Raw genomic sequence first — 282493 nt, 5'->3', positions numbered from 1 at the left:
TGAAAATGTATAAGAAAGAAAATAAGTATTCCCCCCTCATTGCCCATTGCCTTTTCATCCAGTCATTTTAAAAGGTGATTTGAAAAAATTTTAATTACACAAATTACCTGGGAGTACTTTCTCTTATTTAAAAACAACAAAACAGGGCTTCCCTGGTGGCGCAGTGGTTGAGAATCTGCCTGCCAATGCAGGAGACACGGGTTCGAGCCCTGGTCTGGGAAGATCCCACATGCCGCAGAGCGACTGGGCCCGTGAGCCACAACTACTGAGCCTGCGCGTCTGGAGCCTGTGCTCCGCAACAAGAGAGGCCGCGACAGTGAAAGGCTCGCGCACCGCGATGAAGAGTGGCCCCCGCTCACCGCAACTAGAGAAAGCCCTCGCACGAAACGAAGACCCAACACAGCCAAAAATAAATAAATAAATAAAAAATCCTTCCCTCTACTTGAAAAAACAACAACAACAACAACAACAACAAAACAAAACAGAAAATTTCAACTTCACTCCCCTGCAGTCCTTTGCCCCTCACCAAAATGAAACCCTATCATTGGTTTGAAATGTGCCCTTCCAGAGTTTGTACATTTACACAGCACACCACACACACACACACACGCTTGATCTATCAACAGATATAGTTTTGTATTCCTGTGATTTTTAAAACCGTGGCTAGCATCGTATTCCATCATCAGCGTGCTCCCCTGTGCCAGGAAGGCATCCAGATCCTTGTCCCATTACTTCTCTTGGTTCTCTGCTCACATGTCACCTCCTCTGTGAAGCCTCTCCTGACCACCCTGTCTAAAGTTACCACACACACCCCAGCCTTCCGATTCCCTCTGATTTTTAATTTTTTTCCATCTTAATATTATTTAATTCTATGGAAAAATTTTTTATGACATTCCTTTTTTAAAATGGGGGAACACTGTACAAGCAAGCATGATCAAACATCTGTGAGAGCTGGTTAGTACCGATCTTATTGTCTCGAAGTCTCTCTAGTAGTGTTCAAGAAATTATGTTTACGGTCCATCTGAAGGGCAAAAGCACTGGAGAGGCAAGAAAGGATTCGGGTAAAAAGCTTCAGAGGATTGCAGGGGGGTTGTAGGGGGGATTGCAGGGGGATTGTAGGGATTGTAGGGATTGCAGGGGGATTGTAGGAGGGATTGCAGGGGGATTGCAGAGGGATTGCAGGGTGGATTGCAGGGGGATTGCAGGGTGGATTGCAGGGGGGTTGTAGGGGGGATTGCAGGGGGATTGTAGCGGGGATTGCAGGAGGGATTGTAGGGGGATTGCAGGGGGATTGTAGGGGGGATTGCAGGGGGATGTAACTTGCTGCTTAAAAAAACTATGTTGCGCTCTGGAGCATCTCCATTCCCTAACACACCTTCCAAACCATTCATTGGGGTAGTTTTACCCATGCTTAAAGGCTCATATTATATGCAGTTTGGGGGCTTTTATAAATTCAGAAATAAAGAAATATAAAGAGTAGAGAGTATGGAAGGCTTCCGAGTAGGGCTATAAGAGACTCAATACTGCTAAATAAGTCCCCAAACAAAAATGTTTGGTCCACCCCACCCCAAAACCGATGTGTAATAGGAGAAAATGCACAGCAAGAAGCAACGGTCCCTCTGCTTTATTTTTCCCCATAGCACCCATCACCCAATCTGACACAGGGCAATTTTCACTTGTTTATCTTATTTACTTTCAGTTTTCCCCCATCTGACTATAAGCTCCACAAGAACAAGGATTTTTATATATATTTTCACTTCTGTATTCTCAGTGCAGAAGAGTGTTGGCACATAGTAGGTTGTGAATAGATATCTGTTGAATAAATGAATGAATCAGATTCCAAACAGTTGGTGGGGAGACACTGGCAGCAGGCATCTCGTGAGCAGGGGCACCAGAGCCACAAACTAAGGTCGGCAGAATGAGAGTGGGGAGGAATCAGGGTCCACCAACCAGCCCTGACCTGCCTATCTCTAGACCCCATCACGTTTGGTTAAGCTATTGGCGGGTGCCTGCTATGAGCCTCTGAATGTGATTGTAGGTGGCCCAGAGGGTGGAAAGAGAAGAGGGCTTAGGACAGAACCTGCGGACCCCCACTAATTCAAGGATGTGAATTTGAAGAGGATCCCTTCGAGAGGCTAAGAAGGAGTAAAGAAATGGAAAACCTGGAAGCAAGTGGAATCTTGGAGCTAAGAAAAATGCTTCAAGAAGGGGCATGTGTGACATGGAAGCAACCTAAGTATCCATCGACAGATGAATGAATAAAGAAGATGTGGTACATATATACAATGGAATATTACTCAGCCATAAAAAAGAATGAAATAATGCCATTTGCAGCTACATGGGTGGACCTAGAGTAAGTCAGACAGAGAAAGACAAAAATCATATGATATTGCTTATATGTGTAATCTAAAAAAAGGCTACAAATGAACTTGTCTACAGATGTAGAAAACAAACTTCTGGTTACCAGGGGGGTAAGGGGAGGAAGGGATAAATTGGGAGATCAGGATTGACACAAACACACTACTATATATAAAATCAGTAACTAATAATGACCTACTGTATAGCACAGGGAACTCTACTCAATACTCTGTAATGGGCTATATGGGAAAAGAATCTAAAAAAGAGTGAATATATGTATACATATAACTGGATCACTTTGCTGTATACCTGAAACTAACACAACATTGTAAATCAACTATACTGCAAAAAAATTTTTAAAGAAAAAAAAAAAAAAAAAAAAGAAAGGGCATGTGGTAAACAGACTCAAATGTTGGTGAGGAGACCCGGGAAGGGAAAAGGGGTGTTGGACTAGGAACTCCAGGTGGAAGTTCAGAGTGTCTTTTGATGATTCCTGTTTTCTCTGTAAAGCAGCAGGCATGACCATCCATGGTGGTTCATTTTATGGGTCAACGTGGCTCAGCTGCAGTGCCCAGTGTCTTGGTCAAATAATCCTTGAGGAGTTGATTGCTCTCCCTAATGTGGATGGGCTGTGTCCAATCAACTAAGGGCTGTAACATCAAAAACCGAGGTTTCCTGGAGAAGGATTTCGCCTCAAGGCGGTAACAGTAGAAATCCTGCCTGAATTGCCAGCCTGCTGACCTGCCCTGATGGATTTCAAACTCAAGGCTGCAAATCAACTCTTACCTGAATGCCAGCCTGCTCTATGGATTTCAGGCTTACCAGCCCCAACAATGGCATAAGCCAGTTCCTTACTCTCGATTCATCTCTCTCTCGCTCTCTCGCTCTCGCTCTCAATATATGTATAATATTAGTTCTGTTTCTCTGGAAAGCCCAAACTGATACAGCTTCCATTGAGAACATGTTCAGACGTTTGTCCAATTATTTTCTTAGGCTGAATTCCTGTAAGTAAAGTTGCTAGGTCGAAATTCCTGAGCTATCCAAAGAAATATGCAGTATGTTGTCAGTTTACCTTCTAGAAATGTTACATTCCTAGGAATAGTGTATGGCTGTCCAGGTCCTGGACCCACATCAAGGGTAGGTAGGTACTTAATGATCTTTTTAACCTTCACCGATTAGCTGGGAGGTACCACTTTCTCATTTTATATTTGCAGTATTTGATGAATAATGAGCTTGAACATCTTTTCATGTTTTTTGACCATGCACCTTCCTCCTTAACATTTCATGTCAAACTCTAAAGTATAATTATTTGCTTTAGAAACCTGGGCTGCTTATATACGGCTTTTTCTTTTCATTTGAAAATATCGCACATGGTCAGACTCTGTAACAGATAAAATTCTCAGCTGCTTTTGTTGTTTGTCCGCTTTTCTATCAGATATTTGTCCTTTTGGATTGATTTGTGATCTTTATGTAGTACTTTGTCTTTTATCCAATATGCAAGCTTTCCCTCCGTTTTTGATTAGCATCTAACATTGTTTGGGGGTTGTTGTTGCTGTTAGGTTTTTTTGTTTTTGGGGCTTTTTTTTTTGTAGCACAAAAAAGTCTATATATTATGTGGTCAAATCATCCAATCTTTTTCTCTGAGGCAGTTATTTATTTTGGAAATGTTGGCCATATATACGGACTTTCCTCTTTTCACATGAAAAAGACACAAATGATCAGATTATGTAACAGATAAATTTCTCAATTTAGGAATGGAGTTTATAGGTGTTAATTACCACTTTAGTATCTGAACCTTTGACTGGATGCATGGGAAAGTCTTAATACGTTATTTTTCCTAAAAACTTGAGTCGTTTCAGTTACTGGGGAGGCATGTTATTGCAGCTGTTAAAGCTTGGTGATTTTTGGAAAAAGAGGGATTTTTTTTCCTTTTTCGTGAAAACTTAGCTATTGCACAGCACTATGAAAAACATTAGATACATTTCTAGCTTCCGGTGGTAGATACTGAGGAAGAAGTAAGTGATTCAAAGCGGAATTAGGGTTTAAACTCCACATATTATTCCCAGTGCTGTGTTGATTTGAGAGAAACTTACAAATTTCTTTTGTTACATAGTTTATTTCTTCTCTTAGTACCTCCATTAAAACCAACATAGAATGAATACAGTTTTTTTGTTTTGTTTTGTTGCATTATTATCACTGTAGGGTTGCCCCGTTAAATATGTAGAGGAACTTAAGCTCATGTAATGATCAGAAAGCAACAATGCAGGTGCTAAAAGCTCTACCAGTGCCCCTCCAGGGTCCCCTGAACACGTTCCTCTAACCCTGAAGGCTGCCCTCGGAGCCGCCTTCAACCAGAGATGGACAGAGAGTTGGTGGATATGAACCCAGCTTCCTCGCCCCAGGTGGGATGTCTCTGTGGGGTGTCCTGCTCGGTCTCCGAGAGGCCCCAGATGCAGTGAGCCCCAGTTGCCCATGATTCACTGGCTTCCCTTCCCGCCCCACATCTCCACCCATCTACTGGTGTCTTGGATCCTCTCCCAAATACACTGCAGTCATCCCTCAGTATACACGGGGGATTGGCTCCAGGACCCCTCCCCAAGTGCTCGAGTCCCTTCTATAAAATGGTGTCGTGTTTGCATGTAAGGTACGCACATCCTCCCTGACACTTTCAATCATCCCCAGGTTGCTTATAATACCTAATAGGATGCTGTGTAAATAGTGGTAAATACAATGTAAATGCTATGTAAATTGTTGCCTGAGCATGGGCAAATTCAAGTTTTGCTTTTTGGAACTTTCTGGGATTTTTTTCCTTTTTTTTTTGGCCGCACTGTGAGGCTTGTGCGATCTTAGTTCCCAGACCAGGGATCAAACCTGCACCCTCAGCAGTGAAAACATGGAGTCCTAACCACTGGACTGCCAGGGAATCCCCCTCAATTATTTTCCCCCAAATATTTTAAAAAATTATTATTATTATTTTTTATAAATTTATTTTGGCTGTGTTGGGTCTTTGTTGTGGTGCGTGGGCTTCTCATTCCGGTGGCTTCTCTTGTTGTGGAGCAGGGGCTCTAGGCACACGGGCTTCAATATGGCACATGGGCTTCAGTAGTTGCAGCATGCGGGCTCGGTAGTTGCGGTGCACGGGCTTAGTTGCTCTGCATCATGTGGGGTCTTCCTGGGCCAAGGCTCGAACCCGTGTCCCCTGCATTGGCAGGCGGATTCTTAACCACTTTGCCACCAGGGAAGACTTTTTAATTTTTTTATAAATTTATTTATTTATTTTTAAAAAATTTTTAATTATTATTATTTTTAAAAAATATTTATTCCTTTACTTGGCTGTGCTGGGTCTTAGTTGCGGCACGCAGGATCTTCGTTGATGAGTGTGGGCTCTTAGTTGCAGCATGTGGGCTCTTAGTTGTGGCATGCAAGATCTAGCTCCCTGACCAGGTATCAAACCGGGGTCCCCTGCGTTGGGAGCACACAGCCTTACCACTGGACCACCAGGGAAGTCCCCCCAATTTTTTCCCCCAAATATTTTTAATCTGAGGTTGGTGGAGCCCACGGATGCAGAGCACCAATGATTCTTGTATTTGAACCCTTGCCTCAGGGTCTGCTTCTAGGGACTCCAAGTCAACACAAGTGCTTAAAGTAAGTCAGGCTACATGCAAAAAATAATGGCTGATATTTATTATGCACTGACCATTGTAAGCACATCATTCAACCCTAACAACATGTTTTGGGAACTAATATCATCTCTAGCTTACAGATGAAGCATGTGAGGCTGAGAGAGATCATCTCTTTGCTGAGATCACATAGCTAATGGGTCATGAAGGATTTAAACCTGGACTATTTAACTCAAGCATCCATGGTTTTAATCTATATGTCCTATGACACAATGTATCAAGTTACTTCAAATAACTTCACTGGTACATATTCAATCAGCTTTGGGAGGGCATTTTGCTGATAGCTGAGCTGATATAATTTTTTTTTTTTTTAACAAACTATCAGCAATAATGCTGCCTAATTTGGATTGTCTGCACTCATCCAACTGAAATCCAAGTCACTGCAAACAGCTTTTCTTTTTTTCCAACCACATGAAGAAGTGTTCTCCTGGTTCTTCTAAAACATGTCTGTTTTTGCAGCTAACCACTGTTCCTGCTGTATTTGTCAAAACTAGCTGCCGAGCTATTTGTTGTATGAGAAAGGTCTCCATTTATGCCCTAATAACCAACTGAATGGATCCAGGATTTTAGCTGGTTGTGTGAGGCATGTTCATTACTGGTTTGAAAGACAACATTTCACGGGCTTTAGATGACCTTTATTTGAACTGAAACATTCTTCCAGCCACTGATGTTATTAACGTTTTTTCTGTTTCAAGGCAAAATATTATGCTCTCCTGGTCCCACTGCTGGTCTTCAGAAAGAGTAAAACAAATGTTTTGTGTTTTCTACAAAATGTTATCAAATTGTTTCCCAAGTTAGGTCATTGCAGCTGCAAAATTCTTGTTTGTAGAAAACTTAGCCAAAAACAACAGAGCCAATGGTCAGCCATTATTTCAGGGGGAAAAATAAATCTTGAGATTAGCTAGGGATTGCTATCTCCCTTTCCACTAAAATAAAGACCAATTCCTCCAGCTGGGTCTCAACTATTGTTGAGATAAATCTCTTTCTTCCTTTACAGAGCTACACTTTAATTTACTGGCTGACTTCCCCAGTTTTTGAAATGGCCCCATAACATTTTGGGAGCTATGTTAACTTTATAAGGCAATTTATCATAAATTAATTTTCAGAAACTTCTTGAGCCAACTTGACATCAAAACAAGACATTTTCTCAGGCTATATACTCTGATTCTAGTCTAATTTTTTTTTTCTAAGCTGAGCATTTAAATTTAGGGTACCATTTTATGTAACATACTTGGGAAGCCTGATTCTCTTCTTTGAGCTTACAGAGTCTGAAGAAAAGACATCAAAAGTTTCTCTCCATCAACATCTGCCACTGGAGAGATGGATCTATATTATTTCACAGGTAATGCGATGGCAGTAGATGTTGAACACCTGACTTTCAAGGGGCAAATGTCCTGAACTGTGTTTATGGTGTTTGTCAATTCCTGTGGTGTAAATATCCCCACCTGGCTGATTTCAAGCTACCAGTGAGGTGTCAACCAGCTCCCCAAATTCCTGAAAATTTAACAACTGGGTCTTATGAGGTCCTAAGAGGCAGTTGCAGAACAGCACTGCAAGTGACTCAGCAAACTAGTGCCCCAAATACAGCCTTGGGAACACCGGCTTGTTAGCTCTGAGATGCCCTGGAATTGTTCTTAGCGTCACGTGGACATCACGTAGAAATCCTGACAAAGCAGCATCTTCAGATCCAGTGTGTGTGTTACCCCCAAACTCAGGTTGCCTTGAAAAAATAATGTGGACTACTCTGGTGGTGCAGTGGTTAGGAATCCGCCTGCCAAAGCAGGGGACACGGGTTTGAACCCTGGTCGGGGAAGATGCCACATGCTGCTGAGCAACTAAGCCACAACTACTGAGCCTGTGCTCTAGAGCCCGCGAGCCACACCTACTGAGCCCGTGTACCACAACTACTGAAGCCCGCGTGCCTAGAGCCCATGCTCTGCAACAAGAGAAGCCACCACAATGAGAAGCCCGCACACTGCAACGAAGAGTAGCCCCCCGCTCGCTGCAACTAGAGAAAGCCCGCACACAGCAACGAAGACCTAACGCAGCCAAAAATAAATAAATAAAATAAATAAATTTATTTTTTTTTTAATTGTATGTCCATGAAGGACAAGGCATAAGTCTCTGGGTGTTAATTCAAGCTCTGGGCAACATCCCTCAACTCAAAGCAGCTAGATCATATCATTAAGGGTGGCCCCCTTGCCTTCGAGCTGTAGCTGCTACTTGTGACATACTTCAGGAAGCTGAGAAATATACCCTGGGGCAACCTACCACTGTGTGTGTCCCTCACTATTTCCTCTCTTTACTGGAACAAAAAAGGGGACTATTGGCTGACCTCTGGGAGAATGGGAAAGTACCAAGCCATTCTCTTAGACAATCCCAACGTAAGACTCCAGGTCACTTCAGCCCTAAATCCAGCCACATTGCTCCCGACTGAAGCCACACAATCCTCAGAGCCCAACTGCCCGAACATCATGGAGCTAGTGTGCTCTAGCAGACCAAAGCTTGGCCAGCCAGATTTGGAACTGTTCACTGATGGGGAGCAGCTTCACGGACCAGGTAGGCGATGCTCTGGGTACGCAGTAATAACCCCAGAGAAGACTGCTGAGAGGAGAGCCTTGCCCCCAGGGAGCTCAGCCCAGAAGGCAGAAATCTTTGCTCTGACAAGCACTCTCTTTATTGCTGAAGGAATGTGGGTGAATATATACACAGACTCCCGCTCTGCATTCTCCATGGTGCACGCTCATGGGGCAATCTGGAAAGAGAGGGGCCTCCTTACTTCAAATAATAAGGACATAAAACACACTTCTGAAATCCTGTCACTGTTAGAAGCAATCCATAAGCCCTTACAAGAGGCCGTAATGCACCGCCCAGGCCACCAAAGAGGCGAAACTCATATAATAAAAAGAAACCAATTAGCTGAACAAGCTGCAAAGAAGGCAATTATCAAGCCGTGAGAGGGTCACTTCTTCCTCAGCTCCATCTGTCAAAATACCAGCCGGTGTATTCAGAAAAGGACAAAGAAAGGGCTAAAGAGTGGGGATCCACTCTTGATCACACCTCGCCCGGCTGGAAATGTAGTGCATGAGGAATTGTTTTGATCCCGAGGCTTGGACCCCGTCCTGAGGCACATTCATAATAGTACCCATTACGGGAGAGATGCCATGTTACAATGGATTCAGAAGTATAAAATGGGGCCTAACCTACAAAGGGCCATCCAACGAGTCACTCAGAACTGCATGATTTGTGCTAAAAATAATGCAAAGACCGCTGCTAGACACAGCACCCCCCATGGGAACTCAGTACTGTATACAGGAACCTGCCCCACGGAGAACTGGCAGGTAGATGAGCTGCAGGAAACTTCAGATACTCGTTAGTGTCTGTGGACACTTTTTCAGGATGGGTGGGAGCGTATTCCACCCAGACAATAAAAACCTCTGAAGTAGTGAAAGCTCTCCTTAAGGTAATTATCCCCCGATTTGCATGGCCTAACACCCTTCAAAGTGACCATGGGCCTGCTTTTCTCTGCACCATAACCCGACAGGTATCTAAAGCTCTGCGTGTTGATTGGAAACTACATTCATCCTGGAGACCACAATCAACAGGAAAAAACTGAGAAAATGAATCATACATTTGAAAAGAACATTGCTGGGAATTTCCTGGCAGTTCAGTGGTTAAAACTCCACGCTTCCACTGCAGCGGCCACGGGTTCCATCCCTGGTCGGGGAACTAAGATCCCGCGAGCCATGTGGTGCAGCCAAAAAAAAAAAAAAAACCAGTAAAAAGAACATTGCTAAAATATGTCAAGAGACTAATTTAACTTGGGATAAAGCCTTGCCAGTTGCCCTGCGATGGGTCAGAGCGGCTCCCAGAGGCAAACTTAAATTAAGCCCTTTTGAAATATTGTGTGCTAGGCAATTCCAGGTGTCTGCCTGTGTGGGAGAATCTGTAGGTCGTCTTAAAGGACCTGGCAGTTGCCAATCATGTTAAGACTTTAGCAGTACACTAACTTCTGTTCAAAAGTTTGCTTCCAATAGGTCTGCCTACCCAACTGAGGTGGTCCTGCATCCCTTCTAGCACAGAGATGAGTCCTCCTCAAAACCTGGAGAGAACAAGGACCCGGACATCAACTTGAGGCTAAGCGGACAGGACCGTATGAGGTCCTGCTAAACACTCCCTCCTCTGTTAGGTTAGCCAGGATGTAAGGCCATGGATTCACCAGACCTGAGGAAAATTCGCTCCTCCAGAAACTGGACAGAAGAAAGAAAAGGAGACTTGGTCTTGTGAGCCATTAGAAGATCTTAAGTTGCTGTTTCGAGCCAAGCCTCCTACCAGATAAGTAATGATGACTTTTGGTCTTCTCTTTTGTTTCACTACACTGGAGACAGCCACTCATTGGAAAGGACCAAGGGGGGAAATAACTACCCTTTCTGAAATGTTTGGCAGGATATAAAGATAGCACAGAGCAGAGCATCCTGGGTATCCTTATACCAAGTGCTGGAATTTATGTATATGTTCAAGTGCTTGTCTAAGTGTTGTGACAGGGCCATAAAAAGGGGAGCCATGGTTGCCCAAACCTGGCAATACTTCCTGTCCCAAGTTGATCAGTTCCGTTCCACAATCACACCCACATTGCCCCCATTCAGCAGAGCGGTTGTCGCCCCTTTTCCCGCAAAATGGTGGAATGGACATTGACGGGGGAATTGTACCTGAGAGGAACAAACCTGACTCCATATTGAATCTATTCCTTTAGCTCTAACCTTTGTGCTCTGTTGCCGGGGCTTAGTCATGCGGGCTCTGCACCTTTTGTAAAAGAATGTTGCCTATAGCCTGAAATACACAGGAGAGCCCATTGTCAAGGCTCTGACCTTTAAAGGTATTAACACTTTTCCATTCGTATAGAATTGAAAAAGTTGCAGAAAAGAAAATAATTGTCTTGTTGGAGGTTTATAGGAACATTGTGACCACACCTGCGTGGACAGCTGCAAGAACAAAGGATTCCGGCACCAAGAAGTGGGCAACAAGCAGCCACACCCCCTCCCCTTTTAGAATAAAAGAAGCCTGAACTCTAACTGGGGTAGATGGTTCTTTGGGACACGAGTCCACCGTCTTCTCTGGCTGCCGGCTTTCTGAATAAAGTCATTATTCCTTGCCTAACAGCTCATCTGTCAATGTATTGGCTGTTGTGCGGCAAGCAGTATGTGCTTGGACTCAGTAACACTATGTGCCTTCCAAACAATGGCAATCTTCTTCAAACCAGCCATTATTAGAACTTTCATTAGAAAACTTTATGTGGAATTTAGGTCTGAGAGTTGAAAGTTAGGGCTTAAAATGTACAGTCTTAGTATCCCTGAGTGCAGAATCTGAAAATAGATGATAAAATAGCTTGGGATATCATCTGTCCCAATTTCAGGTCAAAGCTGAGAAGTTGGTAAACTTCAGAAGGTAGAACATCTTCTCTTGTGACATAGTTCAATTAGTTCCTCTTGGTAGCAATAAGGAAGTAGATATGAACCCATAAAAACAGTGGGTATACCAGATGTAGGTTTAAATCTGTGACTGTGTAGTTCTATTAGAAATGCCTTCATGGATGTTTGTGCCTAATTCCTTGCGATCCATTTCCTATTGGTACAAATTGGGGTCTGGAACATCTTCCTTTTAGGGCAAAATGAGCATGCCAGTTGGCCAACTGTGGCTCAATGATACATCAAACCACTTGACAATCTATTTCCAAAAGAAAAGTGGGTGGTTCAGATGTAGGCTGACCCAACTTGAGCATGGCAGTAGGTCTGTTTAATGGTATCTTCAAGAGAAGCACAGAGCAGAAATATGAATAGCATGGCTAGAGTGAAAGCCACAAGAAATTATAACTGTGAAAGAGACTTCTCCAAACCTGGTCCTGAGGATGGCGCCTACTGGGACCATGACTCATTGCTGCATCCCTGAGGTCACAGGCATGGCCACTTTTCATGCGTAACCAGAGTGAGGATGAATGAGTAGGTGTGACAGTGTCTCAACGACATTCCAAGGCTGTGCCCCGTCGTCTGGTGCTCAGGGGAGGTGAGTCCAGATACATCTCAAAACCCCTTCATCACTAGTGTGTTAAACTCCTGCCTTGGTCATCAGTGAAATCCTGGTTGCCGAGACCATGATACCATCTGGTGAATCAAAGGAGCATTTTTGCATTCTCTTGCTATCATTAAGAAGCATCTACTCTCAGCACAAATTTTCCAGAGGTGTTTGGGATTTTGGAGGGTAGCTTTTTCTTTTGTTATAATTTCAAACTTACAGAAAAGTTTCAGGAATAGTATAGGGTACTCCCATTATACCCTTTACCTAAATCCACCAATTATTCGCAATTTTCTCTACTTGCTTTATTATTCTATGTTTTATTTATTATTCACATTGATTTATATGTGTCTATTGCATATGCATATATATTATTTATTTTCTGAACCACTGCAAGTAAATTGGATATTGTGCCTAATCATCCCTTAAACCATCATGTATTTCCTGAGAACAAGGTCATCTTCTCATATGCCGTTGAACAATTATCAAAATTAGGCATTTTAACACATAATATTGCTATCTGTTCGAATTTCATCAATCATCACAATAATGTTCCAGGACAGCTTTTTTTGTTTGTTTTTTCTGGTCTAGGATCCTATTCAGGATCATGCACTGCATTTAGTTGTTATGCCTTTTGTCGGTCCCATCAGTCAAAAACCACAAGGAATACGTCTGTCATCAAATTTGATATTTGCTTCGGTTACTGTATTGGACCCTGAGAAAAGCAGGTGGATACTCAGTGCGCTCCTGGCTTCGATAGTGAGTGAATCTATGGCTTCACTTTCCAGAAGGCCTTCAGCGTCCACAACGTGTGTGCAGTTGGAGAGAGAGCCTTGCTTTTGAGTGTGTTTCTTCCTTTGTGTCGAGGCATCACTTACAGAGTAGCCAAGCCTGCTTTACAGCTGATGGGGAGGCCAGTCTAAGGGAGCCGGCATTGGGGGTGGTCAGAGGTTTGCCCTTTCACTCCGGGGTTGCTGGCCATCTTACTCAACACAAGCCTTTCCAGAGTGATTCGCCTTTTGAGTTGATCCAGTTTGGTGGCAAGGCTTCCAGCTGTGCATCTGTGCACCCAGCTGCCCCCTCTGCTGTCTGCAGTGGCCCTGGGGGCCAGGAGGCACTTTAAGGGCAGCGTGGCCCTCTTGTGGCAGACATGTGTATGTCCTGGGAAAGGATGGACCATAATAGGAGACCGTGCAGGATCAGAATGTTTGGGCAGTCTACTAGATTGCTAGCGCTGCCACAACAAAGTTTCCCAGACTGGGTGGCTCAAGCGATAGAAGTCTATTTTCTCACAATTCTGGAGGCTAGAAGTCCGAGATCAAGGTGTCGTCAGGGTGGTTTCTTCTGAGGCCTCTCTCCTTGGCTTGTTGTAGACGGCTGTCTTTTCCTGTGTCTTCGCGTGGTTTTCCCTTCTGCTCCTATCTGTGTCCTAATCTCCTCTTCTTATAAGGACACCAGTCATATTTCATTAGGACCAAACCACATGACTTCATTTTATCTTAGTTACCTCTTCAAAGGCCCTGTCTCCAAAATACAGTCACATTCTGAGGAATTAGGGGGTGAGGACTGCAACATATGAATTTTAGAGGACACAGTTCAGCCCATAATGAGCAGCAAGACGGTAGAGATTCCTTAGCTCAATTCCTTCTTTTCAGAAAACAGGTTAACTGAATTGTTCAAGGCCTCACAGCTAGTAGATGGCAGGGACTCCTCCACCACCCTTTATGTCTATAAAAAGCCCAGAGCCAACTCAGAATGTATCTGAACTGAAAGGGAAGGCTTAAACCTCTAGAGTATGAAATTGACTAAAAGGCAAACCATCTATACCTATTTTTTCAGTGGACAAAAATGTTAATTAAAAAATTTAAAAGTGTCATGTATTGAAACAACTTGAAATGGAAATAAAAAGATGTGATGAACATAAAACCTGGCATATTACACTAATTTCTAATTATATGTATGTTTTTATATGACTATAATCACTATGCATCTGGTTTTTTGTTTTATCTGCTCCCCTTCATGTTTGTTATAAACTTTTTCACTTATGTCATCACATATTCCACATGATTAAAATTGGTCAATGGTTATAGACCATTTTCTCCTATTGTTTTTGCACAGTTGACTAAACCATTTCCCCTCTGTCCCTCTCCCTCTCTTTGCTTTTATGTAGCTAGTCGGCTATAAAGTAAAGCAAGTAATATTTCTTAGATGTCTACACCACAAAGTGGTTAATGTAATAAGGTGATCACACTTTTCACAAATGTTTTTGAAAATAATCTCAAACTATGTAAGAATGGTACAAACAACACCCACATACCTTTAACCCAGATTCACCTGTTGTTATTATTATGCCCCATTTTCCTTCTCTTTCTCTTTCCATACATTTTAATGTTTATGTTTATGTATATATTTATGCATGTAATTTTAAAAAATCATTTGAGGGTAAGTTACATACATCATGCATTTTACCCCTAAATAGTTCAGAAGTTATTTTCTTTTCTTTTTCTTTTTTAATATTTATTTATTGATTTGGCTGCATCAGGTCTTAGTTGCGGCACGCAGGATCTTTTGTTGCGGCACGTGGGCTTCTCTCTAGTTGTGGCACATGGGCTCCAGAGCGCACAGGCTCAGTAGTTGTGGCGCGCGGGGCTCAGCTGCCCTGCGGCACATGGGATCTTAGTTTCCCGACCAGGGATCGAACCTGAGTCCCCTGCATTGGAAGGCAGATTCTTAACCACTGGACCACCAGGGAAGTCCCCAGAGGCTATTTTCTAAGAATAAAGATATTATTTTACTTAACACTGGCATAGTCATAAACTTCAGTAAATTTAACATTGATACAGGTGTAATCTATCGTCCATCTTCCGATTTTTGCCAAAGGATCTAGTGATGATCTTACAGCATCTTTTCTCCTCCAGCACAGGATCCAGTCTAGGATCAGTACTGCATTTGGATGTCACATCTTTAATCTGGAATCTTTCCACATCTCTCTTTGTCTTTTATGATATTAACATTTTAAAGAACATTGTTCCCATCTAGTTTTATTAATAATGTTCCTTATTTGGGGTTTGTCTGGATGTTTCCTTATATGGTTAGATTCAGGCTATGCATCCAGGGACAGGATGAGATGTTTGTTGTGTCCTTCTCAGACAAACCACGATACTCTTGAGAGTGGGTGCCACCTACACTTACACTGAGATTAAGGGTGTAAACGTGGATGGTCTCAGATAAACTGGGAGGTATGATGACCCTTGTTCTGTAAGTGATTATCCCCCTTCTACCAGTGCCCATACTGGGACCAGATGGACTTGCTGGCCCACCTCCCACTGCCTGCAGCTGCCTCTCTTTCCCACCGGCTTCAACTGGCCATCATTCTACCCTTGGCTGTGCCTGGCAACTTGAACTCAAGACCTCTCTTGTTCAATTTCACTGGAGAATAACTTCCAGTCTCCTGTCATGATGCGGGTTGGGTAGTTGCCTTGCTGTGCAGGGTAGGGTAGGAGATCTGAAATTCTAACTGCTCCTATGCAGACTCTCAGGCAACCCTCCTGTGTTTCAGCTCTCCTGTAACAGAGAACAAACCTGACTCCATGTTGAATCTATTCCTTTAGCTCTAACCTTTGTGCCCTGTTGCCGGGGCTTAGTCATGCGGGCTCTGCACCTTTTGTAAAAGAATGTTGCCTATAGCCTGAAATACACAGGAGAACCCATTCTCAAGGCTCTGACCTTTAAAGGTATTAACACTTTTCCAGTCATATAGAGATAAAAAGTTGCAGACGGAGAATAATACTTGTTGAAGTTTTATAGGAGCATTGTGACCAGACCTATCTGGACAGCTGCAAGAACAAAGGATTCCAGCACCAAGAGGGTTGCAACAACCAGCCACCCTCCCTCCCCTTTTAGTATAAAAGAAGCCTGAATTATAACTTGGGAAGATGGTTCTTTGGGACACGAGTCCACCATCTTCTCGGGCTGCTGGCTTTCTGAATAAAGTCGCTATTCGTTCCCCCAACAACTCTCCTCTCTATTTATTGGCCTGTCGTGTGGCGAGCAGTACGAGCTTGGACTCAGTAATGCTACCCTTCACCTCCATCTTTTGGCATATCTGGTACATCCAATTCCTAAGATTTCTGAGATTCTCTTGCATGAACCAGCTGTTTTCCTCTCCCATCCCCCCGAGACACTTAGGTTTCTTAGCTTTCTCCACTGTGCTAAGTCAGTCTCCTGAAAATTTGTTGACATTATCTTGTCCACTGTATTCTTTTCTTCCTTATTTTTGTGGAGTTTTAATCTAAAAACATTCTTTGCTGCCATTTTTGGTGGGGCTTGGGGGAGGGAGTAGAGATCACGCCTACGTTCAATCCACTACCACTAATGGGAGGCCTTCGAACTTACCCCTGTGGGACCGTTCTTGCCATGCCCGCCTCGATTTGGCCTCACCACGTTCGGGGAGCACAGGGCTCACACCTCGTTCATGCTGTTCTGCCTGGAATTCCAACTTCCCTACCTGCCCACGCACCGCTCACTGCTGCCGCCTTGATACAACCACAGCGTTTTATTACCATCTCTATTTTAGAACTTATCCCAGATTTCCTTGTGTCTTCATTCGTTGAGTAGGAATTTGTCTCCTGCCCCTTAAAGGTAGGGACTTGACCTTTTTCAATATTTAACTCTTCCAGATGATGCTTTGTGAGTAGATATTTTCTAAGTGTTTGTTCCACCGGATTAAAAGGAAATAATATTGTTTCTTTTGTTATGTTCCTGGAAGTTTATTATTTTTCTCAAACGGCATTTCTATGAGTGGTAGACTGGGTTGCTGGTCCCAGTGCTTCACTCCACTGTGACAGAGTTCCACACCCACACCCTCGCCATGGCCTTCGGTGAGCCATGCCTCTTCCCTGCCTCTTGACTGAGGCTATGGCTGTGGGCTTTGCTTTGACTAATGGGATGTTAGCGGACGCGATGCCAACAAGGGCTTGGAACGATCTTGTGTGCCTGGGCTTGCTCTCGTCCTTCTGTCACTGCTAGCTCTAGGAGGATGACAGACATTTGGAGCAGAGCTGCACCAGCTGATCAGAAGACCTGCAGCTTGCAGGAGAGCTATCCAGCTGAGCTGCAGACCTGGGACAGAGTGATAAAGACTTCTTGTCTGCTGCTTAGTTTGGGGGTCATTTTGTTCTGTAGCAATAGCTGACTGATACATGATGTCAAAGGGAATGAATGATTTTTTTATAAATTATTCTTGTCCTACGTTGGTTTTGCTCTCTAGGAAGCCTGAAACCAATTTACCATGCAATCAGCATGGTATATGTGTGCCACACCATAGAAAATACTCATTGATGCTCCTTGATTTGATCATAAGATCTATTTTTAAATGGCTTAAGACAGCAAAATAGAATAATAACCACACCGCCAGCACAACTTTGGCCCTTACATAGATTCATTCCAGACTGAATCCATTATCATAGTCCTTTTGGAGAAAAAAATAAATTCTGAGAAACCAACAAAGATCTGTGTAATTTTCTTGATCTTTGATAACTATGACTTTAATTTGTAGTATACTATGTGCAATCCATAGAGTTAATTATATGGCACTGCTAATCCTTATTTTTATGAAAACAGGCTTTTGATAATGATTTTTAAAACTGGAGATAGGACAAAATATTTATATTTAGGAGCATTCTCATCAGATGCTATTCATTTCTTTCAACACCCACAATTTACTTTTAAGTTTGTCAAAGCCTAGCTTCGTTATTTCCATAATACAAATTAAAATGAAACATAGTGGCAAAACAAAAATTCCTTTATATTATGTAATTGAGAATTGGCCAATTTATCAAATCTTTAAGAATTTTTTCTTTGGTTCAAAGAATCTATTATGCCAATGTCCTGATGGAGCTCTGCTTGTATCTCCTACTCTGGAAAGGTTTTCAGAATCCATGAGAGTCAGGATAATATTATAATAAGGACAACTTTTCTGAGTTATTGTACAAAGAAGAGATTAGTTACAAACAGGCACAAGTATCAGTAAGAACTTACTTGCAATGCACCTCACCATTTACCCAGAGGTGCCATTTGATTTTGCATCCACGGTTAAGAACCCCTAATATAAGGAGGGGTCCTGAATGTCATGTTGCAATTACGAAAAAGAATTGCTTAAGTAATCAGAAAAGAAAATGGTATTGTTAAACAGTTCTGGCATTGACAGCTTGACTGAAAGAGAGAGAGAAGACAAAGCCAGGGGTCCTTGGGCTCTCCGACTAGTCCAAGTTTAACAAGCTCCCTTGGGCTTCCTTCACAATTCCCAGTGGAAGCAGTCAAAAGAAAGGCATGCCTCTCCTGTCCTCCTGACCCTCCATTTACTCATAAAACAACGGGCTTTAACAATCACGGAACAAAAACCACATTGCCCAATGTAACCTTCCAACCCCCAGAGCTGTATGGGCCGCTAATCCACCGCACAAAAGCAGGCCGACCGCTCTTTTGTTCTGCCCGAGGCTGGGCGCAGCGCTGAGCAACAGCTGATCGGCTCTGGAACGTCCCAGCGGCGTGCCAGGGGCCTCCGATGTTTATTTAGCGCGCTGCTGTCTCGACGAGGGGCCTCCGGGAGCCGGCTGCACGCTCGCCCGCAGAGGAGTCATGTACCGGCGCAGCTACGTCTTCCAGGCCCGCAAGGAGCAGTACGAGCGCGCCGAGGAGGCGTCGCGCGCCACCGAGCCGGACAGCCTGGTGGAGGGCCGGGCGGCCGCGCCGAGCCTAGCGCAGCTGCAGGGGCTCGGCGAGCGCGTGGCCGCCCACGTCCAGCGGGCCCGGGCACTCGAGCAGCGCCACGTCGTCCTGCGGAGGCAGCTGGACGCCTTCCAGCGCCTGGATGAGCTGGCCGGCTCCGAGGATGCCCTCGCCCGCCACGTCGAGGGCAACCGCCAACGCGCCCGGGATTTGGCGGCCGAGCGCAACCGGTTGGAGCGCCAGGGAGCAGAGGCGCAACGCGCGCTCTGCGAGTTCCAAAGCAAGTAAGCGCAGCCGTGGGAGTAACGAGGCAGCGCGGGCCGGGATAGCGCTGCTGCCGGAGGTAGGAGGGCCGTCTCCGGGCCCAGGCGACCGGTGACTTCATCCCGGCAGAGGCACGCACGTGCTGCATCTCCCTAAGATAGGACTAGCTTCCATTTTGGTGGCACGTCACGGTTTGCATGAAATGGTGTAATTTGCTGTTAATGTCTTTTAGAGTCTAGATATAAGTTACATGCAATGAAATGCCCAGATTTTAAGTGCGTAGCTCAATGAGTTTGACGAATGTATTAATAGATACCAATGTAACTACGAAAACAAGCCAGATATTCCTCTACCCCAGAAAGTTACCTTCTGCCCTTTCCCAGCCTTTGGTTCCCTCTCCCCAGTCCCCGCAAGCAGAGGCACCCAGCGTTCTGATTTCTGTCACCATAGATTACTATTGCCTGTTCTGGAATCTTCTAGACATATTCTTATGTGTCTGGCTCCTTCTGCTCGGCACAGTGTTTCTGAGATGTGTCGATGTTATTTAATCCTCACAGCCTCATCCTGTCATAGACGGTACTGCGCCCAGTTTACAGATGAGGAGACTGAGGCTCAGACAATGTAGAGATTGGGGGCAGGGTCCCTCAGCTGGTGGATCGCTGCACTGGGACTGGAATTCAAGTCTTGAGCATGCTAAGTCTAACGACCTTCACTGCAACACAGCGGACACCTGGACATTGCTTCAGCGTGTGCCTGCTAGTGTCTGGCCCCTCAAAGTGTGATCCGTGCACCAGCAACATTGCCATCACCCAGGATCTTGTTAAAAATGGAGACTCTTGGGCCCACCCCAGAGCTCCTGAATCAGACGCTGAAAAAGACCCCCAGGTGATTCATCGTTTAAGTTAACGACCTTGAAGTTTCAGAGGTCCTGCTCCTGGGCAATGTCCCCCCTTTTGACAGACTGAATAGTGTGTTAAAATCACCCAAAAAGCTATTCAAAGAAAAAAGATGCTCAGCAATTTGTCAGCATCTTTCCAGGTGATAAATGGGTGTGCGCTTTGATTCAGCTGGGCACTTCAGGGAGTTTACCCTCTGATACTCACTCCAGGAGGTGTCAAAGGGCATGTCCACCAAGATATTCACTGCAGTGTGATCTGCAATAGCAAAGGCCTGGGACCAACCTGAAGGCCTGTTAATAGGAATCAGGTTATAAAATTGTGCTTCATTCATGCAATGGAATACTGTGCAATTGTGAAAAAAAATAGTGTGTTATTATCATCTATTTCAAAAAGACGGGAGTCAGAGTAGAGATTTTTTGCTTGCATAAGGAAAAAGAAGACACAAGCACACACACAAAAACCTAATAACACTGGTTACCTATGGGCATAAGGAAGTAGGAGCAGAGGTAAGAGGGAGACTTTTACCTTTTTCTGTCATTTAAAAAATTCTCTAACCATGTAAGAGATTTATCTGTTTAAAAATTATATAAATTAATTAAAAAATACAGATATGCAGGCCCCATCCTGAACCTCAAGTGGAGCCCAGGTTTTTTATATTTAATGAGCTCCACTGGTGATTGCAGTGAACAGCCAGGTTTGAGGACCTCTGGTTTAGGGTAGCCAGAGGGTTTTCTTCAAACGTGCTTTGTGTTTGAGTTCCACATTCTCAACCCCAGTCGTGGGCAGGGTATTCATCATTGGGTACTGAGCATATTTATCAGATCATAAGCATCGATTCCATTCCCATCAGTCCTTCTGTTTCTGGTTTTTGTTTTTGTTTTGTTTTGTTTTTTGGCCAAATTGCACATGTGGGATCTTATTTCCCCGACCAGGGATCGAACCCGTGCCCCCTGCAGTGGAAGCATGGAGTCCTAACCACTGGACCACCAGGGAAATCCCTGTTTCTGGTTTTAATCCACAGAAGTAGATTTGAAGCTGGAAGAAGGCACCTGAAAATCCCTGTGGCCCTTCAAGGGAAAACTGAGGCTTGCAGAGGGCCTGTGGGTGGCAGGACTTGAACTTGGGTTTTTCACCCTAGGCCCATACCCTTTCCAGAACACTGTGTCTTAGAGAGAAGCTGTTCTTGGACTCCTGTGGAGTGAGGCCCAAAGGTAGGATTTCATTCATAGTAAGCTCATGTTCCCTAAAGAAAATGGAAGTGAAAGCTGGTTGACACCCAGGGCAGTTCCATGGGTCATCAGAATACCTCAGATCCCCAAATGGCCTTTACCTGGTCCTTGGGCCACAGTCAGCTGTGATTTGGCTGGGCAAGCATGACTCCCAGGAGCCCTCGCTGGAGGAGTGGCCGTGTTGAGTCTTCCTGATTTCACCTGGTTCTGAGTTGTATGTTCTGAGTTGTATGTCCATCGTGGAGCCGACCCTTCAGGCTCTGTGATTTATTTGATAATTCTCGTTCATTTATTCCCTCCCATTGCCCCCTTGGAGAAGTTTTGATGTTTTAACTTGGGTAGTGGGATTTGAAAATCATTATAAAAATCATACCCATCTACATGCATGGGTACACGCACCGAGTTTGGTTTAATTCCAGAGGTGAGGTGATGATTAGCCAGAACCAGGTGAAATTAATGCAGAAATAGGAAGGTATATGCAGGCTTGTTAGGCATGTTCTTTACCTGGATAGTTGAATAATTTCAAAATCAGGTCTTCAGCACGTCAAACAAAGGCTAAATAAAATAAAAACTAAATACAAATAAAAACAAAACTACCAAAATACAATGATGAATAGAGTCAATTATCCAAATTGCTGAAAACCAAAAATAATCCTGTAAAACAATCAGGTAATTGAAGCCAAAGTGGTTTTTTCCACTTTATGAATTCACTTTTATATTCACTTCTATGAATATATGAATATATCATGAATTCTTACAATGGATTCTTTATAATGAAATCACTTGTCTGTAATAAAATATCTAGGCTTGTCTACAGCATGAAAATCACATTAATATGTTGTTTATTAAATATGTTTTTAAGCTACAGAAATTCTTGGATGTTTCTAGCAGGAAAAAGCAATGAGAAAATTAGATTTTGTTAACAGTTTTATTCTTAAAGCTAATTAACCATTAAAAAACATCATTTCTGGCTCCATTAGAGCCACACAGAAAAGAAACTGTTAAATGTGACATCCTGGTGTGAAAAGTAAAACTGATGCAAATATATTTTGCTTACTGGTTATAGCTGAGTTGCTTAGGTGGCTCTAGAACTGGGAACACTTAGAACAGCGTTCCTATACCTCATGTTCTTCCCTGAGGTCAAGACTTTTAATTCTGAGGCATGGTTTCCCAGCACCTGTCACGGTATAAAGTCCTTGACTTGAACCCTTGGCATGGGTGTACAGGGACACAGAAAGTGATGCTTTGTGGGTTGGGCTGAGTGCTAATTAGGATTAGTTTCAACTACAAGTAAACTCCAAATTGACATTGGCTTATCCAAATAGAAGTGTGTTTCTTTCTTGTGTAAGGTCTGGACTAACAGTTTAGTATGTCACTCTACAGTATTCAAGGCCCAGAAGGCTCTGTGTGGTCTTCAAGAAGGCAGCATCCATGTTTCAGGTGCAGGAGGAAGGGATGCAGAAGGACACACCTACACCATCTCTTACCGCAGATACCTGGAAGGGGCCACAGACATGCTTACATCCCATTGGTCAGGACCACACTGAGCTGCAAGGAAGGCTGGGAAATGCAGTCTCCCTTCTAGGCAGCCCTGTGGCCACCAAACATGACGGGCTCTAAGTCCTATTCGAATGGATATTGGGGGCAGCTTGCAGGGAAAGAGGTCGGGGGTCATTTGGGAAGGGGCTTTCTCTTTTTCTTCAGGGGGTGAAATTCCCCCTAGAAGGAAACTCGTTCTGACCAGAATGATTTCTGGGGTCTCTCTGCTTCCTTGATCTTTACCATTTTTTAGAAGTCCAGGGAAGAAGTCGACTAGGAGAAAAAAATACACCTGCTCCTAGTATCTGCTGCTTTATTAATCTTGTGTATGTTTAACCTTGAGGGTGTCCCTGCTCTACCCAGGCAGCATGGTGTGGCTGTCAGGACACAGTTTTGTTGTCAGACTGACATCTGAGTCCTGCACCCCTCTCTTAGTTTGGAGTCCTTGAAGCCGAGCCTGAGAAAGTCGCTTATTTGGGAGGTGGCATCAGGGAGCATCAGTTGGGGAGTGAGGAGGTTAGGCAGGAAGGGAAGGAGCCAACACTGAGTGCATCATCCGGCAAGTTACCTGCACGGCCACTGGAGGCCACCTGCGGGCTGGAGAGCACACCTCAGTGGTCCCAGCTGAGGGCCAGGGAGCCGGGGTGTGTACGTACCCACTCGCCCCGTCAGAGCTTGCAGGCTGCTCCCAGGGGCACTGACTCTCTGACCCGTCCAGCCTGCCCTGCCTGCCACCCCACAGGAGGCCCTTGGTGTGCAGGGCAAGGCCTCACAGATGCGGGTGAAGTGCCAGGAGCACCTGTGGAGGCCTCGGGCCAGTTTCTCAACCTCGGTTTCCTCATCTTTCACGAGGGGGTAACAGGAACTGCTGTATTCCAGGGTTTTGTGAGGATTAAATGGCGTAATCCAGAAAAGCTGACACATGATGATAAATACAATAAGATAGGGTATCCGGACCAGGTCGGGTTAGTGGTGTTTGATGTAATAGATCGTTAGTACAGCCTCCCAGTCTCTGTGCTGCCGCTGCACTTGGGGTACAGGTGTGCTGGGATCTGATTCCTGCATCTTTGGGTGGCTGGGAGGGGGCGCTGGGGGGTTGGGGCTGGGACTCCGGGCTGGGAGACTCCTGCTCCATCTGTGGTACCACTGGCGGCACTTGCTACGTGTGCCGTGATGTGGACGAGGTTGGGAAGGAGCGGCTCCGAAATGCAGCATCAGCTCCTGCTTCCCTTAATGAGAGGGGGTTGGACTCAGGTTAATTGAATGCTGATTGTGTGACCACACATACCGGATCACGGAAGCTGCCCAACTCTCCCTTCTGTGTCCCATCTGCAGGTATGAAAATGAGTGTGAGTGTCAGCTGCTGCTGAAAGAAATGCTCAAACGGCTAAACAAGGTGAGCTGAGCCCGTCCTTGGGTTTTGAATAGATTCACGACAAGGTTGAGCTAAATGGCTGAACGATTGTTTCACACACTGCCTCTTTGTGTTCTTTCAGGATTCCCCTATTTCTTTTGCTGTCATTCTCCTTCTTTCTTAAAAAATTTATTTTAATGGGGTATAGTTGATTTACAATGTTGTGTTAATTTCTGCTGTACAGCAAAGTGATTCAGTTATGCACATATACATTCTTTTTCATATTCTTTTCCATTATGGTTTATCACAGGATATTGAATATAGTTCCCTGCGCTCTACAGTAGGACCTTGTTGTTTATCCATCCTATATACACTAGTTTGCATCTGCTAACCCCAAATTCCCAATCCATCTCTCCCCCACCACCCTCCCCCTTGGCAACCACAAGTCTGTTCTCTATGTCTGTGTGTCACTCTCCTTCTTGACTTTGTAATTTCAACTAAATCTTTGTGAGTGAATTCACACACCCACACACTCCTCTACCACAAGCTAAATGAGCTCGTGAGAAATCCCTAGATGGTTAAGCTCATTGGTTTGCTTGGCTATCAAAATGGGCCAGCGTTACAGAGACTGGCTGTTGTTTGCACCAAACTTAGGAGGGAACTTGCTCTGGGCAGTGGTTATTTGGATGCAATGCTACCTTATCCTGTTGGCTAAGAGTCTTGAGATTACTCCTCCCCAGGGAAAGTCTCAAGAGAATAGAGGACGAAATTTCCTTTTACCCTCAAGCTCCTCACTCTTGAAACATAAACAGTCGCCATGTGCGAGGCACCAGGATTCTTAGCTTCTTGCTGGAGACCCTCCTGCAGAGGTTGGGTGTAGTTGTTCTTCGCAGGGGCAGTTTCCTTCTTTGGATCCTCCATCACCATCCTAACTGATTGGATTTTCTGCTGTAGCCAGGAGAACTTGACTACCAGATAGCAGAATAACTGTGGACCACAGAGGTTGGACAAAACCAGGGATGGCAAAGAGCTATAAGCATTACCCTTTTCTGATTATTTCAGAGCTCAGATGTCAGAGGGGAAGGACCTATGGGAACTGGTTATTTGAAGGGTTGCTTGTTCGGTGTACCTGGCTGCCTTCCCCCTTCCCCATTCCCCACCCCTAACCTCATTGCTGATAAAATCCATCACCCTTCCCTGCTGTGCCCAAATGTGGCCTTAAGATTCTTCCCCACCTGGTTGCCATATGATCCAGCAATCCCACTCCTGGGCATACATCAGGACAAAACTCTTATTCAAAAAGATACATGCACCCCAGTGTTCATAGCAGCACTATTTACAATAACCAAGACATGGAAACAACCTAGGTATCCATCGATAGATGAATGGATAAAGAAGATGTGGTATTTATATACAACAGAATACTACTCAGCTATAAAAAAGAATGAAATAATGCCATTTTCAGCAACACAGATGGACCTAGAGATTATCATACTCAGTGAAGTAAGTCAGAAAGAGAAAGACAAATATCGTATGATATTGCTTATATGTGGAATCTAAAATATGACACAAATGAACCTATCTATGAAACAGAAACGGACTCACAGACATAGAGAACTGAGGGGGGAGGTTGCCAAGGGGGAGGGGGGTGGTGGTGGAGGGATGGATTGAGAGTTTGGGGTTAGCAGATGCAAACTAGTATATATAGGATGGATAAACAACAAGGTCCTACTGTAGAGCACAGGGAACTGAATTCAATATCCTGTGATAAACCATGAAAGAATGTGAAAAAGAATGTATATATGTGTATAACCGAATCACTTTGCTGTACAGCAGAAATTAACACAACATTGTAAATGAACTATATTTCAATAAAATAAATGAAAAAAAAATAAGATTTTTCTCCACATGGAACCCCAGGCAACTTCAGACGGTCAGGGTTAGCTCAGGGTTAGCTCGGAATGTTTGCCACTAATTTCCTGGCTTCGTCCAACGTCTGTTGTCTAGGATTATTCCGCTAGTCGGTGGGAAAGTCAGAACTACACTCTAGGGACACTGAATTTTGCTTTGTGTATGTTACTGACTGTATGATATTTCTGTGAGCATCTAACGTATTGTCCAACTCGGGACACTGTGTGAAGGAGATGCTGTCAGTAATTACGCAGGTCGATTGTTAGAAGCTGGACTGTCTCAGGCCAGTGGAACAGATGGGCACACAGAGGTGAGCACAGAGATGGCGGGGAGGGGGTCCTGCAGGGGAGCCCTAAGCACACAGCTCATGACTGGCCTTGTGCTGAGCTGGGTTGCAAGGACCCAAGGCCTGCTGGAAGTCTGAGTGGATTGGGGCCTTATTAGCATTTGACCTCACCCAGCTTTCAGCTGACACTTGTGGCTCACCCCCATTTGTGTTTTTGGTGGCGATTCCAGGCTGTCAGGTGGGGCCGCCGTCTTGTCTATCAGCCGAGGCCTTCAGGAACAGGGGCACCTGACACCCTTCACCTTTAGGTGCCAGTTCAGCCCCTCCGCAGCACCACCTCGTTTTGCTTTGTGACTATTTGTCCTCCCTGCAAGCAGGGCTCTCTCTGGACTGGGCCCTAAGGTTGTTGCTCACATGATGCCATCCTGGGCATTCCTTGAAGAAGAGAGAGAAAGAACTTAGTCCTTCTTTCTAACCTTTGGTGGCAAGTGACACTGGACTTAAAACCAAGCTCAAATCTTCTGTTGTTTTTTTTTTTTCTCTCTCTCTCTTATTACAAAAGCAATGCCTATTCCCAGTAGAAAGATAAGACAGTAGAAAGAAAATGAAAAATAAGGGAAAGGCATCCCACCATTTCCCCCCGTCATACTGTGATGTAGCGTGTGGACGATGGGGGTATGAGTCCCGTGAGAACGTTACCAAGGTTCTGGGGAAAGATGGGACCAAGCACGCGGGCGGGCGGGGGCAGCACACGCATCGGCGTGGCTGATCCCGGGTCCAGGGAAAGACACTTCTCCCCACAAGGACTGTGCTATCCAGAACAGGAGGGCAGCCTGCTAGCAGGACCCTTCACGCTGTCGCTCAGTATCTGTGAGGCTTCATCTCTCTGAGACTCAGCTTCTTCGTCTGGAAAATGGGAGCAATGCTAGTTCCCACCACCAGAGGAGCAGGTGTCCGTCTGCATGCCTGGTGAGAGATAAATGACATAGTAATGCACGTGACCTGCCTGTTACAGTTGTTATCACAGGTCACGTGATGTGATGGACGCCAGCTTAGTTTTCTCGGGAAGTGGCCACGTACCCCTGGAGGAGTGGGAGTGCACAGAGGGACAGCTTTTTCATAGCTGTGAATTTATTTTTATGGCTACCTTTTCTCTAGAGCAGGTGACATTAAAAATAAAAGTTTCTTTTTAAATGCATGTCAATAAACATGAATCAATTTGAAAAAAATACAGGGTGAGTAATAGTAGAAGATTTTGGATGTAGCGGAAATCACAGACACAGGATGCTAATACAGTGAATCGGGAGGTCCCTGCACTACTAGCTCACGGGAGCCTCGGAACAGCCTTTTGGATTTTGTTTATTTTACCCTCAGATAACACAGTCCGATCGCCCCTCTGTCAGGGGGGAACTCACCCTTGCTGAGGCTAAACGACTTCAGAGACCCACAGCCCACCCGCGGCAGGTGTGGGCAAGAGCGAGGTGCTCTGGGTCCATGGCTCGTTTCCCTCCCAAGGACAGTCAGGGAACCGCTGTCTCTCAGGAGACAGACACAGAGCCGGAGTCTCTGGGTGAAGATGGCCACTTCCCACTAGATGTTGGTGCCCTGTCCATCCCCCCAGGCTGCCCTCAATGTCACATAGAGATGCTGGGCCCGCTGGCAGCTTCCTGCATCCGTCTGGCTTGGGAACGTCTGCAGTCGCAGGGGGCATGGTCCAGAAGTGTGGGCATTAGCACCCCAGGGGCAACCCTCAGCCACTGGGGGACAGAAGGGGGTGGCTGAGTCCCTGGCTGGCCCACCCCTCATCCCGACAGTTCAGAGGTGAGTTTCCCAGTCTCCTGGGGGGTCCCCAGCAGGACTGAGCCCATTGCCCACAGTGGGAACCCGCTCATTCCACACCTTTATTGGCTTTGTTCTTTTCCCTGTGTCACTACACCACCCCTTCCAGTGCTCCTGGGATTACCTCTCAAATAAGGGACCCCTTCCCAGTCCTTGCCTCGGGGTCTGCTTCTGAAAACTCACATTAAGACAGCCCCTCAAGGGTCAGCCAGCTGGACCTTCAGGTTCTCTGTCCACTGAGACGGTCACTGGAGAAGAAGGAGGTGAAATGGTACAGAAGAATTCACATCTTGTTGGCTGTCGGTCATATCATTGATTTTAGTTGACAAAGCTTTGAATATCTACAGACATCACATCAACTGGGTTTTTACTGTCAACGCAGCCTAATGTCCATTTCCTTTGGTCCCTTTGGAAGGGATTGATCCCTGGGTGTGGCCGTGTGAAATGGGGTACACAAGGAATCTCTGACCTAGTCTTTGAATCTGGCTTGGAAAACATCACAATGTGTGGACAGGACTGGTTGCCACCATGTTCATAAAGCTGCCATCTATGTATACTGCCCATGTAATTAAACCTCCAGAACAGAGTGTCTGTATTTTTAACAGCCAGGGTCTTCGTTTCTGTGCGAGGGCTTTCTCTAGTTGCGGCGAGCGGGGGCCACTCTTCATCACGGTGCGCGGGCCTCTCACTGTCGCGGCCTCTCTTGTTGCGGAGCACAAGCTCCAGACGCGCAGGCTCAGTAGTTGTGGCTCACAGGCCTTTGCTCCGCGGCATGTGGGACCTTCCCAGACCAGGGCTCGAACCCGTGTCCCCTGCATTGGCAGGCAGATTCTCAACCACTGCGCCACGAGGGAAGCCCTTGGAAAGGTTTTTGACGTCCAGGATTGAAGTAGGTGTTTTTTTAAATCAAACCCTAATTAACTAGAAATCTTAATGAATTTGAATACCCATTCTTTAGCAGTTGGTTTTTTTTTTGTTTTTGTTTATTTTTTTAGTTGGACTGGATTTGGGGCTGCGTGTGGATACAGACAGTTGGGTTTTTAATGGATTTCCAGCATCTCTGTGACTGGGTTGGCAAGGCTGATTTTTCAAGGGTATATAGGACTCTAGTTATTTCTTCAGTTACTTTCTCAAAAATCGTCTAGGCCAGCGGTTCTGGAACTTCCTGTGCATCAGCGTCACCTGGAGGGCGTGTTAAAACACAGATTCCTGGGCCTCTACCCCAGAAATTCTGATCCGGTAGGTCTGGGATCCACCAGATTTTTTACGTTTTTAATCATTTCCAGATGGTGTGGTCCAGGGACCACACTTTGAGAACCACTGGCCTAGATGAAAACATACACAGTATCAGGGCTGGAGTGTTTTCTAAAATTAGAATATTGGCCCAGAGTCTCGATTTGGAAAAATCTAGACGCTTCGGCTGGTGGAGCTTTTGAAAATGCAGCTGACAGCATCCAAAAGCATAATAAAAACACAAGCGTCTACACATTTCTGCGTTCTAGTGCAAACAAAAGAAAACACTTCCAAACGAATTCTTCTCCCCGTATCAGCAACTGCACATTCCAGGGGCAGCTACTCACCTTTGGGAGTTTTCCCGGGGAAATTTATCAGATGATTGTCTTCAAACCAAGAGAATGTGCTTGCAGAGCATCTGGTTACTCTCTCTTTTAAGGACGGATGTGGGCTGGCCTGTTACCATCACTCTTTTAAAGGTTGGCGGATGGGACCTAAGAGTGGTTGTTTGGCTTGACCCTGAGAGGGAGGTGGGGGACAGACAGCAAGCACCTTGCAGGACAGGGTCAGCACTCAGCCCTCAACTCCTGGCTAGTAGAGGGAAGATTGCATTCCCATTATCTCCAGTTAACCTCTGTTCACTAGCTGAACGGCCCACTGGTGCGATATCTCCCCATCCGTGAGGTGAGACTCCAGTTTCTGAGCTGCGTTTGTCAGAGTCTTCGGGTTCCGTGGATTTGCTGAAGGGCCTCTGAGGGAGGAGGGTTGCCAGCCGATCAGGGTTCCTATTCCCCAGTCATGTCCTTCAAGAAGCACATCTCTGCTTTCCTTCTGTATGTTGGCTTCCCTGGGATATTTTGTTTGAAGGATGACACATGTGGCTTTAAAAAGTTTGAGGACCAATGACCTTTAGGGTCCCTTCTATTTGTTTTTTTTAAAAATTAATTTGGTTGCACTGGGTCTTAGTTGTGGCTCGAGGGCTCCTTAGTTGTGGCATGTGAACTCTTAGTTGCGGCATGCATGTGGGATCTAGTTCCCTGACCACGTATCAAACCCGGGCCTCCTGCATTGGGAGCATGGAGTCTTAACCACTGCGCAACCAGGGAAGTCCCAGGATCCCTTCTATTTCTGAAATCTTGAGTGTTCGATCCCTTTATAAGTAATGACGCAAAAGGTCCTTGAAACCTCATTTTCAGTTTTTCAGCTCCGGTAATTGTGTATCAATTGTGGATGAATTTTTGGTAAAAATTAAGATGTTTGAGAATTCCCTGCCCCATTCCATCCTCAGCAGTCTTGAGGGGCCGAGGGTGGGGCTAGTAGGAAAGCATCCGGAAGGTGAAGGTGAAACTCAGGTCTCCACCCAGCACTGCCTCGTCGCTGCCCCGGATTTAGCCACACCCACTCAGCAGTGTCCCATCCCCAGAGCTGAGAATCACTTTCACGAGGAACCACCGTGCCTCAAGGGGGTGGGGCTGATTTTCCTTCCCGTCAGTGTGGTCCTAGGAGGATTGTCGGCAAGACGACAGTCATGTGACCATGTGGGCCAATCGCAGCTCTCTCTCAGAGATGTGACTCCTGGGGGCAGAGATGAATGCCTTTGGAGCTGGGTCATCCCAAGGGCAGTGCCCTGGACCCCAGCTGCTTAGATTGCTGGGACTGCCCTGGTTTCTGTCCTTCCCAAGGCCTGTAAATTACCCAGGATCTATCTGGTTCCTCAGCCCTTTCCCACCGCTGGAAAGACACCCAGGCTTTCTTTCCTTCACCATGTCTCTCATGAAGGGGCTTCCCCAGGCTTATGTGACAGTCCTGAGTAATTCAGAAAGCCATTCACCAGGACCTCCAAGGGGCCTCCCACCTTCCCTGGGGCGTTTGCACAAGAGCATCAGTAATGCTCTGCTCTCCCAGGGGCTGGGGGGGAGTCGGGCAGCACAGGTCTTGAAACAAGGACAATACTGTTGTGTTTTCATTGTACTCTGTGTGACCATCCCTGTGACACAGGATTTGAGGACCCATCATTAAGCCCCCAGGATGGTAAACTCCTGAAGGCAGAGCGTATCAAAAATCAGTGACTGGTTAACTCATTTATCAAAAGAATGAGCCCAGAAGCTAAAACATCCAAAGACGGATTTCACATTACTTCAGTTCAGAGCCCTGTACCTGGAGACATGCATCCCTTTTAATAATTTGGTTAATTCTTTTACTTCTGATTTAAAAATAATACTTCAGACCATGGGTGGGTCCCTTAAAGAGTGTGATTTTCGCACATGCTGGGCAGCTGAGCCTGGACAGCGGAGGCCCAACTCCAGGGCTGAGAAGTGGGCGGCACCTCGGGGAAAGCATGCAGGAGAGTCCAGGGGCTGCGGGTGAGGAACCGGCTCTGGGTCTTGGGGTCCTTCCCTTCTTCCCTCCCCACCTGTTTGCCCAGTGTTGGCATCCCTGGTATCCATGAAGGGATTTCAGAGTCTTCAGGGGAAAGGATTTGGTAACCGGAAATTAGAGGCTGAAAGGGCTGTGGGATTCACTCTAGAGCAGGAGACACTGAGGGAGACAAGATGGTCCACGTGTCTAAAATCAGTCCTCTAGACCTTCCGTGTCCAGCGCAGGGGCCACTAGCTATGTGAGGCTGGGGAGGGGTCAAAATGCAGAGTTCAAATCGATGTGATGTGTTGTGAGTGTGAAATACACACCAGGTTTCAAAGACCTAGCCTGGAAAAAAGGAAAATATCTCATCAATAGCTTTTAAAATGTTGATGACATGATAAAATGATAAGATTTTGGGTATATTGGGTGAAATAAAATATATTGTTAAAATTAATTTCACCCGTTTCTTTTATTTGATGGGGCTACTAAGAAATTTAAAATTATGCCTGAGGGTTAGACAACCCTGTATTAGAATAACATTTAATTAAAAAAATTTTTTTTTATTATTATTATTTTTTTGGCTGCATTGGATCTTTGTTGCTGCGCGCGGGCTTTCTCTAGTTGCGGCGAGCAGGGGCTACTCTTCATTGTAGTGTGCGGGCTTCTCATTGCGGTGGCTTCTCTTGTTGTGGAGCGTGGTCTCTAGGTGCGCGGGCTTCAGTAGTTGTGGCACGTGAGGTCAGTAGTTGTGGCTCGCGGGCTTAGTTGCTCTGCAGCATATGGGATCTTCCCAGACCAGGGATCGAACCTGTGTCCCCTGCATTGTCAGGCGGATTTTTAACCACTGCACCACCAGGGAAGTCCCAACTTATTCAATTTTTGCTTGCATAAACCTACACAAAAGGCATGTGTGAAGGTACATTGCTAACTATTGCAAATTGACCAATCTGATCTAGCACAACTCTTAAGTTCTTTAAGATAAACTCTGAAGTTCTCTTGGGTAGGTAAAATAGTTTACCTATTTTGAGTACGTATTTTGAGGTTTGAGTTGGGTGAGGGTTAGCTGATCCCTGACAATCTGGTTGAAGTTTTAGACCAAATTCACGTGAATGGATATTTATTTTTTTTTTTTTTTTTTTTTTTTTTTTTTTAGAAATTCACGTTCTTTTATTTATTTATTTATGACTGTGTTGAGTCTTCGTTTCTGTGCGAGGGCTTTCTCTAGTTGCGGCAAGTGGGGACCACTCTTCATCGCGGTGCGCGGGCCTCTCACCATCGCGGCCTCTCTTGTTGCGGAGCACATGCTCCAGACGCGCAGGCTCAGTAGTTGTGGCTCACGGGCCCAGTTGCTCCGTGGCATGTGGGATCTTCCCAGACCAGGGCTCGAACCCGTGTCCCCTGCATTGGCAGGCAGATTCTCAACCACTGCGCCACCAGGGAAGCCCAATGAATGGATATTTATTAAATAAGCCTTTATTCTGATGCAGTCCCCTAAGGTTCATACAGCCTCTTCTCCAAGCTCCATGCAGTCCCAGATCTCTGCTGTTTTAGGTGCCAAGGCAACACTTTGCATGAAAAGCTCATTCAAGGCAGGTGATACAATAGGGTCAGGATTCTGGTATCCTTGCTGTCAGCATCAGACAATCATATCTCCCTACACCAGCGGTCTTTTACAGGAACGATTATAAGGAATCAAGTGCCTTTCCTAAGAGTGCAGGCCTAATGCCTCCCTGGAACCTAAACGCGATTAGTACCAGGATGGCGCGTGTCTCAAAATATCTTGGCCTGTCCACATACCTTGACTGTCTTAACTCTGTTCACGCAGTGGTAGGGAGTATCTTAAATATTTTAACAAACCACATTTCTACCTCTGTCAGTGAGAGCCCATTGCTAACGTTCATCATGCTTTTTAACAAGTCATTAGGAAGTCAGTAAAAATTCACTTAGCAGGCCCTCAGGTATTGGCAGGTGGGCATGGCAGAGGCGGCAAGGAACTTGGACCTGTAACATCTCACTGAATTGTTGAAGTATTTAAGTCAGTTCCAGACCTCACGGCACTATCTTATGAAGAGCACAAATACTTACTCATACCTATTTGGTTGATCCGAACAAGATCAATGAGATATGGGCTTCCCTGGTGGCGCAGTGGTTAAGAATCCACCTGCCAATGCAGGGGACATGGGTTTGAGCCCTGGTCTGGGAAGATCCCACATGCTGCGGAGCAACTAAGCCCGTGCACCACAACTACTGAGCCTGCGCTCTAAAGCCCAAGAGCCACAACTACTGAGCCTGCGTGCCACAACTACTGAAGCCCATGTGCCTAGAGCCCGTGCTCCGCAACAAGAGAAGCCTGCGTGCAGCAACGAAGACCCAACGCAGCCAAAAATAATAAATAAATAAAATAAATAAATTTATTGAAAAAAAAGATCAATGAGATAAAAGTTGGTGAATTATCAAAAAGTTTGGTGAGAACATTCAATCTTCTGTCCTAAGTGTCATTTCCAACTTGAAAGGAACAAACACTATTCACCACAGCAATCATGCTAAAACATGAATTTTATGTTGAAGATACATGGCCTCAAGGTGTCAACAGTCCTTGGGAGAAAACTATTAAAATTAAGCTTTCCTGTCCCATAGGTTGTCTTTTCACTTCGTTGATGGTTTCTGTGCACAGCTTTTTTTGAGTTTGATGTAGTCTCACTTGTTAATTTTTGATTTCGTTGCTTGTGCTTTAGGTGTCATGTCCAAAAAAATCATTGCCAACACCCATGTCAGGGAGATTTTTTCCTGTTTTCTTCTTGGAGTTTTTGTTTCAGTATTAAATTATTTAAATCTTTAATCCATTTAGAGTTCATTTTTGTGAATGGTAAGATAGGGGTCTAGCTTCATGCTATTTTATTTATTTTTAATTTTTATTGGAGTATGGTTGATTTACAGTGTTGTGTTAGTCTAGTTTCATTCTAAAATAAAGGTTTCAGTGTTAAGGGAAAACTGTTTCTTAGTCTTAGAAACTCAACTTACTGATGATAGGATATAGAACAAATATAGATGTAACTTAAATTTTAAGGTTATCGGTATATAAATATACTCTTTCTCCCTGATCTTTCTAGATCAAGGCTTCTCAACCCTGGCACTATTGACACTTCGGACTGGAGAATTCTTTGTTGTGTGGGGTTGTCCTAAGTACTGTAGGATATGTAGCAGCATCGGTGGCTGCAACCCACTAGATGCCGGTAGTAACACCCCCCGGCCCACCCCTTCCCCCCGCCCCCAGCCAAGTGGTGCCAATGAAAAAAGCCTCGAGATTGTGCCAAATGTCCCCTTGGGGGCAAAATCACTCTAGGCTGAAAACTACTATTCTAGACCAGGTCCAATGGGCTAACCCAGTGCTTGGCTAGAAATGCAGAATCTCAGACGCCCTCCCAGACCCAGCAAACAAGTCTGCATTTTGGTAAGGCCCCGGCCGATGTCACATGCACACCCGTGCTCTCCGCCCCCGCCCCCCGCGGCCCCTCAGAGTCGATGCCTCTCATTGCAGGAGGCAGATGAAGCCCTGCTGAGTAACCTGCGCCTTCAGATCGAAGCCCAGTTTCTGCAGGATGACATCAGTGCGGCCAAGGACAGGTACAAAAAGGTAACCATGACCCTTCTGTAGCCCTTCCCCCCAGAAAACCAGTTCAGGGCACTCGTGGCTGAAAAAAATGGGGTGCCTGGGGTGGGCTGCCCTGTGTGCGGTGCCCCGAACCAAGCGGGGCTGGGCTGGTCACTGGACGGCACTTAGTGAGCCAGACCTGCGGGGCTGTGGGAGGGGTGGCAGTGTGTGTGTGTGTGTATGTGTGTGTGTGTGTGTGTGCATGGGGGGTATGTGCATGTGTGCGTGTGTGTGAGTGTGTGTGCGTGGGGGTATGTGCGTGTGTGCGCGTGTGTGCGTGGGGTGTGTGTGCGTGCACACGTGTGTGTGTGCGTGTGGGGGGGTATGTGTGTGTATGTGTGGGGGGGTATGTGGGTGTGTGTGTGTGCGTGGGGGTATGTGGGTGTGTGTGTGTGTGCGTGGGGGTATGTGTGTGTGGGGGGGGGGGTGTGTGTGGGGGGGGTGGGTGTGGGTGTGTGTGTGGGGGTATGTGTGTATGTGTGTGTATGTGTGGGGGGGTATGTGTGTATGTGCGTGTGTGTGCGTGTGTGTGTGCACATGGGGTGTGTGTGTATGTATGTGTGTGCATGTGTGTGTGCATGGGGTGTGTGTGTGCATGTGTATGTGTGTGCGTGTGTGTGCACGCGCGCATGTGTGTGTATGTGGGGGGGTATGTGTGTATGTGTGTGGGGGGGTATGTGTGTGTGTATGTGTGTGGGGGGGTGTGGGTGTGTGTATGTGTGTGTGTGTGGGTGGGTGTGTATGTGTGTGGGGGGGTGTATGTGCGTGTGTGTGTGTGGGTGTGGGTGTGTGTGTGGGGGAGGGTATGTGTGTATGTGTGTGTGTGTATGTGTGTGTGTGGGTATGTGTGTATGTGCGTGTGTATGCGTGTGTGTGCATGTGTGTGTGCATGGGGTGTGTGTGTATTTATGTGTGTGCATGTGTGTGTGTGCATGGTGTGTGTGTGTGGGGGGGGTGTGTGTGTAGGTGTGTGGGGTTATGGGTCGGGGGGAGCCAATATCTGTGCAGGACGTTACAGTCCACAGAGTAATTGCACACAGATCCGTCTTGATTAAGCTGTAGCCTGTTGACTGGTTCAGCTCAGAAAATGGAGAAAATGCAAAAGTTGTAATTTTTTAGTGCTGTCTCTGAGGGAACACATGGCATGCAGGGGCCTCCTCGCATGTAGCGCTGTGCTCTGCCCCCACCCCCGCCAGCTTCTCACAGGTCTCATGTTGGGGGGGCCTTGGTGTTCTGGAAAAGTCCAGTCCTGGAGCTGTGTAACCAAGGGCCAGTGGCCTAACCTTTCTGAGCTTCTTCATCTTCAAAATGCAAATGCCAGACTCTCCTTCCTGCACAGCCGTGTTATCTGAGCATAGACACCTGTGGGCCTGGCCATGACCCTCAACCCTCGGGGCTGACCTCTCCAGGGGGCCTGGCCTCCCTCCAGCTGCAGTATCTGTGTCTCTGCCCCAGGACGGATGTGCACTAGGCAGCGGAGGGCAGATCTGCCTCACAGGAAATGTTGGGGAGTTAATGCCCCCGGAGCAGCCTCAGCCAGGGGGGGATGGAGTTGGTGGACACGTACCCCAGTTCCCTCTGCACCGGCTCCCAGAGAGCCCCGCTAGGGCTGGTGCCCACAGGGGTAACTCACCTGATAACACAGGTGTCTCACCTCCCCACTCCACTGCTCACGTTTCCCGGCATCTTTGCCCAAGCAAACTATTTGCACCCAGATCCTTCCCCCAGGGTCTGTATCCTACTCAGCTGGGGCTGCTATAACAAAGTACCACGGACTGGTGGCTTATGAGCAACAGAAATTCATTCCTCTCAGTTCTGGAGGCTGGAGCACGGAGATCAGCGTGCCGGCAGGGTTGGGTTCTGGTGAGGACCCTCTTCCTGGCTTGCAGACAGTTGCCTTTTTGCCATGCACTCACCTGGTCTTTCCTAGATCCATATCCATAGAGAGAGTGACTGCCTTTCTTATCAGGGCACTAATCCCACCCTGGGGGCCCCACCTTCATGCCCTCACCTAAATCTAATTGTTCCCCAAAGGTCCCACCTCCAAACACCATCCTGCCGGGGGTTAGGGCTTCAGCACATGAATTTTGGAGGGACACAACTTTCGATCTATAACTGTCTGCTGCTGGGGAAACCCACACTGAGGCGACGTGAGGTAATATGGGTGAAGCATCTGGTACAACCTGGAACCTGGCAAGTGCTCAGGCAGCATCAGAGTCCCTTCCTGCCTCTGTGGGTGCCTGCTGCATTGTCTCACTGAATCCCAAAAAACAGCCTCAAGAGACAGTGTCCTAGGTTCCCTGTCAGCAGAGCCTAAGGTGCGTATAGGTGGGGTGGGGGGCAGGAAGGCGCAGGGGAAGGGGCTGAGCTGGAGTCCAGGCTCAGCCTGATCCCATGGGGGCTCTGGAGCGTGAATCGCACCACAAGCTTGGTCCCACCTTGAGGCAAGAGGGTTGGTCTTGTGTCCTGAGCCAGGAGTCATTGGTCCGGGTGGGGAATGGTGTGGCATTGGGGGCAGTTGCATAGCTTCCTGGCAGGATGACCACTGTGTGGCCGAGGGCAGTTCTGCGGAGGGGGCAGCTGTGCTATGTCCTCAACTCTCATGCACAGAGAAGGCCCAGGTGATCTGCTGGTGAAAGGGACCAGGCATTGCCTTCAGGTTGTTAATCCCTCTTTTGTGGAAGAACCGGAGGTTTAGGAGGTTTGAATACCTTGCCTGAGGCCACATGCAGCTAGTGAGTGAGGCAGTCCGGGCTGGACTGGCCACAGCCTGTCCTCTGAAGCACCGCCTGTGCTGCAGTCAGCAAGGTCCTTTGTGCCCTCCGGGGACTCTTTGTCCCCCATCGCTGATTTTCTGATAACCCTGCATCCAGGGCGCTATGGAGACAGCCACAAGGCAGCCACGGGACTGAAGGGAAGGTGACACGAACTAAGCCTCGGTTTATTCATGGAGCCCAGTGTTCTCATGCAGATTAAAGGAGGCATAAAGCGTCCTCCGCACTCATCACGGTCTGTCCTATTTGTGGCTGTGGGACACGTGAAGGCATTCATCCCGTGGGTCACCTGGTACTGGAGGGGAAAATGTGCGGAGCTCAAGTTTTCATGAGAACGCTTTCCTCCCCCAACAGAATCTTCTGGAGATTCAGACCTATGTCAGCATCCTGCAGCAGATCATCCAGACCACCCCGCAAGCAGCTGCCATAACCAGTGGCATGAGGGAGGTAAGAACGGGAGCCCAGGCGGCTGGGAAACCGCACGTGGGGATTTGTCCTGCAGCCCCGGGGGCCCAGAGACCCAGGGAGAGGCGTCAGGTCACCCCCACTGCAGGTTCACATTCAAAGTTCACTCTTCTGCTCTTTCACTCAGACGGTGAACGTGGGTATTTAGACATCTGAGGACATAAACTGTGCCCCTGACCATCTTCTTAGGTATTTCCTCTTGAGGATTACGGCTGTCCTTCCTTGTCTAGTTTATAAGAAACTACCAGACTGTTTCCCAAGCGCTGTAGCACTGCTGCATCCCCACTGGCAACCGATGGGAGTTTCTGTTGCTTTGCTTCCTTGTCAACGCTGGGTATGTCGGGTTTTTATTTTGGTTTTGCCGTTTGCTACTCTAATAGGTATGTTGTGTATCTCGCTGTGCTTTTAACTTGCATCCCCTCACGCCTTAATGATGTTGAGCATCTTTTCATGTGCTTATTTGCCATTCGTATAGCTTCTTTGTTGGACTATCTACCCAAGACTTTTGCCCATATTTTTTTATTGGGTTGTTTGTTTTCTTATTCCCCTTATCAATTTGACCATAATTTTGAATACAGAGAACCTCAGACAATTAGTGACTCTATTTTCAAGGTCAGGCTCTGCTACTCTGGGGCATGAAAACTCTTGGGAAAGGATAGAGGTGATTGAAGCCGATTTTTTAAAAAACTGGGATTTGGATGTAAAACCTTATTCCCAATATAATGTTCCAAATCCCTTCCTCACTTAGCTCTCTAGCAGGGCAACAGGATATTGATGTATTTTTTTCCCTAATGTGGTTTATGGGATTTTGTGATGCATGATATGACATTGTAAAAATAAACTGAAAAGGATGCAGATTAAAACAAAAATGTCATGTGTCCATTCTCCAGAGGAGTGTTACGCTGGGACAGGGTTTTGTAGACTGTTCAACTGAGAAGACTCTGGGTTTTTCTGCAAGGATGACTTAGGACAGAAGTCTACCCAGGCCCACACCCTGGAGAACCAATGGGCTAGGGTAGCTGACTGCTTGATGTTTGTTTGAACCTTATTTTTTATATCAAAGCTAAAGAAATCCCCAAATTTGCTTTCAGAGACACTTTTGAACCCTGCCAAGTAACATCTAAGAGGCAGGAGAGTTACTTTTTTTGGCCTTGATGGGGATATTCTTGTCCACATTGCCCACCAATGACCCCAGCTGAACTGGGGTTGCCGCTAAGGCCTAAAAAACAGCTTCTCCTAAAGCATAATTTTTTTTGTCAGAGACTTCTTTCCAGACACTTTATTTCTGTTTTACAGACATTTTTCCTTTAATTCGTAGGTGTTTTACATCAGAGCACACTCTTAAAATCACATCATCTGTTCCCTTGTAACCCTGTTCTTCTGAGTTGTACTAATGTAGAGCCGTCTAGACCTAGTTTGATAGCGTCAGTGATCATCAGAGACCCTCAGCATCGTTGCCCGGGAGCTTGAGACAAATGCAGCATCTGCAGCCCGACCCCCAGCAGACCCACTGTATCAGAATCTGCATTTTAGCAAGATGCTCAGGGATTCGTGTGCACGTTAAAAAGCACATTTAGAAAGAATCACGTTCTTTATTCATCTCAGCTGAAAAATTCTACCTACGAGCTAGGTGGTAGCTTTCAGGTTTGCTCCTTTGACTCTTGTTATTGTCCTAGAAAATGCCAGTTGAGTTTGCACAAAGGATATGATTAGCATTGCTTCCTAGGAGCGCGGGGTTAATGTGTCCATAAAGCATAAAGTCAGTGTCCTGTAGCCAGAGGTCCCTGGGGCCACCCCTGTGGTCAAATCAAGCTGGGTTTATTATTCCCCCCAGGAGGGGAGGGTGTACGCCGTGGATGGGGGCCTGCGCTGGCCTGGGTGCTCTCGGGGGGTGGGGGGTTGGTCTTATGGCTGAATATCCCCCGAGTTTGTACCTTGGAGGCCGAGGTATGGGGTGAGGCTAAGGCCGTGCTTGGTAACTAAGCATCACCACTTGAGGTAGTGGTCATTTCTGTGGTTACACGGTGGTCGCTTGGTCTGAGCTCAGACACAGTTGCAGAGCCAGTCTTGTTTCTGTCTTGTTCCCCTGGGATCCCAGAGTGACATCTTTGGATGTTGAGGTGGCATCGTCTGTAAGTTTATAAGGAGGGAGCATCATGCTGGGCGGGTTGGTTAGCGCCGGCTTCCAGCTGACAGCTGCCGGCTGTCTTCCTTCCTCTACAGTAAGTATCCAAGGGCCTCCTGTGCACGAGGCACTGTGAGGGCACCTGTGGGTGGGCATGGGGAGGATGTAGTATAAGTAGGAGCTGGGTGGTGAGGAGAGGCAGGGCCAGACAAGCAGTCCAGGCCCTGGGGGGGGAGGTGGGTGAGGGATTTGCACTGTGTCTGTGTCCGTGCTGAGGCTGCAGGTCTCGGTGGGCATGTTTGCACATCCTCCATGTAGTGGTACCCAGGACGTGAGTCCCCTCTGCTCCCAGCTGTCCCCATGGCTGTGTCTTTGGGGCAGGGAGGCAGGAGCCAAGGCACAGAGAAGCAGGGAGGACAGAGACAGAGAGAGAAACAGACTGACAGACACAGGGAGAGAGAGACACACAGAGAGACGGAGAGAATGCACGTCTCCACTGAGAGACTCAGAAATAAACACACCATCCTTCGGCAGCTCTGTCCCAGGCCCGCTCCTCCTCCCTCGCTCTCACTTTCTGTGTGTCTCATTGCTCTGGCCACTTTGCAGGTGGCTGCAGAGCAGGGGCACCTTCAGCGGATGGCCGTGAACCTGCTGGGCTGTGACTCTGCCCAGTGGGTGGTGGGGGGGTCTCCATGTCAGAAGGCGCTGCTCTAGAGAGGCCAGGCTCTCAGGAAGGGGTTTGGATGTTTCTGAATAATGTGGAGAGGCTGGTGGGAAAAGGGCAGCTGCTCTGCAGAGTGTGGAGAGGTTGAGGGTGGACCTCCTTCTGGAACATTCCGGGAGCACCGACCGGGCTTCCCCTGTCGCCATGGCCCCTGCTGTGTGCCATGTGGATGGCTCAGCACAGTTGGTGGCTCTGGCTTAGGGCTCAGACTTAGAAAACAAAGCGAAAAGGCAGTGAGTGGCCACAGTGGGCCCACCTGAGTCAGCTTGGCTGCTGTGACAAAATACCATAGACCAGGTGGCTCAACCAACAGACACTTATTGCTTACAGTTCTGGAGGCTGGAAGTCCAAGGTCAGGGGGCTGGCAGATTTGGTCCCTGGGGAGAACCCCATCCCGGCTGGTAGACGACACCCTCTCCCTGTCCTTTCCTTGCTGCCCACATGGAGGAGGGGGCCCTGGTGTCTCGTCCTCTCCTAATAAGGACACTAATCCCATCATGGGGGCCCCACCCTCATGACCTCATCTAAATCAACCCTCCTGCCAAAGGTCCCACCTCCAGATGCCATGCATTGGGGGTTAGGGCCTCGGCCTGTGAACTTGGGGGGACGTAAACATGCAGAGCACAGCAGCCCCTCTCCTCCGAGTGTGAGCATGCTGAGTCTGGCTTCTTTGTGCAGGCGAAGCTCCTGACGGAAAGGGAGGTGGCCGCCCTGCAGAGCCAGCTGGAGGACGGCCAAGAGGTGCTCTGCCTCCTGCAGGCCCAGAGAGCCGAGCTGCAGGCCCAGGTATGCCCGCCCCTCCTGTCTGCTCCTCTCATTCAGGTGTCACGTGCCTGCAGAGGTGTGCACTCGTGCATCTAGTGCTGTGAATTCTACAAACTCAACACACCTGTGCCCTCAGCCCTCAGAGCCGCAAACAGCATCCCCAGTGGGGTGACCAGCTGTCCACTTCCGGGGACGCCTTCCTGCCCAGACTGGAAAAGCCCTGGGCCAAGGGGGGCAGCGGGTCCCACTAATTCGTGGCCCCCGGAGGTCCCCCACAGGCCCCCTTTGAGTCGCCGCCCCTCCCCCACCGAGGGTAAGCTATCCCCACTCCTGCATAACCGATCTGTTTTGCCCAGTTTAACCTTGTTTTTGAAAATAAGAAACGGACATACGTTGGGGTTTTTACCCTATGCTCACGCGAATCTGTGCTTCCTGTTTCTCTTCTCATGACCTAAACTCTCCTTTGGAATTTGACTGCAACCCGGGAGACAGTGGTTGTGTTGGGATTTGCTCCTGCTCAGAATTTGTTAGCGGAAACTTTGCATTTCCACCCCACCCCTTTTCCTTTTTCGGTGAAGCTTAGTTTGCAAATGAGCAGAAAAGCTGTTTGCAAACTTGGCAGGAAAGCTCAGTCCTGTCTCTGTGGCCTTCCTTCGTGGTTAACGAGCTTCGTGGGTCACCCCACCCCCGCCAACCCTGTGATTCCTCGTTTTCTTTCTGTCGTTACTGTACACTGGGCCATTCTGATGGGGATGTTGGGTTAGAATACGCTTCTTACGCTGTGTAACCATTTTTCCCAGATCCAAAAGTAAATTGACGTTTGCTTTGACAAGTACACATAAGGGACAAGAGAACAAAAATTTTAAAAATATCTGCCCCTCTAGAAAACCTAGACCATTAAAGGCTATATGTTACTTTGTTTCTATCCCACCAATGCCTGACAAGATCAAACCCTGCAGAAACCACATGAGATGTGGTGCTTTTGGTGGGTACACGGTGTCCTCCAGATCTCAGGACTTGAGTACAGAATCCTGATTCCTGCCCCACCCACCGCCCAGCCCCTCCCTGTGCAGCAACTTAGGGGCCATGGAGAGCGGACGGGGGCCTGGGGATGGTCCCCCAAGGCAAAGACCCCAGCTCAGGAAAGCGAGTACTGCCCTTAAAACGCGTCCTGCTCTTGTGACAAACCGCAGCTTGGGGACCAGATGCACCGTTTTGGTGACTTGGTGAGTGTGTGGTTTCCTCTGAGGCCCTGAGAGGATGGAGGGAGGGTCAGGGTGTGTGTGTGTGTGTGTGTGTGTGTGTGTGTGAGATGTGTGTGCACGTTTTTATATGTGTGCATGTGTGCACGTGTGTATATGTCTGTATGTAAGTGTATGTGTATATGTGTGTGTATGCGTGTATGTGTATATGTGTGTGTATATATTTGTGCATTAGTGTATGTATATATGTGTGTATGTAAGTGTATGTGTGTGTGTAAAATATGTGTAACTGTATGTGTGTACGTGTGTGTAATGTGTGTGCATGTTTTTATATGTGTGCGTGTGTGTATGTAAGTGTATGCGTGTATGCAACTGTGTGTACGTGTGTGTAATATGTGTGCATGTTTTTATATGTGTACATATGTGCACGTGTGTATGTGTATACGTGTGTCTGTGTGTACGTCTATATGTGTGTATATAAGTGTATGCGTGTATGTTTTTGTATGTGTGTGTACGTGTGTGTGTGTGAATGAGTGTTTGGAGAAGTGGATGCACACCCAGTCACGGTTCTAGACACCAGTGTTTTCCAAACCACCATTTACAACTCATTACTGGGTTGTAAAATGAACTCAGCAGAATCAACTGGCTTGAGAAAAGAAGGAATTCACAACACTAGCCTAAAACCGAAGAGGAAATGACAGGGTGCATGGCGAGTAGAGGCAGGATTTATTTTGTGAAACCTTTGTTTTAAATATATCTGTATGTGTGTTTAAGTATATAGATTTGTGCAAATACACACACGTACTTATATCTTTGTATGACGTCTATGGTTTGTGATGTAAAATGTGGCTCTTCCAGTGGCCACGGCGAGAAGATTGAAAACCTCTGCCCGAGAGACTGAGAAGGAGCCCAGTCTCCTTCTAGGGGATGAGGGAGCCCAGCCTGATGTGGTGGGCACATCAACCGGTGAAGTCCGGTTCCAGGGCGAAAAGAATGCTTGTCTCTCTGTGGACACATGTGCATTTATTGACTATAAAAGTAAGACGTTTCATAAAGGATTAGCCTAGTTTCTGAGAATATGAGATAAAGCTCTCTGCTTGGCCGCCTGTCCCCACCCGTAGCTGCTGCACAAAGACTGGCTTGTCTAACTCTGAGGTCGTTGTCTCTCTAACTGGGGGGGCTTCACTGTCTCTTCTGTGCCATCCCCCCCGCCCAGTCCCCTGCCCAGCAGTCTGGTGAAGCCCCTGGACCCTTTTTCAGAAAAATGTTAAAGGCATATAGCTTCTGTCAGAGGTTTAGGACTATGGGAGGCGTAAGCTAAAGAGGCTTCTTTATTGTACTTTGGTTCTGCCCTTGTTTTTTGAAGGTTCTCATTTATACCTGGGGTATCAGAAGAAACATTTCAACAAAGTGTCTTGTTGGAAATTAATAGCCCCAGCCATCATCTGATGACTTTCTTTCTTATCCCATTCATAATTAAAAGTTACTAATTTGAAATTTTATATGTTTATTTTACATTCAAAGTCTTTGGTAAAGTCACATGTTAAGGATGACTGAAATACTTCCAGAGGAGCTCTGTTGGAGTAGTTGTAGAGAAATGCATTTGAACTAATGTGGTATAAAACTGTAATAAAACGGAAATTTCATGTATTTGCCAAAATTCTGAGTTTGTAAAATTACCTTCATTTCTTTGGCATCACATACTTAACATTAATAATAGTAAAATAAGATATTGACATTTTCCATAAAAAAAAGAAAAATGTTAAAGGCATAAAATAAAGTACATAGAATTAAAAAGAAACCAATTATATTGAAACAAAATATTATCTGCCGAATTAGTTATCAAAATATTGCCAAAGCATTTCCTCTATAATAATATATGTGCTTATAATAAATAAAACCTAGCAGGGGGTCTGATGAAACATGAGTCATATTAGTTTTCTCCTGCGGCCATAATAAATTTTCACAAAGGTCAGGGCCTAAAACAGCACTTCCTTGTGATCTTACGGTTCTGCACGTTAGAAGGCGGGGCAGGCTTGGCTGGTTTCTCTGCTCTGGGGCTCACAGCCCTGAAATGAAGGTGTCGGCCGGCCTGGGTCCCCCGTATCTGGAGGTTCTTGTTGGGGGATGGGTCGAATCTGCTTCCTGTCCCGTTCCTGTCTTTGGCAGAATTGCCTTCTGTGTGCCGCTGGGACCAAGGACCCTATTTCTTTGCTGGCTGTCGGCCAGGATTTACTCCAGACGCCGTCCATCTTCCTTGGCATGTGGACCCTCCATCTTCAAGGACAGCAGTGGTGCTTCAAATCTTTCTCGTGCATCTAATCTCCCTGATTTCTGCTCTTAAGGGCCCGTGGAATTAGGAATAATCTAGAATAATCTCCCTGTTTTTTAAGGTCAGCTGAGTAAGAAGTTCCTTTGCCGAGTAACGTAATATATTCATGGGCATACGGCTAAGAGGCAAAGGTCATGGGGGGCAAAGGTCATGGGGGCCGAAAATCTGCCTAATTAGCTTGAATCAAAACACGCACGTGGCAGGACCCACCTGAGAGCTTCTGACTCAGTGGGTCTGGGGCGTGGCCCAAGAATTTTTATTTCTAAATTCCAGATGCTGCTGCTGGGCCAGGAACCACACTTTGAGAACATTGATGTAGGGGTGGGTCCCACGTTGGGCCAGAATATTCTACATCTCGGGCACCCGGGTTCCTGGCTCGGGGCCTCCATAGCCTTATTCACGAGATGTTCACGGCTGGCTTTTTGCTGATTTTCAAAGGCTGTCGTGACTTCCCAGTGGAGTAGCTGAGCTGAGCGTTCCAGGGGAGACTCGTCAGCCTAGCCCCTCAGCGGGGCCAGGGCCATGACTGGGGACATGGTGGGGGCCAGGGGAGGGGGAGCTCCTTGCAGCCTGAGGGCTCCAGCCGGCAGGGCTGTGGCAGCTGGTTCTGCCTATGGTTAGGGCATCTGATGCTTCTGGAACCCTCCATCGCAGGGTCCTCAGGGGGAGGTCCCGGAACCAGCAACACCAGCGTCAGCATCACCTGGGGGCTTGTCAGAAATGCTCGTTCACGGGCCCGTCCCAGGCCCACGTAACCAGGAACTCCGGAGCGGGCCCAGCATCTCGTTTAACAAGCCCTCCAGGTGCCTCCGCAGGCTCAAGTTTGAGAACGTTGGTCCACAGGTTGCCCAGGACTGCACCCACGATTGGAGCTGAATGTGGACCACACACGAGACCCCTGGGCATGGCACTTCTTCCAGGCGGACGAGAAGGGACAGGCGTTCTGGTTCTCTAAATTCTCTAAAGAGAATTCTCTAAATTGCATCTGCTGAGAGTTTCTGTGACAGGAAAGTGAAAAAAGTCAGATTATTGGGAAAGTATATGCCTCCCAGGTGTCATTTCTCGTTAAAGTCCCTTAGCACCACCTGGTGGTAGGTTTTGGTAAGACAGCGTGTAATCGGTGAAGGACACTTGATTTCTTTTTCCTTTTTGAAACGACCTTGGATCCAAAGGAGTCTGGGTGCCTAAAGGGACTGAGGCAGGAGGTCACCTCTCCAGATGGGCTCACTGTGAAGCACTGGCCCGGGTTCCTAAGGACCATGCTGTGCAGAGGCAAGCCCTGCAGCTGTGCTGAAACCCTTATCTTTCAGCCGTTTCTGGCCAGCCCCATGCGAGGTCCGGGGAACACTGAGCAGAGCCTGGCCTGACTCCTGCTCCGGCCGCGCAAGCCCGGTGGGGAGACGGCTGTCAGCCGGATCTAGCGGTCCAAGCGGAGACACACAGTCACCTAGCTCAAGATGAAGTTCCGGCTGCCTAGAGGCCCACAACTTCCACCTGCCTCTTTCCAGCCGCCAGGGCTGTCTGTGGGCTGCTCTCTCCCCCTCTCCTCTCTGGACCCCTCCTGCGGATCCTGGCACCAGCGCCTCTGCTCCTCACTTCTCTCTCTGCGCGTGGCTTGGCTTCTGCAGCACCTGGACCGGCCCCACCTCCTCCTGGAAGACTTCCGTGATGTCCCCAGCACCCTGGGCCTCTCCGTGGGTTCTGTGACACCTTGGGCTTGTTCCTGTGACCGAGCCGCCTCCCCCTCTGGACTGTGGGTCCTGGAACGAGGATTTCTTTCTCCCACAGTCAGGCTGGGGCTGGACGGCGTCTGAAGCCCGTGCCGAGATCACTCCCATCAGAGACGTTGCGTTAGCCCCCTTTGAGCTGCTGAAAGTGGGGCTTTTATTGGTTTTCCTGAACACCCCGCCGTCTGATGAATGGTTTAAATTATTGAGCTATAACACCGGGTGCTGCGGGCACAGCCCTTTCCTGCTCATGTGGGAGAAAGCTAAGCTTTGATGAAAGGCAGTTGTGATCAGCTTTCATGCCCTCCTGCTGCCCGATTGACACTGGGATCGCTGGACCCCAGCCATGCCAGCCTGTGACCCGCAGGCTTCGTTCTCAGGACTGCTCCGTGGAAATGGAGAGGCTTACGTGGGGATTCATCCACTCCGGATGGCTTCTTGTCTCTGAGATTTGAGCCTCAGAGGGGTCCTTTGAATTCCTTACTTCATGGAAGCATTTCCTAGAGTGTGTGAACGCCGGTATGGGTAAGAGCCTGTGGCCACACCAAGAATCAGAGGCTGTGCCTCAGTATTTGACATCCCAGGAGACTGTTTGAATGGAGATAATTTTTAATGAGGAACAGAAACCTGGTCAAACTCGCTTGGTTTATTTTGAAATAATTTTAGACTTCTAAGAAGCTGCAAAAATAGCCCAGAGGTTTCCCGTACTCTCCACCCAGTTCCCTCAAAGTCAACCTCTTAATAGCGCAGCACCAAGGTTGGAACCAGGACATTGTCGAGCACGCCATCCTGGTAACAGATTTGCCTGAAATCTCACCTGTTACCCTGCTCACGTGTTTTCTGGTCCTGGATCCTGCTTGCATTCAGCTGTCCTGTCTCCTCAGCCCCCTCCAGTCTGGGACAGTTCCTGCCTGTCTCTGTTTCTCATGACCTTGATGGCCAGTCCTCCTGTGGGACGTCCCCCCATCTGGGCTTCCCTGATGCTTTCTCGGGGCTGAGCTGAGGCTCTGCATTTGCGGCAGGAACACGACAGAAGTGATGGGTCCTCCATGCCTCTCACCAGGTGCACCATGTGGCTGTGTCTTTGTACTGGGGGTGCGACTTGCATCACCTGGGGTGGTGTCTCCAGCTTTCTCGACTGTGAAGGTATTTTCCCCCAAACGAGCAAGATGTAAAGGGGCTGATGACGTTTGGGAACAGGGCGGGCGGCGGGAGCCGCTCACTCTCCCCGATTCCCTCTTTTCTCTCTTTCGCCAGCTCTCTCATCTCTGTTGCCTTTGCCTTTTGGCTTCGTGTCTCTGTCTTTCTGAAGAATTGCCTTTCTCAGTTTCTCCACGCACTTTATGAAAGATTGTTGCTCCAGGGTGGCAGCCTCAGACCCCGGGCTTACGTGTCCCAGTGAGTCTAGAACCTGCCACCAAGTCACTGCTATTCCTGAGATCCCTTCCCAGATGCCCGGAGAGGAAGCATGTGACAGGCCAGCCTGAGTCCTGGTTCTGCGGCTCTGGTCAGGGGAGTGTGGTCACACTGCTGCCCGGACACTTCCTACGTGTGAGATGGGACAGTCATCAGACATGGGGACAACACAGGCCAGTGGACGGCTTCCCAGAGTGTCTAGTGCATGTACCTCTCCCTCTGTTCCTTCCTTCCTCCCTTCCTCCCTTCCTCCCTCCCTCCTTCCTCCCTTCTTCCCTCCCTCCCTGCCCCCCTTCCTCCCTCCTTCCCTTCCTTCCCCCCTTCCTGATGCAACAGATCCATTCCTGACAACCTTTGTCAGCTGAGTCTGCCGGTGTCCTCACTAGGGACGTCACTGTTCCACGGCCACATCTGTACATAAAGTGAGGAATCAGGCTGTCGCAGGAATAATCACCCTCTACATGTCCAATGTGCTCGTTTAGCTGCACGTGTGAGGCGTCTTGTGGTGGACATACGTGAGGTTGGATTCAGATACCTGTCTAGTCCCCCGTGACTCAAAAAGTGTGACCCGGAGACCAGAGCCATGGGCATCGAGTGAGAGCCGCTTAGAAATGCAGACCCCGGGCTTCCCTGGTGGTTCAGTGGTTAAGAATCCGCCTGCCGATGCAGGGGATACGGATTCGAGCCCTGGTCCAGGAAGATCCCACATGCCGCAGAGCAACTAAGCCCGTGTGCCACAACTACTGAGCCTGCGTTCTAGAGCCCGCGAGCCACAACTACTGAGCCCGTGTGGCACAACTACTGAGCCCGTGAGCCACAACTACTGAGGCCCAGGCGCCTAGAACCTGTGCTTCACAAGAAGAGAAGCCACCGCACCGCAAGGAAGAGTAGTCCCCGCTTGCCGCAATTAGAGAAAGCCCCCACGCAGCAACAAAGACCCAACGCAGCCAAAAAAAAAAAAAAAAAAAAAAAAAAAAGAAGTAACTATCCTTTAAGAAAAAAAAAAAGAAAAGAAATGCAGCCCCTCCGGCCCCACCGGACCTGCTGAGTCAGAATCTGAGCTTAACAGTATCCTTGGGGGGTTCAGATGCACCATGAAGTTTGAGAAGCTCTCTTCCAGGAGAAGTGGGTTTGGTTTGCTTGTTCTATTTTGCTTTTGAGAACCGGCCATGCCTGTTAGATCTCTTCTCTTTGGGAAAATGAGGTTGTGCTAAGCTTGTAAATCAGTACGCTGCAGCCCTTTAGCGGTTGTCACAGCTCTTACTGTGACTACGAGGCCACCTCTTTTTATTTTCCCACCTTAATTTTGATTTGTCCTGCATTAATATGTAAATAGTGTTTCCCTGAAGTAATTTTATTTATACACATGTGCGAGTGTGCACAGACACACACACACCCTTTAGCTACCAAAACATATATGTAACTCTACTGATCAGAAATCAGGAGAAAATTAAAGTGCCGTAGTGATTGAATAAGATCAAGGAAACTTCCTCCCTTAATTATTTCAGTAAAAATAGCATCTTATCTATTTAGTACATGTTCTTTTTACTAATTTTTCAGCTGTCAGATTTATGCTAACTCAGTAAATTATGAAGAATGTACTTTTTCTGAGTTGTCCATTTTATTCCATGGACGGCAGTTTTCGTTTCAGTTTCTGGGGTTGTCATCTTCCCACTGCCTTTGTGGGGTGGAGGCTCCGCTAGGGCAGATCTCCGAGGGTGCTGATGCCAGCGTAAGGAGAAGGGGTTCACATCCCTCTGTGGCTTAAGGATTCCCTGCTGACAGAGAAACAGAGAAACAAACCCACAGAACAAATAAAACTGGATATGCCGTGTCCAGGGTCTCCCTGCTGGGTCTGTGTCTTAAGGGAGAGGGCGGGCTGGGTTTCCTTACAGCTGTGTCTTTGCCCACAGACGGCGGCCCTAGAACAAGCCATCAAAGATGCCCACGAGTGTTACGATGAAGAGATTCAGCTCTACAACGAGCAGATTGACACCCTGCGGAAGGAGATTGAGGAGGCCGAGAGGAGCCTGGAGAGGTCGTCCTACGACTGCCGGCAGCTGGTGGTCGCCCAGCAGACCCTGAGGAACGAGCTGGACCGGTATCACCGGATCATCGAGAACGAAGGCAACAGGTGGGGTCAGGGGTGGGCAGAGCCCGGGGGCACAGCGCCGACCTCTCTGGCTGGCCACTTACTTATTCCACAGATCTTTGCTGACTGTTTCCTGTGTCCCTGTTCTAGGCAGTGGGGATGTGGCCAGGAAGGGAACCCCCAAATCCGTGACCTCACAGAGCTTGAATATTAGTCCGGGAGACAGGATGAGTGGGTCTGTAGCAGAGGGCGTGTGGCCTGTGACCTGTGCTCTGGAGTGAATCGCAGCAGGGAGAGGGGAGAGGAGGCGGGGGGTGACGGGGGAAGTGTTTGAATGTCAAGCAGGGGGTCAGAAAGCCCCCACGGAGAGGGCTCTCTTCAGCTCACAGGCCTCTGGGGACATGAGTGTCTTAACACAGAGGACGATCAGGCGTGGTTATTGAGATGCTGCAGGTGAGGGGCCTGCACGGTACCTGGAGCTCAACCAGTGCTCAGTGTCGGTGTTATTACTGCTGCTGCCATCGTGGCTCTGACCACCTGGTTGGGTCAGTAACGTGGCTGTCGACAGGCCATCTGGTCTCCTCCACGTAATGGAACTTTGACTTGAACTCCACTGGGAAGTAGATCTCTGTCTCCATCTCATCATCATTCACAGCTGCACCTGCATCGTCTACTGTCCATTTTCTAGATGTATTAATACATCTATATCGGGACTTCCCTGGTGGCACAGTGGTTAAGAATCCGCCTGCCAAAGCAGGGGACATGGGTTCGATCCCTGGTCCGGGAAAATCCCACATGCCGCGGAGCAACTAAGCCCATGAGCCACAACTACTGAGCCCACGTGCCACAACTACTGAAGCCCGCGCACCTAGAGCCTGTGCTCCACAATAAGAGAAGCCACCACAATGAGAAGCCCGCGCACCACAACGAAGAGTAGCACCCGCTTGCCGCAACTAGAGAAAGGCCACACGCAGCAACAAAGACCTAACACAGCCAAAAATAAATAAATAAATGTATTTTAAAAATATATCTACATCACCTATGTCTACACCTATACCTACACGTACGTCTACATCTATGTCCTCATCATCTGTATGTGTGTACATCTACACTGCATCTACATTATCTACCTCATCTGTAGCTACACCTACAACATCTTCATCTGCACCTACACCTACACCTACCTCTACATCACCTACATTTATATCTACATCACCTACACCTACATCTACATTATCTGTATCCACATCTACATCATTTACATCTGTGTCACCTACACATACACTTATATCTACACCTACATCTTTATCACCTAAATCTACACCTACACCTATACGTCATCTATACCTAAGTCATCTGTACATCATCACGTACATGCACATCTACAACGATGTCTCCATTATTTATAGCCACACCTACACCTACATCTATGGCTACATCAATGTCTGTATCTGTAGATATTCAGAGAACGGACTGAGGCCAGCCCCCTCCTATACGTACTCTGATTCTCTATTAAGTTGAGGTTCTTCAATTCAGTCTTGCTGATTTTGGGGGGTTTAGATTGAGTTAAAAGAGAAGCACCCAGACACAGGAGCACTTCCTTCCCTCTCGCTGGGGCTCTGTCTTGGCTGTGAGTGCTCTAATGTGTGGGAGGAAAAGCAAGACTTTCTTTTGTCTTCTCTAGTTCTGGTCAACGTATTGTGCTGAACTCTATATTTATGTCACAGTGAATGCTTCATGCACACATATACAAAAATAAGTCTTGAACGGGTATTTAAACGTCCTTGTGAAGATTTTTGTTTTGGAGGCAGGGCTTCATCAAAAGGTAACTGGATACCCCTTTTGTTGGTTTATATATAACTCTTAATTTTGATATAATTTCAAATTGATAGAAATGTTGCAGGCACAGAACAAGGAAATTCCGAATCCTCTTAGATTCACCAGCTATTTATGTTTTGTCTCAATTGCTTTATCTTTCTGCTGTCTCTGATTATATATAACTATTTTTTTAAAAAACCAGTTGGAGATATTATACCCGGGTTGCCCTAAATACTTCAGCCTGGGCTGGCCATTCTCTTATTTAAAAAATACTCCAGAACAAAAGAATTACAATTTTTTTTATAAGTGTGTTTCACAGCTTTGACTTGAGCTCAAAGAGATGATTATTCCTTTCCGTTGTCCTCCAGTGTGTAGATGTGTTTGTGGTTCATGAGCAGTTGGATCTGGAGAAAGCCTTTTTCATTTTTGCTGGACATTAGAGCATCCCTCTTGCCCGCCCCCCCCCATCTGTTTGGCTCAGTGAATTAAAGCTGGAGACCACCCTCTTTCTGGTTCTTTTTGCCAGGCTGAGCTCCGCCTTCACTGAAACTCCGATCACCCTGTACACCGTGAGCCACGGAGCCTCCTTCAGCCCTCGACACGGTGGGAAAGGTGAGTCCCCAACCCTGGCTTCTGCGACTTTGTGTCCTGGGAAAAAGAAAAAATCAAGCGGCTTTCTCCCTAAACTTAGCATTCATACTCCCCATCCATCTGGAAATTCAGTGCTTTTATGTGAGGTCCCTTCTCTCCCTCACTGATGTCCTCCAACAGGTGCTGAGTGACTGAGTCAAAAAGTTTACAAGGAGAAAATCAGATGAGGGTTAGGCCACCTCAGGAAGGCCGTCCGTGAACACGAGGCATTTAACTGGGGAGAAAAAATGCAGCTCAACATTTACTTTGGCAAGAAGTGAATACTGAATTGTATCTATTCACCACCCCGCCCCCACCAGTGAAATGAACTCTTTTATGCAGAGGTGCTTGATCTAGTGTCAGGAGCAGAGTAGATGCTCAATTTTTGCTCAGTTCTCTCTCCCATTCAAAACTGAGCAGAAATAGCTTGGTGGGCAAGCGCAGCTTCTGCCTTCAACGTTTGGTCCTTTGGGGATGGTTTCACACGCCTGTGAGATGTCAGCTCACAGCTCAGTCTCCCCAGTCCTGAAGGAACAGAACAGTGCCTGGGAGAAGAGAAGCCTGTGCTTATAGTGCCTTCAAATCCAGGGGTCTCAGAAAGCTCAGAGGGCTTTGCAGAGATGTGGTCCCAGAGTCAGAACGTTGCTGCCAGGGGTCCCCAGACACCCAGGGCCAGCTCCAGGGTGCTGGGCTTGATGCTGTGCGGCCGCTGTCTGGACGTTCTTCACAGTTTTGATTAGCGGGCCCTGAAATTCGGCAGCTGGTCCTGCGAGTAAGCCCTTCTCCACACCTGCTCCCAGCCACCTGCTTTGTCGTGTCCCCCCTGCGTCCCCCCCATCATGGCTTCACGGCCTGCTCACTCTGCTGTGTCGCTGAGGGTCAGCCCCACTGGAGGCCCTTGCTCTGTGCAACTGAGCCCTCTGATTAACGAAGGGAGGGAGGGGCTGGAGAAGACTTCGGGATGAAGAAGTTAAAAAATCACTGTGAGCAAAGCTGGAAAGCCTCCTGGATGAGGCAGGGTGAGATTTTGTGTTAAACTTTCAGTTTTTCCTCTTCGTTGATCTGAGGAAATGCATATGGCCTCGGGCACAGGGGATTCCTGTTCTGAGTCTGAGAGCATCTCTTCCTCTTGTTGCCCAGGAGGAAGGGGGTGCTGAGCAAGGGGTGGCTGTGTTCACCTGGCCTGGGCTGCGAGCGGGACAAGGGAGCTACTCCCCATGGCCGAGGCCATTCCGAGCCCGTCAGAGGCCCAGGCAGCTGTGCGTTGCTCCTTTGGGGAAGCCTGAGGCGAGGGTGCCCTGTGGACTGTGTTTCCGCTGTCTGCTCTGTGGATCCCAGTGTCCCCTGTGAACTCGGGGGACAGGCGGCTGGGTGGGCACTGGAGCCCTGCTCCCACAGAGTGTTACTGCAGGAGGATCGCGGATCTCAGTCCGTTGTACCCAGTGTGATGGGAACTGTGGGCGCCTCCCTCCCCTCTGCAAGCCCAGAGGGGCCGAGTGACTTGTCCAGAGTCACACAGTGGCCAGCAGAGCTGGGTCCTCAATGTGGGCCATGGATGCTTCAGACCCAGGGATCTTTCCCTGTTGCTTTTGATCATACGTAGGAAACCCCACCCCAGCGCTAGGCAGGGGGCTCCAAGATAATTAGTGTATTTTTCAACAAATACATTTTCTTTCTCTTTCATTGGTGATGATACTTGCCTCATTGTCCTTTTTTTTTTTTTTTTTTTCTAAAAGATCTCACCAGGGCTGTGCAGGATATAACAATAGCAAAACCAAGACAAAAAGGCCTCCCCAAGAACGTTCCAAGGAAAAAGGAGATTATAGCGAAAGACAAAGCAGATGAAAGTCTGGAAGAGGCACCACTGAGAGGTCCTGAGGACCCGAAGCCAGGGCAGATGGTACTTAAAGAAGAGGGTGAATCTAAGCTTGAATCAGGGGATGGAGAAGCAAGTCCCCCGACCGTGGACGGGGCTCCGGAGGATGTCCCAGATGGAGGGAAGATAAGCAAAGCCTTTGAAAAACTAGGCAAGAAGGTCAAGGAGAGGGTGAAAGGCCCCAAAGAACCCGAGCCCCCCGCTGACCTGTACACCAAGGGGCGGTATGTGCTGGTCTCCGGAGATGCCAATTTCGTGGACCCAGGCTTCTGTTCCTTGTCCGTCCCGGCCAAAGGGGGCGTGGTGGTTACCAAGGGGGACGACGCTGTGCGTCCTGACAGCCACGTGGAGCCCTCTCCCCAGCAGCCAGAGCCCCCTCTGGAGGACGGAGAGGGGCCTCCCCAGGGGAAAGAAGATGGTCTGGAGGACGGAGAGGGGCCTCCCCAGGGGAAAGAAGATGGCCTAGAGGACGGAGAGGGGCCTCCTGAGGGGAAAGAAGATGGACAACCCTCTACCCCGCCCACTGCAGACAAGGGGGATGAGATGAATGCCGAAGAACTGAAGGGCCCCCAGGGGAAACAGGATGGCCAGAAGGAGGAGGAGGGGGCCGGGGAGCCCTGTCCCGCAGTCACGCCTGGTCCAGAGGGGCCGTCTACACCCCAGTCTCAAGAGCCTCAGGTCACTCAGGGTGAGTCCGACGGGCCTGGAGCTCGGAGAAGCAGCCTGCCGGCGAGAAGCCCTCCCAGGACGCTGGCCTATGAGAAGGTGGAGGTGATGGAATCCGTTGAGAAGTTTTCCACCGACAGCATCCAGACATACGAAGAGACTGCTGTGATCGTGGAGACCATGATCGAGAAGACGAAGGCAGACAAGAAGAAGCTGGAGGAGAAGTGCTCTTCCAATGCCTAGGCTCGAGGGGAGAAAGTGCCTTTGGGCCACTGTTGGGAAGTGCTTGGATATTTTAGGACGAACCATACAAGACTGAGGGTTCTTGTTTGGATTAGACCATAGTTGGCCTGTCTGGCTTGCCAGTGAAGCCTTCATTAAAGCGTTTTCTTTGCTTGCACATCCTTTGTCTAATTAACAGGGGCTTTGGGCTTTGAGGTGGGTTAACCTCGCTCAGGACAGGGGTGCTCTGTTAACAGCCACCAAGCCGTGCTCGTTTAGGAAAGAGACGAGCCCTTCATATGGGTCATTGAGAGACTCGTTAGAGGCTCAGAGTCTGGATTTCACACAGAAACGTGTTAGATGATGGATTGGCTGGTTTTCTCTGCATTTCAAGCACAAACATTTGATCACATGAGGAGTGTTTTGTTAGAAGTAAAACAATTAAAGGTGTCTGTTTTGGTTTGGGTTCCCCCAGAAGCTGATCTTGCAGCAAGGATTTGATGTAGTTTCTGGGGGATGTGGTCTCAGGAAGTGCCAGGAGGGCAGGGAGACGGCGGCAGGGAGATGGGCTACCAGATGGGTCAGTCCTGTGGGCGGCTGGCGCTTGGCCCCCACCCCCGGGGCCTCTGGGAGATGGGGTAGAACGTGCGCCTCAGAGTTACCCTGCCCGAGGGTGAGGGAGCTGATGTATTGACCCACCAACGCCGGTCAGTCAGAAGGGAGGGCTGCTCCCAGGGCGTTGACTTTGGGGACCAGGAAAGCCCTCAGCCGAGAAGTACAGGTGCAGGCGTTTGGACGTCAGGCATGGAAATACATGGAAATGGTAAGGGTCATGGGATGTAAGTGGGGGACCAGTGCCACCTGCCACAGAGTATGTGCTGAATGTCCTTTTGTCTGAGTCACTTAGAATTTGTCACTCAGAGATTGCAATCCTGGGTCAGGTTTCAGAAAGCAAAATCAAACGTCATCACGTAGTTCCTCATTGAGCGGTTAGTTAATTAACTAGTCCAACATTTATTGAACATATTCTGTGTGCCAGACAGTATGGCATGCTGGTAAGGGGAGAGTTTTCAAGTTTATTAATGATCTCAGTTACCGTAACATACTATACCATACTACACATTTGTGCATGTTCTCCTGTGCACACACATGCAGTCAGGTACTTATAGTGTCACATCCTAGGAAATAGGAATTACTTGAAGCCAGAATCTTTACAAAAATTTTTATGTTGCCTGTAGATATCTCTTTTTTTCTACTAACAGTCCAAAAATAATTTTTTTACTTACCCAATTAAGAAATTACTCCTTCCCCAGGTAGATGCTCCAAAATACATTAAGCGCAGTGAATAAATGTGCTGAAATGGATTATTGCATTTGCCTAAACAAAAGTACCTGGCGAGACAACTACACATTATTAGAGAAGATTGGTGGTGTCATAAATTACATCCTATTATTTCTTTGTTAGAAATAATACAAAGAATACTAAATGGAGTCTCCTTTCCTTTCTGTTTAGAGCTTTAAAAAAATCTGAATTCATTTGAGGTTTCGATTTCAAGAAAGAAATATGCCTTTGCTGTTCTTTCCAAAAGATGAGTGGAGAACCGGCTCCATGGCACAGTTTTGAGGTACATATCATTTAAAAGCTTAAGAGAGAATAATGGAAACCATTAGTGGAGCACAGAATGTGCTAGGAATTTGGACCAGTGTGTATATTATAGTCAATAACAGCCACTGCAAACCTTTTCTTTTCCCCATTAAGACTTTTAATTATTTTGGACCATGTGTTCCGTTAATATTCCTATTTTAAAAGGCGGGGGTTATCTTTTTGGAAAGAAAGGTCATTTTTATATTTTATTCAATCGATGATCAAGAATGGATTGGGGGGGCTGTTCTGTGCCACGCGTGGCTCTGGGGAGACAGCAGGGAACATCGGACGTGCTTCTGCTCTCAAAGTCACGACTTTCTGGCGGGAGAGGAAGGAATTGCACAAGCAGGCAGATAACTAAATAGGAGAAAACCACCTAGAGACAATACTACAGGGAGATGTGCTAGAGTGCCAGGGGTCTCCTTTGAGTTGGATGGTCAAGCGAGGACCCCATGGATGAGGTGACGTGTGATCTGATGACAAGATAGGCCCATCACGTGCAGATCGGAGAGAAGAGCATTCCCGGCAGTGGGAACTGCCAGTGCAAAGGTCCTGGGGCAGGAATGGACTGGCCTGTTCAAGCAGGGGAAATAAAGGGGACTGGGGGGGACGATGGAAAGAGGTGGGGACGATGGAAGGAGGGGAGGTTGAGGCGGGAGGCAGGGGCCAGGTGAGCAGCATTTCCAGGAGGCTCACCTCAGCCTGAAAGCCGGGCTCGCAGTGCGAAATGCAGGGCTGCCTGCAGCGGACACCTTGGTGTCTAGTCAGGCTCTTTGTCCGGCCCCCGCTCCCCCCACTCCAGAGCCCCACTTGCTCATTTTCTTGGCACTCCTCTCCACTTTTCCTTCTTGGTTCTGTTTTTCCTAGGAGAGCTGCAGAATGGGTTCATTTCCTGGCTTTTCCTCTCCCTGAGGTCTCTGGAAACAAGCAAGTTTTTATAAAAAGTAAACCCGGGGGCTCAGAGCAGGCCTCCCAGTAGCATCAAAGACAAGAGAACGCTGGAGCTTTGCCACGTGCCGAGGTCCCAATTTCCTGGTGCCCCGAGTGCTGGTCCTAACTGCTATATCAGGGGTCCTGGCCTCTTCCCCGACTCAGCCTCAAGCCCAGGACCGAGACTCTCCCAAGCCGCCTTTCCCCATAAAGAAGCTGTGACCCAGCCCCCCAGCCCCCCATTCTCCAAGCGTCTGAGTCAGTGACCAGTAACTGCTGTCGTATCAGCCGCCCTGGTGCTGACGCCCCAGACCCTCCTACCCTTGCTGCTGTGGTTCAGGCCCACGCCCCAGGCAAGCACGGCAGGCACGTGTGACTCTGCCCCTCAGGGGCTCCTGTGGCCCCAGGAGTGAGCTCGGTCCACACACTGGGCAGGTGGGCAGTGCAGGGCCTCCCGGAAGCAGCACTCATCCAAGACCGGGGGCCTAGGTGCATGAAGGCCCCAGCGCTCGCGCTTCTCTGTTGGGATAACTCCAAGGCATGTTGTACACAGTCCCCGGAGGGTGTCAGCTCCAGATGCCCATGGAGAAGCCCACTCATCTATGTGCCCTGAGTGGGACTCCTCCCTTCCGTGTCCCACTCTCCTGCTTCCCTACATAAAGATGCTTCCTTTCAAGTCAATGACTTGACCTCGACTCCTTGTGTCAGAGTCAGCTTCTGGGAGGAACCAACCTAAGACGGCCGGTGGGCGTCTTCCCAGCCACCTCTCCCACTGCTCAGGAGGCCCTCAGCCCTGATTTTGTCTTGAGGAGCTGCTTCTCCCACACAGGTTACAGCCCTGATGGGACCATCAAGACATCCTGCCTCCCTCTGCCTGCGGGTGGGCAAGTGTCCAAACCAGACGCGTTGTTGGAATAGGAGACCTGAGTCTAGCGACGCCGAGACTGAATGTGCTGGAGCTGCCGGGTGATGGGGGAGTTCTGACGTGGTGCCACTGCTTCCCGCTGTGCGTCCCTGTGCCCAGGCTTGCTGCAATCCCTGTCCCTTTTCCAGGCTGGTTTGGGCCGGCTCTTCAGGCTTCCCTTCAGTTCTGAGAGCTACGCTGCATGCTTCGGACATGCTGCTTGTTTGTTTTCACTAGTCAGAATTGGTTTCTGTTGCTTGCAGCCCCAGAGATCGCAAAGATAACTGCTAGTGAAGGAGGTTTGGTATCAAGGGGCAACTCGTGGAAGTTTGGATTAGGTTGGGTTGCCCCCGAAGCAGACCCTAAACAAGGTCTCAGGTGCAGGTGGTTTATCAGAGCGGTGATCACAGGAGCTCAGCGTGCCATTGGTAAGCACCAGTCTCAGCTCCAAGCCGGCCTTTCTACACTCCAGTGCTGGGGCTGGAAGCTGCGGCCCCGTTCTTGCTCTGCCAGCATCTCCCTGGTAGGAGAAGAGGGAAAGGCTGGAGGAGGGACAAGGGCCCTGTTCCTTGTTTGTTCTCATCTCCTGGCAGCGCTACTTCACCCTGGCAGCGGCAGCTCCTTCCCAGAGCAGCTGAAGCCAGTTCTCAGTTTTTCCAACATTTGCAGAAGCAGCCTCGCTACAGTCTCCTCAGGGGTCTGGGTTTTCCAGGGCGGGCCTGCCTGCCAGGGGCACTCTCGCGCCACCTCTGGGCAGGCGGGGGAGTTGGGTGGGCGGTGCCCCCTCCCCGGGACCCCAACACCATCCGACAAGCCGCCTTCACCTTCACGCAGGTGTTAGGCTCCTTGGTCCATGCAGTGCTTTAATGTTCTCTTTTGCTTTTCTAATTAAGAAGGCATTACGTCTTTATACTCAGTTTTAGTGCTTTGTATTCAGTTCTCTCTGTTAACATCACCAGTGGGGTTTCTGTCCCCTGACTGGTGAAGGAGAGGGAGTGAGACTGGGAAGAGAGATGCCTGCACAGGCACCCACGGGGAAGAGACCAGGTGGAACATCTTCAAATTGTCCTGACAGGAGGTGAGGAAGCTGGGTTATCTGTGGACCAGCTCCCACCCTTCCTCAGGCGAGGGCGACCATGGGGCGCTGATTCCCTGGCCCTTCTGCTCGTGGTACACGAGGTCTTGCGTGCAGCCAGAGAACATCCCTGGCAGAGAGAACATCCTTGGCATGTATAGAAACTGTCTACAGGTGACCTCTGGGGCCACCCAAGGAGATAGATACAGGACAGAGGTTGGCAAACGTTTTCTATAAAGGATTATAGGCTGTACAGCCTCTGTTATAACTACACAACTCCGTCGTATCAGCATGAAAACAGCCACAGACAATACAAAAGCAAATAGGCATGATTGCTTCCAATAAAACTGTATTTACAAAACAGGCAGTGGGCTGGATCAGGTCCTTGGGCTGTAGTTTGCTGATCCCTGCTGTAGGGTAGGCACCAACAACGTCTAATACAAAATCCAATTTGCATATCAGAGGACGCGTCTTACCTGGCATCGCTGCTTGTTTTTCCCTTCCCTTTTCATGTTGGAAAATTCCATTTAGGTCTCTCCTTGACTTGAAACTTATATTTTGAGAAAGGATCTTCAAGCAACCACCATAATCAAGTTTATCCTAAAACGGTTGTATCCCAGGTTTGTAGATGGGATGTTGCTGGTGAGAGAAGTCACCTCAAAACTCACACGGCATTTAGCACATTGATGATGAAGAACATTATTCAAGCCCCACGATTAGTGCAAATGCTCGACTCCCATCTCTCGTGCTTGGATACAAGCAAATAAATGCCACAAAAAAGCCATGCTGACTTGTGTTTTATTCAGACACATGGGGTTTTTGAGTTGAGATGTGTATTCTATCTAACAGGAGATTACATCCCTGGTCAATAACTCACCTGTCACACCTGCCCCTTCACCTGTGTGCTTGTGACCAGGAGTTACCTGGTGGCTTACCTGTCACCTGTGGCCAGTGGCTCCAAGACGTGGGGTCAAAAGAGAAAAATATAGGTTGCAGCCTCTGCCTTCCATCCAGCTTGGAGTAGACCAAGGGCATCCTCTTGGGTGCAGGGGAACATCTTTCAGGGCACTGTAATGTGGGACCCCTCCATGCTGGGAAGGTGAGGGTGGGGTGGCCTGAAGCCTCCATGGTAGGAAATGATGACAGCTCACATTATAACTAAGGAATTCCCAGCCTCATTTGGTGGTTCGGGCATCTGAAACTCTGTGGGCTGAGATTTCTAATTGCCCCCATCCTACCCCACACAGCGCAGGGCTGAATATTAGGAATTTAGCAACGCAGAGTCTGCGTCTCCTGGCCCGGGCACATTTCTCATGGTCAAGTTCATTCTATCCCCAGGTTCACAGTGAGTCTCCTCTAAGTCCTGAGAGAAAAATGAAGCTGGCAGGCTGGCTTGGAGAATTTGCCTCGGGTTAGATTTTGATTCCTGGCGCCTTATAAACTCAAAACCAAATTCAACCAATATTTTTTAAACCCAAGGAAAGGGACAATTAAATGCACAAGAGATTAGTGGACCAACTCAAGTACAAGTTTATCAATTTGCAAAGCAAAGAGGGAGCCTCCAGGGGCTGGCCACCCCCTCTCCTGGTGTCAATGTCCTTGGGAAGCTGATGAAGGCATCAGGAGGCTGTGTGTGGGCTTAGAACACCCCCTGGCAGGCGGATGGGGTTTCAGGGTGCTCGTCTGGGGATGGCCTCCCTGTGCACTGGTCTCTGCCCTCAACAGACTTGAGCTCTTCAGAGGATGGAATCCCCCTTTATACCGGCGTCTGCATTTCCCTACGCTGAGCACCGCCAGATACTGTTCCTGACTTCCGTCCCCCACTCTCCATTTCCTAAGCTCCCACGTGCTGAGTGCCGGCTCCCCTTTCCCCACAGCTTGTTCCTTCTTTGGAGACAGGGAACCACCTGGCAGCTGCAACCAACCCCCTTCACTGGCGCAGGACACATCTTGTGCTCATGTTACTTCAAACTCCCAGTGTTTTTCAAACCCCTTCTTCTCTCCCACAACTAGAGCCTCTAATCTTGGCATTCTGATTTTTAGAAATTTCTATCAAATTAGACTCTGCCTCCAAAAACTGACTCTAGCTATGCATTCACCAATTCTCTTAATGCATTCAGCATTTTTCTCTCTAAATATGAAATGCTTGGCTACGTTTCCTAAAGGTTTTGTAGTGTGTGGTTTTCATGTGATGACTCCAACCAGTGAAGGCATTGATCCCATGAAAACCACTCATTAATTTGTGAGTGACAATAAAAATGACACATAGTAGTAACTCTATAAGAATGATCAGTTTTTTAGCTTAATCTTTGGGAAATGATTCTTTGAACTTAAGTATTGAAAAGAAGCCTTCAGTCTGTCACAAGATCAGACTGGACTTTACACCTTTCAGTATGTGTTTTCAGCCTTTGGCTCTCTTAAGATTTTAGAGTAGTGTATCATAGGATAAAACTGAAAATTGTTTTTACAATGAACTATGATAAATATAATATATTTGTATTTTATTAATAACTATCAAGATTTGCTAGAACTGCATGTGGTCTCATGGGTAGAGCTGGTTTGTGATACTCTTCATGGTACCGTCCTGTGAGGAGAGGCTGCCATGTGAATCAGTACCTAAGAATATGTTTTTTCTTTTTTGAAAGAGATCAGTTCTTTTTAATAAACTCCTCCACAAGTCACAGGATTTGCAAAGTTGGTAAAGTACCATTTTCCATTTCACCTGAAAGCTTGCTTAATTTTGTGACTACTAAATACAGTTCTGGATCAGGAAAGTTATAGCAAAATAAGTATCCTCTTAACACTGAACAGACACTGAAGTCACGCTGTGGTGTTGATGCAGGGGTAGGCTTTCATTACATAGTTTATGTTATAAATACATCCCCAGTTACTCTTCCCTTATATTTTCCACTCAGTTTACTTTCTTTACATAAGAATATGTTTTAAAGTGGCGTCAAGTTCTCTCTGTGGTAGAGACCCCAGTGCTCACCAAGTATTCCACTAGTTGTCCTATAATCTCTCAGTTGCTTCCCGTGTAGGCAGGGTCATTGACCAGTACTGGCCAGTGCACGGTAGGTCAAGTGACATGTGTGTCACCTTCAGAGTGAATGTAGAAGAGTGAACAAATCTTCATGGGTTCTTTTATCCTGCCTGCTGACTGTCGCAGCCTCGCATTGTGATGATAAACCTAAAGTTGAAGGTTGAAGCAGCTTGAATCCCTGGGTCACTGAATGGAGATCTGTGGCCTTGGGGAGTCACCCAGATCCTCCGTGAAATTTGTGTAAATCATAAATAAACCTTTGTTGTGTTAAACCTCTGAGATCTGGGGGCTGTTCATTACTGCAGTATAACTTAGTCTAGCCTGGTGAATATATTCTAGAATAGTGTTTCTGAAAAATCTTTGACTGTGACCCCAGTAAGAAATGTATTTTACATTGTGAGCCAATACACACACTCAGACACACATACACACACACATTTCTGAAAAAAAAACTCAGGAAACAATAGTTATCATTAATATGCATGATGTATTCTATTCTATTCCAAAAGGCTGGTTTTAACTCCCTAAATTTATTTTACAACTACTAATGGGGTGTAACCTGAGTTTGAAAAATGCTGCTATAGATCATAATTTGGGTATGATTTATTTGCTAATTATAAATCTTTCATGAATATTTATGAAAGCAAGTTTTTTAGATCTCTCTTTGGCAACTTTTAATTATCTGCTCCCAGAATGGATGGAAGTGTTTTTATGTAATACATATCACATCCCACGTAATTTCTGGAAGGTAATGTTTTATTGTTGAATCTCCTAATTTACATCATGTACTTTTAAATTTACTTATAAAATTTTGTCACAGGGAATAACAATGTTAACTTGATTAATTATTATTCACTTATTTTCATTTTTAAAATAAATGACTATAAATAACTATCTCTTGCATTAGAATCAGGATGTCATAAAAACCTCACTAGGTAGACATATTTTAGTGTTAATACTGATGTAAAACATGAAATAGAGGCCAAATATTTTTAAATAGCACTATATATATTTTTATGTACTGTATACTGATATCAAAACTTGCCATTTCTATTAAGAAGCTGATAAGTTACTCTCTAATTTCACAAATTATACCATAACTGTGAAAATATGGACAACTATTTTATATCTGTGCTGCTATATAAGACACTTAATGTTTATACAGAGAGGTGCAAGATTACAGAGGTGAAGTAATGGGAGTTGACGAACATTTCACCTGAATTTCCACCAGCCTTTTTCTTCAGCCAGAATCATCTTGATACCCTCTGAATATTCTTTTAGAGATGAATGTGGTGTCTGTTTCTTCAATAAATACACATACACACATTTTATGTATATGTGTGTATATACAGTTATACAAGTGTATATAAAGATATATACACATATATACACACGTGTATATAGTCTACATATGTATATATATTTCTGTGTGCACTTATACACACATGCACACATAACGTCCTTTGGTTTATTTTCAGACTGTTAATGTGAAATGAAATTTTGATGATTTCCATTTATTTTTTCTTTAAGTCTAAACTGGTTTAAAAAGATCTTTGCAACATGTAATAAATTTCTTTTAAAAATCATAAATAGTATTACATTGTAAAGCATTCTATAGAGAAGGTCATATGGTGTTAGAGAAGACAGAAATTCATGCCAACATGGGGGGAAAAAGAAAGAAAATGGGTTTTCCAGACTTTTCCCTTCAAGTTGCCACCTTCAGGGGATGGAACCTCCTGCTCTTGTGTTGCTGGCTTTAAGGAAAGGAACTCCAGGCTGAGCTACCCGCTCCCATGGGAAGAGAGAAGTGTGGACAGAAGTGGTTGATCAGTTCTTTGGAATCAAATCAAACTAACACATCGTTTCGTGGGAGCGGGTGGGCATTGGGATTGGTGATGAGGAGCCAATCCTCGAATAGGAAAACAAAGTGACAGCTGCTCAGAAAGCATTTCTATTTGGTGATGAGATGGGGTCTCTGGGGGTTGACTGGGGAAGAGGGTGTGTCACCTTTGGATTACATGTAAACCCCCCTCCTGACAGCTTAGCTGCCAAGATGGTAACTGAATGCTTCCGTACAGAGGGCTCCTCCTGCTTCCTTCGGGCCTCAGGTTCCTGGGGGATGAGCTGGCTTTTCCCCTCTTCAGCAGGAGGGACTCCATACAAAGGGAGGGTCCATGTGAGATGGCTGGCCCCCTCGCCCTTCACACACTTCTTCTGGAACAGAGGCCGTTTCCCCAACTCATCGGAGAAATCACAACATGGAGAAGTTGTTTCCCTCTAGTCATGCGCTTTGGAAATCAAAGCCCAAGCAGAAAGCTCTCGAAAACACTCAGCTTACCTCTCACTTCCATCAGATTAGGACGCCCCAGAGTGACTGCAGAAAAGGAACATTCCTGTGTTAAAAAACCACTAAGCTACTCTTTCCCAGAAGTGTTGCCATCCTGCCTTGCCTTTCTTCTTTTGGATAACTATGGGAGGAACCCCAGAAAATTGGGGCTGGGATGAAGGCTACACACACAGGGTAACTTGGGCATCTCTAGCAGAGCTTACCATCACTCAGAGCAGCAGCTGGTAAAGGGCAGCCAGGTACTGAGATTTTACATGTATCACGCCGGCCGAGTGAGACTAGCTACGACGTGGGCGTTGGTGGTAAGATTTCCAACCTTCATGCTTTCTGACTCTCTCTTCCCCATCTGGTAATTAGGGCACCTTTCAATTCACGCCACCTTCATTTACGTCCCTGAAAAATCTTGCTAAAAGTCAAAACATCTTTCCCCAAAGGATTTACAGCATCTGTGCTTTAAGAGACTCAGAGCTCACCTCTGTCATAATCTTGGATTCTCCTTTTAAGTAACAGGTCCTCAGCTGAGACCGTGAATAAACGTCCTTGGAGTCACCGTGCCTGGCTTTTTAAATGCATTCTCTTCTATGAAAGAAACCGAGGGGAAAGCTGTCCCAGGTTTGTTGGCAAGATATCACCTATCTGAATGACAGAAATAAAGAACTTCGAGTCACAAATAGGACAGAGGTGTTGGTGGGAACACTGTATTTGGGGCACAGAATAAAAAAGGTGGCTTCCATGGTAATGAAAATAATCACTGACAGTGAGCGAAGCTTCGGAGCAAGAAGTTGGAATCGCTTGTGTGGGGGGAGGTTCGCTGCTAGGTGCCCGGCGGGGGCGGCGGGCTGGCGCTGGGGAGAGGGTGCCGAGGGGCTAGTTCTCGCCCAGGATGCTCTTCAGGCTTCTCTCCACCGCTTCATCCAGCTCTTCCTCCAGCTCCTCCTTCTTGGACATGGCCAGCTTGGACTGGTAATCCCGCACCACCTGGTCGATGTACGGGGCGCTCTGCGTGCCGTGCAGCATCAGCGTCCACTCCTTCAGCACCCCCTTCTGGGGCGCGCTCCCCACGAAGCCCAGCTCCAGGGTCCAGGTCCCCCGGGCGTCTTCCCCCCAGGTGTGGGTGGTCATGAAAGGCCACTTGTCGAAGCCCACCTTGGCGTCGTCGTCCCGCGGCCGCCGGCTCAGCAGGATGGACTTGGTGCCCATGGGGGACGTCATGTTGATGTTCAGGTCCCCTCGCCTGGTCGCGTTGACCGTGACGACAGCTTGCACGTGCTCCAGGTAGCGGACGAAGTTCTCCTTCCCCTCGCAGGCGGCGGTGGTGAGCGTCAGCACCAGCTTGCCGGTGGGCGGTATTTTCCTGAGGGCAGAGGGGAGGAGACCGTGAGGGCTGGGCACAGCCTCCCAGGGGCTCTGGAGGCAGCTCCGGGGAGCGGGGAGAGCAGGGACCCTGGGGTGAATTCTTTTTTTTTTTTTTTTTTTAAGGTAGCTGAAAATTTTATTAGAAAATTAAAATTTAGAACTATACAGTAGGGACTTCCTTGGTGGCACAGTGGTTAAGAATCCGCCTGCAAATACAGGGGACACGGGTTCGAGCCCTGGTCCGGGAAGATCCCACATGCCACGGAGCAACTAAGCCCGTGCGCCACAACTAGTGAGCCTGTGCTCTAGAGCCCATGAGGCACAACTACTGAGCCCATGTGCCACAACTGTGGAAGCCTTTGCGCCTAGAGGCTGTGCTCCACAACAAGAGAAGCCACCACAATGAGAAGCCCACGCACCGCAACGAAGAGTAGCCCCTGCTCACCGCAGCTAGAGAAAGCCCACGCACAGCAACGAAGACCCAATGCAGCCAAAAATAAATAAATAAATAAATTTATATTAAAAAAAAGAGCTATACAGTAGGTTCACATTAGTTACCTATCTTATACATAGTATCAATAGTGTATATGTGTCAATCCCAATCTGACAATTCCTCCCACCCTCCTCCTTCCCTATTGGTGTCCATACATTTGTTCTCTCTGTGCCTCTATTTCTGCTTTGCAAATCAGATCATCGGAGGAATGGAAAAAGATGTGGCACATATATACAATGGAATATTACTCAGCCATAAAAAGGAACGAAATCCAGGGTTAATTCTTTTTTTTTTTTTTTTTTTTAAAGTTTTACTTGATTTTATTTATTTATTTATTTTTATTTTTTGGCTGTGTTGGGTCTTCGGTTCGTGCGAGGGCTTTCTCCAGTTGCGGCAAGCGGGGGCCACTCTTCATCGCGGTGCGGGGACCGCTCTTCATCGCGGTGCGCGGGCCTTTCTCCATCGCGGCCCCTCCCGTCGCGGGGCACAGGCTCCAGACGCGCAGGCTCAGCAATTGTGGCTCACGGGCCCAGCCGCTCCGTGGCATGTGGGATCTTCCCAGACCAGGGCTCGAACCCGTGTCCCCTGCATTAGCAGGCAGATTCTCAACCACTGCGCCACCAGGGAAGCCCCCAGGGTTAATTCTTACACTTGCTGTGTGAGCCTGAGCAAGTCACCCACACTCTCGGAGCTGACTGTGTGTGGATGGGGCAGGCAGCAGATGCTGTGGACCCCGTTCCCGCTTCTCCTAAGTCACTGCTGGGTTTGCCTGCAGCTGAGGCTACTGTGGACCCTGACTGCATCCACCACGGATATCAGCTACTCCCAGCTTCTCTCCTGGAGTCTTTCCCTGCCTCCTGGGAGCGTCCTCAGCCTGCGTGCAGGCCGGCCCCAAAGTGTCAGGGATTTAAGCCCACAGGGAAAGACCCCTACCAGCGACTGATGGAAGGTGGTGAGTACATACACCTGGCTTCCTCGTTCCCGGTGGGGACAACTCAGTGTTGCCCAGGGTGGCAAGGTGCCGGTCAATCGAGCATCAATGCACCTTTATTGGATTGCTTCCTCTTCCCTGCCTACAGCTGCACCTCCTCACTTGTTTCCTGAGATCATCTCTCAAAAAATTGTCAGTACCCAAGTCCCATCAGGATCTAATTTTGGGACAACCCAGACTGAGACAGGAGCTCATATACTTTTCTTTTAAAGTACTCACTACCTTGATAAGGAGAAATTATTGCTAATGTGATTGTTATCACTATCATAAAAAAGCTGAAATTGGGTTAATTAATCCTAGTGAAGAACAGTCCTGTGACAGATCAGGGGAATTTGGGAGTCTCTTCGGTCATAGAGTTGGAGCCCCACGGACGGTCAGTCTAAGATTCCTCAGCTGTCTTTCCATATAACCGATCTCCTTTCTCGAAGTGGCCTCCTTTGGAGGTGAGATGCTCAAAGGTTCTTGCACTAGAAACATAATACAGGAAACTACATTTGAGGAGTGCATGGTATAATGGAAGGACTCCAGACTTCAGGAATAAACCTATTTGGGTTAGAATTCTGCTTCTATGCTTAGTGGTCAGGAGAGCTTGGGAAAATTTTTCAAATACTTGAAGTCTCATTGTTATTGTGGGTGGGTTTAAATAAGACCATGTAGGAAAACACTGAGCACAGTGCCTGGACCATGATACTAGCTCCCTTTCTCCGGCCCTTTGTCTTTGTTAATGTCCTCCCTGGACATGGCTTTTATTTTGGAGCATAAAATGGTGTGTATTTTTTTTAATTTTTATTTATTTTATTTATTTATTTTTGGCTGCGTTGGGTCTTCGTTGCTGCATGTGGGCTTTTCTCTAGTTGCGGCGAGCGGGGGCTACTCTTCGTTGAGGTGCGTGGGCTTCTCATTGCGGTGGCTTCTCTTGTTGTGGAGCACAGGCTCTAGGCACATGGGCTTTGGTAGTTGTGGCTCACGGGCTCTAGAGCGCAGACTCAGTAGCTATGGCTCACAGGCTTTGTTGCTCCGCGGCATGTGGGATATTCCCAGGCCAGGGCTCAAACCCATGTCCCCTGCATTGGCAGGCAGATTCTTAACCACTGCACCACCAGGGAAGCCCATGGTGTGTATTTTTAAATACACATCTTGTAGAATACATCTACAAAAAGATGCTGGCCATACACCCAGCTCAGAGCCAAGCCTTGGTTCTACGTTGCCCTTGGAACCAAGGCAATGAACCTGGGAGGGCTTGCTGGAGCTCCCCTGCAGCTCATTGATAAAGGCAATACTTTCCCAAGGAACTTAAAAATATACACATAAACAGTCTCATGGACCGTGTGTGCTGTGCGTGGACTCTGGCCACGGAGATCCAGTGATGGTGCAGAGGCGGGGGGTCCCCAGCACCAGGCTCTGGGGAAATCATCCAATTTGGTGGAAAGCAGGCATTAGGCCAGCTTTGGAGATGTGAGTATGGCAAGCCACTACCTGGACCTCTCAAAGAAGATACCACTTACTCAGAACAGGGTCAGAAACATAGCAGGTTAGCTGGTAAATGATGAATGATCACCTGGGCTCCAGCCCCTGGGCAGAAAGCTACATGGGTAGACTAAAGGTCCAGTTGTGGGTAAGGAATTTGAACTTTCTGAGCTCATTTTCCTTACCTGTACAATGGGGATATGACTTCCTACCTTGAAGAGTTGCTGTGAAGATAAATATAGACCCACACTCATATACGTTGTACATTTACAAATGTCTAGACCAGTGCTGGCCAACAGCACTACCAATTCCTGCAAGGACGAAAATGTTCTGTATCTGTGCTAATACAGTAGCCACTGGCCACATGTGGCTTTTGGGCACTCGAAATGTGACAAGTATGAGTGAGGAACTGAATTTTTAATTAATTAAATTTAATTTTAGTGATCAATTTAAATGTATTTAATTTCACTAAATAGCCACACGTGGCTAGTTGCTTCTGTTTTGTATAGCACAGATCTAATTGTTGAGAAAATAATTGGAATTTTGCCATCCACCTGGGCAGGTTGGCGTGGGAACAAGCACACACACCTGTTAGGATTCACAAATTGTCCTAGAAGCCTTGGGGTTGGGGTGTGTGCCAGGATCAGAGGCCCCTCCAGGGACCCCTGGGCCCCCGGGAGTCTGGCTTGTTCAGTGCCTGGGGGACTTGCCGGCTCCCCAAACTCCCATCCGCACCTGCCCCGCTGAGGGCGTGGGGCCCTGGGGAGAGGACATTCAACTGCACTCTTCTTGGAATGTTAAGTCACTTTGAAATTGACTTGAATTGTGAATTCCAGAGGCAGCAAGCTTGGTAGAGAAAAGAGAACACCACCCCCTCTCACAGGCGACCTGGCGTTGGTCGGGAGAGCCCGGGAGCAGCTCTCGTGGATGTTTCTCACCCTCTTCTTGCTGCTTTGTATGTTCTGACTTTCCTCCAGTGCCATATATTGCTTTTAGAAGAAAAGGAATACAACTCATTCTTATTTTAAAAGAACGGGGACAGGTGCTCAGGAAAAGTCAGTTTATCAGAAGGTTGCAGTAGGAGATGGTTGTTTGCGGAACCAAAGAGGCTCTTCAGAGACCCTGATCTAGCCACACAGCCACGTTCGGGAACACACTCGCTGCTGAAAATGAAGCACCCATCAGAAGGTGTGAGCTCTCTGAACTTTCAGAAATAAGCACAGAAGCCTGGGGCTCAAGTCCTATAAAGACAAACATGGCTTATATCTTTGTCTTACTGCATGTTGGTGCAAAATGAGGGCTCAGTGACTTTGTGCCTAGAAATAGGCGTTGCTTCCCAGGGGGCCCTTGGAATGCCCTTTGGGTTCTCAATCCTCAGCCGTATGATAAAAACAGTTATGAAGCTGTAGTTGTTTTGCTAGAATAATAATAGTAACAATGGCAGCTGCCCTTTCCCGAGTGTCTAAAACGCCTGCCATGTGGTAGTCACTGAAGAACACTCACCAGGGGTCACTCGATGTTCGCTCTTCCCCATGTCACAGTGTCAGGTGGGCATTAACCCACACAGAAGACACTGCAGCTCAGAAGTGACCAGTCCACAGCCACCCGGCCAGCACGGTGTGGCCGAGCACACCCTCTGCTCTCTCTACTATGCGGCTTCAGGCATTCAGATCAGGTTTCAACGTTGATCTCCAAATTCACTTAAAATCTGGAGTTCGCCACAGTCTTCAAGGAGCTGAGTGAACAGGGGAGGGTGGAAGTGGCCTGCGCCTGACAGCGTGCTCTGGGGACACGCTGGCCGATGGGGCGGCCTGGGCTTCCTCTGCTCACGGCCCTTGGCTGGTCCAGCACAGATGCTCACAGCCCGTTCTATTTTTCCCTTTTATTTTAGTCAAGCATCCTTTACAGACTCTCCTGATAAAGTCTCTTTAGAAAATTGCTTTTCGAATTGACTGCTTCTCTGGGAAGATGAGTGCTGAGGAAACTCATAACCCTGACGGTTTCCACTCACCCGCTCAGAGGCCGTTTCTGTGCAGCCCTGCATAGAAAGTGGCAGCTGTCAAGCCTGCGGACCCCTCCGTCCCAGCCCCTGAGAAGTTGGATTCCTGGTGATAGGGCTTCCTCTGCCAGAGGCATAAGCTGGCCTGGGTGTTGCCCTCAGGACCCCCTGCCCAGCCTCTGAGTTCTTCCATGAGCACATCTGCCCCAGACCTGCATCTGAGAACAATTCAGGTGTGGGTGGACGAGGGGACACAGAGCCCTTCCAACAAGGCTGCCTGCCCCCTGCCCCTGAATCTCCCTGGCTGGTCTGGTGGTCTTATTGCCACCGTGTAGACATCTTCCTTGTGCCCAGGTGATGCTGGCTAAATGTTCATTCATTCATTCATTCCACAAATATTGATCCCATGACTACTAAGTTCCAGGCGCTGTTCTAGGCCCTGAGGACACACCAGCAAACGAGACAGACTAGGTCCCTGTCCTCCTGGAGCTCAGCTGAGTTAGTGCTGAAATAGTTCTCGAGTTTCCTTTCATTAAAATAATGCTGCTGAGACCACCCACAAATCTCAGTCTTCTGGACCTTACCCCAAACCTTAGAAATCAGAACCTCTGTGGGGTGGGGCGTTGACATACGTATTTTCACACGCCAACCAAGAAATTCCTCTATACTTTAAATTTTAAAAATTGCTGTCACAGTATATGTGTACATGTGTATTTTGTTTGGAATAAAATTGTCTCAACTAACAGAAGGTCATTTGTGGAAGGTAAATTCTCAACGGATTTGCATAAAAACCTGTAAGAAATATGTTTTCTATATAGACAAGAACATCTATAGATATTGTGAAATAAATTTAACCTAGTGAATCAACTGAAATATAATAAAAGACTTTTCCAGATTAAAAAAAAAATAATGCTGCTGACATTGGATAAGTTCCCAGTTAGTTGTGAGCCATTGGGACGGTCACATCTCAGGGCCTCAGATTCCTTAACTAAAATGAGGCGTCAGACAGCCTATTTCCAGTGTTGCCTCTGGCTCCAAATTCCAACCTGTACCTGGATTATGACAGAATGTTCAGTGCACTCGGAATTGGGAGAGAAACGGTCATTCATCTCAGCATACGTTCCGCGTCTCCCTCCCCCCTCCGCCCCCCAGAAGCACAGGGCGTGAGGATCAACAGAGACCCATCGTGCTTGTCCAGGGCAATTGCGGAGAACAAGGTCTGATATCAAGGTGAACCTCGACTAAGCAGGCCCCAGCGCCCGTTCCCCTAAATACTGCAACCGTGCCACCTTCCTGTCAATCTCAAATGTAGCCAGGATGCAACTAACTGTACATCCTGCGCTGGTCACACTGCCCATGGTCCCCACCTGCTGTGGCCCAGCGTCCGCAAAGGCGCAGACGCTGTTAAGTCTTCCCCTCGGCAATCCCTCTTTGTAAATCTCTCCCTCTTTGCAATAACGGAAAGAAGTTCCAGGCCCCAGGGCTTTGTAGACTGGATACTTTGGAGTTGTGCAACACTGCAGCTCTGCCTGGAAGCTGGTTGTCCCTGAATCAAATCCAGTGCATCTCGGGATGATGCAGAGAGGGAATCTGTTATGGTCACCAGTGCAGTAGCGCCATCTCTGGGTATTTTCCACAAACAGCAGTAGAACTGCTGCCCCCACTTACTCAGGGTCCTGCACGGAGCCTCCCACACAGTGGAACCTCTCAGGCACAGTTTTCCAGTCTTTGGCCATTTTCACCATGGCGCCTGCGTCAAGCACCCCGTAGCCAAAGAGATGATTAAACTCCAAGCCGACCCCGTTCCTCCGCCACTGATGGACCTCGTCGTGAAGCTGGTTTCGTTTGGAGGTGAGCACGGTCAGATGCTGCATGTCTCTCCAGGTCAGACCCAGGCTGGGTACCGGAGGCAGAGTGTTTGAGAGCAAGGGCGGGGGAAGAGGGGGGAGAGAGAGCGAGAGAGACACAATGACTAAGGTAGGACACAGACCCCTGGTAAGATGTTGAAACATCTATGAACCCACAAGTCAAGGGAGGATTTCCATGCACTACTGAGAATATAGGTATAGATATATGTCAATTAAAAATATCTTGCCTTTCTTACTTAAATACATTTCAATGGCGATATCTAACACACACTGGAATGGCTAAAATGAAAAAGACTGACAATACCAAGTGTTGACAAAGATGTGGAGCAACTGGGTACTTTGGTGATGGAAGTGTAAGTTATTGCAAACACTTTGGAAAATGGTTTGGCTCTATCTTCAAATGTTGCCCATGTGCTTAAGCTATGGCCCAGAAGTTCCATTTTTAGGTATGTATCCAACAAAAATGTGTGTATGTATTCACCAGACATATACGTATTGGAATGTTCATAGGCCTAAATTATGAAGTCCTCAAATGCCCATCCACAGTAAAGTGAATAAACCAATTGAGGTGTGTTTATAGGAGGTGGGACACTGCACTGCAATGAGAATGAACTATAGCTACTCAGAATAACAGGGATCTCACAATTGTGTGAATCTCACAATAAGAATTCTGACCCAAAGAAGCCAGACACAGAGGAGAACATACTGTATAGTTCCATTTGTTTAAAGTATAAAAAGAGGCACGATGAATCTGTGCTGTCAGAAGCCAGGTTAGTGGTTGGTCTTGGGGTAGCAGTGCCTGTAAGGGACACAGGGGGCTGCTGGGTGCTGACAGAGTTCTGTTTCTTGATCTGGGTGTTGGCTATGCAGGAGTGTTCCATGTGGGGACATGAACTGTCAGTTCTTCAAGGGAAGAGACAACAGCTTCAGCATATTTGTCTCCCAGTGCCCAGGACAGACCTCGGCACACTCTTTGTTCAGTAAATAGACAAGTTTGCTTGCAGACTTGTCTTTGGAAATTAATGTCTAATAGTCTGTGCTATTGACATTAGTGTCAATGTCTGTGCTTTTCAAAGTGTAAGTCATGACCCGTTTGTGGGCTAGGAGGTCAACTGATTGCACAGGCTATGTATCTTGGTTGCACAGTAAAACTGTCTGGTGGGGACATTTAAAACCCCACTGCTCAGGCCACATCTCAGACTATTTAAATCAGAATCTCTGGGAGTGGGACCCAGGCTTTGGAGATTGTTAACACTTCCCAGGTCATTCCAGTAGACAGCTGAGGTTGAGAACCAGAGATTTAATGGATGGGGCTATCACAAGTGGAATAGAACAGAAAAGAATAACAGTGTGCACGTAATATGGGAAACTCTGTGTGTGTGTGTGTGTGTGTGTGTGTGTGTGTGTGTGTGTTTACGCACTCATGTGTGGTATTGTGGTATGTGTTTGGGTTGCAATGCAAAATTAATTTCTCACTGAGAGTCACGGTCACAAAAGTTGGAAAACCCTGCACTACGGTTCTCCTTAGAATCAAATGATTCAAAGAACACCATCACTCATTTGACAAAATCTCAACACAGGCAGCATTCATTGGTTCAAAGCTTCAAAACAGAGTCAAAAGATGATAGTGATTCATATGTTCTTGAAATGCAGACCTTCAAGTTCTTTTCCCATTTAGGTTTGTACATAATATTGAGCAGAGGGAAGTCCAGGAAGACCTTCAGCTTTTAAAGAGAAAGTTTCAAGGAAGGTCAATGCTTATTTGAGAAATTTAAGAACATATCTTGGACATATGGTCCCCTGGACATATGGATTAGGTGAACAGTGTGAAATTTCCTGAAGTTGATTATGGCCGAAAGCTCAGTGTTTTGCTGGAATAGGATTCTGAATTCATTTAACTCAAAAGTGTCGATAAACGAGGATCTGGTGACCTCAAGGTGATCCAAGGGCTGGCTGGCAGGTGGAGCATCTCTCATCTTTGCTAGGGGTTCTGCTGCAAAAATGAGCCCTGCTTCTAACCCCACTAGACGTTTCTCCGCGGATTTATTCTCATGGGGTCCATAAGAGAGAAAGAATGTGTTAGAACAAGGATGTTCTATTTCTAAAATAAATCAGAGTGTGCTCCATACTCCAATGTCACTGAATTTGTGACACCATTTGAACAACCATTTGCTTATGTCTGAAAAGTAAAACAGAGTCCCTCTTATTTCCCCATTCTGAGCAACTTCTGAATTGACCGAAGATACTATTGTGTAAAATAATTATTTCATCCACGTGCTTTAGGCTTTAATCCTACCATAGCAGCTCAAGGATTGTAGGTGATACCTATTAAATAATAAAAAATAAATTTACAGAATATCTACAATATAAAAGTCACTGTGTTCAGTGCTACAGGACAAGGAACATGACATTTTCTCAAATATTTTATATAATAGCTGGGAAAGTAAGACAGATATATGGAAAGGTATCGTGTCCAGGCTCCGCACTAGTTCCGGGCAGGTCGTAGGAAGGTCCCTGCCCTCTCAGAGCCTACAGCCCGGGGGACAGACAGACAACTCAATATTTTAAAAGGTGGGGGGGCTGTCATGCCAGGGGATCCAACAGTGGAACCCTGAGTTATCCCAGCCAGGGAGTCTCACAGACTGTGGTCCTGCATCAGAACCGCATGGGGACTCGTGACAGATATGGATTCTTGGCCTCAACCTCAGGTCTCTGGAATCGGCCTCCTGGAGGCTGTGGGCCTGAGGATGTGCACTCAAGACAGAGCGCAGGTGATGCTTCTGCACACGGGGTTTGAGAACACGGGTCTGAGATGGCGGTTCACAACCTCGTCTGCACGTGTGAACCAACGTGAACACAATGACGAAGTCAGACAGGACGCAGAGATGCTGATCCCATGGGCCTGTCCAAGCATCTGCCAAAGGCTCCAGCAAACCTGCTTGGGGCGGGGGGGGGGGATGGTGGTTCCTAACTTCCTGGAGGCACTGGGGGTGCTTGTTAAAACTGCAGCTTCTGGAGACTCTGAGTCTGTGGACCTGGCGTGGGCTTGGGTATATGTTCTTAGCAAGCACTCCAGGGATTCTGATCAGCGGCAGATTTGAGAAACTCTGGTCCAGGGGGTCAGCAAGGGTCTCTCAGGAAGCGGTATTTTTAGCTAAGGTCAAAGGGACAAGTGGGAGTGACTGAGTAAACACAGGGAAGGGGAGTTCCTAGGCAGAGAAGGTTCTGGAAGGAAGGATCTAGAGGCAGGAGAAGGCACGTATCAGCACAGGAGGTTGGGAGCCCTGCGTGAGTCAGGGAGGTAGAGCCAGGAACAGAGGCAGAGAGGATGACACAGTAGAACGTAGGGACTTTATCTTAGTGACAGACAGGAAGGGCAGAGAGACCCGTGATCCAATCTCCAGAAACATCACCAGGGAGAAGGAATCAAGACATGGGACTGGAAAGCAGGACCACACTAGTCAGCGGATGCTGCAGGAACCTGGCCCACGAACAAGCGACCACAAGGAACGAGCCGGGAGCTGTAACAAGGCCATGTGCGAGGAACCCCCGGTGAACTATCAGTGAAAATGGTGACATCTGTGCAGCTGGCAGGGCACCTATTGGCTGGGTCCAATCGCTCATAGGACCCTGTGATGTTCCGGGGTAAACGTTCAGCTGTCAGCAGACTGGTCCTAGGCCACTTGGGATGGGCCATCTGCCTCTCGGTTCAGAGAGAACATCCCTGGAGGTCAAAGCCAAACCCAGGGCTTCTAGATAAGATGTGAGGACAGGCCAGGGCTCCAAGGAGAGAGGTCACTCAGGGCCTGGCCAAGGTGGCAGCCGTCTTGAGCAAGAGAGTGTGGGATCTTGGAAAAACCAGTGTGAAGCCCAGGGAAAGACTGGCCCCGCATGGCTGGAAGAGGAATCTTGCACCAGGGAGACCTCAGGATGGGCTGTTTCCTGAGCCTCTAAAGCTGGTCCTGGCAAGTGAGTTTTTGCCTATGAATGATCCATAGAACCGTATCTCCTACAGAGCCCTGCACTTACGGTTGGGTCGGTGTACTAACTTCCCACTGGTGCAAAATAGTGACCTTTTTTTTCTTTTTTTTTTTGAGTTCCCTATTTGTGAGGATTACCCCCTGAAAGACCATTGTTTTTCAGAGTTCTTCTATTATGGTATCAAATTCTCTGGAACCCAATTCACATTTTCTTCCTGATAATCAAGACAGCAAAGTGAATTTAAGGAGAGAACAGCTACAAAACTACATTTCCCATCCTCCCTAGCAGTCTGGGGTGGCCATGTGACAGTTCTGGCCAATAAGAAATAAGTCCCTGGGTGATTTTTCGAAAAACTTTTAAACAGGGATCACTCAGCTGGTGGATTTCCTTTTTCCCTTTGCTTTTCCCCTCTTCCTGCCTGACATGTAAACACGATGGCTGGAGCTCCCGTGGCATCTAGATAACACGAAGGTGTAGAAGAACAGAAATCTAGAGACAGAGTCCCTGATTCTCGGTGGTCACCCTCCACTTGCCTGGGCTCCTCACCTCTGTATTATCTTCTGCATGACAGAAAAATAAACTCCTTCATAAGAAACTTATTAAATTAAATTAATATTCTATTTTAAATATATTGTTATTATGCTATTAAAAAGAAAAGAAAAGAAAAGAAAAATAAACTCCTGTCTCGGTTTAGCTGTTGTTTTTGGATTCCCTGTTTTCAGTCTAATATGGGCACCTAGCCAGAGGCAGGGTCTGATGTTCATATTCCGCAAACGGCACCTGAGTGCTAGGTTCACAGAGCCCTTGCCGTACTTCTGGATGCCACACACTCCAGGCCACAGACCAGCGCGGGGCTGGCTGCTCTTGTAGTCCCTGAAAAAGGCATTGAAAAGACAGATTCCTGGGCCATTCATCCCTACGGATGTGATTCAATGACTTTTGGCTGAGTCTTGGGAATCTATCATTTTCAAAACTCCCCAGTGCTCAACTTCACTAGTTATCAGGGAAATAAAAATTAAAACTACAGTGCAATTCCATGGAATACCCACAAGAATGGCTAAAGTGTAGAAGACAGATAATAGCAAATGTTGGCAAGGATGTGGAACAGCTGTAACTCTCACACACTGCTGGAGGGAGTGTCAGCAAGTGCACCAAGTCTGGAAAACTGCTAGACCTGCACCTATGTATACCCCATGACCCAGCTTTTTGACTCCCTAATATACAGAAATGCGTCCACACCTTCACCAAAAGACATGTACAAGAATGCTCACAGCAATGCTACTCACAATAGCCCCAGTGTGGAAACAACCCAAATATCCACTTATACAGTGGAGTACTATTCAACAACAAATATGAACAACCTATAAGCACACACAGCATCATGCAGGAATCTCTCAGACATAATCTTGAACCAAAGAGCACATCCTGAGACTTAGGTAGTGGTCTGTTTCCTGATTTGGGTGCTGGTTACATGGATCTGTTAACTTTGCAAGAAGTCTTTGAGCTGTACCTAATATTTGTGCACTTTTCTCTGCATCTAGCAGACTTTGATAGAGCTCACATGAAAAAATCCATCCCTTGGAAGGTCAGTTTTGGAAACACTGTTCTAGTTCAGTATATGGGCCGCTTTACTATGGATGGTTCTCCTGGGTCACAAGTTTGCCTCTTTTGACATCTACCCCTCAAACCCAGCTCAGCCCTCTTGAACCACCCAGAAAGCCTGGGGTCATGGAGAGAACCCCAAATATCTGAAGACAGCAGTAACTCCCCACTAAAGAAATTCTCCGGAATTTCTCTAATATTGGTCTCACTGGGAAATGTGAGCAATGTTCCCAACAACTCAAGAAGGCATTTTCAAGCATTTGGCAGAAAAGCGTTTTATGAGATTAAACAACAAGGTGATGACTGGTCAGGACAGAGGCGTGGTTTCCCTTTGTCCCCTGGAGCCATGGGGGTGGTCATTCTCCCTCTTCCATGGTCCCGATGGGAATGCATTTGTTTACTGTATTCAAGTTGCTTTGGAAAAGCTTTCTTATTGGACCTCTGGGTGGGAAACAGCCCTCGACTGCTGCCACATGTGTCACCAAGGACTCCCAGCTGCCTCGTCTGAAGATAAAGAGAGATGAATTGTAGGAAGTGTTCCTGGAGAGTCTTTCCCTCCTCGGCCCTCCGGGCTCTCTCCTGGGGCTATTTCATGCTGAGCAGTGGTTTCAGCTCTTGGCTGTTGGAGCCTCTTGGCCCACAGAGAAGCCTTGGAGTTTACTTTCCCAGGTGGGGCTCTTAGCCGAACAGCACAAGAATATGGCAGCCTAGCTCCCTTGCCTTGATGTGGAACAAACTCTGAGGCATAATTTACCCTCCAGAGCTCTCCCTGGGATCAGGCTGAGGCCAGAACTTCTGAAATCGCATCCTTGCTCAGCTTCTTCCGCTCCCTTAACCTGCTTCCTCTCCTCCGCAGTGGTCTCTGCCGGGAGCCCTCTCTTAATAAATCACTTGCATCAAACTCTAATCTCAGGGTGTGTTTCCAACTCAAGTGATTGGTGTTCTGAGGAATTTTTGAGGACTGGCTGCCAAGATGGGCTTGAACCACCTACCGCCAGGTATCATTTTTTCCCTCTTTATGGCAATAGAGAGCACTCAATTCATGACCATTGCTCCAAAACAAAGTGTGCCTAAGTGGTGATTGCATTCTTTTCTGTAAAGAAATCTGCAAGTGTGCTAAAGAATGGAGAATAATCGGTGCAGAGCCCATGAATCTGTTTAAAGTTCCAGCAGCCTGCTCCATTACTTTGATGTATGTAAGGGGTCACTCTGTAGGCATATAGGCCTGGGAAAGTGACTTTTTGCTTGCCAGAATCTAAGGAGACTTTGAGTCAAGTTCTGCCCTCTTAGATTTAAGGGGAGACCAGGAACCCCTTCTTGTTCCCTGTCCTCTGCGAGGCTCTGTGGCAGGCAGCAGCCCCCCTCTGTTTGTCTGCTCCCAGCTGGAGTGAGCGAGGCCAGCTCAGACTCCAGGACCCAACAGGCCCTGAGAGGAACAGCTTCATGTTCAGGAAATGCACATAATATGAGAGTAAGTTTTGGTCTCTGTGCTTAATAGGAAGGCTTTGACCAGTGTCCATCTCCTCTTTCCTAAAATGTCCAACTGACTTTTGTTAAAAGAATCAAAGCTTGGCCTGGTCCAAAAGAGAAGTCACTCCCAATTTGGGGCCTTATCTGTAAAAGGAGAATAATGATGTCTTTTCTGCTTAAAGGCAGAGGGGTTGGACTAGATAATCTTTTGAAGTCCTTTCCTATTCTAGGAATCAGCTCTTACCTCCTTTGCAAGTCAAAAAATGCACTGCATATGTGGAGAGTCAAGCAGGGCTGCCTGAAGAATGATGCTAGAAGCTCCGGTTGCCTAGCAATGGCTGACAGGGACGGGAACTCAACTTCCCCTCCCCAGGAGCCTGAATTCAACTTCTTATAAGTTGCTGGTTCTGTATTCTCGGATAATTCCCTGCCTAGCGGGCATTTGCACTTACATTTGCAGGACAGGGAACAAGAAGGGGTTCCTGGTCTCCCCTTAAATCTAAGAGGGCAGAACTTGACTCAAAGTCTCCTTAGATTCTGGCAAGCAAAAAGTCACTTTCCCAGGCCCATATGCCTACAGAGTGACCCCTTACATACATCAAAGTAATGGAGCAGGCTGCTGGAACTTTAAACAGATTCATGGGCTCTGCACCGATTATTCTCCATTCTTTAGCACACTTGCAGATTTCCTTACAGAAAAGAATGTAATCACCACTTAGGCACACTTTGTTTTGGAGCAATGGTCACTTACATTTGCACTTATGGGTGGTGCCTGAAGCCACAAGTTCATTGTTCAAACCCAAGGCCAGCCTCTGGTTTGCACTAAGAGAAGACAGGGGAGTGGGTGGGCAGGGACCTCTGCTGATGCCCAAATCCAAGATGGGTCCAGCTGTACTGACGTGTGGCCTCTGCGGAGGTGGTGAGAAGAGGGGATGGTCTCCCCTCTCCGGTAGCTGGCTGGTTTCCCAGCAAAGCCCATTTCTTGGTCTACGTTGTGTGACTTCGCCCACCTTGTCTCAGTGTTAAAATGAGTTCAGCCTTATAAGTTAACAAATCTGGAGCGAGAACATCCTGTTTAACACGTGTTCTGAAAACCTTGCTGGATACCCGGCTTGGCAATGGTTTTCCTTCATTTAGCTGTTTGGGAGTATTATTAGAGTAAAACAGCCACGGGATCCACAGAAGATGAAAGGGTGTTTTCACCAAGAAAACATCTATGTGTCCCTATGCGTGGTTGGACGTTGGGCTCTTGTGCTCTCTCAGGGATGTAGTTTTGTGGTGTGTGTGTGTGTGTGTGTGTATGTGTGTGTGTGTATCATTTAGCAATGCCCACCAGAGTTCATTGGCCCTGACTATTTACTGACTCTCACACCCACTTTTGCCTCTGTGGACACCTGGTATTGGGTGGGGAGACATGTCTCAGTCCACCCTGCAGAACCGGTCCTTGGTCCCGAGCAGGAAACATACTTAGCCTCTAAAGCCAGTGCAAATACTCCAGCTGCCTCGGGAGCAGCCGCGGATGTCCCAGAATGCCTCAGGGTGCAGTTGCCGTACAAATCTGTGGTTGCCTGGAGGGGAAGATAGTGAGTAATGAGTGAGTCACACTGCTTTAAACCCAAAACGACATGGAGCAGAGGATTTTCTGTTTCTTTTACTTAAACTCTGCCTTGTTCTGAAGAAGATTAAGATGAAGGTAAGGATAAGCTTAGCACCCATGTATCTATTTTGCCATGCATTTTATCTGAGTTTCCTAGTAGCCCGTGCAAAAAGGGAAACACAATCAGTTATAGTTACAGTATCCACAAGATAAAAGCAAGCCAATTGTTCAGAGAAGCGTATCTGCAGCTATTCTAGAGACCAGAGAGACATTTATCTTCTGGATCCTAAAAGGAAACATCATAGGTGGAAAGTGACAAGCCAATATCACCACCATAGTCAAAGCAATGGCGAATTTTGTTGCATTGGGATTGGCTTGGAAAGCTCAGGGCCAGTCCATCAGCAATTTCTTTTCCCTTCAGGAAAAAGGGTGGCATTCCCAAAGAGGAAAGACAAAACAAGCTCAGCCACAGTTTGCCTAGAGGGACAGGCCATTAAAGAGAAAGTGTTACATTCTCTACATCTAAAATCCACGGAGAGAGTCTGGAACACATCTGATACATGAGTGATCACCCCACGGAAGGCTGATCAACTGAGTTTTAAAGGATTTTACAAAGAGAAAATCCCCATTTGCAGTGTTTGCGAGAGCCAGGGTTTTCATTAAGATCATTTATAAACCACGAGAATACTCCTTCCTCCTGTTTGTCTGTAGGCTCCCCAAGTGGGCCTATTATTTTGGGGGACAAAGTATCAGGGAGGTTTAAAAGCATCTACTTGCGGAAAATGACAATATTCAAAGAGAACTCAAGGCCCCTCCCCAGCCGTCGTAGAAAGAGAGTCATAGACAGGCGTTGAGTACCAAGTGACACCATTGGGAGGCTCTTGGGGCAGGGAGGGGAGTGTCTAGGGGGAGGAGAAGCCTTACAAACAGAACAGGATTGGGGCCGCTCTCACTCATCCCTTTCTGCCCATGTAGCTTGTAGGATGAGAGAGGCGAAACCTCCTTCTGCGTGGGAGGAGCTGACACAATCTCCGTCCTCCCCAAGACCAGGGGGAGACCCAGGCTCATGGAGGGAGTCAGGCTAAGGTCTGTGTCTCCTGTAGGTAAAAGGTTTCTCCTGGGTCACGTGGGAGCCTGGCCAGCTGGTCAGGTGGAGCCCAGGCAGGCACTTGGGACTGCAGGACTAGCTGGTATTGGTGACTGTGTTCCTCCCAACCCCAGAGGAGGCGGAGGCCGGGCAGGATGTATCTCAGCGGGACTCCTGAACCAACCACTGGATTCCAGGCTTGGAAGACTGAGGAAAGGCCCCTATGTGAGTGACATACCCAGAGAGAGGAAGAGATCCAAAAATGCTCATTATGCCCTACAGACATATATTTCTAGGGGCCTTGGAAAATTCACTATTAAACCTCGGTGCCCAGGAAGGAAGAGGTGCTCAAAGTGCAATAAATAAGTTTGTGATTCCTAACCTTTTTGTTTTCTCAGTCATGGACCCATTTTAAAATACGCTGGAACACACGACTCTTCCTTTGAGAAGACACACATGTGCCCAATTTGGGGGGTTTTATGGACCCAGAAAAGTCCGTCCATGGATGCTAGTTTTAAATTACTGTAATAAATGGATGAGTTCTTGGCACAGATGGGTGCAGGTGTGATGCCCCAGTTCTTAATATTAGTTATCCTTATAAGTGACGTGCTGGGGGCAAACCAGCGTTCATCATTACTTGTAAGCCAAAACAATGAACAAGAAAATCGATGGAACATGAGCGGGAAGGAGGTCATCACGTTCTCGTTTATCGTAGGTCTCTACCTTGATAACAAGGCATCACCAGCCTGGAAGAGGGTGGATCTCCCCCGGGGATAGGCGCTGACTCTTTGAGGGAAAGGGGGCGGGGAGCTCCTCCTCCCATGACGTCACTGTGTCTGCACATGACGTCAGGAGTGTCCGCCCACCCGGCCTCGCACTCACCACGCCGGCCTCGGGGTTGCGCTTGCGCCCGTTGCTGAAGGTGGAGGCCAGGGTGGAGGAGCAGCTCTCGTCGTACAGGGCGGTCCTACCGTCGTTGATGGCCGAGTTGATGGAGATGGTCCACATGCTGGAGGCGTAGCCGTCGCAGTTGCAGTCGTCGTAGCTGCCGCCGTCCCCTGAGGCCCACACGTAGATGCTGCCTTTGCCCCCTCGGCCCTGGTTTGGGGGGGGGGGAGCGACAGGGAGAGATGCGCGGGCTGCAGGGGGTCCTGCCGGGGCTGGGGTCGGGGTCCGGGTGGGGACCTGGGCTTCTTCAGCAGCTGAGCGCAAGGACTGGCTTCCTTTCTATCTGCCCTTGAAAACCACTATCCTTCTGGCCGGGCACCGTGAGAATCTTTCTTTTCAGGAAGGATTCAATAGAAAAGTCATCCGAATTTACAATTTAAGCTGGGGATAACAAAGTGAGAAAAACTGGAAGAATCTCCTTAAAACTAACAAATGAACTGCTTTTAAACATAGTACATTCTCATGGTAAAAAGGCAAAGTATATGGAAAGGAAAATGAAAAAAAAAAATCCCCCTGCATGTAATTCTTATATATTCTTTCAGGCATTTTTCAGCAAAAATGCAAATGTACCTGTATATTTATATCAATACTTAGCTAAATAAGATATAAAAGATATGTATAGCTTCTATTTTATATATTATATATATTTTATATAAGTTTACATATATATGTAGATATTGTAAGTATAAAATACACATTTTACTTACAGATTATATATATGTTGGTGTGTGTGTGTGTGTGTGTGTATATAATACACTTTTTTTTTACTCAGTTGGATCATACTAGAATTATTTTAAGCAAAATATTATATATTGTACCTGTGTAAGGGAGCACCAAATATATAAATATAAGAAGAAAGTCTAATATGATCAAGTAAAACATACAGCAAAAATAATTTTAAACATAATGATGTGCACAGTGATTACTACCATATGCTAATTAGTTATAACCAGCAAGCTTAGTTGTAGGTACCTACAGTTTGCATTGCTTTTCTGTTTAAACCACTTTCTTAGTGCTTCTGTTTTTCTTTTCCTGTTCTCTGTCTTCTAAGAGAATTCTCTCTGCCTCCACAACCTGTAGTGGCCATTCCTTCTGGCTTCCTACCTTCTGACCCCAGGGGCAGGAGGGCTGGGCTACCCTGCTTTGCCCCGCAGGCTGGGTGGGCAGTGAGGAGGGCAGGGATGCCGTGTGGCAGGTGAGCAGTAGGTGTCCTGCCTGGCCAGGACGCTGGGTAACCCTCTAGGGCGAGGACACAAGTAGAAATCACGGCAGAGAAAGTCTGTCCCTGCGCGGCCACCAGCGGTCCTCGGTCCTAACTCAGTGGTTTAAGGGCAGCGACGCCAGAGGAGAGAGGATGACTGGGTCACTGCCAAAGTCTCTCTGCCTCCTGACAATGAGAAGTGACATTCTGATTGCTTCTAACAGGACTTGGAGTTAATTAGCCTGTGACTGACTGAGTCAATACATCAACAAAGGTTGATTCAGCCACTAGCTGAGAACTGTCTTCAGCACCTTGGTATATCTGTCCTGGAAAACTCTATCCAAACGAGCAACTGCTCTCAGAAACCAGGACACAGAGGGAAACAAACGTATCATCCTTACAGCTGGTGCAGGGGATCACCCTCTCAAGCAGACTCAGATTTGGGGTCAATGTCAAGAAATGGCACCCTCGGAAAGTGAAACACGTGAATCAGGGTAAATGGGTGAGGCTGCCACCTGAAGAATCTTCCTCTGAACCAGCCCACAGGTGGGCTGCTAGTGAGACAAGCAACCTTCGCTAAAAGGAAACCAGTGCTAAAAGCGTTCTCAGTTTGGTGTAGGGAGATGGATTGTGCCTCTAAGTTGTCAGGCTTTCTCTGTATTCATGCCCCCTTTACTGCATGATTTGCAGCCCTGCCCATCAAGAGGAGAGGTCTGTTTCTCACTGCTTGAATCGGGGCTGGCCTCCTGTCTTGCTTCGGCAAACAGGATGTGGTGGGAAGTGGTGCTGTTCCAAGCATTGGTCTCAAGGAGCCCTACCCACTTCTGCTCTCCCTCGGAGCACCATGGGAGCCAACCCGAGTTAGCCTGCTGGTTGATGACCGACAGTCCAGTCAGGTTCACTGTCACAGCCAACAGCTGCCAGACAGGGGAGGCTACCTCAGACCATCAAGTCTGTAGGTCACCCCACAGCTGACCACAGAGGCATGAGTGAGGCCACCTGAGATTAGCCAAGGATGGCCCAGATCGGCAGACCTGTAGACCCATGATCAGACTTAAATGGTTGTTATTTTAAACTACTGAGTTTTGGGGAAGTTTGTTATGCGGCTTTGCTCACTGATACACAGAGAATAACTAACTAACATGTTTCTGAAGAGTAAGCAGCAAACATTAGTTTTGGATGTAAGACTTGCCCACAAGAATACTTTGACTGCTAGGAATATTAAACTTCATTTTCCTAAGATGTGTGTGTGTGTGTGTGTTTACATGAGGCAGTAATAATTATATTCTTGCTTCTAATGATTGGGTATCAGCACCAAATAGTCCCTGGCTTCTGGGGAAGATGGGCCACTGAGGAGCAGACCCTAGTTCTGGGGGCAGATGAGTGGGGAGGGGCATCTATAAGAGGCTGAGAGCTGGCTGTGGGATGGGCCTGTTATCAGCATGCCACACTTTCCTGTTGAAATGACATCCCAAGATCCACTTCTGCCCCCCAGCTTCACCTGAACAGCAGCTGGGCTGAAACCAAGATAGAACAACTGTGACCCACATTCAAGCAATCATCCATTGGAGGGTATGACAGATGATAATCGCAGCAAGCGCTTCTGCAGCACTTACTGTGTGCCAGGGACCGATCTGAGCACTTTACATAGTAACTCACTGCATCCTCACAGCAATCCTATGCAGCAGCACAATTCATACCAGTCACATGAAGGATAAAATAGGAAGAAATTCAACAAACTAAAAAAAAAAAAAAATAGGACTTTGAAATTCTATGGAGGGACACAGGTGGAAAGACACATCAACACTGTCATGTTCTTGGATAGAAAGGCAGCATCACAGAGATGTCAGTTCTCCCCAAGTTAACTTACAAATTTAACTTGATCCTGACAGATACACTGCATTGATCGAGATACTGCCACGCTGGGCAGTTCAACAGAGGGAATTTTATCCAGGGAGCAAGTGGTAAAGAAGAGCAAAACCCCAAACGGGGTGTGGAAGGGTCACCCAGAGATGAGGGGGTAGATGGCCCAGAGCCTGCACTGCGCAGGGGTGGGCTTCCTGCTGGGGGTCTCCCGCCCTTACTCTGTAACGCATGCTCAGTGGAGATTGGTGGGCACATTTGCCCTCCATGTTATTCCGGTTGACGATGGAATTGCCTTCTCTGCCTCTCCTACCACTCCTGCTTTTTTTTTTTGGCAAGTGCATTTAGATGAAATTAAATATGTGGTGCAATTCCACTTTGAATTCTCTCTTTGTATTAGTTTTCTGGAGTATAGCGGGATTAATGTCTCTCAAAAGTTTTCACAAAAAGAGAATTTTTCGCCAAGGCACTATTGGCTGTATTTAACCACCGATGTTGTCAACCAGGGGTGATTTTGTGCCCCAGGGGGCATTTGGCACCGTTGGAGACATTTTTGGTGGTCACAACCAGCATCTAGTGGGTAGATGTGTGTGGTGTATGTATTATTAGCATCCAATGGGTGGAGGCCAGGAATGCTACTAAACTTTCATAACACATAGGGCAGCCCTCTGCCTCCTGTCCCCACCAGCCACCAACTAAGAATTATCTGGCCCAAGTGTCAACAGTGCTGAGGCTGAGTCTTTGCTCTAACTTGTTGGCAAAGGACAGTGAGTTGGAACTTGCCAATTTTAAAAGTATAGCCTAAAGCAGCCTTTCACAGACTCACATTTCTTAAAAGTTCTTGCCGATTTTGTATTTTGCTTATAATATAAAATAATGTCACAAATCGCTTACCATCGGCTGTGGTAAAGTTCCAGCTTTTGGCTGGTGTGGTGGCTCTGTGTACCCTCAGCACATCACCTGTCCCAGGAGGTGAAGATCCCGCTTTGAGAGACTTGGGGCTAAAGTGAGTCGGTCCCTTCATCCTCCTCAGTGCCTAGTGACCCGGACTAATGACCCCCCTCCCCAGGCCCTGGCCCAGTGGTGGTATCTGCCTGCAGACACTGGTGAGGCCAGCCTGATAAAGTTTGTATTTCCTAAACACTCAATTACACTCATTTTTATTTTCTAGTCACCCTGACATCTTAATACAACATTGACATACTTTAAAAAAGTCATTGTATTTTTATAATGAAAACCATATTCATTGTGGAAGAACTGAAATCTAGAGCATGAAGAAGAAAATAAAAATCCTATGTGATGGGCTTCCCTGGTGGCGCAGTGGTTGAGAATCTGCCTGCCAATGCAGGGGACACGGGTTCGAGCCCTGGTCTGGGAAGATCCCACATGCCACGGAGCAACTGGGCCCGTGAGCCACAATTACTGAGCCTGCGCGTCTGGAGCCTGTGCTCCGCAACAAGAGAGGCTGCGATGGTGAGAGGCCTGTGCACTGCGATGAAGAGTGGTCCCCACTTGCCGCAACTAGAGAAAGCCCTCGCACAGAAACGAAGACTCAACACAGTCATAAATAAATAAATAAATAAATAAAAAGAATGTGAATTTCTTAAAAAAAAAAAAAATCCTATGTGATCGTCCATGAACAGAAAATCACTGGTGATATTTTGTGTATTCTTGCCAGTTATATATATAAATGCAAAATATAAGAACAGGTTTAAGAATGAAATTGGGATCATAAAGTATATCCACACTTGTGGCCCTGCTTACAATGTATTTCTCACTTACCATTACATTAGTAACATTTCCTCACATAATTAAATATTACTCTACGTTATAAGTTTTTATTAGTCTTCTTAAATCGCCATTCCCTAATTTATTTACTCTTTTTCTTAGACAGACGTGGAAGTCTGTTTCTAGGTTTTAAAGTGCTGAAATGAACATTATTTTATATATGTCTTTGTATTTCTGTTTATTTCTTCAAGCAGAGTTTTTAAAATAGGGAATTTTGGGTGAAAAGGAATGAATGAAGATTCTTGATCCATAGTGCCATATTATTGCTCTTTATATGGCTTATTAATAATTTATATTTTCACCAGCAGTGCACAAGAACTCCACATCCAGCCCATCTGGGTCAAGGTTTAGAATCATTAAAAAAATAGTTTTTCCAGCTTGGTGGACAAAACTGGTACCTCATTGTTTTGAGTTATATATTTTTTTCCACTATCAGTTGAGCTTATCTTTTTATACCTTTACTGCTCATTAGTATTCTTGCTTTATGAATACCTTAGTAAAGCACCAAGCCCCCAAAGATAATGTCCTGTACCTATTTTTTCTTTCATGATATCCTTTTCATTGATTTCTTAGAGCTCTTTATATATTAAAGACCTTAACCAAGTTTTTGTCATCTATATTGCATATATATATTTACCCACTTTTTTCTTTTGTATTTTGCATTTTGACTTGCAGGAAAATTTCCACTTTATTACTTATGTCTATTATTTTTTACAAATATATATTTAAATACCATATAAAACTATGTATTGATTTACAAACACTGCTTTTCCATATTCACAGTTCATGGAACAATTTTATTCAACCTATTTACAGACACATTTGACATTTGTGTGTTTGTCCTCACAAGATCACTGGTCACCCAGCAGTTTTTCTGGGCTCATTGTAGTAGTTGTTGGTGCTGATTGTCAAATATTCCTAGCTGCCCACTGTCTAGGCCCATGATAATGCCCCTTTGTGCTTGGGTGGGGTCTTGTAAGCTGTTTTAATCAGTGAGTTGTGAGTGGGAGTGACAGATACATGGTATCATTCCTCAGCTGAACCATTTACCGGTCAGTGCCAGCTGTGCAGAGCTCTTTCTTTCCCTCTGCACAGTGAGTAGCAAGGTTCCAGGTATCGGCTCTGATCCCCAAGAGACTGTGGTGAGCAGAGCCTTCTACTGACCATGATGGCTGAGCAGCTGACTGAGAAATAAACCTTGGTGCTTTCAAGCCCCTGAGCTTTGGGGGCTGTTTGTTACTGCAGCATAATGTAGCCTCTCCTGACTGATACAGTTCATCACGTTTGGTTCCATTTAGTTTATATAGATATAACATTAAAAAAGGATACAGCATTAAAAAAAACTCTCTTTTTAATATAGTTCCTGAAATATATATATTCAGGGAATATAATATAGTCCCTGAAAATTTTATCCCAAGCCATAAGTAACCATTTGTATAATATTAGAACAGTTGCTGTTTTCACTTTTCTCTAAATGTATATTCTGACTCTTGACAACTTAACCACCTACTGAACTGCTTTTTTGCTTTTTTTTTTTTTAGTGTGAATAAAAACCTCTTAATTTGAAAAACGTTAAGCGTCACAAAAAGTAGAGTGAATAGTATAATGAATCTCCCTGTATCCATTGATCAGCTTTAACAATGACCAGAGTTGCAGAAAGTTTGAAAGGTTTTAGGAGTAATGTTTATTACTCTTTTTTGGCTGGGTAAATATTTCCTCTTTTACATGTAGAAAGTCCCTCTCTGGCACAATATCAGTGATTGCATTATATTTATGTGTAGTTGTTTTATGTTTTCATTCTTTATTCCCTTCTTTTCTGTACCTGGAATGTTGGTGGTAGTGGTGAAGTCACACAGAGCCTTAAACAAGGGTGACAGATGAGTGGACCCCTCCTGGGAGCGGGGGCTCACTCTCAGAGAACTGCCAGTCATGCCTACAGGGAGAAGGGGTTGGTCCCAATTTATGCCCCTTCAAAAACAGATGCTGAGACCAGGACTTGGGGGGCGATCTCAGGAGGCACAAGTGAGCATGAGATGGGCATAGGGGTGGGGGGAGGGAGAAGGGCCAACCAAGTGTGAGCTGATGAGGAGCCTCCCCCCAGCCTCTGGAGACCCCCGAGAACCTGCCCCCAGGACAGCGCGCCGTCGGCCGCCCCACAGTCCGGGCTGCGCGCCCTGGGACTGGGAGCGCCTCCCGTGGGGCCGGCAGGTCCTCAGGCAGAGGCGCAGCGAGAGGCAGCCGGTGATGCGCAGGAAGCCGCCCCCGGGCCAGGGGACCGCAGCATCTGCCTCGCACCCCCGTGGGTTCCACGGAGTTCAGCAGGAGTGGGTGGGGTGTCAGATCCCCAAGAAAGCCAAACGGAGGGTGGCACTACGTAGCCTCTGCTTAAATCCTTCACTTGAGCCCCTGTTTCACCACACCTGCGGTTGCCCCTGACCTGTGCTGCCGTATATCCACCTCGGAGGTAAGGCTCCTGTGCCATCCTGTCTCTTTCTAGCAGGATCCAAACACGCCGTGATGAACCTTTCTGAGGTCACGGGGGTTGTTGAAGGCTTACGTCCACATCAGTCCCTTAACCTGGTGGTTGGGTTTCTCCCTGGGCGCAGATGGGTCACCACCATCAAGAAGGTGAGTGACAACTGCCGCGGTTTGCCCGGGATTGGGTAGTTTCCTGGGAAGTGGGGCTCTCAGCGCAGAACCCGGGAAAGTCCCGAGCCACCAGGACGGTTGGCCACCCCACCTGGGGCTGGCCAGCTCTTAGGAAGGGTCACCAGAAACCCGCCAGCTTTTCCCCCCGTTTCTCCTTCTCAGAAGTGAAAGGAGGGGCTGTAACCGCGAAAGGCGTCTCAGAGGCCGAACCGCAGATTCCGAGCAGCAGCATCCACTGCGCAGCTGGGAACCTTCGTTTGGTTCCAGAGCATCAGTCAGGGCTCCTGGAGGAGTCCTGAGAGCTTCTTGGCAGGAGGCATCATTGCCGCCAGAGGCCCCGGCACTTGTGCCGCTGTGTCAGGCCCACTGCGCTCATTAAATTTCAGCAGGGCACCAGGCTCCTCCTCGCCCGTCCTGATTAATCACTGTCTCCCTGGGCAGCCTTCCCCCACCCCGCCCCCCTTCCTGGACGGTGGCTTTTGAGCCAGTCTTGCAAGTGACCCCTAGCACAATATATTCCAGCTCCAAGATCTGGGATCTGTGTTTGAGCCCTTTGCAACATCCCATCCCCCACCCAGGAAATAAACTATCAATGCTCTGTCTCATCTGTGCCTCAGAGGATTTTCTGTTCCCTTGTCTTTAAATATTCCTGAGATGTTCCCTCTGGTAGCAACCCTGAGGTGTGATTAATAAGAGGTTGGGGTGTAGTCATCAGAGCCAGCCAAAAATGTGCCAGAGTTGCCCTGGGTGCATTTCCTTAAGATGTGGAAAGAAGTTCATGAGTCAGTTGTCACTTTCAAGACCCTCTAGTGGTCTCTGAATTCCTCTTCTGGTTGTCAGAGTGATGTAAGATGCCGTATCCCATACCAGCTGGGCTTTGTTCTCCATCAGTCTCTTTGTAAGGGCTACATCCTTTTCTGACCAGCAAACACATCGCCGTATTGGTCCTTTATTACCCAGAGAGGGATGACGCCAAGTTCAGATTGCACTCCCAAATTGCACTCTGGAGATTGTGGTAGATGGTAGTGGGTGTCGCCTGTATTCCTTCGAGCTTGTGGTTTCTTGTGCGCTGGGGGTTTCCCGATGTCAGCACAGGAGTCTCTTCATGTAAGGGATTTCTCCCCAGAGGCTGAAGGCTGCCCTGCACACCTCCCTCCCGGCTGAAAGTGCTGGGACATTTACGCCCCTTGGGAACAACCTGAACCACTGACTCTTCCGCCAGCTCCCGTGCCGCCAGCTGGGATAACTTCAGTGTGTGTTCTGCATGGTTTCCCAGTTTCCCCGTGGGATTAAGCTCCAGTTGACGGTAGTAGCTGACTTGATAACAAATCCTTTAATAGCCCCTTTCTTCCCTGTTATACCTCCCCATTCACTCCCTTTACCTCCCAAATCAACGACCTGAACTCAGCCCTCACCTCAGGGTCTGCTTCTGGGGGATCCTGAACTAAGAAGTCAATTCCAGGATATATCATAATTCAGGGGTCTCTGTCTGTCACCTATTCCCATATGTAATGTGAAGAATGTCTTAACTGTAAATTCAACACGTAGACTATACAGAGGAAAAAATTGAAATAAACAAATGGGGGAAAGGTTTCCTTCTTCTCTTCCTTCATGCCAGCTGCTTGCTGTCTCCGTTAAGTATTTACTGAGAAAATTTAGGAGATGCAAACTCAAATCCCTAAGGAGCCAGGTAGGTGATGTTTATGTGAGAAGCAGATGTCATCCGATTGGGAGTGGTGGGGTCTGTGGCAGATGGTACATCCCTGGAAAATTCTCTTATCCTCTGTTTCCTCTTCCTCTTCCCTTTTATCATTACAGTGTTGGTCAAACAAAACCTATCTGCAAGATGCTAAAATTCAAAGACAAGCATAAGAATTTCTTTAGTGTAACAGGTAATTATCTGACTCCTTTGTTTAGGTAGAGATCACCTTTCAAGGGTACATTTTCCTTTAGACCTGACCAGTCAGCTGAAATAACTGAGAGGAAGTCTTTTTTGCTCATGTATAATACCTCATTGCTCACACAATTCTATAACACTGTCCAAAAAAATTTCACCTTGAAATAAGGAAAGAATCCTTCCTACAGCTTGGGGGAAAGTCAAATGAGAAACTGTAGTTTTCACCATACTCCACTTTGTAAAATATTTACATGCTGTCAGCTGAAGATCAGTCATAACAAATTATTCTCTTAAGTTTTGGCGTACTTGGCATGCTTTGCAGAACAATCACACTTGAAAGAGCCTTTTTAGTTGCAGCAGGGGACGCTACAGATGGAAAGAGAGAAGTACCCTGCCTTGAAATGTGATGGAGCCATTCAGAAGCTCGTGGAGAGTGACAGGACTCGCCCGGGGATGCACTGCACTGAGCCCATCTGCACTGTCAACTCTGACGGAGGCCAGATGTCACCTACTCTCTGACTCTCTTTTGGCCTCAGGTGTCAAAAAATGCTTCTCAGTGAAAATCCATGTCTGATGGGGAAGGGGGGCATCTGCCAGGTGTCTCCCTGGGTATGTGCTTTCACTGTCACCTGGTCCCAGGCCTGGATGTGCAACCGTCTCTCTCCAGCCACACCGCGAATAATGCAATAAGGAAATAGCTGTCTGTATGTCAGAAGTCTCACCCTATAAACTCCTAAGGGTCTGGGCATTGAAATGGGGCAGGAGCACTACCTCCTGCCCCTCCCCCGCCATCCTATTGGTGACACCCCCCCCCCTTGTAAACTGCACTGTGACATTCCAATGTCAGGGATCTTTGTGGCTGTCTCAGACGGGCTGAGGGCAGGGACAGGGCATCGCATCAACCTGACGGAAAGTCCAATCCTGGGAAAAGACTAAGACAAAGTGACTAAGTGCCCCGAGGAGCCGGTGCCGTGGCACCAACGGCCAGTAATTCAGCCCCTCGCAGGGGCCTGCAAGCACACACCAGCCTGGAGATTCAAGTCCCCAGCCTTCCAGCTGAGGCCCAGCAACTGTGGAGCAGGGGACAGGCCATCCCCACCGTTCCCATCTGAATTCTTGGACCACAGAGTCCACAAGCCTAGTGAAACACTGCATTATGCCTCAAAGTTCTGGGGCGGCTGGTTGAGAGTCCCTAACGACCCAGGCAAACGCCAGCCGTTTGTGGGGCCTCCCAGGGCCAGCACTTGCATGTCTATCTCACACCTCACAGCGACCCCAGGAGAAATGCACCGTTATCACCATTTTACAGGCAGGAAAACGGAGGCTCAGTGAGGTCAGGTCACTGCGGATAGACACGCAGACCCTGAACAGCGGACCTGGGACCTGAACCCAGGGAGACTCTGGCTTGGCTGTGGTTTGTAGGGGGACTCTGCCCTGGGATCGCAGAGGCCACCTCTTTCCGCTCCCCACGGGCCGCTCACCCGCACAGTGACCCGCGGCTCCCGGCTGCCTCCCTTTGAGGTGCTGCTTTGGTCCCTGCTCCTTGGCTCTGTCCATTCCCGGACTAATCCCAGGGATGGGCAGCCATGAAAACGCCGCACTGACTCCCCCACGAGAACATCTGGACGCAGCTCCCCTGCTGTGCTCTGAAGACACCCGGTTTGCGCGGAGACCCTGCTCCCAGGGCTGCTCCCAGCCACGCCTGCACGGTGGGGTGCTAGTGCAGCTCCCTGTGGGACCCTCCTTCCCCCCTCCCTTCGCAGGGGCCAGGATAGCATCGCCCTCCGAAGGGCCCCGCCCCCTCGCCTTTGTCCTTCACAGGCGCCCCCTCCAATAAGTCTGGACCTCTAACCCGATTTGGGGTCCATTTCTCGAAAGACCTGAGCTAAGGCACAGGGTAACAGCCCCACCTCCGCCGCCGCCCCGCCCCTCGCTGCGCTCAATCGGCACCTCCGCTCCGCCCCTCCCCCACTCGTCACCCCTCCCCCACCCCACACCCACCCCGTACCCCTCCTCCCCGGGAGTGGCCCAGGGCCTCCTGGCACAGGAACGACCTTACCTTATTCACGCCGTCCGCCATCGCCTGGAGTGTGAGCTCCCGGGGCCCGTCCACTGTCTTCCCGTTGTCGGTGGGGCCCCAACTGGCGCTGTAAATGTCTATCAGCTGAGGCATGTGGCTGATGGAGGAGGCCTCGATAATGTCCGTCATGAAGGGCTGGTCTAACATCCGGATCCCTGTGGACAGTGAGGGCCGGGGAGCGCTGGGTGCCGGTCCCCGGTTCACAGGAGGCAAGGTGGGGTAGGGGGCTGGGGTCCTGGGTGCGGTTGGAGGTCTGCCTTCCTGGTGCCCTGGGCTCAGCCGGGCGATCCTGAATCCAGCCTCACGCTGTGTGTGTGATCAGAGGATCAGGCAGGTGCACAGACCGATCCACTCCATCCCTTTGGACCCCACCCACTCCTTTCCTTATGCAACTATTTGGAGACAATTTTATCCCCCTCGCAAAAGTTGCTAGAATTCCTAATGTGGTCTGTTTCTAAGGGGAAGCTTGGCTTCCAGGGACTGGGGGGTTGATGGGGGACACGTTTCAGAGGAGAAATAAAGCTACTGGGCATGACAGTGTGGGGAGGCGATTGCTCTTAGATATTTAAGGAACAATTCTAGAGGGCAGGGGGGAGGGGCAGGACAGTGCAAGGGGCAGGGGCAGGGAAGGAACTCTCATTTGCATCGTAGCTGAGAAGGGGCTTTGGGGGGGGGAGCGGACAGAAATGTTGAAGGGGTCATTCTAAAATATATTTGCAGTGGGGTGCAGGATACACCCCGTCCTCCTTCTCCCCTAGGCCACCTTTGTAAAGTTTGTGCTACTCTGATGCCTTGTAGGAGTGACTTCTCGCTGGGAACTTTTCTCTGATTGTGTGACTGTGTATACAGGGACTCAGGAGGAGCCCAGGCCTGTGGCATCCACGGTTCACATCACCCTTGGGCTGTCTAGAAAAAGCCTGTCCAGGGTTCACTCAGCAGCAGCCAATGGGAAGGGCATTTGTTCCTTCATCATTACCCTCAAAACATTGCTGTTTGGGGCCAAGATTGTTCTCTGCCTGATACGCTATTTCGTAGCAAGGGACCTAGAGTGCTGCTGAAGCTGACCTAAGTCTTTCCGTCCACGGGAGTTTTGAAACGAAGGGCTGGGCTGTACATAGTCAGAGCCTGGCTTCTGACCCTTCTTACTTGTCCCCAGTGGTCAAAGGGCATTATTACACAAGCATCACCTAATGTGGTGTGCACACCAACTTAAAGAAGGAAGATTCATATACATTGGTAACCTCTGTACCTGTCACCACTTTCAAAAATCTACAGACAGGGACTTCCCTGGTGGCGCAGTGGTTAAGAATCTGCCTGCCAATGCAGGGGACACGGGTTCGAGCCCTGGTCCGGGAAGATCCCACATGCCACAGAGCAACTAAGCCCACGCGCCACAACTACTGAAGCCTGCGTGCCCAGAGCCTGTGCTCCGCAACAAGAGAAGCCACCGCAATGAGAAGTCCACACACTGCAACGAAGAGTAGCCCCCGCTCGCCGCAACTAGAGAAAACCTGTGCCCAGCAATGAAGACCCAACGCAGCCAAAAATAAATTAAAAAAAAAAAACAACCCAAAATCTACAGACAGTTCATGTGGATGAGACCTAACTGCTGATTGTCGAATAAAGTTATAGGACTGCCTTCACATCTTGATTTTTCTTTTCTAGTTGCAGGTAATAGGCTTGTATATCTTAAAGCAGTTCCCAATCATAGGGTCATTTGGAGAGGGTTTCCTAAATACTGTGCCTGGGCCGCTTCTCCCCGGTCCCTGGAGTTTCTGAATATTTGCACAGGGCCTAAGCAGGTATTGGTCTAAGGCGGTTTTGAAGTGCAACCTGACATGAGAATGACTGTTTAGGTAATTGGGACATTGGGTGTATAAAGTTAATGCTTTTACATGCATGTTTTGTTAATTCTGAGGTAAACATTTTTCCAGAAAAAAAAAGAAAGAAGGAAGATTCAGGCTCTTACAGGGCCCATGAAATTGACACAAAATTGTCTTTTCTCTTAAGGTTCTCTTTCCTCCTCCCACGTCGCATGGCCCGTCCCTTGCGCTTGCACTGCAATGTTCCCCAGCGCTCACCCTCCTCCTGTCTAACCTATGAGTTCAGTAGGCCTTTCCCCCGAAGTCTTTCTGGGTCCAGCTCTGCAGGTCCTCTGTTAGCACTGCACTGTCAGCCTTCTCTTACAATTGTTTATTTGTGTGTTTCATTTACCACCAGACAGCAAGTTCTTTGTGTACAGGGCACGTGTCTATTCTGTGTACTTCTATGTCCCTGGGCATCAGCATGGCGTTTGGAATTTATCTTAAGCTTGATAAATATTTGGTGAATAAATGCATGATATTATTACCTAATTTAGTTGATTTTTTCCCTAGCAGAGATAACAGGTCCAGACTTTCCATCCTCTACTCATAAATCAGGTCACCGTTTTTGCCAACGAGTCTAATTATTAGTTAATATCCTTTTTCCTGGAGAAAGCTCCTACAGCATAAGCATAGTCTCTGGTTTCAACTTTCCAAAAGCTAAGTTTTATGGTTCATTTCATTAGGGATAGGAAATCTAAAACTCCACATTTCGCTTTTGGCCCAACTATATTTTGCTCATTTAAAAAGTCTGTTTAACAAAGGTGGCCGGGCTTCCCTGGTGACGCAGTGGTTGAGAGTCTGCCTGCCAATGCAGGGCACATGGGTTCGAGCCCTGGTCTGGGAGGATCCCGCGTGCCACGGAGCAACTGGGCCCGTGAGCCACAACTACTGAGCCTGCGCGTCTGGAGCCTGTGCTCCGCAACAAGAGAGCCCGCGATAGTGGGAGGCCTGCGCACCGCGATGAAGAGTGGCCCCCGCTTGCCGCAACTGGGGAAAGCCCTCGCACAGAAAACGAAGACCCAACACAGCCAAAAGTAAATAAATAAATTAATTAAAAAAAACAAACAAACAAACAAAGGTGGCCAACAGCTTACAGAATAAACTGAAGAGCACAGCTTCTTCTCACACGTTGTGTCCACTTTGTGGACTGGAAATGTCCCAGAGAGGCTGGTATTCACTTGTCTGCAAGGAGGAAACTCAGATGGTCTTGAACTCATCCAGTGCCCAGATGACCAGCACTGAATAGCCTGCCTCCACTGGAAAGAGGGAGAAGTTCAACTCTGGCCAAAGTGTGCCCGGACCGTCCCACGTGCCAAACAGTGGCGACCTTGCATTTTGTCACCAGCTGTTGCCCTTTGCCCTCTCTCTTTGCAGGTCCTGTCTCTCTGCCTCTCTCCCTCTTCATCCCGCCCTGGCTCCCTTTGTGCCGCCCAGAACATCAGAGCTGTTGTGTATTAATCTTCTGACTGTTCAGCATCTAGGGAGGCAGGGGCGGCCACGGGCTGGGAGGAGGGCTCTCATTCACATTCAGGGGCCAGGCCCCCGGCATTCTTTGAATCTCATTAAGCTCGGAGGGAATGAGGCATGCATGAATTGAATGAGATACAGTATTAATTTTTGCAGGCAACTTCCCCATTAGCAGCCAAGACCCAGGCTCAGGGTGACCCAAGGGTTTTTAGGGAGGGACTCTGTCCCTGGATGGTCTAGGGGGGCGGGGAGGGGGAGGGGGGGGGGAGAAAGATGGGGAAGGCAAGAGAGTGAGAGTGAGAGGCAGAGGGAGAGCGGGAAGCCCAGGGAGCCAGGACTCAGCATCCTCACGTTTGCACAATGCTCTGCTGGCTGCAGCGAGGTGATGGCAGGAGAGCCTGCACATCAAGCATTTCTGTCCCCTGCCCTCCCGCCGGCCTGAGCACTGCATTCATGACCAGCAGTGAATCTGTGAGTCCCTCCTGCCTTTTAGAACCTGAGCCTCACGCCTGCTGCACTGCTTGCTTGCAGCCCTGGGCTCTAGGGGCTGCACAGCCCAGGGATTTGAGCTAAATCCTCTGCCTCTCCTCCTGTTACAAAAGGTGAGCTTGTACGGACACCAGGAAGTGCTACATCTGTCCCCACACCTCAGTGTCGATAATCGCCACTTTTGTGTTCACTAATATTCATCTGCAGGCTAAGGAGCCGATGCATGCTGGTCTAGGTCTTAAGGATCTGGAAACATGCTAATCATTGTGCCAACAAGCGATTTTTACTGCTTTATTTAAAAACTCAGATAAAATATGTACAAACTCACTGGACTATTAGGAGTTTTATTGGCCAAATATGTGGAAGCAATTCATCCCTGGTAGAGAAATTTCAGGGTACTTTGATAACGGTCTACAGTGTGGTTTTCAAACTCTTTTTAGAATCTTTGCTCAAAGGAGCACTCGTCAGCAGATGCATAAGTCTATCTGCTCTGCCTTCAGAGGAAGGCAGGTAAGGCCAATGCCACCTGGCCTGGCCCCAGCCTGGGGCTGCTCTGAGGGGCTCTGCAGAAGCCCAGGTGTGATGCTGTAGAACCTGCCCTCAAGTCACTTGCTGTGCCCCGGCAACCAGCAATCATGATCTGATATTGTCGTGCTTGTTTGCTCCTTGTCTGGGTCTCCCTTTAGACTCGAAGCTGTGTGAGGGCAGGTATCTTGTCTGCTGGCTCACTGCTGCATCCCTGCCCCCCAGCAGTACCGGCACATGGTGGGCACCCGGCTGCAACTCCTGAGTCCTGGAAGGGACTGAAGGCAAGAGACAGCATCTCCCAAAAGGCATGATGCATTTCGAGCCTTTTTCATACTCTCAGAGGTATAAATCTGACAACTTTGCAAGAAACATCATTTGAAGTGTTCATTATTTATATTGGTTGTCCATTTATTTGGTTTTGTGAATTTCGAATAATACACTTCCAATTTCGATTTTTTGTCTCAGTCCCTTTGGCTAAAGATGCCAAACATTGATTTAAAAATTAAAACTAAGAAAAGAATTAGGTTGTCTTAAAGAGTTACTTTAATAAAGGCATATTTAAAATAAAAAATGGAAATTAACCTTTCTCTTCAAAACATATAAGTGGATAAGGAAATGTAAGTAATTAAACTTCCAAAAAGTTTTGAAGTTATTAAAGCTTTGAGATAGCACCAAGACTTTGGGACAGCCCAGATGTACGGGTCTGCGTGTTACAGAGCATTTACTCTTTGGGAGCCAGACTAATTGGAATTTTCCTCTCTCCTTGCCATGTGTTAGCTAGAAGAAGTGGTAACAGCTGTGCTCATGGAAACAGGCAACAGAAGTCAAAGAGAGAGCTCATCTTAAGGAAGAAGTTTCTAGAGTTACCCATGTCCAAAGGCACAACAGACTTTGTTGTGAGGGAGTGAGTTTCCCGTCACTGGAGGCGTGCAGTTCCAGGCTGGGTCCAGGCTACATCAGGAGAGCAGGAAAAGAGAAGCTGTTCGGGACTTCCCTGGCGGCACCGTGGTTAAAAATCTGCCTGCCAATGCAGGGGACACAGTTTCGAGCCCTGGTCCAGGAAGATCCCACGTGCCGCAGAGCAACTAAACCCGTGCGCCACGACTACTGAGCCTGCGTGCCACAGCTAGTGAAGCCTGCGTGCCCAGAGCCCATGCTCTGCAACAAGAGAAGCCACTGCAGTGAGAAGCCTGCTCACTGCAACAAAGAGTAGCCCTCGCTCACTGCAACTAGAGAAAGCCCGCGCACAGCAACGAAGACCCAACGCAACCAAAAATAAATAAATTAATTAACTAAAAAAAAAAAAAAAGAGAGAGAAGCTCCTCAAGCGTTTTAGTGCAGGGACCCAGGCTGCGCTGGGTGCTAAATTGTTTTACAATTTACTAGCTGTGTGGCCCCATGTTCAGTTTCGTTCTCTGTAAAAGAGGGATAATAATATATAATAAATATGTTCTCTTTATAAAATATATAATAATGTATGATAAGGCTGTAAAGAGGGTTAAGTGAGTAAAGCGTCTTGCATCGTGCCAGACACATTGGAAGCGACGAGATGTTATTATTATTATTGCTACTGTTACTGTTGTTATCAACATGCAAATGTCAGTGGGTGTTCGGACTCAGGGAACTTTAGACCCTCTTTGGGGCCCAAGATTTTGAGATTCTGACGGGTAAATGGAAAAGATGAGCCGCTGGGAATTCACACGCTCTATTTCCAGCATCCAGATGACACACAGTGGTTGGATGGCCGTGATGCTCGTTGGCCTGGAGTGGCCTAGGGTGTTGATGCAAAGGGGTCCCCTGCCTGTCTTCACTGCTGGTGGACATTCCCAGTGTGCCCTTGCTGGGGAGGGGAAGTGGGTGATGAGAAGGCCCAGGTCTCCTTGGAACTAATTTGATTGGGATAAAGTAGCAAAGGTGAGACGGTGCTGGTAGAAGGGGCGATACCTGGTAGAAATTCCATCAGCTTTGGGTACTTAGATCTGTATGCCCTTAATCCCTCAACTCCATTCATCCACCGATTCTTTTATTCAGTGACTAATCTCTACTGATTATCATGGGTTTATCCACTGACGCTTCCTTCTCTTTATTCCTTCCTTGCTTTCTGTCACTCAGCAAATAGGGTTTCAGCATCCTCTGTGTGCCAGACCCTGCTGTGGGTGCGGAGGGGAGAGTAAACAGACATGGCTCCTGTCTTTGTGGACACTGTTGTCTGCCTGCGGAGAATGATACTGATCAAAGAACCAGGCACAAGAATTTGCGATAACTGACAGTATTAGTGCTGGGAAGAGAAGATTTAGCATCTTTATCTGTGGATGGGGACTGGCCTGGGCAATGATGTTGGAGGATGCCGTGGGGACCCGCTTGCTGCAGGATGAAGAGGTGGCGGCCAGGTGGGCCGTAGGGGGCAGGTGTTCTGGGCAGAGGGAGAGCACATACAGAGGCCCAGTAGAGGAAGGAGCATGGCTACACTTCCTGATTCACAGGTGCTAGAAAGTTTCCTCTAAATTATATTTACACAGAGACTAACCACATGTGTATGGGAACTTAATATACAATGAAGGTGGCACCACAAATCAAAGGGATGGGATGGATTATTAAATAGATGGTATTGGGGATGTTTGCTCACTATCTGGAGAAAAATAAAACTTGATCCCCAGCTGGCATGACATACAGAGGTGGAATCCAGGTGGACTAATGGCCTCATGTGAAAGTTTGGGAGAAGATCCTTGTGCTGATTAAAACTGATCAGGGGCTAATATGTGGGACATACCAAGAACATGTGCAAATCGACAGGAAAGAGACAGGAACCTCCATGGAAAAATGAGAAAGTGTATGAGTAGAAGAGAAACCCAAAAGGCTCACGGGCCGATGAAGAGATGCTCAATGATTTTTTTCCTTGTTTCCCTTCAGAGGACTCATTGTATCATCTCGTCTCCACTTTCCTTTCTTTTTCTGGACTGAGATTCTGCAGCACCTTAACTTTAGCCTTTTTTTGAAGACAAGAGACCCGGGATCCAGGGGGCATTTGGGACACCGCCTCCCTACCCTGTGACTGAACACCTTGAGACGAGCAGCGATATCGGTCGGCCACCAGATGGCGCTCCAGACCTCCCCAGCTCAGAAAGCTCGGGAAAGAAAAGTCTCTGGAGAGTACGGCCCATTTATCAGTAGAAAAGGAAAATCAGCCAACTTTTGAAATTGCCAGCCAGAATGAACAAAATGTTCCCCCCAAATCTGTAAGGAAGAATTCTGCTTCTGTTGCGATTCCTGAGTACCTCTCCAGGGCATTCTCAGGAAGAATTCCTTTTGCTCCCCTGGGGGAGCCCTGAGTCACTGGATGTCCTGCCGGGCACAGGGTGGGGACTGGACCTTCCTGCCCATGAGCGCTTAGGACCCGTAAGAGTGGCTACAGAGGAGACAAGCTGGGGTTAAGGGAGCGCAAGAAGGCGGCCCCTTTGCTCAGAGCCTCTGTGGGGCTGGGACCGCCTCCCCCCCGCTCTGGGCTTGGCTCCTGGATCCTCAGAGCCTTGCCTTGAGACCTGTGAGCTATCGGGGCTCACGGACACGGGTCGGGTCGTGTCTTTGAGGTATCGGGCTGCATCCGCTCGCCTTTGGCATCAGGGGTGAGTCAGAGGCTGTCACACCCTGCCTGGAACTGCCGACCCCAACGAGGGGCTTGCCTGGGGCGTGTCCTCTGCCTTGCGGGTGGAGCTGCAGGCTGGACAGGCCAGGTTCTCGTGGCTGAGATCCCATCCCACACCCCCCCACCCCCACCGATGACGGATGGGAGTTGGTGGATAAACTCCCAGCCTCCTCCTCTCAGGGGGCAAGAGCCCCCCAGAGCCCCAGTTAGGCAGCGACCAGCTCATCTACACACCCTCTGTTGGTCCCTCTTCCCACCATCTTTCCCTCTCATTCTCTCACTGGCTTCCCAGGGTCACCTCCCAAAGAAACTCCTTGCACCCACATCCTTGCTTCAGGTTTGCTTTTAGAGAGTTCAAACAAAGAGAGCAGGAGAATCAGGTACATTTCATAAGCAGCTTAGATGTTTTCAGAGTGCAAATTACAAGAGAGAAAAAGAAGAAGCAGATGGAGAAAAAGACCCCAGCGGACCCCCAAACGCCATGAGCTAATCCCAGCTCTTCATTGTTGCAGGCAGTTGTTCTGAGGATCCCTTGTTCAAAAACCCAGTTACTTTGGGCATGCAGAAACTTCAAACTCTTTTGAAGACCGTCATTGTGAATGAGAAATCCACGTTTGACATTTTCAGTTGCCTCCACTCTGCCCTGCGAACAGGGAACCCCCCCACTCAGATAGCACCCGGAGTGTGAGCCTGGCTTATAAAATATTAACCAGGTGATATTCTTTCCCCTGAGCTCATAATGTCTTCTGACATTCTGATGCCAGCATTTTGGAGGCACACAGAATACAGAGAGATGAAAGCCAAGGGGCAAAGCCACCCCAGTTACATTTCAGAACCCTCTGGATGTATTCGTTTGAGGAATTCAGCACCCAGCTCAGGCAAACCTCTTAGCAGACAGTGTTGAAAGAGGTTAATGGTGGGTTTGTATAGGTTGCTCTTGCTTTATTTAGGTCCCTGGAAATGCAAGTGTCAGCACAAAGTATGTTTATGGTTCCATTAAATCACCAGGAAAAAAATATCAAGACAGTTGTAAAAAAAAAGAAAAGCAAGGTTGGATGACTCAGCCTGAATAAATTAAGAACCAAATTTGATGCAAAACTGGGAATGAGCCAGGAGCCACTCCATTCTCCAGCATCTTGTTGAAAGCTTATGAACCCCTTTCTCTCATTTTCTCTCTCTCTATTTTTTTTTGGGGGGGGAGGTGTTGGTTTCTAAATTTCTGGTGACCAGCCACCCTTGTTTCTAAAGGCCCATAAAGAGGAATTTGTTAAATATCTTTCCTGTGGAACTTAATAAAAAGGTTCTAGGTAGAATATTTCCCCTTAAAGATGAGAGGCATTGTGCAAACAAACATGCAAAAAACCCCACCAAAAACATTTGGAAGAGTTCTGAGTATGTTTACAATAATTTGTACATACCTCCTTATATTCTACCGTCTTTATTTGATTCCTATTAAAATGTTATGGATACTTGGACAAAACTATAATTCGAAAAGATAGGGAACCCTCTTAACTGTTGGTGGGAATGTAAACTGGTGCAGCCATTATGGAAACAGTATGGAGGTTCCTCAGAAAACTAAAAATAGAGTTGCCATATGAACCAGAAATCCCACTCCTGGGCACATATCCAGACAAAACTATAATTTGAAAAGACACATGCACCCCTGCGTTCATAGTGGCACTATTCACAATAGCCAAGACATGGAAACAACCTAAATGTCCATCTACAGATGAATAGATAAAGAAGATGTGGTACATATATACAATGGAATACTACTCAGCCATGAAAAGAATGAAAAAATGCCATTTGCAGTAACATGGATGGACCTGGAGAGTATTATACTAAGTGAAGTAAGTCAGAAAGAGAAAGACAAATACCATATGATATCACTTATATGTGGAATCTAAAATATGACACAAATGAACTTATCTAAGAAATGGAAACAGACTCACAGACATAGAGAACAGACTTGTGGTTGCCAAGGGGGAGGGCAGGTGAGGGAGTGTTGGATTGGGAGTTTGGGATTAGCAGATGCAAACTAGTATATATAGAATAGATAAACAACAAGGTCCTACTGTACAGCACAGGGAGCTATATTCAATATCCTGTGATAAACGATAATGGAAAAGAATATGAAAAGGAATATCTATACACACACACACACACACACACACATATATATGTATAACTGAATTACTTTGCTGTACACCAGAAACTAACACAACATTGTAAATCAACTCTACTCCAATAAAAAAAAAAGATGTTATGGCTACTGACACACAAAGAGTACACACAGTACAATTCCATTTATATAAAGTTTAAAAACTGGGAATAACTGACATTTGCTGTTAGAAATCAGGGTCGTGACTGTTCTTGTGTGTATGGGCAGTAACTGGGAGGGGACACAAGGAGGGCTTTGGGGTGCTGGTCATGTTTTGTTTCTTGATGGTTACATGGATGTGGTCAGTTTGTGAAACTTCATTGACCTGTGTGCTCATGATCTGTGCACCTTAAAAATTTTTTAAGTTTATTGATCTTGCCATATAGGTTAAGTTAAAAAAATGTTTTTCACTCTTGCTAAATGTACCAGTCCCCGCTCTCTGCCTCCACTGGGAATCTTTGCCGCGCCGTGGCCAGGCCTGAGACCCGAGTGTGATGCCTCCTGGGGTTGTTTGCCAGGGACAGCCTACCTGCGACCTTGGAGCCGTAGGCCACTCCGACCCCGCAGATGTTGTTGTTGGCGACTGCAGAAACTTCCCCGGCGCATCGGGTCCCATGGCTGCAGAGAACAGTAAAGACAAGTCAGATACAGGGTCAAATGACTTGGAGAAGATCCCTTAAACTCTATCTATGGTTCTTTTCAATGGTTCAGTTAGCCCGGAGCCAGTCCAGGCCCCTGGATTTTCCATCTGTGTCTCTCCTTTCGACCCCTTCCAATTCCCAGCTGCCCTTCCTGACCTTGGCTTGTTTCTACCATGAAGAGTCCTCTCAGAACATTTTCAACCTTGAGAGGTGATCTTTACTTTAAAATTTGAAGTGTCTTACTGCGGAAAACAGTTATAGGCTTTCTGTGAAAAGGAGACACAATCTAAGACAGGTTGGTGCTGGTCAAAACAGCTGATTTTTTTTTTTTTTTTTTGAAGCGCTAGAATTGTGGGCTGGTGTTTATTTTCAAGGCTGGTTCTGTCCACAGGCAGGTAATGAATGCTGCCTGTCAGTTGTGGGATAAAAGTTATTTGCCTTTTTGGATTATAGCCTCCTTTAGGACATACTGAATGCTACACATCCCCCACCTTCCTCTGGAACCAAATAAACACACACTGGCAACTGTTTGCATTCAATTTCGAGGGGTCCACAGAAAGTTTGAGGCCGACCAGATTAAGAATCCCAGGCATCTATTAGATAATCTTTCTGAATTTTGCTGGTCTTACAATTCTGAGCAAGGCCTTCTCAGGGCTTATGTTCCAGAATGTTCTCTGCAATAGACACTGGAATTTCATTAACTTTTTCCCTTTTGCTCCCTTTTCCGTTCCACCAAAGGAATCCAAACAGCTCTCCCCTTGAACTGGGGCGGCCTGGTGGCTGGCTTGGACCCATGGGAGGCAGCGAGAGGATGCCCTCTGTCCTCTGGGCCAGGGTCCGTACAGAGGAGCTTGGGCTACAGCTGAGGCCACGCGGGCAGCGCAGCTGGGCAGCCCCCGTTGTTCCAACACCTCAGGTGAGGCCCCTGGAGGCCTCCCTCCCCCAGACCCTGTCAGGTTACCCCGTCAGCAGCACATGGAGAGAGACAGGTGCCCACCTAAGTTGCAGGATTGTGAGCTAGTAAATATTCTCTTTTAAGCCACTAGGTTTCGAGGCCGTTTGTTAAACGGCAACGGGGAACTGTATCCCGCATAAGCTCGAAGTCAATCAGAATGCCGTGTTTTAACCCCAAACAGCATTCAAGAGGAGGAGTGGTCCAATGTACACATCACTGGAAACGGCCAGCCCCAACCTGAAAGTCCATCCTAATGGCCCATGAGGCAGCTAAATACGAAGTCGGCTGCAAAAGTGTCAGCTGGCCTGCAGAGGGGATGGTGGTGAGGGCTGGCTTCCCCCTCACTATTCACACGGCGGGTGCAGGAAGGGATGTGGGGAAGGGGACTTATTGGCTGCGTAGCCCAAGAAGTCCTGATTTCTGCAGTGTAGACTCTTTGCCACATTCTCTTGGGGCAAGCAAAGCTTGCACCCGCCCTTAAAAAATCACATCAGAGGACTGAAAATATACACACATATTTTCTTTCTCTATATGAGCAAAAGTGAATCCTGCCTCCATGAAGGCTACACAGCTCATGGACTCAAAATTCCCTTTGGAACAAGAATGAAATCTGTATACGGTGTCCGAGGAGACCTCGTCGTGACTGCAGAGGCCAGCCCTGTGGTCAAAGCTCTGAGAAGAGCCCACGTGCTGACTGAGTAAACCCCTGTCTTCTTGCCTGTAAGTTTTTGGTAGATCTCATTTGAGATTTTTGAGAAGGGACTTAGTTTTGGTTTAACTTGATGGGAGAAACTACCATGGACGTGGCTTTCATGGCCCCCATCTTATTCTCAGTGCTGAAGAAAATGGTAAATAAAATTCTGAAAAACAGCATGGAAGTATATACACATGTTATCTATATAAAGTGAAATATATACATACACATTTTATATTGATTCGTATGTAGACTTTAAATGTATATATTTAAGTATAGAGTTGTACTTATATCTACTTATGTATTTGTAATTATATACTTCTATATTCATATGTATATATACTTATACATTATATATAATCCACATATTAGATATTTAAATATATAAAATACACGCTGTATTAAGAGGACATGCATATACTTTATATATACACACATATATATTTAAAAATGGAACTTGTGCAGACACTGATTAAATTTGGCTGCCTCCCTTGCTGTTTGGTTCATGCTGAACAAATAAATATTTGAATAAAAGTTTAAAAAGCAGTGCCAGATCTAATTCGAGTGAGCACTAATTTCCTTATTATTTAATAATCAGCCCTGCCGGGCTCTCCTTTCCGAGGCCTTGCCTGGAACACTCGATGCTGTGACCGACATCTGTGAAGCACACGTTATGCTGGTGGAGGGGGAACCCCGCTCTGAGGAGCGAGGAGGACCAACAGCACCTGCTGTGAATGGGGCAGTCGTTCCTCACCAGGGACCACAATCGGTGCTTTTCTTGTCGCACCCCCTTTACCCCTCGCGGGAGTAGGTACTGCTCCATTTCACAGATGTCAAAGCTGAGTATCCGAGGATCTGGGCCAGGTCTGAGACCCAGGGTCAGCTACTGGACCACCCATCACCCTCCCACCCTGTGACAGACCTTCTCTGCCCTAAAACTGCTCACGAAAGGCCGGAGGACAAAATCGCGCGAACTTCCTTGAGCAGATTAAAGACACTGAATGCTTCCATATCCTTAATTTTGGCCTTTAAGTGGGGAGATGACCGTCGTGGTCCCTCCAGAGGAACATATGGGAAAAAACATTTCATTGTTAAATTGGGCGACACTAATTATAAGCGGGTAGTGGCTTCCTGTAATTGTTGGTGACACCAGGCCTCCTCGCACCCCCGGGCCTCTGTCGGCTCTGTCGCCACGGCCTTGAGCGCCTTCCCTTCAGTCCTGTTTTCCTGATCATCTCAGGGAGCGAGCTTGCTCCCCTGAATATCAGGAGAATCCTTTTCCAAGTCCATGTTCATCTGGTCCCTTTGCTCTCTCAAGCACATCCAGTAGCTTCCCTTTGTCTCTAGAGTAAAACATGAGTCTGTCAGAAGTGGCAATAGCTGTGGGTGTGAGGAGGAGGGACAAATCTCGGTGGCTTGATTGGCCTCCTTTTTTTTTTTTGAAATTCAGTAAATGTTTATTGATTGGCTGACTGAATAAAACAGTCCAGGTGAGAAGTCTGATGAGCTCACAAAAGAGTGGGATTTGGCCAAAAAGATGTTATCTAACAAAATCTGAGTAAGTTATAATCTTTTTAAACGTCTTCAACATTTTCAGAACGAAAGTAATTTAAAAAATAGATTACTGAACAGTGCACCACAGGAAGGGCAAGAAGACTGATTTTTGATGAAGATCCAACACTTGTGTGGACCCATCATCTGGCCCCTGGGAGACCTGAACCGCTGACTAGGGTTAGTGAGTGCTCTCTGGTTCTATAGAAACAAGTCCGTAACTTTGTGCTTTAACTAATGAATGGCCTCCTTCTGACGAAGGTCATCGGGGGGCAAGTGACAGGAGTCAGGGGTGTCACGCTGCCAGAACGGCCTCGACCTACTGTTCCCCTGGGCCCGTGCCCTTGGCAGTGTGATTTTCTTGCTCCTTCGTGAAGAGGCGAAGCACATTTCCCCTACCTTGAGTCTGGCTGGCCTCGTGACTTGCTTTGGACGAAAGAATGTGGTGGAAGTGATGGGCCTGGCCCTCAAGAGGACCACAGCTGCCCTTTCTCCTGAAACTGCCCTGGTGCCATGTGGACAAGCCCAGGCTGGCCCACTGGATGGTGAGAGGCTGTAACCCCTCATGCCTGTCACCCAAGCTGACCGCCAGCTCTCCCCCAGACATGTGAGAGAGGCCATCCTAAGCCAGCCAGCCCCCAGCCTCCCTGCCAGCCAACCCTGGATGCAGGGACGAGCCAGATCAACAGAACTGTCCCGCTGACCTACAGACTTGCGAGCGATATCAGTGCTTATTGCTTTAAGCTACTACTTTTGGGATGATTTGTTATGTGGCATTATTTGGCAATAGATAACCGATACGCTGGACAAGCAAGGCTGGAGGGACAATCCCAGGTTAACCTGTGTGGGGTGGGGCTTAAGCCCAGACCCTGATGATAGCTGCACTGGGGCTTCCCTACAGCCGTGGAGGCTGCTGAGATGTCCAAGAAAACCCTGAGGACCTGCTCCGACCCGGGGAGGAGGCACATCTCCGGAGAGACCGTGCCCCTTCTTCCACATTGCTGACCTTTCACTAGAGCGACTGGCCACCCTTCTTGCCCTTTCCAGCCAAAGCATGCATTTCTTTGTGACTCCATTCAGGGAGAGATGCACGGGGCAGCATGCATACAGCACCTCTCATTTACTGACACCCACCGTGGGTGGGCACCATGCCGAGAGTGCTGCAGGCTTTGTTTTATTTAATTCTCACAACTATCATTATCCCCATTTTAAAGAAGAGGGAGTCGAGCATCAAGATACTAAGTCACTTCTCAGTTCAGAGGCAAAACCAGAATTCAGACACAGGTTTGCTGCTTCCGACCCCCTGTTCTTAAGCATGACCTTTATAAACAAGATGAAAAGACAACCCTCAGAATGGGAGAAAATATTTGCAAAGGAATTTACAGACAAAGGATTAATCTCTAAAATATATAAACAGCTCATGCAGCTCAATATTAAAAAAAAAAGACAACCCAATCAAAAAGTGGGCAGACCGCCTAAATAGACATTTCTCCAAAGAAGACATACAGATGGCCAAGAGGCACATGAAAATCTGCTCAACATCACTAATTATTAGAGAAATGCAAATCAAAACTACAATGAAGTATCACCTCACACCAGTTAGAATGGGCGTCATCAGAAAATCTACAAACAACAAATGCTGGAGAGGGTGTGGAGAAAAGGGAACCCTCCTGCACTGTTGGTGGGAATGTAAATTGATACAGCCACTATGGAGAACAGTATGGAGGTTCCTTAAAAAAACTAAAAACAGAACTACCATATGAACTAGGAATCCCATTACTGGGCATATACCCAGAGAAAACCATAATTCAAAAAGACACATGCACCCCAATGATCATTGCAGCACTGTTTACAATAGCCAGGTCATGGAAGCAACCTAAATGCCCATCGACAGATGAATAGATAAAGAAGTTGTGGTACATATATACAATGGAATATTACTCAGCCATAAAAAGGAACGAAACTGGGTCATTTGCAGAGACGTGGATTCACCTAGAGACTGTCATACAGAGTGAAGTAAGTCACAAAGGGAAAAACAAATATAGTATATTAACGCATATATGTGGAATCTAGAAAAATGGTACAGATGAACTGGTTTGCAAAGCAGAAATAGAGACACAGATGTAGAGGACAAAGGTATGGACACCAAAGGGGGGAAAGCGGGGGGTGGGGGGTGGTGGGATGAATTGGGAGATTGAGATTGACACGTATACACTAATATGTATAAAATAGATAATAAAAAAATATATCATGTATTCCTGATGCTCAGAAATGTGCAGATAAAAAGTGTGATGGTTAAATTTATGTGTCAGTTTGGCTGGGACATGGTGTGCTCAGATATTTGATTAAACATTATTTTGGGTGTTCCTGTGAAGGTGTTTTTTGGATGAGGTTAACATTTAAATTGGTGGACTCTGAGTAAAGCAGATTGTCCTCCGTAGTGTGGGTGGGCCTCATCCAATCCGTTGAAGGTCTGAATAGAACAAAAAGACCAGCCTTCTCTGGGTAAGAGAAAATCCTCCAGCACTGCCTTTGGACTCCAGCTCGTCTCTCCTGGGTCTCCAGCCTGCCAGCCCACCCTGCAGATTTTGGACTTGCCAGACCCCATAATTGCATGAGCCAATTCCTTATAACAAATCTCTTTCTTTTTAAATACATATCTGATTCGTTCTTTTTCTCTGCAGAATCCTGACTAATTCAAAAAGTAACTTAGTGGTTTAACCAGCTTTCACTGGTTCTTTGGCTCACTCACTGGTTAGGGTCCTTGGCTTAGGTTTTCTGCTACAACATGGTCTGTCTTTGCCACATGATTTTTTTTTGGTGACAGAACATACTAACTGGTAACCAAGCTCATTTTCTTTTCTTCCTGGGATCCGGTTAGGCTCCATTTCCCAGCCTCCCCCACACGTGCATGTGGCCAAGTGACTGAATTTCAGCTGATGTTATGTGGGTGACGGGATGTACGCTGCTTCCAGGCCCGGCTCATAAAAATCCCCAGAGCCATTGTCCGTGCTCTTTCTCTCTAGTCCCTCATGCAAACCTCCAAGGTGGAGCTTTAGTTCCATTTCACAGATAGGGGAAACTGATTCAGGGATCACTTATTCCATACCAAGCGACCAACATACCACTACCTTTGTCCATTATAATCTACTGTATTTTTCTCTCTTAAGAAAAGAATAATTGCCACCTGAGGACCATAAAATCCCCCCATATGGCAAACATTAGTTTCCAAAGTAGAAATGATTATACCAACATATAGATATTTCTTTTGCAATCTATATGATTCTCTCCACAACCCCAAATCTGTGTTACATTTATTTCTTTTAGCTGAAGGGGAAATTTTTAATAATGAAAACTTGTGTCATCCAGGTAGCGGACTAGAGATTTTTTTAAAAACTCACAACTTTGTGGTATTTCTCCAGTGACTCAGAAGAGCTCACAAAATTAAACTCTGTTGGATTTCACTGTGCTCTGGATTGGCTAGAGAGAGGGGGTTGATTGCAAAGACAAACCTTTGAGCTGATATCCGCTTATGAGGTAGTCTCAACGCTCACATGAAAGAAAAACTTAGGTCTTTGAAAGCAGTTTGGATTTTGTTATCCAGGAGGCAATTTCAGAATTAGTCCATAAAGACAGAAGGGAAAGATGTTTGTCGATTTCTAAGCCATTACGTGTCCCCAGGGTAAAGTATTGGTTTCCATCACTGTGCTAATAGCCAACCAGAGAGAGCAATTTTCCCCCCATGTTCTTTTTTAGGCCTGTTTATTGGGTTCTTCAGAATAAAATATGACTTTTAATTTTAAAAAGTTAATCACTGAAAATCTTTCTTATTTGAAGGTTTAACTAATGCTATCAATCAAATGTGCTCACATAGAGACAGATGATCCTTGGTATCCATTTATCCATACTTCCCTTCATTTTGGTTGCTTGAATAATAAATGTCTTCTCTCTTCCTGAATTTACAGTAAACTTTTTGTGACCAGGAATTGCATCTAATCCAGAATCTCTTACTCTTTAGGGCGTAATAGATAGAGCATGCCGCACCCAGTGGTGCTCTGTCAATATTGCCGATGGTGGGGATGACATTTCAGTGGTGCATGCCTGTCAAAGAAATGCTGTGCAAGAGAGATTTTTATGGACAGCAGCACAGCAATGGAATACAGATCTGCAGTGCATCACCAAACATTGACCTAAAACCCAGCAAGGCTGGAAGATTATTGACAAAGTGTGAGCCGCAAACCTTGGGAGAAGCAGGCAGCTCTGAAATGGACAGATGTCAAGGGCACTCAACATCTTGGCATGGCTGAGAAAGTATGCCACCCATCCATCAACCAGCCAATCAATATTTATTGAATGCCAGAAAAAAAATGTGATACTAGATCCTGATACCTCATAGCAAATCAGTTATAGCTGTGTTGCATATTATTGATTCCGATTAAATATGTATTATTTTCTACCTTTTTGCAGTTTGGGTTATTGTTGCTACTGTGGCTGTTATTATTTTTCTTGGTCGTCTGTCTTTCTCTGATTGCAAGCTAGGAGGAAATGACACTCCTTTTCCAAATTTCTCAACTGTGTTTCAAATACATACCTGGAGCGCAGATACCGCATACAATTATCAAATGGTTCACAGTAGAATAAATACACTTGCTCTGCCGAAAAAGGAATAATCCTACAAAATCAAATGAAGCACAGGGCAAGGAGTTCTAATATACAGGTCCCCTAAAAGCAGTTCTGCATATGTATGAAATTTGCCTTCATAAGGAGTGCTTGGCTTGGAGTTTTAAGTATGTTCTTAAAGAAGCGTACACTTGAAGGAAAACAAGTTAACCTATAAGCACAGAGAGGAGATATGATGGTTTAAAGTGTGAGGAAAGCCCAGGGGAGACACGCGGCTATTAAACTCAGTTTCTCAACCAAGGGGAACGTTCTCCTTGCTTGCTTTTGAGAGCGCCCCTGGTAGAGCGTTTTATTTTCTACTTTCCACAGCAGTGAGAAGCCAGCGATGGAGAGCGTGGCCTTTTCTGGGCAGGAATTGCCTCTGCGTTTTAACCGGCCTGTGTGGCAGGCAGTGTGGCTGGAGAAGCAGCAGCAAGCCCACTGCTGGTCAGCATCGGGTGGCCCTTCATTGGAGTTTCGGTGCCGAAACTAGCTTATCCAAGAGCCCCGAGTCTGCTGAGCAAAGATGGGGTATTGGGACTGGTGCCCAAGCCCAGAAGAGAACACCTGAAGAAACTGGCAGGCCGGAAGCTCAGGCTGCCTGGGCAGTAAACTCTGCTCCTGCCAAGGGCAAGTGCTCAAGGCTCTCAGAGCTTCTGGGCAGCGGCATTCCTAGAGTGCAATGGGAGAATCGTCCTTGTCTACGCCCCACGCCCAGTTTCCGACCCAATCACAAGATCTCTCCTCTTTTCTCCTAGCAACCTGTCCAAACCTTTCATGCTCACCTCCTCCATGAAGCCTTCTCAGATTGCTGCCTTCTGCACCAGTCTCTAACTCCAGGACCAGTTATCCAGGACACCTCCTGAACACGTCTGTACCTCCCGCCTCTGCTTCTTTGCCTAAATTGTACCCTCACCCCAGAATACACTCCCCTCCCCTCCCAACTCTACCTAGTACCTTCATTCAAATCCCGGACCAAATAACACATCTTCAAGGAAACCTGTCCCAGTTTCCCCAGCCAGAGATAACTGCATTTCTCCACGCTCTCTCTCCAAAGCACTTTTATTATGAGGCAGTGCTTGTAATGGCCCCTCACTGGTGTCAAATCCTGTCTCCAACACTTGTTAGCTGCGTGACCTTGCACACATTACTTAATCTTTCTGTGCTTCGGTTTCCAAAATAGGGATAATAATGTTCACACCTATTTCAGAGGGTTAGATTGAGAATTAATACGTGCAAAGCACTAAAACAGTGCCTTAAACATAGTAATTAATAGGCGTTCGCTTTCCTTGTATGATTTCAGCCCTGGCTACACTTAGCACTGCAGTGATTCAGGCTGCTGTCGCCTCCTCATGGGACATTGCAAGCGCCTCAGAAGCTTAACCACCAAAATGAATAGTTTCATGAGTACCAAGCTAAAGGCCCAGTTCTGTTTATCTCTTTTTACGCCCTATGCTTTTAAAATTTACTTTTTGTTATAGAAAATATCAGAATAGACAAAAGTAGAGTGAAATCTCATGTAATCATCATCCAGCTTTAACAATTATTAACTCATGGCCAATTATATTTCCTTTAAACCCCCCTTTACTCTCTTTCCTTCTTCTACAAGCCCCTAGTTATACTGAAAGAAATACTAGGCATAATATTCATCCAAAAGGGAATTTTTAATAAACTTATCTTACACTCAAGGGAAGGGTGCTATCTTCAAATTCTCTTTGGGCCAAGCAGGAACCACCTCCAGGACAGACACGACTTTTCGGACCACAGATCCTCCCAGGGCTGTGGCCTGAACTTTGACCTGCCTTCCTCTCATAATCACTTACAACAGTAGTTTTGTTTCGAGAGGCCGTGATTTGAACCGTGGTACCGTCCAGTCTTTGTAATAACAAGTCATGATAGATGAGGATCTTTGAAAATGACTTGATAATTGTGAAAAACCCCATTTATGGGTCAAAGTGGCCACTGTGTCTTGAGTCATTGGTTCCTTAAGAGGCAAGGATCATACTTGCCTGACTTACGATGACTGTGTCTCAGGCAGTTGGACACTTGGGGATTCCACCTCTGGCAATGAAGAATTTTAGTGCCCTGGGCTTCCCTGGTGGCACAGTGGTTAAGAATCTGCCTGCCAATGCAGGGAACACGGGTTCGGGCCCCGATGCGGGAAGATCCCACAAGCCGCAGAGCAACGAAGCCCTTGTGCCACAACTACTGAGCCCTCACGCCTAGAGTCCGTGCTCCACAACAAAAGAAGCTATCGCAGTGAGAAGCCCACGCACCGCAACGAAGAGTGTTCCCCGCTCGCCGCAACTAGAGAAAGCCCACGTGCAGCAATGAAGACCCAATGCAGCCAAAAATAAATAAGTTAAATAAATTAAAAAAAAAAAAAAGAATTTTATTGCCCTAAGCGCTCATTAGTCCTAGAGGATTTTAGTCAGTTTAAAATTGAACTTTCAAGAACAAGTTTGCGAATGAAATTATTTAAGGTAGAGGACATGTCCGTTTTGCTTTTGTTTTTGTTTAAAGAATATTCTTACAGCTCATCACACAGGAAGACTTACTTGTGGGGGGTTGTGTTTGGGTTCAGAAAATGGGATGGGGGGAACCATTCTGTTGGTTATATTTTTGTGCCTGGGTCCATCCACTGAAGATGAATTTAATACCTACTAGCTGCAGAGAGAAAGCTAGTAGCTGGCATGCGTGTTGCTACTGCCCTTTTTGATAGCGTGTGGACAGCTGGTGACCGATGGTGCTGAAGCCACGGCCACCCTCGTTGTCCTTCTCAGCACAAGGGTCCAGGCCGCTGTTAATAATTATGTCTCGCCCCTGGCTTAGTGACTTCTATTTGATGACTTCACATCCCTGTGCCTGAAAATGGTTTATTAGCTAAGGGTGGGTATGCAAGGATCTAGGTGAGTAAGAGACACTTCAAGTCAAAAATTCTCTGGCCTTTTTTATACACCCTCACCCCCTCAAACGCACACTTCCAAACCCTGCATGATGATTTTAAAGCTGCAGATGAGGTTGATAGAGAGTGAACTGTGCTCTTGGATGCTAGCAATGATCTTTTTAAAATGTTACAAATTCGAATTGTGTTTCCCCCTTTATTCTTTTCTGCATTTTCTGTAATTACCAAGCCCTGTGTGCTCTGTCTGTGCCCCACACAGTCTCTGGTCAGCTTGCTAACTGTAGGAACAGAGGCTAAGCTACCTGGTCCACTGGGGACCCATCCCTGGCCACTCTCTGGTCATCATGCCTTCTGTCTTTTATAATAAAGATGATGCTTATAAAAGAAGGGTACAATTTGGATTTAGAAACACTTACAGAGCTTGGGTTCAAGTGTCGGCTTTGATATTTACTGGTTGTTTGTCCAGGGGAGTCAGGCAACTTTTCTGAGCCTGTTTCCTTGTCACTAAACTGAGGATGACAGCATTTGTTTCATCTCTCTTGAGTTAGTCACGAGAAGTAGAAGAAATGAGTAAAGTGCTGTACGCACAATATATTTTTATATCATTAATTGAAGTTCATACGTTCTGATCAGCTTCACTCAAAAACATCAATAATGGGGAAGCACTAGGTTTAGAACTGAGTCAATTTTGATTGAACAAGCCACGTGCCTTAATTTCTTGATATTTCTTACATGTGATCAACAACTTAGGCAAGAATTTTACTTGGAGAAGAAAGAGACTGCATTTACATGCTTTGTAGCAAAACAGGCCGAAGAAAAATCACACTTTTGGATGAACCATTCATTGGGTAGTGTTGCATAACAGGATGCCAAGCAGTATTTCAAACCTAGAGTTAACAATACTGTACTGCATATTTGAAAGTTGCTAAGAGAGTTGGTCTTAGAAGTACTCATCACAAGGAAAAAAGTTTTTTTATGTGACTATGTGTGGTGTCAGATATTAACTAGACTTACAGTGGTGATCTTTTTGCGGTATATACAAATATGGAATCATTATGTGGTACAGCTGAAACTAATTATTATACCTCAGTTAAAAAAATACCTCAAACCTCTGCCAATTATGCTTACTGTTTTGTCAAAAGGGACTACATGAGCTGTTATAAGGTTACAGCAAAAACACTTTGCAAAAACATATAGACACAGACCCCTGGGGCAAAAGAGCTCTCTGCAATAGTTTCAACAGATCAAGTAAAACCCATGTGTTTACAATCAACTTGTGGTGGGTTGAGAAAGGATTTCTTATTATTCCTATTTTTTTTTAAATCTTTAATAAGGTGGCAAATAATTCCTAGTTCAACAGAACAAAATAGTCAAGAGATAATTCTAGAGGAGCGTTACCATATTTTAAAAAAATCAAGAATTTAAAGAATGTAGCCACGAAGAAGGAAAAACAATCACCATATAATTTAGCAAGGCATTGAGAGCATTTTGCTGGTGATATTTAAGCCTTAAAAACACAACAGAGCGAAATAAAACCCCACACCTGACGTCCCAGACACCTCAGGAGGCCCCATTTACCTGTTAAACCAGTCATCTGTGTATCGAGGGTAAGGATAGGGGTCGTTGCTGCTGAAGTCGTAGCTTGCTTCGGCGTTCTGCAAAACACAAGGTGTGTCATTAGGTCATAAAGCCAGAGGCACGGGCACGAGAGGATCCGAGAGATGCAACCGTCTTATGTGAACGGTCCCTCCGTGGAGGGCTGTGTTAACATTCTCTCTGGACCAGCCCTTGAGGAGGTGACAGAGCAGACGTGTGTCCGTGGAGGGTTCTATCCTCCCGTTATCCTCTTTTCCAGACTCCCTCATCCCATCCTATTCCAGGCCCTCAAAGGGTTAGCAAATTTGCGTCCTGTGCTACCCAGGACTGTCTCCATTTTAAGCTGAGTGACACTTGGTCAGTGGGACTCCCCCGGAAGCCAGGACTCTCGTTAAGCTTCCTTGCACTGATGGCCAGAAGGATCTAGTTCTCATGTCACAAGTGAGGCAGCCTCTAGAGTTTTCTTGCTTTATGCAGAGCTCACTCCAGCTCCCTGCTTCAGGCTGACAGAGGCTTGTCTCCTTTACATTTACAGGTGTTAAACCCAAGCCCCGAATACTGGCCATGATATCAACCTCATTTATTCACTCAACAAATATCATTGAGTCTAATATATGCCAGGGACTTTCCCAAGTATGGGAATACAATGGTGACATCCCTGCCCACATGTAAATTACAGCCTGGTTGGGGGGACAGACATCAATCCCACACAAAATAGTTGATTGCAAACAGGAGTCCTCTTAACACTACAAGATACAATGAGAAGTTTAAATTCTATTCAGTCCAATACCTCCAATTTTCCCATTGAGAGTCTTTCCCCACGGAAATCAACTACCTATTCACTTAAAATGATTTCATGCTTTAATTTTGTCCATTTAGGTCTTCAGCTGGTCAGCCTTTTATTTTGGTCCATGACGGGAGATGGTCCCCCACCATCTGTTGGCTAATCCCTTCCTTCCTCTCTGCCTGTCAGTTGCCCAGGGATGCTGAGCTCCGTGAAGCTCCTCTCTCCTCATCCCATCCTCCCTCCTTTGTTTCTGAGGTGTGCGGCCAAGACCCTGGATGGTTTCCTGGTCCGCAGTATACACTGGGCTGGGAAACACTGGGTTAGACACATATTCCAGCTGGGAAATTTCTCAATTCCATGGGCCCTGAGACATTTTAGAGAATTGCGCTCTTTTATGAGTCAAAACACTTTACTTTGTAAACTTAATGTATTAGTGGCATAATGGTTTTAAGAGCAAATTGACTAGTTCCATGAGTTTGTGTTTCCATTTGTTGGATGACAAAGGGCCATCAGTAGCTGGAATGACCAGAATTGTAATACTAATTTATTTTTTAAAATGTGCTTGGGGCAGAATTCACCTTGAAATTTGTTTAAAATTTTTTTAACTTAAAAGTTTTTAGCTTTATTGAGGTATAATTCTTATACAAAAAATTCCACACATTTAATGTCTACATCTTGATATGTGTACACTCATGATGCCATCACCATAACCAAGGTACTAAACATACCCACCACCTTCAAAATTTCCTTGTGTTCTTTTGTGTCTGTGTGTTCTTCTTTTTTTTTTTTGGTAAGAACATTTAACGAGATCTATCCTCTGAACATATTTTACAGTGTATAATACCGTATTGTTGACTGTCACACGGCAGAGGTCTAGAACTTATTCATTTGCATAACAGAAACTTCATACCCATTGAAAAACAATTCCTCATTTTTCCCTCCCCCACCTTTCTATTCAAAATTTGGACCAGTCACTTATCTTGGGCTTTGAACATGGCTATCCTGTGTTCTAGAATCTAGGTCTTCCTTCAAGTCCCAGTCTTTAGAGAGGATGTGTTCCTGTCTCCACTGGCCATAATTACTGGCAAATACCCAGGTCTGCTCCTCCCCCACTTAGATCCCAAACTACCTTCATTCACCTTTAAAAGTTTAATTCTCTATCTGGGCTATAATCCCAGTCTTTGGGAGACCCTCTCAGATTTGGCATATTTTTTTTTCTTGATGTTTCTTGAGGTATTTGGATCTCACTTCTTTTGAGGGATACTATTTTGAAAGTAACTTATTCGTCTTCCCTAAGTATGTTCAATTACCCCAATCTTCCCTGAATTTTTGAGACAAGAGCATGCTTAGGTAGAGCTGGTGGGGTTGGAATATTAAGAGGAACACAAGTTAATAGTTTTTCTTTGGGGTTTCAAAGCTGAGGTTGAAAGTTAAGCGATGGATCTGGAAGACTATTTGCTAGGCCTGGTTTGTTTCTCTGTAGAAGAAATGAAAATGGCCCAGTCTAAGGTGAATTGAATAGAAAATTCATTGAGTAGCACTTGTAGGGCCCTCAGAGGGAGCCCTGAGTGCTACCTCTCTCTTCTGAGCTGTGTTCTTGGAGTGGGAAGGGGATGTGTTGGGATGTCCAACCTCAGAGAGGTCTGGGACTCATCCTAGGACAGGGGCATGGAGCTGAGGACCAGAGGTAGCTCCTTGAGGTGTCTTAGCTGAGGGACTCGGGACGCCCCATTCCGTGTTCCTGTGACGCTCACTGCAGAACAGGAAGCAGCAGAATATTGTGTGGGAGGCTGAGATTAGTGAGAACATGACAGAGAGAACCAGCTGCCCTAGGAAGTCCAACGGTCACGACAGTGAGGATCCAGGGTTCAGGCAGGATCTGCGTGAAGTGATGACCGAGGCCTGTGGGGTGGGGATGCAGCAGTAGTTTCCACGGTGGACAGATAATGAGACGTGAGCTCCGGGAGCCCGGCCCCTCTTCTTGATGCTGTGCTACTCCTTTGCAACTTGAGGGTGGAGGCAGGAGGGTGGGAGCAAAACCTGTGTTGGCCAAGGTCAAATTTCTACCATCAGTGCCAGTAGGTTGTTGGAGAGAAATTAAATTCCAGTAGAGAAAAATAAAATCAGAATTTTCTGCACCTTTGTGTTTGCTGCCTAAGCAATTGACCTATTTCACCAGCTTTCTGCTCTGGCTCACCTTTCTTGTTCACAACTGTCACCTGCGGTCTGGGCTGAGGTCTTTGGCTCTGATTTCTGGTTCTGGAGAAAATGGCTTGCCGCGAGGTGGGTGGGGGCAGAGGGGGGAACTGGAGAGTTCAGACAGCAGAATTTGTTCCTGAGAATCCACGGGACTCTGAGACCACTTTTACAGCAAGAAGAAAGACCATGTGTTGTCTGCGGTCAAATTCACCTCAATGTTAAGATGGGTGAGGACTTAGGAATTCTAATTTGTTGTCTTTACAATTAATTTGATGACTAATGCTAATTCCTTGTGTAATAGTCTAGGCTGAGGCTGAGTATTATGGAAGGCAAACAGGTGTTCTTCTTTGGTTGTATATTTCCTGGCAAAAAATCAAATGGCTTACAGCAAGAAAGAAGAATGAGCAATTTTTTGCAAGGGTTCTGTTTATACTTTTATAGCCCAAACCGACGAGTCATTTATTGATCTGAATTACAATGTCGTCTTCCATAAAACGGTTTGTGTACAGGAATAAATTAAACTGGTCTTGGATTATACTGGAATTTTCTAAAATATCCATTAACGTAGACATGTGGGAGGAAGTGGAGTCTCTGTAGATTTAATGCTCTGGTATCCTAGGCTAAGCCAGAGGTTTGTTTTGGTTTGAATTCTGTAACTTCGTCCCAAAATGCATTAGTCTATTTTCTTTTAGAAAATACTAGCTGCTTAGTGAACATAATTTAATCATTGATGATTCAGTATCAGGATGATTCAGAGTCACCATTAAGAACTTGAATTATCATTGTACCATTGTGGAGTAAGTAGAAAGATTGGGCTGAATCCAAACTGACCTCAGGGCATCCCTGGAAGTTATTTCTAGAAGAAACTTCTGATAATGGCTCATTTTCTCTTTAAGAGTTGAGTGCAGGCAAAAAAAAATCCCTCTAGCAATTAGTATTTCTAAGGCTTAGTGTCTGAACACTTGAATGCATAGTCAGAAAGCAAGGCTAGATTAACTCTCAGCAAAGAAGTTTAATAACTACGCTTTTGGCTGTTGTTTGCGCTGCGCACTTTCCCATCAGATGGCCTGCCCGCACACTAGGCTAAGTAAGGACAAGGGACTTACTTATTTTCATGAAATCTTCTGACTCCGTTATATCTGAGATGCTGTCATCAAAGGCACAGGCTGACAAATGGCACCTGTCTGATGCTATGGCTGGTCTCACCTTGGAAGCTGGTGGTGGACCCAGTGGCAATCATGTTTGTTGCTTTAACATTTTCAGAGGCGCTTCTGAGCCCCTTGAGACTGAACTCAACTCTAGCACTGCCACCCTTAACCCCCAAATCTGGAATTTACTGCCTCTGGGACAAGTGGACTTTCCTTGCTGGGTAGCCCAAGACAGATGTATCTGCAGGTGTCAGCTTGAAGTAGGGGAAGGAAGAGAGGCATTAAATCAGACAGATCTGGTTTTGAACCCAGGCTATTTGGTCTTGGCAATATTCTTGTTTTCTGGAAACTGAGGTTTTCCTCATCTTTAAAATGCAGACGATGAAAAAGTAACTGGTTGGTTGTTGTGAGGATAAAAGGAAGGAAGGGATGTGGGCCAGCAAGCACACTGCGGACGATGTCTCACCTCTTTCTTCTGCTTTTGTGTCCTCTACTTTCTTTGATCACCTACGGCAAGAGTCACAAAATATGACCCAAAGGCCAAATCTGGCCCACCACTTGTTTTTGTAAATAAGGTTTTATTGGAACATAGTCATGTGCATTTGTTTATGGGTTGCCTAGTGCTTTCACAATGTAACAGCAGACTTAAGTAGTTGTGGCAGAAGCCTACCAATCTTAAAATATTTACCATATTTTATAGAAAGTGTTCATCAACGCTTGACTGGCATCCTAGGCCTTTGGGCGCCCAGGCTGCCTGCTGATAGTCTGAGGCTTGCGCTACAGCACCTCACCCAGTCCTGCCTTCCTGGGAGGCTCCTTTGCCCTGAGACATACCTGTCCCATGGCCCTTTCTCTCTAGGTGAGCTGCAGCTGCCAAAAAGGAATCTGATACAAACTAACCTCACTATGTTGCTAAGAGTCTGAAGTTTACCTGTCCTGGGCCTCACACCAATCAAAAGTAGGTTATCGGGTGTTCCTGTGGCCAGAAATGGGGGCTCAGCCCACTGGGGCGCTTGTGGAGGCCGTGAGGGCATCCCGCTGGGATGGCGGGGAAGCCCCACCATCGTCCCCACCGCCCCTCTGCCCATCGTGGGTTGAAGGCTAGTCCTAGGGGCACCTACCCTCTAGTTCATCTGTCTTTCCATCTACAATTATCCTGTCTGTGCCCACGGTCAGAACATCACCCTTGGCAGGTGTTTGCAGTAAACAGCATGTGCCCAGGTGATATGGGCACACGTGGTGTCTGCTACACAAGGGTTCACCCATCTTTCATTTTTAAACCTGATGTTGCTTCGACATTCTGACAATACCAGGCTCTCGTAATAGACCAATGTATTTAATATAAAGGTCCGTTGGTGTGATTGAATTTTTTAGAGCACTAAGGAGCAAACTCTGTGGTCTGACTATAAAATTAGGCAAGTGGCATCTTTTTTTTTATTTCTTAACATCTTTATTGGAGTATAACTGCCTTACAATGGTGTGTTAGTTTCTGCTCTATAACAGAGTGAATCAGCTATATGTATACATATATCCCCATATCTCCTCCCTCTTGCGTCTCCCGCCCACCCTCCCTATCCCCCCCCTCTAGGAGGCAAGTGGCATCTTTAATCAGGGCTGCCTTGCACAGCCGTGCAGGTCATGCCTTCACAAGCAGCCACGCCCAAGGGGAGCAATGAGGGGCTGCACTGGACTCGCAAGCCTGTGCCCTGCGGAGCGGCTTGAAAAACTAATCGGTCCGCCTGCCCGGAGGAGTCACCTTTTTCTCATTTGTCTGCCCAGAAGGGGGCACATTTTCTAATCCATTTGCCCAGAAGAAAGTGCTGTTTTGCAATTCACCCACCGGAAAGGGGCACTTTTTTCAATTTCACAAGAAGGCACTTAAGTACTAGCATGTCTATGAGCCACGGCAAGAAATGCGTCTCCTAGTTACAGCCGTGTACAAGCTCAGACCGCAGAGAAATTGAACCAGGGAGACAATGTGGCCCCTGTGAGATGTCAGGTAATACCAGACTCACATAATATCTCAGGCAATAGGAGTTTGTGACTATGGGTAGAGTATGGCATAGGATACGTTGGCAATGTAATTCCGCAGCTATAGGCACTCAGAACAAGAAAGTACATTGCATATGTCCCTTTATTCCAACTTGCTACTTTTCCTAAAGGCATTTAATCAAATAACCCAGCTAGGAGCTGTGTAACGGTATTAGCTGAAATTGCACTGTGCTCACGGATTAATGAAGCAGGAATGAGCTTCCCCAGATAGACTCTCAGGCTGCAACCATATTGCCCCAGAACAAAGCTCCTCTGTATGGAAACTGAGCAGCAAAAGGGTCCAGTCCACTAGAGCCGAAAGAATTTTGCTTTGCACCTACTTGCATTTAACATGGTCATGGCAGAAATTTCCCGACTGTGCCTATTTGGATTTTCCTCAAATAATTCTCCCACATGCACTGGTTTAATGATCATGTTCAGCTCATTTTTGACTAAAACCAGCATTAAAGGGATTTATGTCTATCTTAAGTCTGGCTATAAAACTTAATGAAATTTAACATTTCTCCAGCACACACACACCAAAAAAAGATGCATAGTCAGAAAATTGTTTGAAATCTTTCTTCTATACTCCTAAGATTTCCAGAGTCATGTGTTTTTCCAGGGACGGAGTGTTCTCTGTGGATTTGACACCCCTTACCATCACCTCTTTCTTGCTCCTAGACATTCCAGCAACTTCGCTAGTCACTGGATTACTGTCTGGGTAAGAGGAGCGTAATAGCCAGGCCGGGCAGGTACCACCAAGCCTAAGCCACGTCCTGGACCGCTATGCTTTTTAGTTTCCAAAGCTGAGCGGCTCCATCCTTTGGCCGTAATGTCACTCTTATCAGCCGATCTGAGGGAGGTTCTAAGAACTAAACATAACAGGAGGTAATAATAATAATAATGTAAATTCCTAATGGTTAACACAGTGCCCTAAGTTAATAGAGTGCCTTTAAGTTTTTCAAAGCAGGTTACGTTCTCTTATTTTATTTAATATTCTCCAAAACCCTGTGCGGGTAGGAGAGCAGGTACATTGAAGGCAGAAGTGGGGCAGTTACTGTCTCTAAGACACGGTCAAGGCAGCCCCTCTGGATGGCTTTAGAGCTATCTCTGCCTGCTCACGTCTTCTTAGCCCGTCTTACTGCTTTGGAAGGCCAACGAAGCCTGTCTCAGGCTAGATTGAGGCCAGTTCCCACTCATGAATTTTAATAGCTGCCCTAAAAGCGTGAATTCCTGGGGCTGAACTGATGCATGGAGGAGAAGCTGCCACTCACTGTGGTTAATCTCCAAGTGCTGACTCTGAGACAGGGTCCAACACTTGTTTGGAAAAAATTTACATCTTTTTTTCTCACCAGCTGACAACTCAAATTTAGCGTTTCCTTCAATTATGGATGTGAACTACAGGTCACAATATTACTAGCAGTGCCTGAGAGCTTGTCGCCAATATGTACTTTCATACCACGTTACAACTATTACAGATTTGCTGAGATATCTTTTCTACTCACTCCTACCTGGCACTAGATTTCGTTATTTAGTGCATTTATAAAGAGGGATACATACTACTGTTTCGCAAAAGCGTATTTTTAGTCTTTTGATAACTGTTTCAATATAATTGCTTTTCCTTGGTTATCCTATGCATTTTGTTTCATGAATTTAAAATATTATCCTGAGTATGAAAAGAAAGACGTACTTGTGTACATAGGTAGGTGGTGTGCAAATTGGTGTAATCTCTTCAAAGAGAAATTTGGCAATATCTATCAGAATAAAAGATGCACAGACTCTTCGACCAAGCGATCCCACCTGTAAGAATCTCTCCTAAAGGTATACTTGTACGTATATGAAAGATTTGTGTTTAAATGTGTTCACAGCAGCATGATTGTAAAAGTGAAAGACCAGAAACGGCTTGTGTCCCACGTGGGGGATGACGTAAGTCAATGATGGTGCAGTCACACAATGCAAAACTGCAGTCCCAGCAAAGAACAAGGTACGTGGCCTGCAATGTACTCCTTCCCAAGAAATATTAAGTAAAAAAGACAACGTGTAAAACAGAGTGCATGGTGAGCCCCCATTAGCATAGAAGAGAAGGATACACTTGATGGTAAATGCATAAAGTATTTCTGGAAAGATACACAAGAGCCTTTTTATACTGCTTTGTGTCTAGGGAGAGGCCCAGGGCCTGGGGTGGAAGGAAGACAGATTTCATTGCATTGCCTTTTGTTTTGTGTATTTTTCTGGCATAATAATAACAACAGGTAAGACATATTGAGCGTTTATTTTGTGCAAGGGGCTCTTTTAGATGCTTCGTCTGCATTTGCTCCTCCCTGCGATGTCCTTATGTGGTAGGACTCTTATTATCACTCTCATTCTGGGAGCAAGGAGACTGAGTGAGGCACAGAGAGGTTGACTATTTCCCCTGAGGTCACACAGATATAAAAAGGGGGCACAGCAGGGACTTAGACCAGGCAGTCTGGTCCCGGAGGCCTCTCCCCTAACTCCTCAGTCTTGCCTCTGCATTAGAATCACAATGTCACATTCAGCGTGTGTTGTTTAAAAGAAAAACAGTCAGCAAATAAAAGAGAATAATTCAGTGGGTTTATTCCCTGAAATATCAATGGGCCATTCTGTCCAAATCCAAGCATATAAACTGAATTAAGAATTTACCTCCCAACCCTGGGACACACCTCACTAAAGAGCCGGGAAGCTCATCTCTTACTTTGTCTGATCCATTCATTTGATAACAGCATGGTTTTATTTAGTGACTTTTTTTTATCCAAGGCTTAAACCAACAAATATGCCTCCAAAGAGAAAGCTAATTCCCCTGTTTTTGACAGCCAGGTTCAACCTGTTCTGATTTTCTCTGTTGATGATGCTTTTCCTCTTAGAAGTAGGAAAACAAACATCACCCTGTTTACAGACAGATCACATGGATGACTGGATTCCCCAGAAACTGAGATCTAGGAAATACTTCCTTTTTTGTACCATAGCCCCATCTGCACTAGTTGGTGAACCTTGGGTTTCTGGGTACAACTTGAACTTCATTGGCTGGGAATGGTGTTCCCTGAGGTGCTTGCACGTGGTGCCTTCAATACCTGGCATCGTAGAACTTGACTGTGACTCCTTGCAAAGCACCCCTCCGATCCTTCTTATTATGCCAACAACAAGCCTCCATTAAGTGCGCCCGTGTCTTTAATTCCTCCCTATTCCTCGCAAATCCATCTTCTTATCTGACAGGGGCAAGCGTTGGCAGGCAGCAACATCCAGCTTGAGTTGCTTTCATTGTATTTATTTTGACAGGTACTTCTATATATGTTGAGGGATATTGGTTGTTTTTCTATTTGAAACAGTGATTTATAGTTTCCCTTTAAAATGCATCCATCTATGTGAAAAAAGTGAGTCAATTGAAGGAAACATGCTAGGTAAGTAATAGCACCGATAGCAAAAATTGTGGAAGTGTGTTATAACTGGTGGATGACGGGAAAACACTGGAATAAAGAGATGGTGATGTTTGTGGCTTTGACTCCTCTAGTTACCAGCAGATCCACCCTTAACAGTGGCTCGAGAATTGAGTGTCTATTTGGGGGATTTGTAAGAGTAATGGAAAAAACTTTCTGTCTTCAAATTTCAGCCCTGTCAGCTGTCATTTCAACATTGTGAATTCAATCCTTGACAGTCTGTAGACTGTTGGCCTTCGAAGGTGTTCAATCATTCATGCATTCGGCCGATCATTTACTTTTTCATGGAACACATATTTATTGAGTACCAACTATTTACCAAACATTGTGCAATAGCAAGTTCCCGTTGGAGAAGAAGATGTCCTTGGCTGGGGTATCTTGCCTTTAGCCCTCACGAGCTAATACATCAGCCAGGGACTGACACCTGAGGTTCCAATGAATTTATTGGCTAACGGTGGTTCTCAGCTCAGGCTGCTCAATAGAATAACCTGGGGAGCTTTTAGAAATATGAATACTTGAGTGACCCCTAGATTTTGATTTAATTCATCTGGGGTGGGGCTTGGGCATCAGTAGTTTAAAAAAGGACACAAAAACTCTTCAGGTGGTTCTGATGAGACAAGGTTGAGAACCACTGAGCTGACATCTCTGTTCACTGCTCAAGTTCCGGTCCCCCTGCTGCTTAGTGTCTGGTCTGTGGACCAGAAGTACTGACATCACCGGAGAACTTGTTAGAATTGCAGGACTTCAGGCTGCACCTGAGACTGGCAGAATCTGAATCTGCGTTTTAGCAGGATCTCCAGGGAATTCATGTGTGCACACTGATTCTTTTATTTATAAAACGAGTGCATGTTTGCCTTTGGCCCGTTCACTTCCCCTTAATCTCCTACTTTCCTTCCTCCCTCTTCTACCTAAATTCTATAACAGAAAGAAATTGAATTTGAGAAGCCATTCATACTTTAGCATGGATAAGTTCAGTACACTGCCCTTCCCAGTATTATTCGCTATAACAGAAGAGCATGGACATTGGAAAAAGCTATAGTTCTCAATCTCTAATAGCAGAGATTGAAGGGTGGTATTTTGGGAGCATCAGGAACTTCTTGGTATCTCTTAGGCTGAAGTTCTTTCTATGGAGAAGTTCAGTTCTAAGAACAGAGCTGTTGCAATGAATTCCTTTGGTTGGGAAGGGAAGGCCTGATGAACCAAAGAAAGCAAAAGAAAGCAAGATAAAGTGTGGCTATTATGCACAATATGACTGGATTCCCTGTGCTCCTGGCAGGTGAGGGCTCTTGGGGCAGTGGGGAGTTGATTCTGCAAGAAAGGAGAGTAAAATTCAGAGTGAATGGTCTCCTGCTGTTAGATAAATTTTGATGAATATTAAAGTTTGAATTATTTTTGCCTCCTGCTGCTTAAAATAAAGTTTCTGTCAAAACTTCAAAAATAGACGCAATTATAATCAAACTAAATGCCAAGCTGTTTTAACAGCAGTAGGAGTTAAAACATTAAACAATGTGTTTATATTACGATGCATACCTATTTCTATGCCTTGCCTCTATTCCTGAAAAGAAATGATATGTTTCCTGGATCCTAACAAATGGTACAGACAAGCTAAAGTGAACAGTATAGCAAGATCTAATTTGGATTTGGTAAAAATGAGGGTGCACCCAGGTAACCGCAGGGGTGCTGAGATTCTGTGCTCGGTCTTTGCTTGGCCTCACAGTCCGAATCTGCTTATGGATTCAACTTGGAGCCAATCCAAGCTCCTGACCGGTTCCACTCAGGCAAGTACCCTAGAACTGGCCAGTCCCCCCAGCTCTGGGCCAGCCCTGCTGGATTCTTCCACAGCCTTTACTGCTGAGGTCTCTCTGTGCCCCCCACAGTGACAAAGGTGAACTTGAGCAAGTTGCATAAAAGCAGCTCTGGGCAGTGCTGGGAACCTTCATCAGTTCAGTGCCCACCACTCCAGCAGAGGAGAAGAAAGATGGGGGTTTAAGAAAGGCAGTTGAATTTAGCCTTAATGATGTAATAAGATGGTAAGGAGAGCGATCGCGCTCCGGGGCCCCGGACAGAAGGGGGGCAGCCAACAAATGGGCTCAAGTAGCTGCTCTTACGGACCTCCCCGGGTGGGAGATTGCAGGGGTCGGGAGCGACTGGCTAAAGGCAGTTCGAGCCTGATTCGCGCAGTTCCACAAAGACTGAGTGTGCTGTCAAGGCCCTGCGATAGCAACCCTGTAAATCAGCACGAGGAGAGAGAGACACAGTTCTGGGGTCTAAATTTGCGCTGTCAAGGGGGCCAGGTACAAGTCAATTTGTGTTTCCGTCTCCTGTGACTGGGGGCCCTACGATGCTGCAGAGATGCTCAAGGCTGCTCCTCTGCTTCCTCTTTGAAGGCTCTGCTTGCCTTGGAATGGCTGCTGAGGTCAAGGCCACTACCTTTGAGTACCCTCCCGGTGTGACCGATTATACAACTTCAGCATCACCTGCTTCTCTTTTTTCCAGCCCTAAAAATAGCAAAGATGAGTTCACTGATAGCTGAGTCACCTCTTCGAAGGAGTTGTTCTGTCCAAATATTATTTATTGGAGACTTTGTCTTAAACACATTTACACAATGTTTTCCTTCTGTCAAAGGCATAGCTCTGTGAATAATAACTGTATCACACAGGAGTCTGTTGCTATTACACATACACATGTCAGTTTTATGTATAAACTAAGTGTGTGTATAATTCAACACAAACTGAACTCAGTTGAGCCTCACAACAGTTTTTCTTTTCCTTTTCAAAATTAAAAAAAAATTACTGAAGTATAGTTGATTTATAGTGTTGTGTTAATTTCTGCTGTACAGCAAAGTGACTTAGTTATACATATATACATATTCTTTTCCATTATGGTTTATCACAAGATATTGAACATAGTTCCCTGTGCTCTGTAGTAGGGCCTTGTTTTTGTCTCACAACAGTTTTGAGAATTGAGAATTGTAACCTCCATTTTATAGATATGAAAACTGAGGCTCAGGGAGGTTATGTAATTTGCTCAAGGTTTTCAGCTAGAAGTGGTTGAGTTAGTATTAAAAATTAGGACTTCTGATTCAGACTCATTCTCTCCTTTCTGTAGTGCATGGCATCTACAGCTCTTTCCTATGATAAAAAGCAAAGAAAAAAAATTATGAGACTGATCACTTTGGTTGTCCCAACGCCCTTGGAACTGAGTGGGAGCATTAAGACCTAAGATATAGTAAATGGCAGAGAGACGGGGAGTGGGGACCCCAAGGCTTTGGATTGTTATGCAGTTTCAAATCAGTAATAAATCAAACTCAAAATCTTGTCAGCACCCTTCTCGCTTGTCCCTTTTTGCTTCAAAGAGCTAATCTCTGCTTTGGTGATTCTTTTTAGGATAACCTTGCTAAGAGGAGAAGATGGAAAGAGAGTGCTGTGACCTTGGGAGATAAGCAAAGAGGATGAGGAGGCACGTAAATATCTCAGTGTTTATGGCTGGAAAAAAGCGAAGTGAATCAGTTCCCTTTCACGAAGAAGTTGTTTGAATCTTACCTTTGAACAAGACCAATTTTATGTTCCCAGCCCATGTGAAATGTGACACAAAAAAAGGACTGATCCCCCACTGTTCTGGAGAAAGATTAAATGCACTTCTGGTTCCTTTCACAGCTATTCATCATTTTAATTGGTTTTGAAGCCAAAAAACTTTGACAGCATTTGTGATGGGAAGCCAACTTCATAATTCATAACCTATGGAAAAGTGATTACAGCCTTCACTCCGAGGCTGTGCACATACCTTATTAAGTTGCTACAAGGATCGAACAGCAGAATCCACATTGATCACACAATCTGTGCACGGGGGTTGCAGCAGTTGAATTATGGACACTAGTCTCTCAGGAAGAAAAATACTCTGCTCTAGACCTTTTGGGGACAACGTGCCCTTGACTCACGGTGTTCCTCGCCACCATCGCTGTTCCCGGCATTTCTAAGAACCATGACGACGCTCATCTGGCCCCCTGGCCCTCTCCCCGCCACTCCAACATTCCCCTTCAATTTCATCCCAGCATCTTCCTTCATCTTCTCATAACCCAGAACAGTGACTCTGTCGAAATCACAAAATTCCCCATTTCATTCTCCGCCCTCCACTGCCTGTTCCCCAACTTCTCTCCTTCTCTAATCACCGAGATGTTTCATCAGGGCCTGCAAATTCCTCACCCACTCCGCTTTCTTATTGCCACTTCTCCATCCCATTTCGCACGCTTTCTCTCAACACCGGGCTGCATCCCCCAGAGTTTTCGGAGTCAAGTTCTGAGTTCTTAGCTTCACTCCCAAGGCAGTTCATGATCAGCCTTTTACCAGTTTCTCTCTAGCTCAGGGGTCACCAACCTTCTCCTAGAAGGACCAGACGGTAAGTGTTTTAGGCCTTGTGGTCTCTGTCCCAAGGACCCACCTCTGCCTTTGAAGTGGGAGAGCCGCCCTCAGTGACATGTAAACAGATGGGCGTGGCTGTGTCCCTATAAACCTTATTTACAAACAACAGCAGCAAAAAGGTGGTGGGTGGGTGGGCTGTGGTTTGCAGAACCCTTCTTCTTGTGAGCTAAATGCGTCTCCCAAAAAGGTACGTTGAAGTCATAACTCGGGTGTGGAAAACCTAACGCCCACACCCCACGTGAAGGTGACTTTATTTGGAAATGAAGTCCTGCTAGATTAGGGTGGATCCTAAGTCCCATGACTTGTGTCCTGATAAGAAAGTCATATGAAGAGACTGAGACACAAAGACACACACGGAGGAGAGGGACAGGTGTAGATGGACACAGAGATTGGAGTGATGGGTCTCTAAGCCAAGGACACCAAGGGCTGCCCACAACCACCAGAAACTAGGAGAAGCAGGGAGCAGACTCTCCTTCACAGTCTCCAAAGGACCAGCCCTGCTGATACCTTGATTTTGTTCTCTGGCCTCCAGAACTGTGAGAGAACCCGCTTCTGTTGTCTTAAGCCTCCCAGTTTGTGGTGTGTGTTACAGCAGCCCTAGGAGCTAACATGCGGCTCTACTGTTATCTTCCCCCCTCCCCGGCATGCAGCTCCATCCAGCCCTGTCTGAACTCCATGCCGTGGCGTCTGTCTGGAACTCTCTCCTCCCTCAGTTGGGCTCACTTGAGTCAGCTCAGATGTCACCTCTTTTCGGGTGACACCCTGCTGTGGGTAGATGTCCCTTCACAGCCCTCACCTCACTTCCATCCCCTACTGTTCACAGTAAGCAGTTCAAGAGTGTGGAGTGGGTCTTTTGATGCCACAGTGCACAGAGCAGACTTTCATTACACGTTGAATGAGTGAATGAACTAGTGATAAGAATTGTCTAAATTATTTTGTGGACTCCAGTATCATTTGATGTTATGGGACTAATCAGGTGGAGTGTACTCATTTTCTGTACCTTACAGAATTACAAAATTATTAAAATAAGGTCGTTTGTTTTTGGAATTGGGCAAAACAGCACAAGTATGTTTCCAAGGGTTTCCAAACCTTTAAATATTCACCTTTTCATTACTTGTATTTTTGTACATTAAATATTGATATTCCCAGGCCTCCTTTTATATGCACCAGCCTCATACCACTTTATTTATACCACATTTAGCAATGGTGGTGTTGTCAGCAGCATTATTTGCATATTTTAATTGCATTTTGCCCTTATTATTTTAGAAAAACAAGTGGAAAATGGAAAAATAAAATAAGCTGATATTAGAGATAAAAATAGAGGTCTCATAAACTTAATTCAATTGAAGCAAGATAGAAATCATTAGCTGTGCTACAAACAGCGAACTTTTAGCCTCAATCTAACAGTCACTGGATTTAACTCAGCGGTGTTCAACTGTGATAGAAAAGAGGAAACATTTAAAATATTTATCTTTTTGAAGACAAATCATCAAAATTTATGTTTGAGTTGAGACATAATAGGGAATGTATAATTATGGAGATTTAGACATTTTTTAGCTTTCTGGGAATATAATCACAAATTCACATTTAATGTTCAAATTTGGGGACTGCATATATTTAAAAAATTCAAATGGAAAAATGATCAGACTTCTACTGAAATTTATTTCATTCAGTTAAAAATCCCAATATCTATTTGTGTGTAAATCTTAATGAGACTTTTAAGATACAAAAGTTGATGGGAAAAAGAAAGGAAATGGAAGTGTCTTGGTTTAGCTTGACTTAGGGCCTAAAACAAAAACGGGCAAGTGATTTTCTGAACTCACTGGACTGAAGGCATCAGAGTTCACACCCTGAGTTCCCTATCCCAGCTAGAATGGACGTTTACCCCCAGACCCATGCTGTGTGAGAACAGTATTCCTGGAGAAGAGCATTCTCGCCCCAGAGGCAACAGAAATGTTTCCAGGCTCCTTGCACTCTTGGGACACTTATATTTTCTAGAGATTAAGTAGCAGTTGGGTTAGCATATGACACAGCAATCCCAAGATAAAGGAAATCTTATTTTCTCACAAAAATCTGTATGTGAACATCTATGGTGACTTGATTTATAATTGCCCAAACTGGGAGTCATCCAAATGTCCTGCAAGTGGAGGATGGATAAACAAATTGTGGTACGTCCGCACAATGGAATACTACACAGCAATAAAAAGGAATGAATACTGATATACACAGTTGCATGGATGGATCACAAATGCATGAAAACAGCCAGACTCAAAAGACTTTTACTTTTTTTTTTTTTTTTACTGTAGGATCCCCTGTATATGAGATTCTCTAGAGAAGGCAAAACTACAGGGACAGAAAACAGATCTGTGGTTGCCAGGGACTGAGGGTGGGGCTGCAGTGGGTTGACCACAAAGGGGCAGCATAAGGGGATTTTGCAGGGGTGGGGGTGATGGAGGTGTTCCGTCTATCAGTTGTGGTGGTGGTTAAATGATTTTATGCATTTGTCAAAACTCATAGAATGGTGCACCAAAAAGAGTAAATTTCACTTTCTGTAAATAAAAAGTGAATTGAAAAAATAGCAATTGGCTCCCAGACTAGAGTGATTTTAAGCGATAATAAGTGAAGTGCTCTTATCCTGGTGGAGTATGCAATATGATTTCTAGTTAGAGCTTTGGAATATACCGCTGTTTCTCTCAAATCTTTTTTCCCCCCATTCTAAAGAACTATTTCCAACACAATTGACTACTAGGTGGGTCATGAATTCTCTCTGACCTGGTGGGCAAGATGCTGAAGCACTGCCTCTGGGTTTTTTTCCTGTTTGTGCATTTCATCTCAGTGACAGGCTCTGTTTCCTTCAGGGTCATATTCTTTCAGGTTCAGAAAGAGTTTAACTCCACTTAAGGAAGAAAAATACCTTGGGAATACAGCCAAGGTGTGTTTGTTGGCAAGCGTCCTATTTCCTGAAGGGCAAGCTGTATGAGGCGGGGGGTTTTTTGGGAAGCCGAGGCAGGATGGAATTCTGTGTTTCTGAGAACCCAGCAGACATTTTGGAGGATGAGAGCTGCATCCTTTTCTCAGTCTAGCCAGTTCTCGCCGTCCCGTCCCCACCAGCAGCTCATTACTCAGCACTTAGGTTGAGACTTGGCTGGCAAAGAGGGTCCCTGTGATTCTTCTTCATCTTTGGTTAATTACTGTAATTGACATAACAGTGTTTCTATAACTCTGTTAACCAGCAAATGTTCAAGTCATACCTCTCAACTCTCATTAATCTCATAGACTGAGTTTTTTTTTTTTAATGATGTGTTTTATTTCCTCATTATGGAAATTTCAGATCAGCAGTGAAAATAGGGATGTGTTGGCCTCTGCGTCACTTTCGTTTTTCAAGGGCGTTGGAGAGTCTTTCAACATTGCAGTATTCTCTTCAGTTTATTGTCCCTCTCTTTGAGATCAAAACAAGAAGTGATACTCTTGGGAGGACTGTAAATTAATTCAAGCTTTTCAGAGAATGATTTGATAAGCTTTATCAAAATTAAAATTGCATATACTCCTTGACCCAGAAATATTACTTCTAGGAATTTATTCTACAGGGATATTCACACAAGAATTCAGAGATCTATGTTCAAGGCAATATAGTCATTCCATAGTTTATCATAGCAAAACATTGGGGGAGAATCAAAAAGACAATTTTTAGGGGTTCAATTAAACAAATTATGGTGTATCCATTCTATGGGAGAGAAGATGTTGGTACATAAGAGCAGACTGCACAATATGATCTACTGTATGATTCCAGTTTTGGGGGAGAAAATCTGGAAGGATCCACACAAAACAGCTACATCACGAAAACTGAGAAGTGAGTAGGTTTTGTAGAGGAGGAGTAGGAGAGGGGAGAGAAGAGAAATTGCAGTTTTAATTTTATTTACACTGTTATACAGTCTGAATCTTTTTTTATGATGAGCAAGCCTGCTATATTAAAAATGCAAATATGGAAAAAAGCAAGAGTAATGCAGTTCTTTTTAAAATTTTTTCAAAAATTTTATACAATTTTAAAAGTTACTTTTCATTTACAGTTACTACAAAGTATTGGCTATATTCCCTGTGTTGTACAATACATCCTTTAGGCTATCTTATACCCAGTAGTTTGTATCTCCTACTCCCGCACCCCTATATTACCCCTCCCTGTCTCCCTCTGGTAACCACTAGTTTGTTCTCTACATCTGTGAGTCTGCTTCTTTTTTTATTCACCAGTTTGTTGTATTTTTTAGATTCCCCATATAAATATCATACAGTATTTGTCTTTCTCTGTCTGACTTATTTCACTTAGCAAAATGCCCTCCAAATCCATCCATGTTGCTGCAAATGGCAACATTTTGTTCTTTTTTACAGCTGAGTAGTATTCTATACAGAGTGATGGAGTTCTAAGACTTAAGAATCATTAAACTACACCCCTTCCAGGGATTGGAGGGAGGAGGGCAGGCACCTGTCTTCTCCCAGGGCCAGTGAGAAAGCGCCTCTCCCAGGAGATGGGCGACTTCCCCTCTGCTTCTTCCCACATTCACAGGGCATTTTCAGTAGTAACTCATTTCTACATCGGCTCTTTTGCTAATAGGTAATTTTAAAAATTGTATTTTAAAAAATTGAAGTATATTTTACCTATAGCAAAATATGTGATGTTAAATGTTCAGCTCTATGAGTTTTGGCAACATACACCCCCATGTAGCCATCACGGCAATCAAGATGTAGAACATTTTCACCTCCTTGGAAAGTTCTCTCACGCCCTCCATCCACCTTGGTCAACCCCTCTTCTGATTTTTATCACTGTAAGTTAATTCTGCCTGTTTTAGAACTTGATGTAAATGGAACCAGAGAGTATGTACTTCTTGTGTTTGCCTTCTTTAACTAACATAACATTTTTGAGATTTGCTTACTTTATTTGCATCAGTAGCTTTATTCCTTTGGTTGTGAAACAGTATCCATTATATGAAGATGTTACAATTTTATTTGTCCTTCCACATGTTAGTGGGCATTTGAATTATTTCCAGTTTTTACAAAGATGAGTAAAGCTGCTATGAACATTCTTGTATATGTCTTTTAATGAACATATGTTTTCATTTTCCCTTGGTAAATACTTAGGGTGGGATTGCTGGTTGTACAGTAAGTGTGTGTTTAACTTTGTAAGACTGCCACGGCTTTTCCCAAAGGGATTGTTCCATTTGACATTCCCACTAGCAACGTATGAAGTTGAATGTAGGTTTTGCCCCTGAAAACACCTACCTTTAGGTACATCTGTAAATATTGTTTAATAGAGTAAAGGCTAAAGGAATCTTTCAGCAGCAGTAAACATGGTACTGAGCTCCCACCCATTTCATTCCCTGCCCCTCCCCAGATAACTGAGTCCTGGTCCCTGGCCCAGGAGGTGAGTCCAGAAGATTAGCCTCTCTCTGTCTCTTAGCTGGTGGTCCCTGTAGCTGCAGCAGATATTCACTGTTGTTCACCTGAGAAACCATCCTCTTTTCCTCCTCCATCCTTTCCCTGCATCACCTGCTGTGTGTTGCAGACTCACACAGCTGTGGGAACCCATGACCCTGGCTATGCATTCTGAGATCCTTTGCTACAAGCACATCCCAGCCCAGCATTTCTTGGGGCGTGCACAGGGGATTTGGGGTGGACTGTATCTATTTGTAAAGATTATCCTATTTGCATAGCAAGTGAGGTTTTCCACTATGGTGGTAAACATATAATTACCCTTAAAAGCAATCCGATAAATGAGTGAGTCAATTAAGTAAAGATGGTTAAATAAATAATAGTATAGTGGATCATATTTAGAAAACCCCAGCTCTGGTCCAATTCCTCACTAGCTGTTAAAGACACTGAGCAATGTGGTTAATCATCATAATCAAAAGAGATTTGCTAAGCACCCATTGTCACTCAGGATATAATGAGCCCCAAAGTGGATATAGGTCTCTGCTTGTGACAGAACATCAGTGATGCTGCTACTAAATATATTCCTGTCAAAATCTTTGTAATATCTAACTGTCCATGGTGTGTGAAAAACCTGAGCATCCAATTAATTTCCAGATCAACGCTGCGTGCTTGCTGATTAAGGATCATAAATGCTATTCAGAGCTCTCTGTGGGCTGGTCCGGGTTCCTGCTGACAGTGGAGCAAAGCGTTAAGATTGCTACTGAATCCTCTTCCGTGTTTCCAGGACAAGGTTCCTTCTGGACCCTGAGCTTACACGCTGCCTAGTGAGGCCTGCATTATTTAACAATATTTTTGCCTACTATTTAGAAATATTTCGTTTGCAGATATCACCTTATTTTAAATGTTCCTGAGCTGTTTGTTTTTTGAGAGGAAGAGGGAAGTAATATTTAGTTAGCATCTCCTAAATTCAGAGTGTTACATTTTCTTTTGCTTTCTCTTTAAAAAAAAAAAAAAAGACCGCTCTTTTAAAAATAATTTCTCCTAGAAAAGTCCCCCTATGAGGTCTCCCTGCTTCCATTCTTGCCCACCCCCGATCCATCTCCATAGCAGACAGATCTTTGAAAAATACCAAACCCAGGCATATCATTTCATGTCACACACCCACTCCACACTGTCACCCAAAAGAAAAATTTTCCCTTTGCTTCTAGGATGAAGTAGAAAATCTTTATGGCCCACAAAGTCCACACAGTCAGGTCTCTTTCTGCATCTCCAGTGTCGCTCAGGCTGTTTTCTCCCTGGATTGATATTGATAGGCTCCTGCGTCCACCCCATCCCACCCCCAACACACACAGCAGCTCTCTTCAGATGCTGGAAAGGGCTGAGCATATTTCTGCCTCAAGGCCTTTGCACAGCTGTTCCCTCTGCTGCCAGATACCTGGCTAACTCTTCCTCATACTTAAGGCATCAGCATAAGTGTCTCTTCTCCAGGGAAATCTTCCCTCACCCAGCGAACGAGATCAAGTTCTTCACAAAAAACACATTTACAGGAACCAGTACTCTTGCATCACAGCAAAGCACCGCAGATGTAAATAAGCAATTGTTTCTGTAATTATTTATTTGGAGTCTATCTGGAGACCCTTCTAGGCAAAAAGGTTTTTGAGGGTAGGGACCATGTCCACTCTGTTCATCAATGCATGCAGCCCGGCCCCCAGTGAGTCTGGCCTCCAGGCGTTCATGACCTTGCACAGAGGCTCCCACAGTGAGCAAGGCTCACCGTCTTGGAAGCAGAAGGTCCAGCCTCAGTCAGGCCTTCAGATGATGCAGCCCTGGCGACACCTCGAGAGACCCTGAACCAGAACCATCCAGCCAAGTTGTTCCAGAATTCCTGACCCACAGATACTGTATGTCCAAGTTTTGGGAGTAATTTTTCTGCAGCAAATATAATATAGGTAACTAACATATCAAATATTATATACCAAATATTACATTAGGTAACTAATAAACCATAGATCTTGTTATGAAGTATAGCACTCAATAACTAGTTGTTGAATGACTAAATGAAAAGATATTACTATCTTTCTTTTACATTTGAGGAATGTACAACCCAGAGAGGTTGATTAACTTGCCTCAAGTCTCAGTAACTAAGTCGTAGAGACGGACTGGACCCAGAGCCACCTGTTTGCATGGGCCTTCTCAGTGCCATTTCTGTTGTACTGTTTTATCTCCCTTGAAGAGAGAAATCGTCACATCTAGCTAGCCAAAAGAGTTTCTATTCAGAACCTCTTACTGATCACACTAGACGGGGCTACACACTGGCTGGTGAGTGCAAAGGTCTTCAAAATGGGCATGCCCACCCCAGGGGATGTGTAAGATGATCCACTGGGGTGTGGGGCGAAAATATTACAACTTCCTTGTTTTAGCTTGATTTTTAAAATTATGTATTTATTTTCAGTTGTGGTAAAGAAGGCATAGCATAAAATTAATCATCTTAACCCTTATAAAATGTGTAGCTCAGCAGTGTTAAGTATATTTACATTGCTGGGCAACTAATCTCAGAACTTTTCATCTTCCAAAACTGAAATGCCCTACTTATTAAACAATAATTCCTCATTCCCCAGTTCCCTCAGCTGCTGGCAACCACCATTCTACTTTCCATCTTTATGAACTTGACTATTCTAGGTACCTCAAGCAAGGGGAATCATACAGTATTTGTCTTTTTCATGACTGCCTTATTTCACTTAGCATAATGTCCTCAAGTTTCATCCACAGTGTTGCATGCAATAGGCTGAATGATATTCCATCGTATGCATGGGTCACACTTTGTCTATTCATTCTTTTGTTGATGGACACTCGTGTTGCTTCTACCTTTTGGCTCTTGTGACTAATGCTGCCATGAACATGAGAGTGTACTATAACTTTTAAAATATTTACTTTTATTTTATCTTTAAAATTGTCTTTCTCGAGTATGTTTTATAATGTACACAGTCCATTATTACAGTAGTACATACACTGTGTGAATAAATAACTATGAATATACTTGGTAAGTCTGCTCAAAAATTTTTATGGATGGGGATGTGTGATTAGAAAGTTTGGAGATTTGTAATTAGCAGATGTTGTTGGGTATCCCATTCATGACCTCTTGCTTTTAGTCTTTCGATTTTGACTCAACTTTCCTCTGCCAGATTTCCATCTCTGTATCTCAGGAGCCCAATCTGCCCATGACCGTGGCAGCCCAGAAGAAGAGGAAATTGCTCTCCCCTCATCCTGATAGCAGCCCTCCATCAACTACTGATGAGAGTTGGTGTATTAGTACCCCAACTCTTTCCCCCTCATGGTCTAACCCACAGCCCAGGGTTTCCCAGCAGACCTGAGCTCCACGGCACTAACTTACTTAAAACATGCCCTGTCTGGACTCCTTCCCTTGCCCTTGCTTCCTGGGACCACCTCTCAAATAAACTATCCAAGCCTCAGGGTTGGTTTCTGGAGGAATCCAAACTAAGACAGTAAACAAATGCAAAACTCTTTGAAATCACTCGGCCACAGTGGTTAATGTAGAGAGCGTTATGCGTGGAAAAGGCACGTAACTTTGACTTTATGTCTGTCATTCTCAAAAGCAAGTTAAGTAGATCCAAACTATTTGACAATTTCATTTCCTTAGAAAACTAATTCAGCTTTTGTTTCTTAATCAGTGATATTACTGGAAAGGAGGAGAGTTTCATAAGATTTTAGGGTTCCAGCAGACAAGAGTCCAACTTTCTCCGCCTACAAATGAGGATGTTATGCCCCCAACATGTAGAGCATCTTGTCAGATGCCCCACAGTTAGAAAGTGGTACAGCCGTGATTGGACCCGCATTGCAACTCTCTGGACGCGTGTTTCTAAAATAAGCCATTTTCCTATGTCTTGACGCACAGCAGATTACATGAGGGGATTTCAGCAGACTTTTCCTTAAAGAGTCAAATAGTGAAAATTTCAGGCTTTGCAGGTCTGATGGTCTCTGTTACAACTACCCCACTTGGTCATTGTACCGTGAAAGCAGCCCTAGACAATTAGTCAACAAATGGACATGGCTGGGTTCCAATAAAAGTTTATTTACCCAAAGAGGTGGCCAGCCTATGGATCATAATTTGCCAACTCCTAGATTAGATGATAGAGGAGACATAGGTCCTTTTTATTTTGATATTTAAGGGAAAGATTTTAATTCTTCAAGCTCTCCTTTAACTCTTCAGCTCTTTAGTATACGCGGTATAATTTATTCTTAAATATCATGTAAGTGTGTTTCCTTAGACCCAGAGAATAGCTAAGATGTATCATTGCCATGTGTCTCCCGCCCCTTATTCCTGCTGTGTCAATCCTGCAAATTAGCCCTGCCAGGCACTACTTATAGCATACACAGCACACACACAGACAAGTCTGCCCCTCCCCAGAATTTCGAAATGAGTGTATTTTTTCACAGTGTCAACATTAATTACTCATAATTTAGTGTTCGAAATTATTTTCTATATTAATTTCAACACAATGGAATGGGCCTAATTTGGAATGATAAGATTCATTTGCATTTAAATTGATATTTTAAGCATTCCCTGTGAGGAACAAAGAGCATCTGTGATTATAATTACAAGCTTTGTTTCCGGGGCAGGTTTGTTTTCCTTTGGGAGGATTTGTATATATGGTGCATTGAGTTTAATACTAATCATGAGGACACATGACACCACATGTTTCTTAGGAGAGCCCTGTGAGTAGAGGTCCCATATGTCGGGAATTCCCTTCTCCTGGTGGAATAGTGGATAAGCAAAGCTTACCAGCTAAGAACATGTCCATGTACAGCTTTTTTATTTTTCAATTTTCTAAATCTTTTAGATACTTAACAGAGTATAAAAAACCTAGGTTAATTTTTTTTAGCTTGAAAACGCATGCTTGGAGAAGTCGAATGGCTATTGTCACTTGCCTAAAACAAATGAATGAGTTAAACATCAAGACAACCATGGCTGTTGCTTTTTCTAGTTCCTCTCTTGAGGGACACAAGTCAGCCTGGGTAGAGGGGGGTCTCCTGTTCCTTGGGTTGTGGCTATGAAGAAATAGAGCAGTTCTCCCCAGAAGCTGGCAAGTACTAACAAGTGCTCATTTCCTGTGCAGACCATCCTCCTGATGCACTGACCAGAGGCTTCCTTTCATAGTGTTTATGGAGGTGCACATAAATAATTTCTTCTATGAGCAGAACAAAAAGAGCAGAACGAAAAAAGCCAGGGAGAGGGGTTTTGTGAGGACAAAGCATGACCAGAAGATATTAGGGGGTGCAGGCTAAAGAAAGGGAAACAGAAAGCACTTCTTCATCAGACTGTCATCCAATGCATATTGGTCAAGGCCATTGTGCTTTGTTGAGGGTGAAGAAGTGAATGAGGTAAAGAAGACCCCTGTCAGCTCCTGGAGCTGATATTCCAATGGGAGGCACAAAACCCGAAAACCAAACACTTAACTACAAACTGTTTTAAGAGCTAGGAAGGGACTAAGCCAGAGGTTGAAACAGACTCAGCGTATGAGCCTTCTAAGTCTTGAATTAGGACAAATCCTGCAATTGTAGAGCTTGATAAACACTGAGGGAGCAAGAGGTAGGTTGAAAGGGTGGCCAGAGCCAGGACACGTGGACCTTCGCAGGGAGGGAGGGGTATGACTCTGGGTGCAGAAGGAGCCCCTGGATGGGTTTAATTGGGGGTGTGACCTGGCCTCTTGTCCTTTTTTTCCTCTGTAATAACTCTCTGGTTATTTTTTATTTTTCGGCTGCTATGTGGGATCATAGTTCCCTGACCAGGGATCGAACCCACGCCCCTGCATTGGAAGCACGGCGTCTTAACCACTGGACCACCAGGGAAGTCCTCCTCTCTGGTTATTTTGGGGAGATGGCATTGCAGAGGGCAAAAGTGGCAGCAGGAAGTTGGGGCTTTCATGGGGTCCAGGGGGGAGTTGATGCCGGCTTGGTCCTGGATGCCAGTGGCAGAAACAGAGAAGCAGATTTGTGCAGAGCGGGGCTAGGACTAGCAGATCTGGTGGCTGAGAGGAGAGGGGTAAAGAGAGGAGTCCAGGACCACTCTTGCGTTCCGGGCTTTGTCGCTGGGTCCACGGCGGTGCCATTGGCTGAGCTGCGGGAGGCTGGAGGGGGACTAAGTTCAACAGAGTTGCTTGACAGATGGTGAACTTCACATTTCACCCCTCGCTGGCTGTGTGAGCTAGGGCAGATCACTAACCTCTCTGATCTTCAGTTTTCTCTCTGTGGGAGGTGGATGAGAAAGTGCCTACTTCGCTGGTTTAACATGCAGATTAAATGCAATAATACATGCAAAACACAAAACCAGGCACATAGCACCTTCTAAAAAATTGCCGAGTAGAGAACCTCCACGTTTCCAAAGAAGCCGCTCAAGACCAAAGGGATCAAAGTATCAGGACCAAGGCAGGGAGAAAAGAGGGATCTTACACTCCATTACAAACAGTCAACTCTCCATGTTGCGGGGGGTGGGGAGGAATGGATTTGTGAGCTAGAACCAAACAAGAAACAGTGAAAACTCCCAAACCAAACCATCATGTGGGATAGAATCATTGCAATTGCTAGCAAGTGACTAGTTTTTGAAGAGTTAATGAACTTAGGCTATGGTCTTGTTCACAGAGGACATATTTCTTGTTTGTAAGGTTCCTGGTAAGAATCCCAGCAAGGTACTGACTGTATCAAATGACTCAGTGCCTGCCTGGTCATCACGCTGGCACCCACACAGGGACTGGCTCCTTCCTGCCGAGGCTTCTGGAACATTCTCTACAAGTCCAAGAGAGGACATGTGTGTGTGCCTTTGTGGGGGATGTTGGAGAAGAGGCCCAGGATCAGTACCAGATGGGCATCCATGCCTTTAGCACTCTGAGGAGTTCAATGTATATTTTTTGATAGATCAACGAAAACCCACTGTTCATATCAGTAATATGGCCAGTCATCATATTTCTTTGATTCTGAAGTGGGAAGATGATCACCCCGTTTTACAGATGGGGAAACTGAGGACCATGAAGATCAAACACGGCATTTTTGCTCACAGTGACTCAATGGGACTCCTCAAGCTGGTGCTCCCTGAATAGCTGAGATTTACACTAAACCTCTTATTTAAAAAATTGGCAACGTTTGAGCTATAAAACATAAGCCTCCTATTTCCATAGCTTAATGAAAACATCTCCCACACACTGTAATACATCTTATTCTTCCGCATAGCACAGCACTCAGTGTGGAGGGGCTGTGTGGTGCATGACATTCAAAGTACAGACCTCCCCACCCTCCTGCAGACAATGGTGAGCAGCATTGCTCAGACCCAAGCCCCTGCTTCCTGCACTTGGCTTCAGGTTTTAATTATCGGTTGGTAATTAAGGGTTCTTGCTTTGTGAAAAATAATTTCCCGTAGGTTGGGAGCCAGCAGGGTTACCGTGGTTGAGAAGCTAATCTTATTTCTATGTCAGAGATTCTCTCTGCCTTGGCCACACAGGATGGAAAATTCTGTTTTGCCTGAAGCTCCAGATTGCTCAAATGTAAGGAGGTCAGGATTCCCAGTGCAGACTCTGAGATGAAGACTTGTGGGCAAGTGATTTATTAAAGATGTGCTCCCAGGGGAAACCAGTGAAGGAGCCAGGGAGGCAGCCCCGAACAGGGAGGAAGCCAAGCCAGGGTGTGATTTCAGGTGAGTCCGGCAGGGGGCCCTGGAGGGCTGGTTACAGCCCAGAGGTTTCCCAGCCTGAGACAAGGCTTTCATGCTCCCACAGCCAGCCGAGGGTTAACGGGTGCCAAGACAGGGTGGACATTCCCAGTCTCATCAGGTCTCCACGCGTGTGGGGCAGAGTAGTTTCCAGGAGGCTTAGGGCAACCCTCCAAAAGAGCAACAGGTGCTGGGAGCTGGAGGCAAAACCAGACCAATGCCAGGGTGGGCACGGAAATCAGGTTCAAGGGGTTGGCGAGGCAGATGCTGCTCCCAAGGGCTCTCTTTGGTGGCTGAATGCGGGGTAGTAGTGGCAGAGGGTGGGTTGAGAGGACTTGGCAGGGGAAGGTTGTGCTGAGAGGGGCCGAGGGGCTTGAAGCCCCTGCAGAGGGACACACAGGTACTTCCCCACTGGGGCCAGGTTTGGCCTGATGTGTGCCTTCACCCTGTGGTGTGAACTGTGAGGTGAGTGGGTGCAGCCATGCCTCAGGATCAGGAGATGCTGGAGACCCAAGTCCAGGACTAGCTCTGCTTTAACCTGCTGTGTGGCCTCCGGCCATTCACATTTGTCCTGGGCCTCAGTTTCCACCTGTGTATAGAGTGAGGGACTGGACACAAACACCTCTCAAATCCTAATAGTTTCATTAGCATCTATCCCCCCATCTATCCATCCACTGTCCATCCATCCCTCCATCCATCCCCTATCCATCCATCCATCCATCCATCCATCTATCCCCCATCCATTCATCCCCACTTCCATCCATCCATCTATCCCCCATCCATCCATCCATCTTCCCATCCATCCATCTTTCCATGCACCCATCCATCCATCCCCCATCCATCCATCCATCCATCCCCCATCCATCCATCCCCCCATCCATCCATCCATCCCCCATCCATCCATCCATCCCTCATCCATCCATCCATCTATCCCCCCATCCATCCATACCCCCTTCCATCCATCCATCCCCCCAGGCATGCATGCATGCATCCATCCATCCAAAATTCAGTCATTCATTTATAGAAGAATTTCTATTAATGATCTCCTTGGGGAATGAAACCTTTGGTTGAGTTTCTCATGAACAAAAGAATTGGAAGACATTACCTTAGTCTTTAAGACACTTACATTTAGTTGAAGAGACTCTGTCACTGACATTTGGGGATAAGAAAATGATTTTAATGGGTTACTTTTAGTCTAGGCTTCTTGGTAGAAACAAAGCTACAGATGAAAAACCAATTATAATCCAATGACCCTTTGTTCAGTATCATATAGATCAAGCTTCTAGATGAGTTCCTATGCTGTATCGACCCAAGAAAACATTCTTTAAATGCACTTAAGTATCTTCCCACCTCTAACATTTAGGGCCAACTTGCTTGTTCTTGTTGCTGTTTTCCCATAGTGGGCAGTGTTTTTCCTTCCAGGACAGGGCTGGGCATGTCATGATGTAATGATATCATGTCATACTTACTTGTGTGCCTCCCCCACTGAACTCTGAGCTTCCCAAGGGTAGGGACCGGATTTTTCACACTTTATAGTCCAGGCCCCTAGCACAATATCTTGAGCACAGTAGAAACTCAATACAGTTCTCTTAACTTTTGACTAGGTTCAATGGAAGAAAACTAGTCAACTGAGCGATGTGGGAAAATCTATTAACCAGATTTTTTTCCCCTTTGCTTTCATCTGCAGTTGTAAGTCTACGTCCAAATAAGTAGCTTCTTTTCAGTTAATCAAGATTCTATTTTCTTCTGTTTCTATGTCAAAGTACGTTCCTGTAAAAATGGACAGATTCCTCTAGTACATGGCTTGAGTCAGATCATAGTCATTTGACTGATGGTCTGTCCAAATGATTGAAAAAAAATTCTTATCCCCAATATTCAGTCTAGCCTCCTGGTGATCAAGTACTCACTGTGATCTGGCCAGCATTAATGAGTACATCAAAAAATGCCAGCTCCTTTCAACAAGACACAAAGGTTGTTTAAACCTCAATTTCATATGCAATATTAATGTGCTTATTTAAATATTAATCAGCCTAAAAGCCTGAAGTGATGCATGCCATCAATACTTCATAGCATCTGAGTCACTCAGGGCTGAGGCCTGGCCCATGTCCAGCAACCACCCTCTCATCACGGCGGCCGTCTGCCACGTGGAGCTCAAAGGCCCCTCTTCAAAGCCGGTCACCAATCAGGAACCCATCAAAAGAATGGAAAAGTGTGGGTCCTTAGGGGTGGGCTTTTTTCTTTTCCAAGAACTTCTGTTGGTGAAATAACAGCCCTGGAGCATAAATGATGTTCCAAATTTTGAACTGAACCAAAGAGGATAATTCATCTTTTCCCATCTGGGAACTTAACTGTATCTCCCCCAACCTGAGGAGTTCTAAACATTACAGAAAAGAAAGAGCTCTTGGTTATGTGTAGGTGGTTTATCCACAATGAGAATCACATTCTCTCCAGGCCTTCAGCTGTGGGGACCTCAGTTAGTTCAGGGGTCTTCTATCCCCTCACTGGCAACACGCATTACGGGGAATGGGGTGGTGGCATCACCTGGAGATAGTTGGCAGCTGGGAGTCAGAGGAAGCTCTGTAGGCCAGCATTTCCCATCACCACTGATAGAGGCCCATCATGCGATTTAGCTCCTGATTTCATTTGCAAAGTATGAATGATTAATTAATATGCAATGCAATTTAACACATATTTATTAAATGCCTGCTTGGCACTGTGCTAAACATGAAGGACACAAAGTTTAAAAGTTACTCACTGTTGAAGATGGGTGAGTGCAGCACACAGGAACTGATGGAAGAGCAGCTTTCTAAGTCTTGGCAAAAAAACAAGCTGACAATAGAGATCTATCTTTACATTTTTAAGAAAGGGGCAGAGGGGGTGTCAGCTGAGGTCCATCACTTTTTTTGCCCCCCTTCACCCCGATAGATTTTCTGTGGTAAGTGGAACTCAGTGAAAAAGAGGGGAGCCCTGCACTAGGCGTCCCCATAAACATGTACTGTAATTCTTCGTATATAGGAAAAAAAATAACCGTAAATTTTAACTTTACTCTTAAAAAAAAAAAAAGTTACTCACTTCCCTACACAGAGCTTGTGATCTAGTTGTGATAGAGTCACACATTTTAGGGGAATAGCATTGTGGAATGAATAAATGAATGACTGAATGAACGAGTGAGGAAAGTGCCGAAATGAATGATGACGTTAATCATCAGAATCTGGGAATGTTATCAAAGAAATACATGTGATGGCCTCTATTCCTAGAGGTTTTGTCTCAGTAGGTCTGGGGTGCGGCCGGAGAAATCTATATTCTGCTTAGGCTGGGATGGGCCTCAATTACTGTCAGAGGACCCGGAAGAGGGTCCAGTGTGGGTGACTGTAACAGTTGCCGCTTCAAAACCATCATGATGTGTCAGCGCCGTGTGACAGCAAGCGTGTGTATCACTCATGAGTCTGCAGTTCGGCCGGGAGTGAGGTGACCCAGGCTGGGCGCAGGTGGGCAGCTCTGCGGATCTTGGCGGTGCCTGCTTGCTGCTGGGGGTTGCCTGGGGTTCAGCTGATTTTGGGGGGGCTCGGCTAGGTTGCTCAGCTTCTTCCTGCCGTTCTGTAGGTGACTGCGGGTGGCCGCGCTCTAGGCTTTGGCAGCTGGGGGAGCACTTCCCCACAAGCCTGTCATCGTCCCCCCAGGTCCCTGCAGGCCAGCCCAGGCTTGCTCTTCTAATGGTGATGGTAGAAGCCTAGGAAGGCGCGCAGGACCCCACAAGGCCGCTTATGGCCTCTGACCTGGCCCACTGACACTTCTGTATTATTCTATTGCTTTAGAAAAGTCACAAGGCCCAGCCCAAAGTCAAGGGCTGGGAAATACACTTCACCGTTTAGGGGGAGGTTCTGTGGAGCCCCGTAGCAGAAGCTGAGAGAAGGCTGGGGAGCGGAGTCCAGGCAACCTTCCGCATTTGCTGCCTTCAAGAATTTGTGGAAAAACTGCAGGAAGAGCACGTGAACCTGCACAGATTCTCAGCGCAGGATCTTGGAGCTGCTCAGAGGGTGACCCACAGTTTCCAAGCTAAAAGGTGGAGGCCCGAGTGTGAGAAGGGCCAGGACTCTCTGCGTCAGGGCAGAAGCCTGGGCTCCGCACTGTGACCACTTAGGCGTCAGGAGAGGTCGTTTCTCCGGCCTGGAGAAAACCTCATTTGGAAAAGTTACCGTTGTACAATTCCTCACCCACCTAGGGGATGAATATCCGTGAATATCGTTTTAGTTCAAAGGTCTGTGATGGAGAAAAACAGATCAGAAATTCTCTCTCTGGGCCTCCTCCTTCCTTCTATCCTGGCTGCAGGCAGTTGGTTCTCTCTCCCTATTCCTTCTGTTTGCTTGGCTGCTCTTTTTCAGATCAATCTTTTATTTTTCAAAGAGATCTTTGAGATTGACTTTGGTAACCTCCACCTTTGCCCTCTGCTTTTCCTAGTCTCACAATCTTACGCTTAGTCTGGAGGTGTCCTTTTATCTCTTTTGATAATGCTGAGCTCGCTGGGCGTGCCCCGAGCAATTGCACCGCTTTCTGGAGGCGTGTCCCTGCTTCTCCATCGGGACAGGCTGCCTTCGTGTCATCTCAACTCTTTTGAGAAGGAAATGGATTTTTATTGAGCATCTATTATCTGCCAGGTGCTGTACACACGGTATCTCAGCGATACCCCACAACACACCTGATACTCTTTTTGGCCCATTTCACAAACGAGGAGATTAAAGTTCAAAGAGGTTTAATAGGTGAGTCTAAGGTTGCACATCTTAGACTCAGGCAGCCGGGAGTCACACTCAAGTTTCACTGAGTTTCAGGTTTCACCGCTTTCCGAGGATCAGCACGGCCACCCTGCCTGACCCCACTCTGCGTGTATGGCGGGCAGGCCAGGAGAGGCGGCTCGTGCTTGCTGGGGTCTCCTCCTAGGTAAGCTACTTGCCTCTGAGAAAACCCTCGCCCCCGTGGGAGGGCTCTCTCTGGATTTTACAGAACCACTAGCCATCTCTTCACCTCCTTAGCTCCAGCAGCAAAGCACCTCAAAGGCTTCTGCTTTTGGAGCAAAGCAGGAGATGCTCGGCTTCAGCCGCCCCCATGCTCTGAAAGCTGCCGCCTCACCCACACTTGCATGTTCTTGAATAGAAGTCTCCCTCTATTCTGCAGGCCTGAAAGGACCCCAGGCTTGGACCTGTACCGTGAACATGGGCCCGTGATCATTGCTGCATGGGGGCCACACAGCACCAAGACGACCACCTCCCTGCCTGCCCACCCCTCACCTGCAAGCCACGCCCCACACCTGTGTCCTTACTGACCTCAGGCTCCTCTGGAGAACACCTGTGTCTGGTTTCTCTTCCTCCAGGGCTTGGCCATAGCAGGCCCAATGCACAGCCATCTGACTGAGCTGGAGCAAATATCCAGAGAGGACAGGGTAAAGGAATCCCAGTTTCAAGTTGGTCTAAAATAGGGTCTTGGCCAAGACTCATTTCATGTTATTACTATTGAGATGAAGAGAGGTGAATGTATTTATTTGGAATAGTGAGCATTTACCAGTGAGACTGAGTTCCTCAGATTAAATTCAATCATAGAACGATAGAATAACAATAAAAGTGGCCATTATTATCCTTTGTTCCTAACACTCAACAGATACAGGGTAGAATTGTTGAATTAAATGAACACTAATGACATATTTATATATTGATTTACAGCTTTCAGAGGATTAAAATTCTCAGTTTAAATAGAAAGAACACTGGATGACCAGCCTACCTTGAGTCTTTTCTTTTAATATACAGAATAAACAAGCTTTGAAAATTATTCTGTTTCGGGAAACATTTTGCCTGGTTTGATTATGAAGAAGTTTTTGTCATATTTGTCTAAGAACCTCTGATACGGTTTTTACTTCTCACTGAGCACATTTCTGTTTATTTTAATCTTTAGTATATTTCCAAGGCATCCTCCCTCTGGCAGACGTTGCCTGGACCCAGCCTTATGCCTCTTTCTGTCATCTCTGCGTCCTTGGTGGGGTTCAGCTGCCTGTACCCACTTCTGTTTGCCGAGGGCGTTTCCCAAGACAGTGGGAAGGTAGGAGTAGCTGGGATGTTAACATCCCCCGTGACCAACCCTCAACCAACGACTGATGGGAGTTGCTATATAAATACCCCAGCTTCCCGGGTATCCCATCCAGTGGGATAACTCTGGTGCACATCTTCTGCGTCATCTCACAGATACCCCAGTGGGATTCCAGCCACTCACCATAGTGACTTATTTGAAATGCACCCCTTACTGGCTGCTTTCCCTTCCCCATCTCGCTCTCCCTTCCTCGGACCTTCCTCCCAAATAAACTAGTTGCCCTCAAACCCTTGTCCTGGGTCTGCTTCTGCGGGAACCCAAACACAGACCTCCCCAAAGTGCATTCCACTGGAAGGGCACGGGGCTCGCTCTCACATCCAAGCCATTAAGTCCCCTAACAAGGTGTGAAGCTGCCTGTTAATCCTTTGCTCAAACAATTTTCGAGTATATCACCATCCACTGATTTCATTGCCCTCCTGGGCAGGTCTACTCCACTTGCCATGCTCATTCTGTTAATTATAGTGTAAAATTTTTAATTAAAAATAAAGAAGATAAATCTGGTTAGTAGCTTCAAAGTTGTCACTCTCAGCCCTTCACAGAGTGAGGGAGAGCTGTGACTGGCGAAAACTAGCTGGTTCAGGTTCTCTGCTGAGGAATTAAGGATGAGCTATTTGGGCGTTCAGTTTTCTCACCTATACCAAAGATGTAGGACATTTTCAAAGCCGTGTGTAATTAGATACAACTGGTTTGTAAAGTTCCAAGGGTCTTGATAATTGCTGAAGACTCAGACCTTCCTTTAGAGGGAAGTTGTCAAATTGTGCAGTTTTGTCCAGAGCTCACATTTTCTGGTCAATTCTTAGGTGTCATCTAGTTTAAATCATCTCCTCAACATCCCCGCCAAAAGGCCATCAACTCTCCTCATAAACATTTTCAGATAAGGAGAACCCATTACTTCCTGGGAGAGCTAATTCTTTTTATTTATTCCTTAATCATTAGATAGTTCTTCCTTTAACTGAACTAAAATCCTCCTCCTGCAATGGTCACACGGTGGGAATTTTCATGGGAGAAATTACTGAACAAGTTGAATGCCTCATCTATCATGGAGAACTGGAAATATTTGAAAACATATTTAATGTGCTTCTTAAGTTGTGTTTTTTTCCAGTTCTTTCCACTCTCCTAAGCATGTTGTGGTTTGGAGACCTCTACCACCCTTGTCACTGTCTGTCACACTCCCTCTAAGAGTGAGACTCCCATTGGAAGCAACCTAGTTGTCCAAGAATTGGGGATTGGAAAGTTTAAGTAAATTACCGCATGAGGCAATACTATAGAGCCCTTATACTCATGTTTTGAAGATTATTTAATAATATAAAAATGTTCATGATGTATCACATGGAAGGGGGGTACTGTATATGCAACAAGAGCCCAATTTTATTAAAAATATATACAGAGAAATAAAGTCCAAAATATGTTAAAGTATTAAGAATGGTGAAATAGCTAGTTTTGAATCTGTTTTATGTTCTTCTACATTTTCAATAGAGGACATGTATTTATTTATTTATTTTTTTACTTTGGTCAGCAGTGACTTATTTTATTTTGTTTTTATTGGAGTATAATTGCTTTACAATGTTGTGTTAGTTTCTGCTGTACAGCAAAGTGAATCAGCTATATGTATACACATATCCCCTCCCTCTTGGATATTTTTTTAATTAGAAAAAAGTTTTTTGGAAAGAAACAAAGGGGGAAAAAAGGAAAGCGGAAAACCACACTCAAAGAACCCATAGGGTTTTCAGGTATGTTCTGATATTGCAGAATTGGGTGGAGCTGGCACCTCTCAATGGGTATCTTTCCCTTTCCAATTTCAGATTAGAGTTTCTGGCAGATGAATCACACTGTCGACTGGCATCGTACCTGCAGTTCATCAGAGCCCCAGAGGATTTTTCTCCCACTTGAATTACTATCTCTTTTTAATCCGGTGACTGGTGTCAGGGGCAGCTGTCACGGAAACACCTGGGCTGGCCAGGGATGCCCAGGTCAGTCTCCGTATAAGTGGCTTTCGAAGGAGGGAGGCCGTGCGCTGCCCACCTTCCATCCTGACTGGCAGCCACCCCACCTTGAAGTCTTAGAAGCTGTAAGAGGAGCAACGCTGGTTTGCAAAAGTGAGCAGACCCTCATTTGGCTTCCCCAAGAGGCGCTGGTCTGGGGGATGGTGGGAACCCTGTGCACCCGCAGCTCAGCTGGGAAGGAGACTGGAAATGCCTCGTGTGCACGGCAGCCCTGAGGCCAAACCTGCCCCCCTCCAGGCTGTTGTTCCTGCCATTTCTCCATGAGGAAGGGCCTCTGGGTATCAGAACCTTGGAGAAAATGAGGCACATGCATCTCTCAACCTCCCCATTGGAGAATTCTCCAAGGTCCTGCAGTTACTGCGGAGGCTGGGAAAGGCAGGGCTTTGGAGGGGACAGACGAGGCCCTGTGTGGGGCAGTCCCTCTAAGGAAGCAAAGGAACAGCCAGCTCCGTGTGCCAGCAGTGGGGCAGGGGGTCAGAGGGGAGGAGAGAATGCTGTCCTTGGACTCTGCAGATGGTCGTTGAGGCAGAATCTGCAACTCCTAGGTGGCTCTTCACTGCCTTATCTGCCAGAGTGGACTCTCATCTCGGGGAGCAGAGCTCTGGATTGATTTCTGTCATTTCTCTCTGGAGGCACGTTGGTTGGACCACGCCCAGTGTACACTCTCCCAGGTTTATAAGACCCATGCAGGAAATAGAAACCCAGCACCTTGGTGCTTTGTTTCCCGATTCCCAGTCCACTACACACATGGAAAATCTCCCTTCTCTTCTTGCAATGTGGACACTCACACCTTCCAGGAAGAATGACCCGGAATTTTGATCCCCAAACACTTCTGCTTGTTAACCAACCTTCCTCTATTTAAATTCATGTTCTCCTAAATATGAGTCTTTTCAGCAAATAAATAACATTTAAAAAAATACCTAGCTCTGGAAGTTACAGGAGAAATGTAACTTAATAATAGTTTGGGTAATTTTAAGTGACTACCCCAATGCTTGAGTCGTATACTCCCTGGGGTTAAAATAAAGCCATCGCTTAATGTTTAAAGGGTTTGGATATTTTATCAGGAAATCAGCAGGTGACTTGCTGGGTCAAAAGTCAGAGCATGGGGTTCCAGTCCAATAGCATTTACCGTGATTCCCTGTTAATATTTGTTATTTGTCAAGGGATACTAAATGCTATACTCAGAGTTGTGGGGAAAGTCAGTGTGGAGCGCTCATCAGCCCCAAAAGAAGAAGAAGGCGGCATGCTTGATTTCACAAAGCTACGGGTGCAATGTGAGTTGCTGCTCTTTTTGGCTTTTGCCATCGGTTTTATCCAGCAAGAACCCAAATGGCTCATTCCCACCCACCATTCAACATCCTCAGCTGGAGTTGATTTTAAAACTTGCCAAGGCTCTCTCTTCCCGCTCCCTGTACCTTTTTTCTCGGCACTTTGTTCTTTCAGATCTCAAGTTTCCTTCTTTTCTTCTGGTGAAGTCACTCACCCCTGCCTGCCGCCAGGCCCCATACCTCGTCTGTCTTTGGCCTGAGCTGTGGCTCTTATAAGACGGGCAGTCTGGGGTGCATGCATGTGCAGGCGTGCCTGTGTGCCAGTGTGCATGGCCTATGTGCGTGCAGGCATGTGTGTGCGTCTGTGTGAGTTCCCACTCTGAGGGGCACCAGAACACTTAGGACACACGCGTTTCCCCACACAGGGCAGCTTGCACTTACATAGTTTGAGGCCAGGTCCGGGTGGAGATAGTCGATCCCTGTGAAAAGACAATAGTACAGAACAATAGATTAATACCTGCCACGTATCCTCAGGAAAGCTGCTCGAGAAGGCGCGCCCCTTATGTGCTGGCACCGGGAGATGTGTGTGGGGGGGTGAGCGCTGGGCCCCAGCTTCGAGTTTCCATCCCCGGGGGAGGGTGCTGCCCCGCCCACGTGGAGAGCCAGCGGCCACCAGATGTGTCAGAGGAGGGAAGCCAGTTAGAGCTTGAGGCCCCAGGATAACACTTCTGACATAAATGCCAGCTTTGTGACCCTAAGACGGATGGCTCAACAGAGAACTGATCTAAGAGAGATTTGTGGAAATCCTGACATTTCTAAAGCATCAACTGGCATTTCTTCTGAAATGAAACTGGTTCTGGGGAGGAAAAGCGATTATTATTTAACAGAGCCCGGACAGCAATGGATTAGGAGCGCATTGCCTGGCCCAGAAACCAGAGGAACACAGCTTGGCGAGAAAAGCCATTAGGCAAAGGGCAAGTGATTTCCCACGAGGTGTCCTGGGTGGGAGCTGGTTCTTGTCTCCGCAGAAGGCTTTCCAGGGAGCCTCCCAGCAGGAGTCCTGCCCTTTCTCCTGGATGTGGCCTGTCTTGCTGTCCAAGAGTTGTTGCAATGGTAGAATTTTGGTCCATGAGCACTGCTGGGTTCCATTAACACGTGGATCTCAGAAAGCACTGTGAAACTTCAAAGGGCAAATTGCAAAGCTCTCATCCAGGTCTGCAGAGCCATATAATCATTACAGCAGTGACAACAGAGAATCCAGCCCTCTCAGAAATCGGCTGGTTTCCTGTACTACCTAGCATCATGGTTATGAGTGTAGATTTTGGAGTCAAAGACTCGAGTTTTAATCACAACCACGCTGCCAACTGGCTGTGTGACTTCAGGCAGGGTGCTTGGCCTCTCTGTGCTTGCTTTCTTCTCAATCTGGTAGGGGTGAGAACAGGGTGGTCCGATTATTCCAGTGGCATTCGTAACTCTATTGGGTTGCAATATTTGAAAGCCAGAAGCATTATTAAGTCCCTATCATAGTGGCCATCTTCACTGCATGCACACCAAGGCCAGGCCACACTGCAGCTTTGTCCTGTAAAAAAGAACTTGTATCCAAATGTATATTTCTAAAAGGAAGTTTTCCTTTGTTTTCCTGGTTACACAAGTAATTTCTGGACTGGGAGTCACTGTTCTGCTGATGTTTTGATGTTTTGACATCGGAAGCAATTGCTGTCCTCAGGCTGCTTGTGAGACTATAGCCAGGCCCTTCCCCCCCACCATCCTCCTCTCCCCTCCCCAAAGCTGCAGGAGGACAGCGGTCAGGAGATTTAAAGGCTAATATTATAAAAGTTTCAGACCTTTGCTCTGGACCCTGATTCAGAGATGGTCAGTGTAGGCTGTGGGGTGGAGTTGGGGACAAGCACAGGCTACGAGACCAACAGATCAGTTCTGTCCAGGCTCAGACACTGTAATATTTGTGTGGCTTTGGCCACATAGCTTCTCTGAGCCTCAGCTTCCTCATCTTTGAAATGGGAATATTGTCTACCTTGCAGAGCAGTTTTCGAGGTTGGAGCCAGTTCATTGAAAGTGTTTAGCTTGCAGTAAACACTTAATAAATTACATTTCTTGCATCCTCATTAGTACCTTCATCTACCACATTATTAGGGTTCTGTGGATGGTGCAGATGAGCAGAAATATTTGAAAAATCTACTTGGTTTTAGAGTGTTGTGTTGAAATTAAATTGTCCTATATGTTTGTGGAAATTGGTTACATTTTTTGAACTCATTATTAGGCAAAACATTTTACAACATACAGATGAGTTTAAAAGATACAGAGAATACTTTTTTTCTTAACAGGGAGTCAGTTTTTAAAACATGGCCTCAAGTTCTGATAGTGCAAATTATTTAGGAAAGGAATTTTCTAAGAGGCAGTAGTCTCTTCTCTGTGATGGGAAAATATTAAAGCAAAGAGGTAACTTGAAACCAGAAGGAAATCAGAATGAAAATAAGATAAATTTAGCCTAATTAAAATAAAGGATCTTTAATTAGGTTAAGTGGAAGACTGAATGTGAAGTTAGAACAGATACAGACTTTGGTCTGAGGAAGAAAATATTATTGATAGATTAAGGATGACAGACATGACTCAGAAAAAATAATAATGAACTAAGCATGAAAATAATAACCTGGCAATTAAAGAGTATTTCAATATTTTTGTATATTTGATTATCTTTGAAGGTGGAAGTCACTGAATACATCTTCTTAATCAGTTTGTTTATTTTTCAGTTCTTGTATTATTAATGTATTCACTCTTATTTTCGTTCACTGGTTTATTTTCAGCAATGAAAGCCAGGTGCTACGTAGGTCCTGGAAAAACACAATTTAGACACAGAACCTGAGCTGTACAACCATCTAAGCCTCACAGTCTACAGGGGGCACTGACTCATCACCAGCCAATCATAATGCACACAAATGACAAATACTTGGTTATATTTTTGTTCATAAACCATTAGTATCCTGTCATTAGTTTGAAAGTCTAATCTACAACAGTCCATATTCTCAGGAATCGCTGGCAGTTCTGGAGACCTCAGGGAATTAGTGAGCTCCATGTACATATTCTTAGTTATAATGCTAATAGTTCAGTTGAGATGTATAACATCTCTGGACTCTGGTCCTAAGCCCAGTTCCTTCCATTGTCCCAAGAGAGCTAGCCCTTGCACCACCCTGAATGACTTATATTTTGATGAGGAGTAGCCTCAGTGGATGGACTGGATTTTTCAAAGATGGTGGTCCAATATCTCCCATCCATATGGTCTTCTACAATGTGACAATGTGAGCCTCCCATTGGAGGTCGGTCTATTCCCTCCTCTTCAATCTGAGTGGGCTGAGCTGCTTCTACCAATAGGATATAGTGGAACACCATTGTGTGACTTCCAAGTCTAGGTGAGAAAAGGCCAGGCATCTTCCCCCTGTTGCCTTTGGACGTTCGTTTGCTCTGAGGCAGCCAGCTACCATGCAAGGCGCCCACTTGCAGGTGCTCTGACAACCTCAGCTGAGCTCCAGCAGCCAAAGTGAACCACTGGCCATGGGAGTGAGCCGTCTTGGACGCCCAACCCACTCTAGCCTTCAGATGACCCCCACCGAGACAACACCTGACCTCAACTGCATGAGAGACCTCAAGTGAGAACTGTCCAGACTTCCTGAATTCCTGTGCCACAAATATTATGAGCAAGATAGTTACTTTAAGCTGCTAAGTATTGGAGTCACTTGTTACACAGCAATAATAACGGGAACAGACACCCTGCTGGACCTTCTGGGACCTGCAGAGCCCAAGGTAGGAGAGAAAACACTGCTTTTCAGCATATGACAGAATTCTAAATCTCCTGGAAGGCTGTGGGTGACTGTCTGGCCCTGAAACTTGTACCTCTGCTTATAAGGATGACGCCCCAACACAAAGTCTCACCAGGGAGACAGAGCCACAGGGTGTGTTTCAAGCACTGAAGATGGTGGTGAAGATTAGTTTGGGCAATTTCTCCTCTCCCTAAACCTTAATTTCTTCATCTGCAAAATGCTGATAATAATAACACAAACCTCAGAGAATAATTATGACTGTTTCCAAAATGTTAAGTGGAGCCTAGCACATAGTACTCACGAAATGCTAGTTTTTATTTTTACTTCAGCTTGAAAGCTCTCTCTGACCCTGCCTCACTGGCTTTCAATCTTACTTCCTTGGCTCCATCAGCTAAAGGATTTGACTCATGCCTTCGCTGACCATCTTTGACCTCGATAGCCAGCGCCCGTCCTGGGGCTGGGTGACTCCTGTCTATCGCCGAGTCTCGTTACGGCCACATCCTACTTTCCAGGTTAAGTTCCCAACACCAAACAATTCCATCACAACAAAAGGGATGAATCGTCATCATTAAGCAGGGTCCTTGCTGACATCAACATGCCCAGAATGTCAGAGCAGACACTTAAGAAAGTCTTTCTGCCCTTTTGGCAACAGTTAGCCATGGAGGTTCTTTCCCAGAGGTATGTAGGGTATGGCAGTCACATTGGGGTTGCACCTAACGAAAGCACCTACATGAAAGCAGTGAGCATCTATCAAGTCATTGGATCTAGCAGAGGGGATGACGGCTGAGTTTTTGAGCTGGGCAACCAGAGAGGGGTGAACGGGTATTAAAACTGTGCTTGTCCACAAATCGAACCTTCCACACACAGATCACCAATTATTTCCCACACAAGGCAGGCTTGTAAAATATGACATTAATTTTGCTCTTAGGTCTCAGGGTCAGCATCCGTGTGTGTCTTTGACCTTGTTTTGGGGTGATGTCTTGCTGAGAGACTATCTGGGGAATGATTCCACACCATCCACATGTGCAGGCAGCTGAGAGAGAAGATGCAGCCCTGGTGCTCCCAGCTCATCATCTCTGCTTCCCGTCTGTGGCTGTTCAGGCAGAGATGCCCCACCACACGGTGAGAGGCTGTGCGTCTGGACTTGCCCTTGCCGTGGCCGCTCTTGCCCTAGCTGCGCTCATCTTGCTGTTCAACAGTGGGTTTGGAGAACGGCTTAGTCGTCTTCTTTTCTTCAGTTATCCTACTGGACAAGCATGTGCCGATTTCAACATAGCCACAAATCCTTTGTCTCTCTCCACACCAGGAGGCAGGATCTATTGATATTTCTCCTCCCCTGGAGTCTGGCTCTCAGACTGTTTACCCCGTGGAAGGGGCAAAGCAATGCGTGCCCATTCCAGGTTCAGCCTTTGAGAGCGCTGGCAGTTCCTGCTTCTTGTCTCTTAGGACGCCTGTTCTTGGGAGTCCCGAGCCAGCCGTAAGAAATCCAGCCACCCTGCTGGGGAGACCACGTGGAGCTGGAGGGAGACCGAGCCGTTTTAGCACCCAGTTGAGACTCCAGTTGACACTGGCCCCAGCAGCCTTCTTATCCCAACTGTATGAGAGACGCCAGAGAGACCAAGAGCCAAACTGTCCCTCTGAGCCTGGGCAACCCACAGAATGGTGAGAGTTAGCAACAGGGTGGTTGCTTTAAGCCACTCAGTTTTGGGATGGTTTGTTCTGCAGCAGTGGACGACCAAAACAATGGAGAAGTTAGGAATACAATTGAGGGGCAGAGAGTTCACTTTTTTTTTTGAATCTCAAAGGCCACTAAATCAGCAGGAGAAATAACATCAAATAGGAAATTCTGCTGAGACTTTGTAATGGGCTCGGCTTCTCGGGCCAGGAAATGTGGACCAGAGGCAGGTAACATCCTCTCCTTAGCTCTCTTCAGAAGGGACGAAGAATGGTCAGTCAAGGAGTCTGGAGTCAAAGAATCCTGAAACGGGCATCTCGGGGGCTGTTGGGGGTTCTGTGAGAGCACCGTGCCTGTCTGTGGCCACTTTTAAGGGTGCTTCTCTGGTTCCCCACATCTGTGTGATGAAATGGTGATTACAGTGAATCCCAGGCAGGTTTCCCCCAAACCTACATGCATCTTTATCCTGGGTGAGCTGGCCTCATCCACGGTGGTTTCTAAGCCAAAGCATTAGGAAGGAGAAGCAGGTAAGCTCTCCACATTGGCACACACGCATGCGCGCACACACACACGCGCACACACACACACACACGCACTCGTGAAAGCGCCTTTCTTCTTGTGAGAGCCCTGGCCCCTGGAGAAAGCTTTTACATCCATTTCAAAACACCTCACACCTCAGAAAACACTGAGCATTGTTTTTATGTTAATATTTAATGAGCCCACACAAAGACAGTGCTGATTTTAAGCACGCTGGCTCTCCTTGTTTTCCCATCAATCCTGCTTCAAAGGCTTGCTGTAGAGAACATAGTGTTCTTTGAGGATCTTGAGAAGAGAAAGGCTCCATTGTTTCATCTCTGTATAGACTTTATATGTAATTGGACCAATAGTGCACAGTGGAGCTTTTACGCAGGACCCAGACAGCTAACGAAGAGGAAGTATACACCCCTGACGGGACGACGGCAGGGCAGAGATGCTCCAGAGTCTTGGCAGAGCCAAGGGCATGTGTAGTTAGAAAAACAGCAATTCATCAAACCCATTGGTTTTCATATCACAAACTATAAAAAAGAAAGCTCTGCTAAATCTTTGCTGGGCAGGCATGTGGGATAGAATAACATATTGCAGGGGGCATGTATAATAAAATGTCATCAGTTTGCTTTACAAGGATTCATTCTGAAAGTAGCAATAAAGTCAAAATTCTCCAAACCCCAATCCCGTTACTAAAAAGCTATTGCTTTTAGTGTGGATCTAGAGCCACACTGCCTAATGGAAATTTCTGGGATGCTAGAAATGAAGTTCAATTGAATTGCCACTAGCCCCATGTGGTCACTGAGACCTTGAAATGAAACGAATGTGATCGAGGAATTGAATTTTTAACTGTATTTAGCTTTAACTAATTTAAACTTAAATGTAAATAGCCACATACTGCTACCACACTGGACAGTGTAGATCTAGAGAAATAGATGGTAAATATAAACAGAAGCTGTTTTAAGGTAAGGTGTAAGCAGTGGCCCAATAAGAAATTACAGTTCAATGATGGTCAACTTTCATTAGTTCATTTAAATTTTTTTAACTTATTAATTCGATAAATATTTGTGAAGGGCATCCTCAAGCTTGAGGACCACTGATGTGGAGAAATGTGAGGATGTCGACACAGTATAGACGACCATGCCCAGCATCTGGCCATTCTGCCTCTAATTTGCATCTCCAAAACAATGAATCTTTTGTGTTCCAAAGGTGTGCAAAGACACACTTGCTTCCAGGTGATGTACAGCCTTTGAAATACTCACCATCGTCCATAATTCCAATGGTAACACCTTTCCCTGTGTATCCCAGCTCCCAGGCTTCTGCCACATTCAAGTCAAGGCCAGGAGTACCATCAGCTTGCCCGGTATTGATCTGGTTCAGGAATTCCAAAGCAGAGAATCTTATTAGTTTGGTGTAGGTGGTAAAGCATCTGTGTAAATGTTTATTTGCCACACTCCTCAGCCACCCGGTATTCCAGGGCCAGATAAAGGGCAACATCGTCCATGAAACAGTGCTTTGGGGTGTTTTCCCATCCACCTCTTCTAGTCTTCTCCCTCCATTTTTTGATATACACAAAATCGATGTTTTCTGTTTTACGGAAATATGCAAACACAGTTTCAATCTTCCTATCTCTTATGACTAGATCATTATCTTTAAACTCCTTAGAGCCAACATTGCAAGAAACCCTCCCCAATTTAGAATTAAATGCTCGTTCTTGTAGCTCTTTTTTTATCCCTCACTTTCAGAATTCAGTGCATATTGTCTCGGATTATTCTTATTTGAATGTGATTTCCTCACTAAATAACAATATTCTTTACAAGAGGGAGCATGTTCTATTTATCTTTGTAATTTCAGTACCACCACAGCAAGTCTTGCTTAAAAACATTTGTTGAACTGAATTCAAGAGAGTTGGCTCAACTTTGGTGCATGTACTAATGCAAAAAACAAAAATGCCTTCCCCCTAAAAAATCAAAAAAGAAAGAAAGGAAAAAAAAGAAAAAATCCATACAAATATGTTCACTACCCTCTTTTTATGCTTTTTTGTCCTGTGCAGATTTTCTCAAAGATAAATCATAAAAAAAAATAGCGAAGTCAGAGCTTGTACTGGCTGTTACGGTGTTGCTGAAACATTGTGTGAATGTCATTAGTGCTGTTTATAAAAATGACTGCTCTTCCCCTCCTAGGCACATGCGAAGATGACACCTCTCCATCCCCTTGGAAGCTAGAACCACATGACTGGTTTGGGGCATTGGAATGTGAGCTCGTGAACCATTTGTCACATCCAGGCAGGAGCTTTAAGAGCCAGCGTGTGATTTGCCCCTTCCCCTGGTTGAGATGCCCATGAAAGCAGGGGTTGGGATACAGCTGAGATGGAGCTTGGGTCCCTGGGGATTACAAAGCATTGGATGTGAAGCATGAGTGAGAAACAAGCTTTGATTCTGTTAATCCACTGTGATTTGGGGATTGTTTGTTATTACAAGAAACGTAGCCGATCCTAATACACATAAGCTCATTCAGTTATGCAGATTGGATTTGTAGAATTCCATGCCCCAAAGCATAAAGCATAGTCAAGCTCTGAAGCCCCAAGAGGGAAGTTGTGATGCATTCCTACAATGGGCGGTTTATAAATTATAAATATTTATAAATTAGTCACTCCTTTTCCTTCAATATGCCCTGCAGTTTGGGTTGGTTTGGAGACACTGAGCCCCTTTTAAACATAACCAACTCACCCAAATAGGTCAAGAAGGACTGCTGGTGTGTGAGAAAATATTCACTTCACCAGGCTGACGGGGTTTCCATGCCTTGAATCCTGTATCAGTTAAGCCCCAGTGAACTGATTTCTTGTCATTATTTTAGGAAGCACTAATAGATGCTACTTTTGTTACTTTAGCCTCTGAGCTCTCTTGCTTGTCCCTTGTGAAGTCATCTGATTCTTTTTCTTATGCCTGTGATTCCACCATGTCCTCCAGTTCCTCTGTCCATTGAGACCCCCGGATTATTCCTCCCAGAATTTTGACTTGACTTTCACATGGTTTTGCAAGTCTTCACTCATACACTGGTCTGGGAGAATCTGATCAGCTCTTGGTGGTTGCTTTGACCCTAGGAGGTCATGGCTATTTAAGCCGTTCCAGAAACAAAGCAGATTAGAGGACAAGATGCATGGAGGGTGATAGAAAATCAATACCTATCAGAGGGGGCACTGAGTCCCTAGCACCGAGTCGGATGCTGTCAATACCTATCAGCTAGTACCGAGTGGGGTGTTAGCTGACATCCCACAGAATAATGAGGAAATAGAAACGCATCTTCTATCTGAAGTTCCAAGCTGAGAAACGTTAGGAATGATACCGAGACGCTTACCAGATACCACTGCTTTGTAAAAAGAGGGTCGTTCATGTTGATGTAGATCTCGTTGATGTCTCTATACCCTCGCTTTCTTCGGTTGAACCCTTCCTGTTGCAAGGCCCTCTTTACCTGGAATGACAATACTGGCATGTTACCTGAACACCCCTCTTCTGGACTTCATTTCTACAAATTCAAATTCTATTTGTATATAATGTGTTTTTGTTTTTTTTTTCCTCGGCAGAAACCAAGTTCATTTCATGCACATTCTTACTTTATGATTATTTTCCAAGATCATTTACTTCTGCTTGCGCTCAACAAAGAGGCCTTGGGGATGGCTCAAAGTGAGTGTCCTTAAAATAAGAAGGAGATGGAGAAAATTATTCTCAAGGGAGATAAGGCGGTAGGGGCATTAGTGAAATAAAACAGTGAAGCACTTCTATTAAGGAAAGGAGTGTGGATTCATAGAGGGAAACAGTGGAACTGGCACAGACTATTTTTCTGGAGGGCTTCCCAGCATCCATTTTGGGAATCAGCCAAAAACAAAACAAGAAAAACCTGCCTGACAAGCCAGCAAGTCCACAGCAAAGTTCTAGAAGGTAAGTGAGGGACCTTTGAAGATAAATTGATGCTGTCCTTGCAATGATGGGACTTCATTTGGGGACAGTCAGACAGAACCCTAAGCCCTTGGATGGAAATGAAACTTAGGAGCTGAATTAGGGGGCTCCTGGCAACAGTTGGGCTTTGTCCCAAACGGGAACCTTTCTTTCACTTGGGCAATAACTAGTTCATTATCCAATAGCTGTGGCCGAGCATCTACATACTCAAGGAGTATGCAAATGGATAAAAGGGTGTGTGCTAGGTGCTTTTAATTTTTTAAAGTTATATTTTGCTTCTGAACATTCATTTCTCCTTCTGCCAGGACTCCCCAGTGCATTTGGGAGGTTACCTCAAGCCCACTGGGTTCTGTGTTGGTGGGAGTGAAATTCAAGGCACCAGCCTCCTATAAAGAATCTGAAGCCTCTCTCTGCCTCAGAGGTGCCTCAATGGGTATCTCTCTTCTAGGATATGAACCTTGGGAAAGTGATGTGAAGGCAGAAGGGACCCTTGGAGGCTATTTATCTCAGAGGCTCACTCACCAGGCTCTCCCCATAAAAGATCCTGGCCATCGTTCCCACAGCCCAGCCTGGAGCTCCCCCAAGACCAATCCATCAGCCTCCTACAGACTGTGAGCTCCGCATCCCTTTCCAACAGATTCACTTTCGTTCACATGACCCAGAATCAATTTCTGTTGCTTGCACCCACAAACTGACATGGGATGAGGGAAAATAGAAGACTCCAAGTCAGGAACAAAGGGACCACAGATATGGCTGATAACCCTCCCTTTCCTTGCTGCCCTGGAAGGCGGGGGAGGCTATGGGAGGGTAGTTCCTCACTTCCCTGCTCTACATGCAGACGCCGGAAGGCCCGGGGCTCATCTGCAGAAAAACTCTAATTCTACAAGAAATTCTACTTCTAGAGAAGTAGTGGGTATGGCATTTGCTCTGTGGGTTCTCTGAGGGGGATTCCAACAAGAGACATTCATTGTGGCAGAGTTAACTCCTGCCCCCTGAAAGAAATAGCAAAATAATTGGAAAAAATGGGATGGATGGTTATTTTTATAATGTCACAAAGCTGGACACAACTAGTGTCCATCAAATGGAGATAAATTATGATTCAAATATATCTATTCATATATGTATGTGAGTGTGTATATACATGTACCTTCTGAGAAGCAGATGTCAAGAGGAGATTAAATGTGTAAGGATTTTGTTAGGAGAGAAAACACAAGAAAGTGATGCAAGTTTGACCCCATAAAGAAGAGAGTGAACAGGCAGAGCCAAAGTGTCCTCCACTGCCCATCCACTGCCCCATCGCCTGAGGCAGGCTTGGCAAGGCTGCTGGCGATCAGAGGCAGCTGCTGGAGGAACCCTGAGTCTCTCAGGGTAGAACTGTGTCAGCACGCTTGCATCTTCCATCCTTGGCTGGAGCAGCCGTGGAAAGTGTGGCCTGTGGTCAACACAGTGGTAGCTTTCAGAGGATGGCAGCTAGCGTCCGTGAGGTCACAGGTCTACAAGGTGTAGTCTCACAGCTGCCACCATATATATATGTGCATGTATATATGTTATATATATATATGCTTATCTATGCATTTCTGTGTGTGTGCATTCATTAATGTAGAACATTTAAAATGTTGAAGTAAATGTAGCTCTTGTTGGAGCCCTTGGGGGGGCCACCCCAAATTGTGCCTCAATGGCATATTGATTATTTATTAAAGTTACTTAAGAAATGGCCAATGCAAGAGGGACACTCTGACCCTCCTTCCTGCCTCCCTAGAAGCAGGAAATAAATTTCTCATATGAAAGGTGCACTCCCTGCAACTGGAGGTAGAAGGACACCCTATCACCAGAGACAGGGAATTCGAAGCCAAGGAGCCTGTATAAACAAATCTTCTTACTTCTTTAATTCACTACCTCAAGCCCCAATTCTATTTAGATTCTTCACTAATTGGGCACCCAAAACCTGAATTTCTTCGTCCTGTCAATTATTCCTAAATTTACTGTTTCTTTGTCTAAAAAGTATAAAAGCTTCTATGAGACCTGCACATGCATGAATTAAATTGTGTTTCTTTTTTCTCCCGTTCATCTGTCTCATTTCCGTGTATTATTACTCCAGCCATAAGAACTCAAGAGTGGTAGGGGGGAGATTCCCCATCCCCTACATTCTCAACCTGTAAAGAACCACCACATGCCCCCTCAAAACTTCCTGTTACTGTGGAAGCAAGTATTCAAGCAACTTGGGAAAGAAGGAGCCGGAGCTGGCCGTCCATCCTGAATTCGCAACTTCCCATTTCAGTCCCACAACCAAGTCTTTACCTGCTCTGCTCACGGATGGGAACCTTGCCTGACTTCCCCTGAAGGGTCCCCATTATACTGGACTCATGTTGGAAAACTCCTCCACAAGTTGTTCCCAGCAGTGTAAGGACAGGAAGACTCATCTCAGATTCCATCTTTTCCAATAACGGTGGAGGAATGGCTATTACAACACCACTCCAAGCTCAGTTAGACCAAGTGCATTCTAATGAAAGGCTGTTTAAATTCATTTCCATAAAATTAATTTTTAATTCCATAAATTAGGTTTTAATGGAAACCAATGATGCTTTAGGATGTTGTGCTCCCTGGATGGCGCCCTCCTTGCAACTCAAAAGCACCGAAGCGTGACTCAAGGGGCTGCCATTTTGCACCTCATGTTATTAAAAATCAGGAATCCTAAGACATTGCAGAGGGCTTTCTGAATCGTGACCTCAATGAAGATCACAGTTACAATTCCAAGAGAGATGAACACCTTTAAGACACATATTTTCACTTGTTACACACAAAAAACTGGAGAAGAGTGCACCCTCCACCCCCACAATGATGCCAGGTACTGCCATCAGCTGTTTCCATTTTTTTGGTTCTTGTCCAACCCTAACTTGCATTTTAACCTAATTTTTACATAATAGTAATCATACTATAGATAAAATTGTGTATCCTTTCTTCATTAAGTATCTAATCATAGAAATTTTCATATGTTGCTACATAGCTCTCATCTTTTATTTTATCTTTTTTGGCCGTGCAGCCTGTGGGGCCTTAGTTCCCTGAACAGGGGTAGAACCCGCACTTCTTGCAGTGGAAGTGAGGAGACTTAACCACTGGACTGCCAGGGAAGTCCCTCTCATCTTTAATTTTTAATGACTACCTGAATATTCCATAGAGGAATGTACCATAACTTACCCAACGAGTTCCCTCTTACTGGTCATCTGGGTTTTTTTCTATTATAAGTGAAATTGCCATGAGCTGAGAGATGAAGTTATAAACTAGTTTTAAAGACCTCTGGGGAAGATTTCAGTGTTACAATTCTATGTGTGATAAAGCTCTTAATGTCAAAGAAGTATTTCCAAGCATTTATAATCCTCCCTCACATTATAACTAAAAGGCCACTTTCATTCTCTTTTCTCCCTCCTCTGAATTGTGACCTTTCACAGACAATTCCTTTCACTACCACTTAGATGTAGTACGAATGACATGCATACAACTTAACCATAGCTTCTTGCCTTCTCAAAAGAAACAAAAAACAAAAACAAAAACCATACAGCTAGCTTCAGTAGAATTCTCCCCCAAGTTGGCCCACTGACTTAAACATTTATACAAATAAAAAATATAAGAAAGCAGGTGTGTGTGTTACTGGGTATTATTTTATTAAAAATGAACAGAGGGATATTCTACAATTCTGGTTCAAATTTTAAAACTGAATTTGACACATGTGCAAACACAGATTTTACCCAAACAACACCCACTGCCTTTGCTCTCCTGGTGTCTCTCCTTAATTAAGAATTTTTCAGTCAACAAACGTTTTTGTGCATCTACAGTGTGCTAGATACAGATGATACTAGGGTGAGGAAGACACCACCCCTGCATATTGGCGTACTATTTTATAACATGTTAACAAGGTACTTTCCCTACATTTAGCCTTCTCAACAGAACTGTGGGTGGGTATGGTTACAACTGAGGAAACGAAGGTTCAGAGACCATTGTCCAAAAACTGAAAACACAACAGTCACCCAGGTTGATCAGTTCTAAAGGCCATGAACTTTCCACTAAAGCACGCAGTCTCTCCCTAAGGCACGGAATACAGTCAACCTTCCTGTATCTGGGACAGCATAACTTCATAAAACTCTCTAAGGATCAGGGCTGGGATCACTTCCCTGCTGGGCTGATAATTAAACAGCTGCTAATTAGCACCGACTGTGCAGGGCCAGGGAGGGGCCAGGAGAAAGGGGGGCAATCCAGGGTGCTGCCTCCAAAGGGCGTGCAGAACGTCTTGGCTTGAAGTGAGCATGAGAAGAAAAACCACAAAACACAAAACTGGTATGTTGCTGAGAATACTGGTTTATGAAATCTATGATGCTGTCAATCGTATCACACTATTCTTTTCTGAATTACTCAGAATTATTTTGTTTACCACTATTATGCGTTGACTTAGTCCCCCTAAAAGATATATTGAAGTCCTAGCTGCACGTAAATTCAATGAAGATAGAACATGCCCTCACACCATGCACAAAAATAAACTCAAAATGGCTTAAAGACCTAAATATAAGACAAGACACAATAAAACTCCTAGAAGAGAATATAGGCAAAACATTCTCTAACACAAATCATACCAATTTTTTCTTAGGTCATTCTCCCAAGGCAATAGAAATAAAAACAAAAATAAACAAATGGGAACTAATCAAACTTACAAGCTTTTGCACAGCAAAGGAAACCATAAAAAACAAAATGAGACAAAACGAAAAGACAACCTATGGACTGGGAGAAAACATTTGCAAATGATGCGAACAACAAGGGCTAATCTCCAAAATACATAAACAGCTCCTACAACTCAACAACCAAAAAACAAAAATCCCAATTAAAAAATGGGCAGAAGACCTAAAGAAGACATACAGATGGGCAGCAGGCATATGAAAAGATGCTCTACATCACTAATTATTAGAGAAATGCAAATCAGAACTACAATGTGGTATCAACTCACAGCAGTCAGAATGGCCATCATCAAAAAGTCTACAAATAACAAATGCTGGAGAGGGTGTGGAGAAAAGGGAACCCTCCTATACTGTTGGTGGGAATGCAAGTTCGTGCAGCCACTATGGAACACAGTATGCAGGTTACTCAGAAAACTAAAAATAGAATTACCATATGATCTAGCAATTCCTCTCCTGAGCATATACCCGGACAAAACTGTAATTCAAAAACATACAAGTACCCCTATGTTCATAGCAGCACTATTCACAATAGCCAAAACATGGAAACAACCTAGATGTCCATCAACAGATGAATGGATAAACATGTGGTATACAGTGGAATACTACTCAGCCATAAAAAAGAACAAAATAATGCCATTTGCAGCAACATGGATGCAACTAGAGATTATCATACTAAGTGAAGTAAGTCAGACAGAGAAAGACAAATACCATATGATATCACTTTTATGTGGAATCTAAAATATGACACAAATGAACCTATCTACGAAACAGAAACAGACTCATAGACATAGAGATCAGACTTGTGGTTGACAAGGGGGAGAGGGGGTGGGAGAGGGAGGGACTGGGAATTTGGGGTTAGTAGATGCAAACTATTACATTTAGACTTGATAAACAGGGACTTCCCCGGTGGCACAGTGATTAAGAATCCACCTGCCAATGCAGGGGACACGGGTTCGAGCCCTGGTCCGGGAGGATCCCACATGCCACAGAGCAACTAAGCCTGTGAGCCACAACTACTGAGCCCGCGCACCTAGAGCCCGTGCTCCACAACAAGAGAAGCCACGTCAATGAGAAACCCATGCACCGCAACAAAGAGTAGCCCCCGCTCGCCGCAACTAGAGAAAGCCTGCGTGCAGCAATGAAGACCCAAAGCAGCCAAAAAACAAATGAATTTAAAAAAAGAAAAAAAATTTTTTAATTGCAAAATAAAAAAAAAGAAGAATGAATAAACAACAAGTTCCTACTGTGTAGCACAGGGAACTATATCCAATCTCCTGGGATAAACCATAATGGAAAGGAATATTTAAAAAAGAATGTCCATATGTGTAAAACTGAGTCAATTTGTTGTACAGCAGAGATTGGCACAGCACTGTAAATCAACTATACTTCAATTAAAAAAAAATACGGAAAACAAAATATGTTGAAGTCCTAACCCCCAGTACCTCTGAAGGTGACCTGATTTGGGAACAGGGTCGGTGCAGATGTGATTAGTTAAGGTGAGGGCAGCCTGGGGCCCAGTGGGTCCTAATGCAGTGCGGCCGATGTCCTCATAAGAAGAGGATGGATAGACACAGGAGGAAAATGCCACAGAAAGACACACTCACCCTCCCCACCCATACACACCACCACCCCCATGGCCACACAGACACAGAGTGAAGCCACCTCTGGAGGGAGGAGGCACGGGGCAGACTTTGCTACTAGAAGCCAAGGAGCCCTGGGACTACCAGAAGCCAGGAGAGGCAAGGGAAGGGCCCCAGCCAGAGATCTCAGGAGCACAGCCCTGCCAGCACATTGGTCTGAAGTCTGAACTGCTGGCCAGAAATGTGAGAGAGTAAATTTCTGTTGTGTTAAGGCCACCCAGTGTGTGGTACTTGGTTATGGAAACTGTTACAACAGCTAAGAATTAAACTGTGTCCCAATGTTTCCTCCTTATTTGTAAGCTTCATGTGGTACCTAAAGTGCTCCTGTAGTTTCATTTGGACAAAGATTGCTTTTTACCATATGTCACTTCTGCAAACAAACAAAAGGAAAATGTTAGTAAAATAAATTGGTTAGGAAGTTCCTAAACTCCTTCACAGACAGAATCTAACTCAGAGTTGTCCGTGTCTGTTTCCCTCCGTGCCATCCAGCGCGTTGGTGGTCAACCTTTCTTGAGAAAATGCTTCACTCTTGTCTCCAGGGTTTTCCTCCAAGCTGCCCACACCTATTCCACACATTTTGTTGCACCAGGGGAGGCAATGAACATTTTGTCACACCAGGGGGGGCAATGAACATTTTGTCACTCTTGGCATTTGCAGAGAGCAGTTGTAAGATGCACTTAGGAATAGATGGTGTATGATAGTTTTGGCTTTTCTAGATTTTCTGATGGTAAACTTTTCTTTTTAACTTTAATTTATTTTATTTATTTATTTTTGCCTGCTTTGGGTCTTCGTTGCTGCGCGCGGGCTTTCTCTAGTTGCGGCGAGCGGGGGCTACTCTTCGTTGCAGTGCGCAGGCTTCTCATTGCAGTGGCTTCTCTTGTTGTGGAGCACGGGCTCTAGGCACACGGGCTCAGTAGTTGCGGCACACAGGCTCAGTAGTTGTGGCTTGCAGGCTCTAGAGCGTAAGCTCAGTAGTTGTGGTGCACGGGCTTAGTTGCTCCGCGGCATGTGGGATCTTCCTGGACCAGGGATCGAACCCATGTCCCCTGCATTGGCAGGCGGATTCTCAACCACTGCGCCACCAGGGAAGTCCTGATGGTAAACTTTTGAGGGGTTAATCACAGTGGTACTTCTCTCAGTTTGCCTCACCCCAGGACTGGAGACCCTGAGAAGAGGACTGGGAGACAGTCGTCTGTGGGAGTGATGAGGTTTTGCGGGCAGAGCCCTGGATCGGGGTCAGGAGCTCTGGGGTGGGCCTGAGGTGTAGCCACGGATGTGGGTTTGAAACCGGCACCTGCCCCTAACCCTGTGTCTTTGAGCATCATAGCGATCTTTCTGAGACTCAGTTTCCTTACCCCTAAAATGGGAATCATAATTACCTCTGAGGGTTGTTTTGAGAAATGAATCATGTCAACTGCTGTGACACACCCAGCACAGTGCCTGGCAGACGGCAGGTCAGGTCCCACAAACGCCAGTTCCCTTGGTCGGTCCTCTAGTCGGTTGTCCTGGACCCGGGTGCACATCAAATCACCTGGGAGCTTTAACAATCCCCACACTCAGGCCACACCTGGACCCAAGCAGACCCTCTGGGGCTGGGGCCGAGCATCAGAGGTTCTTCAAACTCTCCAGGGGGCCCCGCCCTGCACCAAGGTTGACTCTGACTTAGAGGCCGGTTTTCTTCCTCCGTAAAAGACCTGCCTCCACCTCTGGGAATTGTGATGAGACTCTGGCTGGATGCAGGCTGTGGAATCCTCACTTGGTGAAGAGCTCTGCAGACGTGGGACTTGTGCCATCACCTTGCTGAAGGTGTCACCCCAAGGCGGGGCGGGGGGACGCCCACTGCCCTCAGCCGGCACCCCGCCCACTGCCGGGCCTGGCTCTTCCTCCCTCTCTGTCTGTGGAAGGTTGGGGTCGGATTGGATCATTTATTCTCTAACTGGGGCGCACAGCAGAGTCACCGGGGTGAGCTGCTTCTTAAATTAAAAATTATTTTAAAACAGAGAAGTAGGAAAGAAGAAAAGAAAAAACATGATTTCCCCCTACCTCCCCATAATTCCTGTTGACTCTAAAAAGAAAAAATAAGGTAGCACATGTGCATGATTAGAAAATGAAAGAGGTACAGTTACCTCTGTTCAGTTACCTCTGAAAATGAAAGAAAGTTACATGATGGAAAGGGAACATTTTATCCTTCCCTCCTCTTCTCCGCTCACAAATAGTTCCCCTCAAAGGTAACTGCTGCTAATAATTTCTTGGGAGCTCTTCCAGGAAATGTTTATACATACGCTCTAATACATATATATACAGAAAGAGGGAAATTTTGTTAAAAGCAGCGTATTTAGCATGATCCTTTTACAGTGTAGTGAGTTGAATGTTCCCCCAAAATATATATCCCTCAAAAAATTTTTTTGAATTTTATCTATCTATATCTATCTATCATCTATCTATCTATCAATCTATCTATTAACTATCTATCTATCTATCTACCGTCTATCTATCTTTTGGGCCGCATGGCTTGTGGGATCTTAGCTCCCCGACCATGAATCAAACCCAGGCCCTCAGCAGTGAAATCACGGAGTCCTAACCACTGGACCGCCAGGGAATCCCCCTCCCTCCAAATTTTATGTCCACGTCCTAAACCCTGGAACCTGAGAATGTGACTTTATTTGGAAAAAGGGTCCTTGTAGATGTAATTATAGATCTTGTGATGAGATCATTCTGCATTATCTGGGTGGGCCGTAAATCCAATGACATGTGAACCAGAACAAGTATCCTTACAAGAGACACAGGAGAGAAACACAGAGGAGAAGCCTCGTGGAGGTGGAAGCAGAGAGGAGGGTGATGCAGCCCAAGCACAGGAACGTGACAACCAACAGAGGCTGGAAGAGGCGGAAGGAATCTCCCCCAGAGCCCCTGGAGGGAGCACTGCCCCGAGGACACCTTGATTTTGGACTTTTGGCCTCCAGGACTGTGAGAGACTAAATAGAAGTTGTTTTAAATCACCAAGTTTGTGGAATTTGTTACTGTAGCCATAGGAAACTCATACAACGTAGCAAATTTAAAAGAGAGATTTATATATACACATACATATATACAATATCAATATAGACTATCCATATGTTTAATATCTAAATATAGATATTATATAGTATATAACCAGCATATTTACGTATATAATATGTATATGTTATAATCTATATATTTCTACATATCTGTAGATGTATCTGTTGTAATATAGATATAATATCTGGTGGTATCTTTTAAATTTACTATGAAAGGATCATGCTAACTATATATACTATTCTTTTTTTTTGATGAACATAATAAAGTTTTTATTTTTTTTCCACATCTTTTTTTTTATTTTTATAAATTTATTTATTTATTTATATTTATTTTTTTGGCTGTGTTGGGTCTTCGTTTCTGTGCGAGGGCTTTCTCTAGTTGCGGCAAGCGGGGGCCACTCTTCGTTGCGGCAAGCGGGGGCCGCTCTTCATCGCGGTGCGCGGGCCCCTCATTATCGCGGCCTCTCCCGTTGTGGAGCACAGACTCCAGATGCGCAGGCTCAGTAGTTGTGGCTCACGGGCTTAGTCGCTCCGCGGCATGTGGGATCTTCCCAGACCAGGGCTCGAAACCGTGTCCCCTGCATTGGCAGGCAGATTCCCAACCACTGTGCCACCAGGGAAGCCCCTTTCCACATCTTTATTGGAGTATAATTGCTTTACAATGTTGTGTTAGTTTCTGCTGTACAACAAAGTGAATCAGCTATACATATACATATATCCCCATATCCCCTCCTACTTGAGCCTCCCTCCTACCCTCCCTATCCCACCCCTCTAGGTGGTCACAAAGCACCGAGCTGATCTCCCTGTGCTATGCGGCTGCTTCCCACTAGCTATCTATTTTACATTTGGTAGTGTATATATGTCCATGCCACTCTCTCACTTCATCCCAGCTTACCCTTCCCCCTCTGTGTCCTCAAGTTCGTTCTCTACGTCTGCATCTCTATTCCTGTCCTGCCCCTAGGTTCATCAGTACCTTTTTTTTTTTTTTTTAGATTCCATATATCTGCGTTAGCATACAGTATTTGTTTTTCTCTTTCTGACTTACTTCACTCTGTGTGACAGACTCTAGGTCCAACCACCTCACTACAGATAACTCAGTTTCATTTCTTTTTATGGCTGAGTAATATTCCATTGTATATATGTGCCACATCTTCTTTATCCGTTCATCTGTCGATGGGCATTTAGGTTGCTTCCATGTCCTGGCTATTGTAAATAGTGTTGCAATGAACATTGGGGTACATGTGTCCTTTTGAATTATGGTTTTCTCAGGGTATATGCCCAGTAGTGGGATTGCTGGGTCATATGGTAGTTCTATTTTTAGTTTTTTTAAGGAACCTCCATACCATTCTCCATAATGGCTGTAACAATTTACATTCCCACCAACAGTGCAGGAGGGTTCACTTTTCTCCACACCCTCTCCAGCATTATATATACTCTTCTTAACAAAAACTCTTTCATTCCCTTTAACAGATGCATATTATTTCATCATGTGGTTAAAGAAAATTTCTTTATCTCCTCACCTCGTCGAAGGATGCCCTGGTTGGCTGCATCTTTTGTCGTTGTTATTTTGCAGTTCCACTGAGTGCTGCAGTGAATATCTACACACACACACACACACAAACACACACACACACAGAGTGGTGATGTTTCTAAAGTATGTCATCAGGATAAATTATAAGCAGTGGAATCGCTGGGTTGATGAGTACGACTTTAAATTTTCATCAGGCAGTTATTGCCAAATGCCCTCCAGAAAGTTTATAACAAATTTCGTGCTCACTGACAATGCATCAGAGTGTGGGGAACTTTAAAAAATTATGAATCTCAGACACCGTAATGGGGCTATTCTGAACCAGGGGCCTGAGGTGCTGCCCGGGAACCTGTACTTTGAAGAGCTCCCAGGGGACTGGGCTATAGACCAGGGCTGAGAACTTCAGGAGGCTCCAAACTCCGAGGTCCCCTCTGGTTCTCTGATGCATCCAGTGATGCTTCTGTCTGGGGAAGCAGAGGTACCCAGCCTGGCCTCACAGAGCAATCGTCTGGGGAGTTGTAAAACGAGTCCCTGCGGGTGGGTCATGGCCTCTGGGTTTCTCGAGCTTTCCAGGTGATTCTGAAGAGCCCCCGGGCTTGAGACACAGTGTGCTGGACTCCTCTGCTCCCCTTTCTTCTCTCTTGACCCCGTCCTGACACATCACGGACAGAGAAGTGAAATCAAATTAAACTACAGCTGAGAGAGGGACAAAGTGCATCTACACTAAGCAACTTCAAGAGCGCGCTCTCTGGAGAACAAACCCAAATCCATAAGAAAATACATTCTATTTACTCACTAAAAATTCATCTCTCCTTATTCATCTCAGACTAGTTGCTGGGAGTGGGGAGAGGGCAGGCTGGGGGCGTGGGCAGTGGGAGGAGTATCAAGAATATAGCCAAGTTTCCAAAGAACATTGTTCTTTAAAAAATAATTAAAACCCTCTTAATTTGTGAGGTAAATTACCTAGCGTTTATTATGGGCCGAGGACTTCCTTTCCCTGATAGGTTCAGACAAAACAAAAATAGCTGTTCCAGAAACATCCTGTCCAATACATCAGCTGGAACATCCGTGGTTGGACTTGAAGATGAGCCCACATGGGGCGCAGGATTAAGGCTGGAGTAGACGGCTCTCTGGCCCCTGGCCTGACCATCCTGTCTGCTGTTATTCTCCTGGGGAGGAGGGGAAAGGACCTGTCCTTTCTGCTGTGTCAGCCAACCTGGAGAGACTCTGTCTTCCTCTTGTGAGATGCCAGAGGTGCGCTGGGGGGCTGTCCTTTGAAGATTTGAGCTGCCGGGGAGAACTGAAATGGATTGGGTTGGGCTTCATCTCATGGAAAGGACAGTACAGCTTGACTTCTATTTAGTATAAAATGTGGAAGAGGAGGCTGCGTGGCAATGTGGATGAGTTGGTCTTTGGGACAGGCAGGCATGGAGGCCCTGGTGTACCTACTGTCCACTGCTGTGACATCTCGAGCAAGCTACAGAAACTCTTTAAGTCTCAGTTTTTTCACCTGTAAAATGGGGATGAGACCTAATACCGACTCACAATGATTGAGGGCTGCCTGTGTGCCAGGTGGTGTTTAGTCCTTTTCATACCTCATCTCAGACAGTTTTCACAACAACCTTGGGGCGGGGGCGGGGGGCTAGGAGGGAAGGCATGAAGAAGTCAAGTGGCTGGAAAAGTCACACAGTTAGCCAAGGGTGGAGCCATGAGTCAGATCTGTTACAGGCTGAATTATGTCCCCCTAAAAAAATTCATACGTTAACGCTGTAACCCCCAGTATGTCAGAATGTGATCGTTTTTGGAGAAAGTGTCTTTAAAGAGATAATTCAGTTAAAATGAGGTCATTAAGCTGAGCCTTAATCCAGTATGGCTGCTGTCCACGGAGTGAAGACAGACACCTTCAAGGCATGGAGAAAGGCCTGGAATAGGTCACTCTCTCATGGCTCTCAGAAGAAACCAACCCTGCTGATACCTTGATCTTGGACTTCCAGACTCCAGAACTGTGAGACATAAGTTTCTGTTGTTTAAGCTGCCTGGTCTCTGGTGCTGGGTTATGGCAGCCCTAGGAAACTCACACGTTGCCCCAGCAGACCCATTGCACAGTCTGAGTATACCCCTCCTGTCCCAGGTGGTTGCTTTGCTCCTGCCTCATAATTGGGTTGTGGTGAGGGTGAGGCTCAAATGAGACAATGCAGACACACATCTGGCCCCTGGTATATACTCAGTAAACGCCAGCAATTGCTACCGGAATTATTGCCAGTGTTGTCATATTTCCGGTCCTGTGGAAAGATAGCAGGGTGGCGCCTTCCCTTGTTCCATCCTGCCTCAAGCCAGGGTTGTCTTTTCCCAAAGCAGCCCAGAGAGTCTTTGATTCATTCTTTTTTATTTTTTTATTTTTTTTGGCTGCGTTGGGTCTTCGTTGCTGTGCGCAGACTTCCTCTAGTTGCGGCAAGCAGGGGCTACTCTTCGTTGTGGTGTGCGGGCTTCTCATGGTGGTACCTTCTCTTGTTGCGGAGCATGGGCTCTAGGTGTGCAGGCTCAGTAGTTGTGGCGCACGGGCTTAGTTGCTCCACAGCATGTGGGATCTTCCGGACCAGGGCTCAAACCTGTGTCCCCTGCATTGGCAGGTGGATTCTTAACCACTGTGCCACCAGGGAAGTCCCTGATTATTCTTCTTGCTCTTAGCTAGTGGAAGACAAATCAAATTCAACATGGCAAGAGAAAGCAGCTGGAGTCCATTCCCATGTATGTCCTGACAGCAGAAGACCCCCGTGCAGGAAAAGCACATCTCCACTTCTTTGCCTTCACCTTTCCAAGGCAGCATGTGAGCTCAGTGTTTGAACCGAGGAGCTGAACACAGCTCATCAAACAAGAGACCCAGAAAAGCCCTCATTGCTGGGGTGATGTGGGAGATTATGGAGGAAGGAGGCCACGGCTAAATTCAGATAGTCCAGTTCCTCGCTTTCTACGAACCGTTGGCCTTGGTTGTCAGGATCTAGAGACGGAGGTTTGGGGAGGGAAGACTTGACCCCGGGAAGTCCATCACCGGCAAGGAGGGAGAGAGCAGGCAGAGAACAGTCGGAGAGTCTGGCTGCTTAACTTCCTCCTTGAACAGGCAGTTGTGACTTTTTGAAAGTCCAATTATAGGCAAATCACAGGGCTTAACTTTTCAAAGAACAGGGAGTTAAGCCACAATTATGGTTGAATGCACCATATTGATTGCCCTCATTTAGAGAGGTGTGAGAGAATGAAGACGATCAATTGAGGGGAGAGAATATGGCTTCGTGCCTCTGGCCACAGTTCCAGCCACTGCATCTCAGTGACAAGATATTAACAAATTGCTATCTAACAACTAAAGCTGTGTATACAAGCTATGCTACGAGATAAGTCAGTGTAATTAGGGAGGGATCGAAAGATGCTTCTAGTAAAGCAAAGGGCAGAGGCCACTGACAGGAATGCCTGTAGAAGGTAAAATTCCAGCTGGAATGTGTGTGTATCATCATGATCTCAATCTTCCTCTAGCTCCTGTTTCCACGGTGGAGGGGAATGTCACGAGTTGGATTTAGGGGATTATATTACAGAAAAGGAAATTAAAAGACAGTAGGTGCTGTGCCAGATGTTGGGACAGGGATGGTTAGACTGGGGTACACTTGAGAGGATGCCAGGAACCCCTAAATGCTATCTGTGGCCACAATGACATGACCCTTTCAATGAGGTTCTCCTGAGAAGTGAGTGTGGAAAAGAAGCAAAGCAAGTCTAAGTCGCTTTAATATATTAATAGCTTTGGGTATTGATCCAGAGCCTGTTGGCCAGGTGTATGGCTCTGATTCCCATTGCAGGTGGGCAGAAGGACCTCAGTCTAACAGAGCAGTCTCCAGGGAAGTCAAATGGGGGGAGGAGGAGGAGGACAAGGGGGAAAAGAGGAGTGAGGCAAAGGCTCTGCCCTGTCCACTCCAGGTGTGGCCCCCTCCGAGTGTCCTCACACACGACCAGCCCACTCAGTGCTCCAACTTCCTAGAAAGGCACCGGGAGAAAGAGGTGAAGAGAGGCCAGCAGGGCCCACAGAGAAAGTGCTCAGGGCACCCAGGTGGGAGTGAGTGGCTACATCCCCTGCAAAGCCTCCAGTGTGATGCTGGTACGTGGTCCAGTTCTGCTAGTGGACCAGACAGAGGATACTGGGTAGGATGTCTCCAGGATGTCCCTGTTCTTTGCTGCACTGAGGGTTCAAGAGTGTGCTTCTGGAAGGAATGGGTGAATCTGACTGCATATGCAATGCAAGTTTCATTAACCACGTGTCTGCTGCTGGTAAGCCTCTTCAGGCAGAGCTACAAGGTCAAGGGCACCTGGCTTAGACCTGTGGGTTAGTTACCTTCACTTTGCTTCCATGATCGCAGGGTACTAATGGTACCCCAGCCCAGCTGCTGCCCCACAAATGTTTGTGGGGAAAAGGGGATGGGGGGGAGTGTGGGTGATTTGATACAAAGTCATGGCTCTACCTAAGTGCTAAAGACCATGCAGTGTGGTGCAGGGAACAAGCACTAGACTCAGAACCAGAAAGAACAGGGTTCAGTCCTGGCATGGTGGTTTGCTTCTTATTTGTGTGTGTTCTGAGGTAGGTCCCTCTAGGTCTCCGAGTCATGATTTCTTCATCTAGGGCAGAGACGTTTTTGTAAATAAAGTTTGTTAAATGCAGCGGTGCCCATGTGTTTACATCCTGCCTCTGGCTGCTTTCACTGCAATGGCAGTGTTGAGACCACAAAGCCCACAAGCCTAAAGTAAGTGCTCTCTGGACTTTTACAGAAAGCCTGTCGACCCCCGATGTACAGCATGGAGATGATGGAATTCTTGACCAGACAGGCTAATGGTGAGGATCATGTAAAATAATCTTTCCTTGGTGGACACTATGAGGCATACGATAAATGTTACTCTCTATAACTAGGATGAATAATATGTTTTCGGAATCTGTCTCATCTATAAGGGTGGAAGCAGGAGCAGAATTCTGAGTAGTGGTGCAAATGGTGTGAATTGAGGGGCACAAAGAAACCTTCTGGGGGTGATTCAAATCACCTACCCTGACCACAGGCGCACTGACTCAGTTCCAGCCAGGAAGAGTTAAGCTTTAATTTTAAGCCTTCATCATCCAGGTTGATTATGGATTGAAAAGATTTGGAAAACAAGCCCTCTGGGAAAGGCAACACATCCAGGTGTTACCACTTACCAACACTTGTGCATGAACTCATTAATTAGACGGCTTTTCTCAATGATGCTGGTTGAGATTGGTGCAAGGAAAGAATGGGAGTTTACCGAAACGTTTGTGGAAATTCTTAGGCAGTTTCTTGCAAGCCAGGGAGAAGTGCTTACTGAAAGCAAAAACAAAGGATCCAGCGCTTAGAACTGGGTGCCCCTGGAAGAGGGAGGATTAAGATAAAGGAGGAGGGCTTCCCTGGTGGCACAGTGGTTAAGAATCCGCCTGCCAACGCAGGGGACACGGGTTTGAGCCCTGGTCCAGGAAGATCCCACATGCCGTGGGGCAACTAAGCCCGTGAGCCACAACTACTGAGCCTGCACTCTAGAGCCCGAGAGCCACAACTACTGAGCCCGTGTCACAACTATGGAAGCCTGCGCGCCTAGAGCCTGTGCTCCGCAACGAGAGAAGCCACAGCAATGAGAAGCCCACACCGCAACAAAGAGTAGCCCCTGCTCGCCGCAACTAGAGAAAGCCTGTGCACAGCAACGAAGACCCAACACAGGCAAAAATAAATAAATTAAATAAATAAATTTATTTTTAAAAAAAGATAAAGGAGGAGAGTGGGCAGTGAAAACCCTCTCGGACTTGTTTGCTTCTCTGGACATTCTTTACGCCTGACGTGTCTTCAGCGCAGGATACGCTTACTGTTTATTCGCTATGACCAAGGTTGTATTGTTTCTTCATACTTTTTCAGTGGGGGAACAAACCAAAAAGCTGTCTGCTAGAGAGCATAAATGGATTCTTGAAAATTCACAATCTCCTTTTCTGAAACTCACACACGCTGAAGGTTTGATTTTTGGATTAGGACCATAGACTAAAGAGTTCAGGAAAAGAGAGGATTCCCTTCCTCTTCTTCCTAAAGGACATCTATTTTTAATCTTCCTCAAAGGTTAGCCTCTTTGTCAACAGCAATGCCTTGTCAATTCTTTCCTTCTATCGGTATTTCAACAATTGCCAATGGAAAAATTCCGGGTTGACAGAGTGGAAAAGTAGATGTGTGTTGAAATTACAATTGGCGTATGTCTGAAATATTTGGGGGCTGGTTACTGTGCGTCCCCCGCACCAGGCGGCTGGAGAGTAATTCATATGTCAAGCCAAGTGGCCCACGGATGACAAAACAGCAAGAGGGCATAAAGGTTAGAGTGATGGATTCTTAAAACACTTCTACTTAGGCACAGAGCACCTAGTGCAGAGCATTAACGAGTCCCAGAAAGATGATGAAGAACAAATGAAGAAAGTAATGAATTGACTTTGCAGTCATGCTCCTGGAAGGTAGAGGAACAACCATGCGCTTAGATCTGCCCTCTGAGAAATGCCAGGAGAGAATATCTTTTCATTCTGCAGTGTCTTGGTTTCCTATGGCTGCTGTAACACATCACCAAAACTCAGTGGCTTAAAGCAACATGAATCTATTCTCTTACAGTTCTGGAGGCTAGAAGTCTAAAATCAAGCTGTCAGCAGGGCTATGTTCCTTCTAGAGGCTCCATTTCCTTGCCTTTTTTTGCCTCTACAGGCTGCCTGCATTCTTTGGTTCATGGTCCCCTTCCTCCACTTTCTAACAAAGCAACAGCGGGTCAAATTCTTGCATGGTATCACTCTGACCTCCTCTTCTGCCTCCATCTGATAAGATCTTTGTGATGACCGGGCCTCTGGATAACCCAGGATAATCTCCCTATCTTAAAGGCAGCTGTTAGAAACTTTATTTATCCCTTGCCATGTACCATAACATATTCATGGACTCTAAGGATTAGGTCGTGGACATCTTTGGGGACCATTATTTTCCCTACCACGTGCAGGAAGGGAGCTAATATTCATGCTGGGGAAGTGAGGCTGAGTGTTGACTAATTCTACTGAAGATACAGGGATGAAGGCAGTTTGATGGAGATACAGAGCACCCAGAATTCTTCAGAAAAAGAAACAAAGCAGCTATACTGCTGGATGAACCACAGTTGGCAAAGTGCTGATGAAGGTGTCTTACCTAGCGGTGAAAAGACAATAGTGGGGTAACTGAAACTGTTTCTATCAACAGCTGATGCATGATACTAATTCAGAAGAATGGCCAGTCTGTGGATGAGTATCTTCACCCCACGAGATCTTAGCAGGTTGAACTGATTGGCTTATATCAACTAATCAAAATTTGACAGCACAAACAGATGTACGACGCTGTTCTTAGGTTAAAAATAATCAGCTGTACGATCACAGGAAAGAGAAGAGTGTCTTGGTGGGAGGGTAGGGTTTTAGCGACGACCAGCTTAACGTGAAAGAATAATAATAGTTAATGGGAAAAACCTGAAAAAGCAAAGTCAAACTCTGGGTGCTTTAGGAGAAGTAGGGTCCCAGATGAAGGACAGGGCAGATGTTTTTGAGACATCTGGTCCAGTTCTGGAGTCCACTTGCAGGAGGGCACTGGCAAATTTTGTGTCCAGAGGAAGGAACTAGAGTGATGACAAACCTGAGAAACATCACATCTAGGAAACTGGAGACGAATATACAAACCCAGCTCATGGGGTGGACTGCAAGTGGGGTTACTCAGACTCGGGGGCTACTGAGAGTTCCAGATGGTGACCCCATCGGGCACAATCTTCCAAGGCCTGTTGCAGAAACTTTTACCAGTTGAACTACACTATTTGTATCTACTTACCCGCCTCTGACCTCCCACCTTACTTACAGGAGCGTATTTCTCCGCTCCATTGATACTGGGTTTGGCTGTGTAAATTGCTCGGAACTTATGCTGGAAGAAGTCTACTTGACCACTCCTGTACTTCTTGCCTTTCAGTCATGGCCATGAGAAGATATGCCCAGGGTGGACCATTTTACTTCGGGAGCTGTAAATCACGAAAGCCCAGTGCCATCTGTGTGGGTAAAATCTTCTAGGAAGAGCCCTGGTGGCAGTGTATACAGTGGATTGCAATTTGTAACCATGTCATTTGTTCAGAGTGTCAGAGAACTATGCAGGGAGGGTCAGAGGAGATTCCATCTCAATCCTGCAAGTCCTTTAGACATTGGAAATTTGTCAAACTTTGTGCTCCCAACACTGTATCCAAGAAGGCAGTTTAACTAATAGGGCCAAGGGCAACCCAACAGTGAGTCAGCTGGCAAATGCTGGGTTTGGATAGAGCTTATTTCATTCAGAAATAGCCATAAAAAAGAAGAAAAAAAAAACCAGAAAAAAGTAACCCACATAGGAGAACTGGAAAGAAAAATACTAGGAAAAGGGAGGGAGGTAATGTTGAAGACTTAGGGGAAAGGATTGCACGAGAAAGTGACTCAGCATCAGCGCCAGAAGGAAATTCTTCGATACATTGATTAGGACATAAATCGAGATTTTAATGAAATAGGTAGTCCACATCCTTAAGACTGAGAGGAAAAAACACATCAAGACCAAAAAGTAAGTTGTTGAAACATAGAACAACTAAGAGGATACCAAACACAAAAGCAAAATGAAAATTTGTTTTGAAAGCAGCAAAGAGCAGAATTGACAATGCAGTAACAGATCAGTAATGATAAAGGTAAATGTTAATGGTTTTACCAGAAAGAGATAAAAATGTTGAAGAGAAAATTATCGATGTGTAGGACATAGAGAAACAGAGATTCAACATAAAAGTTATAGTTAACTGGGGGAATGGGAATATTCCTGAATGCTTTCTCAGTAGCAAATATTACTGACCTCTAGTGGGAATAATTGAAGGTCAAATACCCAGTTCCTTGTGCCCTGGAGGTCTCCATCTCTAAGGTGTCTGTGTGTTTTCACTTCAGAAGCTTCAACTCCTTACTGAAAAGCCTCAAGAGGAGGAGATAAGGGTGGGCTTTCTTGTCTTATTTGTGTTTACTGGTGCCAGCCTTTTGGGTGGGTATCTTGTTTAGGAATTTATGGCCAGAGAGCCATAGTTTCTGAGATCTAAGGGGAGGAGTGAGTTCCGTAACAGGCAGCGTCCTGTAGGGTGGGTTACACGGATGTTATAAAGCACAAAGGTTGAGCCTCAGGTCCTAAGAGGTCCAAAGTGTTAACTGGAGACCCTCCCACTGCTGGTATTCACTGTGATCACAAGTAAACTGAGCCTGTAGTCTGCACATAGTTAGAAGCTGCTTGACGCTTTTCTGCTGCTGGTCCTTAGATCTGGAGCAGTAACAGGAGGTGGGCAGCAGAGGGAGGTGGCTTGAGCTGAAGGTCCCCAATTCACCAGGGAGCCAGCTCCTCAGCTTGGGAGTGTTGCTAACAATATTCTTGCGGGGAGAAAGCGTTCAGAGCCATTGGAAGAGACAGAGACACAAAGCAAAACACTTGAGTATATAAATGGAAAGGCAAGAGTCATAATGTGAGATCTATACTTAGCCATATTCCAGGGAATATTTGAATTGCAGCAATAGAGACAAAATCTCAGAAGCATCCAAGCAGAAAAAAAATACATATTAACCACAAAGGAATAAAAAAATCAAACCAGGCTGGGCCTTCTCTGTAACACTAAATGCCAGAATCCAAGGAGGGAATGTAGACAGCTCAAGAGGTCAGTGTTTGTGTTTCAGCTACTGCTGCTGCATAACAAATTGCCCCAAGGTGTGGTGGCTTAAAGCAACCCTTTCCTTACATTCACAGATTCTGTGGTTTAGGAATTTGGAGACAGCACAGAAGGATGGCTTGTGTCTGTGACATTATTTTGGGGGTCTTGGCTGGAATGACTCAAATACTGGGTGTGACTCAAGGGCTGGGGCTGCCTAAGGTGTAAAGATGTTCATTCCAAAGGCCAAATACTTTGGTCTCCAAAGTATTACTCTTTGGAGATTCTCCTTTATTGTTTCTTGAGGCAAGTTCTCTAGGAATTGATATTGGAAGCAGAGCCAATTAGAATCCCAAAGGGCCCTTCTCCACCCCTAGTCACTGATATCCTTTACAATGGTGTGAGTTGCAGGTAATTTCTAATCTGCCTCCCTTTGGCTGCCTGGGGGGGAACCCCTGGCTTTTTTTTCCTGAGCAGAGATAACCACACCTTAATTTCCCTGGGTGTCAATGGCAATATAGTGTCTATGAGTGGTTTCTTGAACTTCCTCTATATTAAAGAAATTCTGGTTTATCTGTCACCACTGAGATAGACTAAGACAGACCTTCCTTATCATTTCCAAGGTTATTAGCAAATTTGCACTGACACCTGGGATGCATACCCCATCCTCAGAAATGCACAGCACTACCTGTCACTCCAGATGGGGCTGGAGCTTCGTTTCCATGGGTTGGTTGGGGATATTTTCCATGATGCCATTTAGTGAGTTGTATCATCAATTGGCAGATAATGAAGTGTGAACAATGGTGTGTACCTTCCAATCTAAAACCAAAGTTGGGGAGCACCTGAACGTAACCAGCTTCATGGTCAGAAAGCCATGGAAGCCTTTGTTGCTCCTCACTTGACCTATTTCTACGTGGTCTGCCATTTGCCTGATGTTTGCTCAGCACCTGGTAAGCAAAGAGCTTTCAGAAAAGGTAGAAAAGAAAATCAATATCTCTGCCCATTTAGACAGCCTCTCACCATTCAGCTACTTTCACACAGTGCTGGGGAGGAACGCAGGAGATCTATGCATTGTAGGGACCTGAAGAATGCATTCAGTCAATTCATCTAAGCGATCGATGGATTAGTTGCTAGCCTGGATTCAAGAGACTAGGGTTTTATAAAACTGTGGCTTGAAGAAACTATACCATCTACCCATGTTTCTTTCTTATAACGTGCCTCTCTGACTGATGAGAAGCAGCACCCTATTATCCTGCTATAAGCCAATAATTATAAAAATCTCAATAACGCTAGATGCAAAATACAATTACTAGATGTCTGGTCATTTCAGCAATCTTATAACATGGTGTTATTATTGTGGCAACTTTAAAACATGTCTGTAAATTCTTCAATGGTCCTCTCATCAACAGGGAGGACCCATGTCCCTCCCTGTGCTCTGAGTGGGCTTGTGACCGATTCGACCAGTAGAACGTGGTAGAAGAGATGTTGTCTGACTTCCAGGACCAGGTCAGAAAGGCCACCTGGTCCTTTTGACCCAGGGAAGCCAGTTGCATGTAAGGAGGTCCAACCACCCCGAGGCTGCCATGCTGGAAGGTCGTGCGTGAGTCCTCGGGTCCTGTAGCCATGGGAGTGGCCCATCAGACTGCAACCATGTGAGACCCCAAGCGGGAGCTGCTGAGCCCTTTCCAAATTCTTGGCCCACAAAACAGTGAGCCGAGTAAAACTGTGATTGTTTCACATCTCTAGTTTGAGGGTGACTTATTACACAGCAATGTTAACTGGAACAATTATCCACCATTTTACGAGTGAAGAAATTGAGCCTCACAAAGCTTCAGGAACTTGCCCCAAATCACACAATTTCAAAGTTGCCATTTTTTTTTTTTTGCCAGATTTGTTCTAGTTTGAAACCAATACCCTTGACTCCATACCATAATGCCTTTCTAATCAGCCAGGTAATTGCAGGGGAAACACAACACCACTGAGAATGTGTGAATAAAAAAATGAAATCTCGCTATTTTATATGCTTCCCTGAAGATCCAGTTGGTGGTGAAGATCTTCATCCCAGGCCCACGAGTGTGTGAATGAAAAGTCCTGGTCACAGGATACTAGGTCTTCTCTCAGGGCAGAAGCCTTGGACGCCTTCGCCCAGGTGTTGTGCTCTACCCTACCCTGGCACTTTCCTGTTGACCCCACCAGCTGGACATTTACCATCAGCTTCTCTGCCAAAAAGTCAGCCATCCCCCTTTTTGGGGGCAAAGAACCAACCATCACTGACCACCGTGGCCCCAGACACATCCCCCCAGGAGTCATTTCATTTGATCTTAGTCACCCCACTGAGAGAGAAGTACTGCCACCCGCCTCTTGTGGATGCAGAAATCGGGGCTTAGAGAAATTAAGTGATTTGCTCAAGTTAACTGGTAAATTTTAACCCACAGTCTTCTGACTCATTGTACTGTGCTCCTGTGGTACCTGGCCCTTCCCCATTCTGATGAGTCTGATGAGAAATATTATTTCCACTTCAGGGGTGCCTGGTACCTTAAGGCAAAGCTATCTCCTACCTGAAAACTTTCTCTGGAAAAGCAGAGTTTCCTCACTACTCTCTTCCAAACCCCTAACCTTGAGAGTATGCTGGCAGGCAGAGAGATTTCAGGCACAGGTGACTTGAATTGGTAAGTAATCCTGACAGGCTGTGTTCCCTCAGGCAAGTGATTTAACCTCTCGGGTTTCCTTTTCATCAGGTGTAAAGTGAGAGAGTGACCCAGATAAACTCGAACATGCTGTGAACTTCCTATGGATTCACAGCTGTCTGGACTAGAAGCCATAAATATATGAAGTGACTTATAATGAAGACACATATGGTAATAACAACGTGAGATTCTGTGAAATCAGTTGCATGCATACGGTCATGGTGATTCTACTTGCTTTTCCTTTTTGAACTTTTATTTTGAAGTAATACAAAAAATTGGAAAAACAGAATAGAATTCCCACTTCTTCTTCACTTAGACTTTCCAAATACTAATACTTACCACATTTGCTTTACCATTCTTTCTCTCTCACCACACACACGCACACACAATTTTTTTTTCTGAACCATTTGAGAGTAAGTTGTAAACAGTATGCCCCCTTACATTTAAATATGTCAGTATGTGTTTCCTAAAAACAATTACATTTCAATTGTGAAAATCAGGAAATTAACACTGAAACACTACTATTATCTAATCTCCACACCTTATTCAAGTTTCATCAGTTATCCCACTAATGTTCTTTATGGCAAAAGAAAAAAATGATTCAGATCCAATCCAGGATGATTTATATAATTTTCAAATGGGAAAATGTTGCCAACTTTCCATCTCTAGAGAAACCAAAGCCAAAGATAATACGAGGTGGGGTCCTCCTTGCAGGGCACTGGCTAAGAAGACTATAAGCAAAGCCATCCACTGTGTATCCAGTAAAATAAAGGCAGAGCTCACAGAACCAAGAGTCTGGAAGCCACCATAGAAGACCGTTAACCTTTTAGCGGGTCAGCAGTGGTGAACGCTGCACGCAGCTGTGTTTGTCTGTGTTCTCAGAATCCCTTAGAGCAGTGGTTCTTATATTTAGAAGCAGCATCAGAAGCCTCTGAGAGCTTGTTAAAACACAAATTGCTGGTTCCCACCCCCAGAGTTTCTGATTCTGTAGGTCTGGGGTGGGGCCTGAGAATCTGTATTTCTATCAAGTTCCCAGGTAATGCTGGTGTTGCTGATCTAGGGGACCACAACTTGAGACCTGTTGCTCTAAAGAAACCTGTGTCAGGTGATGTTCCCACCCAGGAATTTCATATGCTGGCTTAATCAATGACCACCTCCTTATCAAATCCAGTGACCTATTCTCAATGCCATTCCATCCTGTGACAGAGGCAGACATGGGGCAATTTCTCTACTTGCTGGCGGCTTCCCATTTGTACCCAGACACTGGAGTGACTCCAGTTCCCATTCAGGTGTACCAAGAAAATACTATTTATGTGTGAGATCCACTGACTGTGAACCCTCCAGGCAAGATGTTATTTGTGTTAATCAGACAGACAGACACACGATGTAGGCTGATCTCTGTAAATTCCCTGAAGTGACGATAGAGATGTCTGTAAGTGAAGTAAGTCAGAAAGAGAAAAACAAATATCGTATATTAACGCATATATGTGGAACCTAGAAAAATGGTACAGATGAACCGGTTTGCAGGGCAGAAATAGAGACACAGATGTAGAGAACAAACGTATGGACACCAAGGGGGGAAAGTGGCAGGGGGTGGTGGTGGGGGGACGAATTGGGAGATTGGGATTGACATATGTATAAAATAGATAATAAGAACCTGCTGTATAAAAAAATAAATTAAATTCAAAAATTCAAAAAAATATTCAAAAAAAAGAGAAAATATTAAGCAAAGCTGGAAATTGAGATAGTACCCCCCCCCATTTTTTTATTGTGCCATATGAATTCAATGTTAAGGAAGCGAAGCATGTTCTAGACAGAGTGAGTCCTATTCATCTTTCAACCACTACATCTCAACTCTAGCACTTTGTAGCTGTGCAACTTTGGGAAAGTTTCATAACCTCTCTTAATTTTAGTTTCCTCGTCTTTAAAAAAGGAATAATAATACAATTCGCCTATGGTAGATTAAATTACTGTACAGCAGATAATCACCCTCTCCCCCTCAACCTCCATGGGAGGAGCATACTTCCCATCCCATTGATTTTAGGCTTGCTCATGTGACTCGCTTCGACCAATAGGATGTGGGCATAAGTATGGGGGCTACAGAAAACCAATATATAAGTATAAGGAATCATGTATTTCTGTTTTTCCTTTGGGAATTTTTGACTTCTGTCAGATAACCCAGTGGTCATTAAGTGATAAGATAATTGGCACAAACTTGAACCCAGCCCTTGGCTTAAAGCCACGCCTAGCTGAGCCTACCCTAGATCAACTGAACCACAGCCAAACCACATATACATTAATGAGAACTGAGCGTCTGTTGTAGATCCCTGAAAGTTTGTTGGTTATGCAGAAATAGCTGACTGATACACAACATTATAAAACTACTGTGAAGATTAAATAAGATAACAAATGCAAAGGGCTCAGAACAGTGTTAAGCACACCATAAATGCTCTGTAGGTGTGGGCTGTAATTATTATTACACCTAGTGCCTAGACCACTGGGAAGGTTTTGATAGTAGGAGAAATGGAATCCTCCCTTCACCACTAGCATCCAAGCCTTTCTTATATGTTCTGGAATCCAAGACCTGGGTCTTAGCTCACATATTTGATCTTGACCCAATCACTTCACTTCTCCAAGCCTCAGTGATAATTAATTAAGTAGATCTGGACACTTCTGCCAACCTCATAGGTTTTTCTTCTCCTTTTCAAATCACGTCAGATGATGGACAATACTCATCATTAGGTTTTTACCATGAGATTTTTATCTTCTCTTCAAGAATAAAAATATCCTGAGCAGATCACAGTAGAAAGATCATTCAGTGCCCCAGGATCTGTCTGCCTGGTGCTCAGACAAGAACTGGGCACACAGGGGTTTTCAAAAATACCAGAGATTATGCCTGGAAAGGACTGAAGCTTACACTGTGTTTTCAAACCGGTCATAAAATTAAGTTTGAGATTCTTTAATTATGCATTCAGTTTTCATGAACGATTCTTTACTGGTCAGGCAGATCTCAGCTGAGAACAGAAGAAGCATTGAGTCTGTCGACAGAAGACCTAGATTTAAGGGATGGTTCATGGGAGAGCCTCTCCTTGTCTGTGACCTGGGGAAGTCATTTAACTTCTGGGTAGAATAAAGGCAATGCTCATAAAGGTATAACCTGTATAGGGATGTTTGAGAATCCAGTCATGCCAATGCTGCTGCAGATGTGGTGAAACAAATTTTTTTTAAATCCATTTTTGGAGGAACTGTAAATAGCCCACGTGGGGTGTGTGTTCAGTCCATCTGACTTTAAAGTGAGCATGCTGTTTGAGCCAGGAATCCCACTCCCAGACCTGTACATGATCTCTGGGTGCCTCCCTGTTACCCATTCCTGAGCCCATTCTCCTTTTCCGGCTTCTCACTACAGAGACTAAAGTAGTCAGACACCTGTTTACCCAGTTTTCCTGTGACTAGGGAAGGCTATGTGATCTGTTCTGGCCAATGAGCTATAAAGGGGGAATCTGGGAAAGGCTTTTCCCTCCACGAATAGAGGGAGAGCCTGTTCTCACTTTCCCAGCCATCCTGCTTCCTGTCTTTGGAGGCTGGTGGATGAAGATGTGCTCTCTGGACTGGCAGCAGCCATCTTGCAACCACAGGTAAGGTTGAGAGAATTGCAAAGACACCAACCCAGACCCTGGATTGTTAGTCGCTGGCCCAGCCTTGGAAATGGCTGCCTTGGAAATCTAGATTTCTGTTACATGGGCTAATTAGGGCTTTTATTATTTAAGCTATTATTAGTTCTATTACTGGCAGCAAAAGAACTCTTAACTGATATACCATCCTACACCTCTCTCTCTTTCTGTTTCACACACACCCGCACACATACACCGTACTCTCGATACATATAGAAAGAAACTTCTAGAGCTGCACGGTCCAATAGATAGTCACTGCCCCATGTGGCTACTGAGCATTTGGTCAGTGTGAATTGAGATGTGCTGTAAGCATAAAATACACACTGGGTTTTGAAGACGTAGTACCAGCAAAGAATGTAAAATATCTCACTGTAATTTTTTTTTTTTTTTTTTTTAGAAATTCACGTTCTTATTGATTGATTGATTGATTGATTGATTGTTGTGTTGGGTCTTCGTTTCTGTGCGAGGGCTTTCTCTAGTTGTGGCAAGCGGGGACCACTCTTCATCGCGTTGCGCGGGCCTCTCACTATCGCGGCCTCTCCTGCTGCGGAGCACAGGCTCCAGACGCGCAGGCTCAGCAATTGTGGCTCACGGGCCCAGTTGCTCCGTGGCATGTGGGATCTTCCCAGACCAGGGCTCGAACCCGTGTCCCCTGCATCGGCAGGCAGACTCCCAACCACTGCGCCACCAGGGAAGCCCCTCTCACTGTAATTTTATATCGATTGCATGTTGAAATGATAATATTTGGGATATACTGGATTACATAAAATATATTATTAATTTCACTTTCTCTTTTACTTTAAAAAATGTGGTTATTTAATATCATGCACCCATTTATGGCTCATGTTATATTCTACTGGACAGCACTGTTCTAGAAGGATAGATACCAAACTAATGACAATGGTGACCTCTGGAGTGCAAAAGTGAAAGAGGGGCTCGATATGGAGGGAGATGTTTTTCTATATATATTTCTTGAATTTTCTACAATGAGCATATCTTCGTAGGTTAATTCTGTGAGTTTTAGGAATATAGGACAAAATGAAAATAAATGACTTACTTGCAATCCTGCCTTTTCAATTGTGAAGTTATGCACATGTGAGTTGTAAGGACACAGCTTTTAAACCTGATAATCACCTATGTTGGAACATTATTTGCCCTTGAATATAGGTACCAGGCACTTTAACTCTCTACAACTTTTAGACAACACATATACAGAGAAGTACTCAGGTAGTGTTTATGGTAATGAAAAAGAGTGTATCTGTTTTTTACCAGAAAACTTTATATATAAAGTGAGCTTGCTTTTGAAGAATTGGGGACATTTTCATGAAATCAACATCAAAAAACTGAAAAGGTGACATAAAGAAGTTAAGGTGCTTTGGGGTTAGCTCGTATATAACTAGCAATATTGATGATACCTCTGTTTTCACTGGTAGAACTCATCCTGGTTCTTGCCTTTTTGTGATGCCTTGGGAGGTTTATTTTTCTCCAAAAACCTCTGAGTCATTGAATTTCAGATTTAACATTGATTTATTCCTTTTGAGAGTTTGCCAGATACAAAGATAAATTGCTCGGCCTAAGTGATTAAGGAAGAATAATGGTTTGTTTCTAATCAACACTGTGTTTAGTCCTTTAATTATTATTATTTTTAATTAAAAAGTCAGTACACAATTCTCAACCTGCTTGTGGAGCTGGAGAAGAAAATAACAGCTAGGATCCTGGAAACCAATGGTGGACAATTCACTGGCCCAGCTGTGGGGAGGGAGGACACCCTGCAGGACGGCCTAGTTGCTGCTTGCTAGGTTCCGGCAAAGGTTTGATAATTGACGTTAGGTGTATACAGTGGAGGCTTCGAGTGTTTTCATGATTTCCCACAATTCAAGCAGAAATCCAAGTGGTTTTCTGTGTGATGTTCCCCTTCAGACCTCATCTTCCAGGCCAGTAAAACAGATAATCTCAAAAATCATTTCCAGCTTTGAACTTGTCTTATCCTGCCCTCCTCTTCCTTTCCCTTCTACATCACCCTCTCTCTCCAGATGTTCAGTGTAATCAGAGAAACATGCCATCGTCTGACACTTATAAATTTATTTATTTATTTATTTATGGCTGTGTTGGGTCTTGGTTGCTCTAGTTGTGGCGAGCAGGGGCTACTCTTTGTTGAGGTGCGTGGGTTTCTTATTGCGGTGGCTTCTCTTGTTGAGGAGCATGGGCTCTAGGCACACGGGCTTCAGTAGTTGTGGCACGTGGGCTCAGTAGTTGTGGTTCATGGGCTCTAGAGCACAGGCTCAATAGTTGTGGCGCATGGGCTTAGCTGCTCCACGGCATGTGGGATCTTCTCGGACCAGGGCTCGAACCTGTGGCCCCTGCATTCACAGGCAGATTCTTAACCACTGTGCCACCAGGGAAGTCTCATCGTCTGACATTTAAAACCACAGTTAATTATCTGCATTACAGATGTCCCTACTACTAAAATATATACCTTATGTATATTAAATTGTATGTACTATATATTAAGTTATATATACTATATATTTATATTATATATTAAATTATAGACTAACATCAAAATTATATATAAGTATGTACAATATAAAATAATTTACATTTGATTTTATACACTTTATGTATTTTATTATATTTTAATAAGGGTGATTTATCAAATATTTAATAACATAAATTTATATATAAATGTAAACAAAATATAAATTTTTAATTTAAAATATATTTTTAAATTAAATATATTTAATATATATTTAATATATTGTATATTATGTATATAATCATATATTATATATAATTACATCTAATTATATACTATATGTAAATATATGTATGTATATACATAAATACACATACACGGGGAAGAAACTTCATTGTGGAAAACATACACATAAACTCCCAGACTGCAAAAATTTCTCTGGGAGAAGTCAGAGAAAAAAACTATGTAATTATATTTCCAAATATGTAATAAAACCTAAGTTTAAAAATGCTTCATAACTGTTGTTTGGAAATTGAATTTTAGAGAATGGATGGTAAGCTTAAATTCTCTTTAACCTGCTTTGTTTTTCCATTTCCCTGACATCTCTAAACTAGAACTCCTTGAAGGATGAAGAGTTCTTTGCTAGCATTCATTCCACTATCTACTAGAATTTCATTACAGTTGCTCTAGGTGTATAGTCAGACTCAGGACCCAACAAACACAGACTATTAACAAACCTCTTCTCAACATGGGCATGGCGTGCGTGTATAAAAGCATGATTTACTTGGATTTATTGAGGCGGCAGTAAATAAATTTGGGAACCCTGAATTGCATTAGAAAAACATGACTGAGCATTTAAAGCTTTTTCTCAGTAAAATAAATGGTGTGTTTTCTGATAATCTCTTTCCCATGCATTAATATGGAAAAAGTAATTTATCAAAAAATGCTAACAGAAACCAGCAAATACCTTAATTTGTGTTATTATCCCGGCCAATATAAAATTCAGGGAAGCAGAAATGGCTCTGGTGGAGACCAGCGGTAGCAGCTGCTCCACGACTCCATGGAGCGTGGTCTACTTGAGGGATGCCAGTTGCCATAGCAGCAGCGATGCCAGTGAGCGGCCTGCAGCCTCAGACAGCCGACTCTGCCCCAGGGAAGGGGCGCAGAGTACGGGCCCTTCCTTGGGGTACGCAGGGTGGAGGTGGGGCATATGACCTAGCTCTCCATTAATCTTTGGCGGATACAGGATGCATTCAAGTTGGTCCCTGCCTCCAAGGAACTTACAGTTAGGCTGAGATGCCCTAACACAGGTATATTATGTGATACAAGGGCTTCATGGGTCCAGAGGAAGGGCAATTGATGAAGGCTAGGACAGTCAAGGAAGTTTTCTCAGAAGGAGGTAGGATTTAAATTAGATCCTGAAGCATAAATGAAATTGAAGTGGCCACCCTCATCCCATCGTAGCTGTGGATTTTTAAGTTAGCCTGTTTGCATTGTGTAACTCCAAAATCTTAGAAGTTTGGTGTTGGGTCTAGAACTTATCCAGTCTTACTTTACGTAGAGCTGAGGGAACAGAAGAAGGAGAGGAACGAGTAGAGGGTTTAGGTGCTGAGAGGAATGAGACTGCAGTGGCACAAGGCTGGAAGGGACCCAAGGGGAGGCACTTAGGCCCGGGGTTAGGGTTAGGGTTAGGGTTAGGGCTGGGGACCAGGCAGGCAGCTGTTTCCTCCTGGCTGACAGGAGCCCTCCACACATACTTCCAGCCCCTCTCAGGTGAGTGTAATCACTGGTCCTAGAGTCTCAGAAAAGGGGGTCTTCCCCCTCCCCAACCTCCACCACTCCCCCCTCCTCCAACCCCCGGGTCAGGCAGCAAATCTGACGTTTGTAAGAGTGTAATAAGGTTAAGTATTTGATGAGTCTGGACAGCAGATTATTCTTGCTATCATAAACCATATTCCATACCCGACTGCTTTTTTGTTTCAGTAGAATAGTTTACATTTGCAGAGAAGTTGAAAGTACAGAGAGCGTGCATATTCCCCACACTCAGTTTCCTATTATTAACATCTCACATTAGTTTGGTACATTTCTCACAACTAAACATTGTTGTGAACTAAAGCCCATACATTATTCGAATTTTCTTAGATTTTACCTAATCTCCTTTTTCTGTCCCATTATCTCATCTAGAGTTCCACATTATATTTTTTTCTTCTTTTTTCCTGATTCTTTCTTGGATGTGACAATTTATAGACTTTTCTTACTTTTGATACTTTGACAGTTTTGAAGGGTACTGCTTTTCACAGGAATTGAAACCTACATACCAACTGAGGAGATGATTGTCACCTGACCATTTGTTTTTCTAAAAGCATCTGATCGCTTACTTGACCTCTGCCCTTGTGGTCGATTGAATTGGTGGCCTTGATTTTTCATCCCTAAATGCAGGTATTTCCTGTATTTCCCCACTACTTGACTTTGGGTTTGATCATCTAAGTTGTGCTGGCCAAAGGCAAGTGGGCAGAAGTGGCCGGCGGGCCAGGACTGAGCCGAGGCTTTTAGAGGACCCTGTGATTTCACTGAGCCCCTCTGCTTTTGTCATGGGCACGAGGAGAATGCGGCCGAGCTAGTCCACTGCTGGAGGGAGCAGAGTCGCCCTCAGCTGTTCCGGGCTTAGACCAGCTCACCCCACCCAATGCATGGATGAATGAACAATATTCAAAGTTTGTTATTTTTAGCCTCTGAGCTCTGGAGAGATTTGTTATGCAGCAATAGTTAACTGATACATGCCCTGAGGCTGAATATACTTAAGATATAAAAAGCTTTTTAAAAAGTTAGTTTTAAAAAAACTTTTTCTGAGAACATATAATCAAGAGGACCACAGGCCTCATTGGGTTATTTTAGTGTCTGTCACAAGAGGACAGGCTTCTCACTGAAAATCTGAGCTGTCTCACCTCTGAGCCCAAAGGACAATGTCTTCAGCTATTGACAAGCTTGATTTGGGTAAAATCTAGACTGAACTGTTGAAGAATGTGTTCATTCATTCCTTCAACAGCTATTTATTTGGTGCCTAATATGTGCTGGGACTTCTGCTTGGTGCTGATCACACAGGGATGAGCAAAAGGGGACAGACATGGTCCCCGTCCCCAGGGAGGTGACTTCAGGGGAGAGATGAGTAAGAATGCAGTGACGAGGGGGTGTGGTTCTCCAAGGAAAGCTATTGTGCACGGGTTTGTGGGGGATCTGACCTGTCTGCAGTCTCAGGAAAAGCTTCCCTGAGGAAGGTGACCTGAATTCTGAATCAACGGGAGTTGACTGGGCAGAAGAGGGAAGCAGAGAACAGCACTTTCTACAGCAGGAGGAAGGGTGGGCTGGACCTCAGGGCAGGGAGGGCCCGGGGGCAGGAGGGGGTTGGCTCCTGACTGCCTACTGTCTGAGAGCACGTTGCCTGTTTGGGGTGTCCCCACCGCCCGCTGTGCATGCCAGAGTGGGGAAGTTTCCTCTCCTTACATCCAGGCAACATGCTTTTTTTTTTTTTTTAATTGGGGTATAGTTGTTTTACAATGTTGTGTTAGTTTCTACTGCACAGCGATGTGAAGTAGAGTTCCCTGTGCTATACAGCAGGTTTTCATTAGTTATCTATTTTATACAAATTAGTGTATATATTTCAATCCCAATCTCCCAATTCATCCCACCCCCTGCTTCCCCCATACGTTTGTTCTCTACGTCTGTGTCTCTATTCTTGCCCTGCAAATAGGTTCATCTGTACTATTTTTCTAGATTCCACATATATGTGTTAATATACATTTGTTTTTCTCTTTCTGACTTACTTCACTCTGTATGACAGTCTCTAGGTCCATCCACATCTCTACAAATGACCCAATTTTGTTCCTTTTTATGGCTGAGTAATATTCCATTGTGTATATGTACCACATCTTCTTTATCCATTCGTCTGTCAATGGGCATTTAGGTTGCTTCCATGACCTGGCTATTGTAAATAGTGCTGCAGTGAACATTGGGGTGCATGTGTCTTTTTGAATTATGGTTTTCTCTGGGTATATGCCCAGTAGTGGGATTGCTGGGTGCAGATGGCCAAGAGGCACATGAAAAGCTGCTCAACATCACTAATTATTAGAGAAATGCAAATCAAAACTACAATGAGGGATCACCTCACACCAGTCAGAATGGGCATCATCGAAAAATCTACAGACAGTAAATGCTGGAGAGGGTGTGGAGAAAAGGGAACCCTCTTGCACTGTGGGTGGGAATGTAAACTGATACAGCCACTATGGAGAACAGTATGGAGGGTCCTTAAAAAACTAAACATGGAATTGGTGCCATGCTTTTTAAACACGCCAGGCCTGCAGCTCTTTCTCGGGCTCTAACTCGAGGGTGGGCCAAGAAGGCACGTGATGGTTGGGGACTTTCCCATGGGGGCTGCTGGTGGCTGAGCCTTCAGTGGCGGGGGGTGTCTAGCCATGGCATCTGGCAGCAGAAGAGTGATCAGAACAAGGTGAAAACAGGGTGTCCAGGGGTTTCCTGCGCAAATGGTTCTTCCAGCAGGACCTTGACTGCTAACCTCTGAATTAGGCTGGTTCCCTGCCTTCTAGCTGATTCTGTAAGAGAGACCGTTCTAATAAATTACTTTTCTGCTTTAGTTATCCAGATTCTATTTCTGTTGCTAAAACTAATAACCCTGAAAAGGAGCAGATCATGCTGGGTCTTCTAGGTCAGACTGAGGAACATGCTTCTAGCCTAAGAGATCTTGAGGTCCACAGAGCTGCTAGAGCCAGGAGTTAGAGCTTCGTGTCTCCAGTTGAGTCCCTAAGACAAGGAGTTGAGTGCAAACAGCTTATTAGGGAAGTGATCCCAGTGAGCAGCAGTAAGGGACAGATGGCAGCCATAAAGAGTGTGTTAACAAGCCAGTTACCTCTGTGGACAACTGGGGGTCAGTCCTACTGGGAGCTGTGGGAACAGAGTTATGCTACTTGAGCGAGGCCGGAACTGGGGTATTTACCCACCAACTCCCATGGGTCATTGGTTAAGAACTGCTCCAGGGAGGAGGGTATTCACTGCCCAGAACCTCCTGTCTGCCCTGAGCAAGGGCCAAATGGGCTACAGTGGCCAGGGGACCCGCTCAGGTGAAGAGTTGCAGGTGTTGGCAGTTGGAAGTCTCAGAATCTCTGCCCTCAAAAAAGGTCAGTGCTGGAGGGGTGTCGGGGGCTGGGTTGGGGGAGGGCAGGAGGCACAAGAATGTTCTCACCATCTGGTGCTTATATCTTGTAAACTGTAAATGTTAACCTAGCCTGGAGGCTGTAGGAAAAAAACCACCATGGGTGTCCAGTGCTGTCCCCTGCCCCATGAAAAACTAACCATTCGATAAAAGGTATGACAAAGCCCATCACAGGATAGAACCCGTGTCCCCTGCATTGGCAGGTGAATTCTGATCCACTGCACCACCAGGGAAGTCCCTTTTTTTGTTTTTTTAAATTTATTTTTATTTTTGGCTGCGTTGGGTCTTCGTTGCTGCGCACGGGCTTTCTCTAGTTGTGGGGAGCGGGGCTACTCTTCGTTGCGGTGCGCGGGCTTCTCATTGCAGTGGCTTCTCTTGTTGCAGAGCACGGGCTCTAGGCACACGGGCTTCAGTAGTTGTGGACTTCCCTTTGTGTGTGTCTGTGCCCCAATATTCTCTTTTTATGAGGATGAAGCCTCACCCATGTGACCTCATTTGACCTCCTGACAACCTCTTTAGAGGCCCCATCTCCAAATATGGTCTCATCCTGAGGTACTAGGAGTTAGGAGGAGACTCAAATAACACCAACTAAACAGCCTACTTATCAAGATTACCTCGATGTGCTCACCAACCTGAAGTAAATAATAATAAAGTCATACATTTTGCCCAATTCCAACAAGTTCTTTGCCTTGCAGGATTCACCTCCAAATCACCTAGCTCAGTTCTAAAACCATTCTCTGTCAAGAGAGCATTCTCCCTTACTGCAGCAAGTCTAGTCAGTGTAGCTTTGCTTGATTAACAGCTTCCTCTGGGGATCTTTGGGGAGTTTGACAGGATCAAATCAAATGATAAAGGAAGACCCCATCATAATACCTGGCACTTAGAGGTACTCAATAAATGTCAGATGTTTTTTTCTCCTGGTCCGATCTCATCACAAGAGAAAGGGTTTTCAAAGATCGGGAAAAAAATTTTTATTTTCTTCTTTTGGTCATGCCCAATTGACAAAATAATCTCACTTCAGAAACTTTCTGTCTCTCTGTTTGGTTTGAATAAATCTGTGCCTAATACAAATCAACAGTTTCCAAATTATTTTCAACTCTTATAATCTTCAGAATGTCGGAATCAATTAGAGCTTAAAGGTTTTTTCATGTGTAATACGATTCCCTTGAACATGGCAGCTGCTGGAACTTTGCAGACTCTAGCAGTTGAGTGTGAATTATGGAACCAACTACTGTTATGTAAATTACAGGAAAATAGAGAATAATTTCTCCCTGTAAGATCGGAACATAGCACTCATTATATTGAATGCAATACCTACTGCTACCTGATTTTATTAGTTACTTCTATATATGTCTGCCTTTCTGCAAAGCAGAAAGTGAATGGAAGAAAGGGTTATGTTTTACTAACTCTATACTTCCCTTATAATCTAAGATGGATTTTTCGCACACAGTGAGGCTTCGATACAAATTGATGGGATAGAATAGAATTTAGTCTTCAGTAATGAGGAGAGCCTTGGAGAGTGAAGGAGGAGGGCATTTGTGTGCCTCTCTCATGGGTGAGCTGCTCAATATACTTCTTTTCATTCAGTCCTTACCCACGATCCTGTGCAGACAGAATTGCCCTTGTCTTCTAATAGATGAGGAAACTGAAGCTTGGAGGGGGTAACCTGGCCAAGGTCACAAATGAGATAAATGACAGGGACAGAGTGAAGTCCAGATCTACTATTGCTTCCTAATGGAAAGTAGTAAGAAAAAATCTTTGGGACTTCCCTGGTGGCGCAGTGGTTAAGAATCCGGCTGCCAACGCAGAGGACACGGGTTTGAGCCCTGGTCCGGGAAGATCCCACATGCCCCAGAGCAACTAAGCCCGTGCGCCACAACTACTGAGCCCAAGTGCTTAGAGCCCGTGCTCCACAACAAGAGAAACCACCACAATGAGAAGCCCACGCACCGCAACGAAGAGTAGCCCCTACTTGCCGCAACTAGAGAAAGCCCACACGCAGCAATGAAGACCCAACGCAGCCAAAAATAAATTAAAAAAAAAAAATCTTTCCTTTCCTGTTGAGAGATTTAGGTAGATAACTTTGAAAGTCAACCAAGCATGTATTATTTAAGGCCGCCAAGGCATTCTTAGTTTGCATAAAAACAATGACAACAACAACAAAATAAACCAACCAAAATGTCAATTCAAGAGGAAAAAAACCCAAAAGGGTGGTTGTCATAAGGGTTTGCTCATTTTAATAATGTTTTGCTTTTCCTGTGCTTCCCTTGGTTTTACTCCCAGCTTTTATACATTTATTTCTGCCTTTCTGGTTAGTTCTCCAAGGATGGCTAAGGCGGAAGGACTCTAGGCTCACCCACACGCTTTCTGCTCTGTCCTCTACGAGCCGAGAGCTGCCTCTGTAAACAAACTCCAGTGACTCTACCTGAAGGCCTTTCTCGAATGCTAGGCCCCTGCCTCAAGAAGCCGAAAGTGCTGGAGAATTACTTCTTTTTTTTTTTTTCACACACACACACACACTGTATTTTATTTTTACAAGAGATAAATAGTCTGACACCAAGCATTGTACATGGCTGACCACAACAAAAACAATGATTGCAATTACCAAACATGAAACACACTCATACTATGTCATAATATTGACATTCAGTCAGTAATCCTCCACTGTAACAGTGGGAGCCCCCTTGACCGGTGCCTGCTAGGGATTTGGTGTAAATACCCTCACGACCTCCCTGAGGGCGGGGTAACCCCAGGGCACATTCAGCACAGTCTCCCAGAGGGCCTCACAGGCCTGAGCCCCTGTGCCACGGCGGGAATTTTCTTCACAACACACACTTTATGGGAGTCAGTCCCTCCCCTGTCTCACTTCCCCACCCCCTCCTGGTGCTTCCTGAGGCTCTTCCCCGGGTACAAAACCCTTTTAAACAAACTGGCCTGGACAGGGAGTGGGGCCGTGAGAATTGAGGCCTCCTCTGCCTCTTCTGTGGGTCATAAATACAGTGATGAAAGGAGGATGCCAATTCCGAGAGGAGGGGACGTGGGGAGAGAGGAAGGAGTCTCACTGAGGGACGTAGCGAGGGGAGGAATCTTGGTTTCAGGATATGTCTTATGCATGCTGTGTTATTTTGGGGGTTAACCTGAGTGAGAACTAAGTGTCTCCTGGGCATTCACCTCTCTCACCAGGAAGGGCATTGCAGTCAGATTTCTGACGTGTTAATATGGGAAGTGGTGATGGCAGTGAGGGGAGATGAATAAAGGCTGAAAACAAAGAAGAGAGATGAGGAACTAGATAGACAAGACCAGCTTCTAGAGCTTTGCCGCCATGGTCCTTACACCAGCAGCCCTGGCCTCACCTGGGAGCTTGTTAGAGATGCAGTCTCAGGCTCCGCCTCCTGAATCAGAATTTGCATTTTAACAAGATCTCAGGTGATTCATATGCATACAATTTGAGAAGCACTACCTTATAAATCTAAAAAAATAAGAGGAAAATATACCTTGAGCTTTCAATTGGTTTTCCCTCATTACATCTACCTCTTCACCTGCCTACCTGAGCTCGGTCTTTTCTTTCCTAAAATATTTTCCACACTATCTAGTCCTGATAGGGTGTTTTTTTTTCCCCACTAAAAATCATTTTACCTACCCTAAACACTAAATCAAACTACTATATCAGTGATTCTAGATGCTTTCCAAAGTCTTTATAACTAATGAATTATCAAGTTAGTCATGTGATCTTGGGCAAAAAAGTGACCTGTGTGAATTTAAGTTGCCTCATCTTAAATCATGACTGCCTGATTCTAAGTCCCCTAATTTCAGTCTGATAGATACAGATAAAAGTGTTTCCAGGAACACTTTCCTGGTAGATTGTCAAAGTAACGGTCCCAATTTATTCATCTCTCTCTCTCTGTAAGCACACCTTTGAGTATCTCCTGCCCACCCTGACCCTGGGCCTGACTATGTAACTTGCTCTGGCCAATGGGATAGAGCAAAAGTGCCTCAAGCAGAGGCTTGAAAAGTGCTTGTGCCCTGGGGCTTGCCCTCTCTTGCTGCTCTCGGGAACAGTGTGACTACCAACATGTGAACAAACTCAGCTGGCCTCTTGGAGGTGCAGGGCCCAGTCACCCCTCCCACCCCAGCCAACAGCCAGTGCTAAACACCAGACATGTGAGTGAGGCCATCTGAGACCAATCAGCTCCCAACCACGCCACCATTTGATGGCACCCACTTGAGTAACCCCAGAGCGAGGCGAGCAGCTCTGCCCAGCTGAACCCGTCCTAAGTTGCTGACCCAGAGAAATCAGGAGCTGATACAAGCTGGTTGTAAGCTACGGCACCTTGATGGCTGCAAAAGCCAATCTGATATGACTTCTTTGTCTTTAATTCTCCATTACGACTTCTTAAACAGGGCTTGGTAGTTATTTACAACGGGGATAAAAAAAATCATTTTTATCATCAGAAATTAGTGCCCCGTCCCCTTACGACTGACCCTTTAACCGCCCACTCTAATGATTGATTCTTGGTTGACCGTACTCCGTTTGATGAAAAAAGAAAATATATTCTTCTCACAAAGTTAGCAGCATGCTCCTTCCTCAAACACTGGTGCAGAAATAATGAGATGGGGATTTTCTCTCTTTTTTCCCTCCCTTCTTTTGATTGCAGCTGAATTGGATGGTCCTGCACCGGCCGTTCTGATTGTGTGTGTGCTGTTCCCATGGGCTTCTCGTCTAAAGTAGCAGATGTATTTCTCTCTGTCTCTCTGAAGAAATGACAATAGAAGTAAACTGTGGCCCTGTAGCTTATTCAAAGCTCTGAAAGCAGAGGCGGGCTTCAGAGAAACCCAGCGGAACTCTGACATTCGTATAGGCGTCCCCGTGTACGTGGTTGTTGGGTGGAATGCCCCGTGGAGATGAAAGACCACCAGCCCCAAGTGGTTTGGGGCCATAACGGTTAGAAAATGACAAACATACTCATTGTTTCCTGACTTAGATGAAAACAAAACAAAACAACTCCCACGCTGCAATCATAGCCACTTGACATTACCCAGCTCATATACAATGCAGAATGCATTTCGCCTTTGAAATGGGCTGGTAATGTTGTTTTCTGTCTATATGGGACCAGGGCAGATGAAAAACATGAAGACAAACACGGCAACTTCAATACATTTTGGATACTAAATACGTACTATTCTCCAGGGTCCAGGCACGTCTCTCGTCTCTCACAGTGGGCGGGCATGAAGCCATGTCCCCGCAGAAACTCTGAATGGCAAATAACAGATCGGAGTGCCATTCTGAGGACTGTTTTTATTTTTCCACATTGTGGATGGAATGGAACTGGACGTGTTCTGTCCTCTGCTTTCTTTGGCATTCGGAACTGTGTTCCTGCCGGGAGTTCACAATCAGGCAAACATTTTTTTCCTCTTCTGATTTATACCCTTCATCTTTGTCGTAGGCTGTCTTCCAGCTATTTAGTTATTATTCATCTTTCCAGCCATACCCTAATTGTCCTTCCTGCATCTAGATCTCTTTTAAAAAATTCACTTTCTTTGTTATTTCCCAATATTTCACATGTTGCTTATATGTTCTTTTTTTCTTTAAAAAAAACTCTTTCCACGTCTCTTTTATTTAGGGGTAATATTTTTATTAGTAGTTCTATTTTGAGTTACTTCTTATTTCTCTTCTTTCAAAAATTGGTTGTCAATTGAATGCACAAATGAATAAAGAACAGTGAATAGAAATATCTCAAGAGGATGTTGGAGGGAAAGGGGGATTATGTTGAGGTGGAGAGGAACAGAAGGCAGCTGCTAGTGAAAGGAAAACACCTCTAATAAATGAATATTTAGTTACCCATTTTCCAAACCCAAGTTTGCCAACAGGGGCGCTAATGGACACAGCCAGAATCAGCCGGCCAACACACCGGAAACTGCGAGAAACTATGACCACTCCGGCGACAAAAGTCAGAGAGAGACAGGTCAAAAGAATGGAAGGAGCTTCTGGAGAACCCGAGTAAATACTGGACCCCTGATGTACAGAACCAACAAGGATGTTCCAGGGAGGAAAGTTTAACAGGGGCTAAAATTATTAATGTGTAAATAACACTCCTCCCTTTTCATGCTCACCGCCTTCATCTGGGGATCAGTCGAGCCGGCTCCCAAGCTCCCCATTATTACGGAGACTTTGGAAACTGAGAGAAAAATTAATGCACATGGAGACGCTAAGTGATTCCCCTAAGAGCTGGCTGGGGAAAGAGTTTGTTGAGAGAGGAAAAAAAGCCTTTTGGGCATGATGTTCAGGGTGCTGGGAGATGTGAGGGCAAGTAGAGAGGATGTGACACCCTCGACAAAGTGGAGAAAAGCAGAGCGTATAGAAAAGGTCTGTAGGAAATGCTCCCATTAGCATTCTTTGCGAGAGGTCGGGCAAGATTCGAATGAATCTAAATTGGACTGGGAATGCAGTGCTGGCTGAGACTGGACTAGGTGGAGGCTAGGTGGAGTTACCTGTGTAACAGAAAATCTCCTGGTTCAACTCTTAGGACCCAGCTGTCACGTCACAACACCACACATCACACACCATAACATCAGAAATGCAGAGAGAGTGGAGAGGGGCCACTCTTCCTTTAATGATCAACACAAGTTGAAGCTATTTTACGATCCTAACTCTCTTGTAAGGATGCAGGTTTTCTAGCACCTGAATTCTGGGAAAGGATGCTATGTGCCAGCACTCTGGATTCCCCTGGAATCAGACCCTGACACGGGATTCGAGAGCAAGGAGCTTATCTGGAGGTGGTCAGAAAGCTCAGGTAGGCGAGCAAGGAAGGGACACAGGGAAGGGAAGGAAACCAGTGGAGGGTATGTTTTCAAGCCTGATGTCTGAAGAAAATTGTACAAAGCCTAGCTGAAATGGTATTTCACCTATACATGCATTTGTAAAGTGGCTGAAACACACAGAGGCTGACATATATATATATATATATATATATATATATATATATATATATATATATATATATATATATATACACATACATGTTTATGTGTGTGTAGACACATATACACACACATACCCGATAATTTCAAAACCCTTGAATGACTTGGATACATTACTCTGCACTCCTGGTGTGTTTTGCTTCCATCAACCTACTTTGGGTCAGTAACAGTGCGTCTGGAAATGTGGCAGTGCAGCAGAGAGAGGGCTGTGGGGATGGCGCTAATATTTACTGAGCAGGGGCAGCTTGCCCACACCCGGCGCCGGGTGCTGGGGTGCTTCAGTAACCCTGTGAGGTCAGGGCTACTGCCATTCCCACCTGATCGCTGAGGAAGCAGCCGTAAGAGGATGAGGCTTAGAGGTGACACCCAGGCACCCTGACTTCAGGGGCTGAGTCCTTGGCCGCCGAGCTGCACCTGCTCCTGGGGTGGGCGGCGGGGAGGCTAAGAGGTGGGGGAGCCGTGCTATCAGCAGGGACGATGGAGTTGTTAACAGAGATGAGGGTGAAGCCCTGTGGTTAATCGTTAACTCTGGGAGATGGACGTCGTGTCCAGGGAACCCCCAGCTACCTCGCCCTGCCCTCCCCGCAGGCTTGGCATCACTCTGGCGTGATGCCTGGCCGTGGGGTGAACCCACAGGAGAGCGGGACGGTCAGAGGAGTGGGAGGCCCTACGAGAGGCCTTGAGGTCAATTTATATTCACCAGGTCCGGCTTCACCTTAACATTTGGTTTTCCTTTTTCTCCACTGTTCACCATATACGCGTCTCTGGACAGTTATGCGGGGAAGGATGGGCACGTTCGTGGCTAGAAGCCCTGCCCTGATTCTCTAGCCTGTTTGGGGCCCACGGTGCCATGTCTGGAGCCTGGAGGGGGCAAGGTTGGAGACACAGGGGAAGGGGAAGGAAAAAGGCAGCTGGCGTTGCCTGGGGTCGCAGGGCCTCTGCTTTGGCCTCAGGGATGTGTGGAGACTGCATCCTGCAGCACTGCTGCCGAGGAGCAGCCGGTCTGGGGGCAGGAACTTGCTTCTCCAGGAGGGATCTGCCCGGCGGGGAGAAGCGTCAACTGTCAGCCAAGCTCACTGTTCACTTCAATAAATAACTTTGCCAAGACCAACATTTATTGTGCTTTTCTAGGTTCTGAAAAAGCTAATTTCCACTTCTCTTCCTCTCCCTCCACTTCTCCACTCAACTCCTTTCCCCAGCCCCTCCCACCCTCCCCAGCCATCACATCCACAGATGCACACCAACACCAGCACCATCAGGCTGCATTCTGAGAGTCAGGCAGTTACGTCAAATTCACGACAGGAACTACCCCTTGCCGTACCCTCAGGTATCGGGCTGGCGTTCCAAACTGGGGGACACACAGGGAGTACCATTTGGACTTTTCAGGGAAGCCCCACTAGAGTGGTCCCCTTGCTTATTTCAGAAAGGATTTGAGAAGCTTCTTGTTGTGAGGAAGTCCTTCCTTATGTCTACTCTAAATCTCTATTGCTGCAATTCAACAATCAGCGCATCCCCAGAGAACAAATTTGCGACCACAAGGAACATGAGACACAACAAACATGAAAAGAATCACATTTAGATTAGTAAGGATTTAAGAAACATCTGATAGCATTAGTGACAAAGGCAACATATGAAAAGTTAATTCTTGAGACCAATGACTAGCAGAGACTGGAGAATTGGAAAGGGTTTTTTAAAAAATCTGTAGAGCAAATCAATATCCTCTACTAGAGATATTGTTTTAAAAATCATTAAATAAAAGCAAAAACCTGCATCTTTGAGTTTATCTGGTTTAACGTGCAGTAAGAGAAAACAAGCCCACCTGTGCAGACCAGCCAGAAACCAGCCTGCACATTCCTTTGGGTCACTGTCCCTTCCCCAACATGGTCACACCCAAGGCGGTGACGGAAAGTTGCTCAGAACATAACCAGGGCAACACTCTTTCAGTCTACCACTGCCAAACCAACACGGTTTCTACACGGATGGTAAACACTGCCGGAACTGAAGTATTGATATTTCACTGCCTGTAGATTTGGAAACCTCTGCCCACTTGTGCTCTGGGTTTGCATCTCAATGTCCTGGCAATGTTCTCAATCCCGGTTTTCCCTTGATATTGCAAAGTTGGTGCTGGATGAAACACAAAATTAAAAAGCTACATAGGAAGGACATTAAAGCGGATTTGAAATCCTGGAAATTGCTTGGTGGAAGGTGTATTTATCTGGTGAGGTGCTGTTTTAAGACAGAGTTTAAATGGCTGCAATTGTTCGGTGTTGGGTCATCTGCATGTTTGTTTGGTGACATATGTTAATGCTCAGAGTTATCCAGCCTTTTTGGGGTGGGGTGGACGTTCAGGTCTGTTTCCCACTGGAGAGAAGCACTCAGTCTTTGGTAAAAACACAAGTGAGTCATTCATCCCTGCTACCTTGGCTGAAAAATGGAGTTTTCAGAGTTTACCTTGTGCATGCAAGCTATTCATTTACAATCAAGTACACATGATTTGTGTCTCATTTATCTAGTAGGAAATGTTAATGGCTTTGGGTCTGGGTTTCTCAACGGAACAAACATGCACCCTTTTATTCTCCAGTCTGTCAGCATCAACATTAATGTTGAACCACCATTAGCCAAAGTCGACTTGCGGAGAGAAACCTTATAAATTATGGTCCATTGTTGGTTGAATCAACCAGCAGTGACCCAGAAAGCGGCTATGAAGGCTTCTCCCCTCTCCAGGATGGAAACAGGCTGGGGACGAGGTTGGTGAGGAGGAGGGACAGCGATTCCTTTTGCTTTCCCCACGAAGACGCCACTCTAAGGTCTAATGCCAACTGTCCTCCACCCCTGGCCTTAGTGCTGCCTGTGGCCTCCTTGGAAACAATAGTATGAGACCTTTCGGGGTCCCCTCTGGTGATGGGGGGAGCAGCAAGGGTGGGAAGGGCAGGGTGGGCACAGCCCTGAAGAGACGGTTTTATGAGATCCGAGGCATGGCTCACAAGAGCCCTTGAGCTGTGCTGTCAACCACGGGCCATGTCACATGAGGCTCTGGGCACGTGAGAGGCGGTGGCCCGAACTGGGGTGCACTGTGCGTGTAAAGTACACACTTAGTAAGACGTGGGAGGAAATGAGAAGGTAAAGAGCTCATGAACATATCTGAGATGGTTGAGTACCTGTTGACATGATAGCATTTTGGATATATTGGATTAATAAAATCTATTATTAAAATTACATCTTAATTGTTTTGTCTCCCTTTTAAAATGTGTCTGCTAGAAGTTTAAGATGGCCTTCGTGGCCCACTTTACATTTCTAGGGGACAGTGTTTGTCATGATGGTGAATTCAGAGGGGGAAAACACTTTGACTAGAACAAGTGACCCAAAGTCTCCTTTAAGGAAATAAAGTTAGTACTTGTGGGAAGAGTCTGAAGGAGGGGGAGAAACCCTGAATTTGGGACAAATAAATCTAACAGTGTTAGAGTTCCAGACACACAGTTGTACCGGCTCCCTTCCGTAGTTTGGAGGCAACTCTTCAGAGCAGGTTGGTGGCCAGTGCTAAGACATTACAGTAAGTCCCCTACATACGAACCTTCAAGTTGCGAACTTTCAAAGATGCGAACGTGCATTCCATCACCGTTAGTTGTGAGTGACATTGCAGCTTGCCCTCCGTCTCCTATTGCTGACGATCCTTCACCTCTACCATCTCCCACCTCCTCTCCCTCCTCCAGTCAGTAACTCTTCTTGCCTGTTCACTCGATGCCAGCCTCTGTGTGCCAGTTGTTGTACTGTACTACTGTACTTTTCAAGGTACTGTACTGCAAGATTAAAAATGTTCTCTTTATTTTTTGTGTTTGTTTGTTTTTTCTGTATTATTTGTGTGAAAAGTATTCTAAACCTATTATAGTAGAGTACTATATAGCCGATTGTGTTAGTTGGTACCTAGGCTAACTTTATTGGACTTACGAACGTGCTCTCGGAACAGAACTCATTCGTTTGCAGGGGACTCACTGTATTGGAAACACTCCACACTAGCCCACTGCTGGATAAGACTGCACCTCCTCCCTCACAGTCTTGAAGAGAAACTGTGCAGAGGAAGAGGGTGGAAAAGCTCCCAGTCAGGGATCAGGTCAGATTTTGTTATCCTGGTGATGCTCCAGTTTTCTGTTCACTTTTGGGTTAAACACTTGGACACCCTGTCTCTCACTTTCTCATTCACTAAAAGTGTCAATATTTGTCCTGCCAACTTCATAAGATTGATATCTGGATCAAAGGAGTTCCTGGGTTTGGAAGCATTTTGGAAAGTATTGAAGTTTCTTAAAGAGTGATGGTCCAGGAAGAGAGAGGATTTACTTCTTGAGAAATTACAGGAAATCAGAAGTCCCCTGTTTCCCTGCCCCTGAATTTGTTGTCACTCTGATTTCAGAATTTATTCCTGGCCGGAGGTCTGGGCTGGATTGGAGAGCTGACATCTGAGTTTTGAAGTTCGTAAAATCTAGTCTCTAAAATGGAAAAAGGAGAGATTGCCTTTCAGTGTCAACTGCTTTGTTGAAATGACGTGTTTGCAGCCGAAATAGATAATTCTCAATAAAAAGAGGTTGCAGCGAAAAGCAGTCACGTTATACCAAATGAAATATCTTTTATTTATTTATCTGGGTCCCTCTGTTTAGTTAGCCATGAGTGCCTACTGAATAAAGAACCAGGAAAAGTGCTATCTCCACAGATCTTTGGAGCAAGCTGGTTTTAATGGCATTTGGAGTATATGGCAATTACAGAAGCAGGGAGAGAGAAAGAGAATTATTCTCTAGAGATATTGCTAAACCTATAAAATCAGGTTTGGAGCCATTGTTTTATGTCTTGTAAAACTCACAGCCTATTTCACTCCAGTCCAGATTCCTTGCAGGGTCGTCCAGGGGAGTCATGCTTCCTGTAAAGACACTTGACCAGAGCCAGAAGACGTGGGTTCTTGTCCCAGGCCCGATCTATCCATTTAAATCACATAATGAAGGGACATCCATCATGGTCAACATGCACTTGAATGGCACAAGTTGCATCTGAAAAGCCAAGAACTTCTTCTCATTCCCCCAGAATGAAGTGATAAATCACCCACTTTTAGATTCAGTCATCTACTTTCTGGGTCACCTTGGAAGTCCAGCAGCTTACAGCATCAGTTCAATGGTACTGATACCACCCGGCCCTTCATTGCTCCTGTTGGAATAACAATCAGGCTATTTGCGTTTAAGCTCTTTAAGAAATATATACACATGAGAGGAATTCCCTGGTGGTGCAGTGGTTAAGAATCCGCCTGCCAATGCAGGGGACACAGGTTCAAGCCCTGGTCCGGGAAGATCCCACATGCCGTGGAGCAACTAAGCCCATGCACGACAGCTACTGAGCCTGCACTCTAGAGCCCGCGAGCCACAACTACTGAAGTCCGTGCGCCTAGAGCCCGTGCTCTACAACAAGAGAAGCCACCGCAATGAGAAGCCCATGCACCACAAAGAAGAGTAGCCCACGCTCGCTGCAACTAGAGAAAGCCCACACACAGCAACGAAGACCCAACACAGCCAAAAATAAAAATAAAAGAAATATATACACATGAGATATTCCTACATTATTTTTCAGGAAATAAATTATTCCAAATAAGTGAATTTTCCAGGAACTGAAACTGATCTACTTATCACTAACGGGATTTAAAAAGTAGGTATTTTTCAGTGGAAATCTTTCCAAAATCTATTAGAATGCAGAATAGAAATTAACACTTTTCCTTAAAGGTAGAGTATTTTCATTAAGATGCTCAGTTAATACACAGTGATGAAATCAGAGTTTCTCAGAAGATATTTGCCCTGCACTTAATGGCCTCAAACTACTCTGATTGTTGAATCTTTCTGGTGGCTTTTAAATTTTTTATTTATTTATTTATTTAAATTGAAGTATAGTTGATTTACAATGTTTCAGGTGTACAGCAAAGTGATTCATTGAATCTTTTTCAGATTCTTTTCCACTATGGGTTATTACGAGATACTGAATATAGTTCCTGTGCTATACAGTAGGTCCTTGTTGTTATTTTATACACAGTATTCTGTATCTATTAATCCCAAATTCCAAATTTATCCCTCCCCACCTTTCCCCTTTGGTAACCATAAGTTTGTTTTCCATGTCTGTGAGGCTATTTCTGTTTTGTAAATAAGTTTATTTGTGTCACATTTTTAGATTCCACATGTAAGTGATATTATATGATATTTGTCTTTCTCTGACTTACTTCACTTGGTAGGATAATCTCTAGGTCCATCCATATTGCTGCATATGGCATTATTTCATTGTTTTTTATGGCTGAGTAATATTTCATCGTACATATGTACCACATCTTCTTTATCCATTCATCTGTTGATGGACATTTAGGTTGCTTCCAAGTCTTGGCTACTGTAAGTAGTGTTGCTATGAACATTGGGGTGCAGATGGCTTTTCATTTTTATCTCCTCTATTCTCGAGGAAAACTTCATTCATTTGTTCCACAAGTATTTTCTGATGACCCACTTGGTGCAGGGGGTTATGTGACCACCTGGGTGCATGAAGATGAACAAGGCCTAGTCCCTGACCTCAAGGAAGTTGCGATGCGGTGAGGAAACAGACCACTTTTGAGAATTATGTTTCAATAGAAGAAAATATAGTTTGAACAATCTGACATGCATTGATTGGCGACATTTATTTTTGGCATTTCAGAGGTCAAGGTAAGATGAACAAGGCAAGTTCTCAACCAGCGTTAGTGATTATCATATTATTATTTTATTAGCTCTTTTAAACGGCTGGGTATATCAGATGATAAAATTTCCACATAAAGGAAATATACTCATGCTTGTTTATTATCATCAATGTTTTCCACTTTATGATAGCAACCAAACTTCCAGACATAGTGCCTGGGAGAAGAGGTCAAACTTTAGACGTCTGCTTTTGCATTTCTCAGCCTCTTAGGTGGCAGCAAATGCTGCAATGTCTTTAATCAAGCAGACAGCATGGTGGATGGAATGACTCTTGGATGGAAATTAGGAGACCTGTCAGCTCATCTGTTAACTCTCTGGAACTCAGTGAGGAGGAGAAGATCGCATTCGGATCAACAAAGCCTCTTCCAGCAAGACAATTCTAGAATGATCATCATTAAGGCTTTTATTTCCTCCTTGCTACCATAGCCCTAACTGTCATTTTATGATCATATGAAAAGATACCCTCCCTTCTCTTCTGGTCATGGGTTAAGCAGCAGAGGTTGCTAAGCCCCTCGTGGTCTGTCTCTGGCCAGTCTCTGCAATTTTATGGGAGACTGTGCGAAACTGGCCATGACACTTCACTTCTCTCTGTATGCTTCACTCACTCTTTTTGCAAGGTGATTTTTTCCCTCTTTTCATCAAGAGGTAAAGTCTATTTCCCCTCTCCTTGAATGTGGGCTGGTCTTTTCACTTGCTTTGATATTTATTCTGCAGCGGAATTTGGCAGAAGTGATGCTGTGCCCGTTCTGAGGCCTCAAGAGCCATGGCAGCCTCTGCTCTCCCTGGGGCCCTATGCAGTCACCAAGCGGGGTTAGCCTACGGGAAGATGAGACACCACAGGAGCAGAGTTGAGTAGCTCAAATGTCCCAACCGAGGCCTCATACATGTTAGGGATCCTGGCTAAGACCAGCAAAGTTGCCTACATAACACACAGGTATCCACAGATGTATGAGGGAGTCACCTAGCTGAGCTCAGCCTGAATTATTGATGTGCAGAATAGTTAGCTGAATAAATCATTGTCATATTGAGTCATTAAGTTTAGGGATGGCTTGTTATGCAGCAATAGCTGCCTGATATTTATATACAAAACTCCCTACATTCCAGCCACCCTGGCCTCCTTTCTATTCCTCAAACACATTAAATTTGTTTTTTCCTCAAAACCTTTGCACTTGTGCCCAAACGCTCTTCCCTCAGATCTTTGCATGTCTGGCTCTCTTTTTGTGATTGAGGTACCAGCTTAAATGGAACTCTTTGGAAAGGCTTTCCCTGACTCTACTTCCTAATTGTACCACCTAATTATCTTCAGTCATATTACCCTGCTTTAGTACTCTACATAGTATTTACTATTTCTTGATATTTTCTTTTTAATTTATTGCTATTTTGGTTATTAGCTATCTTACCTAATTAGGATGTAAACTCCATGAAATCAGGGAGTCTGTTGTATTTCCAGGGCCTAGAATCCTGCTGGTACATGGTAGGGCACTCAATAACACATTGGTGAAGGAATAGAAGGCATTCTATAGCTTGCTACAGTTTGGCAGAAGCAATATATAAAATATGGGTAGTCATTACCCACGGGTACTAGCAGAGTTCCTGTAGCTCTTGTTCTGGCCTGGCCATCTCTCTGTCTGCTCCGGACACTGCCAACACCACCCTTTGGCCACACTGGGCTGTGTGTCACATTCCCTAATGGCTCATTACTTCTGACCAAGCCTTCACTTCAAAATGGGCTTTGATACACTCCCATCCATCCCTCAAGGTTCTTGGCTCCACTTTCAGTTCCTTCCTCTTTTCATCCCTGGTCACCAAGGAGAATTAATTATTCCTTTACATTTTTAGAGCTCATCACAAATGTTTCTATGATATTTTTCTCCATTAGCCTGAAAATTCACTGAAGTTAGAGACTATTATTTATTCAACTTTGCATTCCCCGTGCTTGGCAAGAAGGCTGTCCAAAAATATGTATTTGCCAAATTAAACAAGACACAGTCTGTGAAATAACTCTGCATGGTAGAGGGGATTATAGTCTTGCAATTTAACATGGTTGTTTCTAGGGCTGACCTAGCTGGGTAAAAATATTGAAAAAATTAACATCTCACCTCAGTCTTAGTGTAATGAATGAGTAAGGCACATTTGGAATATTTTTCCTCCCAAAGTAGCTATCTAAATGAGTGATACATAACATTTGGATTTCAAAGTTTCTTCTAAGTATCAATATAGTTTTAAGAGAGACTTTCCTCTAAGACCTATGGCAGAGTTATAATTATTCCGACAGCAATTTCTTCAGGTAAGGTATCAAGACTGAAAGAGTTTGTATGCCACTCACTACATATTGCTGTGAACTCTTTACATGGGACATAAAGATTCTGGAGTCACTGAAAGTTCTGTTAATGAACCCAATGGTCTAACTAGGCCTTGTATAGGGGGAGTGCTAATGAGAAACAGTGGTGGGATAGGAGGACATATAATACACATTTAAACTTAGAAAAAAGCAGTTTCACCTTCAAAATCCAATGTCTGTGACTTACAGACACAGTAAGTCATCACCTGTCTGGGGCCATCTGTCTGAGGATTCAAATGCTTCTCCTTAGGAAGCTTCCACCTTTTATAATCAGGCAGTGTGCAGGCTCACTCACCAAAGAGCTCATTTTAATTATCTTATTTATTTTGGCATCCTTCACTCATTTAGTGTTGATGCCAAGTTGAAAACAAATCATCTGCTTAACATGAATAATTTAACTGCAAACCAAGAAAGAACCGTGGAACTAGAAGTTCACGTAAACTTTGCACAAATGGCATTGGCTATACTCTTTAGCTAAAGGGAGATAAGATTGTATTGTCCATCTTATGTCCATATAATTATGTTTTAGAAAGCCCTATAAAAATAGTTCATCCTAATAAATCCAGTGGTTAGTACTAAAACACTATTTATGCAAATTCTGCCTTCATTTTGGAAGTGACACTTTTGCAGAAAAATGTCTGGCTATGAAAATACTGTGGCACTTACAATGGGAACGTCTAACAGTAAGGAAATGTATCATGTTCAACTTAATGACAGTAGTAATATTCTTTTCAATGTTTGTGTATATGGCACCCTGCTAAACTTGCAAAGGTTTGATGAATTACCCATTCAGTGAATTAATAAAGCTTTTTTTTGTTCATTTATTTGTTTTAAGAAAGATTTAGTAAGTGCTTACTGTTATAGATGCCATGTCAAGTGCTAAAAGTGCAAAGAATAAATAAGGTAAATAAAACCGTTTTCTGTGCTTATTTTATGTTTTAAGCTTCTGTGTCCTGAATGCACATTTAATAGGCTGTATGCTTCATCTTTTTCTAATTAGGTTCTTATAATGATCCTTTGAGGGATCTTGTACTATATTCATTGAGAAAAAAGAGCAAAGCTAGAGGTATCACAGTCCCTGACTTCAGACTATACTACAAAGACACAGTAATCAAGACAGTATGGTAATGGCACAAAAACAGACTCACAGATCAATGGAACAGAATAGAGAGCCCAGAAATAAACCCACGCACTTATGGTCAATTAATCTACAACAAAGAAGGACAGAATATACAATGGAGAAAAGACAGTCTCTTCAACAAGTAGTGCTGGGAAAACTGAACAGATACATGTAAAAGAACGAAATTAGAACATTTTCTCACACCACATACAAAAATAAACTCAAAATGGATTAAAAACCTAAATCTAAGACTGGAAACCATAAAACTCTTACAAGAAAACATAGGAAGAGCACTCTTTGACATAAATTGTAGCAATATCTTTTTGGATCTGTCTCCTAAAGCAAAGGAAACAAAAGCAAAAATGAAACCTAATTAAACTTAAAAGCTTTTCCATAGCAAAGGAAACCATCACCAAAACAAAGAGACAACCTATTGAATGGGAGAAAATATTTGCAAATGATGTGGCCAATAAGGGGTTAATATTCAAAATATGTAAACAGCTCATACAACTCAATATCAAAAAGACCAAAAAGGGCTTCCCTGGTGGCGCAGTGGTTGAGAATCTGCCTGCCAATGCAGGGGACACGGGTTCGAGCCCTCATCTGGGAAGATCCCACATGCCGCGGAGCAACTGGGCCCGTGAGCCACAATTACCGAGCCTGCGTGTCTGGAGCCTGGGCTCTGCAACAAGAGAGGCCGCAGTAGTGAGAGGCCCGCGCACCGTGATGAAGAGTGGCCCCCGCTTGCCACAACTAGAGAAAGCCCTTGCACAGAAACAAAGACCCAACACAGCCAAAAATAAATAAATAAATTAATAAATTAATTAATTTTTTAAAAAAAGACCGAAAAAATGATTAAAAATTGGGCAGAGGACCTGAAAAATTAGGCAGAGACATTTTTCCAAAGAAGATACACAGATGGCCAACAGACACATGAAAAGATGCTCAACATTACTAATTATCAGAGAAAAGCAAATCAAAACCACAATGAGATATCACCTCACACTAGTCAGAATGGCTATTATCAAAAGCCTATAGATAACAAATGTTGGTGAGAATGTGGAGAAAAGGGAACCCTAGTACACTCTTGGTGGGAATGTAAATTGGTGCCACCACTGTGGAAAACAGTATGGAAGTTCCTCAAAAAACTAAAAATAGAGTTACCATATGACTCAGCAATTCTGCTACTGGGTATATATCCAGAAAAAATGAAAACACTAATTTGAAAAGACACATGCACCTCAGTGTTCACAGCAGAATTATTTACAATAGCCAAGATATGGAAGCAACCTAAGTGTCCATCAACAGATGAATGAATAAAGAAGATGTGGTATACATATACAATGGAATATTAATCAGCCATAAAAATGAATGAAAATTTGCCATTTGCAGCAGCATGGGTGGACCTGGAGGGTATTATGATTGGTGAAATAAGACAGAGAAAGATAAATACTGTATGACTTCAATTATAGGTGGAATCTAAAAAAATTTTTTTTAAAAAAGAATGAATATAACAAAAAAGAAAAAGACTCACAGATATAGAGAACAAATCAGTGGTTACCAGTGGGGAGAGGGAAGGGGAGTCAGGCAAATAAGGGTAAGGGATTAAGAGGTACAAACTACTATGTATAAAATAAATAAGCCACATGGATATATTATACAGCACAAGGAATATAGCCAATATTTTAAAATAACTTTAAATGGAGTATAATCTGTAAAAATATTAGATCACTATGTTGTACACCTGAAACTAATATAATATTGTAAAGCAACTATACTTCAATTTAAGAAAAAGATGAGAAAACAGAGACTAGTTTAAACCACGTGGCTGGAAAGTGGCAGAGCTGGGATTTAAAGCAAGAAGTAAAGGCCTGGAGAGGAAGAATAAACACAAGAAGCAAGAGTGAACAATAGGAACAAACAATCTGGGAAAATGTTGGTAAGTTTAATTGTGTTCAGGGATAAATGATAAAAAAAAAAATTGATGGAAACTGACATGGGTTGGAGGGGGGTTGAGAAGTGGGTATTGGTTCATGAAATTCTAGGATTAAAGAAAATTTAGTGTCAGATAGCTGTGTTGACATGAGCAGGGAGCCCCTGTTGGAAACCAACAAGAAAGTTCTTGGTTTCCTCAAGGCTTGGGGTTGCCTGAAGTTCTGGGTTAAGCAGAGATGGCCTATGGAGAGAAGTCAGAAAAAGTGTGATTTTTTTTTTTTTTGCCTGCCTTCTAAACCTGGCAATTTCTAGGTTCACACACATTGACTTGATGTGAAGGTCAAGGCTACAGTACCAAGAAGCGAGTGAAAGAGGAGAGATCTATCTGTATATTTATTTTTGATCTTTTGGATCCTGGTTGTTGGAAAATGTAGGGGATCCTTCAGTTTGAGGATCCCAAGCAACTTCACTGTCAGCAATATTTTTTTGCCAGCACCAAATAACCATCGTCTTTCGTACCCCTTAATTGAAATTAAAATCATCAAGACACTCCATTGGGAACATATTGCAACTTGCTAATAAGCAAGGAGGACAACACAGAATCAACTATACATTGTTCATAACCTTGGTGATTTATAAGGTCATAAACAGAATTGGGCTATAAAATGAAATGAAAGGGCCACTTCTGCCTTGCAATATTCTAGGTTTTATGACAGTGTTTATACTGAATCTGTCCAAATAAAAGGTGACCTCAAATCTAAGGCGAGGCCCCATTTTCCCAAGAAGAATATCCAAAAAATGTCTTAAGGGCAATGTGAATATAAAAGCTTTTTGGAATATAGATGAATCAGTCGAATGTCTCCTTATGGTAATTAGGTTATCTGTTTACTTGACTTTAAAATGACATCTATGGAATATTAATGTAAAAGTTGCTTTCTCACTTCCATAGTCTGTGACACTATTTTTTCCAAACTCTTTGCAAGTGCCTCGGACATCAGATCCTGACCCTGACCCTCCTCCTCCAGCTGCTTTTTGACTCATCACAGTTGTCAGGCAGGGCTTCTAACATTTCCACTTCTACCGTGAGTATCTGAGATACAGCACTTTTGAATCCACATAAGATGTCAGTGCTGGAATTTTTGTCCTAAGTCTCCATTCCTATTCATATAACGTCAAACAGCTTTCCTCTTTTCATTTATCCTGTAGGTCACCATCTCCACTCTTAGTGTCTTGCTTTTTACATTGATTTTTCAAAGGCTTGTTTACAAGTAAGTTTGGTAAAATCCCAGCTCACGTTAGGACAAATGCCATATTTTATGAATTATTTTAAATAATATTACTGAAAATCCTTCTCGTCATTATTAATCAAAAAAGTATGAAAATAAGAAATGAGAAGAATAAGAATATTCTCACTTTTTAAGTCATTGAAACATAAATAAAAGCTCAACTTTCCCCTGACCACCTCTGAACTTCTTAAATCCAGAGAGTGGGCTGGACACAGACATCAAAATCTCATCCTGCCAAACTGCTGTGGAAATCACCAAAAGGGATGTAAAAAGAGAAACCGACACATAGGCTGTAAACTAGGGAGTGTTCCAGGATGGGCCTAGATGGGCCGGGCAGGGGCCCTCGGGGAGGACCCAGCCGGCCAGGCCCTGGGAGATGCACTTTAATCCCCTCAACGCCGCTCACTTGGGAGCAGCTGCCCACAGCAGTGCAGATTCCGCGCCAGACGGGCGCAGATGGCCCTGCCGGGAGGACAGGGCTGCGGATGTGTAATGAGGGCAGCTGCCCCCAGTGGGCGGGGGAGACCCTGCTGGGGCTAATTCACGGCTGCTCCGCCAAGGGGACAGGGGGCCTTGGGCTCGGGCACCTTGCCCTGGGTCTCTGAACAGGTGGGATCCAACCAGAGTGAATCTCAGCTTTTCACTCCTTCCTTCCCTGGCCCCAACGTACGTGGACAGCAGTCTCTCCAGCAGCCAGCGAGGTAGATACACCTGCTTCCCCAGGCTCTAAGAAGCCTGAGTCATTCATTGCAAAGGCTTAGTGCTGATGCTTTCCACCAAAATAGATCCATGGCCAGCGATGGGAGGAAAGAGTGAGGTATTTTTTAATTCCCCACCAGGTTTGTGAAAGGAGAGCTGACAGTCCCCAAAAGGAAATGCTTTGATATCAGGAAAGATTGCATGAAGAGCAGAACAGGATTATTAAATTCAACACTGCCATGCCAGAAGAAGGGCAGATAAAGTAGAAAATCGGATTAGTGAGGGAGAAGGTAAATTTGAATAATTCTTCCCAAACTCAGAGGAAACGATGAGGACATAAAAATGATGGGAGAAAAGAGAGATGGAAGATATATCAGGGATATATCCAGTATTGCAAAGGTGTCAGTCCTTCACACATTAATTTCAAAATTTAATGCAATTTTAGTCAAAAGTTCCGAGGGATATTTTTTTGGAATTGGATAAAATTACAAGAGTTCTTTTGGAAGAATAAATGGGCTGGGAAATCTAAAACAGATGGTTGGTTGTTAACAGTAATTGTAGTGAAGGAAGAGTGGCAGGTATGAAAACATATTCTACAGCCAAAATAATTAAAACTGAGAAGTTAGTGCCAGAAAAGTTAGGTTCAATGAAACAAAACATAAACTCCAGAAACTGGCCCTTGTATTTAGCACATGATAAACGTGGCATTTCAAATTAGAGGGGCAAAGATGGATTTTTTACTAAACCATATTGTGAGAATTGCTTAACTGTTTGAGAGTATTTCATGATAAACACCCAGATAAATCCTGTTGGGTTAAAATTATTGCACTTGAAAACATAATTTGAGACAACTAGAAAACTCTCTGATCTCAGGATGCAGAAGGCCATTCTGGCAAAAAAGTAAAGGAGGAGATCATATAGTAAATTTTATTTTTAAATATTTTAATACTTCATTTATAGTGTTTTTTTGCTATATGTCATTTCAAAAATTTTTTTTAATTTTTTATTTTTATACAAGTTTTAAAGGTTACTTTCCATTTACAGTCATTAGAAAATATTTTAACATATACACACTACTATATATAAAATATGTAACCAACAAGGACCTACTGTATAGAACAGGGAACTCTACTCAATATTCTATGATAACCTATAATGGAAAAGAATATGAAAAAGAATATATATATGTATATACATATATATATATATATACACATATGTATAACCAAATCACTTTGCTGTACACCTGAAACTAACACGACATTGTAAATCAGCTATACTCCAATAAAAAAAATTTAAAAAGCACAATATTGGCTATGTTCCCTGTGTTGTACAATACATCCTTTAGCCTATCTTGCACCCAGTAGTTTGTGCCTCCCACTCCACCCCTACATTGGCCCTCCTCACCTCCCCACTGGTAACCACTAGTTTGTTCTCTAGATCTGTGTTTGCTTCTTTTATGTTATATTCACTAGTTTGTTGTATTTTTTAGATTCCATATATGAGTGATATCATACAGTACTTATCTTTGTCTGGCTTATTTCACTTAGCATAATGCCCTCTAAGTCTATCCATGTTGCTGCAAATGGCAAAATTTCATTCTTTTTTTATGGCTGGGTAGTATTCCATTGTGTATGTATATATATACAATGGAATATATATATATATAGGGTTCCCAAACAAGCTTTTTGGCTAACCTAATATATACCATGTTTTCTTTATCCATTCATCTGTTGATGGACACTTAGGTTGTAAATTTTAAAAGTAAATTAGAAAAACTAAAAATTTAAACTTTCTGCACATAAAAAGTCTGAAATATGATTAAGATAGCAATGATATCTTAAATATCATAGATTAAATATTTGTAGTGCATATTGTAGACATCGGGCTACTACTCATAGAGAATATAATTGCGTAAGAGACAACAGAGATAGAAACAGGGGCAAGCAAAGGACAGGCAACGAACGGATAGCAGTGTAAAATGTGCCAACGTATGGTGAAAACATCTACCAGGAAAAGACCCCTTCCCAGAGGAGGGGCGGCAGATGAAATAGTCTCATCTCCTTCGGGTGAGTGTGTCTGTGGGAAATGCTCCAGCACTGGGAGTTTCAGAAAATAGAGTTCTTCTCTAAGGTCTGTTTGACAAAAAAATTACTTGAAAACATTTTCTAGCCAGTCAAGGGATAAATAGCAATGGAAAATCTTTAAGAATGAGGGTATAAAAATACTGGCACTAAAAAAAATTTAAATATGATAAGTAATATTAACTTGACCATCACAGCAACAAAACCTCTAGAGCTCAGTTTCTCAAGCTCAACACTGTTGGCATTTTGGGTTTGGATAACTCTCTGTTGTGGGCTCTGTCCTGGGCACAAAGAATGTTGAACAACATCCCTGGTCTCTACCTGCTGGACGCTAGGAGCAACTGGGACAATCTTAACTGTCTCCAGGCATTGCTGAGTGTCCCCTGGGGGCCCACATCACCTTTCTTCCCCCACGTGAGAACCATTGCTCTAAAGCTAAATTATAAAATGTCGCGATGGGGTGGGGGGTGGGTGGACTTTAGCTAAGTCTAAGCCCCACCTGCATCAGTTGAAACTGGAAAGTAGCCAAGTGGGGAGGCAGTAACAGCCTGCTGAAATGTAGTATCTGCCTCAGGAATGATTTAATAAATATTGCTTGATCATTGACATTTTATAATTAGCGAAAAATGGGTTCATATATATTTTCATTTTTACAGGAACCATAAAGAGAATAAAGATGGATTACAGCTTTTAAAGCCCAAGAGGAAGGAAAAGAACAATACAAATATAATCCATAAAATAAAAAACAGAAAAAAAGAACTAGTGTAAAAGTCATAAGAACAAATGTACTAGTTTTGATAATAAATAAAAATGCCTTTGAGTGCTTTACTAAAAGAAAAATACTTTTAGTTGAGACATGTTATTTTTAAAAATTACCTAAAAAAGTAATTGACTCAGGAAGGCAAAAGACTAAAGGGATAAGCAAGACAAATCTGGTTCATGTACTAATATGAGCAAGGGTGGTGATATTAATATTGGACAAAGTAGACCTGAGGGCAAAAAGCATTGAATAATATGACTTTTTATAGATAAGAAATTAAGTTCACAATGAGGATACAACAATGGTGGCCCTGAACCAAATAATATTATGTCAAAGTACATAACCCACTCTTGCCATTTGCCATGTGCTATAGACTAAACGTTTGTCTCCCCCCGCAAATTCATATGCTGAAATCCTAACCCTCAGTGCGAGGTGATGGTATTTGGAGGTGGGGAGGTGGCCTTTGGGAGGTGCTTAGGTCATGAGGGTGGAGCCCTCAGGAATGGGATTAGTGCCCACAGGGTTCCTTGCCCCTCCTGCCACGTGAGGACACAGAAGACAGCCATCTATGTGAGGAAGCTGGCCCTCAACAGACTGAATCTGTGGCACCACGATCTTGGACTTTCCAGACCCCAGAACTGCGAGGAATAAATGTCTGTTGTTAAGCCACCCAGCCCATGGCATTTTTGTTACAGCAGCCCCAGCGGACCAGGCACCACGAAAAGGGCAGGCTCCGGGGAGCCGCTAGTCCTGGAAAGAGAGACACAGGGATAGACTTGAACCCAACTTGCAGGCTGAAGCGCCCTCAGGCCCGCCGCCAGCTAGTGCCACTCAGAGATGGCGGCACTGAGCCTGGCTCCCTCTGTGACAAGTCCATTCCCAGCTGGCCAGACGATGCCCCCATGCTGAATAGCCTCTCTGTCCCTCCTGCCTGAGGAAGTCAACCTCAGCACCCGGCCACTCACCAGTGTCATCCTGTTGACGTCCACCCTCTTCTAAAGTCTCAGCAGAGCCACCAGACTAGTCTCCCAAATCCCATCTCTTCTCACTTCCTTCTCCAAACTAAATCAAAGCTCACTGCCTTCACTTCCAAAACCCCAGGTCTCTACCTGACACTCAGTCCCCTGTCGCCTTCTACTCCCTCTTCTCTGGCCAGGCTGCCCTCTTCCTATTTCTCTAATATACACAGATCCTTTTTGACTTTGAACTTGGCTGTCCCATTGTGTACAGCACCCAGCATGTACTTTGCAAATTTGCACGTTCACTAAGTTCTCTGTTCAAACGCCAACTCTTAATTAATGTAGCTTATGCCATTGTAATTAAATTCTAATGTCATAAAAACATTGATCCTCTAAAATACTCTTTAAAATAAATATAAAAATACGAAGGGGCCACTTTGAATATTATCTGAGCTTAGGTTGCTCTCTAGGTACGTTGCTCCGTGATCTGCAACAAAATAGATTTTACTTTCATGTAGCATCGTTGGGCCAATGAATGGAACTTTTTAAAACACATGTTAACATATTGTCAGGAGCTGTCACCAGTGAGCCTGCTGCCTACCTTTTAAAGTAGAAGTGAATTCACCGAAACTATTAGGGTTGAGGTGACTTTGCCATAAAGAAATCCATCCCACACTTTCTCATTCTGATTAGAAAAATTATGATAATTAATTTTAAAATATGCAACACAAAATCTGCTAGAAATACAGCAAGACCCATTTTCAAAGCAGTGATTTGAGCTCAGAGGTTCTTTTTCCTCCTTACAAAAATGCTATTGAAATAACCAAAGGAATGTAAATGTAAGATAAAATATGCAACAGAGCTGAAAACCCAGAAGGACAGACTTGACAGCCCAGGTTGGAAGAATTTCCGGAAGACAGGAAACAGACGGCATCAAGGTGAGTCCAGGTGAAGGGTGATGGGGGCGCATATGGTTTGTCTGCTTCAAAGGTAGAGATGTCAGCAAAGTGTCATACGTCGTAGGACCTTTGAATTTATTCTTTATCTTAAAAAATTGATCACTCTTTTTACACTTTTAGATTAAAAAAAAAAAAAACAACCTGTGATTTAGGTTTCACGATTTATGTAGGTGATTAGCTATCTCTTGTTCTGGGATGTTGGGAGTCTGCTGTGTGAGGTGTAGCAGATTCTGCTGATGTCCTGCTCCTATGCCGCTGGCACTCACCCTCCCCGCACCATGTCTCTGGCCCCGAAGGAGTTGCCTGCTGTGCTCAGGCAGCCTTGCTGCGTTGCGCTGACAGTAGCATCTCTGCCCGGCAGTCATCAGGGGCTGGAGCCGTGAGTCAGAGAGACACCAGGTCCTGGGGCTCTGGAGTGGCTCTGAGCGCTGCACCCTGGAAGCTGCACAGCTTTGCCCCAGGGCTCATCCTCACTGGATGGAGCAAGCACTTCGCAGATTCCCTGCTATCATTTTACCTCGCTCAGGGTCACACTGGTTATTGATATGAATACATTTTAATTTTTATTTATGAAAATGAGGCAAATAGAAAAACCATAGACATATATCTATAGAAGCAGCAGCTTGAAAAAAGAGACCCTCCTGAGCATAAAAAGCAAACGCCAGGCTTGCACGGTGGGTGGTGGGGCTTTTAAGGCTCCAGAGCCATATGGCCAGGGTTGGCAACCAGGCTCTGCCCTGCTCTCCTTGTATGTGAAATGTTGGTAATGGTAACCTCAAGGGTTGTTTGGGATTCAATGAGTTAACATATGTAAAGCATTTCAAACAATATCTAGAACACATTTAACTCTCCATAAATGTTACCTGAATATAAGTGTGGACCTCACTGAAACAAAGGAAAAAGCAGAGGGGATTATCCCAACTTTGAATTCATAACCTCAGTGAAATTTGAGGGATACTTCATCAAAATGACAAGAACAATTTGCTATGCGAAAAGAATGAACAGGAAAAAGAGAACATTTTAAGAAATTCGAAACGATTGCTGTCCCAAATTTAATTTAAGAATAAAACAGACATTGCTAAAAGCCAAGTTGATGAATAAGAAGATGAATTCAAGGAGTTATCCCAGAGAACACAGCAAAGAGAGATAAAGAAAGCAAGCAAGCAAGGGTCGGAGGCATGGACCCAGAATATCTCATATCTCTATTACATCACTTTGAGAAGGAGAAAACAGAGGCAATGGAGGAGAGTAAGCAAAAATATTTTTGATCTACAGAAGTTTCGTTTCAGATTGGTAACTCTCACTGAATGACAGACAAGGTTATTGGAAATAAATCATATCATGGGAAATTTCTAAAGTTCCAGGATAAGGGTAAACTTATATAAACTTTTAGACAAGGCAAAAAAAATTGCAAAGGAGAGAGAATCAAACTGGACTTAGATATTCTTAGATTCTAGACTTTTTTTATTTGAAATATTAAATGCTAGGAGAAAACATAATAAGGTTTACAGAATTAGGGGGAAAAGAGATTGTGTCCCCTGGATTCAGTTGGAAGCTGTAACTTCCATGTGTGAGGGTAGAAGAAATAAACTTGGTTTTCCAGCAAAAGACTGGAAAGGGAAAAAAGGAGATATTGGAAATGTACAGACAACTTAATAAGAGAGGAATAAGATACACATAAATCAGTGGTCATCATGAATATGAATGATTTAGACACCTAATAAAAGACAAAGGTTGTCCAAAAAAATAAACCAAAGCAAATGCCAGTTATATACCATCACCAAGAGACACATCTATAAGAGAAAGTTTGAAAATAGATGGTGAAAGATTTGCCAAACAAATGCAAAATGACCACCACCTCAAAAAGAGAGCTGGCAATGTTAATATCAGGAGAAACAGAAATTATGTGAAAAGTACTAAAAGGAACGAAAGGGAATATTTCATACTGTTAAAAGGAACCCCTACCAGAAGCTACAACAATCACAAACTTTTACACATTCATTATAGCTTTGGGATATGCAAATCAACAGCTCCTAGCAATAAAAGGAAAAATCACCTGGACATCAGTTATAGTGGAGACTTTACATACTTCTTTCAAAAACTGGCAAACTAGGAAGAGCAAAAAATCATAAGGATACAGAGGACTTATGTAGCGCCAAGAACACATCGAATTTTATTATACTATTTTATTTTATTATGTAGAAAACTGCAATTGTCAAGGAGTTACTGCACATTTTCTTCAAATACTCACAAAATAATTGTAGGCTACTGAGAAGGGAATAATAATGGAAGATCACATTTCAAAGCCTGTGAGATGAATCCAAATCTTGATTCAAAGGAAAACATTTTAATAAAGTATATATATAAATAGAAAATATACAGCTTTTACTGCAAATAAAATAACATAGCATTATATCAAAAAACAAAAACAATAATTTCAAAGGAAATAGGGAAAAGGCATTAAGATAAAAACAGAAACAAAATCCACCCCCTGTAAGAGTTGTATTGAAAAATAAATCCAAGTTTTGGTTTTCTGAAAAGGCTAACATAATAGACAAACCTTCTGAAAGTATAATAAAAAAGAAAGAGAAAGTAGCAATACACTACATTAGAAATAAAACCATATAATTATAGATACCGAAGAGATTTTTAAATGGTAAGAAAATACTGTACACAAGTTTACAGCAACAAATTTGATAATTGAGATGAATAAGTACTCTTCAAGGAATATATAAATGACCAAAATGGGCTCAGGAAGTGGTAGAAAACCTGAATAGACAATATGCATTTAAAAAGAAGTTGAAAAGTTGTCAGAGATACACTTCTAAAGAAGGACCAGAATAGCCCTGTTTTAAAACAAGTTCACCTTTAAAACATTGACCTTCAAGGAGCATGTTGTTCTTTTGTTATCAACTGTTAAGAAGCATTAGACGCAAGAGGAAGAGATATGGGAACATATGTATATGTATAACTGATTCACTTTGTTATAAAGCAGAAACTAACACACCATTGTAAAGCAATTATACTCCAATAAAGATGTTAAAAAAAAAAAAAAAGAAGAAGCATTAGAAAACAGAGCTTCCAGTTCATTTTATGGACTTAACAGTTCTTAAGAAACAGGCTGCCAAAAAGGGAAACCACAGACAAATATCTTTTAAGAATATAGATTTTAAAATTCTAAATAAAATATTGATAAATTAAATGCAGAGCATAATAAAGATAATATCTCATGACAAAGTAAAATTTAATCAATTAATTTGGGGGTGCTTTTATATTAGGAAATCTGTCGATATAATATAATTTATTGAATTAATTGTTTAAAGGAAAAACAGACAATATGATCATGTAGATGTATATTGCAAGTATGTTTGATAAGGTTACCATTTCTGATAAATACTCTTTATAAATCAGAAGAATAAAAAATGTTTTGAAACATGATAAAGGGTATTTGTTAGGAACCAAAAGACATAAAAACAAAGCAGAGGCATTCTCATTAAAATCATGAACAGAACGGGGACACCCACACTGACAGTTTTTGGTCATTTCTCTGGAGGTTGTAACCAAAATGTCAAGAAACAGGTATGAGATATAAATATTATAAAAGATATGACAAATGATCATTATTTATTCTTCATCTGAGTTTCTTCCTAGAAAACTCAAGAGAATCATTTTACGGACTATCATAATAAGTAAGATTCAGCGAGCTGGAGAAAGCCGACATTTAAGAATTTCACAGCTCTCCTATGCACTAGCAATAGTCTTGCAGAAAAAATAATTTTAAAAGTATTCATAATAACAATCCAAATGATAAAAGCCCTGGGAACAAATCTATAGGAAATACGTAAAAACTAAATAAAGAAAACCATGAAATTTTACTGAAGGACCCACGTGAAGAAGTAAATAAATGGGGAGACATACCATGATCTTGAAGGGGAAGCCCCAATATTTTAAGGGTATCGATTTCACCTTTTCCCATAATCTGTAAGTTTAATGTCCCGCTTCTTCTAGCCTGAAGGGGAAGAAACTCATCTGGTGGAGGGAGGTGGGGGGGAGGGCAAAGAACCCCCCTTTGCTCGGCGCCTTTCCTGTGCCACACGCTACATCTCCTCCCCACTCTGCAGATGAGGAACTCAGGCCAGAGAGGTGAGCATTTCCTGTGAGTCACACAGCAGGTGAAAAGCAAAGCTGGGATTCCAACACAGCTTATTTAGCTGGAAAGCCATTGTTTTGGAAGCAGCCCACCCTGCCTCTTTGAGATTTCTTTGGGAGAGGTGGGGTCTACACAGGGTTGCCTTCATGTGGGTGTCACTCGTGTGATCACAGGGACCCTGCCCTTGGTTAAATCGGTTCTGCTGTCACCACCCTTGAAATTCTTAATAATTTTTGAATAAGGGGCCCTGAAAATTGTGTGGCTAGTCCTGGGTCTACGCACAAAAGGCTGTAGGACCAGATGTCTCTAACTGCAGAGGGCTTTGGGCCAGTCACTTCTATTAAGAGTCCGTATCTGCACTGTAGAAGGCTGGATGAAAGGGCCAGGCCACGCGAGCATCACGTTCACAGGGCCTGAGTCACGCGGCCTTGGTGAGGACCTCTTGGGGGAAGAAGGACCCTGATGGAGATAGAAGCTGGGGTTCAGCCTGGGAAGACCTGGTACCTGGTTGAGCTTTAGAGTGACTGACAGCTGCTGGAGACCAAAGAAGGGGGACACAGGAGCCCTCCTGGATGCTGTGGGTTGGTGGAGGGCCCTCACCAAGAACCCAAACTGCTGGCTTGATCTTAGACTTCCAGCCTCCAGAACCACGAGAAATAAGTGTCTGCTGGTTAACCCACCCAGTCTATGGTATTTTGTTATAGCAGCCTGAACTAATCAAGACAAAAGTTAGACTCTTTAAAAATATATATTGATTTATAGATACAGATAAATTAATGGGTTCCTTTTTTTAATAGCAAAAGTGTTTTTTAATTGTTACTATTTCAGTTCTTTTTTAGAGTTAATAAACATTATTTTTAGAGCAGGTTTAGGTTCACAGCAAATGGAGTAGAAAGTACAGAGGGTTCCCATACACCCCCCTCGCCACACACACGCACAGAACCCCCCACTACTGACATCCTGCACCGCCGTGGAACATTTGTTATAATTAGCGTGTTAGTTTTTTTTTTTTTTTTTTTTTTTTTTTAAAGGATTTTCTTATTTATTTATTTATTTATTTATTTTTGGCTGTGTTGGGTCTTCGGTTCGTGCGAGGGCTTTCTCCAGTTGCGGCAAGCGGGGGCCACTCCTCATTGCGGTGCGGGGACCGCCCTTCATCGCGGTGCGCGGGCCTTTCTCTATCGCGGCCCCTCCCGTCGCGGGGCACAGGCTCCAGACGCGCAGGCTCAGCAATTGTGGCTCACGGGCCCAGCTGCTCCGTGGCACGTGGGATCTTCCCAGACCAGGGCTCGAACCCGTGTCCCCTGCATTAGCAGGCAGATTCTCAACCACTGCGCCACCAGGGAAGCCCAGCGTGTTAGTTTTTAAGAGAGGGTCATACTGACCCTCCAGTATACATTTATTACCTCTTGTGGGGTTTTTGTATGCAAAACTAATTAGGTTCATTTTAGGTGTACAAATCTAGATTTCAAAAAGACCAACTCCACCACCCATTTTGCCTTTCAACCTAAATATTGATTAATCCAACCAGCTTATAATATCAAGCAAAGGTGAGAGGTAATAGCACTGCATAAATTTATCTTCAAAATGGTAAGGAATTTTATCACTATTGATTCAGCATTGCCTGGACTCTGCTGAGGTTCTCCTTTTGAGGGAAATGAAACGTCTCCTTCTAGGCACCAGGTGTTTTGTAGCAACATCTGCATGCTTATTTCCTTCTATGATCCAATAGCACAGCCCAAGAACCCAGCTTTTCATTTCCCATAGCCTTTTAGGATAGCTTCGTGCAGTCTTTTAGAATTGCCAACTCTAATTCGATTTAGAGCGAAGCCGGGCGTATCAGCTTGCTAGGGCTGCTGTAACACAGTACCACGGATTGGGTGGCTTAATAACAGAAATTTATTTCCCTGCAGTTCTGGAGGCCAAAAGTCTGAGGTCAAGGTGTCGGCAGGATTGGTTTCTTCTTAGATCTCTCTCCTTGGCTTGTAGACGGCTGTCTTCTCCCTGTGTCTTCTACATAGTCTTATGTCTGTGTGTGTCTGTGTCCTAATCTCCTCCATTTGTAAGGACACTAGTCATATGGGATTAGGGCCCGTCCCGATGACCTCATTTTAGCTTAATTAGATCTTTAAAGACCCTATCTCTAAATGGAGTTATATTGTGATATACTGGGGGTTAGGACAGCTACATGAGAGTTTTGGCAGGGCACAGTTTAGCCTGTAACGCTGGCATCTTGTTGCTGGAGAGACCCACCACTGCTGCCTCTCTTGGGCTCTCTCATTTCTCTCTGCACCCTTGGACTCGTACCTGCCCTTGCCTTGTTGCCCTGGCGTGGCTCCCTGTCAAAGCCACCCTCCCCTGGGCCAGACCATTTTGCAAAGTCCTTGTTATTCCCCTTTTTGAAGGGCTTTCCTGGACTTCCGCCGCCTTTGGGAGCATTCTCATATGTCTGAGGGTAACAGGGTACCCGCTGAGGTGCAGGTTAGCTGGAGGCCCCGTTAAAGGACCTCCTTGTAACGGTGCTGATGTCACCTTCCACAAGAAGGGCTCGCCTAAGAGCAGAGCTGTCTGTCCCAGGAAGGGCCTCGTGGAGGGCTCCTGCTTGGCCAGGTGGAATAGGTCAGGAGGAGGGAAGGGCAGGTGCAGCCACATGATCCAGAATGCAGAGCCAGCCTGGGGGCGGGGCAAGGTCATTTTACTTAAGGAAGGCAGGGCATTATAGGAGAGAAGGAAAAACCATCCAAATCCCAGATTCCAGGTCAGGTGGCTCTCTCAGGGTGGGCTGGGGTGGGCTGGGGTGGCAGCTGTACGGCAAGGGCAACGAGGCCCCCGGAGTAAAGCCACGTTGAGGATAAATGCAGGAAAGCCTTCAGGCCAGATCCTACATGGCCCAGGGGCTCTGGGAGGCTCACTCAGCCTCCCCAGGCTTCCCCAGGCCTCCCTAAGCCTCCCCAGGCCTCCCCTCAGGTGCCTTGGGAGAACATTACGTGGCCAGGAGTGGGAATTTTACCTACAAGGAGCTGTGGGTTTGGTGCCCGGCTACCCTGGAACAGTGGCACCTATGACTGCTAGTGGCACTGCCGCCGCTGAAGCTCCAGGTTCTTGGAGAACCGAGGACCTCTTTCCAGTAAGGCTGGGGATTCCCAAGCCAGCAGTTAAAGAATATAAACCCACATTTGCTGCTATGCCTGAGGGACAAATCACACTGGACACAAAAGAATAACCCTTCTCCTCCTTGGCCTGTTTACCTCTACGGGGTCATTTGTAGCACAGGAGCTCACTCCTCATTTTAACACATGAGCGCGCGCACGTGCACACACACACACAAACACACACACTCCCTCTACATTAAAAACATTCTGGGGACTTCCCTGGTGGCGCAGTGGTTAAGAATCCGCCTGCCAATGCAGGGGACACGGGTTCGAGCCCTGGTCCGGGAAGATCCCACATGCCACGGAGCAACTAAGCCCATGAGTCAAAACTACCGAAGCCCGCGCACCTAGAGCCTGTGCTCCGCAACAAGAGAAGCCACCACAATGAGAAGCCCGCACACCGCAACAAAGACCCAATGCAGCCAAAAAAAAATAATTAATTAATTAAAAAATAAATAAATAAAAACATTCTGGACATGAAGACCCTTGAAATGTCCCCCTTGCCCCCCTTTTTGCTGTGGTATACGCTCCAGTTCATCACCTTCTCTCTGCAGCCCTCCCCAACACCCCTGCACATCAGTTGCTATTTGATTTGGTGGCCTTGCCCATTGGACTGTGTGATGGTTTTAATTTTATGTGTCAACTTGACTACATTATGGTGCGTGGGTATTTGGTCAAACACCAGTCTAGATGTTGCTGTGAGGGTATTTTTTAGATGTGATTAACATGTAAATCAATAGACTCTGAGTAAAGCAGATCACTCTCCATAATGTGGGTGGGCCTCGTCCAATCAGTTGAAGGCTTTAAGAGCAAAGACCGAGGTCCCCTGAGGAAGCGGGGATTCTGCCTCCAGGATGCCTTCAGAATCAAGACTGCACCACCAACTCTTGTTGGCATTTCCAGCCTGCCACCCTGCCCTGAAGATTTAGGACTTTTGAGTCCTCCCCATCACATGAGCCAATCCCTGAAGATAAATCTCTGTCTCTTTACATATGCATCCTGTTGGTTCTGTTTCTCTGGAGAACCCTGACAGATACAGACTGCGAACACGACCCCCTCCAGCAGGGCGGGGACAAAGGCTGAGGGTGTTGGGAAGTGAGGCCAGGACCCGTCTGCAATCCATGAAGCAAAGCAGGTGGGCTTAGAGACATTGCAAACTCATGGAATTCTTGACAAAACCAGGATTTATATGTAAACATCTACCAAAATATGGCGGAAGGGTAATAGTCAATGCATTGCAGCAATTGCTACATTTTTCTCCCTTCATATGCATCTTAGTAGGTTTTTGTGGTTTTTTTTTTTTTAAGCTTAAACTCCTGGAACGGTATTTAGTACATTTCTTATAAAGCATCTGACACATTCTAGGTGTTAAAGAAAAGGTTAATTTCCTTTCAAAAACATTCTGTGCAGAGCTTGCTCTTCTAGTGCAAGAAGGCTGCACCTAATTTCCCCATTTATCTTCAACACTCTTCCTCCTGCCTTTGAAACTCTTTCATTTAACATTAGCATTTGATTAACCTTTTATTCAAGAGGCATCTGGGTTTTGTTATACACTATTATGCTGATTCTGGCCTGTTTTTATTTCAGATAATTTTCGAGTAGCCTCATGAGCCAGGTAGTAACGTCTTCTTTTACTGCCAGTTTTTGGCAGTGGGCTCCAGGAAGAGTAGTTTCCTCATTATGTGGAGAAAACAGGAACAACGGAGTGGAGATTTTATTTGCAGGACAGTCTTGGCCATCTTTACCTTATATGTATGCATTTTCTGCAGGCTTTGAAAATTATATTTTCTATCAATTAAAATTCATATAAAATACAATTTAACTGAAAATACCAATGATAAACCTGCAGTTACTGTCCTATGGGAATATTTGCAGCAGTTCCCATGGGTTCTGGTATTCAGATTGTTTTTCAAGCGTCCTCTGAGGCCACAGTGCTGAGCCACAGGTGAGCCTGTGATGTGCTCGGGCCTGGGCGATGTAGACTATGGCCTGACTTCTAGATCTGGAGGAAGGAGAATTCCACTCCTGATTCTTTAACTGTAATGATGGGTCATGGTTGCCAGGGACAGAAGAGACCCAGGATGTGTGCAAAGCTTCGGTCTGAAGGTTACTCATCTCGTGGGGCCACTCTATCCACCCTTGTCCAAAGGAGGAGCTCCGAACACAGCCTCCTCAAGAATTCAGGGCAATTGAGAGATTTACAGCTTGAGTGAGCCCGCTCTCTCGCACAAGGAAATGACAGGGAAAATGCAGCGGATGTAATTCCTGGAAGGAAGAGCCAAATGGCCATGGTGGCAAGTAGGAAATGCCTCAGGGAAACCTGAGAAATGCTTCATGGATAGGGTGAAAGGCACTGCCAATAATAGCATGCCGAACCTCACAGTTAGACAAACATGAGGGGGAGTCCCAGGAGATTCGGTCAGTCCTGTTAGCTAAGAAGTAGTCAGAGGCCAAGACTGATACCAATGAAGACGTGGATGTTATTCTCACTCTTTGACTTGTTAGCTCCATAAACCTCAGTGTCTCTGTCCAGTGGGAACAATGTCCCCAAAGTGGGGACAATGATACCTTCTGGATCATCTCACACAGTGCTCGGGGAGGATGGAGAGCTCTGTAAACTCCCAACCCCACTGAGATGCTGAGGAGGGTGGGGGTGGAGGTAATACTATGGGATGCCCAAGAGAGGCAGGGCTACATGGGTGCTATATAGATGCCTGCCAAAGATCTAAATATCAACCGAGAATACCAGTGGAGCCATACCCATTGGAGATGGCGATGTGGGTTCCAGCCGTGGAACCAGCAGTGGTCAACTGGGTCATCTCAGGAAAGTCAGAACACTTCTACGAGGCTCATTTTGTTCATCTGTGCCATAAAGAGAGGCTTGAGTAGCAGTGAAGTAGATAAGTGATTTCTCTGCCTGTTGATCCTGGTCTGGGTGTGGCTGCAAATTCAATTTGGAGGGTGGGTTTAGCAACTTGAAATCTAATTGTCCTCTGCCTCTTTCCTTAGCGTGACAAGACAGCTGTTAGTTCTTCATCACAGGAAACTGAAGCCTTAAGCACCTGTCAAAATTGCTTACCCTTGAAATCATACAGCAATCATACTCTGGCTTGATAGAGAAATAGAAATCAGGCCTGATCTAGCATCTAGATACCTAATGTGAGGAAATCAGCCTCAGCATCCCTTCTTTTGGTCCAGCAGGGATTGTGCTCATTGAATTGGCCAGTTTCTTCTGGAGATTCCAAGGCCGTTTCTGTGTGTAACCATCATGATGGGAGCGGGGTAGCAAAATGAAATCCAAATAAGATCTCAGCTTATCATGCAAATACTAGACATTACTCTGCACTTCTTTGAAACCTCTTTAAGGATTCACTCGGCCTAAGCTCCCCTATCTGTGAATACCTTTTTTCATTATAGGTCTTTCTTCAGAGTTGAGTCTTCAATTATTCTCTAGTCTCTTTATCTATGTATCTATCTATCTATCTATCTATCCACCCATCCATCCATTTATCTATTGTAGCACCTTTTCCTTTCCTGTTTGACTGCAGCATCTTGAGGGAAGGGGTCATCTTCCTGTCCAGGTTCTCAGTGGGGAAGGACCCACAGAAGATGCTATTGGCAAGTGGTTGACCAGTTAACTGGGATGATGGGGTCTAAGCCGCCACACTTAGGTCTGACTCCCTAAAGGGGTTCCCAGTTCTAACCATCCTTCACACAAGACCATGAGCAGTGAAGAAAAATTTTCCCTAAGAACAGGGAGAAACAAGTAACCTGAGATCTGAATAATCTTCAAATCATGGTAGCTTATCTACAAGACTCACAAACTCATTTTCTCCAGCCTGTGTGATAAATAGCAAAAAAGACAAAAGGTCTTACTTCATTAAAAAGAAAAGCCTGGCATAACACTTTTTTCACAGGATGTATGCCCTTTCCAAGGAAATATTTCCATTAATGAGTCTCCTTTGCTCGTCCGTTCGTTATTAGACACTTCTTAGGAAAAAAACAACTTTCCTTTAATTAATGTGGCATTCTTTAGGCCTCCTTTGGAGATTTTCTTTTTATCCTGAGCTACATAAAAAAGATGAGGACGAGGTATTATATTGGCATGAGCTTATCTGCATTTGATACAACAATGGGGCGCTTCCCTCTTTCTCTCCCTGAGTAAGCTTGCCATGGCTTACAGATTATATTTGGGTCAAAAGCAAGCACAGCCCAGGAAAGACATGGATGTTCCATATTTCAAGTTACACAGGAATCAGCACAAATAGCACACTGAGAGCCACGCCCCCTTCAATTCCTTAAATATTACAGGGTGATAGATGATACAGAGATAGACAGATATTTTTAAAACCCTTAACTGCATTGGAAAATAAGAAAGGGTTCCCTTGGTAGCATATGCCATAAGAAATTTCTGAAAGATGAATCCAGAGTAATAGAGAATTATAGGGCAGGAGAGTGTTGTTATGGGTTGTGCACATGGTACTGAGAAGCTCAAAGTTTGAGAATGGATATAAGGATAGGGCGGTATCCAAGGGCAAGAGTCAAGTGGCTTATTGGGCATCAGAGTAACAATAGCCAAGTAGGATCCCAGAGAATTCCCCACAATTCCCAGAGAAAGCCTCCGTCCACAGGCAGGAACAGTGTGCCTGGGAGTCAGGTGAGAGAGGCAGGGCAACATCCAAGGCTCAGAGACATTCTCATTCCTATAGGAAAAGGTACTTAAATATCCTGCTTGGCTAACAGATACAGCATGCATTGGGATTCACAGCAACCAACAGGGAGCAACCAATATAAAGATGACTATCCAAGATAAGAAGCCATTCCACCCATGTTAAGTGGGCAGATTAATTAGAATAAAGAGAAACATTGCATAGGGCCACTTACATGCCCGGACCAACCACCCTGGCTGGTAGAATAACTGGGTGGGAGGTCTCTGAGACATTCTCAGCATCACCATGGGAACCCAGGTATAGCAAAGGCTGGAACTAGTTGTATAAAGCACCCAAGTCTGGGATCCTGACCTTACTAAGGTTTTCCCCCAAGGGGACAGGAGCACCTGACTTCAAAGTTCATTGGCTTTTCTTCTGACCTCCACTCTTCATCAGGGTCAGGGGAAGTGTCCAGATAAGAAGGGAGTTCCAGCGGGGCTGAAACTAGGTGAGGGGCCATTGCAGGTATGGGAGACATGTGATTCCACTGCGCAGTTAGAAGAATAAAGAGGTTGCCTCCAAAGTCTGCGTAGCAGATGGGTAGTCAACATGAGTGGTAAATCAAATGAGAGGGAGGATCACATGGCCAGTTTGACCCAAATAGAGAGGCTTGATGGTGAACTTCACCAGGGCCACTTCACATTCAGCTAAAATGGTTTCCAAAAGGACATAAAGGAAGTCTTCAGGGAAAAGAGGGAGAAGGCAAAGATGGCAGAATATCAGATTCGGCTCCATGCTGTATTTACAACACTTGCTAGGCCTGCTGAGCAAGTAAAAGTGCAGTGTGTAGAGTGGAATAATCCAGTGAGGTTACTGAAAAGCAAACCAGAACAATTGATTTTTGCAGGAGACATAGGGTCCCCAAACTGTTGACTTGGGAGTTTATCATTTGCTACGCTTTACTTGCAAATATACCTATTTGGACGCTAGAAAGTCTCACGGGACATGCAGAATGGCAATTAATTATTTAGGTTACTTTTGACTTTAAACACCTGGCACTAGGTATATCTCATTACCACTTCTTGAAGGGAGGAGTAAATGGAGAATCTTCTATTTGTCTTAGATAGATCTGATAGGTGCTGGACTATTTTCCTAACCAAAGAATTCTGGAACAAAGCCACCTACTTATTATATATGTCCCACAACACTTAGGCGTAGGTCCTCTGTGACTTTCATAACTCATTACTCTGTTCCACTGCATGCGATGCCAGGGTGTACTGGATGTGGCATCCAGTCTGATGGTCAGCATTAAGAGGTGGCCACTGATGCTGGGGACATCAGAGATCAAGTGTCTCAACAGCTGGGAGGTGAGTCCATCACACAGTGGGATAAAATTAAATGCAGACAAGGCGTAATTAGTTAGGCCACCAGTGAACTTCCTCTGGGTGACTCTGAGGACGAGAGGAAGGCTCTGCCACACTTTCTGAAACTCAAAGGGCTCAGGTCCAAATTCTGTGGGATGAAGCCTAACCCTCAGTCCAGGGTCAAAACACAACTTTGACCCATCAATTCCATTTCTGGTGGCTACCCGAAAGAAGCAATTGCACACGTGCTCAATTGCTCAATCGCACATGTGTTCACTACATGTAACATGTAACAAGTTTGAAACAAATTAAAAAAAGAAGGAAACCCTGTCATATGCTACAATGTGGGTGAATCTTGAGGACATTATTCTAAGTGAAATAAGCCAGTTACAGAAGGACAAATGCTGCACGAGTCCACTCATATGAAGTATCTAAGGTAGCCAAACTCATAGAAGCAGAAAGTAGAACAGTGGTTGTCAGGGGCTTGGGGAGGGGGAAAGGGAGAGTTCCTGTTCAATGAGTATAGAGTTTAAGTCACACAAGACGAGAAAGTTATAGAGATCTGCTTTCAGTCAACAACACTGTACTGCACGCTTAAACATTTGATAATAGGGTAGACTTCATGGTATGGGTTATTTACTGCAGACAAAAAAATGTCATTGATTTAACTGAACTGGGAAGCTGGAACCTAAGTGTACGCTGAGGGAGAAGCTAATAAGATGCAGCTGACTCAGACCATGCCATCCCAGAAACACTCAAAAATCAGAGGCACCAGCCACATCAAAGGCAAGGAGAGGTGTTAAAAATCTGCATGGAGAACAATTAGGGTTTCTATTTTGGAAAATGAACCAGAAAGTTTCCGTATTGGAAATAACAAACACATAAAGAGCTGGGAATAGGTGTTATATTAAAAGTGGGGATTAACTGAAATGGTCTCACCACTGCACCATGATATTCCCTTCTCATGATTAGATCCCAGAATGCAAGCAGCCAGACTTCGCTCTTCAGGCTGGATGTGGGTGTATTCCTCTTTGGAAAACTGACATGATCAAGAGATAGGACCTACAGTTATTTGGGGGTACTCCCCCCAAAAGGCCGTGTCTCCATTCAGGCACACAGAGGTTCAAATCCATTTTTTAAAATGAATGGACAGCTAAGGATAATCAGGCATTTGAGAAAATACTCTAAAATAAAAGTTTAAGCAAATAAATACTAACTAAAACCATAAAATAGTGAACTCATAGGAAAGAGAAAATGCAGGGAGTAGAACAAAAGTTTAAAAGAACTAGGAGTTCTATGTGGCAGAAACCTACATGGAAGGGTGCATTACAAGCATTTTCTGAAACTTTAAAAATTAAAAACCCAATATATAGGAATATTTTAAAGAAAGTCATTCTCAGTTGGGTTAATCCATTCTATATAGTGAAAATACTAGACTTGTGACACATGTATAGCAAGAAGTATATAACAGTGTATTCTTTTAAATCTTTTTACGTTAACCTATGCATTAAGTGCCATAGAGGTTATTAATAAATACTTTGGTGGAAAACAAAAATAAATAAAAATAAAAGAACTAGGAGGAAAACTCTGCAGAGAATAGAAGTCGCATCAATGAAACAAGAGCATGATGCTATACAAAAGGAACAAGAAAGAGTTCTTGCTGTTAGAAAAATCTGTATATATACACACACACAACATATATATGGATATATGGACACATACAAATCTTCTCAAAAAGTAGAACAAAAAGACAAAGAATATGGAAATAAAACATGGAAAAATAATAAAACTATAAGATTTATCCTATAATTTGCCCAACAACAAACTGATAGTTCTCCAGAAAAGAGAGAGCAGAGAAAGAAGTTATTGAAATAATAATAATATCAAAATAATAAAAATAATAATAGTACAAAATATCAATAATAATCATCTCACAGCATGCCACTCCATCCCATGTCCATCCCTTAGTCATTTGGTTATCAAATTGACTGTCAAGGTGTCTTGGTGCTTGTGTTCAAGTAACTTTTGTTTTATTGAATAATGGCCCCAAATCACAAGAGTAGCGATGCTGTGTTGGCAATTCGAATACGCCAAAGAGAAGACATACGGTGCTTTCTTTACGTAAAAAGGTGAAAGTTTTGTACTTAATAAGGAAAGAAAAAAAATCATATGCTGATGTTGCTAAGATCTACAGTAAGGATGAATCTTCTATCTGTGAAACTGTGAAGAAGAAAAAAGAAATTTGTGCTACTTTTGCCGTGGCACCTCCAACTGTAAAGGTTATGGCCAGGGTGAGTGGTAAGTGCTTCGTTAAGACAGAAAAGGCATTAAATTTGTACAATAAGATCTTCTGAGTGAGATAGAAAAGAGAGACCATGCTCACATAACTTTTATTAAAGTCTATTGTTATAATTGTTCCATTTTATTTTTAGCTATTGTTAGTCTCTTACTGTGCCTAATTAATAAATTTAACTTTATCATAGGTATGTATGTGTAGGAAAAAATATAGTATATATAGGATTCAGTACCATCTGTGGCTTCAGGCATCCACTAAGGGTCTTGGGACATATTCCCCAGGTATAACGGGGGACTACTGTATTCAAAAGCTGGAAGAAATATAAATGTGTGTCTTGCATTTGAAGAAGTAAAATTCTCACCCTCCATAGAAGAAAGCCAATAGACTATATCTGAGATGAAATAGCACATTTCAGTGTACACATATTATTTTAAAATGTGGACTTAACACAAGGAACAGCTAAAGCATTGACGGATAATGCCTCTGAGGGACTGGGACTTGGTAGAGGAGGGGTAAAAGATCGCCATCATTAATGTTAAGCCTTGCATTTAATTTTTAAAACTGTATTATTTTGGCAAAATTACAGTGAAAATAAAATCACCTACTCAACTAAATGTGATGTGTTCATGACATAGGTGTAAAATTGTTAAAGGACTGCAGTGAATAAACGTGCTAAAACGGGTAATTTTCAGAAATCCGTATCAGTCACTTTGTAATTATACACTGCAGAGTAAAATATCGCTGGTCACAGCTATCATCTCCTGATCACTTACCTTAGTATCATCTCATGATATGTTCACCCCAACCCTTGAGATAGGTGCTATTAATACTGACCATACTTCACAGATGAGACTGTGAGAAGCTAAATAACTTATGTAAATTTATGCAGTTGGAGAATGAAGTGGTGGACATGAGATTAAAACCTGAATCTACCAAAGCTCCTAAACTTGACCACAAGTCTACACTCCAGACAGACTAGGAGGTTACAGGAATTCAGAGAGCGGCCCGAGCTCTGGACTCACCCTCTTTTTCCAGACCGAGCAACCCAGCAGACGGCAAGTTTCCTTGTACTTCAAAGAAAATTTAAATCCAATGTAATTTGCTGTTTGGTAAGGCACAGGTTTGCATTTTAAAAAATAATTTTGAGGTTCTTTTAAACTCACTTCCTACATGTTTTTCATCAGGTTATTTTTAGATTTTTCAGCATGAATTTTTTTTAATTAATTAATTATTTTTGGCTGTGTTGGGTCTTCGTTTCTGTGCGAGGGCTTTCTCTAGTTGCGGCGAGCGCGGGCCACTCTTCATCGCGGTGCGCGGGCCTCTCACTATCGCGGCCTCTCTTGTTGCGGAGCACAGGCTCCAGACGCGCAGGCTCAGTAGTTGTGGCTCACGGACCCAGTTGCTCCGCGGCATGTGGGATCTTCCCAGACCAGGGCTCAAACCCGTGTCCCCTGCATTGGCAGGCAGATTCTCAACCACTGCGCCACCAGGGAAGCCCAAGCCAAGTGGTTTTGTGTAACCCACACAGACAATAAATGACAGGCCTGTGATTAGAACTCACAACTCCTGATGCTGCCTCCACCACTCTTCCCACCGCCGTGCAGCTCTTCACGTGGCTCCTCACGGGGCACCCACTGGTCTCTCTGCCCTGAAAGGGCCATTTTGCTTTTGTCTCACGCCAAAGTTCATGCTTTGGAGAAACCCACCTCTATTAGATCTTTTGCAAATTCATTAATTTCTTAAACTTGAACAAACCTAAACAAGGAATGGACTCTTATAAGGAAAACCATTTTTCCTTGGCTTCCTCATCTTGGCAGGTTATTTAAAATATACACAAAATAAAATTTGGTAGCAACTCCTAATGCTTATACCTCCCGTATACCTATGAAACTAACACAAGTTTACAAGTAAAATATAGACAGCATAATATCCAAAGAAATATCATTGACGAAAAGACCGTGTGGATATGCTACAGACCACTGAGGGGCAGTGTCCCAGGGATCAGCCTGTCTGTCCATTGTAATAGGCTCCACGCCTGACTCAGTCCTCCACGATTCATCCCCAGCTGAATGGTGGGGAAATTATCTATTGCTGTACAATCTACTACTCCAAAAGTGAGTGCCTTGTATCAGCTCTTTTATCTGGCTCAAGATTTTGTGGGTCCGAAGTTCAGAGGAGACACAGCTGGGTGGTTTGTCTCCAGGTAGAAGCAGACAGAGTGGCTACCGAGGCTGAAGGGACCACTTCCAGGATGATTCTTCATTCCCACGTCTGTATCTGCGTGCACTTTAGCATCCCTCTCTCCTCGTGGCATACCAGCCTTTCCATCTGGCTTGGCCTTCTAATAGCAGGTTGTTCTCAGGGTAGTCACACTTCCTCCACGGCAGTTGGCTTCCAAGAGGCCAGAGTAGAAGCTACCAGGTCAGGTAAGGGCCATATCAAGAACTGGCATAGCATCACTCCTACCACATTCTACTGCACAAAAAGTCACAAGCCTGCTCAGATTCACGGGATGGAGAAATAGACTCTAGCTATCGATAGAGAAGGGCCAGGTCACATTGCAGAAGAGCACACGTGATGAGAGATGTTGTTCTAGACATCTTAGCAAAATGCAAGGTCCCCAGTTTGGCACAAATGCCCCATCCGTTCTCACTAGCCAGAGACTGCATGGTAGTAATTGCTGCTGATATAATTATAAACGTGAGTGCCAAGCTTATAGGAAAGTCTCAGTCCCAAGGAGTCACCCATAAAGTTAGAACATGCTTTTATTCATATTTTTCTTATGGTCCTGAATAAAAAATACACCGTACAGGGGACTTCTACTGTTCCCCACATCTAGTTTTTCTCTCCTTCCTGAGCACATAGGAGCGCTCCACTTCTCGACTTCTTCAAGCTGACTCAGGCGTGGTGTCTCTTTCTGGCCCACGGGTGATGAGGAGAAGTGATATGTGTCCTTTTCAAGATGAAGCATTTCATCATGCTTCCTCTTCCCCTCTCTCTTCCGGTGCCCTGGGAGCCATGTTAGGGTGGTGGCACCTCAAGATGCTGGAACCTTCAATAGCATCAGTTACTGAAAGATTATGTTAATCAGGGCCCCCATGGACGCGTGCTGGTCATGCAGCACGAGTGCACGGTAAACATTTGTACGTCAAACCATTGGGACGTGGGGGCAACATAATCTAGCTTGTCTTAACTAATATTTGTATTATTCACAACCTGCTGGTAGAAAATGCAAGGACCCCAACATAACACAGTTTGAGGAACACTGATTTAATTCACACTACAATTTTTCATGGAGTAGAGGCGGGCAAGGAGAATAGTGGAGAATTAAGTGGGAGAAAATGCAAAAGAAGTAGATGACACCATCCCCTTTTCTGCTCTGGCAAAAGTTATCATATATTTGTGAAACAACTATGTACTTTCAAAGATGAAGTCACCCTTATAGTTTTGAAATCTTAGGCATTTATTTGTAGACGTTTGCACTTTCATTGTGATTCCATGATAGAGATGAAAAATTAAGGCAATTTATTTCAGACATTTGGACTTTCATTGTTATTTAATGATACAGATGGTAAAAGAGAGGCAATTAGTGAAGGTTAAGTGACTTGCCCATGTCACATGAATAAGTGGTAGAGGAATTTTTTGGAGTGCTCTGATAGAAGTCAAATGATAGGTTATATTTTAGCCATGAAGAATATGATCCTGAGCTGAATTAGTCTATTTCTGAGATGTCTTCACTTACTCATTAAAAAGGAATCACTGTATTAAGTTTTAGAAAAATCTGATTTGGTCCACACATGAGTGCCACCTGGTACTCTCATGATTAGTGCTGATGATTACTCATTGATTTTGGTTTTTTGATTAAAAATTTTCATGATTAAACAACCATTTGCAGATGTGTGGACAAATTATCAAGTGAATTCAAATTACCTCTAAAGACGAGATTGAAAACTGATTGGTCTGGTGATTTTGGTCATGTGAATAGCTGAATTAGATTGCTCCATGGGAAACGAACTGATTGCTCAGAGAGCAGTGTACACAAACAAATCAACTAGATTCAGAGTGATGCAGTTAAGCTATATAAACCCAGCCTTCAAATAGCCTCCCTGGTGAGACACTGTTTTTCATTTAACCTGAATGCTGTTTTGGGGGCTTTGGGTACTTTATAATTTCCTTTCAATATGAGGTCAGTGTGAGATACTCCTTAGGGTCTATAGTAATAGATTTATATCATCCTGGACAAAGGGTTTTGAGCTTTGTCATTTTTTTCTGTTCTATTCAACCTTGTTATTAAGAACTGGTTGAGGATATTGATGTTGATCAAAATCAGAGATGACAGGGAGGAGACTGAATCAGGATCCAACAAAACCTTGACAGGTCATAATGAACTCTGATAAGATGAAACATTCAAAAATTAAACCTAAGTCCTTGCTTTAGGACCAATATCCCAATCTTCCAAGGACGGATTGATTTGCAGCATATTTGAGCAGAAACTAGACGTTCTGGCTAGTTGTAGGGTCAGTATTCGTCAATATAAGATCTGTGACCTCTAAAGAAGGATACAGTGATCCTATGGTATGTTCATAGAAGAACAGCTTTCAAAATATGGGAAATAAGATTCCAGTGCTACTCTGACATCATCAGAATGTAGCTGGATTGCCTGTTTAGTTCTCAGACAATGTTCAGAGAGGTGTGATGAGGAAGGCCAGGAAATAAGACCAAATTCAATGAAAACATCTGAAAGAACCAGGAATGTTTACTCTGAAGAAGGTCCAGGGCCATGGTAACTATCTTCAAATGTTTGGAGCTTTCTCGCATGGAGGAGGAAATGATTTGGCCCCAGAGAGCAGAGCCTGGATTGTGTCCCAATGCTTTGGGGTTGCCTTAAGGAAGAACTTTTATGTGGACCACCTTTGCAAACTGTGAGGTCAGGGGCTTGTCATAGAGGTGACTTGCCCGATGCCAAGTCATCTTGTTTTGGGAGGTTGAAGAGGACCGATCACAAAATGGAGTCCCTTGGACAAATCTGTTCTGCTGACAGATTTTCTTCAGTTTTTTCACGTGTCAAGAATTTTTTATTTAGTCACTAATACTTTTAAGAAGCACAAAGATTTTGCACAAACGTTGTCATTTTCTGATTTTCTTGAAAAACTGGGATATCTGGCAACCATGGACCTCCATTTTTGTGAGGTGACAATCATCTGAGGAAGAGGTTCTGCTGCCTCCTTTTGACAGGGTTGTAACTCTGGTTTTCCACAGTCACCACCACTCCCTATTGTATTCCCACCTAGAGGCAGAAGAAAATGTGATCATTTGTCCTCTTGCTTGAGTTACTGCTTTGCTTACACCCAACCCACCTCAACTGGTAACTTATTTGCCCAGCCTCTCTAGGCGTTCTGTTTGTGATCCTGATCTGACACACTGATTGACTGGGTTGGAGAATAGAACTTAATTAGAAATCACTAGTTTTCAAACTTAATTTTTTTAGTTGAAATACCTCTGCTCCATCACACCCAGCTTGCCAAACGAAATCTTACACCAAATCCCAATTCATAAAACAGGATAGAGAACCTATTATCTTTGAGGTGGATGAAAAACCTCCACCTCATCATCTAGCATTTCCCCTGAGGCAAGAAGTGGAATTTTAGGGCTCTGATGAACTAGTTTGAACAACACACAACGTGAAATTTTCTTGTAAAAGATGAGGATACTAACATAAATGATAGTTCTTCCAAACACTTTAGAGTATTGGTTTAAAGAAAATCCCCATTTCTCAGATGAAAGTAAAGACATGCAAAGGAAGGATCACAAACTTGTGGGAAATCTGGGTTTTAGTTCTGGCTTTCACATCAACCAGTTGGAGGAACTTCAGAGTTGCCCCTGGAATCTCAGATATCAACACCTGAAGGGACATTTCAGAGGTTAACTAGTCTACACTCTTTACTGTATTGACAAGGAAACTGAAGACTGGGGGATAAAACGGTTTGTCAAGGAAATGTGGCTAGTTGGTATCAGAGCTAGTGTTACAACCCAAAAGCAATCTCAAGCTGCACGCCCTCCTTCACGCTCCTTTTCTCCCTCGTAGGCAATTATTTGAGTCTGTTTCCACACAATAGATTTGAACCACTTTGGTTTTCTTCTGCTCTCTGGGAGGGCTTTCTCCTGTCATTTCTCTGAGGTGTCCTTACAAACTGACATCCATTAAGCAATTCTTTACATGGGGCGGGCTGCTCTTCCTTTTCAAGGGGAATGGAAAATAGAAAATTGTTTTGTCTTACCTGTTTTCTCTCAGGCAGTTAGTTCTTTATTGCTAAATGGGACATACTTGCCATAGAGAAGATGGAAAACACAATATTTTTGGTACAGATAATGGGAAACCAATTAGATAAACTCCAGCAATTGGATTGTTATTCAGACCTGAAACTCTTTGTCTCGCTGCTTTTTACTCTTTTCCAGACCTGGCTTCAGTCATTTCCTCTCCTCAACCCAAAAGGGTTTGAAACTACCTGAAATGGTAAGAATTCAATTCCTCTCATTTTCTAAATTCCCTTGACTTAGATTTAAGAGCACGAAGCTTGTTTATGGATGAAGATGTGATCACAAACATGTCAATGGACATCATAAAAGGAAAATGGCTAAACCAATTTAAAAGTAGCCGAAGAGGGTTTTAGAGTGTTTTTTAAAAACTTTCTGAGGCTTATCCAACTCCAAACATAACTTTGTCTCATGAAACATGATCTTAGCCAGATAGACATACTTATTTTAACCATTTGTTCATGTCATCGTTAAGGAACACCGATAGCCTCCTTCAGCTAAGCGTTGAATACAATTCACTTTGGAGCAGTGGTTTAAGGAGTGAGGAATTACTTTCTAGAAAGATATTGAATCTTAATGGGGAATTATTTTAAGAACTCTATCTTTCTGAAATCCATGAAAATGTGATCAAGGTTGAATCAACACAGCTTGGATTTTTGTATTTCTTAATTGCAGATTAAGTTTCTTACCTTCGGGTCTACAATCAAACTTGATCTGTCTCACAGCTTTTATAGTTCCTTAAAATTAAAAAGAAATGCCCAACTCAGATTTTCCTCTTGCCACGTCAAACAGAGGCTGTTTCCCGGTAACTTCACCCAGCAGCTCACAGAACTGGGTCTTGGCTCTGAGATATTGCCTAGTTGGGCTTGAGGTTTTAGAAGCTTGGTTCTTATGCATTCTGAGTCAAATGTGACACCATCCAGCCCAGATACAGCAGTGTCTGGTTGAGATAAAATTCATGCCACCATTTTTATTTCATAATCTCATGTTTGCACCATGAAGTTCAATACTCTTTCAGAAAAAATAGATTAGAGATGGAAAAACTGAAGAAGCATATTCCATTGACATCTCTAAGTGGTTCGTAAGAAATAATTATAGGGACGGCCAAGATACTCTGGTAAAATGTGAACAAGGTAGGGCACATTGACTAGATTAGTCTTTGCTTGACCTCTGATCCTCTTCCTCTATTATTTTTCCCTTCTCTATCTCCTCCGCTGGTCCCCAGTCATCTCCCAGGCTTCTACATTCTAGAATGCCCTAGGGTTCTGTCCCACACAGCTTGTCTTCTCTAGTTACACTCATTTCTTAGATAATCTCAACTAGTCTCATGGCACTGAATGCTATCAATGTATGGGCGACTCCCATTTTATGTCTCCAGCTCCAAACTCTATCCTAAATTTTAATATCCCTTCGCTTATTTTACTTCTTGACTTGGATGCTCAATGCAACCCTCAAATGTTAACATGCTTAAAACTACTCACTTGATTCCCTACCCATTCCCAGTCAACCTGCTTCTCCCCGAATCTGTCCATCTACATAAATGCTACCTCCACGTGCTAATAACTCAGGCCAATAGCTCTAGAGTTACCTTTGCCTGCTCTGTTTCTCTCCCATTCCTTATCTAATCTGTCAACAAAAGAATCAGCAAATTTGAAGTCTCTACTTTCACAAAATATTCCTAAATATTGTTTCTCACCACCTCGACCAGCTTCTACCCTGGTCTAAGCCATCATCCTTTCTCCACCATCCTTTCAGAAAAGATGCCATTACCTTGCACTGATCTCCCTGATTTCCAGCGTGCACCTCCATGCCCACCCCATCATCTATAATTCACCCCAAAGTAGAGAAATCCCATCTCACTCGGTCAGTCCTAAGTCCTTACCCTGACCTGTAATGTCTTCTCTGGTCTTGCTTCCTTGCTGACCTCATTTCTTTCCCTGTTCTTCTGGGCTCCCATCTTCCCAGCCTTCCTGGCATTCTCGCTGTTCACAGAACACATCAAGTGCGCCTTGGACACAAGGCCTTTACCTTTGCTGGTTCCTCTGCTGGGGATGCCCTTTCTCCACAACCATATGGAAACCTTTCTTACCTCCTTCAGGTCTATATTTAAATGTCACCTTACCAGAGTAGCCAACCCTGGATGCTTTTTATAAAATAACACCCCTCCCCTGCCACTCCCTCTTCCTCACAATTTTCTCTATTTATCCTCATAACACCTTCACCAGCAGTCATGTAATTGCTTTATTCATCTGGATTTTGTCTCTGTCCTTCATCCCCACTAGTATATAAGCTTCACGGGAGGAATTCTTGGTCTGTTTTGTTCCCCGTTGTGTCCCAGTACTTAGAACAGTGCACAGCATGTAGTTGAGCTTAGTAAATACTTGCTGAATAAATAAATGGTTTGCTAGCAAGCAACTAGATAATGGAGTTATATTGTGAGTTTAATGAGCGTACACAAAATGCTTATTTTTAGGTGATATAATAGAGGCATTTTAGATATTTAAAGGCATTTCCTTTGCATCTTGGGGAAGGCTGGGGAAGGAACGAGGTAAGGCAGGTCAGGAGAAATTTGCCTTAAAAACATTGAAGATTTTGGTAGAAAATCCTAAAAGTTTGCCAGCTCACCATTCAAGGGTCATCATCTTTTTTTTTTTTTTAAACTTTGGGTTTATTTATTTATTTATGGCTGTGTTGGGTCTTCGTGTCTGTGTGAGGGCTTTCTCTAGTTGCGGCAAGTGGGGGCCGCTCTTCATCACGGTGCGCGGGCCTCTCACTATCACGGCCTCTCTTGTTGCGGAGCACAGGCTCCAGACGCGCAGGCTCAGTAATTGTGGCTCACGGGCCTAGTTGCTCCGCGGCATGTGGGATCCTCCCAGACCAGGGCTCGAACCCGTGTCCCCTGCATTGGCAGGCAGATTCTCAACCACTGCGCCACCAGGGAAGCCCGAGGGTCATCTTGTGAGTTATGAAGACAATACAGAAATACTTTCTTCTTTCCCTGTTGCTTTCCTCTGCATTAGAGCTTCTTAGAATTCTCCCAAAGACAGTTAAGACTCCCTGGAGATCCCTGGGCTTGCTGGAAGGGTGTCTTCCAGAGTGTCCTTCCTTCTCTTTTGGTACACGTGGCAGCGTGAGCAGGAGTGATCACTTAAAATACACTCACAACAACTAGAAAAAGCCTGGCTTACTCCTTAGCAGATTTGCCTGTGCCTTTCTGAATCCATAGTAAACACTTCTCCCCTGTTCCCCACAAAGAGTTAATTATATCACTGGCAGCAGTTCTTTGAGGCAGGAAGCCAGGCACATCTGCAGCGCCCAGAGGAGATACAGAAAGTCCTCCCTGCTGAATAATAAAACCAGCAGATTAGGGCAGATCAGCTTTTCCCACAGATTAGAGCACCACTGAAGGCATCTCTCCTCTGCTTCCTCCCGCAATACACTTTCCCTTCTCCAGATGCCGTCAAGTCACTCTCAAAATGTGTAACCCATGAAGGTGTACACTTGCTGAGCCAACCTCTTGATGAGGTGTCTAGAAAATGAATTTGGTCACCAGCTGGGATGCTAAGTCAGAAGCCGCTCCACGTGGGTTCTCAGCTTCACCCTTTGGGCTCGAATTGTGGTCAGGGTTGTGTGCCTACAAATTCATGTTTCCCTCTGAGCTAAATGCAATCCCAGGAGCAGGGCAGTGCGGGGGAGCTGGGCTGCCTGAAGAAAGCTGCTGACCCTAGAGGCATGCCAACTCTTCCAGAAAGACCAAGGCTCAGGGCAGAATTTTGGCCCCCATGGTCTCCAGACCCTGGCGTTACTCTCATGATTATGTGATATATCACATAGTAAAAGGAACTTCATAGTTGTAATTAAGGTGACTAATCTGCTAAGACCAAGAGAGAGAGATTATGCTGGGTTATCTAGGTGGGTCCAACAGAGTCACAGGAGCCTTAAGCAGAAGAGGAAGCAGAGAGATGTGATTTGATGTGTGTTGTCGGCTTGAGGATGGAGGGAACCACAAGAGATGAAAACACTGCACACCACATTCTTAGAAACATCTTTTATACACGCAACTCCCCACCTCAGAGTCTGTTTCCAGGAAATCCAAGCTAAGATACCATCTTTGTTTACTTTTTTGTAGAGAAATCACACCGCAGGGATAGAGTTCTGAAGTGGGTAAAGTGCAAACTATGCACGGTCAAATTGAACTTTGAAATTTTCTTAGGAAAGTTAGAAATCAATATACTGTGTCTCAATTCATCACAAACGTGTGGAATTTCCTTCCACAAGGAATCTGGTCCTGTCCTATTGTTCACACAGCAGAAGAACACGTTGGCTTGTGCTTAAGAAATATTTTGCTTCAAAAGTATTATCTTTAAACGCTGGAGTCTCTCACCCAGAAAGGTGAACTGCTCCCACTTTGAGTCAGGAGGGAAAGAGGCCGTCTGCATTCTCAGATGACTCTACTTATTCACGCCACTTCAGGGCATATCCCAGTTGAGCAGAATCGTGAGCAGAAGTGCCCACCTTGCTATTATTTCCCCTCCTTTTTCACTTTTCTATTTATAGCTGAGTTCATTGAATTCACATAAATCACATAAGCCAATGATGTAACTTCATATTTTCCCATTACACTATTTCTGATTTAGAGAATCCAGTTATTATTTAGTGAGAACAAGGTCTTAAAGAATCACAAGTTCGTAAGCAGTATCAATCCTCATTTAGCTTTTATTTATTTATTTATTTATTTATTTATTTATTTTTGGCTGCATTGGGTCTTCGTTGCGGTGTGCAGGCTTCTCATTGTGGTGGCTTCTCTTGTTGCGAAGCACGAGCTCTAGGCGAGAGGGCTTCAGTAGTTGTGGCATGCGGGCTCAGTAGTTGTGGCGCGTGGTCTCTAGAGCGCAGGCTCAGTAGTTGTGGTGCACAGGCTTAGTTGTTCTGTGGCATGTGGGATCTTCCCGGACCAGGGCTCAAACCTGTGTCCCCTGCATTGGCAGGCGGATTCTTAACCACTGAGGCACCAGAGAAGTCCCTCATTTAGCTTTTTATTTAAATCAGATGTGCTGTTGCAAGGAGTCGTGAGTTTTATTATTTCTTCCCCATCAGTTATGGTCGTGTGACCCCAGAGAAGTCATTTACCCTCTCTGGGTCTATTTTGTCTGAATTATATTTTAAAGCTTCAAGGCAAAGCATTGAATCAATGTCTCCTTTGGAATCTTCCTGCTCTACTATTCTCTTTGTGCAGAGGAGGAGGGAAATTAGTTTATAAAATCTAAGTCGGTGACAGAGCAGCACCATGCAGTGTGAGAACCCCTCACAAACCACAGGATGGTCAGTAAGTCATGAGCCTCCCTAAACTCGCATTTCCTCACCCGTAAACTGGGGATCTGATACCACTTAATTGGCAGGAGATATCTGAGGTTTAATGAGATGATGCCTGCTAAATCCTTAGCACGGGTTGCATGGTAGGATTTGCAGCAAGAGTTCACCTGCCACTGCCGACAGCTTCTTGCATCAAGCATCTCCATCTGCCACTCTGCTTGGGGACTTTCTCCAGCATCCTGAGGCTTGTTCAGCCTGTGCACAGGGCAGTTCGGAAGTGCCAGGGATTTAGCATCCCTGGTCAGCTCAAAAATGAGAGACAGAGCCAGTAGATTACTCATCGGGCAACCGCCTTCCTTGTGGGACAGCTCTGAAGGGCCCCCAGTGGGACTGAGTCTCAGCTGCCTACAATGCAGACCTGCTAAAAATCTCACCCTCTATTTGCTTTCCTCACTTCCCTCCATCATTTTACTCGTTCTCTTGTGCATCTGAGAATCAACCTCCCAAATAAGTGACCCTCTTCTAAGCCCCTGTCTCAGGGTTTGCTTTTTGCGGGAACCCAAACTAAGACAACAGCATTCAACAGACACGAACTAGTCTTACGATTGTTATCAAATTAAACTGAGAGGAAGCCCCAGAGAGATCCCCTCTGGCCTCTTCTTACTCAGTGGTCTGGTTCCTGCAGAAATGTCATGAACATAATCTTGCTTTCTTCTCACTTATGTGCAGAGGGTCACTAGCTGGCTGGCTGGGCATTGAGACGGATGAGCCCAAATGCCCTCCTAATGGATTGCGCTGTACAGGTATTCACTTGCATTTGTAGTTCAGTTTTTGTAAAGCAGCTTTCCTCTTGAACCCTGAGACACATTCTAAAAGCGTGTGCTTGTTACTTCTGGATTCTTGAGGAGAGGAAATAAGGTGGAGAGAAGCAAGGAGGGAAAACCAGAGGAAAAAGGGAAGAAATGATGCTAAACTCTGCTATGTACTCCTTATGGAGTGATTTGCCTCTTCAAGGTAGGCAATGTGGTTCCCTTTTTTACGATAGAAAATTGAGCTGTTAACAGAACAGGAAAGGTCCAGGTCACTGAAGGGGGTCACATGACAACTGTTGGGAGGTGGGTTTGGGGCTGAGTCGCACCCAATAATTTTTTTTTAAATGTTTCCTGTGCCTCTGTCTCTCCTTCTCTATCTTATTCTGTGCTCTCTGGCATCAACATCACTTTATTTCTGTTCCATATGTCCCCAGTTTATTTCTCTGTCTGCAATAGACATGCCAGATGCACCCATGAACCCTTGTTTTCCCACGGAGGAGTCTCTCTTGGGAATTCCGGCTAATCTGTGTCTCTAAGGCCCCAAGAGTTAAAGGAATTTCATTCCACTTTCAAACCCCACCATTGGCCAACTCTATACTTGCACGGCTTTATTCATGGACCATCGAGCTCTTATGATCGTGCATCATGGACGGTCTTTTCCCCGTGAGAATCCCAATTCCAAATAGGTTGTTCCCTTGTCTGACCAAGAGACCTAAATCCAGGTTGGAAAAGATGGTCACCATTGTTGGGGACCCAAACTGCTGTTTTGGGCTTTCAAACTCATGTGCGACTCAGGCACACGTCAACCTCTTTGTTACCTCCATTTCAAGATGGAATAGCATCTGTTGGTCCAACTCATGGTACAAGGAAAGGAGAAGATGAAGAAAAGGCACCCATGAATGCCCTCTGGAATAAAAGCTCTACAGAAATTCAAAATACTATTGTATTTGCTATACGATTTATAATAAACTCACCATGTCTGTGTTTCTAAATAAGTAAAATATAATTAAATCTATCGGCTTTCTTTTTTTCCCTAAAGAAGACATTCAGAAGATAAATTAGGGGATTTCTATACATTTCTTAGAGCAGTATCTCAAAACCTCAAACCTCACCATTTTAGAGTTAAGTATGAAGATAAAAAACAACCTATTAAAAAAAAGAAATGTGGAAACCAGAAACAATTTTTTTGAGGTATAAAAATCAAAACCAAGCAAATAAACCAAGCTATTTTTTCTGGGGGGGGGGGGGTTATAAATTTTTTTTAAAGGCACTAAAATGATCTAATTTCTATTTTTAGCAGTCCCGCAGGCTGAGACTCTCATGCGTCACTGTGACGTAAGGAGAGGACACGCCCACTGGAGGAAGGTTTGGTCAAAACCAAAACGAAAAGTGAGGGAAGTCATTTTTCTCCACGACATTTGCTATTTGAAAGTAGATTTTCCAGAACATAATTGTGTTTTTTCTTCTCTTCTCCAAATTTTAATCGAAGTACAGTCAGCCCTCCGTATCCGCAGATGTGGAACCCGCGGATATGAAGGGCCAACTTCGCAATGCCATTTACATAAGGGACTTGAGCATCTGCGATTTTGGTATTCGCGGGGGTCCAGGAACCAATTCTCTGTGGAAACTGAGGGACGACTGTGATCAAACAGTTATTTAATATTAATCCAAGGAAAGACACAATACATACAAGTGGATTGTCCTTATCATTACAAATTACTGTGACTGATGTTAGGTATTTGAAAAGACTGGAAGCTAAGAGCTTAGCGATTATGACAAAATTTCACGTAACTTGTGGAGGAAGAACGTAAATGAATTTCTTTGCTTGTTTGAACTGCTGAAGTACCCAAAGCAATTACAAGCCATTCCCAGCTTCTGTCAACCACCTGAGTTTCAGCTATGATAATGAATCCATTAAAAAATAATATCAATTATTGTATTATTAAGTCCCATGGACAAAGGAAGCCTGATTCACTCATTATTCAGATTTTTACAAACAGATCACACCAGTCATGTCCAGTTAGTTTTAAAGAATAGGCAAAATTCTCTTTTGTTCAGATTGTTTCATTCTATGAGATTTTTGAAGACTATCCAGTGAAACTAACTTTTGTGGGTTTTTGGAGTGCCCTGAAAACTCACAAATATGTTCAGAATAGACCTTTAAAGAACAAAAGTGAATCACTGTGGGATCATGTGCTGACACCTATGGTCATAAGACATGTGAATACACTTGGATGAGGAAGAAGCTAGGAAGATACAGTTCCTGTGTACAGAACACAGAGGAAACATGAAACGTCCTTTGAGACCGGGGAACTGAGAAAAGGTTTCAGTGAACGGATAGGCGTTTCTGACTCGAAACGGGTGTAAAAATGATCCCAAGGGATAATTGGATGGTCTAGTAGCATTGCTGAGAAAAGGAAATAAACGTTTGTAATTCTTGAATCAAATATAACTTCTCGCAACAAATGACGTTCAGGTTATTTTTTGTTAAATTATCTGGCTTCCATATAACTGGTGGGTGTTATTGAACCATGTGAGTCTTTATGTTTCTGAACGTATTTCATTTCAATGCTCTCTATGTCAGATGAGCAGATATGATTCAACAGGACTGTGAAACAAATGTCTTAAATAAATCTATTCCCCAGCAGCTTTTCAAGTACTTGTAGAACGTATGGGGTTTGATGTGTAGACTGTGGACCACAGTCAGGTTTGACTTTGAAATTTGTTGACGCTGCTCTTAGCTAAAGTTTCACAAATGTCACAGAGGTTTTGAACATGGATTATTTGTTCTTGACCTTGATGCTGAGAAGGAATTTTTGGTTTTATTATTTCATTTCAGCTTTGGATTTATTTATTACATCTTCAAATTATTTTAGCTATCCACACACTTTCCAAACATGTTGTTCTTGCTTCGGTGGTTGCACTGTGACTTCGAATATGATCAGGAACACAGAGTGACTTTGGAAATTAAAAACGGGTTCCTCATGGGATTTTCAGTGACAAGACTTGAAAATGATGAAATGAATTGGTTTCTTTTACCCACAATTAAGAATGTATTTAAAGGAAGCGTTAGAAAGAAGGCTATACTTCTGTTTCCTAGTGGATGCACATTTTAGAATAGCAATGAAAACATAAGATGAGATGAACAGTATTATTTCATAGATTAAAACTCTGAAAAAAATCATTAACCATCCATCTATTCGTTTGACAGTCACTTTTTGAGCATCTACTGTGTGCTCAGAACTGCACTATACAGAGATACCCAGAAATAAAAAAGACACCGTTTTTGCTTTTTAGCGTCTAAATGATGTTACACGGCATTATGCTAGTCTTTTTAGCAGAAAGAAATGGAAAGGCAAGAGAATACCTTTAAAACAGTCTGCACCAGAATCTTTTTCTTAGTTATTGCCCTGAATATTGATGAACAAATATAAAGATATAGAAAGCAGCCCTGTATTGGCCTGGACAAAAAGTCCATGTGATCCCTTTCTAGTCGTTTTCTTCTTTTCCTTAAACATAAAAGTTAGTCGTGAAATGAGGGACAAACATCCTTGAAATTTCTGTTCTGAAGCCAAAACAAAACCAAAAGTAAGCTTGGTCCTCTATCTTTTTCTTCTCTATTTGTTGGGTTGATAGGAGATCTTGGTAGTTTCTTTGGCTAAAAAGCTACCTAGGTAGATTGAGCCCTGAGAGTCTATAGAAGCTGAAACTCTCCCGGACTTATGTACATGGCTCCTTGGGTTCTGTATTGTCTTTCACAAGCCAGGGGACAGCTGGTGAGAGAGGCCAGGAAGTAATGCAGAAACAGGGGAAGAAGGAAGCTGGGGCTGCGAGCATGATTAAAGCTGATAAGCCTAGGAGACAACGTGTTTCAGAGGAGGATAAAACAACTTGTTCTTAAGATCTTGATTCATGAAAAGTAACTTGCAATGTCTGTGCAAGAGACAAAAGGATCCTTTTCAGCTACCTGATCCTTCCCCTTTCCTCTCTATACATCTATTTACACCTGTTTTGGAAACCTGTTTGAATGTGCCTGGGTAACCCCACGTTGAGGTATCCTAACTCGACATATCTGCCCTTAGTTTAAGGTCTAGAAACCCACAGGGCTTCCAGAATCCTCATAACACTGCTGTTGTACTGTTCCTCATCAATGCTTTTTGTTTAAGAGTGGTCACCCGATTCCTGTCAGCCGATGCCAAAATTAGGTGACCACAAGGACATCCTGCAGGAGAGACTGAGGCCTTAATCTAATGTTTTGGAACAAGGCAGTCATTACTAGCAGGGTTTTTTGTTTTTTGTTTCTTGTTTTTTTTTTCTTTTTGCAAAGAATCATGAGGTCTTATGCTTTATTTCTTTTCCTAAAATGATTTTATTATTCACAGCAGCCCTGACATTTAACCTTGATGAGAAGGCAGATAAAAGCTACGGGAGATTTACGACCTTCAGTTTTGCTGCTCTCTTCTCTTGGTCTTTGTGGGCAGGTACATGCATACCCCCACCAGCTAGAGGCAGATGGCTACCAGGACCTTACAATGGGCAATGGGGAATGGAGGCTCCTTTTGGTTAAAATAGATACTATTTTGAGGAGAAAGACAAATGATTGGAATCACCAATACATGATTTCCTTCCTTATTATCCATCCCATCTTTTCTTCTCTTTCAGAAACATCACTCCACACTTCAAGAATCAGCATTTCAAAGATCATTTCAAGTAAGTGCAAAAATAAGAAAATCTTAACCTAATGAGCCCGAGGAGTCTCTCTGAACCCAACAATGGCTTCTTAGTTTCACTGTTCCTTGGTTCTCTTTCCCTATCCAAGCCTTTTAAGCACCACTTTCCTTCTGCCCCAATTTCTTTTATGTGCTTCTCTGAATGATCTCGGGGCAATGTGTTTAATTGTGGAAGAAAAGAAACCAAAGGAACTTTTAAGAATTATATAAATAAAAGTAAAAAATTGGCCATAAAGGGTAAGATCATGGGGCAGGTAGGAAGCATAGGGAAAACCAGTGTCACTTGCCCCAGAGTGGTCATTGTCTGCTGGTACCCACTCTGGGTCCACAGGTGAGACAGGCAGCATATCTGTCCAGGGCTTCTCAAGGGCATCCCCAGACACTGAACTGATACAGCCAGGCCAAGTCTGTGATGACAGAAAGGAGAGCTTCTCCCTTAGGTAACAGTGCCAGCTTCTACAACAGACCCTTTACTAATGCTGGGCATGGGCTGACAGCACCGGCAGCTTGGATCTTACTGCAAAAGCAAAGATAAAGGGGCTTCTCAGAGCAGTATTTTCACTCTAGGGAATGCGGGATCCCCTGGGTTGAGGAGATAAAGGAAAATTGCCTGTGGCCTGTCAGTTGGTGATCTGCGGGGAAGTCTGTTTCATCTGCGTTCCTAATTAAAGGCCACATTAAACCCAGTCAAATGTTCACATGAAAAGCCCCACAAGAATGATTCCAGATTCCATCAGCTCCAAAGGAGTCTCATGTTAAACCTCTAACTCAAACGTCTGACCCTCTTCACATCCACTGTCGCCCAAGTCCTGGGGAAGAGGGTATGAAGCCTTCAGTGTACAGAGAGCAAACTGCCTGGATTATTAATTTCCCTCTTGGTGAATTGCATATGAGAAATCAGAATCTCCCAGTTGAATGAGTGTGGGGAGGGCGGAGGAGGTGGGGACAGTCAGGATTCAACGACGCCCAAAGTTCTTATTCTGAGAAAACAGGAAGTGGGAACACTGGAAAAGGAGCTGCTTTATGGCCAAGATGATAAGTTTGGTTACAAGAAAGTTGAATTTAGGTTTCTGAGGGGAAAGGGAGTAGGAAATGAGAGCTGGTGTCCAAGACCAAGGTAAAGATCGGAGGTAAAAGTGGGAGTCATGAGCATCCAGAAGGCATGGGGCATGGGGTAACTTATCAGAAAGAACAGTGTGGGAAGGGGGGCTGAGCAGGTCTTGTGGCTTCAGTCGTGCTTGGACACGGAGAAGCCCACTGCCTATTGTGAGCTGATCGCTCACTGGCCATATGGGGCACGGCGGTCTCCTCAGAGCATGTGGATTCACCAGTAGAAACCGCCCATAAAATGACTTATTAAACTGCTTGGTGTCTTCCCAACCATCGCAGGCCAAAGCGTGTCCCCGGGCAACCAGCAGTCCTCACAGGGTAACACAGGAGAAAAAGCCAGAAAAGAGGTGGTACTCCTGTTTACTCCCCCACCTCCGGCCGATCAAGGGTTTAATTATTATGCGTAAGACAGGAGCAGAGTCCCCAGGACCACTCTGCAAGGGATCCATTTGGCCTACACATCAAGTGCCTTTACTTCAAAATTCCTGCCTGCTCCCTTGTACACCCCCCCAGTGGGCTCATTTGCGGCAACAGAGGTTAGAAGGCAGGTTTCCAGGAAAACTCACCCTGGGGTCTCTCTCCAGCTGCTGCTGATGGCGCAGGCTGCGTCTCCTCTTGGCCTTTGCCAGGCCATTGTGATAAAAATGATACAGGCCTTCGGCGAAGGGGAGCTGTGGAGGGTCAAACAGACACAGGCGTGGTTAGCTTCTGGCGGCGCCCTAGAACAGGGACCCCAGAGCTGGGGTGCATGCCGGGGCCCCCTGGGATGGGCATGTATGTGAGAAAACCCCTGCTAACCCCCTGTCAGACTTGGCGCTCTGGTTCCCTGTCACCGTTCTCCTCCCCATTTCTCTACCTTTTCTTATGTAATGCCGTTCACCTCCCCTCCCCCCAAACCTTCTATTCTTTCCTCCATTACTTTAGTTTTTATCCATCTTTTAATCTTCTCTTCTCCTCCATGGAGCCTTCCCTTTATATTCATCCCCACACCAAGTTCTCCATTCTCTTCTCTTAGGTATCACAAGAAGAGAAAACCAAAGACCATTACGCATTAAATGGGCCCCATGTGGACCACAGCAAGCCATCCGCACTGTACCCTGTATGAATCTTTGATCCCAAGTCCATGAACATAATAAAATGGTTGTTGTTTATACTAAGAAGTTTTGGGTTGGTTTGTTACTCAGCAATGGATAACAGGAACAAATATCTAGCTGAAAAAGATGTTTTATTCCTTCATTTTTTAGGACTGTGCAGACCTGAAACTCTACAATAATATTGGCTCTGTCTGTCAGCGGGTGACACCAGCCTGGAGCAGCCCAGATAAGGGTCCTCAAGGGACATTCCTGGCAAAGGAGGCGGGGGCCTGAGGCCAGAGAAGCAGATACTGGATGAACTTCAAGGGCACAGCAAGTTTGGCTAGGGGTCTGGTGTGCAAATGAAAATCTTTTAGAACACTGTAGCATTTGTGATTTTGTTCCTGTTCATTAAAAACCACATTCTTCAGGGAGAATTAAACATAAATATTTCATGTGCATTTTTCCAGGCTCAGTGATTCTTGAATGTTTTCTCTACTTAACCCTGCTGATGTACTCAGGGTAATGGTAAGATTTGATCAAAAAGGTGCAGGGGTGGAGGGAGAAGGAAAGAAAATGTAAGTGTGCTTATCTTTTGCTCTCCAAAGACTTGTGCTTATGACCACTGTCAGGTGGTGTGAACTTGGAGTTTTACTTCCTATTCTGGAGGGCATGAAGAATCTGAGAATTTTTAACACAAGAAAGGAAATTTGGGGCTATAGAGCACCAGTGAGCTTTGGAGGGACATTGTTCTGGCTCTGTTTTACTGATTTTTTTAAAAAAATTAAATTTGAATAGAGGCAAATGGAAAACTCCTTCTTACAGTGGAATTCCAATTAACAAAAGTAGAAGTAATGAACAGAAATTGAATATCACCGTTTGGAAACACCATAAATGTGGCTGGCAAGTGTCACCAAAGGATGCTAAAATTAGTGGGGGAAATATAATGATAAACAAAGAGAAATAATACTTTACAGTGGAGAAACCTGGCAGAGACATCCTCAACCAAGTGATGTAAGTTAACCTCACTACAGATGAAACATATCAAAATCATGTGCCTCATGATACGATGCACTGAGAAGGAGACATCACTTACATAATTTCCTTGCCAGAAATACATAACCTGTATTCAGTCAGGAGGAAACATCAGGCAAACCCATAACTGGCTAGTACCCTTCAAAATCTTCAAGATCATAAAAGACAAATAAAGACTGCAGAAATTTTTGAAACCAGAGGAGACTAGGGAGACAGGACAGTTAAATGTAATACAAATCTTGGATTGGATCCTGGATCAGAAAAAAGGACATTAGTGGAACACTTGGAAAACTGTGACCGAAATCTGTAGATTAATTAATAGTGTTATATCAATGTTTTTCCTGGCTTTGATAAATTGTACTATGGTTCTGTCAGACGTTAACTTTGGGAAAGCTAGATAAAGGGTATATGGGAACTCTGTTGCCATTTAAAAAAGAGTAATTTTTTTATTGTGGTAACATATACAGAATATAAAAATTTTTCATTTTAAAGTTTCAAGTGTACAGTTTAGCGACTTTAAGTACATCTCCATTGTTGAGCAGCCATCACCGCTATCGATATCCAGAACTCTTTTGATCCTGCACGTTCAACTCTACATTCATTAAATGATAACTTCCTATTCTCCCCTCCCCCCAGCCCCTGGCCACCGCCATTCTACCTTCTGTCTCTAAGAATATTACTACTCTGGGACCTCATATAAGTGGAATCATAAAATATTCGTCCTTTTGTGACTGGATTATTTCACTCAGCTGAATATCTTCAAGGTTCATCCATGTGAAACACTGTGAGAACTCCCTTCCTTTTGAAGGCTGAATAATATTCCATTGTACGTATGTACCACATTTTGTTTATCTAGTCACCAGATGATGGACACTTGGGTTGCTTCCACCTCTTAGCTATTGTGAATTATGCTGCTATGAACATGGGTGAACCTGTGTGCAATTTTTGCCAACTTCTTAAGTCTAAAATTATTCCCAAATTGAAAGTTTTTAAAATGTAAAAATATTTTTAAAATTAAATTTGAATGCCCTTAAGAGGACCATATATTTAAAAATTTCAAGCCAGAGGTCCCACCACTTCCCTTTGTCACATACTGAAGTCACTTCACATGGTTATGTTAACTGAAGGCAGTTGAGTGGCACCCCTTGCTTGGTCTAAGTGCCTCATTTCATAGAGAAAGACATTGTGGCTCAGGGAGGAGCAGGACTTGCCCAGTCAAGAGGGAGCTCTCAACAGAAATCCCTGGTCTCCTTGACTGTAACTCCAGACGCTTCCCACCCACCGCTTCCGTTGCTGTCTCGCTCTATGTGCCGTCCCCCTTGATAACCCTGGCTATGAATCCAACAGATAGCAGGCTGGAATTCCTGACAAGAAGGAGTGCAACTCAAGGACAGCCAGGCTGGCGAGTGACCCTCTGCGGAGTACTTGGGACCCACGACCCGGGATTCTTTGATTAGAAGCACTGTCTTGGCTATGGAAGAAATGGAGTCAATTGGTCTCATAGAGCTGAAATTGGAAACTCGGGCAATAAACAGGTAAACTGACTGACCACAGACTTAACAGGAGATTAACCTGCAGGCACTGGTTATTTTTCTGAGCCCTTTTTGCCTCTTGTCTTTCGAGTGGAGACCCCAAATCCACTGCCCTCTGAGCCTCTGAGAAGCAACTGTCTGGGGAGATCATGTGCAAGCACAAGCTAATCACGAGCAGGGAAAGACAGATGCCGTGCGGCTTACAGTAGTGCAAGATACCTGCTGCCCACACAGCCCTCAGTGAAGAAATGCTTGCGCCTTCCTCCGTTTCTTAAGTAGAATGCTGATCTTCCAAATAGAAAAGACATATTAAAAGCAATCTTAGGTCCCCAAACCCTCACCTGTGTCCCAGTAAGAAACCTCTCATATATTTCAACACTTAGTATATCCTCAAATGTTTCCTTCATTTAAACACACACACACACACACACACATACACACACACACACACACACACACTTTTCTTTTACACCATCACCTTTGTGTCTTAAGGCAAAATACACATGGTTCCAGAAGGAAGGAGAAAAAAAGAAATGAAAGAAGAATTCACAGCAAATTGTCAGCTTGAAGGTTCAGGCTGGGTGACAGTATAATAACGTTGCTAACTCAGACTTGCAGTTTTTAGAAATTCTCATTATGCCGCGAAATTTTATGGATCCCAGCAACGCTTCTCATTGCCTCTTTTCTGTCCTGCCTGCCTCCTTCTCCCACTGATAACCATGGCTCCAAGCTAAAGCTCCTCTCTGAACCCACACACTCGCTTTCCTCAACAGCCAGGAACCCCAGGGAACTGGCCGCCGATCGTGAACAGATAATAAGGCGTGTTAAATCCTCTTAGAGCCCACTGCCCACCTTCCTTTAGACCAGAGTTCTTTCCCCTCAGGCAACCCCTGGACGCTGGTCTGCGAACATTGTCTCCACCCCAAATTTTGTGCTTCTATGCATTTGCTTGTTTCAGGAATGACCACTGCTTCTCACAGATTCTCAAATGGGTCCAGAGCCCCCAAGCAGTTAGGGATCTCTGGCTCAGACCCATCACTTTTCCTTTAGTGGCTTTGTCCATTGTGCTGATTTTCATGATGCTCAGTCGTGTTTATTTGGGAGTCTAGTTTGGTAGAACAATGGACTTCATTCCACATATGAAGAAATTTATAATTTTATTTTCAAGGGGAGCTGCTGTCAAGAGGTTCAAGGAATAAAAACTGGAAAACAATACATCAAGGATTGAAAACCGGTTCAGCTGATAACTGCTTGTCAATTTCATTTAGGGGTCCTGTATTTTACAGGGAGGGCTAGGCTCTGCATTTTACTGACATTTCCTGAGACCATTCTTAATTTCCCCGGATTGCATGCAATCTCTTATGGGTGGGGGACTGCACTTTGCAATAAGGATGAGGGAGAAAGGGAACTGGGTGGAGGTGGGTGGGGTCCCAGGCTCTGCCCTACTGGTACTTATAGGCCAATGAGGAAACACATGGGAAAACTACATTGTGCAATTGACAGAAACATATAATATTATAGAAAGAAAGAAGGATAGAAATAAGGAGATAGCAGCTGTGCATTAGACAAGAGAAGGTAAGGAAAGGGGAGAAGGAGAGAGGAAGGGGGACCCTTAGAACTTCTGGGGGAGAGGCAGTGTCAGCTGGTGTGATTTAGATAGCATTAAAAGGTTCCCACTCAGCCCCATCCTAACTTTAATTTGTGTGTGTGTGTGTGTGTGTGTGTGTGTGTATTGAATGCTTGCACGAAAGTCCAGTTATCTCTGGGGGGATGGTGTGAGTAACACCCTAAGCCATGGTCAGCTAAATGCCTCACTGAGATTTGCTGACAGGATGGAAGTTCCTAGGGCCAGAAAGGAAGAGAGGAGAATTGAGAGAGGAAGGAGAGGGGCACCAAAGGCATAGTCCTGCCTATGTTACAACCATGCTTCAGCCTGAACAATCTCTTGTTTACAGGTTCTCAATGCTCACCTGTACTGAGTTGCATCTTACCCCCAACCAAAGTTCCTCCTCCTTAAAGTTTGGACCTAGGATCACACATCTCAGCTATTTGAATACTCTCACCTCTTTCTGTCTTGCTTTGGAAAAAGATGGGTAAAAAGTGGGTCTGGAGAATAACAGGGAAAGGCCACCTCCTCTCCTGCACAAGACTCTTCCTTTGTCTTCTGCCTCAACAGGACCAACATTAATTGCCTCTGTGGTCAGGCTCTTAGGTGATTCACAAAGAAGCTCAGAGAACATGATTAGCGACTGAGAGTTGGAGAGATAAGCAAACCCATGGAGGTAGTCTGTGGCTCTGGTGGCTGAGGAGCCGCAGGGGTCCTCATTAAGGTTCTCTAGCCTTAGAGAAAGCCTCTCAGGCACTTGAGTTTCAGTCCTGTATCACCATGATAATGTGTGCTACAAACCACCAAAAATCTTAGTAGCTCCAAACAGAAACCGATTATTTAGCTCACGATTTCCTGGGTCAACAATTTAAGCTCACTGAGTAGTTGTTCAAGTATTGACTTCATTAAAATTAAAAACTTCTGTGAAAGGGCTTCCCTCGTGGCGCAGTGGTTGAGAATCTGCCTGCTAATGCAGGGGACACGGGTTCGAGCCCTGGTCTGGGAAGATCCCACATGCCGCGGAGCAACTGGGCCCGTGAGCCACAACTACTGAGCCTGCGCGTCTGGAGCCTGTGCCCCGCAACGGGAGGGGCCGCGATAGTGAAAGGCCCGCGCACCGCGATGAAGAGCGGTCCCCGCACCGCGATGAAGAGTGGCCCCCACTTGCCGCAACTAGAGAAAGCCCTCGCACGAACCGAGGACCCAACACAGCCAAAAATAAATAAATAAATAAATAAAGTAGCTATAAAAAAAAAAAAAAAACTTCTGTGAAAGACAATATCAAGAGAATTTAGAAAACAAGTGACAGACTGGGAGAAAATATTTGCAGAGGATACATAAAGGATTGCTATCGAACATATATAAAGAACTTTTAAAATTCAACAATCAGAAAACAAAGAACCCAATTTAAAAATGGGTCAAGGACCATAACAGATGCCTCGCCAGTGAAGACATACAAGTGGCAAATAAGCATATGAAGAGATACTCCACATCGCATGTCATGAGGAATTACAAATTAAAACCACAGTGACACATCATTACACATCTATTAGAATGGCCCAAATCTGGAACGCCGACAACACGAAATGCTGGTGAGAAGGTGGAGCAACAGGAACTCTCATACATTGTTGGTGAGGATGCAGAATGGCACAGCCACTCTGGAAGACAGCTTGGCAGTTTCTTACAAAGCTAAACATACTATTACCATATAATCCAGGAATTGCACTTCTTGGTATTTACCCAAATGAGCTGAAAACTCATGTTCAGACAAAAACCTGCATACAGATGTTTATAGCAGCTTTGTTCATAACTGTCAATATTTGGAAGCATCCAAGATGTCCTTCAGTAGATGAATGGGTAAATAAACTGTGGTACATCTAGATAATGGAATATTATTCAGTGCTAAAAAGAAACGAGCTATCAAACCACAAAAAGACATATTACTAAAGCAAAGGAAGCCAGTCGGAAAAGTCTGAATGAGTCCAACTATCTGAAATTCTTGAAAAGGCAAAACTGTTCAGAGAAAAATAAGATCAGTGTTTGCCAGGGGGTGTGGGTGGGGGCAGAGAAGAACAGGCAGAGCACAGAGAATTTGGGGGAAGTCAAGAGAGTTTGTATGATATTATCATGATAGATATATGTCATTCAACTCACGTCGAAACCTACAGAATTTACACTAAGAGTGAACCCTAAGGTAAACTATGAATTTTGGGCAATTATAATGTGTCAATGTAGGTTCATCTTTGGTAAAAATGTACCATTCTGGTGAGTGATGTTGATAAAAGTAGACAGTATGCGTGTGTAGGGGCAGGGGTATATGAGAAATCTCTGTACTTTCCTTAATTGTTGTCCACTTAAAGTGGCTTTTAAAAAATAGTCTTGAAAATAATATAGCCCATTTCAGTGGATTCCAATGCTATAATGACCCAAACGGAGAGCAACGTGTTGGAAATGGAATATAGAATATGTGGCTTTTATTGTTTTAATTTTTATTTATTATTTTTCTTTATTTTGATCATTCTTTTCCTTTTATTTTTTGAAGGGGCCTAGATGGGCAGTGAATAAAATGGAGATGAGGAGCTGGGCATTTTGAATATATCCAATGATTCTAAAACTATGAAAGGGTATAATAATTGGAACTGTTCAATAAGAAGTCATTCCATTCTTAGCAGAGAGGCATATGGAGGCCCCAAAAATATGCTATCTCATAAAAATCAATCAACAAGAAACAGGCCAAGACAATTTCATATTGAAGGCAAATAAGCCACATTATTTAGATGAATAAAGTAAATATGATTTCACTAGAGGAGTGGAAGGCTTGACAGCTCCTTTGAACAGATGCCGCTCATACCGCAGAGGAGCCTAATTGTTTATTTGCGCCTCCAGCTCCTCTGTCAACAGAAGGAGGCCTGTGGTGGGAGGACTCATTTCTTTGAGTAACCAGATGTGACAGAGAATCTTATTCAGCCTGAACTTATCAGGGCATAGTGTAAGGTTAGCCTGCTCTGAGGGGGTCCTTTGGGTACAGAACCAGAAACCAGTTGCTAAACAGAGTTTTCCACACCCCAGCACATAAAATAGGTAACTTGTAAGAGACTGGATGGAGCCATCAGATCAGAGGAAGTCTTATAAACTGGTCTAGAGAACTATAATATGCTTTTTGTTGCACATAAATCTAAATACGTTACCTTTCTGTCTGTAAAACCCATCCCTTTCGATGTGCTCTATCTCTGCAGGGCTCAATAAAAACTTGTCAATAAAATATGACTGTATGGATGGATGTTCCTTTGGGTTAGCTATTTGTAAGGGGGGAATTAGCTATCTGAGGGGAAGTGAGAGGGGAGAGTGGAAAATCCTTGACCCAGCACTCAGGACACCTGGCTCTAGGCCCACCTTGCCCATTTCTACGCTTCTCCTAGGTATTGTTCTCCATGGACAACACTCAACTGTCTTCTGTGATGCTAAGAGCTGCTCTTCCCTATGACCAGGAGCACAAAAATGCGACATGGCTTGTGTTGTCAAGGGTTGTTTGTTTTTGTGGAATGGAGCTACTGGTCCACAGTGGGATTCAAACAATGATACACTCCCAAGAACCTACACAACCTATTTATATCAAGTCTAAAATGACAGTCAGACAATGAGATAGGTGAAGAGTAGCTGCCCCTCAGCCTCATTCACAAACAGTTCCTTTCTAACCTAAGGCAAAATTTCCATGTATTATCTCAGAAATGAAAATGTAAGAACATGCATTCTTCCTTTGGACTATCAGGGAGTAAGCTACTTATCAGGAGTGCTGGGATGACATTATTGTCCTGGCTTTTCTTTTTGGCTTCTAAGTTAGGGGGCTTGTTTTAGATTCATGTATCTGTGTGTCTGGGAGGAAGTAGTATGCATTTAGTGATTTTGTTCTTAGCTGGAATAAATTTCATGGATAGAATTGGCTGCCTCTACCAGCCATCCACTGTGGCTTCAAAGACAATAATTAAGCTATTGTTATCCCTGATGTCATCAGCCAGTGGCGGTAGGATCAAAGGCATGATTCCCTAGTAGCAACATCTGTTAAAAGGGATGGTGCTACCTGCTTCCAGGATATGAATGATTCCCTAGGACAAAGGAACGAGGCTGGGAGATCCAGGCCCCTCTACTTCACTACTAGCTCAACTTGTTTTTCTAGGGTTACCTGTATATGGCCACTCTGCTATACTTTCCAAGTATCCTTCAATGTTTCCTTCTACTTATCCACAAAATCCACGCTCCTAACATGGTGTGGGTGACCCCCCATGAACCATCCTCAGTCCACTTTTTTGGTTTCATCTCCCATCTCTCTTAGCGTCTAGTCAGGCAACACTAATTGTAATCCTTCTAAAATTCCGGTGCACTTTGTTTCACGTGCTGTACCATCCTCGATAAACCCCCTTTTATTTTAACTTGTTGAAATTATAAGCCTCGATGCAAACTCACCTCGACTTGGCACTGTCTGCCTTGTGAAGGCTTCCCTTCTGCTTCACGTGTCCTATATCACAGATCTCTCACAAAACATATTGCCAGTACTCTGGTTGCTCATAAAGAGCACTCCTACTTGTCTGTGATTCCTGTATTTTATCTAACCTGTGCCTTCCGTGTAGCAGATGATGTTTTGATGCCCTTCCTGCATTCCCTTTACCTACCCTGGAGGTCCCCTATAGACAGTGCCTGTACGTGCCACAGTCTTCATGCATCTCTCTGCCTGAGGTGTTCTCTGACTGTGGAAGCAGGCTTGGCCTGCTTGGGGCAAGCAGAAGTGCAAGGGATTTGATGCCCCTCAGGTGTAACCCTCAACCGAGGAAGAATGGGAGCTGGTGGCTACATTTCCTAGCTTCCCCACCCTTGGGTGGGATAACTCAGAAATGCTGCAACTCCCAGACTCTTTGGTAGGAGAATGTTGCAGAAGTGGCCCTCGTTTGTTTATGTCTCTCTGTATCAATTCCTTAGGGTAGTTCCCTCCTGCACTGACTCTGAGCTTGGCCATATGGCTTGCATTGGCCAATGGGACTTAATAAATGTGACACAACCAAAGACTTGAAAAAGGTTTGCACACTGGAGCTTGATCGCTCCTTAATATCTGAAAACTTTCTTACTTGTCCCCAAGTCCATGTCTCAGTGCCTGATATCATACTTGCTTATTGAATGCGCTAAGTACGTGTTTATTGAATGAACAGAATATTCTTCTGCTTCTGCGCTTCCCCCGCTATGACGGTGCTCCTGTTACTTTGTTTGTCCATTGGTTTCAAACTTCCGTAACTTTTCTTTGGTCCTTTCCTCCTTTCTAAGTTAATGGCCAGAATGGCTTGTTTCGGGCTTCAACTTCTGGGTCCAAATTTGCTTTGTGCCAAGCCTCATTGAAGACACACTCTCCAAGGTTCCCTTTGGCCTGATTCTGCACCCCACCCCATGGTGCTGCCCCTGGACCCACAGTGGCTTGTTTCCCATCCTTCTCCCCCCATCTCAGGCTCTGCAAGCTCTCTCTTGGTCTCCCATTCCTGGTTGACACTCCCTAGAAACACAGTCAACAGGAACTGACTAGAATTGACTCTTTCATGCCAACTACCTTCTTATGTTTGAACTTCCATCATTTTTGAAGAGAACTGATAGCCTTCTGATGAAACTGATATTTTCCCCTCTTCACAGAAGTGAAGAACAAGCTAAGGGCAAGGAAAGATAGGATTTGTGGATCTCCTTGCTCTCCTCTGTCTTTGGCTTCTTAATTTCTCATTAAGTCACAAAATTTTAGGCTATTAATGGTAGTTAATTAATCGAAGTCATTTAACACAGATACAAATTAGGATATTCTTATAACGTTTCCTCGCACGTGTGGTTTTCCTGATTGTGGTATCTCATAACACATCTGTCTGTCATTTAGTGAGCATCTGATGATAATGCTAAGCCTTTAGAATGTTTTTTAACCATTGATTTTGGTATTTATTAAGTGCTTGCTAAAAGTACAGCACTGTGCTCGTCACTAAGGGGGCAGTCAAAGAAATATAAAATTCCTATTCTAGCTTTTTATCAAGTGTTAATCCAATAGGTTTTTGTTTTTTGTTTTTTGTTTTTTTGCTGCACCATGCAGCTTGCAGGATCTTAGTTCCCCGACCAGGGATTGATTGAACCTAGATCCATTGCAGTGAAAGCCCGGAGTCCTAACCACTGGACTGCCAGGGAATTCCCCAGTAGGTTGTTGTTGGTGTGGAATCCCTGAACTTATAACTTTCCCAGTTTTGTTTGGGAAACTGGAATCTGTAAAAATTTTAGGGGTAAATTTGAGAAAAGCAAACCAGGAGGACCTGAAATGAACTGGTAACCAACAGGTTGGTTTATATGGCTAATCACTCATAGAAATCTCTCTCAATCTGGTTCTCTCTTCCAGCGTGAAAGGCTGGTGCAGTGGTTCTGATGATGCATCGTCTGAACCACCGTCAGGGAGCAACAGGGTTCCAATGCTCATTGCAAATATTTGGGAACATAAACATCATGTTTGATCTCCGTTTCCTCAGGTATAAAATTAAGGGTTAAACTAATGCCTTTCCAAGGTCTCTTCCTGCTCTGACAGGCTGTAATTCCATAATTTCAGTTACTATTTGTTAAAATTTAAATTAGTCTGGATAAATCTGTTAGAATAATCAGTCAAGTATGTCACAGTATTTTGGTGGGATACCAATCTCCAAGTGGTCTGACAAGTGTTTAGAAACCATTACCATAAAAATCATTAAAACCAAATAAATTTGTCACCATAATAATACTTTTCTCTTTGTCCTCCCTTTACCACTATATTTTTTGAAGGAACTGTCTACACTTGATACCTCTACTTCATCATACTTACTGCAGCCTTCACAATTTGGCTTCCTTCCGGTCATAGACACTATCACTTTCCTGCTTACATCCCTTTGGGCCTTAGCATTTAGTGCATGAAAGCCTCTGGATCTATTTGTATGAGAGTTTTCTCTGGCGGCCAAATTCTGCTCTGTTTGAGCATTTGCCAAGTCAAAATGCTGGAGAGTCAAAGCCACCCAGGAAAAACTATCAATCATGAAAAATTATCTGATTGCAATTGGCATATAAATACCGCAGTTCCCTCACCCCTCAGGCAGGATGACTCTCAGACGTGTTCTAAACCATCTCCCAGAGTTTCCTGGTGGGATTGAGCCCCGGTTACCCACAGTGACAACTTGTGCTATAATACACTCTTAATTCCTGCCTTCCCTTCCCGGTCTCAATTCCCCACTCCCCTACCGGTATTTACTAGAATCATGCCTTGGATAAACAACTTGCATTTAATCCTTGTCCCAAGGACTGCTCCTGGGGACCCAAACTGACATATTGTACTTCTCCTCTTCCCATGTGCTAAGGTGCCTGCTCCAATCGCACCAATGACTTCATCTCCAAAACCAGTGGCCACCGTTGCCCCATTCTTTCTTAATCCTCATCTCCATTCCTTTCACAGCCCTGCACTTTCTCAATTAATCTTCCATATCCCTAACTGTCCAAGTTCCGTCTCCTCTTTCTCCCTCCACGCCCAAAGTTCTCCAAGATTTTGTGCTAGAACCTCTTCTCTTCGTTTTCTCTCCACACTCTCCCTTGGCAATGCTATTTAGCTTTGGCACGACTGAGGTGCACGAGGATGGACACTTGTGCATTTGACTTTCAGCTCCTTGACCACCTTCACCTCTTTTTGGCTTTGGTAACTCACCTCCATGGACCTCATCATTGTCTGGAAATGCTCAATTTAGGGGGTCTTGAGTTCCAACACCCTACTCACTAACCATAGCTTTCTCCCTTTCAGCTCTCTCACTACTAATCCCAATTAACCTTCTCTTCTATTTTATGGCTATTCCATTTTTTAAAACTCCATTTCCTTCTCTCCCTACTTCCACCACCCCCACTTGAGTGCTATTGAAGAAAATGACTCAGTTGCTGCTGCTATAAATCCATGCTCTCCCACTTGGCCCCTCAGTACTGGCCAGAAGTCATTACCGGTCCTTTGTCAGAATCCTCTCCCAACCCCATTTGCAGAGCACAAAATTTTATCTCTTTTGAAGCCCCCAACCCAGCACCACTTCCCTCACTCTAAGAATTGACCTTGCCTCCTACACCTTTGAAATAACTGTGACTCCTAAGTGGATATTCTCCTGATATCCTCCTCTGTGACCTAAAAACTGAACTTCATCTGCTCATTCTTCTCTCTTTTATCTCAAAGAGAGGAGAGTTCCTTTTTCATGTACAGGCTAATCCCTTCGCTTTTCAATAAAACCCAGCTTACCAAGAGATGAATGAAAATGAAGAATTTGGGACTGAAGAAGTTCTGGTAAAAGGACTTGTGATGAAATTAGAATTTAAGAAAAACTAGGAGAAGAATTGGGTGTTTAGGGGAGTCAATGCCACATTTAAAGTTATAAATGAAGGGCCACTCTAGGATCCTAGTTTTCTTCATGTTCTTGTCAACTTTCTAATGGGGAAACTATCAGCATGTTGTAACATTCTTAAGTCTATTTTACTCTATATCAGAAAATTAACAGTTTGTGTCAATGTTTCACTTTCAACCTAAGAGTTTATTATTTTCAATTATTCTCATCAGAGGATCTCAACATATCACAACATTATCCAAAAAGCCATGGTCAAATGAGCTTTAGGGACAAAAACAATTTGTCAAGAGAGTTTACTGCAAAAGTTTATTGCTTTTTCTATATACCTCATGTAGAAGCAATCAATTAATATGCAATCATTACATTTAGGATAGAAGAGAGTTAACTCAGATTTAATTTCTTGATTCCCTAACCATTAGAGGATTTTAGCCACTGAATCATCTTTAGCTATAACAAATACATCTTAGTAGACAAAGTCAAGCTGTAATTCCTGTTTTTCAACTGCCCTGTGATTCTTTGAATCTCAACTAATATATTCCAGAAACTGTTCCAGAACAGTGTTTCTGTTCAAAATGATGAACCTGAGCTCAAATGTAAAATAAAGCCACTGCTGTAGTGAGGGGAAAACATTTGAACTTCAGGTTTCATGTTTTATTTTTAAGCCTGACTTCTCTGAGCAGTTATAGCTGAATATATAACTATTGCAAATTTAACTATCAGCATTACTCTCTGATGTGCTATAACATTATGATCTACAACTAATAAGACCTTTTGAAATAGAAATTGATTTCTAGATAGTCATTCATTTGAGAAAAAGAGGTGTAATTTCCCTCCTTCTTTTGTATTTATCAAGTTTTAACTGCAGGCTTTATTTTCTCTGCTCAAAGAACTCATGTATTCTACTATTGATAATTTCTAAGTTGGGAATTTTAGGGAAAAACAGGAGTCTGTCAGTCAGTGATTTGCTGGTTGTTAACCACTTCTATTTCCTAGCTAAATTTCTGCCTATTAATAAATGGATATTACAGGGGTAGTTTCTTAAGACTAGTTCTTCAAGTACTTTCTCTCTGAGCTGACGGCTTAAACCATCATCTTGTGACCCAAGTGTCTTTATCAGTCAAGAAGCACAGAATGAGTATCTACTATGAGTAGGGCGTACTGGTTGCCAGTGCGAGCAACAGAGAGTTGAATGGATTTTATATTCTTGCTGGAGAAGACAAGTCACAAAGACCTGAAAAGTTGGTTGATGTCATGAGATGAAAATCTAAGAACTCTCATAAGCTTTTAGAAGATTATTGTTGTTGTGATTTGCCTTGGTTTGGTTGCAAAGTTTGGAGAGTCATTTCAACAGCTTGAGAAAAGGAATATTTATGGAGAATGTATTGGTTTAGGTAATACTGGTTGTTCTAAAGATAAACTCCCAAATCTCAGTGCCTTAATGTAATAGTTTAATTTCTGCTTCACATAAGGAATGAGAAATTCTAAGTCAGGAATCAGGGACCTGGGCTCCTTTCATGTTGTGACTCTGCCATCTTTAGCATTTGCTTCCAGAGTTACTGTTCTCAATCACATCAAGCCTCAGAATAGAAAAGAGTGTGGAAAATCAACCTACACGGAGTTTTTATGCATCAGGCATAGAAGAAAAGCACATCACTTCTGCTTACAATACATTGTCTGGAATTGTCATATGACCACACCTACCTGCAAAGCAGGCTGGGAAATGTGGTCTTTCTGTGGCTCCTGTAGAAGAGGAAATTAGTTTGGTGACTAGCTTTAAGCCTCTGTCACAGAGTTCTTTGGCTGGAAGTTACTAGAAACTCAGATGCAATGTTTGCATCTCCCACAACCTAGATGGGCTTTCTCATGCCAACTAGACTCCATTCTCCATTCTATAGCAACTAATGGGTCACATTTCCTAAAACAGCCAGTATGATTGGTTGAGATAATTACCATGGTCTGTAACAAATTGTAGACCACTGAATTATTTGGGCCAGGCCATCTCGTGGACCATGGTTGACTCATGGATGGGTTGCCATTGGGTTGAGGGTCTATTCCTCACTCAATCAGTTGTCACTCCTGAGAAAGTATAACCCACAACTGCTTTCTTGAGTAAAAAAAAAAAAAATGCGGCTAGGTCATCACCTTATTATTATTACTACTACCAATAATAGGTTTTTATTCTATGCACTCAGCACTGTGTCCAGAACCTTACATGCACTATATTATTGATTTTTCACAACCCCCATATTTTGTTAACCATTTCAAATAAAATAAGCCTCTGAGGGATTTCATAACTTAGCCAAGTTTCCGGTGCTGTCTAATCCAAATCCTGTCATCTTTACCTTTTAACATCACTGTTCCTGGTTTCCTTCAGCCACAGAGGGGCTTTGGGCATGGCGAGTGCTGTGACAGATATGACTGGTGACTGGTCCAAGGGAAAGGAACAGATTATATGCAATAGAAGTTCCAAAGAGATAGAAAACAACCAGAGAAGGCATGAGGGATGAACTTGGACTTGACCTAAGGCATAATGTATTAAGTTGGGGTCCAAAAGGAACTCATGGCAGTCATGTTGGGGAAATGGGTTTCTGGGCTCTTTCCCTTTAGCTTTCATGATAGTAGATCTTGTAGTTCCAGAAAAACTGTCCCTTAAGGGTTTTTAAGATCGGAATCCTTTTGGAAATACTTAGGATCAAATCTTTTTCCTGTTATTTCTGCCTTCGTCCCCCAAACTACGTTAAGAGGACGGGAGAATATGGTTAGAGAATTCTTTTGACTGACAATTGATTGTGTGTGGAAGTGAAAGTAAAATTATATAATATGGATTCAATATTGTTGGGACATTAAAACACCATTAAAAGGGTGAGAATAAATATTCAAAATACATATATCTGACAAAAGATTCCTATCCATAATAGGTAAAGAACTCCTACAAACCTAAAGCTAAAAAACTACCCAAGTGAGCAAGAGGGGGACTTATGGAATGCTGATAATATTTTATCTCTTGATTTAGGTGCTGGTTACACATGTGTGCCCAGTTCATGAAAATTTATCAAGTTATGCTCTTTCCTAAATTATATTATACTTCAATAAAATTAAAATGACCAGAAGTTTATTCTTTCATTACATAACAGCACAATTATTAGATTAAAAAAATTTTTTTAGCAATTATACATATAAGAGCAGTCACATGATTTTACTTGTTTAATCAGCCTAGCCTCAGTTCTACATGGATAAAAAATAAAACATATTATAGTAAAAGAAAAAAACTTAATTGTCAGTTGTTTGGATTTCTACCTTAATTCTCACATGATTTTTGGCCAACCCTCAACACATTAATAAATAATTTTCATTTTCTTTTTCAAAGGAATTAAAATTAGTAGTGTAGTGAGAACTTTAAGGCAATCTTTAGAATAACGTCTTTGTCATTATTGCAAACTCACTCATTCTCCTAGACATATGCATCTTCTCTGGTGAACTTACATCTTTGGGCCACATCATGATAAAATAGAAAATTTTAGTCTCAACACACCTTTCTGAGGGTAAAGTTATAGGTATTTTTATTCCTTTTGAGAGAGGAAATATAATTGTTTGCTCATGGTCTTGTTAAGAGTTAGGCAAAATAATCAACAAATATTCATTGAGTACCTTACATATAGGACACTGTGCTAAATATAGAGGTTATAAAAAGACATAATATATTGTCTCTTGGGAGATCTACAACTTATCTGAAGAAGTGTATACTCATACACATTAGTTAACAACATATGTTAATACCAAATAAGTGTTAAATATATTGTAGAAAAAAGAAATAAAGGAAAGGAAAAATATCTGAACTCTAAAATGGTGCCCAAAAGGCAGAGTTCTTGGCAGTCACGGAAGGCTTCCTGGAGGCAGCATGATAGAAAAACAAAATTATTTTGGCTTTAAATCTGAGTTTTTTCACTTTCCAGATATAAGCAGTTACTTTTAACCTCTTAGAGCTTTAAGATTTTCATCTGAGAATCAGAGCTGATGTCAATAATTTCTACCTCACAGAGTCGTGAGGTTAGATGAGATAACTTTGTAAAATAGTAGGTCCCTCCCTTCTTTCATATGAATAAATAATTACTGAGAATCTTTGCTGTCTGACACTGAGCGTCTGGAAGGATGGGGTGGTAGGGGGTTGGGAGGTACCCTAGGTGTTAGAAAGAGGAAGGAGAAGGAGGTATTGGGGGTTTAAAATGAAAAATGAATAAGAAATGTTGACAAAAGTACAGTACAGCATGACGAAAAGAAGACGGGACAGTGTTTGGGAGACCTGGAGGAATAAATAAAACTAAGGAAGTTTTCTTACAGCCTGGCAATAATATGCTGGCTCTGGTGAGGAAACCAGAAATATAGAAGATCCCATCCCTGAATGTTTAACTTTTAAGTGGGTAGACAATGCTTACACCCATATTTACTTACATATATGAACTGACTAGAGGACAAGTAATGAAATGTCCTAGCTTATGTCATGTAGTCTTTGCTTTTTAATCCCACAGGAATTTGGAGAAGGGAAAGCTCATGGCATCAGGGAAAGTTTGGAGCTCAGTCTTGGGGGATGGGTGGACATGGATCCAAAGGAGGAAAAGAGGGTTTATTCCAGACAAGTGTAGCTTCGTGCAACAATTCATCAGAAGTCTCTTGCCATAGACTGATGTTTACTTAAATATGTATCAGAGCAAAAATCATTTGGATAAGAGTACTTCTGAGAGGTTATGGACAGGTAAGTAGGAGATGGCAAGGTAAAAAGCCCATTTCTCCTGGATGGGAACTGCCGGTTTGAGACTGTAATGCAAAACCAGTGGGCTCCTCTCCAAGAAAGGATGGGAAAGAGGCTTAGGTATCTGATTTCGCCCCAAAGTATGAGTTCCCTGAGATTTTAAGGTAAGTGTATTGAGAGGATTCAGTTTCATTTATGGTGAGATTGTCTCTACACCACCTTGCTCAAGTTCCATCACCAAAACTTTAAAAATCCTTCATTAGGCTGTTCACCTCTATACAAAAAAGAAGTAAGCTTCCTGGAGAAAATATGTTACGCCGTTATCAGTCTCAGCTACACCTAGATTTGGTTACATCTCTAAGATCAAACGCTAAGGGCATATTTTCAAAAGGGGAAGTAAAGAGGATAGTGCTGTCTGCCCACCCCATGGAAAGGGCCCTGGTATGGGGAGAGAGTAACAGGTATTTCTGCATCAACCGCAGCCCTTTCACAGAGCTTTTGTTTTGTTTTTGTTTTTTTAAGAGCCTTTTTAAAGAACCTGATGCCACATCCCTTTTCAGCATACCCTAAAGGCCAACGTACCCTGCAGAGCACTTAGCTTGGTGTGGCGTGTACTAAGGGGTGAAGAACGTAAGTTCATCTCTGAAAGATCTGGGTGTAAATTCTTGGCTGTTTTCATCTTGGGCCTTTATCTGAGCCAATTTCCTTATCAGAACCATCGGCTTAATAATAATAGTAGCTTCCTCAGAGTTGTTGAAAGTATTAAAGAAAAGTATTAAAGAATAGTAGCTTCCTCAGAGTTGTTGAGCGTATTAAAGAAAAGTAAGGACTGCATCACATAAAGGTGCCCTATAGCTGTCAGCTAATAATAATCACTACTATATATATGGCGCCTGGGTCCTGGATCTTGCCAAGTTTGGGGCAGGGGTAAGGGTGGGAAGGAAGGAGGGTCTCCTTGTTTACTGTATTGGCGGCACTCTGTAAACAGCCCCCGGGCCCTGGGCTAGAGCGGCGGCGGGCTGCACCCTCAGCTGGCGTCTCCTTTCCCCTGCTCCACCCACACGCTTCCCGGGAGCAACAAGTCCCTCTGCGGGACCCGCCCGCGCGCCACAAGCAGACCCGGCGCCGCCTCCCAGACCTCTGTCAAACTCACTTGTCAAACCCATTTGGGGTCGAAATCGCGGTGGCCAACGCCCTGCGGAGGCGGGAGAACCCGCAGCAGGTGAAGGAGCCTTGCGGCGGCTGGGAGGGAGACTGGAGACGTGGGAAGTCCGGACCGAAGGGACTGAGTCCCAGTTCGCGCTGCCCTTGCGAGGCAAGAGCAGCACAGAAGCACCCACCGCTCAACTCTAGCTTCTCTCCTGGGATCAGGAGGGAGGAAACGGGACCCGGAATCCCACAGACCTCCCCCCGGTCAGCGCTCTGGTCGACAGATCGCATCCCTCCCGTCCTCCAGGTTCAGCTCGCCCCGGTCTCTCCTTGCACCCTCACTCCACCGCACCCCTCGCCAGGTCCCCTAAGGACACTTGAGATCCCTGGCGAGATATTTCTTAGGAAGCAGGTAGGTCAGCCACGGCCCCCATCCGGCGCTCTCCACTCCCTTCCCTCCCAGACTGGGTACCCTGGCGTCTCCAAAGGAGTCCCGAGGCATCCGAGGCTGGGGACCACATCCAGCTGCCCAAACGGTTGAACTCTGACAACTTCTTGGAACGGGGATCCCCGCTTTCTTGTGGGAAAGCCAAGCCGGCCGCCCACATACCAGGAGAGACACCCCGAGTTCTCCGTAGGGAACTACCCTCAAAATCTACCTCTCCAGCGTCTACAGCTGCGAGTTGAGAGCTAGAGAGATGAGTACGCTTCGGGGTGGGCGGGCGTGGGCGGGGGCGGGGGAAGTTCAGCCCCGATTTTGGAAAGAAAAACCAGTTCTGTCTCCAAGTCTCCTGGAGCCAGGGAGCTGTCTTCCCTGGAAAAGAGCTGGGACAGGAGTCAGGGAGGGAAGTCCTCCTGGCGCCGGGTTCGAAAAGCGCGGAGACGAATCGCAGTGTCCAAGCTTCCAGCCTTGTGCGTCGGAAACTACCCGTTCTCCGGGAGGCAGGGGCGGGGGAAACATCCCTGACGAGTCTGCCAACGCCAAGCCCAGCTGTTCAGCACTTCCTACCTCATCCCCAGGCAGCCTTGAGAACTTGGTAGCTCGGACAGCAGCCCGGGCGCACCGCATTGTTTGAAAGGTGTTATCCTGTTTTCGCCCCCAAGTCAAAGAACAATAAATTGTTTTTATGACCTTACGAGTTCAATTTGAAGGGCATTTTAATTACATAACCCGTGAAAGATCACCGGAGGCAACGTTGTGTTAAAGAGCCGATGGCAGAATATCTGCATCGCGCAAGAAAGAGAGAAAACTTGCAAATCTGCAATGAGATTGCGCAGGGCTGCCCCCGTTTTGAAACAACATGCGAAATGCAAGAGAGGTCTTACCTTTCGGACTCCAAAACCGTGTTCTGCTGCAACTTGGCGAGCTTCTTCCTCTCCTCCTTTATGCAACTCCACAAGGAAATGATTCGTGAAGACCGGTCTCTCGGCAGATGCAAAAACCATGACACAGAAGAGGAGCCCGGCGGCCGCCTTCCACTGGGAGACACAGCCACCTTTCATCTTTCTTTGGGAGTGAAAAGTGGTGTTAGGAGGCGCGCAGGCTGGCGGAGCAGTGGTCCCGCAAGGAAGGTGCAAATAAAAAAAAAAGAAAAAAATATATATATAGTTTTTGTTGTTGCTTGTTTTTAAGAAATCTTTGTGTAGAGAAAAACACTGACTAGGGGTTTGGAAAGGAGCAAATCAGTGTGTGTTCTCTAGCATCTGGCTGGCGGGGAAGCCTTGCAGTCAGGAAGCCCGGCTTGCTCGCAGAGGTGCTAATGTGGAGAGCTGTGTGTATCTCAGAGAAAGAGCGAGTGTATCTGTGCCTGATGCTAAATCTGCATTTTCAGCTCCTCCTCAGCTCCAATTCCACTGGGGCGGGAGGAAGGCTCCAGCCTGGGTGACGTGCGCCCGCCGGCAGCCAATGAGGCCTGCAGAAGCGGCGGGTCCCGCCCTGGGCCGCCCCGGGCCCGCCCCTGCCCGCCCCCGGCCGGGCAGGTCCGCCTCCGCCGGCGGGGGGCGCCGCGCGGCGAGCCCGCGCCCCCGCCCCTTTCAGCACCCTGGAGAGCGCCTCCACCTCCACCCGGGCCCGCGCGCTCCCAGGAAAATCCCCCCAGCTGTAATCTGGTCGGCGGCGCCGGAGTGATGTCATTGTTTGTGGAAATCTGCAGGGCTCTGGAAAGGGAATTACTGTGTGTGCCGCTCTCTGAGGCCCCGAGGGGAGCTGGGGCACCG

At 44.9% G+C, this 282493-nt stretch overlaps 2 protein-coding genes across 2 annotated transcripts; one reads left to right on the top strand and one right to left on the bottom strand.

The window, feature by feature from the left end:
• The first annotated feature begins 18746 nt into the window (after positions 1 to 18746).
• BFSP1 (beaded filament structural protein 1) lies at positions 18747 to 56392 on the top strand. The gene is made up of 8 exons (XM_007181831.2): positions 18747 to 19120; positions 24103 to 24163; positions 35290 to 35385; positions 38532 to 38624; positions 42170 to 42277; positions 50847 to 51067; positions 53370 to 53455; positions 55210 to 56392. The coding sequence occupies exons 1-8, from the start codon at positions 18747 to 18749 to the stop codon at positions 56256 to 56258; spliced, it is 2088 nt and encodes a 695-aa protein (XP_007181893.2). The 3' UTR covers positions 56259 to 56392.
• A 7958-nt stretch (positions 56393 to 64350) lies between these two features.
• On the bottom strand, positions 64351 to 282099 carry PCSK2 (proprotein convertase subtilisin/kexin type 2). Its single transcript, XM_007181830.2, has 12 exons — positions 281603 to 282099; positions 261305 to 261409; positions 165635 to 165748; positions 163540 to 163648; positions 156686 to 156723; positions 119651 to 119727; positions 107197 to 107285; positions 96494 to 96669; positions 84971 to 85186; positions 82872 to 82972; positions 74152 to 74379; positions 64351 to 67531 (listed from the first exon to the last, which is right to left on the bottom strand). Exons 1-12 carry the CDS (start codon positions 281777 to 281779, stop codon positions 67045 to 67047), a joined length of 1917 nt encoding a protein of 638 aa, XP_007181892.1. The 5' UTR covers positions 281780 to 282099; the 3' UTR covers positions 64351 to 67044.
• Between the last annotated feature and the right edge of the window lie 394 nt (positions 282100 to 282493).

Source organism: Balaenoptera acutorostrata, chromosome 15 (genome assembly GCF_949987535.1).
Source record: "Balaenoptera acutorostrata chromosome 15, mBalAcu1.1, whole genome shotgun sequence".
Classification (NCBI taxonomy): Eukaryota; Metazoa; Chordata; class Mammalia; order Artiodactyla; family Balaenopteridae; genus Balaenoptera; species Balaenoptera acutorostrata.
The sequence above is the reverse complement of the archived record's forward strand: the minus strand, read 5'-3'. Positions and strand labels throughout refer to the sequence as shown.

What these genes read in the sequence shown, in the direction of transcription:
- PCSK2 (XM_007181830.2), bottom strand. Translation starts at nt 281,779, where the DNA reads ATGAAAGGTGGCTGTGTCTCCCAGTGGAAGGCGGCCGCCGGGCTCCTC. An exon ending in ACGGTTTTGGAGTCCGAAAG is followed by an intron (nt 261,410 to 281,602) that starts GTAAGACCTCTC and finishes GACCCTCCACAG; the next exon opens with CTCCCCTTCGCCGAAGGCCT. An exon ending in CGGACCTGGCCTCAAACTAT is followed by an intron (nt 119,728 to 156,685) that starts GTAAGTGCAAGC and finishes TGTGTTTTGCAG; the next exon opens with AACGCCGAAGCAAGCTACGA.
- BFSP1 (XM_007181831.2), top strand. Translation starts at nt 18,747, where the DNA reads ATGTACCGGCGCAGCTACGTCTTCCAGGCCCGCAAGGAGCAGTACGAG. An exon ending in CCAAGGACAGGTACAAAAAG is followed by an intron (nt 35,386 to 38,531) that starts GTAACCATGACC and finishes CTCCCCCAACAG; the next exon opens with AATCTTCTGGAGATTCAGAC. An exon ending in GAGCCGAGCTGCAGGCCCAG is followed by an intron (nt 42,278 to 50,846) that starts GTATGCCCGCCC and finishes CTTTGCCCACAG; the next exon opens with ACGGCGGCCCTAGAACAAGC.